The following is a 288358-nucleotide window of genomic DNA, read 5'->3' on the forward strand; positions in this document are numbered from 1 at the left end:
TTCACATACAGTGAGACCAAAGGCACAATACCTATATGCATCTGATCATATAAAATAATTTTTAACAAAATGAACTCCAGAAAATTGAAATAAGGTTCTTTTTTTCTTCGCTGCTGTTTTTGGTTTTCTGTTCTGTCTTGTTTATTCATTTATCTGTCTTTGGGAGGGTCAAGGGGGCACAGAACTAGTGGAACAAAGGGTGAACACATGCAGCAGTGATACTCACTAGACACTATGCTAAAAATGAACTCTATAATTTGTAGGTAGGGATGGGAGGGAGAGACTAGGAGTGAGGGAAGGGATGACATTATCCAAAAAGAAGTGTACTCTTTACCTGACTTATGTAACTATAACTTCTCTGTGCATCACTTTTATAATAACAATAAAAAGGAATGAAAAGGGCTGGGAAAATGGCTCAGTGGTAGAATGCTTGCCTTGCATGAGGCCCTGGGTTCAAGTCCTTAGCACCACATAAACAGAAAAATGTGGAAGTGATGCTGTGGCTCAAGTGGTAGAGTGCTAGCCTTGAGCTGAAGAGCTGAGGGACAGTACCCAGGCCAAGAGTTCAAGCCCCACTACTTACCAAAAAAAAAAAAAGAATAAATAAATAAATAAAAGAAAATACAAAAATAAATCCATTGGATGAAACACGTGTGACTCATGCTTGTAATCCTACAACTATCAGGAGGCTGAGAGTTAAAAGGATCTCAGCTCAAAGCCAACCAAGGTAAGAAAGTCTGAGAAACTCCATCTCTAATTAACCAGCAAAAGGCTGGACTGGAGGCATAGCTCAAGTGGTAAAGCACCAGCCATAAACAAGCAAGCAGAGCAAAAGCACAAGGCTCTGAGTTCAAGCCCTTCACCCCCTAAACAGGTGCATGCACACACACACACACACACACACACACACACACACACACACACATTCATAGAGATATTAACATGTGGGAAAACACATTTTGGGGTCTCTCAACCACTGGAAGAATCAAATGAAACTTTCTTTTTCCCTGAGTTGGGGAGGGACGTAAAGGAGCTAATGGTCTTAAACTATGTTTAAGAAATGTTGGAAATTGTCTTTTGTGGGGCTGGGTTTTTCCCCCTAGTTTTTAAAACAATAGAATTTATTCCCTCCCTCAATGCATCACCAGGACTAGTAGAGAAGTCCTGGAAAGAAAGAGCTAAGATTAGATTCCACTCTCCCACAGAGACCTTGAGTGGCTGTCAGCTCTGCAGGGACCAGCAGCAAACCCTCACGCAAATGGACTATTTAAAAAAAATGCCTTGTCAGAGGTACCTTGACCTGAAGGGCTGCTCTGGTCCTCGGATTCCCAGAGGCCCACTGAGGGTTATGCTCCCCCGCATGATGTATTTCCCCTGCCTTTTTTAGAGCTGCATTATGCTTGCTCCAGGAAACAGCCTCTTCCTCCTCATAAACACAGCCTTGGGTTCCTGACCAAGCATCGTGCCACTCTGTGGCTCCCTATCCATCCATCACATCTTGCTGTCACCCTGCCTGCGATTAGGGACAACTGGTCCAGCTCCAGAGCTGAACTCAGGGTGGAGAGAAGGAAGAGGCAAGCCCCAGGAGCAGTGAAGGGTCACACACACACACACACACACACACACACACACACACACAATTCCAGCCCACTGATGGATGGATGGATGGATGGATGGATGGATGGATGGATGGATGGGTGGATGGATGGATGGACTCCTTGGGAGCTTGGCTGTCCTGTACAGTGAGCAAGTGTTTCCAGCCAGTGTGGTGGAAGCATCTCAATGAAGATCACCACCAGATGAGGGCCTGGCCTTTCCACTCCCCCATGGTGTGTGCAAGATCAGGGAAAGGCTGCGTTCTGAAGGGGCTGTGCACTCCTGCGCACAAGCAGAGCTGGAATGAAAAGTCCTGGCTTCCTGTGAGCCAGATGGATGGCTGGGGGTGGTGCGGGGGTGGGGTGGAACCAAACGACCCAGCCCCAGGATCTGCTCCATTGCTTGTGTGCTTATCTGTCAGACATGACACTCATTCAGTCATCCTATCAAGCAGGTACCTCTGTTCCCCCCATTCTGCTGATGAGGAAATTAAGGTATAGAAATACGATGTAAGTGATGACAAGTAAGTTGTAGAGTCGATATTCAACTGTAGATATTAGCTCAGTGTCCACACTTGTCTGCTTCTCATGAGCAGCTAAAACTCTGAAGTCAGGTCTGCCTGTCAGTGCAGATGTGATCCATCTGTAAAATAATTCTCCCTCCACTGCTCCCAAGGGGGACCTCCTCCTCCTCTTCTTCGTCCTCCTCGTCCTCCTCGTCCTCCTCGTCCTCCTCGTCCTCCTCGTCCTTCTCCTCCTCCTCCTCCTCCTCCTCCTCCTCCTCCTCCTCCTCCTCCTCCTCCTCCTCCTCCTCCTCCTCCTCCTCCTCCTCCTCCTCCTCCTCCTCCTCCTCCTCTTCTTCTTCTTCTTCTTCTTCTTCTTCTTCTTCTTCTTCTTCTTCTTCTTCTTCTTCTTCTTCTTCTTCTTCTTTCTCTTCCTCCCTCTCCTCTTCCTCCTTCTCATTTTCCTCCTCTTCCTCCTTCTCCTTCTCCCTCTCTTCTTCCCTCTCCTTCTCTTCCTTCTCCTTTTCTTTCTCCTTCTGCTCCTCCTCCTTCTCCTTTTCTTCCTTCTTCTCCTCCTCCTTCTCCTACACCTCCTCCTTCTCCTACCCTCCTCCTCCTCTCCTCTTCTTTCTCCCTCCTCCTTTTCTTCTTCCTCCTTCTCCTATTCCTCCACCTCCTCTTTCTTCTTCTCCTCTTCCTCTTCTTCCTCTTCCACCTTCGTGTCCACCATCACCATCATGGTTCTCTGGAGTTCAACCACAATCACAACCAGAGTCATTGGAGGAGTGTTTTGTGCTATTTCATTTTGTTTTGAAACAAGATCTTGCTGTGTTTCCCATTAAACTTCTCAACTCAAGCAACCTCAGCTCAAGCTGCTACAGCCTTCTGAGTAGACAGGACTAAAGGTGTGCACCATTGCATCTGGCTGAGAGAACTTTTATAATGATGGAAAACATATGATTCCTTCTTTTTACTATGATTCTACCTGCTGGAGCTTCTGGGAACAGCTGTACTTTTTGTTGACTTGCTTCATGCCACAGGTTTTAGAATGGAGGTGGAGAGTGGAGTTCTTGTCCTACATTGCATCTTGTAGGGCAACAGGAAGTAAAGCATCTCTTCATCATTCTTCTTTATAATCATTTTTTTGGTGTGTCTCCTTCAGAATCAAGCTTTCCCCAAACATTCAGAGCTTTATCTAAGGGGACAAAACTTCAGGAGGCAAGTTTTACACAGTTTGCTTTAATGAGTCTGTGAGTGCATAATCCTCCAAGCATATAGTCCGTGAAATGTTCCTTTCCCTCCAGATCCAGCCTTCTGGGCTCCCTGGGTTCCCTTGGGATCTGGAGCTGAGCTATGCATGAGGACAGCAAATGCAGGGCTGAGAGAATGCCTTCTGGAGCTGACACTTCTGGGCGAAGAGGTCTTGGTGTCAGGCTTCCAATCCCTTCATTTTGCTGTTCTGGGAATCCTTGATCAATGATTTCAATCTAGTACCCCAGGTAAAGTTAACCAAAGCAGGGACTGGTAGTACCTACCTATAATTTCAGCACTTGTGGAGACTAAGACAAGAGGACCCAAAATCCAGAGTCATCCTTGGTTACATGGGAAATGGAGATTTGATGTCTTTCTGAACTATCGAAATGAGGATCCAGACTGCAACCTCCCTGTCTTGGTTTGATTTTTGTTATTGTTAATTGTTGTTGTTCTCTTACTTTCCAGTTATAAGTGGCAACTAAATAACCCTAAACCCAAGTTAGTAGTGGAAGAAGCTGAGACCAATCCAATTTTTGCCTTGGTATCCTCAAAGTTTTGAAAGAGGCAGCCCCTGGAAGATTCTTCCCTGAGAATGTGACTGGCTCAGGAGGAAATATGTAAAGATTCTTTTTTGGGGGGGGAGGGTCCAGTCATGGGGCCTGAACTCTGGGCCTGGGCGCTGTCCCTTAGCTCTTCAGCTCAAGGCTAGCGCTCTACCACTTGAGCCACAGTGCCACTTCTGGCTTTTTTCTTTTTGCTTATGTGGTGCTGAGGAATCGAACCCAGGGCCTCATGCATGTAAGGCAAGCGCTCTACCACTGAGCCACCCCAGTAAAGATTCTGACATTCAAAACAGTTCGTGTTCAGGGCTGGGAAATTGGCTCAGTGGTGGAGTGCTTGCCTTGTTTGCCTGAAGCCCTGGGTTTGAGTCCTCAGCCCCACATACTCAGAAAAAGCTGAAGTGGTGCTGTGGCTCAAGTGGTAGAGCGCTAGCCTTGAGCTGAAGAGCTGAGGGACAGCACCCAGGCCCAGAGTTCAGGTCCCACAATGGACAAAAAAAAAAAAAAAAAAGTTTGTGTGAGTAAAGAAAAAGAGCAGAAAGGACAAACTCAACAGACCAACAGGTTTTATTTGGTAGGAAAGCCTGGGAAAAGTAACTAAGAGTGGATATGGTACACCCCCACCCCCTCACTCCTTACTACTAGGGTCCTTTGAATTATGAGGCAGAAAAAGTGAAGGCAGGCAAGAAGGTGGGAGCCGGTAAGATGGAGTGGAGTGAGTGAGCAGTGTTACTTTGGCTGAGGAGCGTTCAGGTTTCAACAGCATCTGTGTCTGCCAGGGGTGTCAGCATCAAGCATGGCCTCGGTCTCAGGCTCCCTTCCAAAATGGCTGGGTGCGTTTGTGCAAAGGGGAAGGGAGGTGATCCAGCGATGTCAGCAGCAAGGACAATTCTAAGATATGGCTGCAAGGGGGAAAGGGAAGTCATTTTCCATCACTTCACCCAAATCAAAACCCAGGGAAGGCTGGTTTGAGTGCGCTCCCCACAGATTTCCATGCTAGAGCCTAAGTATTTACTTATAATGATATTGCTGGCCAGCGGTAGCTCAGCCTGTAATCCTAGCTACTCAGGAGGCTGAGATGTGGGGATCAGGGTTCAAAGCCAGCTAGGCAGGAAAGTATGTAAATTTTGTTGTTGTTGTTGTTGTTGTTGTTGTTATTGCTAGTCGTGGGGCCTGAACTCTGGGCCAGGGTACTGTCCTCAGCTCTTCAGCTCAAGGCTAGAGCTCTACCATTTGAGCCATAGCACTACTTCTGTCCTTTTCTGCTTATGTGGTGTTACAGATTCTAACCTAGGGCCTCATGCATGCAAGGCAAGCACTCTACCACTGAGCCACCTTCCCAGCCTCCAAGTATGTGAGATTCTTATCTTCAATTAATTGCAAAAAAAAAAAAAAAAAAAAGCCAGAAGTGGAGCTGTGGCTCAAATGGTAGAGTGCAAAAAAAGCTTAGGTTTCAGGTCCAGAGTTCAAGTCCCAAGATTTCACACACACACACACACACACACAACCTAGATATGGTAATTCACACCTGTAATCCAAACTATTCTAGAGACAGTGAGGCAGGAGGATAGAAAGTTCAAGACTCCCTCAGGCAAAACTAGTGACATCCTACCTTAAAACAAAATACAAAAAAAAAGAGCTGGGAGCCAGCCCTTTTGTAGGCAAATGGTAGAATGCTTGCTTGATACTCTTGGTTGAATCTCCAGTACCAGAAAGAAAAAATAGTTGTATATTTATCATTTTAGAAACTATGTACTATTGGAAATAACCCAGATTGGATGCTTGCACTGGTACAAACTTATGCCTGAAAATGTGTTGTTGTTTTTTTTTTTGGTCGGCTGTGGAGCTTGAACTCTGGGCCTAGGCGCTGTCCCTCAGCTCTTCAGCTCAAGGCAAGCACTCTACCACTTGAGCTACAGTGCCACTTCTGGCTTTCTGGTGGTTTTATTGGAGATAGGAGTCACAGGGTCTCTCCTGCCCAGGCTGGCTTTGAACCTCGATCCTCAGATCTCAACCTCCTAAGTAGCTAGGATTACAGGCGTGAGCCACCAGTGCCCAGCGCCTGAAAATGTTTACAGGGTAACTTAAAATGTCCTCCCAAAGGCCAATCACTCGCCCAAAACCCTCCCTCAAACCAGCTCAAACTCTAACTTTTCCATGAATCTTTCCCAAAGAAATCCTCTTCTCCAATTAGCTAGAGTGCTAGTTATTTATTTGGCCTCTTTTTAGAGCTATTTTTGTTCAGTTCTTTTCTATACTGAAAGTTCTCCAGGACAAAATCTTGTCTATAGAGAGCCTAGAAAATTCCAAGTACTCCATAAGTAATAAGTAAATAAATTTGAGATACTGCCTTTTAAATTCTGAGCTTGTGCCAGGCGCTGGTGGCTCACGCCTGTAATCCTAGCTACTCAGTAGGCTGAGATCTGAGGATCGCAGTTCAAAGCCAGCCTGGGCAGGAAAGACCGTGAGACTCCTATCTCCAATAAACCACCAGAAAACCGGAAGTGGCGCTGTAGCTCAAGTGGTAGAGCTGAAGAGCTGAGGGACAGCACCCAGGCCCAGAGTTCAAGCCCCACGACCAACAAAATAAATAAATAAATAAATAAACAAATAAATAAATTCTGAGCTTCTATATGCTATCTTACAAATAGTTTGTCTGTTTGTAATAGTAATAAAGTGTCTATTTGACAAGTAGTTTGTCTATTTGTCTATTTGTATGGGGCTCTCACCCAAATTGTTACATTCAGAAATTGAGATTCCTGCTATAGGGGGGGACTATTATGTGCCAAACTCCAGCTCAAAAAAGTTTGAATGTATCTGTAATTTAATTCTCATGGTGACACTAGATAAAAGCTATTTGGGGGCCTGGGAAGGTGGCTCAGTGGTAGAGCGCTTGCCTTGCATGCCGGAGGCCCTGGGTTCGATTCCTCAGCACCACATAAGCAAAAAGAAAAAAGCCGGAAGTGGTGCTGTGGCTCAAGTGGTAGAGCGCTAGCCTTGAGCTGAAGAGCTGAGGGACAGCACCCAGGCCCAGAGTTCAGGCCCCACGACCAGACCCAAAAAAAAAAAAAAAAGCTATTTGGTTTTTCCCATTTTCCAACTAAAGAAATAAAGGCACTTACCTAGGATCAATTAGGTTGTATAGAGAGGAATTAGTTTATATTCCTTACTTCTGGGAAGCTGCCTCCTCAGATATAAATATACATAAAACTATTTTTTGAGCTCCTACTCTCAGTTCCATATTGCAATGCTAATTCTCCAGCAGATAACCAGCAGTTGTGAATAGACATTTTATTGATTAAACAACAACAACAATAACAACAATAGACACTACTTAAAAGAGAAACAAGAAATTCACAATGTGATCACCTAAAACACACTGTCATTTTAGAGTATTCCAGTCTTCACCATAGATACCTTTTATTTTTTATTTATTTATTTTTTTGTCATGGGGCCTGAACTCTGGGCCTGGGTGCTGTCCCTCAGCTCTTCAGCTCAAGGCTAGTGCCCTACCACTTGAGCCACAGCACCACTTCCAGCTTTTTTCTTTTTGCTTATGTGGTGCTGAGGAATCAAACCCAGGGCCTCAGGCATGCAAGGCAAGCGCTCTACCACTGAGCCACCTTCCCAGCCCCATAGGTACCTTTAAAAAAAAACAAAACACAGAACTCTATCCATAACCAGTTCTGTGTACACTTTTAAGCACACAGGAGTCTGTTTGGTGGTAAAGACAAAGGTAGCCCTCAAGATAAGCTTCATCTATTCTGCAGCTTTGCCTGGGGCTCATCTTCCAAGAGACAGAAACCTGAAAATGTAACAAAGATTACAGTGCCATTAACAGGGAGCTAATTTCCTCCTGCACAGTGGAAGACAGCTTGTCTGCAGCAGGAGACGGCAGCATGAGAAGACAGGGTAGAAGTTAATGGCACTGGCTTGTGCCTTGAGTGTCATATGTTATGTCTACCGCTGCTGGATGTGTAGCAAAGAGTAAATGCACTTCACTAGAAAAATGTCACCTTTTAGCTCCCTTCTCTGATCTTAACTGTTTGGTTATGGAAAGTCTCTTTTTTTCTGAGGAAGACACCATACAAAGTATTTCTCCCTTCTCTCTCATTTCTCCCTTTCCCTCCTCCTCTTCCTCTTCCCTTGTTTCCTCCTCCTCTTCCTTTTCTTCCTCCTCACTGGCTCATTCTCTCACTTTTCTTACATACGGATTTTGTCCTTACTGAATAGTATATGTGATTATTGTGTACTTAATTTACCAGTTCTTTACGTGCCCTTGAACAATGCTCCAGAGACACTCCAGTAACTATAGCAAGTTCCTTGAGTATTAGACCTCCAGATCTTCAAGTCACGCAGAAGGAAAGAAGGGAAAAAGGAGGGAGGGAGAGAAGGAATGAAGGAAGAAGGGAAATAGGAAAAGAAGGAAGGAAGGAAGGAAGGAAGGAAGGAAGGAAGGAAGGAGGAAGGAAGGAAAAGAAAGAGGAAAAGAGAATGGAGAGGGAGGAAAGAAGGAAGAGAGAGGGAAGGAAGGAAAGAAGGAAGACGGAAGCTCTAGGAGTCATTCCTTGTTCTGGTGACAGAAAATCGTGTCTGCCTTGCTGAATAATGCCTAACTAAACATGCTCAATAGACATCTGTGGGCTGCTTGACAGAGAAATGGTACTTTTGAAACTCCTTTCTTCTTCTAGATCCACGTGCTGGAGTCCTTTGCTGGGTCCCATCATGGCTTTGTTTTCCTTCAAGGGGAGGAATAAGTGTCCAGGAGTACTCTTCTTGGCCAATCAGGATGTTGAGTAAGCATAGCTTACTTACAGACATTTATACAGTGCTTCTTTGATCTTTCACTCAACCAAAATTAAAAGCCTACTTCATCCAACAGTCTGCTATGTTCTGAGGATACAAAAATAAATAGAACACAGTCATTTTGCTCCCAACACTGACAATCTAGGAGCAATCACTGATTGCCTTTCAATGTGGTGAATATTCTCATACATGGCTGTCTCTTCTTAATTTTAGTGATCCAGAGAGATCAGTGTTATTTGTCCCATTTTACAGATGGTGAAACTGAAGCTTGAGATGTTAAGTTAAACAAATGGCAAAGAAATAGTCTCTGAAAGGCTTAGAATGGAGGGATCTCTGGCAGCAAAAGCATATAATAACTACTTACATTGTATAATGACTTACATTTACAAAGCACCTTTATCATGTATTATCTCACTTGATCCAACAAGTGTATGGAATAAGCATTGCTAGACTCACTTTCCCACAGAGAAGACCCAAGAGAGTCATCTGGTTAAGACAATAAAGTTCTTAGGGGGCGGGGCACTGGGAAGGTGGCTCAGTGGTAGAGCGCTTGCCTTGCATGCATAAGGCCCTGGGTTTGATTCCTCAGCACCACATAAGCAAAAAGAAAAAAAAAAAAAAAAACAAAGTTCTTAGGGTTTAGGAGCCAAATCGGAACCAGCTCTTCAGAGCCTATGCTCCATTTCTGTTCTACTCTTCCATGTTGTTTTGGTTGGTTGGTTTGGAGGCTGGAGTTTGAGACTATGTAGCCCAGGTTTATCTCCCTCATAATCCTCATGCCTCAAGTCTCCCAAGTGCAGGAATGATAGTCATGCACTACATGCTCAGCTTTTCTCATATTCTTACTAAACTGTGATGTCTATGAACAGACCCACCTGCTGTGTCTAAGAGTGTGATCTAAGACCCTGTTGAAGACATGTGTGGGAGGATGCAAAGCAAACAGCACTGCTAGAGTTGAAGCTCCTGCCAGGTGAAAATTTATTAGAGCTGTGTTTACTCTGGGCTGTCAATTATAATCTCTTGCTTAATCTAGGACTAGCAATTGCATGTTGGGTATATCTTGCATGTTTCTTAACATTTGGAACAAGCTCCATTTTGGCACTTTAACACTGTAATCATGCTCATCAAAGTTCATGGTCTAACTATTACAATGGGAAAGACAGGTCCTCAATTAATATGCTAAAGCTCTTCCTGGCTTCTAATAACACTTGTTTGCCCACTGGCAATTATACAAACATTAGTTCCAGACTTTGTCAAAATATGTCTGATGGATATCAAGATTACCAAGGAACATACGGAGAGCATGGGAAGAGAGAAAGGGGAGGGGAGGGAAGGTAGAGAGAGAAAGGGTATCTGAAAATTCTAAAGGGTAGTGATATTTTTTTACTCATTTTTTTCTTAGTTGTGGGGTTTGAACTCAGGGCCTTGGCACTGTTCTTGATCTCTCATTGCTCAAAGCTAGAGCTCTACACTTTGAGCCACAGCACCACTTCTGTTTTTTCTGGTGGTTAACTGGAGATAAGAGTCTTATGGACTTTCCTCCCCAAGCCGGCTTTAAATCGTGATCCTCAGATCTCAGCCTCCGGAGTAGATAAGATTACAGGAGTGAGCCACGGGCACCCAGCTTACTCATTTCTTTATTGTCCATTCATATCTATGGCATAATCTCCATGGCAAGCACTCACTTTGTGGATGGATGGATGGATGGATGGATGGATGGATGGATGGATGGATGGATGGATGGATGTTACAAAGTTACCAACTTGGGAAGATCACAGGAAAGCAAAAGACAATACTTAGAGTGGAGGGAGAAGTTAACATAGAAATGTGGCTTGCCATGGGCCATATAGTTCAATTCTGACCTTGATGTCAACAAGGATGAGGAATTAAAATAGCATTTTGGTATAGCAGGCTACTTCTACCACTAACAAAGTCATCTTTGACAAGTTTCCCTTCTGATGTGTAAAAATAGCATCAAGAATAGGATAGGAGCTAGGTGCCAGTGACTCACACATGTAATCCTAGCTACTCAGGAGGCTGAGATCTGAGGCTCATGGTTTGAAGCCTGAATGGGCAAAGATTCTTATCTCTAATTAACCAAGAAGAAGAAGAAGAAGAAGAAAGAAGAAGAAGAAGAAGAAGAAGAAGAAGAAGAAGAAGAAGAAGAAGAAGAAGAAGAAGAAGAAGAAGAAGAAGAAGAGAAAGAGGAGGAGGAGGAGGAGGAGGAGGAGGAGGAGGAGGAGGAGGAGGGGGAGGGAGAAGGGGAGGGGGAGGAGGAGGAGGAGGAGGAAGGAGAAGAAGAAGAAGAAGAAGAAGAAGAAGAAGAAGAAGAAGAAGAAGAAGAAGAAGAAGAAGAAGAAGAAGAAGAAGAGGAAGAAGAAGAGGAGGAGGAGGAGGAGGAGGAGGAGGAGGAGGGCGGGGGGGGGGATAGAACATGGGAGATATCAAGGTGAAAACCTTTGATACAATTAATATGTACTTTTAAAAACAGAATGGGAGTAAAGCAGGCTCTGGTTGGGGGGAAGGTATCTGTGGAGGAGGAGTATGAATGATGGTGAATATGGTGGAAATTGTTTGCATATGTGAAAATAAAACAATGAAACAATTTTTTTAAGAAATGGGAGGCTAAGGGGCTGGGAAGGTGGCTCAGTGGTAGAATGCTTGCCTTGCATGCATGAGGCCCTGGGTTCAATTCCTCAGCACCACATAAGCAAAAAGAAGTGGCGCTGTGGCTCAAGTGGTAGAGCACTAGCCTTGAGCTGAAAAGCTGAGGGACAGTGCTCAGGCCCAGAGTTCAGGTCCCACAACCGGACCCAAAAAAAAGAAAAGAAAAGAAATGGGAGGCTAAGAGAGAGCAATAGGAGGAATGAGGCTGGTGAAGTACATTGTATGCATATAGGAAATATCACAATAACTCTCTCTTGAACACATAATATATACCAATAAAAATATTTTTTTAAAGCTGCCATCCCTTGGCAGCTTCGTTCCCAGGGAGTCTTGCATGTCCTAGCCACTGTGCCCACACCGCTCATATGTACTGTCTCTATGCAGTCTCCAGAAGGAAAAAAGCTTATGCCTTCCCACCCCACCACTTAGCTTGGGGCGAGGGAGGGGGTGCTCCTTCCTTCCTCTCATCATCCAGGCAGCCCCCCAAATAAGCTGAGGCTGTTAACTGATGACATTTAGGTGCGGCAATTCTCAAACTTCATGTGAAAATAATTTTGAATCTATTTGGAATGTGATCAATGAACTCAGGACTATTTGTGAATCAGTAACTTGGTCTCCAGTAGAAATCACTGATACTGTCCTTGCACATTATTGCTGCTACAGATACCTTTAAATTACATTTATACTCATTACTGCTTTAAAATTATGCTTTTGTACCATTAGATTCCGTTATTTAGTTGTTCAGGAAATATTATGTATATATTAAAGATTTTGAAAATGAACATTATTGGCTTCCTTTATAGTCCTATGTATTACAGTTAGAAGAGAAAGGGGGAGAGGGGAGGGAGGGAGGGAGAGAGGAAGAGAGAGGGAGAGAAAGGGGGAGGGAGAGGGAGGGAGAGAGAGAGTTTAAAAGTCCCCTGTTCCAAACAGAGCCAATTATACTAAAGAACCAAAAAATGATTTCTGACACCTTTCTTCTCCCTGTTTTCTCAATCGATCTCTTCTACCTCTCTGTCTTCCCCCTTCCTTCCCAAGAAATGCTGAGATCTGGGGGCTAAAGAAAGCCATCTCCCAGTGTCCTATAAGAAACCTTACCCATGATTAGGAGAGGCTGGCTTTTCCTGTGGCTTCCCTTGGCCTGGAAATCCTAGCTCAAAAATCGACTCTGTGATGTATTCACCGGAGGGGTTATGAAAATCACACTGGTAAAGGAGTAGACACTTCCTGGAATCAGTGGCTCAAGGCTCAACAGAAATAGAAAACAGAGAGGTGAACTAGGAGGCTACCCACTCCCGCCGTGTGCAGGACCGTCCTCCTTGGTTTAAGATTTTTTTTGTTTAAGGCTGGCCCCAGAGTAAACAGGGTGGGCATATCCTTTTGGAAAGAGAAGCAGAAGCAAGGCCATCTAAACTGGCTCAACGCCTGCCCAGGTCACAAGGCGCTTTGGGCAGGGCCCACTGTTCCTCGTTCCTCGTGTTAAGTAAGTAGCTGTTGAAAACTCTTCGCAGCTTACATGTGAGCCTGGAACCAGGGCACCTTGGGCCAGGGCCAGGGGCAGGGGGAGGGGGGGTGGGCAGTTGGGCATCCACGACACCCGCTGCTCCCAGCTAAGAGTTTATCTACGTGTCCACAGCCGGAAAGGAATCAGCATTCCTGGGCTTGTGACTTAGAGAAAATTGATGACTGGGCCAGCCGATCCGGCGGACTCCCCACCCTGGCGATCCGGGATGGAGGGGCAATGCCCCTCCTCTAGCTGCGGCTAAGGCAGGGATTTCTTAGAAGGTTGGGGGGCCAATCAGCGGCTATAAATCTTCGCGAAGCTTCGCCCGGTTTACGAGGGAGTTGGTGGGACTGCTCTTCTCTCCCGCGCGGTCTATTTACAACCCTGAAATCTCGGTGTTAATGGACCTGGGATAATGGTGTTTACTTGACCGATAAAGCGCTCAGCTTCCTGGGGGAGCGGCTGTAAAAATGTTCTGGGGCGAGGAGGTGGAAAGGGGCGCTGGAAGGGCGGGGGGGGGGGGGCACCAGGTTCTCTTCCCAGCCAGCCTCCGCCCTCCCCTTTCCCCCCCCTGCCCCCCAGGGCCAGGCTTGAGCAGCCCAGGCCTTGCCCGCAAGGACGGTTCCCACATAAATCACCAGCGCCAGAGTCTCGGGAAAAGGCGCATTTTTCATTGCTGGCTGCAGGGCAACTCCAGACAGCGAAGGAGAAACAGAAGTTGTCTTTAGATAAACGGTTTGCCGGAGCGTGAGGTTTACAGAGCACAGGGCAACTGGGCCTGGCGCTGTGCCCCCCGACCCCACCCCAGTACTACCTCCCTGCCAGCCCCACCAGCAGAGCAACTCTCCACACCAAGAAACACCCAGATCCTCTGCAGGGCTCCTCCCCAATCCAGCCACGGGAAAGAAGGAGCCAAGAGGGAAGGAAAGGGGATCTGGGAACTCTGGAAAAGTGGTACCCAGGAAGATTCTGGAATCCAGAGCCCTGAACGAATATTCACTTCTACTTTACTAGTTCTGTTATCTCTAGCAAGTGACTTTATCTCCCTGAGCTCCGATCTGTAGGAGCAAAATGGATATATACAACGTACTACCTTCCTAGTCTGTGTTCAGAATTAACAGAGCAAATCCAATACAAATATTTACATAACCTTTAAAGATAAAGTGATGCATGGGAGGACCGTGCAAGCACCCGACGGGTTCCCTGATGCCCCTGGAATTGTTGGCACAGGAATTCAAGTGCCCACTTGTATTCTTTGGCAGGGAGGAGCCCTACATTACTGTCAGAACCCAAAACCAGCACTTTGAACCCAGAAACCTTGAGGCGGGCCTTGCTACCTCTGCAGGCAGAGTTCATGGTTTTAGGGTTCTACTTCCTAACAAGCTGCCTAGGATTTAGGATTATTGGGGCAAATACAATCACGTGGTGTACTGTGCACCTTGGACATAGTAAATGCTGAAGTAAAAGCTATGCAAATGTTCTTAGCACTCTAGGAAATACGCTTGGCTCAAAACCCAAGAATTCCAAGCCAAATCCTTTGCCGACTGAAGGCTACCAACCCTGGCTGAGGGGAGCAATCACCAACCACCCCCCTCCCATTACCCACCAGACAAACTTTCCACTGAGTCTAGTGGATGCACAGATGGCATTTTGCTCCAGGATGGAGCACCGAGTGTGCAAGTGTGTACCCGAGACCCAGGGCTACAGGTAAGGCCTCCCTAGTTTGGGGAGCTAGCTGAGAGCAATCAGGGCAGCGGTTCTTTGAAGGCAGCTTTAACCTTGCAGGCCGCCAGGCGCCTGGGGTTCGGCCATAATCCGGATTTTGAGGCCGAAGCTACTAAGCCAGACCTGCCACTAATCAGAGAGAATCAAAGTGGCCGCCACCGTGGTAGCTCAGGTCTTGTTTACTTGTTGACGTGTGTGCACCAGAGCGGGACAGACTCGAGTTTGGAGATGGAGAGAGCTTAGGGCCTCCCACCCCCAGCAGCCACCTCCAGCCCCCACCGCGTTTCCTATCGCGGCAGACACGTTTCCTTCCCCTCTAGGGTCAGAGGTCGCCCCCCCGGAGGCCTGTGCCCCCCTCCCCTCGGCCACCCCGTTTCCAGCCGAGCCTCCTTCTCTCTCCCCAGCTCGCCATCCATTAGCGTAATCCCCTGTCCAAACACTGCGGCCAGGACGGGCAGACGCTGGTGTAAACAGACCCCGGGGGGACAATTCTAATGATATAAATAAAATAACCATTAATAGCGCAAATTGTTCGATGAGATGGAGGCCGGGTGAAGGGGCTCCAGCCCGGCTCCGCTCTGTGTACACAGCGTGGACCCTGCGCATCCATCAGGTGAACTAGAAATCTAAAGCGACTCAGGTGAGGGTACTACACACACACACACACACACACACACACACACACACACACACACACACGCCCCCACGCGTCACTGGCTGGCGACATGCAGAGGTCACAAGGCATATGCAGCTGGGGACAGACGCACACAACACACTCACGTTAACTAACCATCCGAGCACGCCGCCCAACACAACACAACCCAGACCAAACCCACTCTTTAAAAAAGAAAAGAGATAATTTCCGCCCACGGGCACCACCCGGTCCCATCAGCAGCCTCCGTGGGCAATAGGGGGGTCCCGAACTCACACCCAAAACGGAAAAAGTCAGCCTCCACTTGTCCAGGGTTAATAACAATAAACTAACATTTATTGAGCGTTTATTGTGCCAGGCACTAAGCTAAGTACTTGTCCTTAGGCAACCTAGGAAGTAAGTACTTTTAGTGTTGCTAGTTCTGCAAATCAGAAATGCGGGGGTCAAAGGGGTTAAGGAAATCTCCAAGCGGGCGAGTGGAGACAGGATTTGAACCCATAACTCTGCTCCAGGAAGCGGATGCGGCACACCCAAGGTTCCCCCGCACTAGCGCAGATTCCAACATCCAGGTTCCCTAGGTCTGGAGTCTGACGCCACCCTGCCACCCCGGCAGCCGGGGTGGTTTGGTTTCTACTAGAAAGTTCTCCCGAGGGCATAAACAGAATAGTCTGAGAAATTGAGGCAGAAGCTGGGGGGTGGGGGGAACCTATTCCATGCCTGCAGACAAAACTTCCTAGAGCAAGGTTCCAGTGTCTGCAGGGCGCAGTGACCCTTCACCAACGCAGAGTATGAGCCTGCACAGCCTCTCTCTCCCTCGGCACAGGACGAAAGGCCTTCCAGGGCACAGGGGCGGCTATGGAGTCTTGGTGCCAGGAGTTCCGCTCTCTCCAGCCGACTTCTGGATGGATCCGCTGGAAGTTTTATACCAACCCCTTGCCTTACTCCGTGATCTGGACCAAGCGATTTAATTTCTGCCACCAGAAATTCCAATGGTTCTAAATTGTGGGATCAAAGTACCAGCACATGAAGAAGAAAGAAGGAAGAAGAATCCCAAGCCCAGGTGGTGCAGATAGCTCAAGCCTGTAATCCTAGAGATTCAGGAGGATGAGATCTAAGGATTAAGGTTCAAGCCAGCCCAGGCAGAAAAGTCCATGAGACTCTGATCTTCAACTAACCACCCAAAAACCAGAAGTGGAACTGTGGCTCAAGTGGTGGAGTACTAGCCTAATATAAAAAAAACAAACAAACTCAGGAATGATGCCTAGGTCTTGAGTTCAAGCCCCAGGATCTGCACCAAAACAAAACAAAACAAAAAGGGAGGTAGTGATACTTATGTGGTAGCAATGTAAAAGGCAGAGAAAAGACTGACCATGCTGTAGAACTCTTTGTTCACTAGTGAGTTTATTATTCATTTATCATTACTTATTATTATTATTATCATGGTTCATACTATTCTGACTGTTGGAGACTCAGGGGGCAGAGCCCTCTGGCAGAAGTTTGCCAGCCCCAAGTTGGAGAAAGAAAAGCAGAGGTAAAAAGAAACAGGAAACTGGGGATGGAAGAGTGGGGTTAATGGGGGGGGACCTTAGGAGGCTCGACCCACTGCTGTGGGATTCCCACACACATCCACACACAATCCTGTCACTAGGCATTCTTCAGGCTGGAGGATTTGAGGAAAGGGAATTTGGTCCAGGGGTGAAGCACCCAGCAGGAATTCACAGAAGCAGAGATAATGGTACCTGGACAGCCAGTCCTAGAGAGGGGCACAGTCTGGTCATGTTCCTGGGTACCCAGAGCTGGAAGAGTTGAGCAAAGAGGAAGCTAAGTGTGCACAACAAGGGACTTTGACAACCTTGGGATATTGGCTCCACCCTCAGTTTACTCTTCCATGACCTGGTTATATTTATAAGGCCAAAGAGGAGCTATTGCAAAAAAAGAAAAGAAAGAAAGAAAAAAAGAAGGGAAGGAGGGAAGGAAGGAGGGAGGGAGGGAGGGAGAAAGGAAGGAAGGAAGGAAGGAAGGAAGGAAGGAAGGAAGGAAGGAAGGAAGGAAGGAAGAAGATTTGACAATGGTAGCCACTTTTCAAGAGTTGATAGCAGCCTGGTGCTTTTCCTAAGATCTTCATACTCAGGAGCCATTTAATTCCCTCATGGAGGTGGCTTGCCCAAGAGTTGGTTTATGTGGAGAATGGCAAGGAGACACTCTGAATCACTTAGCATATGGTTGGTGCCTACAGGACAGCCACCAACAGTAGCTAGAGTTATCTATACAATCACTGATAGTGGCATTGATATTTTTTGTTGTTGGCTGTACACTATTTCTACCATTATTGCTCCTTACTACTGATCTTGAGAGATAGAAATCATTAACTCCTTTATGGTGATGGCTCAGAGAAAGTAAGAGACTACTTAAATTCAAACAGCTAGTCTAGGATCTAGTGAGAAATTGAAAATCATGTGATTCCAAGCCCGCATCCAGATGTTCTTGCCAAAGCCGGAGGGGAAAGGAGAAAAGGAGTAGTGTGCCAAGAGGGGGGGAGGGGGAAAGAGGGAGAGAGAGGGTGGGGGGGAGAGAGAGAGAGAGAGAGAGAGAGAGAGAGAGAGAGAGAGAGAGAGAGAGAGAGAGAGAGAGAGAGAGAGAGAGAGAGAGAGAGAAGTCCCTCCAGGGTAGGTCCAGGGCAGCTGATTTATTTGCATTCCGGGGAGAACACTAATTGGCCAGATCTTTATCTAAACATGATAACAATGACTTGAGACACTTTGGGGATTTGTTTACAGATGCTGAAAATGATGCATTTGTGGGAGCAGGAAGCTCCATTCCAGCTTGGGATTTGTTTGTGGGGCTGAGGAGGAGAGATGGGGATGGGGAGTGACAGGGATTGGGGAGACCAAGAGCAGGCTGTTGGTTTGGTATCTCCAACAACAGCAAGTATTTCCTAATAATTAAGAGAAGCACACAACATAATTGATCATTGATGTTTTCCTCCACATGTTAGAAAACAGAAGGCCTGGGGACCCTGCTCTCCGCTCAGCAAAGGAGAGGCTCAGTGCTTCCCTACCTGTGCCCAACAATCATCCCTGACACCCATGCCCAGAAACCACCAGAAAAACTTATCCTAGAGTTTCTCTGTCAAGTTCTGCAAGCTCCATCCTTCCATGATTCTGTTAATCCTTACTATAGTCTTGTAAAGTCCACACTACTATCTTATTTTTATAGGTGAGGAAACTGCAGCTTGGGGAGGTTGAAGAATTGGATCAAGGTCACAAGACAATAAACTTGGCCCGATTCCACTACAAACCTGGAGCTGGTGGGCTCAGCAGCCATGGGATGGCCCAGGATAGAGTCACGAGGTGTGGCATGGCTTAGAAAAAGCTAGATCCTTTCTTTGGGAAACCTCCTTGCAGATGCCAGCCTTTACCCAGGGCTGTGTACATCCATCCACACATGTGTTTATGTGATTACCAGTTGTGAGTAGAGTAAAACATTCTCACACATAAACACACACACACACACATAAAACCATGTATATGTACTTTCAGTAGGAGGGGCTAGACACACACATTCATACATCAGGCCACTCTATACTGTTCATGCTGGGTTGTGGCCTGTGGTATAGAATATTTCAATGTGATTTTATTACTTTCAAGAACACACACAGTCATTACAACTCCGGTAATAAAATCTATCCTTTGTTCTCTGCCTTCTCAGACTACAGCTTAGGTCCTCAGGGACCACTTTGAATAAGACTAATTGTAAGGATCCCATAAATTGTCTTAGAGAGGTAGAGCATCTGATTGTCATGGAAGCTAGTTTCCATCTTGAGTCTTATAAACACTTCTATCCAAATCATATGTCACTACCAGTAATTCACATTATTGGGGGGGGGGGAGAAGGGGGTTTGCAAGGAATGTTGATCCAGCCTTCCTGTATTAGCCTTGCGCTCAAAAAGAGCAAAGCATCAGTGTACAATCTACACTTATGAAGACTCCTTCGTGCCTTTGTCCCCATGCTATACACATGCACACACGCATGTGCGCACGTGAGCACACACACACACACACACACACACACACTGTGTTCACACAGGAAAATACTTTTCTTTGTTTTTATTCAAGGAGAAAGACAAGTACATTGAAACATTGAAAATCTGCATTTCTCAGAGTGCTGTAACTGCTACCAATCTTATGGACTTGACTGCAAATAAAAGGAAAAGGGATGGAGAAGAGGGAGGTTGGTTGTACACCCAACTCACAGGGGAGAAGATCTGAAACCCTGTTTCCTCTCAAAAGGCTGGTGGTCCTCTGGGGTCCATACCAGCAGGATGGCTATGTTTGGACCTGAACTGCTACAGAGTGCTCAGTTCTCTCTCTTCCCTCTTCCATTGAGAAGCTGGGGACCCCACTGTCCTCTGATCCCCACCTTCCAGGCAGTCTTGGAAATACCTTCCAGCTAAGACTATTTCAAAACTAAATGACCCCTATTCTAAAACAGGGCTGTAGAGTATTAGAGGAGGTGAATTGAATGAAGTCCATTAGATGCATGTATGGAACTATAATGATGAAATCCTCTTGAATAATATACACTAATTAAAAAACAAAAACAAAAACAAAAGCCGGGTGCTGGTGGCTCACACCTGTAATCCTAGCTACTCAGGAAGCTGAGATCTGAGCTTCACGGTTCAAAGCCAGTCTAGGCAGGAAAGTCCAAAGCCAGTCAGGGCAGGAAAGACTCTTATCTCCAATAAACCACTAGAAAACTGGAAGTGGCATTGTGGCTCAAGCTGTAGAGCACTTGCCTTGAGCTGAAGAGCTGAGGGATAGCGCCCAAGCTCAGAGTTCAAGCCCCACGACCAACAACAACAACAACCAACAGTAATAATGTAGAGCTGAAGGACAGAAGGGAAGGCGGGACTGCTCTCACCTGTGTGTGGGAGAGGAGGGGGTTCCTGGAGGGGGGGGACAGGGGAGAGGGGAGGGGGGAGGGGGTGGCCACTAACTGCTCTTAAGGGATGCCTGGAGCAAAAGCTTCACGTTCACCCCAGCTCAACCCCTGCTAGCCACAATGGAAGGAAGCAGAGACTCCTCAGGATCTGCCTGGAGGGGATTTCCAAGAGGAGGAAAGCCAAGCCTGCCACCTGGAGCCCTAACACCAGGGGCCCGTGTGGGGCTGCTAGGGGGTGGGGCTAGAATTGGAGGAGTCTGTGGGAGCCATCTCTTTTACTTATGCAGGGATGCTTGGGGCGTATTCCTGAGCAGCCCCTGAACATGGGCGGGATGAGGGGAGAGGGCTCGTGAGTGGGGCTTTGCTCACCTAATCTGATCCGACCCGCCACCCTGCAGATGCAAGTGTGGATTTCCTTTTATCAGACCCAAAGGGACCAACATTTTTTTTTAAAGGGACCAAAATTTAAAAACAAAACAAACAAATAAAAAAAAACACTGGAGAGCATCAAAGTGAAGGAGGGAGAAAGAAAGTCCGGAACCAACAGGTGGAAAGAGTAAAAACCTAAGGAAAAAGAAAACTGGGTAGATGCAGAGAAGGTGATGGAGAAAGGGCGTGGGGGAGGGGAGGGAGGAGAGGAAAGGGGGGGAGTAAGGAAGGGAAGGAGTGGCAGAGTGAGAGATGGGCTCTGTCAAGGAGGAAGGGGCCTCCTGGGGAGAAAAAGACCCGTCTCTGCTTGGAGGAGGAGGGCTGCCAAGAAAAAGGCCGCGGGAGCTCGGGGGTCCTGGACTGGAAGCATTGCGGGATTTCTGAATTCGGCGAGAATCAGGAGAGGTAAGAAGGTCCTTTCCCCAGGTTGACCGGAGTTCAGGGAGGTCCTGGGCAGACAGGGGTGGCCTAGTTCCAGAATCTAGAGGCAGGTTCAAGGACAAAGATTCAGCCTGTGCTGACCAGCCAGGTCCCCTCAGCCAGAGTTCAGACTCAGGGCTGGCAGATGGAGGCCCAAGGGGAGAAAGTCCCGCACTCCAGATGCTAGCAGCTGGGACGAAGTGTGTAAGTAGTACACGATCTAGGAACCAGCAGTCCTCCCAACCTTCTGGTTACCCCTGAATCTCAGCAGGGAAGGATAAGAAATCCTGTGTCGCGCGCGCACGCACTCGCGCACGCAGTTACCCGCCTGGGTTTGGCTGCGGGGGAACAATCACGCCATTCGCTTCGGTTCAACGCGCGCGGGTGATGACAGTCTGTCTCCCTGCTACCCACGGTCGGATCTCTCTAGCGATTCTGAGCAAAGCCGATTGCTCACCAGCTACCCCATCTCCAAATCCGTGCGCGCCCCATCGGCAGAATCAGGGCTAAACCCTGGCCGTGGTAAGCGTTGAATGTCCCCGGACCTTCAGAAGCTACAGGCCAAGGTGGCTAGGCCGGCAGACAGGCCACGGTGGCTAGGCCGGCAGACGCGAGTCCGCCGACGGGTGGGTGGAGGATCCCCTTCTAGTCCTGAGAATCGCACTGCGAACCGAAGTCCCGGATTTCCAGGCTAGACTCCGAGTCAGACAGATAAAGCATTAAACCACAAATTCCAGAAAAACTTCCTTTCCAAAAGTAGTTTGAAAGTGTTCTTCCCAACATGACCCCTGGGAGATCTGCGGAGAGATTTCGACTTCTCAGACTGCCTAGGCTCCCGGGAGCGGATTTTTCAGTTGAGAGCTGGAAAAGGGAACACTAAAAAGGGTCAAGAATCTTTTTCTTTTTCTGCTCCGAACCGCACCGAGCAGGCAAACGTTCTGGTTTAAGTGAATCAATTCTTCCAGAGCAGCAGTATATTTTCAGACGTTAATTTTTTTTTTTTTTTTGCTACAGGAAGTTAAACACACTTTTAAAAAAAGTCACGGAATGCATTCAGAATTCCAAAGTAATCCCCAAGTTAACACTGCTCACTGCACTCCTCAATAGCACACACATCGGTACAAATAAGTGCCCGTGTATAGACATCCTTCATTTTTTTAGGCATTTTTGTTTGAAAAACTATTGATTTTTCATTCAAGGAAGATGCTTCTTCTGGTTTCGTTGTTTTTGTGTGTGTGTGTTGTTTTTTTTAACCAGCATGAAACGGGTTTTGGTGAAATAGTCTTAACTGACATTTTGATTTTGATTTTGATATGAAGGAAGACAGACACACATAGAGAGTTCTGTGGAGTCCTCTTGCTGAGAAATCGAAACTCACTTTCTCAGCAAAAGCCCGTCATTTACAAGAACCACACGATTTGCTGTAGCCCAACTGATTTCTGACCAGGGAAGAGAAATGGTGGGTTATTTAGAAAATACAATTGCAAACAAAATCTAGTGGGGGGGGGGTGAAGGAATTCAAGCATGTATGCAAAAATGAGCTAGAACTTTAAAATCCCTTAAAAATTACATCAACACGGAAATAGATGCGCTCAAGAAAAAAAATTAGATCAGCTTAACGCCTTCAACAACTGACCAGGCCAGTTGGCATTTCTTTAAAAATGGAGCATATACTTGCTCACAAGCAAAATGTTATTGCTTCTGGATTGCTCTGAAATCTCAGATAGCTTTCTAACAACATCTTTTTACACAAAGAACCAAAGCCACCCAACTCACCTCACTACAACCAACAAATTAACAAAACTCCATTTCACACTACCACTAAAGAGGACAGTTTTTTGTTCTTGTTTTCATTCACTCTTTTTTTTTTTTTGGATGAAGTTACTGAGAATAGAATTTATAGGACACCTGTAAATGCAATATCATTTTGGCTTTGTTGAGTTCATTTTAGGATGTTTTATACTTTTAATAGGAAAATTACTCCTCTCTATGGTGCCACATTGAAATCATGCTAACTTCCAGCTTTTCATGGTTTTGGTTACATAATTAAATGGCTTTTTAAGCAACAAGATAATCAGTGGCACACATAACTAAAACTATTGATTATTTGCCTGTATTTAAATGTACATGAATAATACAATGTCTTGTAAAATAACACGGGAACACATTACAGTTTTCAAAATATGATCATATTTTAACTGAGAATATATTTACTGAGATGGTTAACCGGCATCTTTTTTTGATATAATTTTATTTATTCATAGTGCATTTATATAGCACCTCCCCCTCCCTTTTGTGGACTTTGCCATCATTTAACGGTGATCTTTAATCAAATACCCGATGGGAGGGGCTTGTGTAAAGGTACAACATGAACGAAGTGCAGCAAGGCAAATACATTCAATTAAAATAAAATCAAACGTTTCCATGGATGCAACCATTATTTACTTTATCTGACAGTAACTAGCTAAACTGCCTGGAACGGAAAACTTACTAATGGAGCACAGTTTCAAGATTTCAATGATCTTTTCAGACACGAGAATGCAAATGCTCCTTAACCCAGTAGTAACCGAATACATGTAGGAACTAGATTCTACAGTCGGATAAGTGACCTGGGAGAAGGGGCTGCAGTGGTTGAGTTTGGGCTGCGGTGGTTGAGTTTGCCTCCTGGACCACGCATGCACACAGCTAGCCACAGACACAAGCCCCTAGTGACCAGGAATTCAGGCTGCTGGGGGCGGCAGGACTGGATAGGATGGGCTCCACACAGGAAAGACCCACAACTCAAGAGGGGGACCGACTAGATGGAGTCTGAAAGGTCCCATTTGGCAGCTGGAATTGACCCCACACCCTGCTCTGGGCATAAAACAAAGATGATTCCTTCACAGGATGCAATAGTGGTTGTCAGCTTCTCAGGAGCTCGGTCAGCTCTGAGTGGAGCAAGGGATGGGGAGAGAAAAGGGGATGGGCAATGGACGCCACCCAGCTGGGACCCTTTCTTTGCTGGGTCTCCCCAACCCTCCAGCCTGCTACCTGAAGTGCATTGAACTGGGAGGCATCGGGGCGGACAGTGGCGGGACAGTGGCGGGTGGCGGTGTGATTTGTGGGCCCGTGGGTGGTGAGGAGACAGAAAGGACAGACCTGGTAGGCTCTGGTGGCAACCCTGGGTGTGGGGGCATGATGTGAGGTTGGGGCACTGGAGCCACGCAGTGTCCCAGTCTCGGTTCTAAGACGCGGGTTTGTAGAATTCGGTTTAGATAGGGCCTGGGAGACAAAGGCATCGCTGAGAGGCAAGGCAGTAGCCAGGACAGACTCAGACATCTATTGGAAATGGGGAGCGCAAGATCCCTTTGGTAAAAGGGATCTTTTACACATCTTGAGATCACCTGCAGAGTTGCAGAAATGGTTCCCCCAAGATGCTATGCCCTGGGAGTGGGGACACAGCTTCCTTCTGGTAGGATCTCCCACCACCCTGATACACACACCCAAGGCCCCCCACCCTTCAGTGACATGCACTCACCCCCACTTCTTTCTGGATGCTTGAACCTGTGCTGGGATCCCCGCTGCAAAACTGATGCAGTCCTTCCCAGGCCTGGTTAAGAGGGAACTGTCTCTGCTTGGGGCATCTGCAGTGTTCAACTTTAAAGCTGAAAGGACTTGGGCAGCCCCTCTGGCTGACAGATGGAAAGAGCCAGGCCCTGCCCACAGACCATCTTTCCCACCGCCCTGGGGCCCTTGCTCTTGGGTACACGTGGGCCCCGGCATACAGGCATCCCAAGCTGCCCCAGGCTATCTTCCCCACAACATTTCCTCTCTCTCTCTCTCTCTCTCTCTCTCTCTCTCTCTCTCTCTCTCTCTCTCTCTCTCTCTCTCTCTCTCTCTCTCTCTCTCTCTCTCTCTCTCTCTCTCTCTCTCTCTCTCTGGTAGAGCCCCGCCTCTCTCCCGACAGGCTGTTCTTTCTCTGCTGGGCCTTTGCCTAGCTGTCTCGAAGTTGTGGAGTCCTGCATGTAAGTTTTCCATTCAAATTCCACCCCTCCCCACCCCTCCCACATACGCTCATTCAGACTACCCCTCTCCTCTGCACCTTCTAACTTCCCCCTTTTAGCTAATCAGATCTTTCCCAACTCCACCATCCTGACTGCCAAAAAAAATTGAAATTAACACAAAATAAAACAAACCAACCTTGGGGCAGCTTGGTGAAGATGTCAGGGCTGGGTGGGAACTTATTTTTTTCAAGGCCAGTGCTGCCCACACGTCTTTATGTGGGCCTCAGTAGTACTCTTCAACTCACAGGGTGAATGCCAACGGTGAGGGAAGAACATGGTCCCAGAATCTCTGGAGGATCTCATAGATCCCACCAGAAAGCAATCAAGGTCTCATGAGGGCAGCAGGAGTAGAGAACTTGGGTGTGTCTCTGGAGTTGAGGCCTGGACTCAGGCTCCTGATTTCAATTGGCGGAAGAGAGGTAGTCAGAGCTGGGTCACCATCCTTCTGAGAAAAGATCTTGCTCTCCAAACCCTGTGAAGCCTTGCAGGGTATATAGTGGTCTGGCCACATCACCACCAAGCCCACCACCAATACAGTCAACCTCTGAGCAGTAGTTGACATGTACTGAACACTTCACATGCTTAAGACCCGAAGTTCCTGGTTTGTTTGACTTTATTTAACCTAAGTGATAACCCCGAAGAGGGCATTTCTAGCTCCTTTCTACAAGTGAGAAAATTGAGAAATGTCCAAGAATAAACTCTTGTTTAAGCCAGAATTCAAAGTCAAGAGCATAGTAAGAACACCAAAGCAGAGTGAGAACTCTATCATCTTGGGCATTGGTGCAATGGCTCACACCTGTAATTGTATAGTACTCAGAAGGCTGAGATCTGAGGGTCTTGGGTGAGAGCCAGGCAGACAAATTCGAGGGACTCTTATCTCTAATTAACTAGCAAAAAGCTGGAAGCAGAGGTGTGGCAGGATGCCAGCCTTGAATGGGGAAAAGGCTAGATAAGAGCATGAGGCCCTAAATTCAAGCCCCATTTTCAACACAGGAGGTAGGGGGAGAGAGAGACACGTCATCACCTTGTCTTTCACATACCTGCTCTGCGCAGCCGCTTTGAAGGCTACAAGGGCAAATGCAACCTGCCCTCGAGGGGCTCACAACCTAACCAGACTACCCACAGGTACATCAAAGCTATAGAACTAAGAGGCAAAGGAGTTGCCAAGTTCAGAGGCGGGAAAGAAGACTTCCGGCCAGGCGATGGGCTCAGGGAGCGCTTCCTTGAAGAAGGTGGTATTTGTGTAGAGCCTCGGAGAACAGCTTTCCATTCGTGGAAACGGGGCAGGAGAGGCATCCGGGTGGAGAAAACAGCTGGAGCAAAGGCAACGAGACAGAAACTGACTCGTCGTTCACACATGGATAAAAACACTTCTCTCCTTGGGAATCCAGCTATTCGCGTTTATCATCAGCCACGGAGGAGGTTTTCCTGCCCACTCACAGCAGGTGGGGAGAAAAAAATAATACTCTAACACTCTTGTGACATCCATCCCGAGCACTGATTTCATGGACAGTGGAGCCTTCCAGAACTGGGTCAGATCGAGCAAGAAATCCGTAAGTTCGTACACCCGGGGTCGGCGCCAGCCTCTTCCGCAGTGACTTGGACTTCGGGATCCTACCCTCAGTCCTTGTCTATTTCTGGTAGCACCCGCAACATCGTACAGGGTGGACACGTGGGGCGTGGCCCACAGGAGCCAGAACCAATGAGGAGCGAGGCCAGGGTGCCTGCCCCGCCCCCAGACATGACGCAAGGCCCTGGGACAGAGGCTTCGCAGCCCCGGCCCCAGTCCTTGCAGTGGCTGTAACAAAACCCAGACCCCCAGGTCCGGGCCAATGGAGGCGATTTAGACTGGAGCGAGATCGCGTCTGTCAAAAGCCGGACTCTGCAGCACGGCGGCGGCGGAGTCCGGAAGGGAAGCTGGAGCCATCGGCTGCCTCCCCGCCCCCGCCGGGATTTATTAAGTATTTGGACTGGACAATCAAGTGGCCCTGATGATGTTACCAAGCCCGGTCACCTCCACCCCTTTCTCAGTCAAAGACATTTTGAATCTGGAGCAACAGCAGCACTTCCACGGCGCTCATTTGCAGACGGACCTGGAACACCACTTCCACTCGGCGCCTTGTATGTTGGCCGCCGCGGAGGGGACACAGTTTTCCGACGGAGGGGAGGAGGACGAGGAGGAGGAGAGCGAGAAACTGTCTTATTTGAACTCACTAGCCGCAGCCGACGGCCACGGGGATTCGGGTCTCTGTCCCCAGAGCTATGTCCACACGGTCCTGCGAGACACATGCAGCGGGCCTAAGGAACACGAAGAGGAGGTCGTGAGGGACCGGAGCCAAAGTGAGTAGAGGGGGAACGGAAACGCACCCGCACACCTGGAGCAATGGCTCAACGCCCGCAAACACAAACCTTGCCAGAAAGGCTACCCGCCCCTTTAACCTTTGACTAGGGACATGCCTCCGCCCCCAGCCAACGACAGCTCCGACACACAGCTCCCAAGCGCAGGTACCTGCCAGGGAGTTGGGGTGGAGGAAGGCGGACGAGGTGACCCTGACAAGTACTCACCCCCCAAAAAAAGCAGGGAGGATGATACAGGCCCCCCACACACACACTCCGAGGCAGGAGAAAGTGGTTATCACTGCCCTGTAGTGAAGAACCGGATGGAACTCAGCCACAGAACTCAGCCCAACATCTCTCAGTGTTTTGGCTCTACCCCCCTCCAAACAAAGTGCTCCCCTTCCAGAAAAATAGGGAGCAGGAGCCTGGCCAGCTTTCCGATTTCTTTTTTAACATGAGATGAGTTATCTGAAACCAGAACAGACACCTCCTCTTCTCCGAAAAGGCAGTGTGAACAGCTTGTGCTGTCTCTTGCCCTGCGGTGGCTCGGGAACTTCGGTAGAGACCAGCTGAGTGGACCCCTTAGTTCTCTGAGTGGACCCCTTAGTTCTCTGAGTGGGGTTCAGCGATGTCTGCCCCCACCCCACCCTGCAGAGGGAAGAGGATGATCCAAGATCCAAAAGGGCGTGGGAACACCATCGGTTCTTGGTGACCTTAGCTTTCACACTTCTAAGCACTGGCCTGTTTAAAATCATTCCTAGACGTTTTTGCTTTGTGCTTCAGGCTGTAGGCCAAATAGAGAAGGCTCTGAACTTAACACAGATCCCAGCGGACTGGAGGTAAACTCGGTAGGGAGATCAGATAACCGATTAAAGTCCCTGAAGTAGTGTTTCTAAGGGGACCAAATCAAGAAATCACCTTCCCCAAGAGGAGGTTTAACGGGGCCGAGGCCAAGGCCTATCCCCTGGCATGCTCCTCAGGCCTAAAATCCACACGAGGCTGTCTAAAACCAAACTCATTCTCTCTCTCTCATTCTCTCTCTCTCTCTCTCTCTCTCTCTCTCTCTCTCTCTCTCTCTCTCTCTCTCTCTGTCTCTCTCTCTCTCTCTCTCTCTCTCTCTCTCTCTCTCTCTCTCTCTCTCTCTCTCTCTCTCTCTCTCTCTCTGTAACGCAGACATCACACACTTATTTACAAGCAGTCTTTAATAAGCAAAAACCAAAACAGTTGGCAGGCTCGGAACCCGATGCATTCAGACATTTCCCAACAGAAAAATTTCAAGCAACCTATGTATATCACCTTCTCTTCCCCTCTCCCTTCCCTGCCCCATGCCAACACCTTCAGTTATCCGTGTAGAGTGAAAGGCAAACGAGTTGCAAATACTGTAGTTGTTATGGAGTCGCAAGCTTTCATCCTGAAAATAGTCATTAGGCCGTCGAGCCACAGGTTTAATACAGGGTAATCTCTTCTCTCTAAGATGCTCATAGTTTAATAAATGCATACTAACTACTCCCCCCCCCCCAGTGCCTCCGCCCCACTGGGGCCGTTCTTTGAGTATAGGGCTGTCTATGGCAGGATCTTAAGGGACCAGGAATCATGAAGTTTGCAAAAAGTTCAGACATTTCCTACCGCACGAAAATCAAGGGCAGGTGTGTATGTGGGGAGCATGGTAAGGCTGAGAACAGCTAATGACCCCCTGGTTGTTTTGCTTCTCCTGCAGAAAGCTGCCAGCTGAAGAAGAATCTAGAAGCGGCAGGAGACGGGAAGGCGACGACGGAGGAGAGCGAGAGACCCAAGCCGCGCAGCCGCCGGAAGCCGCGGGTCCTCTTCTCGCAAGCTCAGGTCTTCGAGTTGGAACGCAGGTTCAAGCAGCAGCGGTACCTGTCGGCGCCCGAGCGGGAGCACCTCGCCAGCAGCTTGAAGCTCACGTCCACGCAGGTGAAAATCTGGTTCCAGAATCGCAGGTACAAGTGCAAGAGACAACGGCAGGACAAGTCTCTGGAGCTGGGCGCGCACGCCCCGCCGCCGCCGCCGCGCCGCGTGGCCGTCCCGGTGCTGGTGCGGGACGGCAAACCGTGCGTCACGCCCAGCGCGCAGGCCTACGGCGCGCCCTACAGTGTGGGTGCGGGCGCCTATTCGTACAACAGCTTCCCCGCCTACGGCTACGGGAACTCGGCCGCAGCGGCCGCCGCCGCCGCCGCTGCTGCCGCCGCCGCCGCGGCCTATAGCGGCAGTTACGGCTGTGCGTACCCGACCGGCGGCGGCGGCGGTGGTGGCGGCGGCGGCGGTGGCGGCGGGGGAGCCTCCGCCACGCCGGCCACCGCCATGCAACCCGCCTGCAGCGCGACCGGCGGCGGTCCCTTTGTGAACGTGAGCAACCTGGGAGGCTTCGGCGGCGGCGGCGGCGGCGGTGCCCAGCCCCTGCACCAGGCTGCGGCAGCCGGGGCCGCGTGTGCGCAGGGCACCTTGCAGGGCATTCGGGCCTGGTAGAGACTTCGCTGGTTACGCGGCGGGCACCTCCCCCATCGCTGCTTGGCGCCGTGGGGAATGAAGTGTGAAAAAGGCCAGATCCAAGAGCCAGGTCCCCCTCGGTTAAAAGCAACAACAACAAAACGACAAGTAAATAAAATGCGCATGTCTTGCTCTCCAGAGCTCCGTCTGTCCGGATCGCAGCTCATTTGAGGCCTGGGGAAAAAGACTCAGCATTGGGGAGAGGAGGATGCTCGAGTCCGACCGCCAAGACTGTCTGAGACAGAAATCTAGGCTAAATGTCAGGCCGGACGATGCCCTCCCCCCCCCAGCCCCCCGGTGCTGGCCCCTCCGGGGAGTGCGGGAGTCTGGGACTCCTACCGCCGCTGGTTCTCTTAGAGCGGCAAGGGCTTCTCTCTCTCCGCGAAAAGTTGGCGGGGAACTAGGACCAAAAAAGGATAAAAAGAATGAAAAGGAAAAGAAGGAAAGGAAGAAAGAAATTAAAGCAAAAGAATGGGGGACGTGGTTTGAGAATTCCCGGGTTCTCTCGGTCCTGTCCCGCCTTTGCTGGCCCGAAGCGCCATCACACAGTTGATTTTCGTTTTCCCACCGCTCCCCCTGCGCAGCGGAGACGCGGCCCAGATCTCTCTGGATTGTCCGCAACAGACTCAGGACTCTTCCAGGAAAAACAGCCCCGGGAGATCGAAAGTTGAGGGGAAGATTGGGGGGAGGGGGGCTGAGCAAATCCAGGACCTGGTGGACCACCGGAGGTGTTCCCAGGTCGCCTTTCTGTTTCCTATTCTGTATTCAGCACATATTATCTCTCTCTATAACTATATTCACACGCCGTGTACACACCCGCTGCCATACACTACAGGAATCAATAAACAAGGTGCAATATTTCCAAACTGTTGGCAGGCTGCAGACTTTGTTCAGTCTCAGTGAGTGGAGGAGCTCCCTTAAAATTGGATCGGGAAGAGGAGGAAAGAGGAGCCTTAATTTAAAAAAAAAAAAAATCTTCCCTGGAGGGGTGGGCGGCGGAGAATCACAGCCAGGTCCCCTCCTAAGCCAGACCCCAGACTACAGGTCTGATCTCTTCCCAGCTTTGTTCATTAACTTCTCTTTACTGTAGTGGGAAAGACACGCTGGAGATTCAGAAGGTCCCAGACTTTGTAATCCCCTCCCCATCCCGAATTTTACTCGGATTGCTTGGAGTAGCTGTCTGGACCTGTCTAGGTCAAGGGTTAGACTCTGCCCGACCTCCAGGGATGCCAAGGAAGGAGAAAACTTTGCCTTCAACTCAGCCTAGCCGCAGGCTACGCGAAGGCCGCTCCTTCCCCGGCCTCCACCCGGGCTCCCAGCGCGCCCGGGGGGCGCTGCGCTGCGCCCCGTCGCGGTCTAGCTCTCCCCCTCGGCCGCCCTCCCTTCTCCCCCGGCGGCCGCGGCTTAATGCAGCTCCTTGTCACTAGCGGAGAATGCCTGTGCGAGGCCTGGGCTGCCACACGGCCGATTGTGAGCGTGCCAAGGCGGGTGAATGGGGAGGCCTCAGAGCGCTGGGCCATTGTGGGGCCGGGCCTCGCTGAAAGGCGGCTCCGGGCCGGGAAGGTGCGGAAAGAATGGCTTTTTATTGGAGTCCCGAACAAAAGGTGTGGTAGGAAGGCGAGGTCCCCTGCGCGAACAAAAACCCCAGCGCGTCGGATTGACGTCTCTCCCGAGCTCCCCATTGCTTCTCCGAGCGGGGGCTTTGTGCAGTAGCCTGCTCAACAGAGGGACGGAGAAATGCGCGGGGGTTTTGTTCCCCATTTTTTTGTGCGCTGGGGGGAAGGGGCGGCCCGGGGGCCGGGGGCTGGGCGGGCAGCAGGGAGGGGCGCACTGATTAGGCCGGGCTGGCCGGGGCGCACAGGCGTTCGGCGGGAGTCGGAGGCCTGAATGCAGGGTCATTATTGCTACAAGTTTAGCAATTTCGCCCTTGCAAGAGGGGGGTGGGGGCTGGTGGGCTGCCTCGGGGCCGCCCCACTGGGGAGCTGGAGAGACGGGAGGAGTTGGAAGAAAAAGGAGGAGGGAAAGGAGGGAGGGAGAAAAGGAGGGAGGGAGGTTGGGCGGCCCTCGGAAACCCTCTGACCGCCCAGGAAGCGCTTGGCCGTGTCTAAAAGGGCCTAGTGGGGGGCTGGAGAAGGGGTGCTGGGACAGGGAGGTCCCCCCTCCTCTCTTCTCTCTGGCTTTAGAAGCCCCTGGAGCTGGGCCTGAGTTAGGGTATCAGACTGGGGCTTCCTCAACTAACTGATCGGCTTCAATTTTCCCTTCTCTCACACCTCCCACCAACCTATAAGTTCTTTATAGAAGTTGATTAGACTGGTTCTCATACTTACCAGCTGTGGCACTCATTCCTTCATTCACCCACCCATCAACTTATCTTTTGGATGCTGGAAAGTAGTGTGTGTGTGTGTGTGTGTGTGTGTGTGTGTGTGTGTGTGTGTGTGTGTGTGTGTGTGTGTGTGTGTGTGTGTGTGTGTTTGTAAAACCTAAGTATTTTCAGGTGTATGGGGTGTGAGTTTGTGTGACAACAACCAAATAAATGTGGGGGGAAAATAGTAGATGAATTCAAAAGAGGAGATGGAACCCAATGTTGGGAGTTGGGGTACCCTAAGGGGAAAGAGTAGAGGCCACAGCAGTGATGCCTTGGCCTTCTGCCTGTGCTATGGTCTCCTCTGGTCTGGGATGCCCTTCTTCATCTTTCTTTGGAGCTCCTGCGCCTCCTTCAAGGCCAAGTGTCTTTCTGAAACCCCTTAAACGGAGTTAATCACCCCCTTATTTGTGCCACCAGAGTCTTAGGTACTTTCCAATGTCATCACACGGTATGGTGCAAAGATTTATTTGTGTCTCTCCCCTCCACAAAAGGTCTTGGAGAGCCAGTCTGGCATCTTTTGTCTTTGGGAATTAGATCTTCTGGGGTTACCAGCTCTGCAGCGCATGCCTGCCTGCCAGGTTCTTTCACAGCTCCTTCCCTGGAGCTCCCAGCAGATGGCCCTGGTAGTGTCAAGCTGTAGCTTTGAGGGAGATGTAAAAGGGGGATTCTTGGCTCAGCAACCCATCTAACCCCAGAGTCAGGGCCTTAGAGCTCAAAATCTAAGCAAGGAGGCTGAGTGAGAACTTAGTGAAGACTGATACTGAAATACAAAGTTTGGGAATTAGACAGGACTGGGAGATAAGGAAAAAGGGGTCTAGAAGGCATTTCCTCTACATTTGTGAGTGGCTGAGAATGGCAGGTGAGCTTAATTCCAAGGTTGGATTTCTCTGAGAGCAGTCACTCTCTCTCCCCTGAGGGTTTCCTAAATAAGAAGCTACTTCTCCAGTCCAGTCCTGCATCCTGCTGGGCCATGGCCTCTCTGTGCTCCCAGCCCCAGACCCTCACTGTCCCTGCCCAGCTTCCTCCTGGCCCTTCATTCTGCATCCTCTCCAGTTCTGGAATGTAACTCTCATAGAGGAAATACAGCTGGTCCTATGGAAGGGCTTCCTCCTGGTTTGCGTGTCTTAAGACACTTAAAGCTAGGCTGGACCAGCCTCCCTGCTCCTTACCCTACCCTGGGGCCTGCACACTCAAATATAAATAGCCCTCGTCACTTCGTGAGGGATTTCCGTCCTTTCTGGTCATTACTGGGGTTCTGATGCCAGGGACATCAGGTGAAAATGTCTGATCAACCCAGCTCCCCCTTCCCTGAGCTCTCGCTCTCTCTCTCTCTTCCTCCTGGGCTCAAACTGTGGAAAACCACAAGAAGCAATAATAAAATTCAGACAAGTCTAACAGCCTCTGAAACTAATCCAAGGCCAAGTCCAAGTTGTCCCTGGGACTCTGCTTTCTGAGCCTCAAGGCAGAAAGAAGGGTGGCATCTGTGATTTCAGAAATCACCTCTGGCTAGACCCTCCTTGTGTCTCTGAATCTGTAGATAACCATTGTTGCTTTCCAGTGACTGTGTCCCAGGGACCTCAGGAGGCGGGTGGGCACTTCCGGTGGGAGAGGCCCAATTGGGTCCAGCAGATCGCATTGGGGTGCTTCCTCTCTCCCCACAGAGCCTGATCTTGGGAATTAGAAAGATGGTTTTGGATGCATCTAATCACAGTGTCGCTGCCACCAGCAGTATGGACCTTGAGTAAGTAAGGAACGCCCTGAATCCCAGTTTCAGTGTGCTTACAGCGTATTTCTCTTAGCATTTTTTCTGTTGGTGGTGGTTTGAACTCAAGGCCTTGCGCGTGTGAAGCAAGCACTCTACCGCCTCCCCAGCCCTCTCTTAGATTAACAACAACTGAAACAAAGCATACAAACCTTGTATGTAATTCACTTGGCTTTGAAAAACCACATGAGACGTCTATGCACAAGTAGCTTAGCGCAGGTTTGGTACTGGTGGGGCACCCATCAGACCTTGTGCTAGGTAGGGTGAATGCTGAGAATCAGGTCCCGAGAATTCGGAGCCCCCAAACCGCGGGCGCGCATTCCAGGCCCGTTGCTGGTGAGCCCCGGGACGGGACGGAGGCAGCCCAGTTTGCTCCTGAGGAATTCGACCCCAGGTGGAGCCGCTTACGAGTTCCCCTCCAGCCCAAGAGAAAAGGATTGGGAAGGGAAACGGCTTCTGCAGGGCCCGCAGGCCCCGCCGCTGAGTGAACAGGGCCGTTCGCCTCCGCCTGGGTGGAGCAGGGTGGGCGGGCGCTTCCCGGGAGAACGCGCGTGTGGAAGGCGGGGTGGTTCAAGGCCTCCACCTCTACCTCCCCGGGCTCCTTAGCTTCAGCGATCAGGGCCCCTGGGGGACTTCCGGGGGGGGGGCTGCCCTACACCCAACTTCAGGAACTCCAGGAGACGGCCTGGAGACGGACTGGACAGAATTCAGCTTAGTTGAACCGAGGGGGCAGATCCTCGGTGCCACACGGGTGGCGCAGGTGCGGGCGCTGCAGCCTCCCAGGCGGGGCCCTAGTTCAGGCAGACAGAGCTGGAAGAGCAGGGAACCCCTGGGAAAGCCTGGCCAACACAGAACCCCATGAGCACCCCAACTGGAAGAGCCTGCAGCCGTGGTCGTCGCAGCCCCAAGCGCCGAAGCAAGCGAGAACAGCAGCAGCCGGCCGCAGCGCGGAGGTAGGACGTCCGGGGTGCGGTTTGAGGTGTGCTGGAGCCACTCCCGGTGGAGGCGTGTGGGCCACGGAGCACTGATCCCAAACCATACTTGAGATGTTGGAAAGACGCTTCCTCCTCCTCGCTCCCCAATCTAGACTGCGGGGACGAGCTTAATAACTAACCATTCCTGAAGGTGGCATTTCGAAAACTGAAGATCCACACAGAATAAAAAACAAGCTACATCCCGAAAAGTAACCTATACAGAGGAAGAAACAACGTTACCAGTTGCACAAGCTTGCCGCCTGGCTTGTAACCCTGTAGATACTGTATCCATTTGAGAAGTTTTACCAATAGCCATTCTTACGTGCCCCTGGCTTTCGTTCCTGAGTTTTCTCCATTTTACTGCGTAAGTGGCAGACAGTTCCTTTTCTTTCCTTTCATTGTGTGACCACACCACAATTCATTTATCCATTCTGCTGTTGATACTGCTGTTGATAGGCATTTGGATACATTTCGAGGTTGGACTGTTGTGAAGATGGAGGTTAGGAACTTTCTATCATACCCAACAGAACTTTCTAGCATGGTGAAAATGTTCTTAGTGCTGTTCAGGACAGTAACCACACAGGTGTAGCTTTTGAGCACTAGAAATGTGGTGGGTGTAACTGAAGAAGTGAATTACTTTTTGTTTTCTAGAATTTTAATTTGGGGGACTTAAATTTAAAACGGTCATGCTTATATTCCGGTTTCTCTTTCTTGTGCCTTTTAAAACAGCCACACATGGGACTAGAGGTGTGGTTCAAGTGGTAGAGTATCAGCAAGTGCAAGGCCTTCAGATTAAATCTGAAGTAAATAAGTAAAAACAAACAAAAACTACCAATGAATGAAATAGCCACATTAGGTAGGGTTACTGTACTGAATAGCACAATTCTGATCCATCTTTTGGTGGCTGTAACTCATACTTTTATTTGATATATAGCCAGGTGTGCAAATACCTATGTTGTAGTGTGAATCTCAGCCTTAGTAGAGTCTACCAATTTGCTTTCTTCTCTCTCTCTCTCTCTCTCTCTCTCTCTCTCTCTCTCTCTCTCTCTCTCTCTCTCTCTCTCTCTCTCTCTCTGTGTGTGTATGTGTGTGTGTTGGTGTGTTGGTGTGTTGGTCTGGGGCTTGAATGCGGGAACTGGATGCTGTCTGTCCCTGAGCTTCTTTTGTTCAAAGCTAGTACTCTACCACTTGAGTCACAGCTCCACTTCTGGCTTTCAGGTAATTTACTGGAGACAAAAGTCTCACAGACTTTTCTGCCCCAGCTGGCTGTGAACTGTGGTCCTCAGATCTTAGCTTCCTGACTAGGGAGGATTGCGGGTGTGAGCCACCAGCACCCAGCTTCTTTCCTTTTTCTCTTTCTTTTTCTTGTTCCTTCTCCTTCTCCCTCCTTTATTTCTTTTCTTCTCTCTTCTTTTGAGACAGAGTTTCACTTGTAATCCAGGCTGGCCTTGAACTCAAGATCTTTCTGCCTCAACTTCCCAAATGCCAGAATTATAAACATCTGCCACCTTGCCCAGCTACCAAGCAGTTTTCTGGTTGTATCAGTTTATATTCTTACCAGCAGTAACACCCCAGGGCCCCAATACTTAGTATCCTCATATCATTTCTGTTTTATTTGAGTTACTTTGGTGAGCATGGAGTTAAAAGAGGGTTTTTGTTGGCTTTTATGTTAGGTTATAAATTAATCATACTAACAATGTTGTTGTTGTTGATGATGATGATGATGATGATGATAATGTTGATAGCTGGTAGGGGTTCTTGGGAAACTAAGACATTATACTCATCTAAGACACCCTTTGTACCACCCCACCGATGCAGCCAGGCTCACCCTATCAGCAGAGTGGGTCCCTGGCATCATTGGGAGATCAGGGAAGAGGCTAGAACTTGGAGATTATCCATCCTCCACAGTTCTTTTTCACTATGAACCTTCCTAAAGTCAGCACCCCTCTTCCTTTGCCATTTTTGATCAAAATATCTCAGCAGAGGAAATGTAATATTTTCTGGTAAGCCAGAGCAGAGTAGTGGGGTCTTGTCCTGAGTATTCTGATCCACTTTGTGGCTTGGCTCTGCTGTTTATAAACCAGCATTACAATCCTTGGGCATGTTATCTCATTGACATGTTATAGAGTAAAATCAGCCAAACCAGGGAGGGAGTAGAGGGATTTTCTACTATATGTCAGACTCTGTGTTTGTGTGTGTGTGTGTGTGTATGTGTGTGTGTGTGTGTGTGTGTGTGTGATTACTTTGTAGACACTCTCACCTATTCTCAGAATGATCATGCATATTTCTTGTTTACAGATGAAGAAACAGAGTCCCAGACAAGTTAAGTCACTCCCCTCAAGACCCATAGCTAGTAAACAGTAGCAGTAATCTAGTATTGTTTAGCAAGGTCATTGAGAATCATTCTGACATTTTCTCCCTCTGTTCTCTGAGTCAACAGCCCGGATTGGTACAGGTCTTGAAATTTGATACTTGAAAGCATCCCTTGGGATGAATTGAGAATGATCATTGGCCATTTGTGTGTTGGCAAGTCAGCAAAAGAAATGTTGGTTGTATTATAATACTGTGGAATTCACTTGGTAAGATGTACAAATTCTTGGAAAGTTGTGTGCATAGAGCTTTTTGCCTGGGGGGGGGAATAGAGAGGAAAACTTGAGTTTGTTTTAAAGTTCCTCATTGGAGTTTGTTACTTAAAAGTGAATTATTTTGTAAAGTGAAGGATTCCTTTGAAATACGAATAACCCAGCATTTGTTTTGTAAGCTTAGGGTTTCAAGTCATAAATATGAATGATGATCAATTATATTCAAAATGATACTCAAGATGCAATCGTTTTTTGCACACATTTTCTCATACACCGAGAAAATTCTCCCAAGAATGGAAGGATGATGAGGATGAGTTTGGAGAATGAGTTGTTGTTCAGAGAACACACGGATTGGTTCTCCATCCCAATGATAAAATGCAGAGTTCCTGCCCCCCTACCCCTCCATGGCTAGTGTACATTCACACTTAGCTTGGGTGTGTCTCTAGTTTCTGGTCACTTATCTTCTCACTGAGGGGGTTCAAGAGGAAATGTATTCTTAGATTAGATAACCTTCAAAGTATGTAACCTTCGTTCCCTACCTATAGATTCAGCTATCCACAAAAGTCCACCTCTTCTCGGAGGCTTAAATTCCATCTCAATCCTCCAGAACTTCAGAACCTCAGGGCGGTGCCCAGTGGACTCTGGGATAGCTGATGAGGAATCTTGGAAGAAGTGGTTTCCAGAGAACTCCATGCTGTCCTGCATTTCTGATTCCTTTGGCATTGGGGTTCTCTTCCTGACTTCCTTTGGAATGAAAAACTGTCAGAGCAAGGAAGGATCAAACCAACTCCTTATTATTGTTGTTGTTATGGTTGTTGTTGTTGGTGGTGTGTATGTGTGCTGGTCCTGGGGCTTACACTCTGGGCCTAGGCACTGTCCGTGAGCATTTTTGCTCAAGACTAGCACTCTCCCACATGAGCTATAGCTCGTGGTGGTTTAGAGATATGAGTCTCACAGACTTTATTGCCTGGGTTTTGAACCACAGTCCTCAGACCTCAGCCTCCTGAGTAGCTAAGGTTACAGGCATGAGCCACCTAGCTCCAATCCCACCCTTTTTTAATTTGGCTAGTCATGGGACTTGAACTCAGGGCCTGGACACTGTCCCTGAGCTCTTTTGTTCAAGGCAAGCACTCTACCACTTTGAGCCACAGAGCCACTTCCAGTTTCCTGGTAGTTAATTGGAGATAAGTGTTTCATGGACTTTCCTGCCTGGGCTGGCTTTGAACAGCCATCCTCAGATCTCAGCCTCCTGAGTAGTTAGGATTATAGGTGAAAGCTATCATACCCAGCTCCCAATCCCCCTTCTGAAAGAGAATACCTTTCTCCATGTCCCCTGGCCCCTTTGTGGTCCCTTTCTTCTCAATATAGTTTTCCCAACTATATTTCTCTACCCCTCCTCCTTAAAAAAAAAAAATTCTGTCACTCTGTCTATCCCTTGCCCAAATTACTCTCTGGAAAGTTCCCTGTCTCACCTTCCCTTCCTCCCCCAGCTCTGCATGCCCTCAGTTTGTGATTAATGATGTAGATGGTACTGGTGGGAATGTAAGCAGGAGCCCCCCCCCCTGCAGGGGTAGACATGCAACCTTTATAATCTGTGGTGCTCTGGAGGACCACAGATCCCACAAAGAAGTTACCATCCAGAATCTTCTTAGGGGCTTTTTTGTGGGCTCAGACATACTTTCAGGATTTCCCTGGGTCCAGAAACATAACATGATTTTTAAAAATAATAATAATAACAAACCAGTCTCTAAATGCTTGAAATTCTAGGCAATACACCAGATATTCTAGAAGGCCCATAACTCTACAACCCCCAAATCATAGTAGCTTCACTTTACCAAGGTCACACATCTGGAGATTGAGTGGATCTGTTTCTCTCCTCCAGACTACTTTTCCTTGATCACTTCAGCCCCTTTCCTCCACAATAGCTCCTCTTCTAGGCTAAGAATGGCCCCTTCCTTTTAGTGCCTATCTCCCGAGTGCTGGGAAGTGGATACCTGCCTGCGCCTTCTAGTGGTCACAAGAGGATGCACAATTCTTCCTGCACAGGTGTCTGAAGACCCATCAGCACCCTCTGGTGTTGGCCAGGGACCCAAGACCTACACATCCTGGTTTCAGAGGATCATGAGTCTCCAGGGCTCACCTGGACTGCACCATAAGAAGAATCCTAAGTTCTCTGGGTACTCCCTCCTGCCGGTCCTTTGAGGAGGACCCACCCATGCCTTACAGTGATCAAAGAAGAATTTGGCCACACCCCCAAATTCTTTTTTTTCAAGGAGTCAACAAGAACATCTGAACATCTGTCTACATCGCAGACAATTCTTAGTCTCCTGTGTCCTGTTTTCATGGGCGCGCACCAATAGCTGGCATTTTACTAAGTTTTGAAGCTTACTTTTCCATACCTTGATAAAGCCTGGGTCTCTGAGTTCACCGGAAGTCAGAATGGGAATCACTGTTACCTGACTATCAGGTGTGAGAATCAAGCTAGAGAGCAAACATAGAAAGGGTGAGGGTTCACAAGTCCTTGGGCAGTAGAGCCTCGGGTAGATGAGCACTCTTTCAGAGCTGTCTACATCACCAGAATCTTCCTTCCAATAAGGAAGCCAAGCACTATGGTGGCATCTCATACCCCACACAGGACCACTTACACGTTTGGATTAGAAAATGCTATCATTTCCACCAAGTGGATAGAATTTTTGCTAGTCACTGGCTAAATAGATATGGATTTCTTTTGGGCTGGTTATTCTTGTTCAGTGAACCACTCACCCCATCAAACGTGGTAGTTTTGGTGTCACATGCATCTCTTCCTTTCTACTCCCTGAATAACATGGTGCTAAATGGAATTTTTTGGCTACTTTTATAGGATAATAAGCAACCACTGTCTTAGGGGAAAGTCCTTAAGAACAGCTGAGAACAAACAACTCAATGGACAGACTGCACCCTGGGGAGTTCAGGGGTGTGCATTCATTCTCTTGTTCTTCTATCTTCCCCAGGGTTCATCTCCCTACTTCTACTTCTCTCCCTGATCTTCAGCTTTTCCTCTCCCTTTCTCTCTATCTCCCCCTCTCCCTTCCTCTTTCTCCTTTTCTCTTTCTCACTGACATGCTCTCCACGTATCTACATTCCACTTAAAACCTCTTAAAAGACAGAATGAACACTTGTCATTCTGTCTTGCTCTCTCCCTCTCCCCCCTTCTCCCTTTAATCCCTCACTTCTTTTATCCACTGACATATAAGAGATGGAATAGAGTATTCAATAGCTTTATGTACCCCATTTATGGTTTTAAAAACTTGAGCCAGTCATCATTCTCATAAAGTATTTTATGTTATCATCAATCTGACCAAAGATTATTTGATGGTGTATGTTATTTTCCCATTCCCCTTTTTTGTTGTTGTTTTTGTCAGTTGTGGGGCTTGAACTCTGGGCCTGGGCGCTGTGCCTGTGCTCTTCTGCTCAAGGCGAATGCTCTACCACTTGAGCCATGGCCCACTTCCATTTTTCTGGTGGTTAATTGGAGATAAGAGTCTTATAGACTTTCCTGCCTGGGCTGGTTTTGAACCATGATCCTCAGATCTCAGCCTCCTGAGTAGTTAGGATTACAGAGTAGGTAGGATTACAGGCATGAGCCACCAGCACCCAGCATGTTTTCTTTTTATAAAATCTAAATTCCCTATCACTTATTCTGGAGTTTATCTTAGCTCAGGAAAGTTAAAATTATTCAGATCCCTCCTAAGACAAACGTGTTTTAAGATATGGAAGCATGGTCTTTTCAGCAGATGTTATTCCAGTACAGTTAACTCTTCATCTCTGAGCTTTAGATCTGTGAATTCAACTAACTTCAAACAAATACAGCCTTTTCCCATCCTGATCATAAAGGATATGAACCATTTACTTGGCATTTTCATTGTGTTGGGCCCAGTAACTAATTTAGAGATGAAGTACACAGGAGAATGTGAGTGTCTGTGTGTGTTTTACATGCATAGTTTATGTGGTTTTTACAATGCAAAGGAATGAATGAAAGTTGTTAAAGAGGCCATCAACTGAAGTATATGAAGTATACCAAAGGAAAGCCTCACACCAGTGGCCAGGGAAGTTAGGATGGTAGGACATTTGAGGTACAGTCTCCAATCCAGGCCTTTTGGCTTTGTTTCTGGTCTCTCCCTTCACCCCATCCTCTAGACAGAAATGGGGCTCCAGAGAAGCTACCTGATTTCACAGAGATACACACCCAAGAAGGCAAACCACTGAGTGGAACCTAATTGTACAGGGCAACAAATGTGTAACACAGGACAGATCATGCCTTGTAGCCGCTATAAGAACTGGAATAGCTGAGTAAGACCTTGTCACCACTTAAGTGCAATTTATGACCTCCAGAGAGAAGACAGGTCATTTAACCTTCACTCATTTACTAGGTGGACAAAATCAGATTCAACCCCAAAGTCTATAGATTATATGTCAACCCTACTCTTGCACAACATACGTCACTCTAATGGAAGATCGGGTCTGGGGTTTCCACCCAGGAGAGGGTCTGCTAGCCTTTCAGGCTTACAGCAAACAGCTGGCCCTCTACTGCAGCCTTCTGTACCCCTTTTTGCAGCCTGTCCCTCCCCCCCCCCAACACCCTCTTAAGTACCTTCTCCTGCAATAAGCCATGTGATTTCTCTTCCCAGTTGGAGATCTGCCATTAGCAGGCAGCTTTACAGACTGGCTTTGAGTTTATTAAGGCTTGAATTCCCAGAGTACTTTTTTCTTTTCTGATAAATGGTACTTGTCACTTTTTGTTCAGTTGGAAACATGTTGCTGAAGCATTTTCTATGGATAAGCACTATAGCCAAGCTCTATTTAGCTAAATACCTATCCATGTAAAAAAAAAAAAAAAAGAAAAACACATATGCTGGATTGTTCAAGTTAATTCATTGAAGGAGCAATCCAAGTTACCCCAGCTGACATTGAGTAAAAAAGACACTGGACACTGGTATTACCCAATGTCAGGGGGCAGAAGTTTGGGGAATCGTGCTGGACTCTTTGGTCTTTCTCACCCCGTATCTAGTCCACCACCTAGTCCTGTGGAGTATGCCTGAGGTGCTCTCTGGACACTTCTTCCTCCTTCCTTCCCTCCAGCAGCATCAGGACCATGCTGGTCCTCCCATCTGGACACGCCTCTTGTGTGAGTGGCAGCTGTCACCAAGTGTCACAAAATTGGTGATTTAAGCCACAGATGTATAATTTTTCACAAACTGGTCAAGAAGTCTGTGGTCAGGGAGCGACCCCCTGTGGGTCTCCTCAGAGGCCTCTCCCCTTGGCTGGAGATGACGGTCTTCTCCCTGGGTGGGTCCTCATGAAGATCTTCCCGTGTGTTGTCTGTGTCCCAATCTCTTCTTGTGAGGATATCCGTTATGTGGAATTGGCACCACCAGAATGGCCTCCCTGGAATCTCCAAATGCAGCTATGTTTTGAGCTTCTAGACATAGCAGTTCAACATAGGAGTTGGGGATTGGGGATGGAGAACACGATTCAGCACAAAATATGACTTCTCCCATTCTTAGGTTCTTCTAAGCCATTTTTTTTCAGTACTGGAGTTTGACCTTAGGGCTTCACACTTGATAGGCAGGCACTCCACTATTGAGCCATACCTCCAGTCCTCTTTATTTTGGGATAGGTCTAACTTTATGCCTAGGAATGTGCCTGGACTGCAATCCTCCTATTTTATGACTCCCACTATAGCTGGGATGACAGTTACATGCTAGCAACCTGGATTCTTCTATTGACATGGAGTGTCTGGAATTGGTTTGTTTGTTTGTTTGTTTTTGCCAGAAGTGGCCTATAACTGTGATCTTCCTAATCTGAGCCTTCCACAAAGCTGAAGTGACCTGTGTGTGTGCCACCATATACAGTTATTGGTTGAGAAGATGTCTTGTGAACTTCTTAGAGGGCCTAGGCTAGCCTTAAACAGATTTTCCTGGATCTCAGCCTCTTGAGTAGATAGGATTACAGCCATGAGCCACTGTGCCCAGTTTCTGTGAGTCATTCTTAATGAAACCACCAAAGAGCTTTCCTAAAGATGTTAGTCAGGACAAGTCGCCAGGTTAAAAGCCCTTAATAGCTTCCCAGGTATTAAGAATGAAATCCAGACCAGCTGCTGGTGGCTCACACCTATAATCACAGTTACTCAGGAAGCTGAGATCTGAAGATCACATTTCAAAGCCAGTCTAGGCAGGAAAGTCCATGAGACTCTTATCTCCAATAAACTACTTAGAAAAAAAACTAGAAGTGGCACAGAGGCTCAAGTGTCAGAGAACTAGCCTTGAGCAAAAGAAGCTCAGGGACAGTGTCCAGGCCCTGACTTCAAGCCCCATGACCAGCATGCACGTGTGCGCACACACATGTGCACACACATACACAATGCCTTACACTTAGTAGGCTTTCAATAATCTCAGATGGAAATAGTGCATGCAGACCCTTATATCACACGCTCAGTGTCCCTTGCAGAGACTCCCCCCCCAGGGCCCTCCAGCCCTGACCCCCTGGGAATGCTGGCTCTCTGAATTCCCCTGTCATTCATCCTCCAGCCCTGCTCACCCTTTGCTTGATTTCTGCCCTGACAGAAACAAAGCAAGGCCAAGATACATTGGCCAAATGGTAAGTGGTGAGTGATGAGCCTCCTGGCTCTAAAAGGCTAGAAGGAGAAGCCTTTCAGAGCTAAGTGCAGAAACCCTAGCCCTCAGCAAGTGGTAATTCTAGATGGAGGTGGGTTGGATGGTGCAGCATGAACAGCCCAAGAGGTCCTTAGTTGACCACAGGAAGATAGTACATCTCTCTGCAGTTGGTTCGAGGTGTGGATTTAATGCCCACATGGAGCCAAATGAGATGCAGTGGGATGAAGAAAGATATAACAGATTCCAGCTACTACTAGGACAGGCCTGGTGGCTGTACTGGTTTACTTTTCACTCCTTGCAAAAATAAGAGTACATTAAGAGAAAAAAAATCCTTGTTTCTTCTCTCTTTGCTTTACTTTCTACCAAACATCTTTATGGCTCTGTGGCTTTGGGTAAGTAACTTAATCTCTCAAACCTCAGTTTCCTTATGGACCATAAGATGAATCATAGTCCCTAGGTGACCTCAAAGGGCTTTGGGGAGAAGTTGGATTTAAAGGATGACTGGATTATTTAGGAGGCATTCTATGTTAATGGACTTGAAATCTAGATGTTTGGCTCCTACTGAAAACAAGTTCCTTATTGCAGAAGTATCAGGGCTCTGGAAAGACGCAGTCTGCTCTCAGACGTGTGTAATTTATACTGTGATTAATATGTGCTCACTTAAACTGTGCTTCCGGGAGGTTGGTACCTTGATGAAAGATTTTTTTTTTTTTTTTTTTTTTTTTTTTTTTTTGTCGGTCGTGGGCTTGAACTCTGGGCCTGGGCACTGTCCCTCAGCTCAAGGCGAGTGCTCTACCACTTGAGCTACAGCGCCACTTCCGGTTTTCTGGTGGTTTATTGGAGATAGGAGTCTCAGGGTCTCTCCTGCTTGGGCTGGCTTTGAACCACGATCCTCAGATCTTAGCCTCCTGAGTAGCTAGATTACAGGCGTGAGCCACCAGCGCCCGGCTCAGATTTTTTTATATATAGCACAGAGGTGATCAGCTAGCACTTGATCATACATTTGCCTAATGTTATCCCACTGGCATGGACATATTAATGCAGTAGGTAGGTTTTCATTGAGGAAAAGAGATGGCTTGTTAATAAGCCAGATAGAAGTGAGTGTTCTCACATTGCAAGTAAGGAGAGGCAGATTTTTCTTTCCAACGGCCTCACTGTTTCTTTCCCAATATATTTTATATGTTAAGAAGAGCTGTGATTTGAGAACAGGGTCCAGGGCCTTGGAAAAGTTAGTTAATCTCTCTGAGGATGTTCCTTCAACAATAATAAATGACACCTGACTGGTGATAAATAAATGATATGATAAATAAATAAAATGATAAATAAATAAATGATACCTGTGCAGGGGAACGTGGCTACAATATGCAAGCAGTGGCGAAATGCAGCCGCATCCAGGTTAGCACAAGAAATAGCCTGTTGCAAGGAATAGCCACTAGGGGGCAAACTTTCACCACTGGAAAGCTGGGTGGCATTTGTATCATTTCCTGTCATGGCATTTTTCCCATCCAAAGATGGTATGGCAGGAGACAACCTTAAGCTGAGGCAGAGCTTTCAGAAAGAGGAAAGCAAGGTCACAGACTCAGTTTTCCCCTCTTACAGGATCTCCTCTCCCTTGTCTTAACTGGCATTAAGTTTGCTTTCTGTGCCATAGAACCTTGCCACACTTACTCAGCCAAACTTTTCTTTTTCCTTTGTAGACTTCATACCTAAATGTTGCTATTTTCAAAATATTGACCAAGGCTGATATAGGCAACTCTCCTTTGTGCTTTTCCCCCCCTTGCTTAGGTATCAAGAATGGAAAACACATCCTCTGATTCTCTCTCTCATACCCACATTTTAGTGGGTAAGACGACAGAAGTTGGTGGTTTAAGACCATTCCTCAAAAATAAAAACCTTTTCCCCTGAGGGGCTGGAGTATGCATGTGAAACTTTGCCAACTGAGCATTGAGGATGAGGCTTGTAGCATGGTACTTTTCAGATTTTGTGTTTCAGGCTTGGAAAGCTCACCACTCCTCTTCTTCATGTTGCTGACATTTTTAGCTTGTACTGCAAGAATTCTATATAGCCATCCCCTCTCGCTCAAAACAACCTCAGCATTAAAAACACAAACATCCACCCCAAATCGTATCTCTGTGTAATAATAAGGGTGGCAATACTTAATAACTAGCAATTTGCAAGGCACGCTCACATCCATGATCCCATTTAATCCATGGCATGGTTTTATGAAGCAAGTAGTATTTTTATCCACAGTACAGTCAAGGGACTGAAGCATAAGAAAAGCATTCCACTGATGACTTTCTTACTGCATTATCCTTTGAATGTTGTCTCCGCTTTGTCATGGTGTCTCTAGCATTTATTTTAGTCCTAGAATAAGGTATTATGAATAACTATTCATTTGCAGATAGGCATTCTTGCTGAAACTTCCCAAATGTAAAGGATGATTTAGACTCAAAAAAAAAAAAAACTCTCGTGCATTTCTGTTTGAATGAAACTGCTTTTGTTTAGTCTGCTTGGCAGGCAGAAACCACCTGTGATTTGTATTGCAAGTGGTTTTCTCTTAGTCATCTAGCTTGTGAAGAGCTGGTCATAGCTGTGTTGGCTCAGGCAAGGAGGTGTTCCTCTGTGTTTGTCAGTCAACCTGCCTGCCACTAACTGTGTAGCTTTCACTAATTGGGCAAATACTGATGATTTTGCTTGTTTGCACTGCAATTGGATATTTATTTTTTCAACTGATCATTTGTAGCCACAAGAAAATGAAAATACATTTGGATTTCACACAAGCATCTTAGACACCACTTTTAAACCAAGATTCTTTTAGGGCTGGCTAAATAATTTATAGAGCCCAGCTGGGTGCAGGTGGCTCATGCCTATAATCCTAGCTACTCAGGAGGATGGGATCTGAAGATGGCGGTTCAAAGCCAACCTGGGCAGGAAAGTCTGTGAGACTCTTATGTCCAATAAACTATTCAGAAAAAGCCAGAAGTGGTGCTTCGGCTCAAGTGGTAGAGTGCTAGCCTTCAGTACAGAGACGCTCAGGGACAGCATCCAAGTCCTGAGTTCAAGCCCCAGGACTGGCAATAAACAAAAAAATCATTTATGCAATCCAGAGCAAAATGAACACAAAGGGTCCCTATACACAAAGGTATATATATATATATATATATATATATACATATATATATAATCTTTATATTATACACACATATATGACATTATCATTATTCCTTACCAATACAGATAGTGTATACTTGGAAGAATGTTTATGCATGATATATAAAGAATAAAAATTTTTTTGGTCAGTCATGGGACTTGAACTCAGAGCCTGGCACTGTCTCTCAAGGCTAATGCTCTACCACTTTGAGCCACAGCACCACTTCCAGTTTTCTGGTGGTTAATTGGAGATGAGTCTCATGGGCTTTCTTACCCAGGTTGGCTTTGAACTGGGTTCCTCAGATCTCAGCCTCCTAAGTCGCTGGGATTACAGGCATGAGCCACCAGTACCCAGCTTGGGAAAGAATTTTCTTTTCTTTTCTTTTCTTTTTTTTTTTTTTTTTTTTTGGTCCAGTCGTGGGGCCTGAACTCTGGGCCTGGGCGCTGTCCCTCAGCTTTTCAGCTCAAGGCTAGCACTCTACCACTTGAGCCACAGCGCCACTTCCAGCTTTTTTCTTTTTGCTTATGTGGTGCTGAGGAATCGAACCCAGGGCCTCATGCATGCAAGGCAAGCACTCTACCACTGAGCCACCTTCCCAACCCGTGGGAAAGAATTTTCTAAGACTATTTCCACTCTGGCCACTGGTCATAAATATTGTCCAGAGCCATTCAGTTCAACCCCTGCCAGGCTATGTGATTACTTTCACACATACTTAAAGGGAAAACAATCATGATAGTAAAGAACATACATTTTAAAATTGGCAGGCCTGGATTTCAGTCCCAACTCTACACACACTTAGCTGTGTGACCCTGGGTAAGTTACTTGCCTTCCTGACTCTTATCGTCTTTGTTCATAAAACAGAAATAGTGACCTTCTGTCATTCAGTCAACTGGGAATTAAATGATTACAAAGTATTTATAATTGCTTCTGATATATAGCAATTTAATATTGTTGTTTCTATGATTATTATTATCTAATTCACTGTTGTGATGACTCATTCCCTTTTGCCTGGACCTTTCCAAGTTTATCACCAAAAACCTCTCATTCTGGACAGTCTGAGTCTTGTGACAAGCAGGTGATGTGGTTTCATGTTGTCATGTACAGTGACATGAGGTCTCTGGGTTTTTCTTCTATTAGACCTTTCTTATCATTCCCTAAACTGATAAACTCAAGTGTGTGTGTGTGTGTGTGTGTGTGTGTGTGTGTGTGTGTGTGTGTGTGTGTGTGTGTGTGTGTGTGTGTGTACCAGTCCTGGGTCTTGAACTCAGGGCATGGGCACTGTCCCTGAGCTTTTGTGCTCAAGGCTAATGCTCTACCACTTGAGCCACAGCTCCACTTCTGACTTGTTGCTGGTTAATTGGAGATAAGAGTCTCATGGACTTTCTTGCCTGGGCTGGCTTTGAACTGCAATCCTCGGATCTCAGCCTCTGAGTAGTTAGGATCACAGGTGTGAGCCACTGGCACCTGGCAAGAAACTCAACTTTTACAGAAACCCCACAAAATGTATGTTTTTTTTTTTTCATCAGAAAAAATTCCATTCTAGTCCAGCGCCCCTCGTTGGGGCTGGCCGAGATCCTAATCTAGGATTTCCTTGGGTTCTTACCTAAGCCAAGATCAAAGAGCCCCATCCTCACGAGGGGGCTGTGTGTGTGTTGGGGGGAGAAGTACAGGCAGAGGTCATAGAGAGCTCCACAAAACGGGAAGGCAGAGGAATTCCAGGATATTGCAGAGTGGATATACTGGGCTTGTAGCATTCAACAAGACCCCCAGAGCACTGGTCTTCCTCATTCCCGCCCCCTTCCCTAAGCTCTGTGACACACTGACAGAGGATATGTCACCCAGCAGGTAGGGCCTCATGTGACTCTCCGCTCCTACCTCTGCCATGGCTTAGGGGTCAGAACAGCTGGGACTCCACAAGGACCGGCTGCAGGGGTGAGGGGAGAAGGGTCTGTATCAGAGAAATCAAGCCTTGGGCTTAGACTTCAATTTAATCATGCAACTGAAAGAGGCCTGGATTGGATGTCAGAAAGCCAAGTTTTTATCCCATCTCTGCCTCGGGTCAAACCTGTCATCGCAAGCTAGCTGTTTCGCTTGGGCCTTTCTGTACAACTCTGAGGGCAGCGTGTCATGGAGAGACAGGTGAGCATAGCTAGCCGTAAGGATGAATACCTATTTATTTGTTTATTCATGTGTTGCAGTACTGGGGTTTGAACTTGGGATCTTGCGTTTGCTAAGGAGGTGCTCTATCTCTTGAGCCATGTCCTTAGTCCTGTTAGCTTTCGTTATTTTCCAAACAGGGTCTCATGTTTGTGCTCGGGCTATCTGGGACCTCGATCCACCTATGTACGTTTCCTGTGTAACTGGTCCGACAGATGAGAACCATTGCATACTGCTTTTTAGTGGTTAAGATGTGGATCTTGTGAACTTTTTTTTTTTTGGCCTGCAAAGAACTCAAACTGTAGTCCTCCTGGTCTGTGCCCTGGGAGTATCTAAGATTAGGGGGTTGAGTCACTCCTTTGGCTTCAATGAACATTCTTTGTGGTTCCGGTCCTAGTCACTGACCGGCCTTGAGAAAAGCTCATGTAGTAAAAGTTCATTTGGGGAAACATTGGATCCTGTTGCTTGTGCTATCTGGATGCCAGGGGCTTGTTCCCTAGAGGGCAGCAGGTGGTAGGCAGACACCAACACACAGCCAAAGAAAGTAAGAAGATATAAGAAGATAATGTGAGGAGCAGGCCCAGTTTTAGCTTCACTGACAGCCCCCCCCTCCACCCCCTGGCCTTGGAAAGCAAACTGTAGGTTGTATTAAGTCTAGCCAGGCAAGGGGACCCACCCTTTCCTGGCTAATGAATACTTGAGTGACCCAAGTTCTTTCTTTCTGCCCATCATGTGCACTCTCTCATTCAAAGATGAATCTTGAGCTAAGTGATAGGAGATTTGAAAACAGGCCTGGGAGCTGGGAACGTGGCTTAGTGGTAGAGTGCTTGCCTAGCATGCATGAAGCCATAGGTTCAATTCCTCAGTACCATATAAACAGAAAAAGCCAGGAGTGGAGCTATGGCTATAGTGGTAGAGTGCTAACCTTGAGCAAAAGTAGCTCAGGGACAGTGCCCAGGCCCTGAGTTCAAGCCGAGGACTGGGGAAAAAATAATATAGTTTATTCCTTTGATCAACATAGGCATGGTGGTACATGCCTATAATCTCAGTCATCACGAAGTTGAGGCTGATACAAAGTTCCAGGTAAGCCTGGGCTCTGAAACCTGTAAGAAAAATAAATAAATGAATAAATAACCAATAATAGAGCAGATCCATTCCAAAGGATATTCCCTAAAACAAGAATATACACTACAGCCAAAGATCAAATTTGGCTGTTGTTTTTTTTTTATCAACAAAGTCTTATAGGAAAATAGCCATAGTTATCTGTTTATATATTGTTTATTGGTGTGCTTATGCCCAAATGACAAAACTCAGTAGTTATGATAGATACTCACTGCCCAACAAAACCTGAGGTATTTATTCTCTTAGTTTTAAGAGAAAGTTTGCTTGTCTTGGTCCTAAAAGGATTACCCGTTTGTTCCTGCTACTTAGATCCCATTTGGTGGGATGGATCCTGGTCCTTGTTCATTGCAAAGCCAGGTCTCTTGGATTCTGTGAAGTACTCCGTGTTTTTCTAAGACATTGCTCAGTTAGACAGAGAGTTGATTTCTATTGCTCAACCAATGAAGACTAACTTGATAGCATTCAAATGTATTTCTCCATAGAAATTGTTCCTTGCAGCCAGTTGTAAATAGCAGGAGCTACTAGGGAGCCTGAGGCAGAAGAATCTCAAGTTCAAGTCTAGCCTGAATAACCTAGTGAGATGTCCCTGCCTTTCTCACCCATGTCTAGGAAAAAAATGAGAGAGACAGAGAGGAGAGAGAGAGAGAGAGAGAGAGAGAGAGAGAGAGAGAGAGAGAGAGAGAGAGAGAGAGAGAGAGAGAGGGAGAGGGAGAGGGAGAGGGAGAGGGAGAGGGAGAGGGAGAGGGAGAGGGAGAGGGAGGGAGGGAGGGAGGGAGAGGGAGAGAGAGAGAGAGGGAGAGGGAGAGAGAGAGGAAGAGAGAGAGAGAGAGGGAGGGAGGGAGGGAGGGAGATGGAGGGAGGGAGAGGGAGATGGAGAGAGTGAGAAAAGGAAGGGAGGGAGGAAGGGAGGGAATGAAAAATGAAAGAAAGAAACAAGGAAACAAAGACACGAGGCAAGATAGCAAAGAGGAAGGAAGGAAGGAAGGGAAAGAAGGAAGGAAGGAAGGCAGAAGAGAGGGAGGGAGGGAAGGAAGGAAGGAGGTAAGGGAATTTGATTTGTTTATGTCTGCAGGGCAGCACAGGTATAAAAAGAATACATCCTTTGCTGTGCTCCAGCTTTGACCCTATAGAGGATTATTGTTATTATTTGAATTGTTTTGCTAGACATGGTGGTTTACACCTGTAATACCAGCACTTGGGAGGCTGAGTCAGGAGGATCATGAGTTCAAAGGGAGTTTGAGCTACATTGCCAGATCCTCTCCAGTGTCAGTGAAGTAAACTCGAAGTTTCCAATGACATGTGATATGCCCAACCACCCTGGCTTCCCTGAGACTTAGGATCAAAGATTTCCTGGAACTGAGGAGTTTGTGGAAGACAGGATTTTCAATTTTCTTTTTTTTTTTAATTTTTTTTGGGGGGTCCGGTCATGGGGCCTGAACTCTGGGCCTGGACGCTGTCCCTCAGCTCTTCAGCTCAAGGCTAGCGCTCTACCACTTGAGCCACAGCGCCACTTTAGCTTTTTTCTTTTTGCTTATGTGGTGCTGAGGAATCGAACCCAGGGCCTCATGCATGCAAGGCAAGCGCTCTACCACTGAGCCACCTTCCCAGCCCAGGATTTTCAATTTTCAAACTGAGATGGTCCTGGGAAAACTGAGACAACATCATCACCCTAGGGTTTTGTCTGAAAATCAAACAAGGAGTTGGATTTCCATTGATTTGATTTGAACCACAGTGTTTTAAATAATTAATTTATTTAGGTGCTGCGAATTAAACTCAAGCCCTTGGGCATGTATGCATGAGCTCTGTCACTGAGCTGCACTGTAGTCAGTTTTAAATACTACAAGTGTCCAAATTACATGAGAGGAGAACATGGGATTTTCAGGTTTTAGCATATTCTGGGACTCCTGTGTAGAATAGAAAGCATATAACGGTCAAGTCCTGGGATCTCAGGATCAATGTTGGGTTAGGAAGGTAGAGCTGTAAAGTCTGCATCCTGGCACTGGGATGACAATATGTGTAGGACTATGACTTCTGAGAAACAGAAGGTGCCACGGTGCAAATGCAACACACTCCTTATTGTTGGTGGAAGGAAGAGAGAAGGTGATCTCAGATGACTTCTGAAACCTGGCCAAGAGGCAAAGCCTGGTGAGTGCCAGTGATTTCAGAAATGGACCCAGTGCTGATGCTTGTGTGAAGGAAGGAGACTGAGCCTCTGGATTTGCAGAGTCCTGGAAAATACCTTTGGTGATGAAAAACATCTATTTGGATTAGGCAGCCTCTGATCAGTAGCTGGATTACCCAGCTTCCTTGGTGCAGAACTGACTGGACTTGTTAGACTGCTAGCAGGAAGGAGGCAGGTGTGTTAAGTCTTGTGCAAATATGGAACGTGGTACACCAGGGGTGGCAAGTCTGTTCCTTTGTGTGAAGATGCAGAGGAAGAATGACAAGGGAATGGAGGTGGGGGCCAGGCAGGTAAGGATGGAAGAAAGCCCCAAATTAATTCTGGATGATCCCATAATTATGGGAGCTGAGGGAGAGGCTGGTGATGGATAAGAGGAATAGGAAAAAGAGGAGGAGGAGAAGGAGGAGGAGGAGAAGAAGGAGGAGGAGGAGAAGAAGGAAGAGGAGGAGGAGGAGGAGGAGATATAATTTGGAAATAATTCTTTTCATTTACTTTTCCCAAGTTGATTTATCTAGAAGTTATCCACAGCAGGATTTAATTAACCTAGAACTTCCTGACTCTCGTAAAATCCAGCAAGTCTATGTTGGATAGTTAAAAACAAAAAACAAAAAATGACATTGCTAACTTCAGATGTAATATAGTGGGTTTTTCTTTATCAGTTACCAGAAATGCTGAGTACTGCAGTTATGTGAGTGAACCTGAGGCTCATTACTAACAGAAAATCACCAGTGTTTCCAAATCACATCACTTGGTTGTAGATATCATGAAATATTTGTTTGTCACTACTCTGAAATTATGATATAAATTAGACTCACTAATAGACTGTGTTGCTAAGCAAAGAAGTACAGATATTATTGCTATATTATATGCTTTTATTTTGATCATTCTCTTTTTTTATAATTTAATTCTTTTCTGGTTCTACATATTTTACTGTTTATGTATTCTGACAAGGGATTTTGGGGCTTTACCATATTGCTAAGGGGTCGGTCCTGGAGCTGTGTCCTAGAATGGCCCAATGGAATAGCCCAAAACCTTCTCTGCCCCCATGTCTTCCACCCCTTTCTACAGCCATTAACAGAAATCTCTACAAGCGTAGATAAATGTTCTAGATCCAATGTGACAAAGGAGTCTTTTAGCATGACTGCAACTAGGTTAAAAAAATACCTTAGGATAAGTTTTTAGTTTTTGTATGTGGATAAGAACTGGAAAAAAAAATCTGGGTTGTATTTCCAGTGGTTTGGTGCCTGCCTAGCAAGCACAAGGGTCTGAGTTCAAATCTCAGTACTGTATATATGACATAAAATCATTTATATACATGTGACTTGAGAAAAGAACTGGGACATAACAAAAATGAAAAAATTGGATGTACTTTTAACAATGTTATTTCATTAACTTTTTTAATATTCTTCTTATTTTTTAAACACGTGGAGATTGAACCCAGGGTCAATATCAATTTTACAAAATCATTTACAAGCCAAACATGGTTATTAATATGTATATTCCACCACTTTTGGGAGGCTGAAGCAGGAGGATTGAAAGTTCAAGGCCAAACCGGGTGTTGGTGGCTCTTGCCCATAATCCTAGCTACTCAGGAGGCTGAGATCTGAGAACTGTGGTTCAAAGCCAGCCCCAGCAGGAAAGTCTGTGAGACTCTTATCTCCTATTAGCCACCAGAAAACTGAAGTGGCGCTGTGGCTCAAGTGCTCAAGCGCTTGCCTTGAGCAAAAGGGCTCAAGAACAGTTCCCAGGCCCTGAGATCAAGCTCCATAGCCAAAAAATAAAAAATAAAAATAAAATAAAGATCCAAGGCCTGTTTCTGGGATAACTACTAAGTTCCAAGCCATACTGGGCTACATTATGAAACTCAAAATCAAGAACTGGGTTAGTACCTCAAAAGTAGGGCAATTGCATTCACAAGGTCCTGAGCTCAATACCCAGTATCACAATGAAAAAAAATACAATCTTTTTTTTTTGTACTTAGGAAATATTCCTTTAGAGTTTGAAATATTTCAAAATATAGAGGAGTAAAAAGGAAGGGTAGTTAACACTCTTTAACCAACTTAAATAAATCACGCCAAATTCCATGCACTTTTTAAAACTGATGAACAGCTATTTATTCCTATGCTAAGTGAGGAAACAAGAACAGCACATAAAACATGTTTGTTTAAAAAAACAAAACAAAACATATATTGCCAGGTACTAGTAGTTCATGCCTGTAATCCCAGCTACTCAGGAGGCTGAAATCTGAAGATCAAAGTCCAAAGCCAGCTTGGGCAGGGAAGTCCATGACATTTTTATTTCCAATTAACCACCAAAAAACCCCAAAACTAGTCTTGAGCAAATAAGCTTTGGGACAAAGCCCAGGCCTTGAATTCAAGCCCCACGTCTAGCAAGGGAAAAAAAATAAATAAAAGATATGAGCACGCACACATACACACACACACACACACACACACACACGAAAATACCTAGAGGACTATGGATGCAACAGGAGCAGATATTAGTTTGTGTAATATTACCATTAGACAATCCCAAATTTGTTCAAGAAAAGGCAATCCTCCATGGGAAAGTACAGGGCTGCTGTGAGGATCAGCACTTCAGGCATCCACCCTGTGGCAGCCTACAGCGGTGGCTCTAAGTCAGATGGTTGGTGCCTGGTGAGTCTCTAGGACCCGGCTTTGTAGGCCTGGAAATGCTATTTAGTTTCCATACCCAGAAGAGCTTTGTCTCTGGAGGAAATGGTTAAAGCCACAAGGGGAACATGCTTGAAATGTTTTATATTAGGATGATAATGTCTACCTGCCTTGCTGCGTACTTAAAACCCAGATGATAAGCAAGAAATACACATCGTTCAGAAAGGGAAGTAATGGAGTGAGATGTAAGCTAAACCATAGGTAATTTTCTTTTAGTATGAGGCTATTCCAAGTATGATATGAGATATACTTCTGTTTTTAAAAGGTATTTGTGATTTAGCTGATACTTGAAATTTAACTAGACAATCATTTTGTGTTTGTGTATTTGCGCCAGACCTATGGCTTGAACTAGGGCCTGGGTACTGTTTCTGACCTTCTTTTGCTCAAGGTGAGCACTCTACCCCTTGAGCCACAGTTCCACTTCCAGTTTAGGGGAGGTAAGAGGTCATTCCTGCCCAGGCTGGCTTCAAACTACAATCCTTAGATCTCAGCCTTCCAAATAGCTAGGAGTACAGATGTGAGCCCCAGAACTCGGCTGATAATCTGTTTTTTGTTGTTGTTGTTTTGTTTTGTTTTGTCGGTCATGGGGCTTGAACTCTAGGCCTGGATTTGGTACCTCAGCTCTTCAGCACAAGGCTAGCACTCTACCACTTGAGCTATAGCACCACTTCCAGGTTTCGGGTGGTTTATTGGAGATAAGAATCTCACAGACTTTCCTGCCCGGGCTGGCTTTGAACCTCAATCCTCAGACCACAGCCTCTTGAATAGCTAAGATTACAGGTGTGAGCCACTGGTGCCTGGCTAATCTGTATTTTATCGGGACCCTGTCTGACAGAGAACTAAGTTGGGGAGCAGAGCTGGAGGGAACCCATGGAGAGCAGGGTGACTTAGATAGTCAGGCAGTCTAGCCTAGGTGCCACGAGGAGGGTTAGGAGAGATGATGGGGCTCACATCTTGGGCTATACAAACGCAAAAGCCAGGTTAGCCACCAAAGTGTCATCCTGCGTGTTGCTGTTTCTTCCCCTCAGTGAAGTCATTGGCGTCGCCTTCCTGCCACCCTGTGGCTTCTGGGAAGGGCTTCTTGGAAGATGAACAATTGTCTGGGCGGCTTTGCCTGGGTGGTGCCTGGGGAGACCTCGGACCACTGGTTGACCTGCCTGAACATAGCGTGCTGTATATATTGTTTGGTCTGAGCTCTTAAGTGTTCTTTCCCTGTTTGTTTGTTTAATTCCTGCGCTTTTGTATGTGATCCCCCATAAATCTCCCTTTTCTTAAGGACTGTGTTTGACAACTTCATTTCCCCCCCAACTGGAGACATTTCCCCTGCTAAGGGTCAAAGAGACTAATTACCCTACACCAAGTCTTGGAGACACCCTCCGGCTGCCACATAATGGGGAAGCATGTGATCCTCACAGTATTAATAGAATGTGATTGCTTCGGAGCTCAGATGCCCTGATGTCCTAAAGCCCAACTGTATTCCTGTCAGTAAATCAACTCCTGACCCCTTCAATGATGGCCACATGGGAGCTTAAACCCTGAAACATAGTCCCATTGGACACCAATTTACATGTGAGGAAACGGAAGTTCTGGGATGATGATGATGATGATGATGATGATGATGATGATGCTGGGACAGAGCTCTCAACTATCTGTCCAGCATCCCTCCCAACCAGTTTGGGCTTGGTGAGGTGGAGGGCTAAGGATGGAGGGGAGAAGGGGAATAGAACAGCAAGATATCACCTGACTCTGGCAAGGTGCTTTAACCCAAGAGCACTTTCCCTACATTATCTCACTTCAAGTAGGTATAATTTCTCTTTGGCAAGTGGGGGATCTGGAGCTCAGAGAGGTTAAGTGACTTGTCCATGGCCACATTTTTATATAGAGGCAGAGGAGGAACCCAACCCAGATCTTTGAATTCCTTAGTCTATTGCTATTTATACCCTAATATGGACAAGATGGACAAGGAGTACCAGACAGCAATGGCAGGCAGGTGGCTGGGAAGAAGACCAGCCTGGAGCCATGTTGAACACTCCATCATTACGTCCCATCCTCACACCAAGCTCATGAGTGATGTATCAACACCTCCACTTTACAGATGAGTGACTGAGACTCAGCTGGCGAGTAGCAGCATTGGAACTTGAGCCTAGGTCTGACTCACTTGACAACATCACCCCTCAGCTGTAGGACACTGGCTTTTCTTGGATCAATGAAAGCCTAGGATGACACTGGGCATGAGAGGACATCATAGGGTGGGGGAAAAAGCAGGCAGGTTCACGGGTACAAGAGAAGATCCTGGGACAGAGGAGTCCGAGCCTCTCCTTTGCTCTCTGTCTGCTCCTTATGTAAATATGCTATTCCCTCTGAAGCTTTAACCTCTCTGCATGGACTAGCAATTTGTTTGGGTATGAAACACACATTCTCTCTCTCTCTCTCTCTCTCTCTCTCTCTCTCTCTCTCTCTCTCTCTCTCTCTCTCTCTCTCTCTCTCTCTCTCTCTCTCTCTCCCCCTCTCTCTCCCTCTCTCTCCCTCTCTCTCCCTCTCTCTCCCTCTCTCTCCCTCTCTCCCTGGTCAGGTACCACCCTTCGAAATGTATACTTTGGGCCTCGGGTTTCTCTGGCTACCCTTTAGAGCCTCCTTTTTGCCAAGCCCTGCCTTCATCTCATCTGAAGACCACCAGCATTAGGCAGGAAGCAAAGCAGGTTTGCCTTAAATTCATGCGAGAACTTGCACTCTCTTCTGCGTTCCTCCTCCTTCTCTTCCTCTTCCTCTTCCTTCTCCCTCTCCCTCTCCTTCTCCTCCCTTCCTTCCCTCCCTCCCCCCAACTCTCTTTCCTAATTTTTGTTTCCAAAATACTTGTGAGGTATTTTCCCCAACTAAGAGTCCCTGAAGGACTCATCCGTATCTCTTTTTGTCGACCATATTGGTTTTTTTTTTTGATACTAGAAGCAGCCGCTCGGGGAATATTATCATTTGCCATGGTTCTTAATTCAGTGCTTAGTGCATAATAGGGTCAGCACAAGCCTCTCCGCCTTTAATTGACAGTGCAGGGAGGAAGAGGAGGAATTATTCTGAGGAATATTCTGAGGAATTATTGAGACACATTGCTAATGTGTCTTTCCTTTACCCAGCTTTTGTAGCTAATGAATTTCATCAAGCTTGGCTTCTGGGACATTCCTCAGAAGCTTTCCCCTTAAGTGAGTTACTGGAGGATCTCGTGTCCTCTGGGGGAATGCTGGAAGTTGGCCTATCTTCTCAGTGCTCAGGGTTCCCAATGGCAAACAGAGTCTGTCGCCCACCCAGCTGGCCACTGTGGCCCCTTTTATCTCACGTTTGGCAAGAGTCTGTGATTATGGAAATTCAAGTAGAAGAGAATATAAAAGTACAGTTGGGCTGGGTATAGGTGGATTAGCTCAGGAGGCTGAGACCTGAGGATTGTGGTTTGAAGCCAGCCCAGGCAGGAAAGTCTGTGAGACTCTTATCTTCACTGGAACATCACAAAAGCCAGAAGTAGAGTTGTGGCTTGAGTGGTAGAGTCCTAGCCTTGAGCAAAAAGTTCAAGGACAGCGCGTGCGCGCGTGCGCGCACACACACACACACACACACACACACACACACACACACACACACACACACACACACACACACGGGAATGTAACCAATAGTTACTGTTGGTAAAATGATGTAGATGGATATAAGTTATAGACAGATTTAGGCAGAGAGTAAGTTTAAGAAAACATATACTGTGGGCATGGAATTGGGGAGGGTGGCTACTGGAGTTAAAGGGTCTCAGATAAGACAGGTATAGTTTTAACTTTATCTTTCCCCTCAAGGCTGGTACTCTGCCACCTGGGCCACACTCACTTCTGGCTTTTTTGGGGGGTGGTTAATTGGAGATAAGAGTATCATGGTCTTTCCTACCCAGGCTGGTTTTGAACCATGATCTTCAAATCTCAGCCTCCTGTGAAGCTAGGACTACAGACATGAGCCACTAGTGTCCAGCCAGACAGCTCTAGTTTTACACCATTAGTATCCTTAGTGCCTTTGAAGGCCATATTTACCTCAAAGACTACACTGAGGAGTGAGTAGTTCCCAGCAATGGCCAATGTCTGGTACCCCTGCCTCCAAGACTAAGAGCTTGAACCCTTTGCATCCTGCAGTATCTGGAGGAATGAGTAGGGCTGGGTATTACAGAGGGGTGGGGAAGCCAGTGGAAACCACTGGGAAATGCTAGTTCCCAAGAAGTGAGCACTGCTGAGGGGGCAAGGACAGGTCAGTTCTATTTCCCGCTGTTCCATCGATGCCAAGTCAGTCCATGGCTCCCTTCCCCCTCAGCCAGTGAAGATTCGTCAAATGAATGATTGAATGAAGCAACCAATCAAAAAAGACATGGGGTCCCAAGGTTATAAGCCAAGTACTATCCATAAGCACCTTCCTGCCAGCTCTGGTAACTCTGGGGAACAATCTAAGGGTGGTTCCCCCATCCTGATTCATCATATAGACAGCTGAAGATTGAAGTGAGAAACTAGAGCAATATGGGGAGTCTTTGGTGCGAGGATTGTGGCCTCTGATGGACGAGGCTGAGAAGTCATAGCGATGGGTTAAGGAAGAACTTCCTCCTTCCTCCTAACATCTACTGAGCATTAGGAGTGCCAGGCATTCACTATGGGCTGACTAGCATCCTCTCATTTCATCTTCTGATATTCTGTTAGAATTCTCACTTTTCAGATGAGAAAGCAAACTGAAAGAATCTAAATATCCTGTCCAAGCTAGTGAGAAAGTGAGAGGCCAGCCCAGCTCCCTGAACCAAACCTTTCCTTCTGACCACTCCACTCCTGCTTCTCTCCCCCACTCACCTGCTTGAAAAGCAGATTTCTTAAAAAATCTACATAGCATTTTTATCCTTGAGATAGTTTGAACAGAAGTGTTTACAAAAGTAGGAAGACTCTTTCATTCACATTCTACAATAGAAATACAGTCCCCCACCTAGTATTGGGGTTTGAACTCAAGGCCTCAAACTTGCTAGACTGGCATTCTACCACTTAAACCATACCTCCAGGCCTGCCCTTTGCTAATTATTTTAGGGATGGAGTCTCATGGACTGCCTAGTCTCAAGCTAGTTTCAAGCTTCAATCCTCCAGATCTCAGTCTCCTAAAAGCTAGGATTTTACAGCTATGAGCTACTGGCACCTGGCACAGAAATGGATTTTTCCACCCTTGTATTTAAACCATTATTTTTTTGGTCTTAGTTTCTCAAAGTGGAGCTAATCATGACTAATATATTGTAATTCTTATTGTCGTTATTAGCTCAGAATCCTGCTCTTTCACGGATCTCTCTTTAGGCTCAAATGTCATCAGTAGCGCCAAGCCCCTGGCCTGATTTTCATCTCTGTCGTCAATCCATTCACCACTTTCATGGGGGCACTTGTGTCCCCGGTCTCCTGTCCCCAGTGCCATGTATGGCCTCCCTTTTACTCTTCTTCTTTTGTTTGCCCTTTATTTGTGCTCCTAGGTTTCCAGGTCTTCTCATGCTTCCCTGTGCCTAGAATTCTCACACTGACTTGGGTGGGGGTGGGGGCAGCAAGCTAAGCCACCCTGAAAGTGGAGGGCTTGGATTAGGGAGAAAGGAAGGGGCAGCATTCCAGGTGGGTGAACCATAAGCAAAAGAGGAAGCAGATGGAACATAATTTGGGGACTAAGAGGGGAAGTAGGAGAAGGTTCCTGCGGAGGTTAGCAGAAGATCAGCTTGAGAGGGAAGGGGGTGGGGCCTGTAATGGAGGTCTCCCAGGCCTAGGAGGGGAGTTTGGACTTGATCCTGGAGGAAAGAAAACCATTACAAGTATCTGAGCGGGGCAATGACAGGAGGCAAGCCATGTTTCCAAAGGGTTAATCTAGCCCAAATGTGCAAAACAGATCGAAAGCAGGAAAGAGCCTAGAGACAAGGAGACCAATATAAATCTTCCAGCCAGTCATCAAATGGGCAAACACTGTCAACAGACTTTGAGAGAGGCTGTATGAGACAGCAAGATTAAAGTGCAGTGATTTCAGCTAGGAACCCTTCAACAAAATTGCCCCCTCCCTCCTAACCCCAAGAACTTCTCATTCACACAGCAAACTGAAAGCTTCCAAGTAGCAAAAAGTGGGTTGCATGGTTTTAGAAAGGAATTTGGCGCTATGGATCGAGAGCCATAAGAATGGTCACACCCTTTGACCCAGTAATTCCACTTCTGGGAACGCTAGGGAAATAATCCAAGCTAGAGAAGGGGGGAAAATGCAAGCAGATCTTAATCACAACACGCTTTATAGCTGCAGATATTAGAAACAAGTAGCCAGCAAGGAGAGGGATGGTAAAGTCAACTGCAGCTAGCAGTTAACTGTTTCCTGGCCGTTAACTCCAAGTGTTACAAAGATCAGGCAGATGGTGTGGAAAATGTTCATGATAGAATGGGAGGAAAATGGAATTCAACATACATCTGGTAGATGATTGTGCAGCAAACAGCCCAAGTGTAGAAAAGGCAAGTCATAGTCTAAATTACTCTTGTGTCATTTCATTACATTGGAGAAACTAGATTTTATTTCTTTTTTCTTTTCAAAAACTTTTCTCCAATATGCTTTTCCTTTCATTTTTAATTTTTTTAAACATTTACTTTTTAAAAAGTTACTATAGAGGTGATGTACAGAGGGGTTACATTTACATGAGTCAGGTAATAGTACATTTCCATTTGTACAGTGTCATCTGTTCCCTCATTCCAATATGCTTTAATTATCTGCATATCTCCCACCCCCCACCTCCACACAGGGATCAAATCCAGAGCCTCATGCCTGCTAAGCATGCATTCATTCTACCACAGAGCTATCCCCTGGTTGCTGTGTGTTCTCTTGGAATGCCAAAAAGAAATTTTAGTTTTCATTCTGTTCATGATGAAGTTGTTTGGCTTTGTAAAAATGTACTGAGTGTTTGGTTTTGGTTTGGTGCCAGTACTGTGGCTTAAACTCAGGGCCTGGGTGCTATACCTTAGGTTTTTCACTCAAGACTAGCACTCTACCACTTAAGCCACCACTCCACATTTGTTTTTTTGGTGGTTAATTGGAGGTAAGAGTCTCATGGGCTTTCCTGCTTGGGCTGTGTCTTCAAACTTCAGTTCTCAGAACTCAGCCTCCTGAGTAGCAAGGATTACAGGTATGTGCCACTGGTGTTCGGCTATCTATGATGTAGTTTAGAAAATGAAGAAGATAATTTAGAAATGAAAATGAGGCTGGAGATACAGCTCAGTGGTAGAGCACTTTCCTAGCATGTTTGAAGCCCCAGAGTCCATGTAGGAATGGACCAAGAACCTCTCGGCACAAGGTTCCACATTTAGGAGAAACACTGTAAACTGACAGTAAATATATATATAATATATATATATATATATATATATATATATATATATATATATATATATATATATATATGGAATGCTTCACGAAGTTGCGTGTCATCCTTGTACAGGGGCCATGCTAATCTTTTCTGTATCGTTCCAATTTTAGTATATGTGCTGCTGAAGTGAGCACTGATAGTAAGTATCTTGAGCTATCATTTTCTCTGCTCTTTTTCCTGCCTCTTGAAAATAGAAGCTGTGAGTTTACAGGCTGCTTGTCTGAGAAAGCGACAGGAACCCTGCCTGGCAATTCTTCATGCTCAGCCACTTCATGTCTTGAATGCTGTAGCCACCCCCCTTTTCCTAGAGTGAACCTTGTGAAATTTCTGCTTTTTGTATCTGTTTTTGCTATTTTTCCCCTCTGCCCAGGCCATACTTTTGCTATGATGTCCAAATGAACTGATCATAGAAGGGAATGTTTATTTTCAAAATAAGTTTTATTCAAAAGAATCATTTTAATGTGTGAGGCATTTAAGCTAGACTATAAAGTAACCTTAGCTTTTGTGACCTTTCTGTTTGAGGTCTCCTGACCTCAACGAGGGCAAGCTCTTGTTTACAATCCTGCTCACAGCTGCACATAGGCCTGGTGGAAGATGGTGTATGATTTTAAAGAGTCATGGAAATTAAGAAAGGGATTGAGGGAGGGGAAGATTAAAAAAGCTTGTAGACCACCTAGAGCAAAGCCAATTAATGCCAAGAATGATTTTGGGGGCTGCTAAATGGCACCAGCAATTTCTCTAACATCCTACTTAATAAAACTCTCACATTCAGGCAGATTTTCCAAGTTTCTCAAGGACTACTTAAGTGGGAACCCATTGAAAACCTTGTTAAAGTCTAGGGAGATGACATTTATTGGCTCTGCGTGGTCTGCTGAGATGGCTAGGCTGCAATTGAATCCAGTGTTCCCAGCATGCCAGGAGGGAAAGACCTCTTTCCTTCCCCACCCCAGACCAGTTTGCAGATAGAAACACTGTATGTCATACTTGGCCCATGTATCCTGCCCTTTGAAGTCAGATTTAGTATGGTTGCAGCCATACTAAGCCTCATGAGGTGCCATTTTAGATGGAATGACTCACTAGAAGGTGCTGGAGACAAAGGGAATGGGATAGTAGCATGTCAGGAACCAGCAGACTCTCTTGGTAGCCTTTGCCTAGGTGGTCAGAACTTGGTGAACGGATTTGGGAATTGATGCTGTGAAATGTCTTTCTGGCTGAACTTGTATGCAGATAGAATTGAACAATGTCTTTGATCTGTGAGTGCTTTAAATGAACAATACCTGCAATCTATGGGTGCTCTGGATTCACTGTTTCTATGCCCTTCTCTATGATGATCTCATCCAATCTTTAAGCCACACACAATCACTATGAGAAAACGGAGTCCCAGATTCAGGAAAAGCTCAGATCCCCTTTCTCCTGCCAGGCCATGTTGCAATAACTACATATTTCTTCAACTAAGGAGCTGAGGAGTGATTCATGGTAAATTTCTAAAACATCTCATTTATCCAGAGCAATTTAAATGGAGGTCACTACTCTAATAACATTCGTGATTTAAAAAAAATTAGGAGGGGCTGGGAAGGTGGCTCAGTGGTAGAGCGCTTGCCTTGCATGCATGAGGCCCTGGGTTTGATTCCTCAGCACCACATAAGCAAAAAGAAAAAAGCTGGAAGTGGCGCTGTGGCTCAAGTGGTAGAGCGCTAGCCTTGAGATGAAGAGCTGAGGGACAGTGCCCAGGCCCAGACCGCACCCCCCAAAAAAAAAAAAATTAGGAAACGGCCAGATAAGTTGATGTTAGGTAAAATGAGCCCCAAGATAAGTATTCAAATGTTTTTTCTTTCATGTGATTGTTTCTAACATATTTATAAGATGATTTCTTTGTTGCTTTGTATGCCCCTCCCCCACAATATAACCCCTGCTCTCACTATATTTGATGTTGGTATAATTTGTGGAGGGGAAGGAAAAAAACAAATCGTTTAAATAGGGGTACAGGTGGACCCATTGCAACAACGAGATGTACAAGTCGTTATGTTGAAAAACGAACTTTACCACTTTGACGGTGGGGGAGGGAGGGTAGACAAAGTGGGCCGGGGTTGGGGGAAGATGGAAAGGGATAGGAAGGGGAAACAAAGGAGGAGGCAACAATGCTTGATAAGAAATGTACTCATTATCTTGCCCATGTAATTGTAACTCCTCTGTACAGTATTTTCACAATAAAAAAAATTAGGCTTAGCCGGGCGCTGGTGGCTCACGCCTGTAATCCTAGCTACTCAGGAGGCTGAGATCTGAGGATCGCGGTTCAAAGCCAGCCCGGGCAGGAGAGACCGTGAGACTCCTATCTCCAATAAAACCACCAGAAAACCGGAAGTGGCGCTGTAGCTCAAGTGGTAGAGCGCTCGCCTTGAGCTGAAGAGCTGAGGGACAACGCCCAGGCCCAGAGTTCAAGCCCCACGACCGACAAAAAAAAAAAAAAAAAAAAAAAAAAAAAAATTAGGCTTGGGGTGATGCTCACTTGCCAAATATATACAACACTGTGGATTCTGTCCTAGAACCACAGAAATAAAAAAATAAAATAACTTCTCAGAAGCCCTGGATCAATCTGTGTATTCCAGTCTTGTCACCTGTAGGTATGTGTGGATGCAATGTGTATTTACACTTGTACTTCGGATATGAGACAGAAGGGGATTTCCATAATGATAGGAACAGTACAAGTGCAGATTTTCCTTTATGCCTTTCTTATACTGATTATATTTACTCTATGTTCTATGTATCCTAGTTAGGACTTGGTGTTTGCCAAGTAGGCATTCTGTCACTGGAACCAAGGCCTTGGCCCTTAGTGTATCATTTTTTAAATTTAATTAACTAATTAATTAATTTTTATTTTTTTGCCAGTCCTGGAGCTTGAACTCAGGGCCTGGGCACTGTCCCTGAGGTTCTTTTACTCAAGGCTAGCACTCTACCACTTGAGCTACAGCACCACTTCTGGCTTTTTCTGTGTATGTGGTACTGAGGAATCGAACCCAGGGCTTCATGTATGCTAGGCAAGCACTCTACCACTGAGCCATATTCCCAGCCTCATTTTTTTTTAATCAAAAAAGATACACATGTGGCAGCTGTCCATGCTCTTAGTGTTTCTAGTATGCTTTCAACTAGTTGGCATTAGATTTGATTCTCCTATCTCTGCCTCTCAGCTTGGATCAGGCTCGTGGCTTGTTTACAGTTAGCTTCTTTCTGGGTCATGGGCTTCTGTAGGCAGGACTGCTTCTCACATCAAAGGGGTCCTGTGGGCAGGGGTGAGCCATACAGCCTTTGGAATACTGGGTTAGGATCCTGATTCTCTCATGCACTTGCTGAATGAATTCAGGTACATTTTTTTAACCTTTCAAAGTCTTTGTTTCTTCATCTTAAAATGAAATATTTTCAGAACTAACTCCTAGGATTATCATGAAGATGAACAGGACCCAACGCATAGCATGTGCAAAAGTATAGTTTACCTATGGTTGCTACCTATACTCCAGACACTTGGCACATAGTAAGTACCAATACTACATTTGGTGGGATGAAATCTATAAAGTAAGAAAGTGTTCTGTGAAGTATTTCATGCTGAGAACAGCTGCTGAGGCAAGACCAGGATGCAAGTGCATCCGGGAAACTGCCCTCGGGGTAGATGGAGCTGTTTCTCTTGGAATACCTATGAGACAAGCTAAATCCCTAACCTAACTCCTTGCTCACAAGCTGATTTAATGCCTTGTTCTCAGATGGAAGCAGTGTCAAGCCATTAACTTGACATGAACAGATATGGTGCCTGATCTTCCCCTGAAGCTAAGAAGCAGCGTTGGATTTCCACTCTATCTTTGGCTGTCTTCCAGCTCCTGAGCACCGGGCCTCTTCTGCTGTGTGTGGGCCTTGAACTCACCAGCCCCAGCCTTGGCACTTCTTTGTGGAAAGTAGTCCTAATGCAAGGTGAGCTGGGTAGGGGATAAAACAGGGACTAATATAGCCAATGCAAAACACACTGTTCAGATCACTTATTCTGAAGGAGAGACCAGTAAGAACCATCTTTTGGGCCATGTACTTGTGTAGATTATAAAAGTAGAAAGAGGCAACTTGGAGTTCTGATAAAGGGAGGTTTTTAGGAGAAAGGGAAGATAGTTTCAACAGAACTTGGGGCTAGCCTGGCCACATAGGGTCCTGTTGTGGCTGGAGAGGGAGCAGATCCCAAGTGGCTAGCAGGGAATCTATGGGGGCCAAGGATCAGGAAGGCACCTCTCCAGGAGCCTCCTCTGAACTTGCTGGTGACTCTAAGTGACCACCAATAATTGCTTTGCTTTCCCTAGACCTGCCTCCAGCATGTAGCCATCAGGTGACCTTGGAAGCTGGCCCTCACTCTGTTTCTGGCACAACTCAACAACACAACGAGGGACCAATGCCCCTTCTGCTTTCTGGCAATGGAAGCCCTGTTCTGACTTGGCTAGTTGGGGAAAGGAAATGTTTCTATCTTCTGAAAAATGGGATGGGAGTGACTGACAGAGAATCATTCATTCCTCAAGCACTTTTTCCAGACAGACCAGACTAACTAAGCTGAGTGACCCAAAGTTGTGGGGGTTTTTTGGGGGGGAGGGTGCATAAATCACTGATATGAAGCCAGTGTTTAGTTAGAGTGAGCAACTGATCTAGGCCAATAAGGTGTTATACAAAAACCTGGAAGTTTATAACTGTGGTGGTTCAGTTCTGTAATCCGAGCTACTTCAGAAGGAAGTAAGAGGATTGTGGTCTCAAGCAAAAGACCCTATCTGAAAAATAATTGAAACAAACATGGCTGGGGCATGGCTAAAGTAAGCATTTGCCTAACAAATGAAAAGTTCTGAGTTTAACCCCACATACTGTCAAACAAAACCTAGGGATCTAGGGTAGCAGTATACACATGAACTCAGAGTGGAGGTCAGGTGTGGAGACTTTAGTCTAGGATCCAAACCACTGGCTTGCAGCCTGGGCTATTGTGGCTATGGTCAAGTGCCTTATCTCTCTTCATATTTACTTTCTTATCTATAACATGGGGATGACAATTCCTGCTACATCTAACTCACAGAGTCTCACGAGGCTCCCATTTGATTGAGAAAATTTAACAGGAGTGATCTCAAGTGATGGCCCATGGCTTATATCTGCAGTGGCCACACAATTGGTGCTCAAATACAGCAGTCTTAAATATTGCAGTTCTTTGAAAACAATGTGACTTTAAACAGCAAGAGTAACATAAAATACAAATTTGTCCATCTTTTATCTATCTTGACACATGATCCTTGTGCCACCTCATCCAGCCTAGCAAATTTCTTCCATCCAGGGACCTCAGTGGTGCTCTGCCATCTTCCTTGCTTTTGGCAACTCCCAGCTGGACCATGCACACAGTCTCTTCCTCAGACATCTCCCATCACATCATTCTTCCTGAATGCTTCTAATGTGGGTGCAACCCCAGCGTCCGCCCTCTCTGCCCTCAGCTTGAGCCATCTTCTCCAGGTCTCTGTCTATTCCTAGATCCATCACTGCCAGACAGCCATCTTCATCCCTTCTTTCTCTCCTCAGCCCTTCTTCATACAATAAAATAGGAATCTAGCTGAGTGTGGTGGGGCACACCTGTAACCCCAGCATTTGGAGAGTGGGGCAGAGGCAAGAGACTGAGTTTAAGGCCAGCCTGTGCTACACAAGAAGATTCCATCGTTGGCAAAATGAATAAAGTAGGAGGATGTACTCATTTCAATAGGTAAATCATGAAGCAAAGAGATAGCACTTCCTTGTAGTAGAATATTAACTAATAATTATAGGACTGTGGACTATAACACTATCACTGTGCAAAAATTATATTAATAACTAATTTAGAAAAAAATCAACCAGGGGCTGGGAAGGTGGCTCAGTGTAGAGCACTTGCCTTGCAAGCCTGAGGCCCTGGGTTCGATTCCTCAGCACCATATAAGCAAAAAGAAAAAAGCTGGAAGTGGCGCTGTGGCTCAAGTGGTAGAGCGCTAGCCTTGAGCTGAAGAGCTGAAGGACAGCACCAAGGCCCAGAGTTCAGGCCCCACAACCGGACACCCCCCCCCCCCAAAAAAAAAAAAGAAAAGAAAAGAGAAAAAAAAACCAACCAATGGAGCCTAAAGCCAATGAGTGGAAGTTTAATAAAGAACAGGATGTGTACATAGATTCCTGCCAGCATGCTAGCATGCTTATATTTCTAGCTACTCAGGAGGCAGAGATCTGAGGATCAAGATTTGAAGCTAGCTCAGTCAGGAAAGCCCATGAGACTCTTATCTCCAATTAACCACCAAAAAGCTGAAAGTAGAGCAAAAGCTTAAGTGGTGGAACAGCAGCCTACTTGATTTGTAGAGAGAGGGGTGTGTGTGTGTGTGTGTGTGTGTGTGTGTGTGTGTGTGTGTGTGTGTGTGTGTGTGTGTGTGTGTGTGTGTGTGTGTGTGTGTGTGTGTGTGTGTGTGTGTGTGTGTGTGTGTGTGTGTGTGTTCTTTACCATACTCTGTGTGTGTGTGTGTGTGTATCTTTACCATACTGACAAATAATCCTGACCCTCCAACAGGTCTAGCATCTCTCCTAATGGCCCCATCCACTCATGGAGTGCAACAGCTCATCCCTATAGCAGCATCACCTCTTTCCAGACAAGTCTGTATCTGGCTACCACCATTCAGCACATAGCTATAAGTACCAGGCTATATAAAGTGATGCCAAAAAGGGACAATTTGGGGCCTAATCTAAGCAAACAGGCACAAGAAAACCTATGGGGATGGTGAGCACTTGGTCCTCCTCTAGTGCTTTTTTATGCAGTAATGCTTCTCAGGCTCATCTCCATCTAGATGGTAAGAGCTCCTAGGCCCTGTTTTCAGGTTATTCTATGCTACACTCATACATTGTTTCGATCAAGTCCCCTCCCTGCTGGGGAGCCAACCAAAGCTTCCAATGAGCTGTCAAGTAGAAACTCCCCTGCTCTGACCCTCTCTGGGTAACATGACAGTCATCTCAATGGTTTTTGAAGGCCTATCACAGAAGAGAAGGGGATTAGTCTGCTGGGATTACCCCAGCAGGCAGATGAAGGTGCCATTAGAGGCAGAAATTGTAGAGACCGAAGTGCCTTAATTTATGGAGAAATCTTCTCCTGTCTTTTAAGTGTGTGTCATGGTGCCAAGGCTGGGCTTCTGGGGGCTCTGACAAAGCATGGATTTCTATGTACAGGTACCATGGAGCTTGCCCTCCATTCACCCATCTAAGTAGCAGGCAATGACCCAAGACTGAACATCTAATCTAAATGCCCACCGTGTGAAGTTCCTGAGAGTTTAGATGGTGATGCCCCACCGTATTTCCTAAATTAATGAAGGAAGGAGTGGAAGGCACTTTTTGGATTTTAATGCAATAGTGTGTTTGGGTCTAATGCCTCACTCTAAGGTGGCAGGTAGGGTTGGAAAGATAGGCCGGGGCCAAATTATGTAAAATCCTCTTAGCTACAATGAGACATTTGGCCTTTGTTTCAAGGAAGAAAAGCAGCATGGGAGTGCTAGGCGCTGGTGGCTCATGCCAATAATTCTAGCTACTGAGAAGCTGATATCTGAAAATTGCAGTTTGAAGCCAGTCCAGGCAGAAAAGACTGTGAGGCTCTTATCTCCAATTAAGTAACCAAAAAGCAGAAGTGGAGCTGTGGCTCAAGTGGTAGAATGCTAGTCTTAAGCAAAAGTGTTAAGGGATAGCACCTTGGTCCTGAGTTCAAGCCTCAATACCAGGGGCATGCATACAGACACATATACACACACCCTAGGCGTTGGAAAATACTTCTATAGTTATCCATAGGTTATCCTGACTCCAGTAACCACCATTGGATACAACCAACATCTCTCTTCTCCACTGCTAACTTAGAGGGGCTGCATAGCTTCTTAAGTAAGGCAGAGAACAGACACTCCTGCTGTTATTTGACAGTTGTTTTTGAGTGCATTCAGACATAATTCGCCATAGATAGTTGAAGGACTGTCAGGGGGGAGGAGGCTAAGATTTATTCTGTAACCAAATCCTTTTGGCTCCTCCAACTATAACATGGCTACAGTTTCCTTGCTTGTTCTGGTCCAGACCACCATGCAGTTGCCTGGATTACTGCAACAGCCTCCTAACTGGCCTGTCTGGTCTTGCTTCTCTAATCCTTTCTCCAAAGAGCCTAAGTGATCTGTTTAAGTGATAAATCTGATCACACAGCCTAACCGGCTGCTTAAAATCCTGTAATGCTTCTGTGTTGCCTTCAGGACAAACTCTGAAAACTTTAAGCCTCAGCCCCCACTCTGCTGTCCATGGCTCCCCTGGCCCACATGATTTCAGTCCTACCAAACCACTTGTACACCCAAGTGTCTTGGGTGTACAAAGCACTTCTTTTCCTCCTAAGTCTTTGACTAGATAGTCACCCTTCTCCTCTTCTTACAGTTAGCTTATCTTCTAGATATCATTTTTTCCAAAAAGAAAAAAAAAACTGTCTCAATCACCATTAGTCTAGGATGGTATCCTTATAGCCTCAAGATTATTCTAGATTTAATCTATCATCTCTCTTGTCATTTATAATTGCCTCTTTCCACTGTATCTTTCTCTCTAGTCCATAAGCTCCTTTAAGGATAGTTTCTCATTGTATCTCTAGTCCTAGTATCTGATATTTAGTTTCTGAGAGCAGATGACAGATGACACATCAAGGATGATGGATGGGGTTATTTTGGGGGGGGGGGTAGGAGGTAGGTTTTTTTTGTTGTTGGTTGTAGGGTTTGAACTCAGGGCCTAGACACTGTCCCTGAGCTCTTTTGCTCCAGGCTAGTGCTCTGCCACTTTGAGACACAGCCCCACTTCCAGTCTTCTGGTGGTTAATTGGAGGTAAGTCTTGTGGACTTTCCTGCCCAGCTGGCTTTGAAGAGTGATCCTCAGATCTCAGCCTCCTGAGTAACTAGGATTACAGGTGTCAGCCACCAGTGTCTGGCTGGGTGGCAGATGTCTATTCTGTGTACCAGATAAATGGTGATATTCAAAAAAGAAAGACAATGCCTCCTCTTCCCCTAGCACAGTGAAAGCACCATCCCTGAAAGTCTCCAGACACAGCCCCAGGGAGCTTCTTTGGTAACAGCTTATTGGGGAATGTGCCCTCAGCTCACCTCCCATCTGCAGCAAGGCAGTTAGATTTACTTCTGGGGTCAAAGATCTGGGCTTTGCAGTTACTATGAGGCCTCTGCTAAGTCTGGCTTCTCTGAGCTTTCTTGCCTGTGAAGCAGACATGGTACTCATGCTGCTAGTTTCACTGTTTTCTGACAGCCAGATACGATCACATATGCTCAAAACCTTAATCAAGTCAAATGTTACTTATCACACTATCTTCAGGACTTATGGCAAACACGGAGTAATTCTGGAACTATGTTAGAAAACACAGTACCACGTGTAAACTGTCACTTCACAGGCAGAACCGAGAATTAGAGCAGAAACGCCTACTCATCTCTGTTTGCCACTGCTGGAGGAAATGGTACCAGTGGGATCCACTGGCAGAGGTACCACTGGCAAAGGTCCAGTGCGCCAGGTGTCGGGGAGAATCCTTGAAGCCTACTACTGTCATCGGGAACAGAGCCCTAGACTTAAGTCATCATGGAAGGTCAGCAGAAAACCAAACTAGACACACTCAATAAACCTTCCATTTAGTCTTCTGATTTCTGCTTTAAGCTTAGTCACGAACAGCCCAATAATCCATCACTTCCCCAGTGGCAAGACAAGCCCCACAGAGTCATTTAATTTAAAGGCCTTTTATTAGGAACCAGGGAAATGTGCTGCTTATTCCTCTATAACAGTCTAGAGCAGGTCATCAGGCCCAGAATGGAGAGGTTGTCAGAGGTGCCGTGGTGTGCTCTGCTGCCCTTGCTCAGGGCCTGGAAGGAAAGGCGGTGGCAGCAACGGAGGTTGGCAGGAACTCGTGTTAGCCAACATACCAAGAGCCTAGGGAGAGCTCTCTACCTTCCTTCCAATTCCACTCACGGCTGAAGCATGCCAGGAGACAGAGCGTGGCTCGTGGGGGCAGGTCACAGGTGTGCTGTCTGGCCCTGGCTTCATTCAGCACTGGTTCACTTGCCTGCCCTCCACTCTTCTTGCCGTTTAGTGATTACATATTTGAAGAACTCATACACAGACCATGCAATGGCTGTGGAGGGGATCTGGTAAATTACTCTAGCCTGTACCCCTCGGAAGTAGGCAGTCACCCCGCCTACTTGATAGACCGTCCTGAAGGCAGTAGCCATGCCTGTAATATGTCCTGTAATGTTTGAGTTCAAAGCCAGGGATTCCTGGGTGTTGAGCAGTGTTTTGCAAACGTCCAGTGGGGTTGTGGCAGCAGCAGCTACAGCTCCTGCACAGGCTCCGGAGAGAACGTGGGAGCTGGGGTTGTACCGTCTCTGAGGGTTAAAGTGCTCCTGCAGGAATTCATAGGTCATGAAGTGAATGGCTTGGAAGGGAACATTCATGGTTAGCTGCGTCGTGTAGCTGCGGTAAAAGGCCCCGGCCCCTTCATTTTGCCACACTGCCCGTACACAGTCTGTCACTCGGTGGTATGGTGAGTTGTACATCTGCATCCTTTGCTTGATCACTTGGGAGTGTTACCAACATGGAGAGAAATGGTGACGGCAACCAGCCGGTAACCAAGAGTGTCCAGATTCAGGGTCCCAATCAGCAGATCAGCCAATGGAATGGAGAGAGAAGAAAAAGTATGAATGAGCTGCCTATTACTTTGGGAAGGTCATGTTTCCCTTTCTTCAGGGGAATGTGTAGGCAAAAAAGAGTAATAATAATAATAATAATAGCCCCAACTCCCAACAGGATTTCATTAAAATTAGCTAGTGAACACCTATGACTTAGGGGGGAGTACCTATTTTTACTGCCTTACCCTTTCCCAACTCCTAACAACAGATAACTGAGTGGCAGTGAATGTAATAACAAACACAGAGCCCTAACAATCCCAGTCCTCAGGTACAAGGAGGAACATCAACTATGAGGATGGTGATTCTCCCAAAACAAATACAAGATTCTTAATCAAAGGGTTTGGCTTCAGTTTCCAAATGTCTCATACTACTTCAAGTGGAACTTGTGAGTTCTGTGGATCTCCAGCTTTTCTTGGGCTCTTTCTGCCCCACAGAATTGTCCAGACCTAAGGAACGTGACAACTAGGCCAGCCCTTCATTCTCACAGTGGAAATTTCATTTTCAGAGAATTATTTCTTCAACTGGAAAGTCAACACCCAGGCAGCAATGCAAGGATTGAACTCTACAATGTGATCATTTAGTTTTATCTCAATGATCTCCATTCTAGTAAGAGAATACTTTTTTAACAGTCAAAATCCATCTTCTGGGGCTGGGAAGGTGGCTCAGTGGTAGAGGGCTTGCCTTGCATGCATGATGCCCTGGTTTCGATTCCTCAGCACCACATAAGCAGAAAAAAGCCAGAAGTGGTGCTGTGGCTCGAGTGGTAGAGTGCTAGCCTTGAGCTGAAGAGCTGAGGGACAGCACCCAGGCCCAGAGTTCAAGGCCCATGACTGGCCAAAAAAAAAAAAAAAAAAAAAAATCCATCTTCTGCTGGGCAACGGTGGCTCATGCCTGTAATCCTAGCTACTTGGGGGCTGAGATTGGAGGATCATGGTTCAAAGCCTGGGAAAGAAAGTCCTTGAGACTCTTATCTCCAATAAACCACCAGAAAACTGGAAGTGGTACTGTGGCTCAAGTGGCAGATCACTAGCTTTGAGATGAAAGCACCCAGGCCGAGTTCAAGCCCCACGACCAGGAAAAAAAAAAAAAATCCATTTTCTTTGAAGCAAAATGAAATCATCTGACAAACTTTTAGGAGATCAAATCTTCTAGGAAGGCCCAGAAACAGGCCATTAGAACTATCTTTTTTTAGAGAAGAAACTAAGATGAATCATATCCAGTGCTGAAAATAAGAAGGGAGCACCCTCTACTGGTAAAATAAAATAACACAGGAGGATTTCCACTCTGACTGATAAGCTCTGGCTTTTTCTCCCCACCCTGCAAGCCAGAAATTAAATAGCCCAGACATGCAGATGCCACTGCCAAGAAGGTAGGGTAAGGAATCATTACCTTCCGCTGGATTCATGGCTGCATCATGAAGTAATGTGGCCACACACCCAGCTGCACCTGCAAATGAGAAAATAACTGCCACATGTAAGGCCAGGTGGGTGAGCACTTCCTGAAGGTCCTGAGTAAAGGGGAGTGGCTGTGATGCCACAGTAAGCCCCAGTGAGGAAAGGGAAATGTTAAAAGCCAGTCCAAAGGAAGGGAACCCAACTGCTACTAAATTCCTGCTCCAAGAAAGGGAGATACTTGTTCCCACCAATTCAGTAAGGCCTTCACTGTACATGTATTCCGCATCTGATGGGAAGGCCCCAAAGAGGCAGAGAACGGCCCAGATTTTAGTAGCACAGATGGTTCTAACAATGCAGCTTCAGCCCCATAGAAAGTTGGCACACTGCTGACAGAGGATGGCAGCAACGGCCTCCAATTCGGGAGAATCTGGTGGTTCAGATCTTCACCACAGAACCTGCCTTCCCTCCTGCTGCCCCCATTCTGCCAAACCCACTCCAAATCCTAACGCTTGTCCATCCGGTCCTTCCCTCCGCATTACCAGGCATTTGAAGTTGATGCCAGGGAGATGAGAGGAAAAAGTCAAGCTGGAAGGTAAGGGAGGATACTGTGCCCCTTTGTTGAGGTGCCCCAAAAGAGGGGTGGGGTTGAAGCGGCCCGTTGTCTGAGAACATCAGGTTTGGAAGTCCCTCGCCTATAATCTGGCCTACCCCAGCCCAAAGCTGCCGCGCCAAACCATGCTGAGACTGGGAAGCACTGACAGCGGCAAAGCCCAAAGAGTTGGGAAAGTGGGGGAACCAGCACAGGAAGGCTTAATACCATTGGCAATATGGCTATTGCCCCCTGGGTGGATTACATCACTCAATGTCTTTTTTAACTTTTCGTAGCAGGCAAAATAGAGGGCGTGGGCAGGCCCTGCGCCTGTTGCTGTGACATTCAGCCCCCGCATGGGCCTCCATAGGCCCTCGGTTCTTATAATCCTCCAGAGGGCCTCCAACACATTGCGATAGCGGGCAGCGGGGTCAGGCTGTAGACTCTGCATCCGGGTCTGAAATTACAGCAAGGAGAAGTACAAGGTCAGTGCTGACAATTTCTTATCCACCTCAACACTCAAGCTGTGGACACTGGGAAAACATGCAACCACACTCATCTGTGGAAATAACACCTGATATCTAGCTTTCCTTCATCCCAAATCTATGGCCTACCTTTCCAAATCTTGGGGTTTTTTGTTTTTTTGTGCTGGTCCTGGTCCTGGCCACTAACTCTGAGCTTCTTCTGCTTAAGGCCTAGTGCTCTACAACTTGAACCAAAGCTCCACTTCGTGTGTGTGTGTGTGTGTGTGTGTGTGTGTGTGTGTGTGTGTGTGTGTGTGTGTGTTAGACTTTCCTGCTTTGGCTGGCTTTGAACTGCTCTGAGCTTCTTCTGCTTAAGGCCTAGTGCTCTACAACTTGAACCAAAGCTCCACTTCGTGTGTGTGTGTGTGTGTGTGTGTGTGTGTGTGTGTGTGTGTGTGTGTGTGTGTGTGTGTTAGACTTTCCTGCTTTGGCTGGCTTTGAACTGCAATCCACAGATCTTAACCTCCTGAGTAGCTAGGATTACAGATCTGAGCCACCAGTGTCCAGCCATCAATTCTTGGTTCTAATCTTGTACTTTCTTTACTACTCCCTCTGAGAACACTGCCACTTGTGAATATTCTGAAAGTTCAAAATTATCCATTGCCCCAATCAAGTCTGTGATTCACAAGTTGCTTTTCTACTTTAATAAACTCAGACTAACAGCAGTGGTACTCATTGAGACTATGCTGAAAACGAACTATACAACTTGTAGGTGAGGATGGGAGAGAAAAACTGGGAGAGAGCAAGGAAAGGAGTGACATTGTCCAAAAAGAAATGTACACTAGCCTTGAGCAAAAGAGCTCAGGGTCAGCGCCCAAGCCCTGAGTTCAAGCCCCATAACCAGCACGCACGCACGCACACACGCACGCACGCACGCGCGCTCGCGCACACACACACACAAATACTGTTTATCTGACTCATTTAACTGTAACCCCGTTTGCATATCACCTTTATAATAATAAAAAATTAAATTAAAAACTTAGGCTAAGAGTTTTGCAGACAGATTTAAAATGTGAGCATTTACTGCCTACAGTGTCCTTGGTGCTTTATTTCTAAACACTGCTCCTGGCCCTGCTTCCCAACCACACAATACACTGACTAATGAGAAGGTAGCTCATCTTTTGAGCTATCTTTAAACTATTCAGCTTTCTTTCAAACTATTTGGCATTAGCAGTCTGATCTGTAAGTTGGAATCTTGACATAATTAGCACTCAATGCTGATGTAATTTCCTGAGAGGCTTTTCAGAGTTCTTAAATTCACTAGATCTCAACATTGGCATCAGCAAATAAAATCAATCTCTGTGAAAAATAATTTTTGGAATCTCTTGAAGAGTTAAAGATTGGGGAAAAAATAAAGTGCATGGTAGACACTTGTATCATGTTCATGGACAAAGTTTTATTGAGTTTTGGGGGCTTTCACTTCAAACGCTTCCTCAAATCAGAACTTACCTGAGCATGTCTCTTCTATGTCAAAATCAAAAGTAGTTTGGAAACAATTTAAAATCAAAGTCAGGCGCTGGTAGCTCACACCTGTAATACTGGCTACTCAGGAGGCTGAGATCTAAGATCTCAAGCCAGCCATAGCTGGGAAGTCTGTGAGACTCTTATCTCCATTAAACTAAGAAAAAGCCAGAAATGGAGCCACAGCTCAAGTAGTAGAAATTAGACTTGAGCAAAAAGCTCAGGGATATCACCCAGTCCTAAGTTCAAGCAGGACTGGCACCAAAAAAAATCATTATCTAATGCCTGGCACACAGAAGGCATTTAAGGTTTGTTTGCTGAATGAATCTTTTGTCATATAGCCATCTCTGCAGCAGTTCAGGAAAAAAAAAAAAAAAAAAGTGCAGCCACCAGTGAGCCCATTAGGGGGCGACTGATAATCACAGTTTAAACGCCTAATTCATTCTAATCGTTGGATTTAGTTTGGATTTAAAAACTTGAACCCTCTGATTCAAGTTGGCCAAGTAGAATCCAAGAGCAATTTTTTAAGAGCATGAGAAAAAAAAAAGAAATTAACCAGATTAACAAATCCTAGGTTACCCTCAAGCAATCCACATTCTTCTTTAGTTACTTTCTTCTGTCTGCTAGGAATCAAAACTGCATGCTTAGCATATAAATTATTGGACATTGTATCACAAATACATATTACTTAACAATTTGTTTCCAAAAATGTGTTAGAAACTGATCTTGTGCAGGATGGATGTTCAGAAGGCCCCTTGCTCTGCTGGAGTCAAAGGCATGTATTTGGTAATCAGTCCTGAAAGGCCAGTCTCTGCATCCAGGAATGCTACACGTCCGAGAGAAAACTGGACTGTGGGTAAGTCTGGACATTTTGCACACACATCTAAATCTAATTCAGCAATTCCAACCCAATAAAAATGCACCCTTAGAGAGAGGAGCCAGGCATAAGCCGTGCCAAACATAAAAATGAATATAGATGCCCAAATGTGTGGGCCAATAAATATACCTTTTGCCGGAAGATGAAAACTCTAAGAATTTATGAAAGCTTCAGTATGAACAAAACACATTGGCCTTGATGAGAAATCAAACAAATGAGGTCAGTGGTTTGGTAAAAGGCAAGTCACATTTGAGTTAAAATGCCCGAGTTGGAGTACCAGCTTTGCTAGATGTGTTGTTTTGGGTTGTGTCACTTATACCTCTGTTAAGCTTTAAAAATGAAGCTAAGAATGGCTGGTTCATAGTGCTGCTAGGGGACTTTAAACAAATAAGGCATGCAAAAACCATGGATAATTCATAAGTGGGCATTATAGGCAAGGCTTTTTATTATATTAAAATGATTCAAAGATACATTTGTTCATGTCCAAGAATTTACAGATCATGGCAGCATTGTCTCATATCTAAATCAGTTCACAAATAGGCTTATGCAACTAATTGGTCATATTCCAGGAATAAATCAGGTTTAATTCTGCATTGTTTTTCTAAAGTTTCTCTGTAGATCTTAACGACTTATATTACATGTCTAGTTGTTAATCTAAAGGTCATATATCCACCAACAAACTTTATTGTGAAATTCTTGGCCTTGCTTGGCTCTTGAAATCTGCTTTGGGGAGGCTATATGGCTCGTGAGTCGCACAGACTAGATTCAAGTCATGACTCTGCACTTAAAACTCTGATTTCAGACAAGTTACCTAACTCCTCTCCAAGCCTCCTGTCTTCATCTATAAAATGACCACACAGGTGTCTATCTTCTGAAACTGTTTCAGGGATTGAAACTTTTGAAAGAACTTGCACATAAGAACTAGCACCTGAATATTTAACAATCATTATTAGATGCAAGATCAAATAAGCCAAGGCTTCCATTGCCTTTTACTGGTGAATGTGTACAGAGAACCATTTACATGAGGGAGTTTAGAAACTCCTGTTCCTGTTTTTTCCCTCAATACTTGTGCCACCACCACAGAATCACAAACAGCACTTTGTACAGATGGGTACTTAGCCAGCTGACTATGTAAAGGGTTCCGGTTGCTTTGGGTCACAGAGCCTGTCCCTACAGATAAAAGTCTGATGCTTGTTTCTAAGGCCTAGAAAAGGAAACTGAGATTTATCTGGGTTCCCAAACCTCCTATTATGACCATGGAAATAACTGGATAGCCATGGCCTACCGAGGCTGTACTGACGTCCCATGGTCCCTCCCAAGGATATTTTAAGGCAACTTGACCCTGATAAGTGTCTGGGAATACATAGGCCTGCATGCCAAAAGGCAACGTCAGCTTTCTTGTGCAAACACCATGGTTGCCCTTTAGGCTCTAACACGGATACTTGCTTCTAGTCCAGTCTTAGGGTCTAGTTGGGCTGCTTTTCCTCTCTGCCATGCATTTGTATAAAGGAAGAACAGCCACCAGGGGATGAGTGGATGGGGAATCCCTATCTAAAGAAAAGGATTTGAGTTTTACATTCATGCTCGCACAAAAATATTTAAAGCACACTGATACTATCCTCCCTTGTCATTATTTAAATCTCAGCATTAGTAGACAGGAATGATTCTTCTAAGAAACCCTTTGTTATTTTCAAAGACTCCTGCGCATTTTTCCTGCAGGTCAAACAATTACTTCTTTAATATAGGGTTCACAGGCAGGACTGTAATGTATGACTCATTAAAAAAAAAAAAAAAGATGAATAGGAAGGCTAAAAGTGACTTATTCCAGTAATGCCATGGTTATGCAAAAAAACAAAAAAACAAAAACCAAAAGGAGGAATTTCCAGAACTCCTCTTTCACAAGTGTGTCCTAAATGGTCGCACAGGCCTATGGAGTAGTCAGTCTCTAGGCTTTCCAAACAGTTGGGATCCTCAAGCATTGGAATCTCGCATCAGATTTGCCATATTTGAGCCTAAGTGGTCTCCCCTTCTACAAAATAAACCGTTTGACTAATATTTGTCACAGGACAAAGATTTTCTCTAAGGATTTGCTAGAAGGCATTTCTAACAGGAAAATTATAAAGTGCTTACAGCAACTGCCCTGTCATTTTTTTAAATGCAAATAAATGGAGTAAGAGGGCAGCCTCCCATTATGTAACAGTACAACAGTTAAACTGTTAAGTTGTAGTAACATTTCTAAGCCAGTCACTTTACCCTACTGTATTTTCCAAGCTGTTAAGTAATTTTCATTGCTTTCTTGGATCTGTTTTCCATTTGGTCAATCCTTCAGATGCTCTTCCTGAAACATAGCCCCTTAAACCCTAAATTCTACTCACAGTGGAACTAGAGTGAGGTCACTCTGCAGCTAGATCATATGAACTTTTGGATATGCAGCATTATCTCAGTCATTCAACCTAAAATCTATTATGTAAGTGTCAAAATCTTTTTTTATTTACATTCCTTCATTATACATTTAACAGTTCTCTTACATGCATTTCATTGATTATTTCTTTTAAGGGAAATGTTTCAGGGAAGACAGAGCAAGGACTTTCATCAGTTACAAGGACTCTAAGATCCAAATTTTTCTAATGTTCACCTCAATTAAAAGCACTTAATTACATTTTCTGTACATATAGCCCTTGTTAGGAGTTACTTTGTAATGTTATAAAGCTCTCCTCTCAAGTGTCTCATTCACAAAGCTTCCTAAGAACTTTTCCCATTCCCTCATCCACCTTACTAATGAAACTGTGAAACAGTGCTAGAGACAGGGGCAAGCAGAGGGGCTCTACTTTGCAATGCCCAAGTTGATAATCCTTTTCAATATAACATCTTCCTAATTTAAGAACACACACACAAGGAAGAACTACCAGGATCATCATTTGATAATGTGTAATCACCAATCCTTATTATAGTCTTATACCATTTGAGTTTATTTCCCTCTCAATTTATACCTCACCTTTAGAGTGGCTGGTATCTTTACTAATGGAAAGAACTATTTTTTTTTAACCCAACAATTTATTTTCATCTTCACCTAGCTTTCTTCAGAAGGACTTGACTTCTGTATCCATTAGTCATCTTGCTTGGTTGTGGATGTAATTAAGTTTTACTTTCACATGTCATCCTGCTGATTGCGTTCTACTTTCTTCACACATCTACTTTCTGCCACACTTCCCTTCTAGACAAGTTCCTCTAAACCTCTGGAAAAAAAAAAATCTCTCAATTTCATGTGCCCTCAGAAAACATACTGTCAGTTCCATTCCTATTGTGTGCGTGCGCACTAATGTGCTCCAGAACATTTAGTCAATCTCAAGCTCGATTTTCATGTTCAGGAAATAAAGTGGAATATCCAGCTTGTTTCACAAAGAAACTGAAACCTTTTCCTGAACATGACCTTTCCCATATTACTCCCAGTGTGATACTCTGACTTCTGACTGCTCAATGGTTTCCAATCATCTATGGATTAAGATTTAATATGATCTTTATCTAACTGGGAGATCCCAGTTCCTGCCCTGTCATTTTTAAGGGAAGACACAGGAAGTATCTTGCCAAAAGCACCTACCGGGCGAACATCTCAAGCCATAGGCTGCACTTCACAGTCTGATTCAGGACAGATGGCATCGCCAAAATTTAGCACTTAGCCCGTACTTCGTGAATCCCCCATCCTACCCTATTCCTGTGGGTTCCGAGGCTTTCTTGGTAACAGATTTTTGATACTGAGTCCGGATTCAGATCTCAATGACGGTTAGAAATAGGTCCTGATTCCTGACTGGGATCATCTCCCTGCCAGTACCTTGCTTGCACGGAGTTTCGGTTCAAATCGTGTAGGAGCCAGGAAGGAACCCGGCGGCTCCGGCTCTCAGCCGGGATCCTGTCTCTAGACAGGACTCCAGGTCAGGTCAGCCCCAGACAGGGTTCGGAGCCGGGTGCAGGTTCTCACCTTGACGCAGTCGATCGGGTACATCACGCAATGCTCCAGGATCCCGGCCACGGCGCCTGCCACCATGTGCGTGGTGACAGTGGCTCCAGCCGGCAGCGCTTCATAGTCCGGGCCAGAATCCGAATCCTGTCGTACCGGGGGCCTGCAGGCCCCGGCTTCCCCGCCGCCGGCCCCCCGGCCCACGCCCCGCTGCAGCCACCCGTCCAGCAGCGCCGACTCCCCGGGGCTCCGCCCGGGTCCAGCTGCCGGCCCCCCCGCCACGCCGCCTGCACTCCGCCCCTCCAATTCCATCCACCCGGGCCAGCCGCGGCGCCCAACCGCGCCGCCGCCGCCGCCGCCGCCGCCGCCACTACCGCCGCCGCCCCCCAACCCCGTTGCGTCCGCCTCAGGCGCAACCCAGAGAGCCCGGGGCCTCTGGCTCCCGCTTGGCCCCGCGAACACGCCCCCCAAAGCCAGCCATTGGTGCAGACGCCGCCTTAGCCCCACCCCTTTCCTCTGGTAGAGGAAATATGTCCGCGGTATTCGCGAACTCGCCTGTCATTCTTCCGCTCGGAGGCGCTGCTGCCGCCTAGATCCCACCCTTTCCCCTTTGATCTTGGGAGCTTCTTGTTTATTGGCCATCGATTGGCGGACTTGGAAGCTAAACCCGCCTTTGACTTTCCAGGGGCGGGAGAAACTTCAGGCTCAACTTGGATAGGCTGAACCGCTCCGGATACTTTGGCGGTGACCATTGGCCCGTACCACACCGGTCTCTGATTGGCTACGGAAAGAAGCGCCCGGGCACCACGGGGACCGGCTCTTGGGCCCCAGCGTGGTGCCTGTGGGGCTTTGAGTCCTACGGCGTGGGTCGCCTGGGAGGGGGGCGGTGCCGGGCCTCCGAGATCAAACCGCTTCGAGTGCCGTTACAGCTCGTGCTCCAGTGCAAGCCCCCGGTGCCCGGGCGCGCAGCTCCGGGACGCGCGGCCCGGGTCGCGAGCGCGGTGTTCCCGCGGGATCTCGGGGGCGGGGGCGGGGCCGTCCGGGCACAGGACTCCCTGGCACCGCGAGTCTGGGAAGCTGTTGCAACTGGCGGGCGGAGTTCTACCTCCGTGAGGACCGCAGCCTCCGAGTTGAGTGCGGCCGGGTCTGGGGTCCGATAAGCCTCAGGCCCCCGAGCCCGGCAGTGGGCTTCGCTCCTAAAGCTGCCTGATGAGCCCCGCAATGGTTGAATCCATGAATTCTGCTGGGCTCGGCGCCCATCAGGAGTGCAGATGCTGAAATGGGGAAGGGATGATTCAGAGGTGGCGACAGGTGGCGAGGTGGATCCCGACAGCATCGCCATTGCAGCCGAACGTGTGTGGTGACGATGGGGAAGCTCGGAGGTACAGCTTATCCAGAGTGAAAAAACTAGCATCTTGTCCTCGCCTGGGATGATCGCCTTTTGGGACAGGCCCATGTCGTTGCCGGGCTCGGGGGGCGATCAGTAGTGGTGGAACGATACTGGCGGCCTGGCAACGAGGCCACGGAAGCGACTCCTGAAGGACCGACTGCTGAGGACCCCGGGCATCCTTTCCACCCCGCCTGCCCCGCTTCCTCGCCGGAGCTTGTTTCCACAGGCTTGCCCAGTCCAGTTTCCTGTTCTGCTTTTAATAACCGTTTTAATGAGATGATGCAACAGTAAACTTTTCCATCCTGGTATAGCGTCTCCTTAGATGTGGAGATTTAGCCTTTTTCAGGGCTCTCTCCCTTCCCACCTCCTTCCTTCCTCTTCTTCATTCTTCCTCTATCTGTACTCTCTATCAGGTGGTTAAGGACTTTGGATTGTGACCTTTTGGAAAATAATAAAACTGCAGACCACCCCCACTCTCCTTATGCACGCATACACACACAATTTTGCACATAACTTCTGAGTTTCAGAGTTTTTGAAGGTGACTCCCTAGGGGTCCATTAACCTCAGGCTAGGAACTTCTAACAGCGAGTTTTCAAGCGTCTCTCTGCTCTAGCTCTTTTCCCTTGAGAAATAAAGAGAACTCAGAAAAAACAACCCAGTCCTCTTAGCATACTCATTTATTTACTAATCAGTTGTTCCAGGAACGATCTATACCTGCGATTTTTATTTTTTGCTTCTTGAGTTCTACAGTTAACTTGGGGGGGGGGGGGCAGGGGATAATTGGAGATAAGAGTCTCACGAACTTTTCCTGCCCAGGCTGGAATCATGATCCTTAGATCTCAGCCTCTGAGTAGCTAGGATTATGAGACACCCGCACCCGGTCTACACATTTATTTAGTGATACGATCTTTCAGGAACCACAATTTTGTCCTACATTATTTATCTCCCACTTCCCTAGCCGTTAAAGTGAAACATTCCTAAAGATTCAATGCTCTGTGTGTGTGTGTGCCCGGGCTAGGGCCTTTTTGTTGTCTTAGGGACAGTGCTCAGGCCCTGAGTTAAAGATACCAGTACTATCCCCTATCCCCCCCCCCAAAAAAAAAAATCAGGACAAGTAATGCTGGAGGTGTGAAGCTTGAATTCTAGTACTTCCAAGGGGGGGAAATGTTCAATGCTTAATATGTTCTCAGACCTACTCAAAAAACTCAATAAATGTTGATGACTATTATTTTATTATTTATTTTTGGGGGGGAGGGGGTCCGGTCGTGGGGCCTGAACTCTGGGCTTGGGCGCTGTCCATCAGCGCTTCAGCTCAAGGCTAGTACTCTACCACTCGAGCCACAGCGCCCCTTCCGGCTTTTTTTTTTCCTGTTTATGTGGTGCTGAGGAATCGAACCCAGGGCCTCATGCATGCAAGGCAAGCACTCTACCACTGAGCCACCTTCCCAGTCCTGATGACTATTATAATTATTTCATTTGGAAATGTTTGTCTACCATTGCAGAAGTCAGTGGACAGTGCCTCACCCCTAGCATCCCTGATCTAGTCACTGTCCTTTGCTTGTGTATAGGGTGTCATCTTGTTGCTATAGTACCAAATTTGGCACTATCTTAAAATAACTCTCCTTTTTCCTTAACAATATCCATGAACTCCAGGCCCACGTCATATATGACCTTAATCATTGTATGAACTTTTTATCATTAAGATTAGATATACCCTTATGTAAAAAGACTATAATTAAACTGATTTCCTGGAGTGTTATCAAAAATGTAATGGTCTATTGTCCTTGACATACAAAGAATCTATCAGCAAGGAGGAGATTTGTGTTGGTTGTGTTTTTAATGTTTTGTGATACTGCTCCTTCATAAATGTGGACTCACTATCAAAACAACAGGGTTAGGGAGATAGGAAAATTAATAGTAAAACATCATTAACCAAAACCTTATGATGGTAGCATATTTGGCCTCAAACCATAAATCTTGAATCCCCTGTTATCTGTGTGACTTTCCTGGCTGTTCTTCAGGTCCATTTCCTTTGTGTGTGGGGGGGGGGGGAGAAGGGGAGGAATTTGAGGATTGGGGGTGTTATTTTGTTTCTTAGTGCTGAAGAGCAAACCTAGGACATGTATATGTTAGCAAATATTCTACCAAATTCCTGTTCTCCCCAAACTCCTATTCCCATTTTGTTACTGCATTTTTCTTAAAGGCTTATTCCTGAGTCTTTTACCTGGACTTCTGCATTTTCCAGTGCTCACTTCCTCATTGCCTTCTCTTTTATTTTTTTCAATCTTTATTAGTACAATCTTTATTAGTATTATTTATTCAATCTTTATTAGTACAATCTTTATTAGTATTATTTATTTGTACAAAGGGATTTTTTGTGATATTTCCATATATGCATACAGTATATTCCAATCAAACCCATCCCCACTCAGTCTCCCATATCCAGGGAGGAACATTATCCTTTTTTTTTTTTTTTTTTGGGTCCGGTTGTGGGGCCTGAACTCTGGGCCTGGGTGCTGTCCCTCAGCTCTTCAGCTCAAGGCTAGCGCTCTACCACTTGAGCCACAGCTCCACTTCCGGCTTTTTGCTTATGTGGTGCTGAGGAATCGAACCCAGGGCCTCATGCATGCAAGGCAAGCACTCTACCACTGGGCCACCTTCCCAGCCCCCACATTATCCTTTTTGGAACAACTTTTCAACAGGTTTCATTAATATTTTCAAACAAAGTTGGGTGCTGGTGGCTCATGCCTGTAATATTAGCTACTCAGGAGGCTGAGATCTGAGGATTGCTGTTCAAGCCAGCCCTGGTAGGGAAGGCCATGAGATTCTTATCTTCAATTAACACCAGAAAACCAGAAGTGGTGCTGTAGCTTAAAGTGGTTAGAGTGCAAGCCTTGAGCTAAAGAGCTCAGGGACAGTGCCCAGGCTCTGAGTTCAAGCCCTACAACCAACCAACCAAACAACAAAAAACCCACAATAAACCTGGAACTCTACCACTTAGCCACACCTCCATTTAATTTACTTTCCTGGTTAACTGGAGATGAGTCTCTTGGATTTGTTTGCCTGGAGTGGCTTTAAACTGGGACTCTCAGATCTTAGCCTCCTGAGTAGCTAGGATTACAGATGTAAGCCACCAGCATGCTGTGCTCATGTAATTTTCCCCTTTATCTTGTTTATTTACCACATTATGATATTATTATCAACTATTTCATTAGCATGTTAGTGGTACAAGCATTTCACTGTGACATTTCCACACGTGTATACAATGTATCCCAATCAACTTCACTCATCTCTCTCTCTTATCCCACTCCTGCTTAAAACAATTTCAATACATTTCATTTAGCAAATAAACTACTTTAACCATATTCATCCTCATTCTCATTCACCCTCCCTCCTCTTCCTAGTACTGCTCCCCCTCTCCTCCACCCCAGTATTAGGTTTTTGATTTGCATGTATGGAATCACTCTTGTATCCTTAGGATGAAACCAAGTTGATCAAGGTTGGATGATCTTTTTACTGTGTTGTTGAATTTTGTTTGTGAGTATTTTGTTGAGAACGTCTGTCTGTTTTGTTTCTAGGAATTTAAATTTTTTCCTCTCATTTCTTCAATGATTGACTTAAGCATTCAAAAGTGAATTGCTCAGTCCTCATGTATTAGGATATTTTCTGTGGTTTCTCTTGTTATTGATTTCTATTTTCATACCATTACACTCTGGTAAAATATAGGAAGCTCTTTCAGTTTTCTTGTGTTTGTTGAGAGTTGCTTTATATCCTAAAATATGTGTTTGGGAGGGAGCTCTGTGGGCTGATGAGAAAATAATGTATTCTGTGGCTGTTAAGTCCCTTTAAATAATCTTGTGTCAATTCTGATGTATCCTTGTTGATTTCTTTTTGTCTGACCTATCAGTGGGAATGGGATATTAAAGTCACCCACCGCTATTGTTGCTCTGACCACCTGAGCTTTTCTTTTCTTTTCTTTTGGGGGGGTGGTGGTGGTCCGGTCGTAGGGCCTGAACTCTGGGCCTGGGCGCTGTCCCTCAGCTCTTCACCTCAAGGCTAGCACTCTACCACTTCAGCCATAGTGCCACTTCCGGCTTTTTTCTTTTTGCTTATGTGGTACTGAGGAATCGAACCCAGGGTCTCAGGCATGCAAGGCAAGTGCTCTACCACTGAGCCATCTTCCCAGCCCCACCACCTGAGCTTTTCTTTGTTTCTATTGTTATTATAAAGGTGATGTACAGAGGGATTACAATTATGTAAGTCAGGTAGTGAGTACATTTCATTTTGGACAATATCACCCTTGTTCTCCACTTGAGCTTTTATGTTTAATGTTTCCTTTATGAAATTGGGTGTGCCAAAATGCATGGTGTTTATTTGTTGCCTTCTTTTACCAGTCGACTCTTTCCTCCCTCCCCTTAAACTCCCTTAAACTAACTTACCTTTATAATTCTACTTATTGCAAAGTAGTATATGGAAGGCCAGACATTCCATGCACGGAGGCCCGGGTCTATAATCTCAGCACAGGAAAGGCTGAGGCTGAAAATTCATCTTTCAGGCTGGCATGGACTAATAGAGTGATCCTGTCTCAAAAAATATAAAACAAAAGCCTAGAATTTTCATCGACTATACCAAAAGTGCTAAGCAAATATTTGATGAAGAGGGAATTATTCTTTAAGTCACAGTGACAAAATGCTAAAAATTACCTTTGTAGGCAAGGGCATAGCTTGGAGAGCTTACTCATGAAGCTCAAGTCCATGCAGAAATCAATCCCAGCACAGCTTTGCTCTGAGGGGGCTGAGAAGTATAAGGAGAGGCTGCAAGTGCTCGAAAGGAAATAAATGAGTTGCATTTCTCCTTTTTCAGAAACTTGTACTCTCTGGTGAAAAACAGGCATGTGTGTATTGCATAACAATAACTGCTACTATGAAGAGCTTCCTATGTGCCAGCCAAAGTATAGCTTATTTATTTTAAGCCCGTGTGGTAGTATATTAGTTATCTATTGTTTCATGACAAATTACCATGAACCTCAGCAGCTTAAAACAATAAACATTTGTTATTATTTCTGTGGGTGAGGAACCTGTTACAGTTGGCTGGGGCTACAGAATCTGAAATCTTGCTAGGCTGGGACAAATTGTGGCTGGCTATTGGCAGTATCATCTGTTCCTCTTCATGTGGGTCTTTCCAGAGAGCAGCTTAAAGATCCTCATGACATGGTACCACCCTGTTCTTGGCAAATTATTGCATGTTTGTTTAATAGCCATTCTAGTGGATATATAGTATCTCATTGTAGTTTTAATTTGCATTTCCCTAATGACAAATGAGGTTGAAACTGAACATCTGTGCTCATTTGCCATCATCTTTTTTTGATGAAGTACCAATTTTTTGTTCACTTATTCCTTTCCACCCCACCCCGACATACACACACCTTTTTTTTTTTTTTTTTGTCAGTCCTGGGTCTGGAACTCAGGGCCTGGGCGCGGTCCCCAAGCTTCTCTATGCTCAAAGATAGTCTTCTACCACTTGAGCCACAGTGCCATTTCCAGCTTTTTCCAGGGCCTGGGCGCTGTCCCCAAGCTTCTCTATGCTCAAAGATAGTCCTCTACCACTTGAGCCACAGTGCCATTTCCAGCTTTTTCTGAGTAGTTTATTGGAAATATGAGTCTCATGGACTTTTTGGCCTAAGCTGCCTTCAAACCTCGATCCTCAGGTCTCACCTTTCTGAATAGCTGAGATTATAGATGTAAGCCACTGGTGCTCAGCTTCCCCCTTTTGTTTTGGGAATTAATTTTTATATTCAAGTCCCTTATCAGATTGTAGTTTACAAAGTTTTTTTTTTTTTTTTTTTTGTCTATCATGGGCCTTGAACTCTGGGCCTAGGTGCTGTCCCTCAGCTCTTCAGCTCAAGGCTAGTGCTCTACTTGAGCCACAGCGCCACCTCTGGCTTTTTCTGTTTATGTGGTACTGAGGAATCGAACCCAGGACCTCATGCATGTGAGGCAAGCACTCTACCACTCATCTACTTTCCCAGCCCCTTACAAAGATTTTTTTTTTTTTTTTTACCTCTGTGTGGCTTTTCATTTTCCCAGTACTGTATTTTGAAGGGTAGTTCTTCATTTGTTAGAGTTTTCTTTTGTTGATCTTGCTTTTGCTGTAAAATCTAAGAAATCTTTATCAAATCCATATCATACCTTTTCTTACTAACTTCATATTAGTTTTTATGTTTTATTAGGTCTTGGCTATCAGTTTTTAATTTAACTACATACACACACACACACACACACATACACACACACACACACACACACACACACACACACAGTGTAGGCTAGCTTCAAACTTGTAATCAAATCCTTCTGCCTCAATCTCCCAAGTAAAGGGATTACAGGCACCTGCTACCACACCCAGTAAATAATTTAAAAAAATTGTCTTGGGGCTGGGAAGGTGGCTCAGTGGTAGAGGGCTTGCCTTGCATGCATGAGGCCCTGGGTTCTATTCCTCAGCACCACATAACAGAAAAAGCCAGAAGTGGCACTGTGTCTCAAGTGGTAGAATGCTAGCCTTGAGCTGAAGAGCTCAGGGACAGCACCCAGGCCCAGAGTTCAGGCCCCACAACCGACATAAATAAATAAATAAATAAATAAATAAATAAATAAATAAATAAATAAATAAATAAATAAATAAAATAAAAATGTTCTCATACGTATAAATATTACTTTTTCATGCTAGAGCAAATTGTTGCTAAGATGGGTTGTTATTCTAGATGTAGGAAGACAGTAAACCAGTAAGTGGAGCTGAAGTGTTCAGCCATACAGCCTAGACTTTTTAATCCTTAGGGCTGGGTAGGAGCCTAGCACTTTAAAAACATAGCCAGGCATTGGGATGTGGTTACTCAACAAGGCAGAAGAGAGAGTATTAGTTTTGGGACCAGTCAGCAGAATCTACCACACCATGTTTTGGAATTTAGATGATATCCTGTTGGGATAAGGAATCATTGAAGGAATTTAAGTGTAGAAGTACCATGATTAAATCTATAATACTCTCATATTGGAGACTGGGAACTCAGGAGGAGCTGTGTCCAGAGCCACAGCCATTAGCTACAATCCTTGTCAAGCGGCATTAGAAAAGATTTTAGGCATTTGAATTAAGAACACTTAATGAGCCGGGCGCTGGTGGCTCACGCCTGTAATCCTAGCTACTCAGGAGGCTGAGATCTGAGGATCGCGGTTCAAAGCCAGCCCGGGCAGGAGAAACCGTGAGACTCCTATCTCCAATAAACCACCAGAAAACCGGAAGTGGTGCTGTAGCTCAAGTGGTAGAGCGCTCGCCTTGAGCTGAAGAGCTGAGGGACAGCGCCCAGGCCCAGAGTTCAAGCCCCACGACCGACAAAAAAAAAAAAAAAAAGAACACTTAATGACCAGTTGGATGGAAACGGAGAAAACAGAAAGAAGATATTCTAATGACTCACAGGTTCCTGCTTGGGAGAGTCATAGGGAATTTTGTTAAAGATGGGAATATAGATGGAGGAAGTTTGGGTGAAAGAAGGGAGATAAAAGTTTGGTTTTAAACAGTGAGGTGCTATAAGGATACATGATGAACAAACTTGCTAGAGTGAAAGCTACATAAACTCCTGTATAGAGCTGAGAGCATGATCAAGTATGGAGGAAAGAACTGGTAAATGAAACTAAGAAGACTGACACCTAGTGTGGGACAGGTTTGACTGACTTTGCTTATGACTGGGCAGCAATAGCATTTTGACAAAATTACCAGTGTAATTGTAGAAAAGCTTTAAAGAGAAGTTATGCCTGTTTGGAAATATGGATTTCTATAATTTGTTTCAGGTGCTGAATTACAGCAAATAGAAATCATCTCAACCATTTTTTATTTGGTCTGTTTTGTGGAAATCCCAGAACTCAGCCATGTGAGCTTTTAATCATACAATAATAATAATCATAATAAGCATTACAGAGTTTTAGAGAGACTCACACTTAAGAAATGCCTGATGGCATATGGACTCATTACATGATAATCCTATTGTCCAAACTAAACTGTCAATATTTTGCAAAAAGGAAAAGTAATAAAATCTTAGGAGTGGAGCCTGGGCACTGTTCCTGAGCTCTTTAGTTCAAAGCTAGCACTCTATCAATTGAGCCACAGTGCCATATCTGGCCTTTTCTTTTTATGTGGTGCTGAGGAATTGAACCCAGGGCCTCATGCATGCGAGGCAAGCACTCTACCACTTAGCCACCTTCCCAGCCTCTCTTTTCTTTTATGACAGCAGTTATTCACATTATCTTAATTGTGGAGGATGTTTCAGTGTAAGCTAATGTAGTTCTTAAATCCTATGAATTAAATATTGCTTTAAATTAGACAGGTATTATATTTACCTTTAAAGCATCCATTTTGTGGAACACTGGAGTTTGAAAAAATATATATAGGGGCTGGGAAGGTGGCTCAGTGGTAGAGCGCTTGCCTTGCATGCATGAGGCCCTGGGTTCGATTCCTCAGCACCACATAAGAAAAAAGCCGGAAGTGGCGCTGTGGCTCAAGTGGTAGAGCGCTAGCCTTGAGCTGAAGAGCTGAGGGACAGCACCCAGGCGTAGAGTTCAGGCCCCACGACCGGACCCCCCAAAAAAAAAAAAAAGAAAAGAAAAAAAGAAAAAAGAAAAAAATATATATAGAGAGAGATAGATAGACTTAGTAGTCACAAAGGCAATTTCAATAAAATTTTAAAAATCCAAAACATTTTTACTAGTGTGTAGTAATATTATAAAGAGTTTTTATCCTGGTACTTTCATGCATGCATATATTGTATTTTGATCAGTTTAGCTCCTTCAATTGCTATTTCTTTTCCCTAACCACACACACTATTTTAAACACTTTTGTGTTTAATAGGCCATCTTCATAACAGATACAATGTATTTTGATATTATTGGCCTCTCATAATTCTCTTTTCCTTTCCTCTCTTCTGCTCATCCCCACAAAAAAAATCCCACATTCACATTCATTATACACACACACACACACACACACACACACACACACACGCGTGCGCGCGCGCACAGTCTATAGATATGAGAGAAACCAAAACTTTTTTTGAGTTCTTTGTCTATTTTGGTTTAGGTACTGAACTGAGCTCTGATGTTAATACTTGATGTCAATATAATGTTGTGTTTATTATCAACCTTGATGCATCGTCTGTTTTGTTCAGTGTGGCTTCTGGGCTCAGGTGAGGTATGTGTGAGGACTGGAGATAGAGGAGAAATGAGAATTGAAGAAGAAAGGATGGGTTGAGACCACCAGGTTAAGGGAGTGGTAGAAGGAGAAAACAATAGTCATATTGAATATACAAACTAGACAATAGCCAGATTATATGTCAATTAGAAGTCTGACCCACAACTTCTGTGGCAAGCAGTGCAGAATGATCAGGACCCAGTCAGTTATGGTCAATGTGGATATTTTTGCCCCTCTTTCTCCAACTCAGGACCAAGCTGAGATAGAATATGTTCTCTTAAATCTGTCTAATATGTTTTTAGTTAGCCAACCTTTACTTTCCCCAATACACTCAAGTCAGAGTGTACATGAACCCACTCCCCTTTTTACTATTAAGCTTCCTCACTCCACTGACAGTCTTTGAGCTTCTGCCAAACCCAGTGACAGTGACTGATTTCCTGGTTATAGCCAGCTTTTTGTGTGTGGGGGGGTGGGGGGGGAAAGGAAGCCTCTTTGATCTCATTTAGGTGGTCTTTGTTTTTTCACCACACTCATTCATTTATCACATATTAATTGTATTTGATGTCCCTGAGGGTGGGCTCGCTCTGGGAACAGAGATAAGAGGCAGATAGTCTTGCCCTCAAGAATATTCTGGCTACTAGGGCAGACAGACCAATATAATTGCAAACAAAGTGGTAGATGCAACAGACGGCATGTATAAAGGAGGTGGGGGTGAGGTAAGGCTTTTGGAGGAAGATGACCCTTGAGTTAAAAGGGAAGAGGAGTGGGCATCGGTCTAGCAAGTGGAGGGGCAGAACAAGCAATTCACACAAGGGTATCCTGCTGGAGTAAGAGAAGTGAGGAAAGTTACCCTTGAGCCGGTAGATGACAGACGTGACACGTTCGAAAAGTTTTAGGCTTTATGCTGTCCCTTCCTGCAAATGAAAGATGGGGCTGGTGAAAGCAAAGAAGACTAAGAACATCATATGTTAGTTGTGGGTCGGGGGTGCACTTCTGCAACGAATACGCTGCAGTGTAGCGGACTCACCCACTGGAGCGGCTGGGGCCAGGTTCTGGCAGCAGCAGCAGAGACAACCAGAGCCACTGAAAGCAGCTGGTGCCGAGATGTCTGTCCAGCGCAGCTCACCTGTGTGCCCACCACCCGCCCCTCTAGGCGGAGCCTCGGCCGATGCTTTTCCTATTGGACGCGGCGCGAAGTCTCGGGGCGGGCATGAATGGTTTTCCCTTATCGAGGATTGGCTACTCTGGCGAACGGACGTGCTGCCGACGCCGTGGATTCGCCCGTGGCTCTGGTTGCGTGAGGGGCGGGCTTCTCTAGCGGGTCCCCTGGCAGTCATTGGCTCGGTGCGGTTTCCTTGGGGACGTGGCGCCGCCGGCGGCGCGGGCCCTCCTTCCGGCTGGTTTGGAGGCTGCGGTGCTTGAGCCGTGGTGGCAGAGCTGGAACGGTGCAGAGGGACCGGCAGGCCGCTGGATCCCGTGAGTGGGAGCGCGGAGGAGCTTCGGGACAGGGAGGGACAGGGAGAGGAAACGAGGACGCTCCATCCCTGTCATCTGAGGACGGCAGGTTCTTCAGGGCCGGGCTGCTTCCAGGATGCCGGCTGGGGTCCGCGGGGCCTGAGGAACGAGAGCCCGGCCAGGGCGAGGGCGACTTGGAATTCTGGCCGGAGGTACTGTCTCGTGGGCCAGCGAGAAGCCTGACACCCAGCCAACTCTTTCCAGGTTGCAGCCTTGGGAGATGCCTGGGACAAGGAGGCCACCTTCTCAGGGCAGAAGGAAAAGAAGGTGACAGACGTTGAGACCACTGAGGGGAACCCATGGCTAGGTAAGGCTGCACACTTTCTCCCCAGCAGGGGACTCTGGGAAGGATGGTAGCCAGGTTGTCCCATCACCCCCATCTGCAAGCTCTGACTGGTGGGGGCTTGCCCTGGGACTGCACCTGGACTTTGCATCCTAGTCAGGTATATGCAAAGAAGGCCAAAGGCATATTTTATTCATTTTATTTGATGGTAGATGTAATAATTTCCAGTCCATAACCATGAGGTTGTAGAGGAAGTCTGCTGGTTTAGATCTGCAAAGTGATGCCTTGTAAAAATGCTCTTTGAAAGTTCTAATCCTAATGAAGCCAGGTGTCCCCTGATGGATTTTAACAAAGAGCCTCCCACCCCACCTTTTAAAAAAGCAGATAAGCCATGCTCTGGTGGCTTATGCTTGTAATCTTAGCTACTCTGGTGGTTGAGGTCTGAGGATCGCGGTTCAAAGCTAGCGTGGGTAAGAAAGTCCGTGAGTGTCTCATCTCCATTTAACCGTCAGAAAATCACAAGTGGAGCTGTGGCTCAAAGTGATAGAGCTCTAGCGAAACAGCTCACTCAGGAACAGCATTCAGGCCCTGAGTTCAAGCCCTACGACCAACAAATAAACAAATTAAATTAAAATGCAGATAGATTTTGGATGTTTTAGATCACTGGAAAAAGTGAGCTAGCTTCACAAGTGAATACACTTATCCATACATTATAATACTCTGAAGATTTATTTTTGGTTCCTGTCTTGAGACTTTAACTCAGAGCCTAGGTGCTGTCCCTAAACTTTTGTGCTCAAGGCCAGTGCTCTACCACTTTTTGGTGGTTTATTGGAGATAGGAGTCTCACAGTCTTTCAAGCTGGGGCTGGCTTCTGACTGCCATTCTCAGATCTCTTCCTGACTAGCGGGGATTACAGGCATGAGCCATCAGCACCCAGATTCTGAAGTGTTTGTTTTTTTTTAAAGGATTGATGTGGAAACTACATGTCCCAACATGGGACCATTTTAAAATAGAGTGAAGTTTAGGAAAGATGCAGAGCAGTAGTGACCTACTACCTTGGCAAAGCACAGAGGAAATTTACCATATGTATTGTTTTGTAATTATACCTGTGTGTCCATAGAATATCTCTGGAAAAATACATAGAAACTGGTTACCAGTAGCTGACTCTGAGAGATAGAAAGTGTTAGGATAAAAGGTCCACTTTTCACGATCTATCCTTTTAAACTGATTTTAAAGTTATGTGCATACATAACCTATGAGAACACTTAAAAACCAGTGGAATAACTTCTGACTGTCCTGGGTCTTGATAGCATTCCTTGTGAATGTTGTGGTTGATCTGATTCTCCAGTATTGCCAAGTCACTTCAGGACTCTGGTAATCTTTTCATTATTAGGAGATTAATTCTTTGAATTATACTTATAACCCAAAGTTTGGAAAAAGAGAAGATAAGGTTTTTCTGATTTGCATGGACTGTGTAGGTCCTTTTCTAAAATTCAAGACTAAAAGAATGTTTAGACTTAGGTTGGCATAAAGCTTTGACTTTATTAGGGAGTCTGTTATCCACTTTAAGAAATGCTTTTAATGCTAGGAGCTGGTGGCTCATGACTGTAATACTAACTGCTCAGGAGGCCGAGATCTGAGGATCACAGTGTAAAGCCAGCCTCCTCAGGAAAGTCCATGAGATTCTTATTTCCAATTAAACACCAGAAAACTGGAAGTGGAGCTGTGGCTCAATGTGGTAGAGTGCTAGCCCTGAGCAAAAGAACTCAGGGACAGAGCCCAGGCCCTGAGTACAAGCCCTACCACCACCAAAAGAAAAAAATCTAAGCATTGAATTGTTTGTAAGCACTTAACTATTTGTCTCATTTTAGGATCAGTTTTTCCTACCTCTGCCCACCTTCCTGGTACTTCACTGTGCCCACAGTGAGCCCATTTCTCCGTCAGCGGGTGGCATTCCTGGTACTCTTCTTCATATCCTGTCTCCTTTTACTTATGCTGATCATGGACTTACGACATTGGGGAGCCTCATTACCAAGAGATAGACAATATGAAAGGTGAGTCAGCTTTAGATCACTTTGATCAGCAAGGCACTGATGTCATAAACATTTTGATAAGGTTTTGGATGCAGTACAACCTTTGGCCCTTTAGGGAGAAATTATACTCTTATTATCAAAATTCCATGGTACTTATTGCTTAATATCCTAAGCCCCATTTTGACTGTGTTCAATTTTAGTTCAGGAATGTTGATACTGCATTTTAACCATGAAAGGAATCTTTCTATTTTCTTACTTGGTGGGCTGAGACTTATTGGATGCTTAAATGTTTAAAATTGTTGTACTTTTTTTTTTTTTTTCTGTGTGTGTGCTGGTATGGGTGGGAGTTTGAATTCATAGTCTGGAGCTCTTGCTTAGTTTTTTTGCTCAAGGCTGGCACTCAAACAGTTGGGCAAAACCACCTTCACTGTGGCTTTTTTCCTGGTTAATTGCCTGGGCTGGCTTCAAACTCTGATCCTCAGATCTCAGCCTTCTAAAAGCCACTACGACCCAGCTGTTGTACATGCTGATTGATATATTAAAAAATTACTTTGGTTCGTGATGATATACTTTGCTCTGAAATCTAATCTTGTCTTAAAATAGCTACTTCAGCTTTCTTTCTTTCTTTCTTTCTTTCTTTTTTTTGGTCCAGTCATGGGGCCTGAACTCTGGGCCTGGGCGTTGTCCCTCAGCTCTTCAGCTCAAGGCTAGCGCTCTACCACTTGAGCCACAGCGCCACTTCCGGGTTTTTTCTTTTTGCTTATGTGGTGCTGAGGAATCAAACCCAGGGCCTCATGCATGCAAGGCAAGCGCTCTACCACTGAGCCACCTTCCCAGCCCTCGGCTTTCTTTCTTTAAAAGTTTAATTACCTGTTTTTGAGGCAAGATCTCACTTTGTACAGGCTATATAGTAAACGTGATCTTCCTGCCTCCACATCCTGTGTGCTAGGATTACAGGTATGTACCACCATGCTGGGTTACTATGTAAGTTTTCTTTTTGTGCTTGAACTCAGGGCCTGAGTGCTGTCTCTTAGCTTTTTCACTCAAAGCTAGCCCTCTACCACGTGAGCCACAGCTCTATTTTCAGCTTTTTGGAGATAAGAAGAGTCTTGTGGACTTCTCTGTTTTGTTCTTTTTTTCTGTTTTTTCCTTTCTTGTTTCGAGATCTGAAGATCGTGGTTTGAAGCCAGCACAGGCAGAAAGCCCATGAGACTCTTATCTTTAATAAGTGGCGCTGTGGCTCAAGTGGTAGAGAACTAGCCTTGAGCAAAAGAAGCTCAAGGACAGCACTCAGGCCCTTAGTTAAAGCCCCAGGACCAGCAAAAAAAGCAAGAAAACAAAACAAAAAAAAAACCAACTGTCACTCTACCACTTGAGCCATGACTCCACTTTTATATTTAACTTTTGTATGACTGAGAAAGTCCTTATTTTGCTTTCCTTTGAAAGAATTTTTCTTTTTAAAAAAATTTTTTATTGTGAAAATACTGTACAGAGGGGCTACAATTACATGGGCAAGATAATGAGTACATTTCTTATCAAGCATTGTAGCCTCCTCCTTTGTTTCCCCTTCCCATCCCTTCCCAGCCTCCCCCCGCCCCCAGAATTTTTCATTTGATATAAAACTATATGGGTTGATTTCCCCCCATTACTTTAAGATGAAGTTTCAGTGTACATTGGCTTGCATTCTTTCTGAGATGTCTGCTGGTGGTTAATTGGACATAAGAGTCTCATGGAGTTTCCTGCCCTGGCTGGCTTTGAACCGCAATCCTCAGATCTCAGCCTCCTGAGTAGCTAGGATTACAGGTGTGAGCCACCAGCGCCTAGCTTTCCTATTCATTTTTGTCATTAATGAAACAAGAAGTTATTGAGGATCCACAATGTGCAAGTGCTAGTGTATACCAGGACACAGAGACTTTGGTACCTTTTCTCAAGAAACTTGAGTTTCCAACCTTTTCTTTGTTATTAGCTCTGTTCATTTGTGTCTTTGTATCTTCCTTTCCAGAAGAGGAAAGACAGTTTGGGTGACTATAGCAGTCAGACCAAATTCATAAGTTGAGTTTCTTCAGTGCTGTTTGAATTAAAATAAATAAATAAATAAAGATCTGAGCTTTCCAACTAGAAGATGGTAAAATCTGATAAAGGAACTCCATGTAGGTCAATACCGCTAGCATAGGCTATTAGGGAGTGAGTAGTGAGCTATATGGCTTAAGGAGTAGTTCAGGCTGGGCCTGTTAAATCGTTTTATGGGATTTGAATATCACCCTAACTGCAAACAGAAGGCCATGAAAGATTTTAAAGAGTGATATGGTCTAACTCACTTTTTTTTTTTTTTTGGGTCCAGTCGTGGGGCCTGAACTCTGGGCCTGAGCGCTGTCCCTCAGCTCTTCAGCTCAAGGCTAGCACTCTACCACTTGAGCCATAGTGCCACTTTCGGCTTTTTTCTTTTTGCTTATGTGGTGCTGAGGAATCGAACCCAGGGCCTCAGGCGTGCAAGGCAAGAGCTCTACCACTGAGCCAACTTCCCAGCCCCTAACTCACTTTTTAAAAGAAAACTTACTTTTATGGCATTGTGGAGAATGAATTGGAAGAAAATACAGAAAATAAAGCAAGGAGACTAACTGTAATACTTCAGTAGAGATGATAGTGGCCTGAACTTAGCTGGAAGCCAAAGAGACAGAGTAAGATCATTCTTTCACTATGGGGGAGGCAGAACTAGCTGATAGTTCTTATCTGCCACTGTATCCCAGATGACCAGATCCAATAAGTATTTGTTAGTAAATTGAATTGAATCAAGTTAGCCGTAGGGATGAGGAACACCCAGACTGTGCTACTACAATGATATTACCAAAGCCCTAACACCTTTTAAAGCTCTGGCTAAGCAGTCAGACCTTAGGGCTCATTATTATTTCATGAAAGCTTATGTCCATATTGCCACAAATTACCATATGTCATTAACTTCACTCGTGGCAGCTCCCATGAGTCATTTAGGAGGCTAATATCCACTGACAGCTTGCTGTGCACATGACATTGTGTTAGGCCCTGGGGTACAAAGATGAATGAAACGTGGCTCCTGAACTCATAAAGTACATAACCAGAAAGGCAGACTTGGATAATTATTTCCTAGCGAGATAACAGTTTATATACAAGTGTGTAGGCTCAGCAACAAAGAATCAAGAACTGTACTTAGTTAAGAATCAGGAACAAAGAATCAGATATTAATCAGAAAAGACCCATGAGTAACCAAATTTGATACCACTGAGTTCATGCCCTAAAAGTGCATGTACTTTACTGATAAGATGGGTTCTCCTATAAAACTTGTTTTCTATTTTAATTAGCATGGTTCTCTCATTTCACCACATACTAGATAATAAATTAGATGGTTGGTGGTGGGTAGGATGTGTTAATAGATCCAGGAACCCTGATAACAATGATCAATAATATCTGGCAGCTTGACAGTGATGCTAGAGAAAGAACATTTATTAAAAAAGAGAATAATGGGGCTGGGAAAGTGGGTCAGTGGTGGAGTGCTTGCCTTGCATGCATGAGGCCCTGGGTTCGATTCCTTGGCACCACATAAGCAAAAAGAAAAAAAGCCGGAAGTGGTGCTGTGGCTCAATTGGTAGAGCGCTAGCCTTGAGCTGAAGAGCTGAGGGACAGAGCCCAGGCTCAGAGTTCAGGCCTCATGACCGGACCCCCCCAAAAAAAAAAGAAATAAGAGAATAACATTTCTACAGATAATTTCTATAATGGCAGACAGTTCTATGTGTTTGTTAAAATGTTTATTACATGGTCTTTAGTATTTTATGCTAATAATGACCATAAATAATAGATTTTTAGCTTTTTTTTTTAATTTAATTTCATTTTATTTGTGAACATACTGTACAGAGGGGAGATTTTTAGCTTTTGTGTATCAAAGTCATTTGGGAACTGTCAGCAAATGTAAATTATAGTATCTCTTCTGGACAGGATTTTAATATGTAACCTGGGTTGATAATGTTGCTATAAGGCTCAGTTATGTTTTCATGGGGAGATCTGTATGGGAAAGAGGCTTGATTTTAGGGTTAATCAGCTGTAGTCATTTGCCAGCTAGATGATCTTGGACAGGATTCTTAATGTTTGGTAATCTAATTTTCTTTATGTCTAAAGTTTAAAAAGTCTGCCTTTTATTTGTCATTTGAATTAAGAATAAAATATCTAGGATTTCCTGGTACATTGACTGACTAATTAAATGTTATTCATAGTATATCATTTGATTTTTCTAATCATTGGTTCCCATCTCTGTCCTGAAAGTATACACTGAAGATAAGGGACAGCATTGCCTCCATTTATAGTTTTCCTTCCATAATGTGTTACTTTTGTAGCCACAGGTAGTGCTTCAGTGTGGTTGAGCACTAACTGATGCTAGAATTGTAAAACACATAGCTGGAAATTAACAGAATTACTGGTCATCTTAGTTTTAACAGTGCTTATGTTGTAATATATATCATAGTCATATTCCTATGTAAATTGTTCCTGATTCACATGATATCTTTGTTGGTATTTTGTGGTGTTCCTCAGAGTGTGTCATGCTTCTGTCTTCACAGAACAAGTTTGGAAACCTTTGCTCAGGAAAAGGTGTTCATAGGAACATTGCATTCATTCTTCCCTATTCTTCTGTGGTCTCAGTAAACAAGGCACTAAATTTGAAATGAGGATCTCTCTTGCACTTGCTCTTGTGTCTTAATATGTATGAAACTAGTTAATGTTTCATATATATATATATATATATATAAATATAAAATTTAATTTAATTATTTTCTACTGGAAAAAAATTTTGAACCTGAATTTACTTTCAGCTATTGGCGGGCAGAATTTTGTCTATCACTTCTCAGGTGATATGATCTAGGATGTTAGAAGCCCATGTGTGGGTTTTCCCTCTGTAGTTTCAAAACCAGAATGTTCTATTTTTTCCCCTTGTGGAAGGAGAAAGCAACAGTTTTGCACTGGAAGTAAAATTTAGGAAAAGGTAAGCTGCCAATGAGATCTAGAACCTTGTCCAAGAGAAGCAGAGCAGATGGTGGCCAGAGAACAATCTGTGAAGCATGTGAAGTTAAGAACTCGTCTGTAATGGGAAATGAAGGGCACTACTTTGGCTTGATTTACCTTTAAAAAAAATCTGTGGCTTCGGGGCTGGGAAGGTGGCTCAATGGTAAGAATGCTTGCCTTGCATGCATGAGGCCCTGAGTTCAATTCCTCAGCACCACATAAGCACAAAAAGCCGGAAGTGGCGCTGTGGCTCAAGTGGTAGAACGCTAACCTTGAGCTGAAGAGCTCAGGGATGGCGCCCAGACCCAGAATTCAGGCCCCATGACCAAAAAAAAAAAAAAAAAAAAAAAAAAAATGTGGCTTCTAATATGGTATTTGCAAGAGTTCTATAGCTGTTACCTAGACTTCTGTCAGCTTGCTTGTGCTAGAAGTGAGCTGTTATAAATTGACTGGTGGAGTCTGAGCCCAGGTCAGCCCAGTAAATTAATTAGAGTAGGTAGATATGTGGTTAACTAGAAACTTTAGGATTGTAAACTTTCTAGCACATAATAGACTTTTATAATCTTTTTTCCTGGAATTCATTCCTATTTTAGATACTGAAAAAATTTCAACTTGACTCTACCCTGTGCAATAACTTATGATATTACAGTGAAGCACCAAATAATGTTCCCTTTAACAGAATGCATTTCAAATTGTACAGTAGGATACTTAGCTTCTCTTTTTGATTTCTCAGGGCTGAGATTACAGGTATACACCATCACACCTAAGAGAATACATTTTTTAAAATTGATAAACAGAAATTTATTTCTTACAGTTGTAGATGTTAAGAATTTCAAGATGAAGCACCATCAGATCTGATGTTTGTTGGAGGCTTGCTTTGTCTTAAAGATCACATGATCTTTTTAGTTCTTTATTAACAGAGGATAAGGGAGCTCTCTCACTCAGTTGCCAGTCTCATCCATGAGTGCTCCATCCTTGTGGCTTCTTAAAAAAATTGATTTTTATTTTATTTTATTTATTTATTTTTTGGGTCCGGTCATGAGGCCTGAACTCTGGGCCTGGGTGCTGTCCCTCAGCTCTTCAGCTCAAGGCGAGCACTCTACCACTTGAGCCACAGCGCCACTTCTGGCTTTTTTCTTTTTGGGTATGTGGTGCTGAGGAATCGAACCCAGGGCCTCAAGCATGCAAAGCAAGCGCTCTACCACTGAGCCACCTTCCCAGCCCTCCAAAAGTTGATTTTTAACAAATTATCTTGGATAGTTGTACAGAGTAGTTTCAAAATCCACCCTCATGACTTAATCACCTCCTAAAGGCCTCCCTTCTTAATATTCCCACATGGGGGATTAAGTTTTAACCTATGAACTTTGGAGAAGCACACACAGATTGTAATATTAACTATATTGTGCTTTACGTTATCTTATCACATGAATACATTTTTTTTGGGGGGGGTCCGGTCGTGGGGCCTGAACTCTGGGCCTGGGCGCTGTCCCTCAGCTCTTCAGCTCAAGGCTAGCGCTCTACCACTTGAGCCACAGTGCCTCTTCCGGCTTTTTTCTTTTTGCTTATGTGGTGCTGAGGAATCAAGCCCAGGGCCTCATATATGCAAGGCAAGCGCTCTACCACTGAGCCACCTTCCCAGCCCTACATTTTTAAAAATAAATGCAATTCTGGCAGTATAAGTACAAAGCAAAAAACAAAAAGGAAAATGCAGTTAATAAAAAATCACCACTCAGATACCCATGTTAAGTGATCATTGTCCTATGGTATTCTTTATGCTTATATACAAAAAGAATACGTAAGTAGAAAATAAATTTTTTGCAATTATCTAGTGTGGGTAATAAAAATCAATAAAAAATATTGTGGTTTAGCCGGGTGTCGGTGGCTCATGCCTGTAATCCTAGCTATTTAGGAGGCTGAGATCTGAGGATTGCAGTTCAAAGCCAGCCCCTGCAGGAAAGTCTGTGAAACTCTTATCTCCAATAAACCAATAGAAAACCCGAAGTGGCGCTGTGGCTCAAGCAGTAGAGCACTGACCTTGAGCTGAAGAGCTGAGGGACAGCACCCAAGCCCAGAGTTTAAGCCCCACAAACGACCAAAAAACAAAACAAAACAAAAAATTAGTGGCTTATAACAACAAAATCCAGTAATTAATTCAGGCCTATAAGCCCTTTAATGTTAGCCTCGCCAGTTTCAGAACTGCCTCAGATGTGGAGAGTCTTTTAGGTATCTAATTTTAGTGGCTCATAGGTCAGCCAACCAACTGTTGCTTCCTACACTTCAGTACATATGGCCAACACTGTTTCCTTCTTCTGGAGGGACTTGCTGTTCTTTGTCCTTGGCTCATATGGGCATCTAGTGAAGACTCATGAGCAAACCAAGTATGTGCTGATACCCTTCATAGACCTGGCTGATTTCTCTTTGTACCTGGCTTAGGTATTTGGCTCGGGTAGGAGATCTTGAAGCCACTGACACTGAAGACCCAAATCTCAATTATGGACTTGTGGTAGACTGTGGGAGCAGTGGCTCCCGGATTTTTGTATATTTCTGGCCAAAACATAATGGGAACCCTCACGACCTGCTGGACATCAAACAAATGAGAGACCGCAACAGCCAACCTGTGGTTAAAAAAATCAAACCAGGTACTTATCAGAATACTTCTTGTAATTAATCTCTTCTTACCTACTATAGGCAGGAGAGAGACTTTGCAGGATCTGAGTAGTGGGAGCAATATCTCATTCCTTGTCACCCACTCATCTTGAACCAATAAAGAAGCAAACAAATAAATGTATGTTTAGGATTTTAATAAGAACATTATAAGATGTTAGTTTTCTACATCTTATGTAATCTGCTTCTCAAGTGTCGTATTTTACTTAAGGAATCTCTGCAATGGCAGACACCCCAGAACATGCCAGCGATTACCTTCGTCCTCTGCTGAGCTTTGCTGCTGCTCACGTGCCTGTGAAGAAGCACAAGGAGACCCCGCTTTACATCCTCTGCACAGCAGGCATGAGGCTTCTACCTGAGAGGTACGATGTTGGATGTGGATGCCATAGGGTTGAAGGGCCTGTTCTGTGCTTCATCTTTTGTGGCTCCCTTCTCTGGAGGTAGATGTGGTATGCCATGGAGAATTCACAGGGTACCTAAAGGCTTCCTGCTCAGAGATAGTGCACACCCACCTCTATACCCACTTACTGCCTCATCAGTCACTTAATCTTCCTATTACTTGCTGCCTTGGGGGCCAATATCTGTCTGAGTTTGCCGAAGGGTTGAATCACAAAGCATTGACTTTTAGAGAGCATCCAATGAACTGGGTAACTGCTGATGGGTAGCAGGAGAGCTCAGGTAGCAATGCTGCCTTTTACAGTGTCCTCTATGACCCTACCTGATTCCCAGTGATAACTAGTGAGTCCTTCCTCTTATAGCTACACAAATCTGTCTTCATCACCGTCAGCCTCAGTCAATCAAGTCTTTTCCATTTGACCTCAGCAATTCAGTCTAACATCTTGTCTCCTGATCATTCTTCCTGCTTTAGAAGAGCAGAAGAAAGAAGAGAAGGTTATATTTAGGTCAGAATCCTGCTTTGTGATTTGACAGTTCCTTGATCCCATCATACTTGCTATGGACATAGGGTAGGAGTGAACTCTCTGAACTTTGTTTTTTTGTGATTTTACCCGCCCTGGGTCATAGGGCTTGAATTCAGGGCCTGGGCACTGTCCCTGAGTCAGCTCTTTTGCTCAAGGCTAGTGCTCTACTACTTTGAGCCACTGGGACACTTCCTCTTTTCTGGGGGTAATTGGAGATAAAAGTCTCATGGGCTTTCTTGTCTGGGCTAGCTTTGAACCTGAGATCTCAGTCTCCTGAGCAGGATTACAGGCATGAGCCACCAGTGCCCAGCTGATCAAATCTTTAACCTATTTTTAAATAGATTATTATTATTACTACTATTACTACTGCTATAGAGTTGTAAGTTTCTTTTAGGTTTTGAAGATTAACCTCTAATTGGAAATGTGGTTTGTTGTTTTCATTTATTCTTTGACTGGTCTTTTTGCTCTGTTGATCATTTTTTTGTTGTTCAGAAGCTTTGCAGTGTGATATTGTCTCACTTTTTAGTTCAGTGCTGTTTGTTTGTTTTCTTAACTGTGTTTTTTTGTCTTTTCTTTTTTGGTACTTGGGACCAAACCCAGGATGTTGCACCTGCTAGGCAAGTACTTTGCCACTGAGCTACATCCCAGCTCTTGTCTGTGCTTTTGATGTTATATTAATGAAATCATTGACAACATTAATTTTAGAATCCTGCTTCCAAGAACAATCACAGTCTCATAGGCATTGAGTAGTTTTTATTACCTTAAATATTTTCCTTTGGTAAATAATAGTTCCCTTTTCCACAAATTTTCATATCTATATTTGGCCTTTTTAAAAAACAGTAACAAAAACCCCGTTCATATACATAAGACTTCATGTCAGACGAGATACCATTCAACAGTGCTGCTTTCAGTAGACTTCTTTCCTTTCATTTAAACAGTTTTTTTCTTTTTTGTTTTGTGATCTATGACACCCACCAGTCTTTCTTCCTGTTTAAACTCACAGCTAGTATCTTACGGTTGAAAAGCAGATTATTTATGCAGCCACTTGTCACCATGAGGTCCTTGCTTATTTCCTCATACATCTGGGTCCCTTACGAAATCTCAATTTGTTTTTACTTATTTTTAAAACCAAACCTTAAGTAGTATGATTTCAACCTCACTACATCACTTAAGGAAATCTTAAAGGTAAACTAGATCAAATTTTACATTCCTATTCCTCAGTCAAAACTGTTTCATTTTGTTTCACTTTCTTCTCTCTGTATAATCTGTATCTGATCTCCACAAAGTTACCATAATACTGCACATAAAATTTAGAATTTTGTTTCTGACGTAAATAGTATTCACACTGTAAAAAAAAAATTTTTTTTTAGAAAGTCTGGGAAGAGAATAGTTGACACAAGATGGAGATGCCATTTCAAAGTGTCTGAATGGCCCCAAGTCTTCCAAGAGGAGGGCCAGGAAAAAGATGATCCAGAGGCCAGAGAGGCAGAGTCACTGGCAGGGTTATCTAGAGGCATCTGATTAGTGGTTTGGTTACCTTTATGTGTCTGGAGCAAAAGAGACTATTGCCTCATCTGGCATGGCCCAGCATGACCCAGCATTGTTGCTGTCAAAGAAGTTTCCACCAAAACAAAATCCACTGCATAACTCCACTCCATTTGTCTAGGATGTTAGCTGTCAGTGTGGAAGCTCTGAATACTAATTTTTATCTTATTGAGAATTTTTAAAGAAACGTGACATACTTTTTACTTGTCTTCTGATCATCTCCCAATAACGCATACCCCTATTCTGGGTTTTATGAGATTATTGCTGCCTCTTAGGACAAGTTAGTTGTTGATGTAAGTGTGACTATCATTGCAAGAGCCTGTTTTGTATGATTAATGATTTACTACCTTGTTAGCATTTGTGAATAATATTTAATATGTGGTTGAGTCACCCAGATTGTATTTTGAATTTATTAGAACTTAGTCTGTTTTCTCTGCCAACAGCCAAATAGGATTTTCCTACTCTTTAATTTTGTAATAGAAACACCCTTGAAAAATTACAAAGATATTCACAGAATAATATTTCACCCTCCCAATTTTTTATATTAACTTCAGTAGTTACCAATATTTTGTCATGAAAAATTTTAAGAATAAATCCCATTGAATTTTAAAAATTCAATATGAAGTACATGAAGTTTTGTTTTGTTTTTACATGATGTAATCATATTACACATACTATTTTTGTAACCTCGTAAAATTCAACCAAGTATATTGAACATCTTTTTAACTCATATATGTAGCTATAAATTGACCTCATTTCTTTTATATTATTTCTGGTTTTCCAATATTATAATAAATTATTTTATCATATTCCTCTCTTCATTCCTTGGAATAATTTCTGAAAGTGTAATAGCCAGGTCAAAGGTCAATAAGCACATTTAAAATTTTGGAGCAGGGGCTGGGAAGGTGGCTCAGTGGTAAGAATGCTTGCCTTGCATGCATGAGGCCCTGGGTTTGATTCCTCAGCACCACATAAGCAGAAAAAAGCCGGAAGTGGCACTGTGTCTCAAGTGGTAGAGCGCTAACCTTGAGCTGAAGAGCTCAGGGATGGTGCCCAGACCCAGAGTTCAGGCCCCACGACCGACCAAAAACAAAAAAATTTTTTTGGAGCAATCCTGGATTATTGCTCTTTAGAAAAGTGGTATTGGTAATTTACATTGCAAACAGTAATGAAGGTTGGTGACCATTCTTCCCTGTCATCATCAGAATAAACAAGGTCTCCCCTACAGGTAGCTTAGAAGTACACCTTATCAGGAGATAACACACGCTCTTGTTTTCTATGAACTTTTTATAAGACTTTAGTCTGTGTAACAGTGAACTCTTCTAGACACTATACATGACATATTGGGAAATTATTACCTCAAGTATAACTCTCTACTTATATGTGCTAACAATATACTTCACTAAGTCATAGTCACCACTGTCTGAGTCAGTAGCTTATTTTTTTCCCAATACCAAGACTTGAGCCCTCTTGTTCTTGCTCACACATGGCTGGCACTCTACCACTTGAGCCATGCCTTTTTGCTGGTTAGTTGGAGACAGACTTTTGGACTTTCCTGCCTCAAACTATAATCTTCACATCTCAGCCTTCTCAGTAGCTAGGGTTATTAGCATGTGTCACTAGTGACTGGCTTCTATAGAATATTTTTATAATGAATAATTTAAAAAAAACAAGAAAATGGCTGTCTCAGGACCTGAGCACTGTCCCTTAGCTTTTTCACTCAAAACTGGTATTCTACCACTTGAGCCACACTGCCACTTTTGGCTTTTTTTCTGGTTAATTGAAAATAAGAGTTTCAAAGACTTAAATGCCCAGGCTGGCTTCAAATTATGATCCTCAGATCTCAAACTTCTGAGTAGGTAGGATTACAGACATGAGCCACTGGTACCTGGATGGGAGGAAGAAAAGAAGGAAATTTATTTCTTATTTGATTTCTTATTTGACTAGCTAAACTAATTAATGCATTCATTTAGAATCAAGGTCTTATTATGAAGTTAGTTAGACTGGTCTAGATCTCACAATTTTGCCTTAGTCTCCCCAAAGTGCTGGGATTACAATAGGCATGAGCTACCATTACCAGCACATTTTCAACCACCATTTTCCCTAGATTCATACTAATATTTGCAGCTTTGTTTTGGTTTTTCTTTGATAATACTGTTGACATACTTAAGACATTAAGAGAAAAACCACCTCAGATATTACATTTTAGATGTCATCTCTGAATTGGAAATGATGTTATACACTTTGGATTTTGAACCTGATCTGAGGTGGGTTTTTTCATGATAAGATTTTTATTAAGGAAAAAGAAACATCTTGAAATACAGAGATTAAGAAGTTAATTGTTAGCTTATGTAAAGGATTGCATAAAAGCTTATGGAACTAAGAGAACTATGCCTTGTGATGCAAGGCATTGTGGTTTTTTTATGTTTTTCTTTTTCTATTTATTTATTTTATTTTATTTTTTTGTCAGTCGTAGGGCCTGAACACTGTCCCTCAGCTCCTCAGCTCAAGGCTAGTGCTCTACCACTTGAGCCACATTACCACTTCCGGCTTTTTCTGCTTATGTGGTAGAGGAATTGAACCCAGGGCTTCATGCATGCAAGGCAAGCACTCTACCACTGAGCCACTTCCCCATTCCATATAAAGCAATGTTTGTGCACTATGAAAAATCTGAGGGTGTGTTCTTCAGCTTACATCTTTCTTTTGCAGTAATTAGAATTAAGGCAGTTACATGTGTTTTGTAGATTACTAATCTGTGCTGTAATTTCCTATAGTTTATTCATACCCTCTGAGAGGCATGGAACCATCTCAGATTTTAAGTTTGTATAAGGGGAAAGTATACTACTATTACCATATTACTCTTTAAATTGGAGACTATACTTTGAAGGCAGTTTAAACCTTTGAAAGCAGAGGAGATTCACCAAACAGTAGCAGAGCTGGACAAGTAGATGAGATAGATGAACAATGATACAATAAGAATAAGAAGAAAGACGAGTGAGGCAATTTTTTTTATTGTGAAAATACTGTACAGATACAATTACATGGGCAAGATAATGAGTACATTTCTTATCAAGCATTGTAGCCTCCTCCTTTGTTTCCCTTTCCCATCCCTTCCCATCCTCCCTGGCCCCCCAACCCAATCCTCCTTGCCCTCCCCCCCCCCACCAAAGTTGTAAAATTCATTTTTGACATAACGACTTGTACATCTCATTGTTGCAATGGGTCCACCTGTATCCCTATTTAAACGATTTGAAGTGAGGCAATTTTTGAAAAGAGAACTGTTTCTTCACCTTTTACTTTATGAGATGGGGGTCTGTCTCCCTGTGTTACATATGTTTAAACAGACTTATTGCCTCAGCCTCCTGAGTAGCTGGGACTACAGGTTAAATAAATACTTGGTGAGAAAATAATTAATGATTTACTTTTGGATTTTTTTTTTTTTTTCAGGAAGCAGTTGGCTATCTTGGCTGACCTAGTGAAAGATTTACCACTGGAGTTTGACTTCCTCTTTTCACAGTCTCAGGCTGAAGTGATCTCTGGGAAGCAGGAAGGTACTGGGCCTGGAGTGGGAGGTGTGTGTGTGTGTGTGTGTGTGTGTGTGTGTGTGTGTGTGTGTGTGTGTGTGTGTGTGTGTGTGTGTGTGTGTGTGTGTGTGTGTGTGTGTGTGTGTGTGTGTGTGTGTGTGTGTGTGTGTGTGTGTGTGTGTGTGTGTGTGTGTGTGTGTGTGTGTGTGTGTGTGTGTGTGTGTGTGTGTGTGTGTGTGTGTGTGGTTTTTCTCCAGGGACTGGGCCTGGAGTGGGAGCTGTGTGTGTGTGTGTGTGTGTGTGTGTGTGTGTGGTTTTTCTCCAGGGAATTTTCTTGATCCTGCTTTGCAGTTTCTTTGTATATTTTGTATTGGTAACTGTCAAATCAGTCAAAAAGACTGCTGCTTTAGGATTTTTAACTATACTACACACCGTAGTTAGAATATATTAGTATTTAATGACAATTTCAAATAGATTTTTGGTTAGCTAATTGTACTTTTATAAACTTAAAAAGTTCTAGGAACTGGATCAGATTTACCAAATTCAAGTGTGAAGCAAATTATTAAACTAAGGGAAACTAATTTCAGGTAATGATTAGGACTTTGTCATGTCCTGGGCTCTCACTTTATTGTAATTCCTATGAAGCTTTTATGCTTCCCTAAATATTGGCACTGTTGGGTTTATACTTTGGAGTGGAGTTGAATATGTGTTCCCTTGTGGCTCAGCTGTGGCCAGTATGATGAATTTCTCCATTTCTTTAGAAGGGAGAGATAGTATATGTCTTCTACTTGTAGTTCATCAAAAGGAAAAGATTTATCTCTTTAAATTTCAGTCCTAAAATTCTGTATTCCTCTTCCTCCTCCTCCTCTTCTTCTTCTTCTTTTTCTTCTTTTTTTTTTTTTTGTTTTGTTTTGGTGGTATTGAGGGTATTGTGTTTTCTAGTCTGGCACTCCTGAACTATGCTTCTGGCCCTTTTTTGGCTATTTTGGAGATAAAGTCTAGTGAGCTTTTCTGCTGGCCTCAAACTGAGGTCCTCCAGATTTCAGCCTTGTGAGCAGCTAGGATTAAGATATAAGCCACTAGTGGCCAGCTCCGTTTTCTTCTTCAAGTTGTATTTCTTCTCATTCTACCAAGTGCTTCCTGTGGTTGCTTCTGTATCCAGGGCCAAGAGGCAGGATGACAGAAAGAAGAAAGCAGGCAGCATGAGTTGGCTCTCCACACTTGAGTCTATAGCTTCTGTGAGCAGAGGAAAGAATTAGCATCCTTTAGAGTTTTAGGTACCTGACCAGGCTGTACCTCTGGCCTGCCATAGGACTGCCTGAGTAGGAGAGAACACAGTAAAGGGTCAGAGAGGGGTTTTCAATCCTTTCTCTTTGAAGTCTCCTTTTTTAACTCCTTAAGACCAAAAGGAAAGGTCTTAAAAGTTTTCTTAGCCAGGTGCTGGTGGCTTATGTCTGTAATCCTAGCTACTCAGGAGGCTGAGATCTGAGGATCACAGTTCAAAGCCAGCCCTGGCAGGAAAGTCTGTGAGGCTCTTATCTCCAATAAACCACTAGAAAATCAGAAGTGGCGCTGTGGCTCAACTGGTAGAATACTCACCTTGAGCTGAAGAGCACAGGGGCAGCACGCAAGCCCAGCACGCAAGCTCCACGACTGACAAAAAAAAAAAAATAGTTTTCTTTGTCCACACCTAATGCATGTGGGCATGTTTCAAACAGCTTTTGAGTACAGGCCAAGCAAGAGGAAAAATAGGGTTCTCACTTAAAGGCTTGGAGGTATTTGAAATTCTGGTCTCTTTCTAAGTATGCCCACTATCTTTCTTTCATTTCCAGAATTCTCAAAGAGCTGGTCTCTGTATTCCATCTAGAGTTTTCATTGTACCTCTGAGAACGCCGAGATTCACTCTTTTTCTTTTTTTTTTTTTTTTCTTTTGTATTGCCAGTGATTGAACACATGGCCCTGTGCCTGCTAGGCAAGCTTCTGCTATGTTCTACATGCCCAGCCCTGAACACATTTTTTAATATTTATTTTTACAGTTAGTTTCTATTCATTGCAGGAAACTTGGAAAATGGAAATAATTTTTAGAGTGTGAGGATAAAATAAGATTAAAATATTTAAGGGGTTGAGGATACAGCTCAGTGCACCAGGACCTAGTTTATTGCAAAGAAAGAAAGCAAGAAAGAAAGAGAAAGGAAGGAAGAAAGAAAGGAATGAAGGAAAGAAGGAAGGAAGAAGGAAAAAAAGAAAGCAGGAAAGAAAGGAAGGAATGAAAGAAACTTATTCTTTTTTTTTTCTTTGCCAGTCCTGGGGCTTGAACTCAGAGCCTGGGTACTGTCTCTAAGCTTCTTTTGCTCAAGGCTAGTACTCTACCACTTGAGCCACAGTCATGCTAGGCAAACACTGTACCACAAAGCCACATTTTCAGCCCAACACAGTTTAAAATCCAAACCCTGAGAGTATAGAATACTGTAATTTCTTTTTTTTTCCTAGGAGAAAAGAGAAAAAAATTGACCTGGGAGAAAGATGTAAATATGATACAGCAGTCAATAATTAAGAGAGACCTTTTCTTACTCTTTCCTTAGGGGTTTATGCATGGATTGGAATCAACTTTGTTTTGGGAAGATTTGACCATGAAGATGGTGAGTAACACTGTTATAATTCCTTAAAGATTGAGGGTTTAAGTCAGAATCTAGCAGTAGTGTTTAAGTTCTAGTTTGAGGATGCTTTTATTTTTTTCTTTTTTAAAACTTATATTCCTTCATTTCCAGTTCCAATTTGTTATTTCTTTTAGCATTTTGGTTTTTTTTGAATGTTTTTTTAATATGGAAAGTTCCACACATTATAAAAGTAAATAGTAAAATGAACTGTATGGATTCATTACCCAGATTCAACAATTATTAACATTTGTCTTTTTAAAAAAATCTGTACTACACATTTCCCTGCTACCCCCCAATTGTGTTAGTCAGACCTACCTACCTACCTTCCTTCCTTCCTTCCTTCCTTCCTTCTTCCTTCCTTCTATTTTTCTTCTTTCTTCCCTCCCATCTTCTTTCTTTCCTTCCTTTCTTGTTTCACAATGTAGCCCATGTTGGCCTTAGAACTTGAAATTCCCTGCCACAGCCTGGACATTACTGGATTGCCAGCATGCCCAGAATTTCAAAACAAAATTCCACAGTGCTATTTAAAAACATAACAAAATGGCTTATACCTTTATTCCTAGCTACTTAGGCTAAGATCTGAGGATTGAAGTTCAAAGTCAACCTGGGCAGGTAAAAGTCCATGAGATTCTTATCTCTTAACCACCAGAAAGCCAGAAGTAGAGTGTGTCTCAAGTGGTAGGATGCTAGCCTTGGGTTAAAAAAAAAAAAAAGTTCAGGGACAGTGCCCAGGCCCTGAATTCAAGCCCCGGGATTAGCACAAAAAGCTAGACATATTCTTCCCTCCCTCTCTTCCTTCCTTCTTTCCTCCCTTCTGTATTGGAAATTGAACCCTGGGCTTCTCACATGCTAGGCAAACACTCTGCCACTGAGCCATACTCCTAGGTCTCGTTGTCTTTAAGAATACCTCTAAGCCAGGGGCTGGTGACTCACACCCATAATCCTAGCTTCTGAGGAGCACAGTTCAAAGCCAGCCTGAGCAGGAAAGTCTATGGGACTTATCTCCAGTTAACCAGAAAAAAAAAAAAAAGAGCTGTGGCTCAAAGTGGTAGAATGCTAGCTTTGAACAAAAAAGTTCAGGGACAGTGCCCAGGCTCTGAGTTCAAGCCCCATGACAAAAAGAAAAAAAAAAAGAAGAATACCTTCCAGTTTGCTCCTGTACCCTTTAACACAATTATAGTATTCTTGTAGTTCTCCTGCTGGTGACATACCAAGGTGTTCCATCTCATCTCACATACTTTCTACCCTTAGCCTAGCATTGGCCATTTTAAAAAGGAAACCTGTTTTCTTTTCATGGAAAACATCTTGGCTTAGATGCCAGTGGTGTTCTTTGCCTCCTTGTTAGCATTGCTTCTAAGTTTTTCAATGAGCAAAGCTAGGAAATATGTACTTTTTTTTAAGGAAGAGAAAAAAAAAACTATGAGTTTATAGTGATATTTGTGTCTCATTTTTAAGATGATAAAGGTAAGTTTATTTTACATAAAATGTTTGTGTATTTTGTATTCTCTTTTATGCTCAACCTTTGTTCCTAAATGTATTGACATACTACTTTAAATAATTTAAGAATAATACCAATGATATTAACAATATGACTATTAGAATTTAAAGGATTTTTTTTTTTTTTTTGCGGTCATGGGGCTTGAACTCTGGGCTTTGGGCACTGTCCCTCAGCTCTTCAGCTCAAGGTGAGCGCTCTACTGGCTATTAGAATTTAAAGTGTTGGCTATTTTTGTCTTTTGAATATTTCCCACTATCATGTTTAAATCACTTGAAATTTATTGTTGTTGTTGTTTTGGTGGACTAGAGCTTGAATTCAGGGCCTTGACACTGTCTCTGAGCTTTTTTGCTCAAGGCTAGCACTCTACCACTAAGCCACACCTGCCACTGGTACCTAAGTCTCAGACTTTCCTGCCCAGGCTGGCTTTGAGACACATTCCTCAGATCTCAGCCTCTTGAATAGCTAGGATTATAGCTGTGAGCCACTAGCACTCCACTTGTTTTCTGATTTTTAAGGCAATACTGTAGATTTTGGGGTTTTGTTGGAGTTAATTTTGGTTTTTCATTCTTAGAGTCTTCTTGTTCCCTTATCATTTCAGAATCAGATGTTGAGACTTCTCAGGAATCAGCAGCAGGACGAAGAAGGACAGTAGGGATCCTGGATATGGGAGGAGCCTCTCTCCAGATTGCTTATGAAGTTCCCACCTCTGCCTCTCTCCTGCCTCCGAAACAGGTATTTTGCCATTTATGGAAATTCAGTTTGAAATTTGAGGGAACAAATACATTAAAAAATTACATTAGACAAATCTGGCAGCATCCAAATATTTGTTCAGATATTTGCTAGGGTAGATTATCTTGAATATGTTTTCTTTCTGAGCTTCAGTGTTATATAGTGTAAAAAAAGGCATAGTAATAATATTTACCTCGTAACATTTAAGAATGAAATAATACCATGGAGTCTAGCGCACCCACTTACCCACTTGCCAGTTCATACCAAGTATTTGATACATTTTAGCAGTCACAGTCAATACTATGTATCTCCTTGGGGTGCCTAGAGAGTAAATTTAATACTGTAAATCCTGGAGCACACTACTTGATACATACTTACTGTTTAGCAAATGGTATTGCCTTTTCCTGCAGTCTTCCTTCCCTGGGCTTCTAATACTCCTTACCTATTAGAACATGAAAAATGTATTTCAAGAAAGAAGTAAGCCAGGTGCCAGTGGCTCACACCTGTAATCCTAGCTACGCAGGAGGCTGAGATCTGAGGATCATGGTTCAAAGCCAGCCCTGGTAGGAAAGTCTGTGAGACTCTTATCACCAATAAACTACTAGAAAACTGGAAGTGGCGCTGTGGCTCAAGTGGTAAGCACTCGCCTTGAGCTGAAGAGCTGAGGGACAGTGCCCAAGCCCAGAGTTCAAGCCCCATGACTGACACCAACAACAAAAAAGTATCATTGTGGAGAGAAAAGAGGTATTTGAATATCTAGTATTACAAGAAATAAGACCTCTTAGTTTTATTGTCTCTCAAAGCTTGTAATCTGTCAATGGAGATAGCCCATGACCTCAGGCAGTCAGTCCATAATGGAGCTATAATTTGAGCCAAACCAGGACTTTTCAACCTTACCACCATTGGTATTTGAGGCTTGATAATTTTGTTTGTTTGATTACAGATACTCTACCACTTATGCCTCCTTTTACTTCAGCTATTTTTTGGGTAGGGCCTCCTAACTATTTATCCAGTCTGGCTTCTAACCACACAGCCTCCCATATAGTTGGGATTATTGATGTGAACCACCACTCCTGACCTGTGGGTCAAGGTGAGGTCTTGCTAATGTTTTGTCTCTGTTGGCCATCAATTGCCATACTCTTAACCTCTACAATTACCTTGGATTGTAGGCATGGGGTCATCATGCTTGGCCAGGAGCCAAATAATTCTTTATTGTGTGTGGCTGTTTATTTTATTATGCTTATTAGCATTCCTGAGCTTTACCAAATGACCCCACTCCCTCCATTTGCAACATTCAAAAGTCTGTCTAACCAGAACAATTCCTACCCTGCCCACCAAAATGTCTACCTTTTATGCAAGGTGGGGCATTTACTGGGCTTAAGATGATAGAAGGAGCTGGCCACTGGTGACTCATGCCCATAATCCTTGCTAATTACTAGGCAAAAATCTGAGGATTGATGCCGACCTTGACAGACAAATTTATGAAACTGTTATCACCAATTAAGCAGCAAAAAGCAGGAAGTGTAAATATGGCTCAAGTGGAATAGTGCCAGCATAAGCAAAAAAGCAAAAAGCAGAAGGACTAAGTTCAAGTCCAGTACTAACACACACACACACACACACACACACACACACACACACACACACACACACACACACACACACACACACACACGATGCATTTTAATGCTTAGTAAAAGAGGAAAGGAATTCTTGACATTTAAAAAAGTGTTCTAAATTCTGGAATATCTAAGATATTTTTGTGCCATTCACAATTGTATAACCATCACTTCTGAATTCCAGAACATTTTCACCCCTCAACGAAAGTCTGTATTCCTTAGCAGTTATTACCAGCCCCATCCCTGACCATGAGTCTATGTTTTACCTCCATGGATTTGCCTACACTAAGTCTTTCATATCAATGAAATCATACAATGTGGCCATTTATGTCTGCCTCTTATTTAGCAAAATAATTCCAAGATTCATTTATGTTTAGCATATATCAATACTTTATTGCTCTTGATGGCTAAATTGCATTCCATTTTATGACCATGCTATGTTTCTCCTGTACATTCATCAGTTGATAGACAATTAAGCAGCTTCCATTTTTTGGCTCTTATGGATAATACTGAGATGAACAAATTTTTGTATAGATATACACATTTTCAGATCTCTTGGGTAGATGCCTAAGAATAATGGTGCTATGTACAATTACAGTTTTACAAATTAGAAATAAATAGTAGCCAGGTGCTGGTGGCTCACTCCTGTTATCCTAGCTTCTTGAGGGAGGCTAAAATCTGAGGATTGTGGTTAGAAGCCAACCGGGCAGAAAAAAGTCTCTGTGAGACTTATTTCCAATTAACCAATCAAAAACTGGAAGTAGAAATGTCATTCAAAGTGATATAACACTAGTCTTGAGCAAAAGAGCTCAGGGACAGCATCCAGGCCCTGAGTTCAAGCCACACAACCACTACAAAACAAAACAAAACTGAATGAATAGCTAAAAAAAAATAATAATAATAATTTTTCAATAATCTATATAGACCAAAGCTGCACAGTGCACAAATGGGAATGGGTATGAGGATAAACAGGAATAAGCAAGCAAACAAACAAATTAAACTTTCTCACTGCCCAAACCTGTCATAAGGAATATTGGAACCTCTAAAATAGTTTTGGAACTTGAATAGTTTGAGAAAAGACCATAGAATACATCTCATAATAATGCTTCAAATTGCTTTTTTATTAAAGGAATTTTCCCTATAATTATGAAAATAGCACATTCCCATTGTAGAGAACTGGAAAATATAGAGAAGTACATGCCAGAAAATGACATCAACTGTAATAATTCTACCTCCTATAACTATAGATAATGGTTGAGCTCCTAATTTGGTGTTTGGTCTCCAACTTGGCCTCTTATTTGTACTTTCGGTTCAGTCTTATTATATGCCTTGTAAAGTAAAGCTATGAAGATAAAAGGAAACTCCTAAATATTTTAAAGAAGAGTCGGGAAATGAGGGTGTGTTAGAATGCCATAGCTTTGTAGACATAAGTGAAAACTAAAATTTCTTTAATCTTGTAGTTTTTTTTCTTGCCTGTCCTAGAGCTTGAACTTAGGGCCTGGGCATTGTCCCAGGCTAGCACTCTTATCACCAGAGTCACAGCTTCACTTACAGCTTTTTTTTTTTTAATTCCTTTTTTGTCTTGACATTATATGACAGGAAGAAGCTGCCAAGATCTTGCTAGCTGAGTTCAACCTGGGCTGTGATGTGCAGCACACTGAACATGTTTACAGGGTTTATGTCACAACCTTTCTGGGTTTTGGTGGCAACTTTGCCCGTCAGCGCTATGAAGACCTCATGCTGAATGAAACTCTACACAAAAACAGGTATATTTAACATGGGATCTAAGTTTCTAAAATTGAATGCCATCGTACTGCAGGTATGAAGTCAGATAAGTCCTTTCTTTCACTTTTTTTTGGGGGGGTGGGGGTCGGTTGTGAGGCCTGAACTCGGGTCTGGGCGCTGTCCCTCAGCTCTTCAGCTCAAGTCTAGTGCTCTACCACTTGGGCCACAGTGCTACTTCTGGCTTTTTCTGTTTATGTGATGCTGAGGAATTGAACCCAGGGCCTCATGTATATAAGGCAAGCACTCTTTCACTAAGCCACCTTCCCAGCCCTCCTTTCTTTCACTTTGTTTCTGACAACCTTCATGCCAGTGGGCTAGCATCTCCTTCTTAGAGACCTTCTGTCAAGACGTGACTGGGCAGGAGTGTATCCTGCTCTTCAATATTAGGACTTGTAAAACATGTAGCAGCTTATTGTGATCTCTTGTGGATCTTCCACCCAGACGCGGCATAAATCATATCTGATTTAAAATATGCAGTATAATGCCACACCTAGCAGTTCCTTCTTGACAATAGGGCTCAAAACATGTCTGATGATTTGTAGTAGAGTAAGTCATCTTAGACAAGGTTATGTTAAAACAATACAGAGCTGGAGGTATGTTCAATTGTAAAGCACTTATGCAGAAAGCTTGAAACCTTGAGTTCAAAACATAGTACTGCCCCCAGAAATCAAGAGCACTTGCTTAGCATGCAAAGACCTTGGGGTCAGTCTCCAGTTCCCCCCCCCCCCACCTCCAAAAAAGTGGAGAATATCTGTACGTCTGTAATTTACCTTTGATGGGCTAGGCATGGTGATGTGCAATTGTAATCCCAGCTACTCTGGGGTGGAGATCACTGTGATCATAATTTGAGGCCAGCCTGAGCAAAATGATGAAGAGACCCCCATCTCATCTCAACTAACAAGCTGGGTATGGTGGTCACCTAAGATATGCTAGATGCATAGGAGGATCATGGTATAAAGCTAGTCCCAGGTAAAATTGTGAGATTCTATTCAAAAATAAGTGAGTAGAGCACTTGCCTAGCAAGCATGAGGCCCTGAATAGTTCAAAACTGCAGTATTGTTAAAAGAAACTACAAACAACAAAAGCTTTTAAAAGATCTCTCATCAAGTCCAGAATAGCCAGTTTTTCCTCCAGGGTTGTTCAGAGCACAGATTCTTTATTTGAGTACCAGATGAAGCAGTTAGGCCATCATATATAGTTGTGAATGTTTTTGTTTGAGTATTTAAAATTGTTACTTGGGCTGGGAAGGTGTCTCAGTGGTAGAGTGCTTGCCTTGCATGCATGAGGCCCTGGGTTCAATTCCTCAGTACCACATAAGCAGAAAAAGCCGGAAGTGGTGCTTGGCTCAAATGGTAGAGTGCTAGCCTTGAGCTGAAGAGCTGAGGGACAGCACCCAGGCCCAGAATTCAGGTCCCATGACCGACAAAAACAAAAAAACAAAAACCAGAAAACAATAAAATTGTTGCTATGTGTATTGAAGGAAAGCATAGCATCCTGTTCTACCATAATATTATCTATACTCATACATTTAGCTGGTATTTTGGTGAACCCCCTTTGTAATATTTTCTCCTTAATTATCAGTTGTCCTACATTGAAAGCATATTGAAGAAAATACTTCCCCAATTAGTCTCTTTAATTTTTTTAAGTCTCTATCACTAACAGTTCCAGGTGCTTTGGGAAAATCTTGGTGTTTTAGAAGATGGATGATTACATCAAGCAGTGTATTTATGTTCTCAAAGTCCTGCTAAGTCCATACAACTGTGGCTTGAGCTGTGGTGCTCACATTGCTTCTGCCAGACTATGATGGCTGAAGGGCATTTGATATGAGTTTCACAGGCGATTTAGTTTGTTGCTTTCTCTCTAGCCACTGTGCTTCCTTTTCCATTTTCTTCTTTTGTTGTTCTACTGTTCTTTTTCTGCTTGATATTTTGTGTTGCCTCTAGGCTTCATGCCAGCCTGCATCATCTTCTCATGCACTGGTATTTTCTGGCTAAGTGTCTAATTCACCTACTTCAGGAGATTGAGGGGTAAACGGTAAAGCTTGTGTAGCTGCCAATTGACTAGAGAAACCCTTACTTCCAGGCATGGTTCTCTCTTAAAAGGATTTTCTGAATTTTCCTTGTATTTCATGACATGCCGTAAAACATTCAGATTCTAGTTGTCCCAAAGAATTCTGTTAAGTTGCTATCTTATTATTTTCTCTGCTTACAGGTATATCTTCATCCCAGGAAGCCCAGTCTTTCACATCTGTTTCAGAACTTACGAATAATCAACTACTGTTACAGATTTATTTGTTCTCCATTTAATTTCTGTTCTTAACCAGATCTGTGAGACTAGGAGTACTTGACAAGTCTAGACTGAAGAACCAGAACTGTGTGATGGCCATGGAGGGAATCAGATTCTCTCTGTCTCCTGCCCACTCAGAGCCTCCAAGGTCATAATTCCCTAGAGCAGGTGCTCCATGTGTTGTAACAACAGGCACTGTTCATTCAAAGCCTGGCATTGCTGCTATGCTAGATGTGTTGACTATAGGGTTAAGTACAATAGATCATTGACATAGTTCTCTTCTTTTTACTTTAAAAATTTTTATTATTATTAAAAAGGCAAGATATAGAAGGGTTATAGTTACATAAGTCAGGTAAAGAGTACATTTCTTTTTGGACATTCTCTCACTATCTCCCAGTTTTTCCCTGTGCACAAGATATCTGTGCAGAGCATTAGAGTTCCTAGATGAGGTTCCGTTCATTGTCTCATGTTTTGTTTGTTTTGTGACAGATTGCTGGGCCAGAAGACAGGCCTGAGTCCCGACAATCCATTTCTGGATCCCTGTCTGCCCGTGGGACTCACAGATGTGGTAGAGAGGAACAGCCAGGTCCTGCATGTCCGAGGAAAGGGAGACTGGACCACTTGTGGGGCGATGCTGAGCCCCCTGCTGGCTCGCTCCAACACCAGCCAGGCCTCATTGAATGGCATTTACCAGTCACCAATTGACTTTAATAATAGCGAGTTCTATGGCTTCTCTGAGTTCTTTTACTGCACAGAGGATGTGCTGCGCATTGGAGGCCGCTACCACGGGCCAACATTTGCTAAGGCTGCTCAGGTAACTCATTAATATAAAGATGACTCATGCTGGCAGCAGCTACTTCTTAGATGCCTAGCTTTGTGCTAGGCACTGGGCAGAAGGCTTTGAATGCATGATCTCACTCAATTCTTTGCAAGGGCTCTATGAGCCAACATTTTACAGACAAGAAAGCAGATTTAGACAAGTTAAGGAACCTGATTTGCCAGACTGCCTTATAATTAAATTAGACTTCCATGGGTTGTCATATCACCCAGGTGTAAATTAGTGATGGCAAGTGGTTTTGCCTTTGACTTTCTAGTAGTCTTGTTTAATGTTTGTGGCTCAAAAATGTCATCTTGGTTTTTTTTTTTCTTTGCTGGGTGTCTTAGATGTAATGTGTTCTTGGAGATGGCATGTAGGTGGGCAAGTTCATTCTCCTTCTCTTAGTTATTAAGAGGCCAGAATATTAGAAACATGTTATAGAAAACAGTTGTGATAGAAATATTTTTAAAATTAAAAATGGAGAAGTAAAAATTCACTTCATATTGGACTTAACACATAGTTAACATGTTTAGTTACTTCAACAGGTAAAAATTTAGCCACCTTTATCTCCTTGCCTTTAGAGTCTGTTAGTCAACTTTTGTTATAGGCAATAAATACAACACATATGTATACACAATGAGTACAATAACATAAGTGCTCAATGGAAAAATAAAGCAGGAAAAGGCAGTATTTAATATGGGAAGGGTTGTAATTTTGGATAAGGGTATCCATGGTTCAAGCTTGTAATCTTAGCTACTGCGGAGGTTGAGATCTGAAGATCACAGTTCAAAGGTAGCCTGGGAAGGAAAGTTCATGAGAATCTTATCTCCAGTTAACTACTGGAAAGCCAGAAATGGTGCTGTGGCTCAAAGTGATAGAGGGCTAGCATTGAGCACAAAAGCTCAGAGATAGTGCTCAGGTCCTGAGTTCAAGTCCAAGACCAGCATAATAAATAAATAAAAATGAAGAAGCATATGGGACAGTGTTTACTGAATAAATGGGTCATTTCTATTTCCTTGGTCACCTAGTAGCCCACAAGTAGCATGAAATCTATTTTGTGACTGTAGGAAAGTTAGAGTTTTATGTTGCACTGCTCGCTTGTTGTTCCAGGATTACTGTGGCATGGCGTGGTCAGTTCTAACTCAGAGATTCAAAAATGGACTCTTTTCTTCACATGCAGATGAGCATCGACTCAAGTAAGTAATTTCCCTTGCTATCCTACATGACCGTAATATGTGGATAGCAAATTCTACTGGAAAATGTTGGAGAAGTAGTGCAGACTAGATTTTATGTTGAAGGAGAATTTGATTATTCAGATTTTGAGCTTCCAAGGAATCAGGACCAAACAGTGAGCCAATTTTAGTGAAGCCAAGGCAAACCAGTGGTTACTTATGAAAGTTCTTTCCAACTGATTTCATGTTAAAAAAAATGATGTTCTTTTTTACATTTTCAAACATTTATATCAAGCATGCAGAAAAATAGAAGAGTAAAATATACCTATTTCCAAACTTCCACTACTTTCTTTGCCAGTAAGCAATCAATTTTCCTATTTTGAGCATATACAAAAGATAGAATAGTATAATGAACTCTTGTGTACCTATCACCTAGCTTCTTTACTAACAGGTGTTAAATGCTGGGCACGTAATTGCCCACCACACACACAACTGGGTTATGTTGAATTATATCCCAGATATCATGTAGTTACAGTTGTAGATACATACTCTCAGGGTATTCTCTAAAGACAGGTACTATTGGGGAAAAAAAGGGAGGGAGGGAGAGAAGAAGGGAGGGTGGGAGGGAGGGAAGGAAAAAAGGAAGGAACCCCCCCCCCCACCATAGTCATAATATCATTATTGCTAAAAGATAGTCTTCATTTTTGTTAAGAAAAAGTAGGCTCAAATTTGGCTCCATCTAGAGGTGAGGGAGGTGAAGTGGGATGAGACAAGTCTTTTGACATCCAGTGTGAATCTGTGGCTTACTGCAAAGGAATGCACTAGAATTTTTTTTGCTTAGTTTTTTAAAAATGAATTTGTCACAATACAGATATCAGTGTTTCAAGTCAGCTTGGATGTACCAAGTGCTACATGAAGGATTCCACTTTCCCTACGACTACCCAAACCTGCGCACAGCCCAGCTGGTATATGACCGAGAGGTTCAGTGGACACTGGGAGCCATTCTGTATAAAACTCGTTTCTTACCACTCAGGTAAAGTGAGACTAAGCTGGTACCTTGAGCTCAGAGGATGCCCCCAAACATTTTTGAAGTAACCCCTCTACACGCCCCCCCAAAGCAAACAGACTCCCATTATTATTTCCATGTGAAACATTACTTGAATGAGGCATGTTGAACCAGAAGGTTGACAATTATGGTTTGGGGTCTGTTCATCAGCTTTACCATTTCATAAAGTCGGCTTTATTTGTTCGCCTATCACCAGTCAATCTTTAGGATTGGCTCATACTACACACTTCTAAGATGCTGACTGATGAACTAAAATATCCTTCATTTACTCTGGAAAATATATTTGACTAGAGAGGATGGGTATGTAGGCTCTCTGGATAAATTAAGCTTTTCTAATGGGTAGAGTCACTCCAGAAACTGTTATTGATGTGAGATGGTTTTTGGTGGTCCAGAATTAGAACAAAAGACAAAAGAGATATTTTTGGTGTGGAGAGCACTTCCATCATTTTATCATCCGTTATTGTTGCCAGATACCTTGTTTGATGTGCTATAAGATACTTGAGACAATTTTTAGATCTTCATTCCCTAGATTCATACAGATAAATTCAGACAAATTCTTAGTCATTGCTGCCTGTTCCTCTAAACTCATGGCTGTCAGAAGTTTGGCAGGTAAAAGAAGTGAGAAGCAGGCTGTTGTGGGGTTGAGGGGTACCTGAGAGTGAGTGCCAATATAGGGCACAAGTGCTGTCCCAGCATTCCGTAATTCTCATTCGTCCAGAGAAGCCAGAAATGTGTATTTTATATGAAGTGTGGAGATTTGCATATGTGAAAAACACTGCAGCTTAAACAAAATAAAACAAGATAATGGATCTAGTGTCTGGATAACTTATGAGTGACAGGTGTTCTAGCCAGGCCCCTGGATCAGATCCTTATCCCTTTCTAGGTTGTCATACAATTGAGGAAATGCACCAACTTAAAAAAAATATCTGTTCTGATTTCTTGGTTGAATTCAAGGACCATCCTGTTTTTATTAGTACTATATAAACTGCATTTTAAAGTTTATGTGAGGGAATGATTAGTCTTCCTGGGTTTTGTTTTGTTGGCTTTAGTTCCAAAAGCCTTTTGATTTTGTTGCTAGATTCTGGAGTGTCTGAGCATGCAAGGCTCTCTCTGTGGGTCAGGGAGAGAAAGGGAAGAATTGCCCATCATCCTTAGGGATGGAGGCATTCTTCAGTTGCATAGCTGGTGTGTTAGAATGTCTTCATGGAGGAACTAGATGAGCTCCTTCATATCAGAGTAAATGTTTCTTTCTGAAACTCACCATTCTTTCCAAATCCCCTTCTTCCCAGGGATCTTCGGCAGGAAGGTGTCCGACAAGCCCATGGCAGCTGGCTGCGTCTCTCCTTTGTCTACAACCACTATCTCTTCTTTGCCTGTATCTTGGTGGTGCTACTGGCCATCATCCTATACCTTCTGCGAATCCGCCGAATTCACCACCTACAAACTCGTGCCTCAGCTCCATTAGACTTGCTGTGGATTGAAGAGGTGGTGCCAATGATTGGGGTACAGGTGGGGCCATGAGGTTGGACCAGGATTGGAGAAACTCCAGTACTCCAGAGTTGCTGCTTATTTTTGGACTGGCCTCAGATGCTGCTTTGGCTTTGAAATTCCTAGTTTAATTTCCATGGTTAATTCCTTTAAAGCAACAAGGACCTCTTCTCAGAGAGAAGTTGTAATTTAGTCTGTGAGGAACTGAATGGTGAGAGATTGGGGCACCGCAGTCCAGTTGAAGCATGCTTCTTATGCGTATCTCCTCTGGTGTGTTTGTGGGATTCCGCAATTTCCCCCTTGCCGAAGCATGATGTTGGCATTGGGCAAACTGGAAGCTTACCTGAAACCAAACTTGGAGCATCTGATACACAGCCAGAGACATCCTAGCAAGTTCAGCAGCCTCTTCTTTCTCTGTAACAGAGATATCATTTATGTGGAGATCCACAACCTTTAATAGGGATCCAAGATCTTTGCAGTTTGGTGGACCAGATATGAATTTCCACGCAACCAAAACAATATAACTTCCTTGCTTACTTGACAAGCCATTGTGAGTGTAAGCCAAGATCCCTGGCAATGTTGCTGATGTTAGTGTGTGACTTAAAAGATTAGGGACTCTTCTAAATAGATGGTTTATTGGCAATTTGACAATATTTTATCTGATACCTGGTCTAACCAGAGACAGATTTTTCCACGTCTATGTGCCTCACATACTTTGTGGGTATTAATGTTGCTTCATTGAGCCTTAATTGTGCTTGTAGAATGGGAAAACTATGACAGAGATTTGGAATGTGAGCTTGTCTAGATTTCAGGTCACTGACCCCTATGCGTATTTTTAATGTACAGGAAGATTCAAGGAGAGTTCCTTCATTTCACTGCTGAGGTCAGTATGTTGTTTTAGAAAGGATATATTTGGGTTGTTAAGGAAAGAAAGAAATGAGCAAAGGCAAATAAAAAAGCTCCTTATTTATTAATATAATTTTTTTGGAAATAGAAATTTTCTCAAACTTCTGACTTTTGGAATATCAGAAAGAGAGCAAAGTCTAAACATTGGAATAAATAGGGAAATCTGCTAAGAAGTCATTTGATAACTTTCAGAACCACTGTTAAGAAACTGATCTTGATGAATAGCAATTCCATTGACGAGAAGAGAGAAAAAGCCATAATTACACCTTCATCCACTGCCCTTCAGGAGCTTTGCTTCTCTACAGTGAGCCTTTCAATTGTGAGAATTTTACTTTTTCACCAACTTCCCCTTCTCCATGGTGTCTTCTTTTACTGTTTTTCTTCTGTGTGTGAGAAATGCTCAATTCTGTGTGTGCAAACAAAAATGTTCGTAGAATTGAAGTCACTTTCTTTTTGTCAAAAGTATTTTGATTACTAGGATTAGATGAATAGAGAAAAAAAGTCTGTGAAAGGGTAAAAGTAGAACTCTTCAAAAATAAATTCTACACTAGGAACACAATGGAACTGATTGCTGTATCAGAGAAAAATAAACTAAGACCCTCTATGGATAAACTGGAATTAAAATTAAGTATATTGATTCTTTTCTTTTTTCTTTTTTTTCCCAGTTCTGAAGCTTGAACTCAGGGCCCGGGCACTGTCCCTGAGCTTCTTTTGCTCAAGACTCGCATTCAGCCACTTCCAGCGTTTTCTGTTTATGTGGGTACTGAAGAATCAAACCCAGGGCTTTATGCCTAGTAGGCAAGCACTCCACCACTGAGCCACATTCCCAGCCCTGATACTTTTTCTTTAAATATATTGATTCTTTACAAAAGGGTAATAAATCTTGAATTATTCTGCCCACCCATCCCTACTTCTTTCTAATTTTTTGGACAGTTTCTCACTATTGTGGTGCAGGCTGGCCTGGAATCCTTTTGTCTCAGCTTTCTGAGTGCTGGGATTATAGGTGTGCACCATACTGCCTCACTTGGAATTATTTTCAAATTAGGTAGGAATGCAGTTTTTTTTTATTTTTTTATTTTTATTTTTTATTTTTTGGGTCTGGTCGTGGGGCCTGAACTCGGCCTGGGCGCTATCCCTCAGCTCTTCAGCTCAAGGCTAGCGCTCTACCACTTGAGCCACAGTGCCACTTCTGGCTTTTTTCTTTTTGCTTATGTGGTACTGAGAAATCGAACCCAGGGCCTCATGCATGCAAGACAAGTGCTCTACCACTGAGCCACCTTCCCAGCCCTGCAGTTTTGTTTGTTTTTTTTTTTTTTTGAGAGATCTTTTACTATTTCATTAGGGCTATTGTCATAGCAATTTCCTTTAAATTTTAAGATTTCCCAATTGTGTGTGTGTGTGTGTGTGTGTGTGTGTGTGTGTGTGTGTGTGTGTTCACACACGTGTGTGTGCTGGTACCATGGCTTGAACTCAGGGTCTTGTGCTCTCATTTGTCTTGCTTGCTCAGCTTGCTTGCTCATTGATGGTGCTCTACCACTTGAGATACACCTCTAGTCCAGAATTTTGCTAGCTCATTGGAGATGGAGTCAGAGTTTTGTCTGCCCAGACTGGCTTAGAACTACAATCCTCCAGATCTCTGCTTTCTCATTAGCTAGGTTTACAGGTGTGAGCCACGCTCACCTGGTTTGCTTTCACTTTCTTTCCTTATTATTTTTATGTTCTCTAAGTGAGCCCTTGCCTTATGGATGCTGCTTATAAATAATGTCAGAATGTTTTCTTTTCTAGCCATTGCCTACTTAGGTACTTTCTTTTCACTTTACCTTGATTTCCAAATACCATCTTTGGTTCTCTCAAGATATCTAGTCAATGATCTAACAGAGATAGTATTTATATGTTCAAACTGAAATTGAAGCAGGAAGGCAGTGACTAGTCTGTTGGTAAGGCTGTTATTAATAAGGCTAGTCGTCATCCTTGTAGTAATAGCTACCATTTGTGAAGCATTCACTATGACTAGACAGTTAAGAATTTTATGAATATTATTTAAGCATTACACTCTTTCAGATCAATAATACTGTGTTGTTTGATTAGCTCAGAATCTCAGGATGCATACACCTATTATTTTTCAATATAAATTGTATTTCTGAATTTATTTTAATTAGCCTGAGTTTTTGTGTTATATCCTGTTCATTATTTTAATATTTGGAATCTAGGCTTCTTTTTCTTACTGTAAGACTTCCTGAAGTTCCATAGTTTGAAAAGAAAGAAAAATTATTTTAACCTTCAGAAGAACTGAGTATTTGCTCTTTCTTGTGTGTGTGTTGGTTGTGGTACCTGAACTGGGCCTGGGCACTTGTCCCTCAGCTCTTCAGCTCAAGGCTAGCGCCCTACCACTTGAGCCACAGTGCTACTTCTGGCTTTTTCTGTTTATGTGATGCTGAGGAATCAAACCCAGGGCCTCATATATACAAGGTAAGCACTCTATCACTGAGCTACCTTCCAAACCCCAGTATTTGCTTTTGATATAGGTCCCTAGGCTGCTTCTATTGCTTCCAGTGAGTAGATATTAAGTGAGGTCTCATTAGCTAGCGACAGAAGCAATCCATTTACTCTTTATTGAAGGCCAATTACACACATATATGTATGTGGACATATATATGCACACATGCCTGTACATGAATGTCTGCATGCATGTATTATTTCCTCTTGCTTATAGGAGCAGAAATCAATCTTGCCATACCTTTTATCTTCTTTTAGCTTCTAAAGATTTGTTTGTATTCTGCATGCTGTGCTTCCTCTGGAAGATAATTATAGTATCATAAAATTGATATTCCACTGCTTCCTTTCAATCTTACCAACCACTTTGGATAACAGCAACAATGAACCTGCACTCTTTAGTACTTGTTATTACTAAGATGGGTCACAAATGTCAAAAATGGAATCAGTGGTTTATCATAGTGATGCTTTGTCTTGTAATGGTACAAACCATCATTTTCCCCCAGAATTCTTGTCTCTAGAACATAATGAAAATATGTATAATACCCACTTAGATGGTATTACATTCACTTAAGTTGCAGTTAACTGTAATCCAAATTATACCATCTTGCTTTCTGTTCCCTATCTCCTTGAACTGGATTTCCTTGGTCTGAGAAATTTTAATCACTTTCTGCCAATGTTGTATTTATTCAACAATGCAATCTAAAGTATTCTCTTCTCTCCAACCTTCCTTTAACTTCAAGGCCTTGGGTAGTGACTATTGAAGTGCTGTAGACTGGAAGCCTGCCATGCACTCACTAAGCCAGGCTTTTTAGGCATTAACATTTACTGTCACAGCTATATTTACATTTTTGAAATAAAATAACATACTTCTCACTGGTATTATCCAAACAGATGCTTTCCTCCCACGCCCAGTGTCATAGTTTTGTGTTTTGTGTTTTCTTAGGTAAAAGGCAAGTGGGTGGCATGATTTAAGGGAGGGAGCACTGTACTCAGTGGCTAGCCAGCTTCCACTGTAGTCTTGACTTTGTAAGCTTTGCTATCCAGGTGGGTCAGTTGTCTTCTGCACAAGATAAGGGACTGCCAGTAGGAGACAAGGTTAAATTAAAAAAAAAAAAGTTATGTGGATTCAAGAAGAGAATATTAGCCTTTGGTTTCCAAGACCAATGCTACTCTAAAGAGCATCCTATTTTACTCTTAGCCCCTGACCCTAAGTTAGATGGGAATGGAGTTTAAAAGAGCCATCACTATAAATAAACTTGAGAATATGAGAGTATTTTAACTTTAATTTATGAAAGATAGAGATTTAGTTAGTTCAGGGTCTGGAAGCTGGAAAGTTCAAGAGCATATATTAGCATCTGCTTGGCAATTTGTAAATCTTGTAGTATCCTAATATGACAGAGGCATCCATGACAATTCAGGATAAGGCTTTAAAAATTTTTTTAGTCCTGGGGTTTGAACTCAAGGCCTGGGCACTGAGCCTCTTTGTACTCAAGACTAGTGCTCTACTACTTGGGCCACAGAGCCACTTCTGGCTTTTCCTGAGTAGTTTATTGGAGATAGAGTCTCATGGACTTTCCTGCCTGGGCTGGCTTTGAACTGTGATCCTCAGATCTTAGACTCTTGAGTAGCTAGGATTATAGGCATGAGCCACCAGCACCTGGCTGAGACTTTTTTTTAAAGCTAGGATTTTAGAGGTCTTCTGGTCAACTCTCCTTGGTTTTCTAAGTTGAAGTCCAGAGTAGTTGTAATTTGTGCAGATCACAATGAATGGCCTCCTAGACTCTAGGTTTCTCTGTAATGCACATATACTCTCCCAACTGGTTTGACAGCTACAATGGTATGTTCCTTAACACAATCTTTCCACAAGTGTTATTTCTGTAGAATCCGTTCTTTTTAGTACAGCTGACTGCAACCAATTGTGCCCAGTAATTGAAATAGCTTCTGATCCTCATTTGTGGTTGTGTTGTTCACACTTAGAAATACACTGTAACCATTTTAAGTTTTGTATTCCTTCCAATACTTTAAAATTTTGGATGTCTCTAAATTTTGTACAATTTTCTTAATGACAGCCTCCAAGCCATTAATATGGTGAATTACAGTCTAAACAAAGGTTACAGCTGAAATGAAGGTTAAAAAGGACTAACTACCTCATTGAAGAACTTGGTTGTAATTTTTGGGCAGTTTCCAGATTTCTTATAGAAACAGTGCTGGGATTTTTGCTGTCTTTACTTTTTTTAAAAAAATAGTTCAAAACTAGTATCTAATTTCCCTTTTTGCAGTGGTGTGACTTCACTTCCATTGGGATTAACAAATTAAGTTACTAGTAATGGCTATTTCCGATTCTCCCAAACTGGTCTCTTGGATCAGACTAGCCTCAGATCTTGCCATTGGAACAGTACACTTATGTCAAGCTTGTAAGGATTTTGTTGGTGTTCTATTAAAAAAAAATACTGTTAAAAAATAAGGACTGAAAACATCTTAGCTTCTTTGATTGACAATATCAAGCATTTTTACAAACAGTAAATATATCTGAAATCAAATACTGTTGGGTAATGTTCTGTGTTTCCTTTTTTTGGGGGGGTGGTCTGGTCATGGGGCCTGAACTCTGGGCCTGAGCACTGTCCCTCAGCTCTTCAGCTCAGGGCTAGCGCCCTACCTCTTGAGCCACAGCGCCACTTCTGGCTTTTTTCTTTTTGCTTATGTGGTACTGGGGAATTGAACCCAGGGCCTCATGCATGCAAGGCAAGCGCTCTACCACCGAGCCACCTTCCCAGCCCCTGTTCTGTGTTTCTTGTGCTTGTCCCTGGTTTTCTCTGTTCTGACTTGGATCTGATCTACGTTGAACTGTTGTAGCACTGTGTTTGAGTGTGTGGTGATCCTTGTGGTTGTTTTGGCAGGTGGCTTGTTAAAGCTTCATTTGACTTTGCTATGTCTTTCTCTCTTTTTTTGAAGTAACCTAATAGACTATATGTTATTAACATTTTTGTTATGCCCAAGTATTTTATTATTGCCTACTCTGCCAGTTCCATAATTAGAGGGAGAGAGAATGAAAAATACAGCAGTTGACTTTTTGTTTTATTTCTTGAAAATCTGAGCAATAAGGAAGTTTTTTTTTTTTTTTTTTGTCGGTCCTGGGGCTTGAACTCTGGGCCTGGGCGCTGTCCCTCGGCTCTTCAGCTCAAGGCGAGCGCTCTACCACTTGAGCTACAGCGCCACTTCCGGTTTTCTGGTGATTTACTGGAGATAGGAGTCTCACGATCTTTCCTGCCTGGGCTGGCTTTGAACCGCGATCCTCAGATCTCAGCCTCCTGAATAGCTAGGATTACAGGCGTGAGCCACCAGCGCCCGGCTAGGAAGTATTTTTATCTATAAGACTGAGCTATCACTGGTAGTGTAATGGTTTTCATTTTTAATGTAATAAAATTATTTCTTCACCATTTTTACAAAGACCAAAGTTGAAAACTCTTCTGAATCATAGGATGTTTATAGCCATGCATGCATGATGTCAGTCAAGTCTGATGCCAATCTGTTCCTGAGCTACCCGTCAAAAGTAGGGCAGCTGCCCTCCCCACCCCCTTCCCACTTCTCTCCACTTCCATCAGTCAGCTTTCCATCACTCTAAGGACTTGAGACAATTAAGAGCAAAAGTTTAACTCACTTCTGTGGATTCCATGAACGAGTGCCCCCTTTTGCTTTATTGTGGTAGGAATGTGTAATAGATTTAAACTGTTTGCCTCATGACCAAGAAGCTGAATAAGAGAGGGAGTATCTAGAGTCCCACAATTCCCTTTAGGGGCAGACTCCAATGACGTATAGATCTCCTGCAAAAACATACCCTGTAAAAGTCCTAGCACTTCCCAGTAGTGTCATCCTCAGGACCAAGGTTTTAACACTTTGACCTTCTGGGAACATTCTAAATCCAAACTTGCATAATCCAAGTAAGGTAATCATGGTATTTTCCCAAGCAACTGCTCCTGTGGAGCACCTGCCAGAGTTTCATCCCACTGGTGGTGAAGGATATGCCCCTTATTAGCCTCATAAAAATCTTCCTTTGCTACCATAGATCCCAGACAAACCCTCTATTTATTTTGCTGTGCTTGAAATTCTCATTTCACATTTCCCTACTAGCAGAAGCTCCAAGGTATACATCATGTTTCTACCTTGCTCAGAGTACACTGAAAGGCAACTTTTTATTATAACCCACAACAATAGATACTCTATACTTTTTAAAAAGCCAAAGTCTGACTGTTGCATCGCTCTGGGTGGCTGTGAAGACTGTTTTTCAGATGCTTCACATTAAATAAGAACAATTTTGTAGAATACTCAAAATTCTCACTGATAAACACCGAGTCAATATTGAGGAAAACGTGCAAAGTATGTTAGAGAGGTGATGCAGTAGCCCTTATGCAGAGACATGGCCACAGACAATCCACCATTCACTCCAGGACCAGAAAGGAGATCTGCAAGTAACCTGGTTAGCCAAAAATGGTTAGTGTTGGCAACTACTATCACTTCAGGCAGTTTTTAATCTTTATCTCTGACAATGGACAGCGTATGTCAGTGTGGGGTAAAGACAAAAATATCTAGGTGGACTGATATAATTGTGTTTTAACTTCCTTCAAGTTTAAAAACTTCACAGAATTGAGAGAACTTGAAAATTTAAAGGCAATTCAGTTAATCCTTTAGAACTGTGATGACTTTTAAAAGAGGCCTTTGGGACATTATTGAATAATCTTCCATTTTCCATTAGTTCATCCACTCCATTCAGTAGTTAGTATGTGTCTGGTGACACTGAGAAAACACAAATACAAAAATAAGGTGGTTGCTATTCACCAGGGACTCATGGGAAGCATAATGCAGTTATATAGCTAAATATGAGATGTATGATCAAACATTAATCAGCTGTAATAAATAAAAATGAAGTAAAACATCTGAAATGTGAACTAACTCATGAGTTGCTATTTTCTGGGTAAACTGTTTGTGGTTAGCTCATACTGCCCTCTGCTGTCTGTTTGTAGCTAAGGATTGACTACATATGAGAATCTGGAGATGACTGTTGGAACCTGTCAGATGACTGCAGTTCCTTTCCTTTGAAGAATTCTACTAGCTAAAGGAGATAATATCCTGTTGTCATACAAACAAGATCACATAGCATATTAAATGATATAGAGAGGGTGTGAGGAAGTTTGAAAGGAATGAGAATAAGCTTGGCCAGAAATTATATGCCCACTGGAATCATGTGGGGAATGTAAAAACTAGTCAAACTAGCATACCACTGCTCCCAGAGTTTGGGATTTCATTGGTGTGGGGTCTCTAGGTTTTGTTTTCCCCTGTGCTGGTAATGGAACTTTAATGCAGGGCCTTGCAATCTCCCTTGTTTTTTTTTTTCTTTCAAGGCTGGCATTCTACCACTTAAGCCATACCTCCACTTTGAACATTTTGCTGGTTAATTGGAGATTTGTCTGCCAAAGAGGTTTCAGACTGAACTGTGATCCTCAAAGCTCAGTCTCCTAAGTAGCTGGGATTATAGATGTGGCTACTGGTGCTGAACTAGGCAATATGATTTAAAAAAAAAAAAAAAAGATCCTAGTATGAGACAAGTTGGGACCTGCTTCTAGGCCTCAACCTACCTACCAGGGTCTGGAATTTCTGGAAAAATCAAAGAAAAGTGGCTAAGAACATCTGAAAATGGTATAATAGAGGGCACACTATATTGGAGTGGAAAGGGAAATGATACCATCTAGCTTAAAAATGGCAAATGGGAAACCTCAGATCATATATGGCTACTATACATGCTAAGTATGCTGAACATGAAAAAACTGAGTTGCCAACAGTTAGTAAATCTAGATTTTAAAAAATCTAGATCTGAGGATGCTAGAAGTTAGCAAGAGGCCAGCACTCAGTCAGCTTACTGGCTAGTTTGGCTAGTCTGTCATTTTCCACAACTAATCAGTGGACAGTACTTGGGAGCACAAGGACACAGAAGTCATACATATAGCCAAGATCTTACTAATATTAAAAACACCAAAGCACAGCCTATTAAGCGGCAGCAAATACCAAACAGTTCTTTTTACACATGAAACCTGATTGTCAACATAAAAAATAGATAATAGAAAGGAACCTTCAGTGTAACCATACTTAATAACATTCTTGATCCAGTGACCAAAACAGGCAAAGAGTTCTAAATAAGTTGACCAATTTGGAAACCACTTGGCATGCCAAGGTCATTGTAGAAAAGGCCAGTCCTTGAGCTCTCTTAAGTGTCTTGAAGCAGTTTCAGTCTTGGGAGCTGATCTTCTGAGAATTATTTTGGGACTCTTCTGAGTTCGTTCATGAGCCAAAGGGCACCACTAAGCAAAGCCAGGGAGCCTGACTGGTGAGTGGCAGCCAAAGGAGTTGGAACGTACATCAGCAGAGTGCTAATTCCCAAGGCTGCCTGTTACAAAGGAAAGTAAGCAAAAGAAAATGTAGTCATTACAAATTCACACTGAAAATGAGTGCACGTGAATAACCAGATATACCTCCACCAGTGTGCATGCACGCGCACCCCCCCACACACAGCTGTTCAGAATGAATTCTGAAAAGAACATATAAACCTAAAATGTCCCTTATTTATCCCTCACCCCATTCCAGTTTCCCAAATATTGTTATGCACTTTATATTTCTACGCCCTTTATAATTTTGGATGTATTTACAGAGATGCACAAATTTTATTCTATTAAAAATAAATTGTTGCCTGGCGCTGGTGGCTCATGCCTATAATCCTCACCACTCAGGAGGCTGAGATCTGAGGATAGAGATTCAAAAGCAGCCCAGGCAGAAAAGTCTGTGAGACTTTTTGTTGTTGTTGTTGGTCATAGGGCTTGAACTCTGGGCCTGGGTGCTATCCCTGAGCTCTTCAGCTCAAGGCTAGTGCTCTACCACTTGAGCCATAGCACTATTTCCAGTTTTCTGATGGTTAATTGGAAGTAAGAGTCTCATGGATTTTTCTGCCTGGACTGACTCTGAACCACGATTCTCAGATCTCAGCCTCTTGAGTAGCTAGGATTACAGGCATGAGCCACCGGTGCCAAGCTGTGAGCCTCTTATTTTCAATTAAACACCAGAAAACTAGAAGTGGTAGAATGGTAGCCTTGAGTGAAAAACCTCAGAGATAGCATCCAGGCCCTGAGTTCAAGCCCCACAACCAACAACAACAACAAAAAACATTGAAAGCAGAGCTGTTACACAAGTGGTAGAGTGTTAGTCTTGAGCCAAAGAAGCTCAGTCAGGCCTTATGTTCAAACCCAGGGCTGCCAAAAACAACAACAACAACAACAAAAAAAACCCAATAAATAAATAAATATATAGCTGGGTGCCGCTAGCTCATGCCTATAATCCTTGAAAGCTATCCCAGGCAGGAAAGCCCATGAGATTTTTTTGGGGGGGTGGGGTGGGGGGTGAAGGGTTAGGGTTTTAATCATGGAACATGAACCCATGGCAGGGTTCAAGCATTTTGGCTCAAGGCTGGCAACTCTATCACTTTGAGCCACAGCTCCACTTCCAGTTCTGGTGATTAATTGGAGATAAAGAGTCTCACAGTTTCTAACCCAGCTAGCTTCAAACCACAACCCTCAGATCTTAGCCTCCTGAGTAGTTAGGAGGAGTCCATGAGATTCTTATCCCAAAGCTAGAAGTGAAGCCATGGCTAGCTTCAAGTGGTAGAGTACCAGCCTTGAGCAAAAAAACTCAGAGACAGTGCCCAGGCCCTGAGTTCAAGCCCTAGGACACACACACGGACACACACACACACACACACGTGCCCAGGCCCTGAGTTCAAGCCCTAGGACACACACACGGACACACACACGGACACACACACACACACACGGACACACACACACACACACACACGGACACACACACACACACACACACACAACACACACCCCTGTTTCTTGAAATCTTATTTATTTATTTATTGTCAGTCATGGGGCCTGAACTCTGGGCCTGCTGTCCCTCAGCTCTTCACCTCAAGACTAGTGCACTACCACTTGCACTACCACTTGAGCCACAGTGCCACTTCCAGCTTTTTTTCTGCTTATGTGGTACTGAGGAATCAAACCCAGAGCCTCATGCATGCAAGGCAGCAGTCTACCACTGAGCCAACTTCCCAGCCCCCAAACTCTTACTATTTTAAATTGCTGTTTAAAGTGGTGAAGTACTTAGATTGTTTCCAGTTTTTCACCATCACAATTCTATAATGAGTTTTCTTACAAAAACCTTCTTATGTATTAGCATATTTTTAAGGGTCAAAGGATTACCTGCTTATTATTTTGAGTGATATTGCCACATTTTCCTTTGAAAAAAGTGATACAAATTCACACTTTTACCAAGAGCATGAGGTTTAGTATATGAAGGCATCCATTTTCCTGTACCCACCCCAATGCCTGATCATCTTCCATCAATTTTTTCCCTCCTTTCTTTCTTTCAAAATTGACAGGCACAGAATGGTGCCTTTAATTTGCTTCTGAATGATGCTAAAAAGCTATTCCTTTTTACTGGCCATTCATCATTCCTTGTGAGAATATTGTATTAATATTCTCACTATTAATTATTAATCTTTTAATCTTTTATAATACCAACTTTATTTTGCGGTTACCCTCAGGCCAAAGAAAAGGGCTTATACCTGTGTATATGCCAAAGCCAGCAGGGTTATCGCTGCCATCTTGGTCCTTCGAGGAAGGGGGATTCTTCGGGAGAGGAAGTAGAGCACTGTAATGGCAGTGACTGAAGTGATTCCCTGGGGGGGAAGAAAGAGTTATATGTGCTAGGATTCTACTCACCTTATGTCAAGAACCTCGCTCCTGATTCCATCTATCATCTCTCCTCCAGAACCACTGAGCGACTCTAAGTACCAGCCTGCAGTCCCACCCCAGTTCCTTCTCCTCAGTTGAATCCATTGTTCTCTTCTACTTATTAAAATGGTAGAGTTATCCAGGGCTCCACCTAAATTTCTGTGATGTGTGTATTCTCCACATCCACACACACACTGTTGGTAATTTTATGCACCTTCAAATGTGGCTATCCCAAGTATGGTCCTTATTTTTTTGTTGGTCGTGGGGCTTGAACTCTGGGCCTGGGCACTGTCCCTCAGTTCATCAGCTCAAGGCGAGTGCTCTACCACTTGAGGCACAGTGCCACTTCCGGTTTTCTGGTGGTTAATTGGAGATAAGAGTCTCACGGACTTTTCCTGCCCGGGCCAGCTTTGAACTGTAATCCTCAGACACCCTCCCCCACTCCTGAGTAGCTAGGATTACAGGTGTGAGCCAATGGCACCCAGCTGGTCCTTATTTTTTAAATCATTTGCGTCCTCATCACTAATTTTAAAATTACACAAGGTAATGCGTCCCTGCCCCAGAACCCTTTGGACCTCTCTGGATCATCACCTTATCTCAGCATGTTTTGCTCTAATGATATCTACTCTCTAGCTCGAAACTCATGCTAGTTATCTCATTTTTGTTGGGAGTATTTTGAGCAAGACAGGAGAAATGTTAGGCTTTCCTTTGATATTTTTTACCTTTATTCTTAACAGCCACTCTTATTTCTGTTCCTCTGAAACCTCTCAGATTGACTGTCATCTCAAGTCTATCTCCCTACAAGTAGCTTTGCCCTGCCTCACTACGTCAGTACCACTGCTTCTCCAGGCTTCCTTGCTGGTTCATTGTGCCCAGGCTATCCAGCCAATCTTCACATGACCCACAGGCCCTCAATACCTATCAACCTAAACTGAGAAGTACTGATAAAGCCCCTGCTCCTTGGAGCTCTCTGACAAACTTTGTGATGGGCAATCAGGTCTCTGCACTCTCTCTATTCAATCTCTTTTCTGCTCAGAAGACAATCTAGACAGAAGACAATCTAGAAAGAAGTTATTTCTGGCCATATGTGGGGCATATTTAAACTTTCAGAAGCTAGCAATACCTTGAAAGCTAGGGTTTGGCTTGGAGGAGTATGAAGAATAAAGACAAAAACATCATTAGGCCAGAGAACTGGTCCTAGAATTTCTTCCAAAATAGAACAGGAAACACAGCTGCTGCTCTGCTATCTTTCACTGACCCTCCACACAGGAACTATCAGCCCAACTTACCAGAACCCGATGATCAAACTGAACCATGGTGGGATTCTCAAAAACATTCCTCAGGATGGGGGAGAAGGTAAAGAGGTCTTCTGGAACCCAAGATTCTCCCATTTTGGGGAAGGAGTTGTAAACAAGTCCAGCATCCAGCCCTGCCACAAAAGCCCCTGTATATCAAGATAAATGGAACTTACTCAAATGACAGGAAGGGACCAAATATTAGTTTTGAACACAGAACAAGCTATTTTCCCAGAGTTAGGCAAAGGGAGCAGTTAAAGAATAATAATAAGATTTGTAATAGGAGCTTCTCAAATATGGGATATATATCACCATCACCATAAGAACTTCAACATCTCTGAGTCCTGCACCTGCTCCTCCAAAATTTTTGCTTAGAGAAGTAGACTAGAAGCTCTGGAGGGAGAGGCATATTAGTCTGGAAGTGGGGAAAAAACAATGATTATGATGTCTTCTCCATGCTTCACAGAATGTGGCTCATCTCTTTTGGAAATTCTATTTTCCTATGCATCTGCAAGATTTACTCCCTACTTCTTCAGGTCTCTGCTCAAATGTCATTTTACCAAAGACATCTCCCTGGCGATTTTATATAAAATGGCACTTGTAGGTAGGCAAATGGCTCACAATGGTAATCCTAGCTACTCAGGAGATTGAGATCCAGAGGCCCTTGGTTCAAGGTAAGGTGAAGCAGAAACTCCATCTCCAAAACAAACAGCAAAAAGGTGGGCTTAGAGAGGTGGCTTATGTATAGAGCACCAGCTAAATAAGCAAAAAGCAAACAAGTACAAGGCCCCAAGTTCAAATCCCAGTACTAGCCAAAAATAGAAAATAGCATTTGCTTATCCTACCTCCACTAGTCCCTGAGCTTGCTTTAATTTTCTTCACAGCACTAAATATCACCTGACTCATTTGTGTGTGTGTGCACACATGCACACACACGTATTATCTTCCCTAAGTGCTCAATAAATTTGGTTGAATGAGCAAAGAAAATAGTAGAAAAGAAAAACTTAGAAACTAAATTCTGGATAAACATATAGAGAAGGCACGGTCGATTAATGGTTTGGGCACAATTAATGGATGACTGATTGATTATTTATGGTCAAAAAAGACTCAGAGAAATTTGGATCACATTCCTTATTTTTGTGAATGCACCTATAAATGACAAAATTCATGTTCTTTTAGTCAAAAAAAAAAAAAAAAGCCGGGTGACAATGGCTCATGCCTGTAATCCTAGTTAGTAGGCTGAGATCTAAGGATCGTGATTCAAAGTTAGCCTGGGCAGGAAAGTCCATGAGACTCTTATTTCCAATTAACTACCAGAAAACTGGAAGTAGCACTGTGGCTCAAGTGGTAGAGCACTCACCCTGAGCTAAAGAGTGCAGGGACAGTGCCCAGGCCCAGAGTTCAAGCCCCATGACCAACAAAAAAAGGGAAAAGGAAAGGTATCTCACTGGTGTGAATCAATGTTATTTCATTCTTGAAAAGAATTGTCCAAAAGAAGTTTCAATGATAATAGAAGTATTCTATCCAGTATGGGTGCCAGGAATTATGTGCCTGATAAGCCCTCAAAATGTAGTGTGACTTAAGAACAAAATTCCTAGCTGGGCACCAGTGGCTCACCCCTGTAATCCTAGCTACTCAGGAGGCTGATATCTGAGGATCACGGTTCAAAGCCAGCCTGGGCAGGAAAGTCCATTAGATTCTTATCTCCAATTAACCACCAGAAAACCAGAAGTGGTGCTGTGACTCAAAGTGGTAGAGTGCTAGCCTTGAGCCGAAAAGCTGAGGGACAGTGCTCAGGCCCAGAGTTCAAGCCCCACGACTGACAGAAAAAAAAAAAAAAAGAACAAAATTCCAAATTTTCTTTACTATTAATTAAATGAATCTTATGTTTTAATCATATAAGGCAACTGATTTCTCTACTTGGCAATGCACTTGTACAGGTGGAAGTATGGTCTAGACAATGGAGAAACCTGTGCTGGACTCTCTGCTGCAATGAACCCTCTACCTCTGCCCATCTTTGTGAGCAGATCTTTTTTGTACGATGTATCTTGGTGTATTGTCATGATGTTTATAGAATACTAACCACTAGCACTTATGGAGTCTTTGCTAAATGCCAGGTACTGGCCTGAGCATGTCATGCATATTACTCATACTATAGTCATCATCTCATTTTATAGATCAGATAACTTAAGAGCTTCCACAGCTTGGCAACTACAAACTTGCCACAGCTTGCAGCTACCAAGTGGTGAAGCTAGGAGTCAAATCTTAGGACATATATTTTTGTTCCACTGACTGGCTTTTGGAAGAGAGGACAAATGGAAAACAGTGAGTGAAGATGGCAAGGATGAGAAAGGTATAGAAGGGAAATAGGAAGATGAATAAGGAAGGGGCAAAACATGTGACAAGAGGAGAGTGGGCCACTTCTGATAAGAGGAGTCCTACCTGAGAGAGCTGTAAGAAACACCAGACCTGCTGTTCCACCAGCAAAGCGTCTCAACCACATGAGCTGGCGGGTTTCAGGCAACTAAATAAAAAAAAAAAAATCACAAAGGTAAGCTATATTGCTGGAACTATGAGAGGCAGCAAGATCACCAACGCCAAACCCAAGTGATACTTTAACATTAGATCTTTTTGGGCCTCTAGAAACAGAAGACAGACATGTAATATTTCGTTGTAATTTTTTTTCCTATGTGTCTTTCCTGCTAACCTGTGAGTTTCATGAAGGTATAAACTCATTTAGTATGAAGGTACTCAAACATGTATGCATCTGTTACTAAATCATTAGCAACAAGAGTTACTCAGATGTGACCATGTTTCATCCATCTGGCTTTCCTGTGACTGCCAAGTTAACATCTCTAGCCCTTACTAGAAAATTTATACCTGTTATACCAAATACCCATTGAATGATTCCACTTAAGAATCCTATACCAGCTAGGGACCAGTGGCTCATAGCTGTAATCCTAACTACTCTGGAGACTAAGAATGGAAAAATCAAGATTTGAGGCTAGCCCAGGCAGATAAGTTCTTGAGATTCCCTTCTTAATCTACAGCTGGGTCCACTGGCATGTGTTTGTCAATAAGTTACATGGGAGGCAGAGATTGGGAGGATCTTGGTCTAGGCAATGTAGCTTAGGAGGAAGCAAGATTCTATCTCAAAAATAACCAGTAAAAAACAGGCTGGAGGCATGGCTTGGTAGTAGAACACTTAGCTAGTTCTTGCAAGGTTCTAAGTTTAAACCCCAGTAATTAAAAAAAAAAACCTCATCTCCATGATTTAATACCTAATTACCAGTATTTAATTAACTAACTAGGTTTTTCTAGTCCATCACCTTAACCACTTGGCCATGACTACATCTAACTAGGTTTTTTTTGTTGTTGTTTTTTTTTTGGGGGGGGGTCCGGTTGTGGGGCCTGAACTCTGGGCCTGGGCGCTGTCCCTCAGCTCTTCAGCTCAAGGCTAGCACTCTACCACTTGAGCCACAGTGCCACTTCCGGCTTTTTTTCCCCTGCTTATGTGGTGCTGAGGAATCGAACCCAGCGCTTGCAAGACAAGCGCTCTACCACTGAGCCACCTTCCCAGCCCCCTAACTAGGTTTTTGAGACAAAGTCTTTACGCTTATATCTCCATCTCCTCAATGATTGGATTACAAATACGTGACACTATGCCTGGTTTAAATTATGAAGGTTTTCCTTTCTTTGTTTTTGCAGTGCTTAGAATGAAGCCCAGGATCTATACATGCTAGACAAATGCTAGAACACTGAAATATATAGCTAGCTAGCTCACTAGTGATCCATAGTGGTGTGGTATCTTGATACCTCCATTATAAATGAGGGCCTCAGAAAAAAATTGTATCAGAAAAAAATTGTATCTTGCTATTAAATCAAAGCATAAAAGCAAAAGTTTCCTAAAGGAAAATCAGATTTAATATAGTGTTAGACTTGAATGGTAAGTCCCCTCTCAATATACAGCACAGCATGACCTTTATATAACACCATAATTTCACATTTTGCCCTTGTTCTGGTCTTCCTTGCCTCATCTACCTTCTGTGAGTCAGAGTTAAAGTGTTTGGGGTATCTCTTATTGTTGATATTCCTTCTCACTTTTCCCTAAAATTCGTGCTCTCACCTCTCAGTACCAAGCTTGACAAGATGTTCAGCCCCTGAATTCACAAGTGGATTCAGCAATTCCACTTCTGGCTACATAATCAAAAGAGTTCAAATCAGGATCTCAAGGCAGAATTTGCCCACCAGCATTCATAACTAAACTATTCACAATAGTCAAAAAGTGGAAACATGAGGCTGGGAAGGTGGCTCAGTGGTACAGCGCTTGCCTTGCAAGCATGAGGCCCTGGGTTCGATTCCTCAGCACCACATAAACAGAAAAAACAAACAAACTGGAAGTGGCACTCTGGCTCAAGTGGTAGAGCACTAGCCTTGAGCTGAAGAACTGAGGGACAGCGTCTAGGCCCTGAGTTCAAGCCCCATGACTGACAAAAAGTGGAAGCATCTCAAATACCACAGATAGATAAAATATAATTGTATATATAAACACACATGTACACATATGTATATATATATATACACACACACACACACACACACACACATATATATATATATATATATATATATATATATATATATACCCAACCTTAAATAGACTATTACCCAACCTTAAAAAGGAAAGGAATTCTGATACATGCTATAGTATGGATGATAAGGACATGATATGTAAGTCAGTAAAAAGACAAAAAAGTATATTATTCCAAGTGTATAAAGTATCACAATGACATAAAATAGACTGGTGGTGGGCAGAAGTTGTTATTTAATTATGACAAAGTCCTAGATCTGGTTACCTAATCCTGTGAATATATCTAACATCAACAAACTATATTTAATGATAAGATGGGGTTATGGCTGCAGGCACTGGTTTAAGTCCCAGCACTACCACAGAGTAGGATAGCAATTTTTGTTGTTGTTATGTTTATTTCATAGCAATTAAAAAAAAATGAAAGCTGGATGTGGTGCCATGTCTGTAATCCTAGCACTCAGGGATTTCAATTTTGAAGCCAGTCAATTTATAGCCAGTCTAAGCTACATAATGACATCCTATCTCAGGGACAAAAAAGAAAAATCAGCTCCTATGCTAGTTTTCTTTCAAATACCTTCAGCTCAACAGAACTGCACTGCACACTTACAGTCTCAAAGTTCAGCAAAGCCCTAAAGTTCAATGTTTCTCTAAACCATGGCAATATCTAGCTTCTGGTAAGTTGATCGATTGTTTATATATAAGGGAATCCAAATGTTCACTTACAACTTCCAATGAGAACCAGAATTTCCATCCCCTTGACCCTGTCAACATGTGTTAACAATCCAGACTGACTTTTACCTTGTGCTTAGGGAGTAGCAGTGACAGTGAGGTCCACAAGCTAGCACAATAAAGAACCAGGGCTGATCCCAGATGGGCAGCAAGGCGGTACTGACTGACCCGAGGGATGTCATAAGAATCTGGCTTTTCTTCTAATCCACTTTTCACCATGTACCACCCTAACAGACCCTAGAATTCCAAAGAGAAGAGGCACACAAAGTTAAAACTAGTTTATAGAGGAAGTATGTTAGTGATCAGCAGTGGACCCTACCTACCCTTCCACATACCCAGGGTCCCAAAGATCAAGATCTCTGCAGTTCTTCACCAGCACCATTAACATAATACAACGCTTTCACTCAAGCATAGTCCAAATATAGAAAAATACAAAGCAATTTGCCCACATGAAAACCTTACAAATACTTGATATGATTTAGTATTATATAAGCCAGTGAAATAGAATAAAAAGAGTTTTCTTTAAAAACTAGATTTCATGCTTTAGAAAAGCTGAATAGTGACAAATGCTTAAAAACAATTATCGTCATTGAGTGCAGTGGCTCAAGCCTGTAATCCTAGCTATTTGGGAGGTGGAGATGGGAAACTGAAGTTTGAGGCCAGCCTGGATATAAAAAGTTAGAGACAATATCTCAACTAATGGTTGGGTGTGGTGGTGTGTGCAGGTGTGATGTAGTGTGTCTGTCATCCCAAGTTACAGTGGATGCACAATGGCTGAGTACATCTGCATGCCCCTGTCATCCCAGCGAGAAAAAGAGAAGCACAAATAGGAAGATCAAGATCTTAGCCAGTCTGGACATAAAAGGAGGCCCTATCTCAAAAGGTGCTAACAGTGGTTTAATTGGTAGAACCTAGTTAGCATAAGGCTTAGAAGCTCAACTCCAGTACTGACAAAAAGCAAACAAACAAAAATTATTGTTAAGTTAGATGGGACTAGATAATCACAAAGGTTTGGGGGAAGTCACACAAATCTGTAGGATTTTGCATGCAGATTGCTTTGTTTATTTCTAAGTTCTTTGTATATGTCTAAGTTCTTAATCTTCTTTTAAATTCCAAACTTACAAAGTTAAATAAGGCCTTGCCCTTAATTAAAAAAAGAAAAAAGTTGATAATGAAAGTACATGTTTAAGTTTAGAAGTGTACAGCCCTTTTTTTATGATTCTGTTTAAATTGGCTTTTTCAAGTAACCAAACAGTATCAGTCAAATCATATCAGATAAGGTAGAGATATTTTACTTCCACCTTCTGGGAGAACCAAGTCAAAGAGGTAACATTCTCCTACTTCTAAATATATACTTCTCAGAAAATCTATTCGGACATCTCCTCACCATTTCAAGACTACTTTGGCTATTTTAATTACCTTGTTTTCATCTGCATGAGACATCGGAATACAAAAGTGTTGACATAGTGGCCCCTACTTTCTTCCTTATATAATATTATCTGACATCTTAAATTTCCTTAAAACTATCTGGAAATCTATTAGTGTTCATTAATTCTAAAATAATGTCTCCTAGTTAGTACTATGCTTTTTATTAGTGTTTAATGTTTTTCTGTTTCTATTGCCTCTTTAATCCCTTCTAACTGGTTCAACTTACCAGTGCTCAGTTAACTAGCTTCCCCTAGATCAAATTGTGTTGTATTTAGTGCTCTGATACATTCCCCTTAAGATCTTTATTGTCTGACCCACATACTTCCAGGCATAGTCTTTCATAATTCCTTTTCTTGGCTCTTAACTTTACCTCCATTAAAAAAAAAATTCATTGTTATGATATACAGAGTGTTTTACCTCCATTTTTAAGTTGGAGTCTTTCAAAGCTCTTTTTCTTAAAAGTTCAACTTACATGATTTTAAGTCCTATTTATACTATCTGTCAGTTACACTGTATTCCAAGATCTTTTATTTCACAAAATTCTTCTTGTGGAGTTTTCCTATTTGTCTCTGTAGCTTTCTAGTAGCCTCCTATACAGCAGCAAAGTTAGAGAAAAGGAGAACCAGGAAGAGAACTATAAGGGGAAACAAACTCTACTTGTAGCACCTGAGAAAGTATTTATTCAGTGTTTACTCATTCTGGGTACTCAGTGGTTTACATGCATTATTCCACTGAATATCCACATAATCTTAAATGGTAGGGCACTATTATTACCCATATTTAAAAGTAAGCAAAACTATAATATATAGAAACCAGACAACTTGTGGCCCTACCAAGTGACAGAGCTAAGGCTTGAACCAAGCCTGTGACACTAAAAATGCATTCACTTACCCATTCTGTTATAGTGCCTCACAGATTCCTTTCTCAAAAATACTGCCAACTATGTAACTCCTGGAGCACCTGTAGTTTCCTAACTTTGAATAGATCTTACCTGGAAGCAGACTAGGCTACAGAGGGCAAGAACACGTCCTTTCATGCCATGGCTGAGCCAGCCCTTTCTCCAAAAGTAGGCAGCAGGCAGGATGTATGCAAGGCCTACAACTCGACCCCACATCCGGTGTGAGTACTCCATGTACCAGATGAACTTGAATTCTGCCAGGGTCATATCGTGATTCAAGCTGGGGGGGGGAAATGGGAAGTCAAAAGTGAGGAAAGAGAAAACATCCACCAATTATTATTTCCCTATAGAATGCAGAAACATTCTGCATTAGCTGTGAGCTTGGTAGGCCTGCTCTCTATCTGCAGACTCAGGATGCAAATAGACTAGGCAGCTCACTAAATGTAACTGAAGCAAATAAAGGAGTTCAAGTAAGCAAAAGAATAAATAGGGCATGCCAGGTGCCAGTGGCTCTTGTCTGTAATCCTAGCTACTCAGGAGTCTAAGATCTAAAGATCACGGTTCAAAGCCAGCCTGGGTAGGAAAGTCCGTCAGACTCTTACCTCCAATTAACCACCAGAAAACCAGAAGTAGTCCTGTGGCTCAAGTGGTAAAGCGCTAGCCCTGAGCTAAAGAGATCAGGGACAGCACCCAGGCCCTGAGTTCAAGCCCCACAATGTCCCCCCCCCCCAAAAAAAAAGAATGAATGGGGCCAAGGAGATGCTTACCTGATTTCCCCCCTCCAATACTTACATTTTAAATTCTGGAAATTGTTGGTATTTTTGGAATTCTGCTTCCCATTCTTCTTGGCTTGTAGGTGGCTTCATCTCCTTTATTAAATGCCAGTCTACCATTGAGAGGCCAGACTCTGTCAGTCTTAAGGGAAGGAATAGTATGATTCTGAATTTATGAATAGTTTGTAGCAATAAGTAGATATGAATTTTAACCCCATTAAAGACATTGTTTCATTGTTTATTTCTTGACATATTTTTCTCTTAGTGCATGGAATTTTGTAAGAAGTAGCTGCTATCAGGTACAAATTTCTCTTCTTTTCTTTCCTTGTTTTTGCAGTACTGGGGCTTTGTACATGCTAAGTTAATGCTCTAACACTAAGCTACATTCCCAGTTTCTAGCCCTTATTTCTTTATTCTCCTATTCTCTCAATCCTTTCATTTTCTAACTTTCCTCGCTTAATTGTTTACTTATTTATTTTGAGACAGGATCTTGCTATGGAGTCCATGCTTTCCTCAAACTTATACCTCCTGAATGCTAGAATTAGAGGTGTGTGCTATTGCTCCTGGCTTCCACTTGATTTTTTTCATTAGTGTTCACAAGCAAAACCAACCCTTATACCAAGAAATGCATATTAAATGCATAACCAACATTCTTGGTTTTCTGGTGCTGGGGTTTGAACCCATAGAGTCTTTCATACAGTAAGCACACACAAACTACTGAGCTATACTAGCAATAACCAACATTCTTTACATGGAAAAAAGAGATTCACATATAAGTTTAGGTTCTTCTGTGAAATTGAAGACAATATAACTCGAATATGTTTCACTTTCTCATAAAAGTAGTATCTAACACATACAGTAGTCACAGACGATTGGAGGAACATACATTTCATTAAAACTAGAAAATAGGGCTGGGAAGGTGGCTCAGTGGTAGAGCACTTGCCTTGCATGCCTGAGGTCCTGGGTTCGATTCCTCAGCACCACATACGCAAAAAGAAAAAAGCTGGAAGTGGTGCTGTGGCTCAAGTGGTAGAGTGCTAGCCTTGAGCTGAAGAGCTGAGGGACAGTGCCGGGGCCCAGAGTTCAGGCCCCATGACCGGACCCCCCCCCCCAAAAAAAAGTAAAACTAGAAAATACTTTCACCGAAAGGATTCGGAGGGCCAGATGTGACTGTGTACACCTGTAATTGAAGCTACTTAGGAGAAGGATCAGTACTACAAAAATAAAGGAAAAAAGTCAAGATTTCTAAACTAACAGTTAACTTTAAACCTGAGGTAAGAAATGTAAAAGATGAGCCTGGAAAAGAAGTGAAGAATCTCTACGATGAAAACTTTAAAAGTCTGAAAAAGGAAATCAAAGCAGAACTTAGGAAGTGGAAAACCTCCCATGCTCCTGGATTGGAAGGATCAACATTGTGAAAATGGCAATACTTCCAAGGCTATCTACAAATTAAATGCGATACCTATCAATACTCCAACCTCATTCTTCAATGAAATAGAAGAAGCAATCCAAAAATTCATATGGAACAATAAAAGACTCCAAATAGCAAAAACAATCCTTAACAGAAAAAATAGTGCTGGAGGACTATCAATACTAAATTTCAAACGCTACTACAAAGCCATAGTTATTAAAACAGCTTGGTACTGGCACAAGAACAGACCTCAGTACCAATGGAATAGAACTGAAAACCCAGAAATGAACCCACATACCTATAGCCACCTAATCTTCGATAAAGGAGCTAAAAAAAAAAAAATAGAATGGAAGAAAGACAGCCTCTTCAGTAAATGGTGCTGGCAAAATTGGTTAATGACCTGTAGAAAATTAAAGCTAGATCCTTATATATCACCCTGCACCAGAATCAAGTCCAAATGGATTAAAGACCTCTGAATCAAAGCAGACACCCTGAAAACATTACAGGACGGAATAGACCCTAGGTCTCCTTGGCACAGGCCAAAACTTTCTTAATAGAGACCCAGAAACAACAAATAAAAGAAAGGTAGGACAAATGGGATTGCATGAAGCTGCAGAGCTTCTTGCATGGCAAAGAACATAGCTAGCAAGATCAATAGAAAGCCCATAGATTGGAAGATCTTCACTAGCCATACAACAGATAAGGGTTTCATATCTAAAATATACTTGGAACTAAAAAAATTAAATCCTTCAACAAAAAATCCTTAAAGAAACAACTGCTCAATAAATAAGTGGGCTAAAGACTTAAAGAGAAACTTCTCTGAAGAGGACATAAGAATGGCTAACGGACATATGAAGAAATGCTCAACCCCTCGAGCCATAAAAGAAATGCAAATCAAAGCAACATTGAGATTCCACCTCACCCCAGTTAGAATGGCTATAATCAAGAACTCTAATAACAACAGATGCTGGAGGGGATGTGGACAGAAGGGAACCCTACTGCATTGTTGGTGGGAGTGTAAACTTGTTCATCCACTTTGGAAAGCAGTATGGAGATTCCTCAAGACTCCACATAGAGCTCCCCTATGACCCAGTAATCCCACTTTTGGGCATTTACCCAAATGATCACAAACAAGACCATACTAAAGCTACCAGCACAACTATGTTTATTGCAGCATTATTTATCATAGCTAAGATATGGAACCAACCCAGATGCCCCTCAGTAGATGAATGGATCAAGAAAATGTGATACACACACACACACACACACACACACACACACACACACACACACACACACACACACACACACACACACACACACACACACAAATGGAATTCTATGCCTCCATCAGAAAGAATAACACTGTTCCATTTGTTAGGAAATGGAAAGACTTGGAAAAAATTCTATTAAGTGAAGTAAGCCAGGCCCAAATAAACAGAGGTCCCATGGTTTCCCTTATTTGAAATAAGTATGTCTGGGACAAGTAGAAAAGGTCAAAAGCTATGTACATATGACCAGGTAGGATGATGTTAAGTGAAATGAACCCCAAGATGGGGACACAAGTGGGTTTTTTTTCTTTCTTGCTATTGTTTCTAGCATGTTTATAAGGTACCATGTGACTTTTTTTGTTTCTTTGTATGTTCCTCCCCCATGGTATAACCCCTGTTTTCACTGTATTTGATGTCGGTGCCCAGCATCTTGTATATACACTTCTCTAATTTGGGGAGGGGAAGGGGAAAAACTAAATGCTTAAATAGGGATACAGGTTGACTCCTTATAACAATGAGATATACAAGACACTATGTCGAAAAACGAACTTTACAATTTAGGGGGTGGGAGTGGGAGGGGTATTTGTGGAGGGTGGGAGGGAAGGGATGGTAGGGGAAAAACAAAGGAGGAGGCAGCAATGCTTGATAGGAAATGTACTCATTACCTTGCTCATGTAACTGTAACCCCTCTGTACAGTATTTTTACAATAAAAATACGTATTTAAAAAAAAAAAAAGGCCGGGCGCCGGTGGCTCACGCCTGTAATCCTAACTACTCAGGAGGCTGAGATCTGAGGATCAAGGTTCAAAGCCAGCCCAGGCAGGAAAATCCATGAGACTCTTATCTCCAATAAACCACTAGAAAACCGTGGCTCAAGCGGTAGAGCACTTGCCTTGAGCTAAAGAGCATAGGGACAGCACCCAAGCCCAGAGTTCAAGCCCCACGACCAACAAAAAAAAAATGAGCCTGGAACAAAATTATAGTCAGTAATTGAGCTATCAAAGGGCTCTGACAAGACTTGGGAAGCTGTGGCAGGAGAATTCTGAGTTGGTGGCTATCCTGGCTAGCAAGTTCTAAAGTAGCCTGGACATATAGGGAGAACCTATCACAAATAAACAACCCTGTCAAAAAAGTCATTAAAGCCAACTTAAGCAAATCACCATCATCCTCATAATGAACTAAAGCATATCAAAACTGGAAAATAAAGGCAAAGAATCAAGTATTCATCCTGTCTTCTGTATAAAAACAATGGTTGTAGGCCATCAATTTGCTGAGGAAGGAAAGTTTCTCTTTAGTTGAGCTAATAAAACATTATAATTTTGTAACATCAAGCTACTCTCCACTTATAGGACATAGAGGGGGAAAATCGGCAAATATACACAATCAGCAAAAGCTAGACTGCAGTTATCTGTAGGATAATTTTTTTTAAATTTTTACAGTAACAAAACCTGCAAAGGATGAGAGAAGATTCTAAATCTATGAAGTCTGTAGAATTCTTATTTTTGTGCCAGATCTGGGGCTTGAATTCAGGGCCTGAGTACTGTCCCTGAGCTTCTTTTCTCATGGCTAGCTCTCTACCACTTTAAGCTACAATGCCACTTCTGGTTTTCTGGTGATTAATTGGAGATAAGAGTCTCACGGACTTTCCTGATTGGGCTGGCTTCGAACTGAGATCCTTAGATCTTAGCCTCCTGAATAGTTAGGATTACAGGCATGAGCCACCAATGCCAGGCAAATCTATAGATTAAGAGACATAAAATGTATATGGACCAATTGTGATACATGGAATTTATTTGGGTTTAACTCAAACTGAAAAAAGGTTTAAGATAAAACTGAACATTGAATGGAGGGAAAATATACAGAAACAATGCATAACTATTAATTAGGACCTAAAGTAGTCTTTATAATAGGCTCTTACTAATAAAACAGTAATCTGTTCTAAGACAGGGCAAGCCATAAGATATACTCTGTCTTTAAAGGCTCAACTTCTCCATCTGTAAAATGAGAGCTACACTAAATGATCCCTAGCATCCCTATCCCTGCAGTCATCCTGAGATTCTACTGATAACCCAAATATCTAACTTGCTAAGAGCAAATTACTCACCTAGTTATTCCACCAAGAATAACTGCTCCAGCCACTGTTCCACTGCACACCAGGAGCCACCGGCCCACTGCCCGCTCAGCAGTCTTTGAAGGAAGAGGCACTGTACCCTTTCCAGGCTGTAAAGCCACTTCAGTGATGGTGCTATATTGCCCTGGCTTCAGAGAGCGCCTGATGCCACAGCTGCAACCACACTGAGGATGAAGACAGAAAATTACAACAGGAGATCAGAGAAAGGCTGCTACCCACATAATCCCAGTCTGACTGAGGTGAAAGACCCCATAGGGTCGCATCTTCAGAGCTACAGCCCTGTTCAAACATGTGTGTGTGTGTGTGTGTGTGGTGTGTGTGTGTGTGTGTGTGTGTGTGTGTGTGTGTGTGTGTGTGCTGGGACTTCAATTCAGGGCCAGGGTGCTGTCCCTTAGCTCGAGGATGGCAGTCTATGACTTGTGCCACAGCTCTACTTCTCAGCTTTTTGCTGGTTAATTGTAGCTAAGAGTCTCTTGGATTTGCCTGCCAGGATTGGCTTTCAACCACTGTCCTCTGATTGCAGTCTCCTGAGTAGTAAGGATTACAGGCTTGAGCCACCCTGACTGGCTCAGTGTTTCTTAACTGGACCACTGCATTCACTTTGCAACTCCGTTTTCTGTCTAGAGCCTTATATCACCCCAATCCATTCCCACACTACCTAAAGGTCCATCCTCTGCATACTTCCTCCAGACAAAACTGTACTCCTTTATAGGGTTCTACTTGCTCCCCTGGGTCTTTTAAATGGTGATTTTCTCTGGAACACTCCATGGTTGCTAAGTGCAGTCCTAGGTTTATGCACCACTTTTTCAAAGCAATGTCTCCTGCTGCCCTCCTCCTCACAGCTCTGAACACAGACATATATATGCCTTTCGGTTCAAGTTTCTGTTTCTCACGGATCTATGAGCTCTGGCCAGCAGTCTGGTCTCAGCTTGACGAGCCAACAACGCCTTCACTGCAAGATGTTCCCAGCGGGACCCCTCGGTCCTCACCTATAAAACATTTGAACTTTTTAACTAAATCTACCATTTCACTACTTTTAACTACAAACCAGGCCCAGTTTCCTTCACTGTAGAATGGGACTGCACAGTAGTTTCTGTGCAAAAAAAAAAAAAAAAAACAATATACAAGTAAAAGTCTCCGAGCTTTTACTACGTGCTGAAGGTTTGCTGTTCGTTAACTCACTGAATACTCATTACCGCTCGGTGCAGGAGCTCTGGCTATCTCCATTTTGCAGAAAGGATAACTGAGGCACAGAAGGGTTTAAGTAATCTGGCTAATAACCCACAGATAGCAGCAAGCAGTGTGTATGGATCCGAACTCAGGGGTTCTGGATGCGGGGAAATACACGGCGCAATGGACCAGAACAGGGAAGCGGGGCTTTATCGCAGCCCACTTTCCGGGGTCGGAGTCCGCGGCCGTGCGGTACCTGTGCTCTCGGGGCCGCCCTAGGAACCAAGAGCTGGACACACGGACCCCGGACCAAAGTCTTCAAGGACGGAAGGAGAACCCGCTGCATCCTGACCGGAGAGCGCCGCGCGCGCGCACACAGACACACACAGACAGACACACACACACACACACACACAACGCTCGCGGAGGGTCTCCCCTCTCCGCTGCCGAAAAGAGAATCACTTCCGGTCCAGGCGACACTTCCTCCGCGGGAAGCTGGCGACTGCGCAAGCGCCGAGGACTCCCGCTTCGCGAGGGACAGGGGTGGGGTGGGGGGGCAGGGGGGGGAGTGGCTACTGGAAGTCGGGCGTCGAGGACGCGCAGGGGCGCGCGCCGCCGCTGGGAACGCGCTTCTCCGCTCGCGCGCGTAGGAGCCGGGGCTCTGAGTGGAAACCGAAGGCGCAGCGAGAGGCGTGGAGCATGAAAAGGCAAGGGGCCTCCAGCGAGCGGAAACTCACGCGGACGTCCTCCGGGAAGACCGGTGCGGAGAGGAAGAAAGTTGGCGGGGCCGGGGTGGGACCCGGCCTGTCAGGGACTTCTCCCTCGGCGCCTCACGACCCCACCGGCTGCGCGTTTGGGGGCGTGCGGGGCGGAGCGGGGCCGTGAGGCGCCGGTGGGAGTCGGGGGCCCCGCGGCCCCGCGCGCCCGGGGAGAGCGGCTCACCCCCTGGCCGCGATGGGACGTCCTCGCCGGGGGACGCCTGACCTGAGCGGCGCGGGGCCCGGGCCGAGGCCGGGGGGCCAGCGCTCGGCCACCTCCGGCTGCGACGCCGGGGCTGTTCCCGAAGAACCCCGGCGCCGACCAGCCCGGCAGGCCCCAGACCACAGCAGCCGGGGCCCTCCTCTTCCTAGCCTCTCGCGGAAAGCTGCGTTCTTCCAACCACAAGTTCTCGACAAGTTTTCTTGTATTTTCTTGTTTATTTATTTATTTAGGGGGTGTGCGCGCGCGTGTGCCGGACCTAGAGCTCGAACTCGGGGATCTCATGCCCCGGCTTGGGTTTTTCATTCAAGGCTAACTTCACTCTACCACTTGAGCCACCGCTCAGCTCTCGGCTTTTGGGTGGTTCATTGGAGATAAGAGTCTCACGGCCTTTTCCATCCAGGCTGGCTTCAGAGGGCAATGCTGGAGAGCCCAGCCTCATCCTGAAGAGCTAGGATTACAGGCGTGTGCCCTCACCGGTGCCCAGCTTTTATTTTTCATTACGAAAGTCACATTGGGTAGGAGAAACTCAAATTTCACCACGCAGCGGTGATGACCATTACCAGAAACTGATGGGGGAATAGGGAGTCATTGCACATGCAGTATGCAGTTAGGTGGGTTTTGTTTTGTTTTGTTTTACTTTATTTTTTCTTTTCTGGGCGTGGGGCTTGAACCCAAGGCCTGGGCTCTGTCCCTGAGCTTTTCTGCTCCAGGCTAGTACTTAGAGCCAGAGCTTCACTTCCGGTTTTCTGGTGGTTCATTAGAGGAAAGGGTCTCTGGGGACTTTTCTGCACAGGCTGGCTTTGAACCGCCACCTCAGCCTCCTGAGTAGTTACAATTAGAGATTTATTCGCTGCCGCCCGGCTATTCAGTTTTTTCTTGGGGGGGGGGGGGAGAGTCGGTGCTGGGGCTTAAACTCTAGGTCTGGGCACTGTCCCTGAGCTCTTCAGCTCAAGGCTGTGGCTCTACCACTTGAGCCACAATGCCACTTCCGGCCTTTTCTGTGTATGTGGTGCTGAGGAATTGAACCCAGGGCCTCATGCATGCGAGGCAAGCACTCTACCCAAAATAAGTTACAAGCTTTACTTACTGGAAAAACTCAAAAGTGCGTGTATGATCATTTTCTTGGCTGGGAAGATTACCAAGGATTGAATTCAGGGTGTTGAGCTTCCTAGATAAATAAGTACCACTTGAACTACATCCCCATCTCTACATCTTACTCTTTTTTTTTAGGGGGGGGGGTCCGGTTGTGGGGCCTGAACTCTGGGCCTGGGCGCTGTAAGGCTAGAGCTCTACCACTTGAGCCACAGTGCCACTTCCGGCTTTTTTCTTTTTGCTTATGTGGTGCTGAGGAATTGAACCCAGGGCCTCATGCATGCAAGGCAAGCACTCTACCACTGAGCCACCTTCCCAGCCCCTACATCTTACTCTTTAGTGTCAATATATGAATTAGTAATTATTCAGATTTTAGCAAATAAAAATTTGAGTGGCTATTGTGTAACATGATAGACTGCTTATGAATGGTGATAAAAATTTCTCACATCAAGATCTTAGGAACTGAAAAGAAGCAGATGCTAGGTGCTCACACCTATAATCCTCCCTGGTTGGGAGACCTGAGATCTAGAAGATCACAATTTTTAAAAAGTCATAGAAAGGGGGCTGGGAAGGTGGCTCAGTGGTAGAGCGCTTGCCTTGCATGCATGAGGCCCTGGGTTTGATTCCTCAGCACCACATAAGCAGAAAAAAAAACAAGCTGGAAGTGGCGCTGTGGCTCAAGTGGTAGAGCGCTAGCCTTGAGCTGAAGAGCTGAGGGACAGCACCCAGGCCCAGAGTTCAGGCCCCACGACTGGACCAAAAAAAAAAAAAAAGTCATAGAAAGTAATGAGTGTTTTAATGAGAAAGTTTTTTTTTAAGAGGAATATACAACAGTTAAAAGAGTTCCATGAATGCAAAAGAGGGAGATACAGTCTCCTACTTTAAGAGAGAAAAAGGCCTGAAAGTGTGACTTGACAAATTTTTCATATTTAAACATGAAGCTAGAAAGATTTTGTTAGCTGGAAAGAGGTTGTAAGCAACAGAGGGATGGAGATTGAAGAAACGAGGCACATAGAGAAAAAATGTGTAATTTATTAATGATAATAAGTACTTTTTGAATGCCTAGTAGTCATCATAGCTTTAATATGGATTACTCGTATCACCTTCACTACTGTGAGGTAAAAACTAAAAAGTACCCTGCTTTAAGTAAGTTGTCTAGGGTCACAGAACAAATAAGTGATAGGTCCAGGATTTGAAGTTCATACTTAGCTTTTAAACATATATTCCTTAAATGTTTAAACATTTAAACATTCTACAAGCACTGAGAAGCATCCAGTATTTTTAGTTGCGAATATTGAGCTGAACCAAATGTAGGAGGATCTCAAGTCTATAGGAGGTAAATATCAGGTGGTCATGGTTCAAGGGTAGTCTAGACAAAAGGTTAGAAGAATGTCTCAACCCATAGTTGGGCACATTGCCTTGTGTCTGTCATCCTCTGTGAGATAGACACTCCTTTGAAAATAACCAAGACTACCTTTGCAAATAACCAAGACTAGGACGGGGGGACGGGGTGGGGGCAGTGCCAGCAGTTGGCTCAAGTGATAGAGTGCCTGTCCAGCAAGTGTGAGGCCCTGAGTTTAGTCCCCAATATAGCCAAAACGGAGAAAAAATGATTAAGTCTATGTTTTAGAAAGATTAAATTAGCATTCTTTCTACATTTCTCAGTTGGATTTCTTTTTTTGTTGTTGTTTGGGGGTGGGGTGGGCGTCCAGTTGTGGGGCCTGAACTCTGGTCCTGGGCGCTGTCCCTCAGCTCTTCAGCTCAAGGATTAGCACTCTACCTCTTGAGACACAGCACACTTCTGGCTTTTTCTGCTTATGTGGTGCTGAGGAATTGAGCCCAGGGCCTCATGCATGCAAGGCAAGCACTCTACTACTGAGCCACCTTCCTAGCCCTCAGTTGGATTTCTTATGGATATGTCTGTGTCTATTTCACAGTTCAGAGACAGCAATATTATAATATTTAATGGGCCTTAGACTAAATCACTCTTTATGAATATCTTTCATAAGTCTGTTGTTCATGTATTTTAGGAGCAGCAAATGGGTTTCTCATGGAAGTGTGTGTTGATTCAGTTGAATCAGCTGTGAATGCAGAAAGAGGAGGTAAGAGAAATTAAAGAATTTAGTAACTCTTGGGCTGGGAAGGTGGCTCAGTGGTAGAGTGCTTGCCTTGCATGCATGAGGCCCTGGGTTCGATTCCTCAGCACCACATAAGCAGAAAAACAAAAAGCCCGAAGTGGCGCTGTGGCTCAAATGGTAGAGTGCTAGCCTTGAGCTGAAGAGCTGAGGGACAGTGCCCAGGCCCAGAGTTCAGGCCCCACAACTGGCCCCCCCCCCAAAAAAAAAGAATTTAGTAACTCTTTTAACAGTATGAAAATGAACCTAGGAGCTGGGCGCCTGTGCCTCACACCTGTAATCCTAGCTACTCAGGAAGCTGAGATCTGAGGATCACGGTTCAAAGTCAGCCTGGGCAGGAAACGCCATGAGACCCTTATCTCCAATAAACCACTCAGAAAACTGGAAGTGATGCTGTGGTTCAAGTGGTAGAGTTCTTGCCTTGAGCTGAAGAGCTCAGGGACAGCTCCCAGGCCCAGAGTTCAAGCCCCATGACCAACAAAGAAAAAAAAAAAAAAAGAGTTCAAGGCCTTATTACAGTCTCAAGTCAACTGATAGATAATGAATGCTTTTACAGTGCTACCCAAGTTTAGTATAAGGCCCTGATTTCAAACTCCAATACCACCAAATAGAAAAAAACAGTTCAAGGCCAGCCTGGACTACATAGCCAATTTTAGGCAAGCCTAGGGTTCACTAATAAGACCCTATGACAGAGCGGGAAATTGGGACCTAATTTCTCCCTTTCCCAAGCATTTCACATCTTGATACAAGTGCATACAATAGTGCATACTTAATAATTCAATTATTTTATTGAACTTAGCAAAAATTTATGCATTTCAAATGAACAAAGATGGTTTCATGAGGACTGAGTATGAAGCCCACAATTGAGCTCTTGACCCAGGTTATATGAAATTGGGTTCAGTTCCCAACACTGAAAAAAAAAATCACATTTAATTAATTATTTTTCTCTCAGTGTTAGGAATTGAAAGCAGGGCCTTATGTATATGATAGACAAAGCGTTATATTCCAAGTCTATATATTACCTGCTTTTGCCCCAAGGTTTCTTGTTTATAAAACTTATTTTATTTTTGAAAGTTTTAGCAAGGAATTACTTAAAAATAACAAGATTAAAGTAAGGAGAATTTTAGAGAGAAATATTTTCTGCCTCCTTGTAAGAAGTTGGAATTAAAGATTCCTCAACTTGGGCTGGGAAGGTGGCTCAGTGGTAGAGCACTTGCCTTGCATGCATGAGGCCCTGGGTTCAATTCCTCAGCACCACATAAGCAGAAAAAAAAGCCAGAAGTGGCGCTGTGGCTCAAGTGATAAAGCGCTAGCAATGAGCTGAAAAGCTGAGGGACAGCACCCAGGCCCAGAGTTCAGGTCCACGACCAGACCCCAAAAAAAACAAAAAACAAAAAAGATTCCTCAACTTGTTTTAGTAGGAAGCATAGACATTTTTATCATCTCAGGATCAAAAAATTTTTAATTTCTTTCTCTGGAAAAAATTTAAACATACAAAGTTATAAAAATAAAATGAACCCATATGTACCCATCATTCCATTTTTCAAGTATATTAGGGGGTCAGCAAACTTTTTTGGCAAAGAGCCACATAATGCATATTTTTAGCTTTGCTGGACACATTTCTTTGTCACCCTTCATTTTCATAAGACTTTAGAAACTGTAAAATCAGTGGTTATGGGATAATTTCAAGCAACCTAATACACCTGCAGTCTGAAAGACAGATACTGGAACTACAGCTATGTACTACTGGTACATATAACTAGTTAACTATATGTACAAAATTCTAAGAGAACTGGGTTAATTTATCTCAAATTTCACAGTAGCACAATGTGGAATACAGTTGAGATGAAAAGTTTTATCATTTCTCTTAGCCAACTTTTAAGGTTCTTCTACATTTGAAAAAAAAGATAAACCAGTGCTAGTGGCTCACGCCTGTAATCCTAGCTACTCAACTGCAATCTGAGGATTGCAGTTCAAAGCTATCCTGTGTAGGAAAGTCTGTGAGACTCTTACCTCCAGAAAACCAGAAGTGGTGCCGTACTGGCGTTGAGCCAAAGAACCCAGGTACAGTACACATGCCCAGAGTTCAAGCCCCACAACTGACAAAACCCTCAAAAACAAACATCAACAGTTTGCTATTTAAGAAGCACTTTTAAAAAGTTGTGTTGAGCAATGCTTTTTTTTTTTTTATCATAGGTGCTAGTAGGATTGAATTATGTTCTGATTTATTGGAGGGAGGAACCACACCCAGCATGGGTAAGTATTTATTTTTCACACATTTCTCATAGATGTTTTACAATCTGAGGGCACTTGATTATCAGCTTAATTGGGATCTTTTACTACTGTCAATGTTAAGGATATTATACTAATTCGAAATGCCTCCCTCTTCCTGTCTTCCTTCCCTCCTTTCCCTTTCCCTTTCCCTTTCCCTCCCTCCTTCCCTCTCTCCCTCCTTCCCTCCCTTCCTTCCCTCCATCCTTCCTGTGTGTTGTTCCTTGGGCTTGAACTCAGGGCCTGGGCACTGTCACAAAGCTTTTTTGCTCAGGGCCAGGTTCTGCCACTTGCACCACAGCTCCACCACTGGCTTTTTGGTGGTTAATTGGAGATAAGAGTCTAACCAACTTTCCTGTTTGCCTAACTTTGAATGTAGTCCTCAAATCTCAGCCTCCTAAATAGCTAGAATTACAGGCATGAGCCTATAATCCCTGGCCTGGCCCTTTTGGTATTTTTGTTTACAGATAGTATACAGATTCCCACTCAGGATTATCTTCATTTTTTTCTTTTTAGCATATACTAGCTATTCAAGGAGAAATTTTATTGTGACATTTCCACACATACAATGTATTCTAATCAAAACCTCAACACCATCATTCTCTTCCTCTCCTTCTTTCTCCCCCTTCTTTCTCCCACCTCTAGCAAGCCTGATTCTTGAAGTTTTCCTGCTTAATTGGTGAGAACTGGCTTGGGTGCATGACCAGTATATTATTTATTTTCTGGCCTTGTGTAGTTTCTTTGCATGTTCACAACATTCGGTTGAATATTAATGCAGACTAGATCTGCAGAGCTCATGTTCTTCTCATGTTGTTACTCTCTTTTGCAATAATTTGCAAAATTATTACTAGCCACCTTGGACTCATAACTTTCTCTCTTCAAATCAAGGAATTTTTCAGGCTCCACCTAGGTTTCCTATTTTTGTATTGTATCCTGGAAATTATAGAGCACACTTCACTCATTTATTTTTTTTGTCACTCATTTATTTTATAGGTCATTGTCTTTTGTTGTTTGATGACTAGATTCTTACAAACCATCTCTTTATATATTTTGTCCATTTTTAGTTATTGTAGGAAGGAAAAATGAATCTAGTCTTATTACTCTGTCCTCACCAAATGCAGAAGTCCCTATGTGAACTCTTCACTCCTAAAACATGATAATCTGAGATTGATGATAACATTATGTAATATAGAAGATTTGTATGTGGAACCGCGCTTCAGAATCTTCTTATTAAAAGAAAGCAATCCCCAGCTATTCTAAAATTCCTAGACCATATTTGTAAATTTGAGTACAGTCAATTTTTCAGCAAATACCATGATTTATTGCTTGTTAGTGACATATTGCTATCCTGCGCAAAATGGGGGCTATTTTAATGAGGAAAAAAGAAGAAAACTCATTGGATAAGCACCTAATAATGATGCCTGTCATATTTCTTATACTGAACTTCTAAACTAGTGCTTTTCATGTCATATGTAAATACTTTTGTTCATATATATGCATAACATCACAAATAGAGCTTTACTTTTCCCTTCTTTTTCTCTAGTACTGAGGATGAAACCCAGGGCCCATAGGCCTCATGCTTGCTGTACCCTTAGCTCCATGTATCTCTTTCAAAAAGAGGTTTTGCTATATATTTTATCCTTAAAAGGAACATAAACTTCATAAATTCTACATTCAGGAGTCTGGTATAGAATTGAGAGTCAAGGCCTGCCTGATCTGCATAGCAAATTCTAGGACACTCTGGACTGCATCTTTAAGAAAGAAAAAATAGAAAGGGGAAACTGGATCTTGGGGCATATACTGGCAGACATTGAGCCTGGTAGTTAATACACTTTCAAATGTCACATATCCTTAAGAGGGTTCTGAGTCATAGGACTTTTGTTGTCAACAAGTGCTTTTATCAGCCTCCTGAATTACCTTTAATTTTCTAGATTACTCTTTTTTTTTTGTTTCCAGCTTTCAAAGGCAATTTTATTCACTATTTTGGTGACTATAAATAAGTGTTTACACTATGGAAAAGAAAGTTAGCACAGTACATTTTCATGACTGGGGAATGGATTTTCAGAAGTCATCTTCAGTAGGGTAAAAACTTAGAAAAAAACTTGAATGTTGGAATTCAGTTCTTTATATAAAGTCCCTTGTAAAAACAAAACAGAATTTAAAAATGAAACTGAAAAGGAAGGGTAGGGCAAAACATTTTTTTAAAAAAAGAGAAAGAGAAAGAAAAAGAAAAGAAGGAGGGAAGATTAACTCATTGCTTCTCCTCCGATTTCTCTTCCACCTTGTCTCCAGCCTCCTTCACAGAAAGAGCTTCCAGCTTTTCAGCTACTTTTTCGGCATTATCATTTTTGCCTGGTCCTGCTTTCTTATATCTCTCTTCAATCTCTTTCCTGCATTCTTCAAACTTTGTTTTGAATTTTTGTGCATTCTCAGCATTTAGGAAGCGGATGGCGAGCAGCTCTGGCTTTGGGCACTCATCAGCAAAGTCGGCATGGGTGTTCCAGACCCAGGCACGGTCACTACCAGCATTCGGCTTCAGCTCCATCATTGGCGCGATGTAGTGGTTGGCGCATATCTTCAGGGTCTTGTCTTCCTCATGAGGAGGCGAATGGTCCCTTTCTCCTTGTGCTTCAGGAGCTTGACATCACCAGTGCCTCGCTCCTTCCATTCTGGGAGGTCATTCTCTGAAGCAAATCGAAATAGCTTGGCCCGCATTTTAAAGAGTTCCTCTTCATCTTCCTCCAGTGTTTTAATTTCTTGTTCAGGAAGAGAAACTATTGGCTAAAACTGGGGGTCATGGTTGGAGCCGTCTGCATTCTCAGTGGAGGTATCATGATCCTCATGACTGTCCTTGGTAGCCGCCATGGGGGCGCCGCGGCAGCGTCTCTGTGGCCTCTAGGCGACTAGTCGTAGCTCCTTTCCTCCTTGTCTGGTCTAGATTACTCTTTTTAACCGTTCTTTTCTTTTCTTTCCTTTCCTTTTCTTTTCTTTTCTTTTCTTTTTTCTTTTCTTTCCTTTCCTTTCCTTTTCTTTCCTTTTCTTTTCTTTTTTCCCTTTCTGCCAGTCCTGGGGCTTGAACTCAGAGCCTAGGCACTGTCCCTGAGCTTCTTTTGCTCATTCTACCACTTGAGCCACAGCACCACTTCTGGCTTTTTCTGTTTATGTGGCAGCCATGCCACATAAACATACTAGGCAAGCATGCATACTAGGCAAACACTCTACCACTAAGCCACATTTTCAGCCCTTGGTTTTCTTATTACTTGTCTTACATTGTACATAAACTTTTCTTCTCAATCCCCTCCTTTTATGTCATCTTTCTCTGGTTTCCTCCATTAACCCTTCCTTTTTTTGGAAATATTACATGATAATAGCTGGATATGACCCATAATATTGTATTGACTTCCTAGGGCTTTTAGCTCACATTTGAATTTTAGTCTGCTTTCTGTTCTTATAGGTGTCCTTCAAGTAGTGAAACAGTGTGTTCAGATCCCAGTTTTTGTGATGATTCGGCCACGTGGAGGTGACTTTCTATATTCAGATCGTGAAATTGAGGTAATGAAGGCTGACATTCGGCTTGCCAAGCTTTATGGTGCTGATGGTTTGGTGTTTGGGGCATTGACTGAAGATGGACACATTGACAAAGAGCTGTGCATGTCCCTTATGGGTAAGACTTTGTATCTGAGATATAGCATCTAATGATGGTTGTATTTATGTTCTCAATAAGAGAAAAACATAATCATTGAATTGATTTTTCAGTTATATGTTCAGATACTTTACTACCCTATCCATTTTAAACATTTGTTATTTAGGGCTGGGGTGTGACTAGATTATAGAGCACCTGCCTAGCAGTTCAGGGCCCTGAGTTCAAATCCCAGCACTGCAAATAATAAATTAAAAATTGTGAGCCCCCCAAACAGTAGTTTATTTATTTATTTATTTATTTATTTATTTGTCAGTTGTGGGCCTTGAACTCTGGGCCTGGGCACTGTCCCTGAGCCCTTCAGCTCAAAGCGAACACTCTGCCACTTGAGCCACAGCTCCACTTCAACAGTAGTTACTTAGATGTGTGTTGTAGATCAGGTTTTAGTACTGTTCTCCAAGGGCTAAAGGAAAATTTACTTTGGTCCCTTTACCACTGTACCAAACTTCAAAAACTTTTGCAGTTGATGACAGTAAAGCTGGAGAGGAGAGAAACAAGCTACCTATATTACTCTATACTACTAGGCTAAAGTATTTCTCTTTTTTGTTTTGCTTTCTTTTCTTTTCTTTTTTTTTTTGTACCAGTACTGGGGCTTGAACTCAGGGTCTAGGCCCTGTCCCTTCACTCAAGGCTAGCATTCTACCATTTGAGTCACACCTTTACTTCCAGCTTTTTGCTGGTTACTTAGAAATAAGACTCTTAATGGACTTACTATTGGGCCTGGCTTGAAACTATGATCCTTGGGCACTGTCTTTGAGCCTTTCTGTGCTCGAGGCTAGCACTCTACCACTTGAGCCACAGCACCACTTTCAGCTTTTTTTTTTTTTTTTTTTTGTCAATCGTGGGGCTTGAACTCTGGGCCTGGGCGCTGTTCCTCAGCTCTTCAGCTCAAGGCGAGCTCTCTACCACTTGAGCTATAGCACCACTTCCGGTTTTCTGGTGGTTTATTGGAGATAGGAGTCTCAGGGTCTTTCCTGCCCGGGCTGGCTTTGAACCGCGATCCTCAGATCTCAGCCTCCTGAGTAGCTAGGATTGGGCGTGAGCCACCAGCGCCCGGCATCAGCTTTCTCTGTTTATGTGGTACTGAGGAATTGAACCTAGGGCTTCATGTATGCTAGGCAAGCACTCTACTGCCAAGCCACATTCCCAGCCTGAGATTATGTAATTTTTATCTAATACTTTTAAGATGATTAAATTTTATATAAAAATTGAAGTTTAATGGAAAGATAGGATTTTTGAACTTCTTAGAAAAAAATTATTAAAAGTTATAGTAACCAATCGTGACTTTTTCATTCATGTTGTTATGTAACTTTTTATAGCTATTTGTCGTCCTCTGCCAGTCACTTTCCACCGAGGTGAGTCATTTTTATTTTAGAAGTTCTATTGAATGGCTTCAGTTTTCTAATTTCACGAGCTTCCACAACCTTTCTATGGAATACTGTTTAATGCTAGTTAACCACATTAGAAAGTTAACTAGTACTTAGAAAGTTGACAACTTTAGAAAGTTAGCAATGTTAGCACTATTTCTTAGATCTTGGGGTAAAAAATTACTTAGAGAAGTATAAATTTCTAAAAATTTTGAAAGCAAAATTATGAAAAGTTGTTGAAAGTCCATGGTAGTAGAACATAATAGAGTGTCTGTAAGCATTGCTTTAAGGGTATGTATTCATCCTACTAACAGTCTTGAGATACACTTAAATCAGATCATCTTAGGTTAGGTGCAGTCCTAAAAAGAATAAATTACTTGGGCTGGGAAGGTGGCTCAGTGGTAGAGCGCTTGCCTTGCATGCATGAAGCCCTGGGTTCGATTCCTCAGCACCACATAAGCAAAAAGAAAAAAGCCAGAAGTGGCGCTGTGGCTCAAGTGCAGAGCGCTAGCCTTGAGCTGAAGAGCTGAGGGACAGCGCCAAGGCCCAGAGTTCAGGCCCCACGACTGGACCCAAAAAAAAACAAAAACAAAAACAAAAACAACAAAAAAAAAGAATAAATTACTTTGGCTAGTGAAATAGTGCATACTGCCTCATGTGTATCAGACACAGTCGATCCTGGTGCCAGGGGATAAGGTCGTCTTTCTCATGTAGAGGGTTCTTTTGGGAAGAGACAGTAGATATATGAAGAACTGAGCATTTTTAGGAAGGGGAAAAGAACGAAATGTTAAATATTCAGTGAACCAATGACTGACAAGTGCTATTAAATTTCAATATCCTTAACTTTCTAAATTACCATACAGAATTACTTTTCATGATTGGAAGCTTACCCAAATTATATAAGGAAATGTTCCTGTCTATAAATCAGGTGATTATAGTTCCCATACACTTTGGCTCAGCCTTGGCAAAATTGAGGAACAAGTGTCACTTTTGTCTTCAGAGGGTATGTACCTGCCATTGCAAATAAAAACAAGAGTCTTTAACTAAAAAAACTTTTTTAAAAAGTTGATGATAAGCTTCAGAAGTTTAGTGTTTTTCCTCCTTTTAACTAAGTGTTCAAAGATAGGCTAAGAGAAAGTAAGTCCGAGTAGCTGAACTCATGTATAAAAATTAGAGATAAAGTATGGTAGCTATGTTCTTTTGAAATAGACACACACACACTGTTCTTTTGAAATAGATCACACACACACACACACACACACACACACACACACACACACACACACACACACACACACACACACACACACACACACACACACACACACACACACCAAAAAAAAAAAAAAACCTGTTCTCTTTGATTTGATCTTAGCAGTGCTTTCTATATGCTAGCAGTAATGAAAAAATGGTATGTTGCATAAAATTTGGCATCCTAAATCTAGCCACACATCAAAAAAGTTTTTAGTTATAGACTGGTCTTTTCTGTTCTTAAACTAACAAATGCATTCAAATTTTTTTTTTTCATCTACTTAGTCTCAACAAAATATTTTCATGTTTCAAAATTAATACAATTTTACATTGTTCTAGATTCTACTTGTTTTCCACCCATTTATTCAATGAGGTAGCATATGTAGTCACTGGTAAGAAAGTGCTGCCACTGACAAAGGGAAAGCCTCTATGGTAGAATTTTCTGCATGCATACTCTAAAGTGCAACAAAAGAGATCTGTCCCAGAAGACCACTAGCATCTAATCTACCCTGAATTTGAATTTTGTAATATAGCAGTGCTGAGAACAAAAGCAGAAGGCCATTTTTCTCTTTTTTTTTTTTCTTTTGGTGACACTGGGGTATAACTCAGGTCCTCTCACTTGCGTGGCTTCCTTGCTTAGCTAGTACTCTACCACTTACATTCTTTTTTTCTGCCCAGTCTAGCTTTGATTAATGAATCTCTGGATCTCACCCTCCTTAGTCATTAGCATTTTTAAAGTAACTATACCTACTAAAATGTGTGCTAATAAAACGATTATTTATAATGCTAGTAGTATGAAGACTGATGTGCTAGTAAAATGGCTCTTGGGAAAAAGAGTCATAATTTGTATTATAATTTCTGTGGTTTAAAGTCTCTCACTTGGCTAAGTCAGTTTTAAGATGCCAATGGATGAAAAATGATTTGTAAAATTTCTGAATATTTTCCAGTTGGTTCTTGTATGAACTAAATCTAGGAGAAGACGCTCTCTTTCTATCTCTTTCACTCTCTCTCTCTCTTTCTCTCTCTTTCTCTCTCTCTCTCTCTCTCTCTCTCTCTAATAAATTTTAGAAAAAAATGAACTAGAAAATTTTTGTTCAAAAATCAAATCAATCTTATTTCTTTCAGCCTTTGACATGGTTCCTGATCCAGTGGCAGCTCTAGAAACCCTTTTAAACCTGGGATTTGAACGAGTATTGACTAGTGGATGTGATAGTTCAGCACTAGAAGGGCTGCCAGTAATAAAACGACTCATAGACCAGGTACAACCATTTCTTCTTCTTAACTCTGTTGGCTACTCTTTGTGAAACTATTATTTACTTTATGATTACTATAGAAAAAAAGCAAACAGTGATGCATTTATTTCTTTTATGAGTGTTTTTAATAGTCAAAGCTCTTCAGGTCAAATTACACAATGCCTAAGGATTTGATCTAACTTGGATAAAAACAGCAAGCTTTACCTTTTCCATTAGCGTTGCCTCTTTGTAAGCCACATTGTTTCATTATCATACTATATATGATTTAGGGGATGCTGTACAAGATTTATACAATACTTATCATCCACGGGCACATTCCAAAACTAAAATTATATTTGCATTTTTCTCCATATGTCAATATATTTTTTTCTTGTATGAGTTCTGACGAGCTAGTATCATTGGTAGAGCAATCAGGGAAGACTTTATAATTGAAGCAAGTCTGTTTTTTCTGACCAGTTCAGAGGTATTCCTTTTTTTTTTGGGTCCAGTTGTGGGGCCTGAACTCTGGGCCTGGGCGCTGTCCCTCAGCTCTTTAGCTCAAGGCTAGCGCTCTACCACTTGAGCCACAGCACCACTTCCAGCTTTTTTCTTTTTGCTTATGTGGTGCTGAGGAATCGAACCCAGGGCCTCAGGCATGCAAGGCAAGTGCTCTACCACTGAGCCACCTTCCCAGCCCAGTTCAGAGGTATTCTAAGTTAGAGTACCAACACTGAAATACATGAACTCTGTATTTGAGACTCAGGTTTGACATTTATTTACTACATAAAGTTGATTAGTTAGTAATCTTTAAGTCTCTGTTTTTTCCTGTGTGAAATTCAGATGAATTTAATTCTCCCCTCATAAGGTTTTTCTAAGAACTAAAAGAGAACTAGATAAAACCTTAAGCTCAGTGCTTGGCATAGGTATTGATGCATGCTAGTTTCTATGTTATTACTACTTTTATTAGTAATACTACTAAGCATTCTCATATTGGCTTTTGATAGCCATGAAGGTAACTTGTATGTGATCTGCTGTGACTTTGATATTCTGGAACTTGCTGATTTTTAAAATATGTAGTATAGGCCGGGCGCTGGTGGCTCACGCCTGTAATCCTAGCTACTCAGGAGGCTGAGATCTGAGGATCGAGGTTCAAAGCCAGCCCGGGCAGGAGAGACTATGAGACTCCTATCTCCAATAAACCACCAGAAAACTGGAAGTGGCGCTGTAGCTCAAGTGGTAGAGCGCTCGCCTTGAGCTGAAGAGCTGAGGGACAGCACCCAGGCCCAGAGTTCAAGCCCCACAACCGACCAAAAAAAAAAAAAAAAAAAAAAAAAAACCATAAAATATGTAGTATATATTAGGTGCAGAGTATTTATACTATGATGACCAAGGAGTATAAAAGTGCATATGTACATGTATAGTCACTACCATTACAATCTAATTCATAACAGCTATATTTCAATAGAGTACTATAAATTAAGAAGGTACTGTGGGGACATGCTGAAGAGGAATTAACACCAGATTTAGAGAAATGGAAGTTGGAAATAGAGAAACGTTTGCAGAAGAAAAGACATCTAAACAATAATGTTTTACTCACTTGAAGAATTGTTGGAAGTTGCCAAATAAAAGCAGAAGATCAAGAGAATGAGGAAATTGTTCCTGTAGAATAAATATAGAAAAAATAAGTAAAGGTCTAGAATAAAATAAATATTTAATCCTTGGTACACTTGAGAAGCCTAAAATGTTGGTAATCAGGTTTACAGGTTTAAAAGTTTACCACCACCTAAGCAGTAGAGAATAGATGTACTTTCCATAGGTATGTTTTACATTAGGAACTATCTTTGTGTTGTACTTGTCTTTTAGACCTCAGGCCCAAAGTCCAGGAGTCTCAAATTAAGTCTAGCCACTCCCCCTTATGTCAGATAAAGAGATAGTGAAAGGCAGAGAAAAATTTATTACATAGCAGTCATGGGACTGTAGTGCTTCAATACATGTCAGCCTTCTTTACAGGTATAGACATTGGCTTCAAGTTAAAAAAGGGAGAATTGGGGCATAGTTAAAACAGTCCCGACTTGACCATTAGCTCGGTCTCTGGCTCTAGAGGAGTTCTGAAGAAGTTACTACTTTATTACTAGAACAGAATAGGAACAAGGTGATTTCCTGAGTTTTGGGTTACTTGCTTTAACATGATATGACATTGCCTGTTTGAGAGGCAATTTGCCTTTCATACAGATTGCTTTTTTGTGAATGTGGTCTTTCTTAGAGCCCATGGTGATTACAAAGTTGACTGTAGCAGAGAATAATACCTCAGATCAAAGAGCACAGAATCAAAGTTGAGACTTTTAGTCAATTCATAAGATGGAACAAAAGCATCTTATAAGTTGTCCCTAACAGCTTATATGTTAATCATTGGTTGATAGGAAGAGCTGCATTAAATTTTTTCATATAATGACTTTATTTCTTAAAGTCAGTAGTGTTATAATATACTAGTTAAAGCATAGGGTTTGGGATTGGAATTCAGGTTTAAATACCAGTTTGCTAGTAATTTTACTCAACTACAAAATTAAATGACAATAGTACATATATTGCAAGGCATATTATTCCCATTTTCATGATACGTCACAATTTCAAGGGAGGGATTATTTATTTTGGCCCATAGTTTCAGAGGTCTTAGTCCCTAATCTTTAGCTCCATTGCTTATAAATCCGTGGTAATGTAGAATATCCTGTGGCAGAGGTTACTCATCTCATGGTGGAGAGGAAGCATAGAAAAGGGTAACAGGAAGAGACCACAGCAAGAAAGAATCGCCTAGAATATATGCGCAGTCACCTACTGCCTCCAGCCAGGCCCCACCTTCCACAGATCTACTACCTCACAATAATCTATTCATATTTTGAACCTATCAATGGATTAATCCATGCCCCTTATGATTCAATCATGAGGAGCTAAAAACTCATCTGCTGAAAATCAACCCGGTTAATAAAGTAAACTTGTAAGGAACATTTCATACTCAAACCTAACACCTAAGACACTTAGGTGTTTTAAACATACTGTTCAATCACTTTGGTCATTTTAGGTAAACATATAATTCTAAATCTTTTATGAAAAGCAAAAAAAAGTGATACAGTAATAATTGATAGAGCTTATCTTTTCTTTTTTTTTTTTTTTTTTGGTTGGTCGTGGGGCTTGAACTCTGGGCCTGGGCGCTGTCCCTCAGCTCTTCAGCTCAAGGCGAGCGCTCTACCACTTGAGCTACAGCGCCACTTCCAGAGCTTATCTTTTCAAAATACCATTTGTCTACATTTTGGAACACCTTTCTTTGGGAGCAATAAGTAAATGTGACTTTTTCCCTCTTCTAAAATTGTTTCAACTATGTTGATATTAGTTTTTGTTCTACGGATGATTTGCTTTTACACGCTTGAGAATGTGAACCATCTTTGTTCTACTTAACATTTCTAACAAGTATTAAATTCTATGAAATAGCCCCTTCTCTGTTTCACTGTTAGTTGCTTTAGTTTTTTTCGTTGTACTTATTACTATCTGGAATTTTATTAAATATACCTATTATTGTCTGTCTGCCATAATCGTGTGAACTCCATGAGAATAATAATTTCTCGTTCACCATGTCAAAAAAGAAAATAAGATTCTTCTACATTCCTATGGTTTGTTCCTAGAGGCCTGTAAATAAAAATGACAAAAGATGTTCTTGCAGGAGAAAGACACAGACCTTCATTGTATATATAAGTATATACAATCTTATATGCATACACAGAAATTTGACTCAAAAGGATGGTTAGAATTTTGGGCTTATATACTATGTAAGGATGAGGGGGGAAATGCCTTCCTAGAAAGATAAATAGGCCCTTAGGACAACAGTTGGAAGAAAAAATACTTTTATAAGAATTTCAATCTCTATCTTCTAGAATTTCCAGAAATTAAATCAATTTCTATAGCCCCAATTAAAGGCATGGTTTTGTTTAATTGGTATGATAAACTAGGGAATGTAATTGAGAATAAAATATTTGAGTGTATTTCTCTCTTTCTTTGCTGCTAAAATCTTTTTTAAAATTCAGCAATTTATATACCATTGCAAAATAAGAACTCAGACTTGGAAAAGCCAAAAGGAAAAAAAAACATGTTTCCTTCTGGACTTTTACATCTTTAAATACTGTTGATTACAATAATTTAAATTCCAAAGCAAAATGAGAGTCTAAGGACATATATATATATATATATATATCTGGATAAAAAGTTACTATGCTGGACATCTTTCCCAAAACTCTGTCCCCAAATAGAGAGGATCTTTTAAAAATTAGATATAAAAGCTGAGAATGTGGCTTAGTGGTAGAGTACTTGCCTAGCATGCATGAAGCGCCCTGAGTTCAATTCCTCAGTGCCACATAAACAGAAAAGGCCAGTAGTGGCACTGAGCTTCTTTTGTTGACCACTAGCACTCTACCACTTGAGCCACAGTGCCAGAAGGATTGGCAAAAAAAAAAAATCAGTACTTAAAAAAATTTAATACATTTAAAATCATTTCTAACTGCCTTATCCCAGTTATGAGAAAGATAATAAAACTTGCTTTTTCTTTCTTTTTTCAGGCAAAAGGCAGGATTGTGGTAATGCCAGGTATTTATCTCTCCATTTGTTAGCATAATACTGAACAATAGTTAGAAGAAGAGCAAAGGAGGCAGGAAAACATGGGAAAAAGTATTAGGATATAAGAAAAATATATATAGTTTGATTCAGATGTTTAATATTAGGAGATCTGTGCTAGAATTTAAAATTTGATTAGTTCCGAAGAGCTGAGAAGGAAGTAGATTCAGATTGGAATTTCTCCATGTTTATTTTCTCATAGTATAAACAATGAGCTTGACAAAAAGAAAATATGAGCTTGGATGTTCATCTCTACTGAGGCACACCAAGTTTGATGCTTTACTGTGTTAAAGAATATACATGTGGGCTGGGAAGGTGGCTCAGTGGTAGAGTGCTTACCTTGCATGCATGAGGCCCTGGGTTCGATTCCTCAGCACCACATAAGCAAAAAAGAAAAAAACCAGAAGTGGCGCTGTGGTTCAAGAAGTACATAATGACTCATTAGAAATGAACTGAACAGACAGTTTTTAAATTGGATGTGGCAGCCCTGACTCAGTGAGACAAATATAAGGCAGTCTTAATTTTTTCTATTATTTCCTCAAACATAAAAAGTAGCAGGTAAGCGGGGCATGGTGGCTAATGCCTGTACTGCTAGCTACTCAGGAGGCTGAGATCTGAGGATCGCAATTCAAAGCCAGCCTGGGCAGGAAAGGTTGTGAGACTCTTATCTCCAATAAACCACTCAGAAAACCTGAAGTAGCACTGGGGCTCAAGTGGTAGAGCACTAGCCTTGAGCTGAAGAGCTGAGGGACAGCGCCAGGCCCAGAGTTCAAGCCCTATGACCTACAAAAAAGAAGAGAAAAGTAGCAATTATATAATGAGTGGTCATATGCTCATTCCCTCTATTTATCATTTTGCCACATTAGTCTCATATTTTAATCCAAAGATATTTTAAATTTTGTCTTTCTGCATCTCTAAAAATAATCACTATATCATTTTCATGTTTATCAAAATACTAATTCCTTTAATAATAATTTAATACCCAGTTCACACTTCTCCAGTTGTTCCCAAAAGATTTTTCATAGTTAAATATGTGCAACTAAGAAGCAAGCATTTTGCCAGGCACTTGTGGCTCATGCCCATAATCCGAGCTATTCAAAATACTGAGACCTGAGGATCTTGGCTCAAAACCAGTCCAGGCAGGAAAGTCCATGAGACTTTAGATATCAGTTAAGCAATTAAGCACCAAAAAAGCCAGAATCAGAACTGTGGCTCAAGTAGTAGAGCAAGTGGTGAGCAAAAAAGCTCAGGGATAGGACCCAGACCCTGAGTTCAAGTCCCAGGACTGGTACATGCACGCACACACACACACAAACACACACACACACACACACACACACACACCATTTTATATGGTTATTTTTCTTAATGTTTTTTTTTGCCAATCATGGGGCCTGAACTCTGGGCTTGGGTGCTGTTCCTCAGCTCAAAGCTAGAGTTCTACCACTTGAGCCACACTGGTACGTGTACGCACACACACACACACACACACATACACACACACACACACACACACACACACACACACACACACACTTTATATGGTTATTTCTCTGGGCTTGGGCACTGTCCCTCAGCTCTTCTGCACAAAGCTAGAGCTCTACCACTTGAGCCACAGTGCCAGTTCTGGCTTTTTCTACTTATGTGGTGTTGAGGAATTGAACCCAGGGCTTCATGCATGCAAGTTAAGCACTCTACCACTGAACCACCTTCCCAGCCCCTTAGTGTCTTTTAATGTAGAAGTTTTACCTTTTCTGTTTCTTGCTTTGAAGAATGACATTTAAGAAGTTTGGATTACTTACACTAGAGAATGACATACTTTCTGGATTTATTAGATTTTATTTTGTTCAGCTTGTTCCTCTGACCTCTTTCCTTTAAACGGTAGTTAGATCATATGGTTTGATTAAATTCTACTTAATGTGCAGGTAAGGATAATGGGTGATTCTCTGGACTTCAGATTATATCAAAAGCAGTTTTTAGTTTACCTCACTATCAAAGATGCCAACACTGACCACGGTTCAAAGTGATGATAGCCAGACAGAGGCCAGCTTTTTAAGAGAGGCCAGGTACAGGGTAACTGTCTTTGAAGTACAAGTAAATATTATTTATTAAATTGAAGCTCTTTATAGAGTAATCAAGGAAGATAGAGATCTTGATGCTTTTGAGACTAAATAGTACTCAGAAGTAAACAATTATTCACTTTTTTTCTTTCTTCTTTTGAACTGGTTCTGTGACTTAACTCAGGGCCTAACTGGATACTGCCCCTGAGCTGCACTACCCTCTTGAGCCACAGCTCCAATTCCCAGCTTTTTTGGTGGTTAGTTGAAGATAATAGTCTCACAAACTTTTCTACCCAGGCTAGCTTTGAACTGTGGTCCTCACAGCCTCCTGAATAGCTAGGATTACAGATGTGAGCCATCAGTGCCTGGCTCACAGTTGTTCCCTTTTGTGTGTTGTGTGTGTGTGTGAGAGAGAGAGTGTGCGCGCTCATGTGCCATTGTGCCAGGCCTGGGGCTTGAACTCAAGGCCTGGGTGCTGTGCTGTCCATGAGCTTTGGTGCTCAGGGGTTAATGCCCTTCCACTTGAGCCACAGCTCTACTTCTAGCTTTTTGGTGGTTAATTGTAGGCAAGAATCTCATGTACTTTCCTGCAAGGGCTGGCTTCAAACCACTTTCCTTGTAGCTCAGCCTTTTGAGTAATTAGAATTACAGGCACCATCTGTGACAAGGTCAGTTGTTCCTTTTTTTTTTGTTTCCTTTTGGTGGGTCTTGGGGGCTTGAGCTTAGGGCCTGGGCACTGTCTCTGAGCTTTTTTACTTAAGGCTAGTGCTCTACCACTTTGAGCCACAGTACCACTTCCAGTTTTCTAGTAGTTAATTGGAGATAAGAGTCTCACAGACTTTCCTGCCTTGGCTGGCTCCTAACCTCAGTCCTCAGATTTCAGCCTCTTGAATAGCTAGGATTACTGGCATGAGCCACCAGCACCTGGCCAATTGTTCGCTTTTATTTTTTCTTTTGTCAGTCATGGGGCTTGAACTCTGGGCCTTGGTGCTGTCCCTCAGTTCTTCAGCTCAAGGCTAGTGTCTTTATCACTTGAGCCACAGGGCCACTTCTGGTTTTCTGGTATATTGGAGATAAGAGTCTCATGGAAGTTCCTGCTCAGGCTGGCTTTGAACAGCAATCCTCAGATCTCAGCCTCCTGAGTAGCTAGGTGGCATGAGCCACCAGCGTCTGGCTCAGTTGTTCACTTTTAAGAGTACCTTTACTTAATAACAACTTACCTACTATGTACAAGGCATTATTTGGAATTCAGATTTACAGAAAAAACTATTTCTCAAGAATTGACATACTTAATGATCAGGCTTGGCACAAATAGGCAAAAACACATGCCAAGCAAGTGTTAATTGCATGTCAATTATATGTATATATATGTATATGTATATATGCATATAAAATATGGTAGATGTGAAAATAATCCTGCTTGAAGAGCTCCCAGACTAGATTTCTATTTAAATTATTGCAATTTCATGTAAGTAAGTACCAACAAGAAAAAAACCTATCTCAGTCTATCTAAATGAACATTTAGCATTGATAAAGATAAATATAGTAATTGCCTTCTAGGAGCCTTTTATAATAAAGCATAAATACAGCATATATAAGCTCTGGTTTCTGTAAAGAGAGAAATACTGAGAGCTGGGCAAGGTGACACTTGCCAGTAATCCCACTTACTTGGGAGACTCAGGTAGGAAGATCATGAATTCAGGGGCCAGCCTTGACAACAAAGCAAGACCATGTCTCAAAAAAATAAAACAGATCTGGGCACTGATAGCTCATGCCTATAATTATAGTCATTCAGGAGGCTAAGATCTGGAGAACTGATGTTCTATACCAGCCCAGGTAAAGTTTGTTAGACTCCATCTCTAAAATAGCCAGCAAAAAGCCCTACTGGAGTATAGCTTACTTGAATTGTAGTACATCAGCCTAGCAAGTCTGAGGCCTTAAGTTCAAATCCCAGTACCAGAGATAGAGAGAAGAGAGAGAGAGAGAGAAAGAGAGATCTGATTGACACATATGTACATGGGCAGATGATTGATACATACATAGACACAGACAGACAGACAGATAGATAGAGAAATAGAATAGAGGAATATTGCATACATTGGTTTTTGAGGTCCTTTTTAACTGTCAAGCTATATTAATTTGTGTATGGAAAATAATGTGTTACCTGTGTATCAAAGAAGATAACTAAAAACTAGTTATGTCAGTAACTTTCTGAATAGTTTAAGGTACAAAATACATGACTAGTACCATTTACAAATATGTGTTCAATAAATCTCCTATATTAGGAGGTAAGGATATAAAGATGAATAAACCAACTTTATATTTATAATAACGGATAGAATTCAGAATGATTATCATAAAACATATTAAAAATTTTGTATACAACAAATGTCAACATAAATGAATTACGTGGTTGTGTGAATTTTGGGGTTTTTGGTGGCATGGAGTTTGAACTCAAGGCCTCATGGTTGGTAGGCAAATTATTTACCACTTGAATACTTTTTGCTTTATTTATTTGTTTGTTTGTAGTAGGATCTTAGGCTCTTCACCCAATCTGGCTTCAAGTCAGATCCCACTGCCTGTGCCTCCGACATAACTGGGATTGTGTCAGGCACGTTATCAACATGCCTTGGTTGGTTTGTTCAGATGGAGTCTAGCTAATTATTTACCTATGCTTGCCTTGATCCTTCCAGTTTCCATTTCAGGTTACAGTGTGTATGGCCATACCAGTCATTGTGTAGTTTTAAAATCAGATTCTTCTATGAAAGAAAAACAAAGTTGATGTTGTTGTGAATGAACTGTAATCACTACTTATCCTCATTCTAGCAAGTCAGCATTCTTTTCAAACCAAGGTTGGAAAGAACCTTTCAGATTCTCTTTCAGATAGGTCTCTGAGGTGCTTTTGCAGGCTTTTCTTCAAACTTGCCCTTGACTTTCATTTTAGTTGGATTTTGCCTAAATTGAAAGGAGAGCAGGGATGAAACATTGAATAATTTGTTTGTTTTTTATAATTTAAAGTCAGTAACATGGAGCCTTTTTATGGTATTTAGAATTTAAACTTTGGGACTTGCACTTGCAAGGCAGAGTACTTTTGCTACTGAGCCGTACCTCATCCTTATTTTCTGCTGGTTATTTTTGACATAGAGTCTTACTTCCTGCCCAGTTGCATGCCTGGGCAAGACCTTTCTGTGATAGGCTTCCCATTTTAGCTAGGTAACAGGTTCTAGCCACTGCATCTAGCTCTCTGTTAAGGAATCTTGGGAAACGTTTCTGCCCAGGCTGGCCTCAAACTTCAGTTCTCCCAAATCAGCCTCTCCAGTAGCTAGAGTTATAGGCAAGAGTCACCAGTGCCCAGCTAATAATGTGTAGCATTGTTAATCAAATGCATGTAAGAGATTCTGTCATATAGGTACTATGTCCTTAACAATCTGTAGTATATAGAGTGTGTAGTATAGACTTTTAAATTATTTCCTGATCCCATTCTAAGGGAGAGAGTAATTCAATAAAAAAAAATTCAGAATGGAGATTTCAAGTAGAATGAGCAGTTAATCTTACTTAAATTTTATGTGAGCTTTTTCTTTCTCTTCATGTATTACTTGTTTTTTTCAATAGGAGGTGGCATAACAGACAGAAATCTGCAAAGGATCCTTGAGGGTTCAGGTGCTACAGAATTCCACTGTTCTGCTCGGTCTTCCAGAGACTCTGGAATGAAGTTTCGGTAAACATGTATTCTTTGACTCATACAAGAAGGGATAAGCTAATCTTTACTTCATTCTTTTAATTTTTTAATTGTTATCATAAAGGTGATGTACAGAGAATCATCTTTAAGAAAACTTAGTTACAGTTAATGCAGTGAGTAGAGTGTTGTGATTAGTATCTAGGTACTGTAGTCATTTTTTTCCGTTGAAAATGGTTTTTATTCTGTCTTAAATAAGCAGGATCTTCTGAATGTAGGCAAATGTTTAATTATTCTTGGTTTAATCTTGTCAGCCATTACCACCACCAATGCTATTATGGTTAGTGATGCTTCCACAGACTTTGTTCATTCAGTAGAGCTGATTGCTTAATTTAAGCATTATTAAACTTAGGGTAGTTAATAATAAACTAGTAGATAAATATATTATTTTAAACTTCAAACTAGTTATAATAACAATTTCCTTTTCCCCTAGGCTTTTTTTTTTTTTTTTTTTTGGGTCCAGTTGTGGGGCCTGAACTATGGGCCTGGGCAATGTCCCTCAGCTCTTCAGCTCAAGTCTAGCGCTCTTCCACTTGAGCTACAGCACCACTTCTGGCTTTTTTTTTTTTTTTTGCTTATGTGGTGCTGGGGAATCAACCCAGGGCCTCATGCATGCAAAGCAAGCGCTCTACCACTGAGCCACCTTCCCAGCACCCCGTAGGCTTTCTTTACCAAAGCTAATAACATATAAAGATGGAAGAGTTCTAGCCATTTTTATTGCTCTGCCATTAATATTTAGTCAGTATTCCCTCACTTTTGCCCTTTACTTATAGTTAGTTTGAAATTACATAACAATTATGGAATTGAAGTTTTCTTTTAAAACTTGAGAGAATTCCTATAATTTAATAGTTGAATCTTTCTACTTATAAGTTGGGGAAAATATTATGTAAAAAAGAAAGAGCCTTAAAACTTACATTTCCAGATATAAAATCAACTGTACTGCCTGGTAGATTCAGCTACTAGATATTTCAACTAATTAGTTAATAAAATTATGAGATACAGCAGTCCTGAGTCTTCAACCTTTCCCTACTATAGAACAGTCTATAGAGTAAAGTACCATGGGAGGGCTCATTTAACAGCTTATGTAATTATCTGTTCATTTATTTTTTTTTCTGTATTGCAGAAATTCCTCTGTTGTCATGGGAGCCTCACTTACTAATTCAGAATATTCTCTGAAGGTAACAGATGTAACCAAAGTAAGGACGTTGAATGCTATTGCAAAGAATATCCTGGTTTAGTGAGACCTCTCCAAGAGACATGGATATTGTACAATGAAGGCAGAAGTATAATCAGCTGTACTCTGTGACATAGCTTTAATCTTCTCTTACTAAGACAGTCTTTAAGTTTCACTTGTTCACGGAGAATGATTCTAAGAAGAAAAATTGAAACAGATATGGTCACTGCGTTTGCTTAGTCTTGTCAGCCACTATTGTCATCATCATGGTTAAATGTAGTCTGTGCTTCTGCCACAGAGAGAGGCTTCCTTTTCAAAGGATTGGTTAATGAATGGAGAAAATTGAACTGCAAGGTCTAAATTCAGAGTGTGGTTTCAGTGTCAACTCAATAGTAGGATTTTGTCTTTTCATTTGTAAAATAAAAAATTTCATTCTGTTGTTATATGTCTCTTTTATACTAGTTATAGTCTGTAGCTAAGTATGAAAGGAAGATTGTATTTCATTTTGCTTTTATCTGTAGTATCTCTTTTTTATGTGCTCCTTGGGTTGCATTGCTTTGGAAAAGGTGTGAAAATCACAGAGTGAACTGGTACAGTATAAAATTCCTACACTTGGGCACTTCTTAGGATTTTATGTTATCAGAAGCTATGATCAACTATGCTGACAACACAGGAGCCAAAAATCTAAGTATGAGGTGATTTACTTCAAACCAACAAATGTTTTTATCCAAGCCACTTTGATTTGGGCATAGTCTTTATTGAAGGTCTACTACAATCGGAAAATGACTCATTTCTAATCTAGGAGTTGCTGTCAAGGTTTCTTAGCAACCTTCTTCATAAGCGTTATTACTTCCAAAGCTGTACATATATCAGTCAGTTGGAAAAGATATCCTGTCTTTGGGGGAAAAAAAATACCTCACTAGTAAGTCTCTTGGCTTTGACTGAGTTAAAAAACTTCTAAATCTCATATATTGCTTAAATCACTTAGAGTCCAGCTAGATTCTTAGAGAATGTACTTTATACTGTGAAATTGCTCAAGTCGATTACTGCTTTTGTGAAGATAGGGTACCTATAAATGAGTCATCTGTTTGGTTGTCTTTCAACTTATTCACAAAGGTCCCTTTATAAGCTAAAAAAAAGAATCTCTCAGGCTGGGAAGGTGGCTCAGTGGTAGAGCGCTTGCCTTGCATGCCTGAGGCCCTGGGTTCGATTTCTCAGCACCACATAAGCAAAAAGAAAAAAGCCAGAAGTGGCATTGTAGCTCAAGTGGTAGAGTGCTAGCCTTGAGCTGAAGAGCTGAGGGACAGTGCCCAGGCCCAGAGTTCAGGCCCCACGACCGGACCCTCCCCCCCAATAAAAAAAAAAAAGAATCTGGGTGCCAGTGGTTCATGTCTGTAATCCTAGCTACTAAGGTGGCTGAGATCTGAAGATCAGGGTTCAAAGCCAGCCCTGGCAGGAAAGTCCATTAGACTCTTATCTCCAATAAACTGCTAGAAAACCAGAAGTGGCGCTGTGGCTCAGGTGGTAGAGCACTCGCCTTGAGCTGAAGAGCGCCCCAAGCCCAGAGTTCAAGCCCCACGACCGACAAAAACAACAACAACAGTCTCTTCTTACGTTAACAACGCAGTTGTCACTCATGTCAAAAATAATGATTACGAGAATGGCATATTTTATTTAAGCCCAAATGTATATACCTAGCATTGTACTTGCTGTTGGATGACTATACTCTTCATAATATAATTAAGATTAATAATTATAGATTGATACCCTTAAGTAAAATAAGGGCTTTTAGAATATCAAACTGCTTTTGTAAATTACCACTCAAATGTGTCCCCAAACAACAAGTTTTTGTTTTTATTTTTGTTTTTTTTTGGGTCCAGTCGTGGGCCTGAACTCTGGGCCTGGGCGCTGTCCCTCAGCTCTTCAGCTCAAGGCTAGCACTCTACCACTTGAGCAACAGCGCCACTTCAGGCTTTTTTCTTTTTGCTTATGTGGTGCTGAGGAATCGAACCCAGGGCCTCATGCATGCAAGGCAAGCGCTCTACCACTGAGCCACCTTCCCAGCCCCCCAAACAACAAGTAAGAGCTATTAAGGACTAAGAGTTAATAAAAGCACTACCCAAAATACTACATACATGTGTGAACTTATGTAAACATACAGACAAATACAGATACTACAGTAGTCTTGATAGAAGAAGGCTTAAAGATACATGTTCGGCAAATTTTCTAATTTATTTTTAATGTTTTTTGTAGTTTATTTTTTAATATTTATTTTTTAATATTTATTTTTATTGTGGAGTTGATATACAGAGGGGTTATAGTTACATGAATCAGGTAATGCATAATGAGTATAATTCTTTTTGAACCATGTCTCTCCCCTTCCGTTTTTCTCTCCCAGTCTTTCCCTCCCATCCCCACCCATAAGATATCCAATCATTTTCCACATAGTGTCTAGTGAGTATCATTATTGTATTTGTTCATCCTTGTTCCACATTTTATGTGCCCTCCTTTGCACTCCCAAATACAAACAAACAAGACTGACCTAATTTAGTCATTTCCATGTTCTCAATTTACATTACTGTCTTTTTTTTTTTTTCCGGTCAGTCATGGGGCTTGAACTCTGGGTGATGTCCCTGAGCATTTCAGTTCAAGGCAAGTACTGTACCACTTGAGCCACAGTGCCACTTCCTACATTACTGTCTATAATAATAGTCCAACCGTAAATTATAATAATGCATTTGCTAGTAGATATGAAACTTAATTTGTAGTACAAAAATCAACATATGTTAAAATAGTGCTTTTCCTTACCCCATTAAACAATAACAACAAGTCAGCTTTGTCCAGGCATTAAGGTGTGTACCATTTAGAAGTATCAAATACCAGAGACCCTGTCTCAACAAACAAAATCCAGCTTCATCTTAGCAATGAATTGTTTTTCTGGTGATACTTTTGGGGAGCTCATGTTCTAGGCTATTGGCATCTTTTTTGTAAGCTTATTTTCTTCATTTCTGAAAGTAACCACTATTAACAATTTTTTTAACCAGGTATAGTGACATACTTCTACAGTCCAGATTGGGAGGCAGACACAGGAGGGTCCTTTGAGCCCAGGAATTTGAAATCAGCCTGCACGGCAGAGCATAGCAACATCTTTTTGTAGAAATTTTCCTCCCTTCCTTTCATCTATAGAGATTGACTAACCAAAGTATGTAATTTTTATCATAAGCATTGAGCTTCTGTAGATTTTTAGTTTTTAATAAGTAACTTAATAACCTATTTAAATCAATTACTTATTAATCAAAATATGCTTGCAATGGTAGCAGTGGTATTTTTTCCTCCTGAGTCATTCTGAATAACCATTTCCATTTGCTGAATCACTCATTATAATCAAGTAAGTTGTACATCTCAACAACAGGATGAGAGGTGAGTCACAGCATGTACCTACACAAATTAATACAGCTATGCCATTAGGCAATAGAATCTTAAGGGGCCAGCATTGTCATATATACCATTATTAACTTTTCCAGTTTCCTCCAGGACTCATTTTTCTTCATCTTTGATTTGTTGTAATTGAAATACTATAATGCATAGTTGTAGTTTGGGGAAGTTTTGTTCTGTGTGCATGTATCATGCTTGGTGTCCTCTGAAGTTTCATGGATCTGTGGTTTGTGACCAAAAGTGGTATGAGGAATTCTCAGTCATTACTGTTTCAAATATTTCTCCTGCTCCTTCTATTGTTCTGTTTCTGGTATTCCTATTATGTGTGCTTATACTTTTGCTTATTATCCTACATCTTGGATATTCCATTATATTGTTTCTTACATTTTATTTAGGGTTGCTTTTCAATTGGGGCAGTTTCTATCAAGATATGTTTCAGTTCAGAGACTCTTCAGCAGTGCCTTTTTGATAGTCTTAATATGTAGCCCAGATTGACCTCAGTTCTCCATGTAACACAGACTGATCTTCAACCCTATGTAGCATAGACTGGCTTTACACTGGCAGTCCTTTGCCTCAATCATCTGAGTGCTGGGATCACTGGCATGTGCCACCACTCCAGCCCAATGGCATTTTTTATTTTATTTTATTGCCAGTCCTGGAGCTTGAACTTAGGGCCTGAGCACTGTCCCTGAACTTTTGCTCAAGGCTAATGCTCTACCACTTGAGCCACAGTACCACTTCTACCTTTGAGTGGTTTATTGGAGATCAGACCTTCATGGACTTTAATGCCCAGGCTGACTTTGTACCATGATCCTCAGATCTCCGACTCCTGAGTAGCTAGGACTATAGCTATGAGCCACTGGCTTAATTATCTTTATTTTTTAAATCAAGTAGTTTTCACAGGAGTTACCATTTAACAAAACAGTTTATAAAGACAAAACATCTTAATATCATCCCTTTCGATATTCTCACTCATCCCTCATATCTCATCCCTTCCCTCACTTTTCTTAATTTTGTAGGATATATATTGAATCCTTGACTGCATTCTACTTCCTTTCTCCTCTTCATTCATATATCCTCCTCTTGTTCCCATCCCACGCCTTTCAAGTACCTGTTTTCTGGTGTTTATTTTGACTTTGCCCTACTAAGGAATTAGACTATTTGAGTTCTCTCTTGAATCTACTATATTTCAGTTAATACATTTGCATACACTCACATATTACCCAGCATATTTATTTGTATGTTTATTAGCTAATTCTAGCTTCTACATATGAGGGAAAACATGCAACCTTTGTCTCTCTGGGCCTGACAACGTAATTTTTTTTCCCAGATCTTTACATTCTTTATAAATGACACAATATCACTGTGCATATATCAGATTTTCTTGATCCACTTGCCCATTGAGGGGCATCTATGCTGATTCTATACCTCAGATAAGCTGAATAGTCTCTAATGAGCATAGTTGTGCTGGTGGCTTTACTATATCCTGTTTTGTATAACCTTTCAGATAATTTCCCAGCAATGGAATTTCTGGGGTTTTTTTATGTACTTCCATTCTGCTTTCCAGAATAGTTGAACACATTATTTTTGCTACAAAGATTTCTTTAAGGTTTGTTTTTGGTTCTTAGAATTTTCATCTCTGTTTCACTATCCATCTGCTCTTGCATGTTATTGGCTTTGTCCATTAGAATCCTTTGCACATTCATCATAGTTATTCTAAACTCATCATCTGGTGATTTCAGCATCCTTACCATGTATAAGTCTAGCCTGATGTTTGCTCTATATCAAAGTAGGCTTTTTTGTTTGTTTGCCTTTTATTATGCCTTGTGATTTTTTTCTTGGTAGATAGATATGATAAACTAGGTGAGTTTTATATCTTCAAGTCAAAAGTTGGAGTTTAAATAAGTCAAGCTCAATTGTACTTTCCTACTGTTGATGCTGTACTAAATGTCTGCGTATTCCAGTGGGATTTTATTGATACTTTGTCACTACATTCAGTCTTTTCCTGAGAAAGATTTCTATCTAGGTAATATTAAGGAACATCTGTGGTCTTGTGCTTTAGGGTTCTGGGTCCCCAAACTGGAGGACTACCTTAAATTGTCTCTGTATCTTACAAAATTTGTCCTCTATTTGACTGAGCTGATTCTTCCTTCCTAGTATAATCTAAGTTCCTCTAGGCCTACAAGTACATAGAGATCTCCAATAACAATAATTATCTAATTTCCACTGGCTCTTGCTTTCATCAGCTCATGTAGGCATCCAACCCAGCATAAGAGGAACCTTCTTACTCTTTTCTATTTTTTTTAATTTAATTTAATTTTATTTGTGAATATACTGTACAGAGGAGTTACAATTACATGGGCAGGATAATGCATACATTTCTTACCAAGCATTGCAGCCTCCTCCTTTGTTTACCCTTCACATCCCTTCCCAGCCTCCCCCCTCCCCCCCAATCCCAATCCTTCTCCTTCTCCTTCCCCCCCCCCCCCCCGCACCAACGTTGTAAAGCTCGTTTTGGACATGACAACTTGTACTTATTGTTGCAACAGGTCCACCTGTATCCTTAAACAACTGGTTTTTCCCCATCTCCACAAGTTATACTGACATCAAATATAGTGAAAGCAGGGGTTATACTGTGGGGGAGGGACATACAAAGCAACAAAGAGACTTACTCTTTTCTAGTTGTCTATTACTGCATTCAAAAAGCAGCTTATGAGCTGGGATGTAGCTCAGTGGCAAGGCACTTGGTTAGCAAGTGTAACGTCCTGGGTTCAATCCCCAGTACCAAAAAAAGAAAAAGAAAAGACAAAAAGCAGCGTATCCAGGCACTGGTGGCTCATACCTATATTCCTAGCTACTCAAGAAGCTGAGGTCTGAGGATCACAGTTTGAAACCAGCCTGGATAGGAAAGTCCATGGGACTCTTACTTTCAATTAACCATCAAAAAATGTGGAAGTGGAGCTATGGCTCAGATAGTAGACTACTACCCTTGAACATAACTCAAAGACAGCCCTGAGTTTAAGCTTCAAGACACACACACACACACACACACACACACACACACACACACACACACACACACACACACACACACACACACACACACACACACACACACACACACACACACACACACACACACACACACACACACACACACACACAGAGCAGCTTAACATTTAGTGAGAGCAATTTACCATTTCTCATAGTTCTGTCTGTTGGTTCTGCTCTTGCTGGACTTCCTCATGTGTCTCTAGTCAGGTGAGTTAACTGAGGAGTAGATGGTCTTGCGTGGCCTCACTCATATTCTGGGACCACAGCTGTAGTAGCTGAAGTGACTTACCCAATCTCTCTCCATGTGATCTTCTTGTCCACATGATGTCTGGTCATCTGACAATTAGTCTTTATCATGATGGAAGCATCCCACAAGATTAAAGAGAAAACTGCAAAAACTTGAGTTAAAGTTCCTTATTTGTCTAGCATTACTTCTGCTACAATCTTATCCAAGTCAATAGTAAGTCCAGATTCAAAAGGTAAGGAAATAGACTGGTTTTCTTGCTAGGAAAAAGTGCAAAAATGTCATGGCCATAATTTATCACAAATGTCTTAGGTCCTCACCATCTTTAATCAAATAAATGCCACCCCTTCTAGTAGACATTGGTACTTTAAGATATAGCCAGGGCTGAGAATATGGCCCAGTTGTAGAGTGCTTGCCTAGCATGCTTGAAGCTCTGGGTTCAATTCCTCAGCACCACATAAATAGAAAAAGCTGGAGGGCTGGGAAGGTGGCTCAGTGGTAGAGCGCTTGCCTTGCATGCCTGAGGCCCTGGGTTCGATTCCTCAGCACCACATAAGCAAAAAGAAAAAAGCTGGAAGTGGCGCTGCAGCTCAAGCGGTAGAGCGCTAGCCTTGGGCTGAAGAGCTGAGGGACAGTGCCCAGGCCCAGAGTTCAGGCCCCACGACCAGAACCAAAAAAAACAAATAAAAAAAAAAAAAAAAAAAAAAAAAAGAAAAAGCTGGAAGTGGTACTATGGCTCAAGTGGTGGAGTGCTAGTCTTGAGCCCAGAAAAATTTCAGGAACAAAGCCCAAGGCCTGAGTTCAAGTTCCAGGACAGGCAAACAAACAAAAAAGCGGTATAAAGATATAGCCATTGTTCTGTGCTCGGTGGAACTACTATATATACACCCATTTGATTCATGTCTTATACAGTATTACAATGTCTACTACTTAGCTGCCTTTGTTCTGACTAGGGACTATGACCAATGTGGCAGAGCCCTTCATTTTAAAAAAATTTGTTATTATGCTTCCAGACCAACATTTTGCTGGTTAATTGGAGATGGACTTTTCTGACCAGGCTGGATTTGAACTGTGATCCTCCAAATCTCAGCCTCTTGAGTAGCTAGGATTATAGGTGTAAGGTGCCAACGCTCTGTTCTTATCTATTTATTCATACTCATTGTTTTCCTTTAATTTTTGTTAAGAAATGGAGTTATCTGTACCATTAAATCTTCCACATTCTAAATTTTGTTGATTATATTTCCTTAGTGTCATTTATTATAGCCTATTTTTCTTAGAAGACTAGTAGTTAGATTTAGAGTTTTGACCAAATTTAGTTTCTATTTTTTAGCTAGGATACTAACTTGGTGGTGATGTATGCTCTCTTTTCCATCACATCACAGGTAAATAATGTCTAGTTCTTACAGCAGTATAAGTGGCAGTACAAAAATTGGGCCAGTGAGTTTCTAGTGACTGATGCCACTACTCTATACTCAGAGTCACCCCTCTCCTTTGTCTCTGATATTACCATGTCATATTTACAATACCTGGCAATTGCTTTTCTCCAGCTTAGCATTATACTAATATTATGACTGGATCTGACCCTGGATCTGATCTTATCTCAAGGCCTAAATCATTTTAACACTCACTATTCTTTTTTTGGGGGGGTGGGGGTCTGGTCGTGAGGCCTGAACTCTGGGCTTGGGTACTATCCCTCAGCTCTTCAGCTCAAAGCTAGTACTCTACCATTTGAGCCACAGCACCACTTCCAGCTTTTTTCTTTTTGCTTATGTGTTGCTGAGGAATTGAACCCAGGGCCTCATGCATGCAATGCAAGCACTCTACCACTCAAGAAAGTAATCTTAAAACAGATCTCCACACTTTCCTGTGTGTCAAGAGTAGTGAGTGTTGGGCTGGGAAGGTGGCTCAGTGGTAGAGTGCTTGCCTTGCAAGCATGAGGCCCTGGGTTCAATTCCTCAGTGCCACATAAGCAGCAAAAGCTGGAAGGGGCTCTGTGGCTTAAGTGGTACAGTGCTAGCCTTGAGCTGAAGAGTTTAGGAACAGCGCCCAGGCCCAGAGTTAAGGCCCCACTACCAACCAAAAAAAAAAAAGATTACTTTCTCATAAAAATAATTATATATTATTTTAAGATAATGTATGCTTATTAGGTATTTTTAAATGAAAATTATTAGATATTTCATAAGGTATCTCATAAGAGATCTCTAATGGAAAAATTATGAAAAGAATAGTATTTCAGCAAATTTTAGTAATCAACATATGCATTGGTACCAGTGGAAACTTTTATCATTTATGAAATAAGGTAACACAAAGAAGTACTAGTTGGCCTTAGATTGGACATTAAAGCATGCATTAAAATAATTATGTATGTATTAAAGTATACATCATTCCCTTGTTAATTAATCTGTGTTAATGTGAGATGAATTAACAAACATGTTCACCCACCAGAAACACAAAATTGTGTTTCCTATGTTAAGTTTAGTATTCTCATTTCAATATGAGATAAAACATATAATTCCTATTCTACTCTTAAAAAATATGGTTCTAGACATGATTATAACACATTAGGGTAATCTTCCTAACTACAATTTGTTGGGGTTGACCAAATGAAGTTATTCCTCTATTTCCTGCCATTTTCCAAAAATCATTCCAGCTCATTTTTCTAAATCACTCTTCATATTTAATTATACTTTGTCTATTCAGACTATAGTGTTTTCTGCACAGATACTATTGTATTTACTCTTACTAGGAGAGCCATAAAAATACTGTGCTTAGGAAGTATAGTTGTGTCTCAAATGGTAGAACAAAAAAGTTCAAGGATAGCACCCATCCTGAGTTCAAGCCCCAAGACTGGTACCCACACATACACAGAACATACTGTACTTAAGTTAAAACTAATTTGTCCTGTATTCTCTGATGACTTGAGTTCCTTACAGGGTAGTATGTGTGTGAACAATGATAATCTCAATGGTACTATTAGAAAAGTTCTTGCATTATTGATTATTTAAGTAAGTTATTATAACTGAGTTCTGCTATATAATTTCAGAAGTATAGTTGCATTTGTATTGAACTCTGGGCTTGGGCACTGTCCCTTAGCTCTTCAGCTCAAGGCTAGCACTCTACCACTTGAGCCACAGCGCCACTTCCGGCTTTTTTCTTATATGGTGCTGAGGAATCGAACCCAGGGCCTCAGGCATGCAAGGCAAGCGCTCTACCACTGAGCCAACTTCCCAGCCCCGATGTTTACACTTTAATATGTTGGGAAGAATGTCTTATTGTTCATTTGAGATGCCCTGTATTAAAATTATATGTGATTTGCTAGAAAGAGGACGAAGTGGGAAGTTGTTTGTGAGGTGAAAAATTCTCCAGAATTCACTAAAACTGCTGAATTGTATACTTAGAAATGGTTAAGATGTGGCCTGGTGCTGGTGGCTCACACCTATAATCCTAGTTACTCAAGAAACTGAGACCTGACATCTCTTCATGGTTCCTTTGATATATGGTGATACTGTGGAGGTTTGAAGCTTGAGGTTTAGGAGCTTGAAAGTTTTATCTGTCCCTGGAAATCCCAGGTCACATGTCTATGCACTGGGATGTGGTAGGCATGCATCCAGGCAAGGTTAACTATTAAGTTGTTGGGATGAAAGGTCAGGAGACCTACCTTTAATAGGCGCATCAAAATGGGAAGAACACATTGGTAGTTACAGTCCACCTTCTTAAAGGAAAAGAAGAAAGAAGAAAGAACACAGCCATAGAAGTCTTCCTTCAAGAAGTTATCCAAGAATCATTATGGAGAACTTCTGCAACTCTACTTTTTGGGTGAGATATTACATTTATTCTCATTGTTTTTTCAACTCAAGAGTAGAGGTATATTTTACTAGAGTAGGCAGCAACAAGAAAAGTTAGCAGTGAAACTGGATTATAGCTCAGGCTTTTGAATAAAAAGACAATTCACACTGCCTCCAGAGGAAAAGATAATAGAATTTATTCTTTAACATGTATTTTGTGTATCTCAGACTGTTTTCTTGGACTAGCTACTTACAATATTGCCTTCTCCACAAAGAAATGAGGGGGGAAAACTTTCCGATTTCTTTGGTGTTAGTAATGATAATTTTTATACACTTTGGGGGCTAAAAAGAGAAGCTCTATGACTGAGTATTGAGATATGTGGATAATAATATGGTAATAATATGTTCTAGAGGAACTGGTAACAGAGTATAGACCAGAAGATGAGGATGGGTGCAAGTTTAGGCTTCTGAGATAATTTTTGAACAATTAGAATTGGCAATACTGTGTTTTGAGAAGGTAAAGAAGAAGCACCACTGAAGGAGTGGTCAGGTATTTGGGAGCATAAAGAATAGTATAACATCTAGAAGCCTCAGCAGAGAGTTTCAAGATAGAAGGCAGCCACCATTATCAAGTAGCTTAGTGGAATAGAGAATTAAGCTGGGTGCCCCTGTGCCATACTTATTTTTAACTATTCGGGAGGCAGATAATTGGAAGATCATGTTCAACCCAACCTGAGCAGAAAAGTCAGAAAGACTCCATCTCCAATTAATCAGTCAAATGCTGGAGCTGGAGTTGTGGCAGAAAACTCAGTTGAGCCTCTGAGTTTAAGCCCCCCATTAACATGAGAGAGAGAAAGAGAGTGAGAGACAGAGATTATTTCTAGCACTGTCAGATCAGACCAGGACATGAATACCACAGGAAGGTGGGGTTTTTTTTTTTCTTTTTTCTTTGTCAGTCCTGGGACTGTCCCTGAGCTCTATGGCTCATGGCTAGTGCTCTACCACTTTGAGTCACAGTGCCATTTCCGGTGTTCTGGTGGTAAATTGGAGATAAATGTCTCATGGATTTTCCTGCCCAGGCTGGCTTTAAACCATGATTCTCAGATCTTACCTCATGAGTAGCTAGGATTAGAGGTGTGAGCCACCAGTGCCCACCATCACTTCTTGAGAAGTCCTGAGATTACCTGACAAATCAGGCACTTCAACTTTTTTTTTATAGAGTCTGTACCAATACTCATATGAAACAATTTTAAACTAAAGGAAAAATTTTTAAATCTGCATTCACACAACTCAGTGGTCTCCCAACCACAAGACACTTCTATTTATTGTGTTGTATGGTGAGAAAACAGAGAAGCCACATTTTGAAAGATCGAATTGAGAGTCTTTATTAAAGGGCAAGCGACTACATGGTGTACTCCCGTTTCAAAGACCAGCAGCCCCACACAAAGCTGGCACCAAGCTTTTTAAGACAACAACAACATGCTTGGGGTAGAGACCAAGCCTCAGCAAAAGCAGACCTTATATGGACATGCTCAGGTACAAGCACAGGTACCAGCAGAACTTTTCTATCTAGGGAAGTTACACCTCAACTTTCTATATAGGGGGAAGTCTTAGAGGCTACTCGGAGGTGTGTGATCCAAGCCATTTAGGGAGGTAATAATCAAGGCAGAGTCTGAACATTCTCTATGCAAAGCTTTTCTAAAGCTATGACAATCTGCATTTTTCTAAAGCAGAGCCCTCCTAGTTCACCTTAAGCTAGGCATCTGCATTTACTGAATGGCTTCTCTCACCCTAGGCTTTTCAGTGCTGGGTGGAAAATTCCCTCAACTCAGCAAGAGGCACCAAGGTAGCTGTAAGAAGTTACTTGGACTCAGACTCTTTACTTCAATTTTACAGTGTACAAAGACTGGTGCAGACCTTGCTGGGAGCTCTCTGTTGATCTTGTGCTTAAATTGACCAAACTGTCTTGATTTTTTTTTTTTTAAATATGCCCTTTAGACCATATAGGTCCATATGTCATATGATGAATGGGTGTTCTGTTGACTAGTGCCTACATGTTTGACCATTTGACAGTGAGCTCATCTAGTGCTAGAAAATAAATAATAATACAATTTTATATCCAGGTAGATATTCTCCCCATTGCATTGAGAAATAGTCCCTTTTCTTAAAATTTGGCAAATATTTTGAGTTTCACTCAGAAGAGCTGATGCAAAAATTTGCATTATCTAGCATAGCTGGTGTAGAAATAACAGAAAAATAGGTGCTTAGAGATTGAGATGGCTAGAAAAGTCACTAAACATCATGAAGTAGAGCATTTATGTCAATGAGGATGAACAAGAAAATATAAAGAATTCCAGTTTTAGTATTTGGGCTGCCCAAGGAAGCACATATTTAAAGGGTAAGGCTGGATATAGATGTGGAGTTGAATTTGAAAATTACTTGGGAGCTTGTAGGGTGTGTTGGGGATGGGCTTGTTTAAAAGAATGCATGTATCCAGAAATACTTTCTACCTTCTCAGAATTCCTCATACCTGAATACCCCGGAGGCAGACCTGCCACTTTGTTTTGAACAGACTGTTCTGGTATGGATTCCCCTGGGTTTTCTTTGGCTCCTGGCACCTTGGCAACTTTTCCATGTATATAGATCCAGAACCAAGACATCTTCTATAACTAAATTCTACCTCGCTAAACAGGTACAGTAACCCTCTCTATTTTTACTCTACTTCCTTGTGGCACAGCTTCTCTTTTTTCTTTTCTTTCTTTCTTTCTTTTTTTTTTTTTTTTTTTTTGGTCAGTCATGAGTCTTGAACTCTGGGCCTGGGCATTCTCCCTGTGCTCTTCACCTCAAGGTGAACACTCTACCATTTGAGTCACAGCATCACTTCCAGTTTTCTGAGTGGTTTATTGGAGATAAGAGTCTCACATACTTTCCTGCCCAGGCTGGCTTTGAACTGTGATCCTCAGATCTCAGTCTCCTGAGTAGCTAGGATTACAGGCGTGAGCCACCGCCGCCCAGCTTCTTATTCTTTTTAATTCTTTTAACATTTTTATGGTGTCTTAGTCTCTCTCTCTCTCTCTCTCTCTCTCTCTCTCTCTCTCTCTCTATCTGTCTCTCTGTCTCTCTGTCTCTCTGTCTCTCTGTCTCTCTGTCTCTCTGTCTCTCTGTCTCTCTGTCTCTCTCTCTCTCTCTCTCTCTCTCTCTCTCTCTCTCTCTCTCTCTCTCTCTCTCTCTCTCTCTCTCTCTCTCTCTCTCTTATGGTATCTTCTTAGTTTTACCAGGTACTGCTTTGCCAGGCAAAACAATGCTTTGGGTCTTCCCTGTGCCTCACTGGCCTCCTTCTTGCCTTATTTCTTCATCAAAATGGCTATGATTTTACATAAGAATAGTGACTTTTAATTCCTATGGATTTAGAGAGCAGAGACACAAACAAAAGTAATGGTTCAAATTGTTAATATTTTTCCTATATCTGGGAAGCAAACACTGACTGGATCACAGGTCTTTAAGCTGCCCTAATAAATCAGCAGTGTAGCTGGCACTTACCAAAAAGTGAAAATTGAATTATATAATGCATCTTCTGCAACATAGAGGCAATGCAATCATCACTCATCTACCAAACTTGGATGACAACTAGGTTTCCATTTTTCCCAAAATAGAATTCCCAGAATTCTATGAGCCCTAGAGTTTTCCTCTCACATTGGAGGGAAGAAGAGTTGTTTATAAATGACCTCAGGTAAGCCTGAATAGGGAAATCATAGAAGGGGTATGGGCTATGACAGAGAAACCTGGAAGAACAAAGTGAGGAACTCACAGTCAGAGTTACTAACTTAGGAAGGGGTCTTGTAGGACCCAAAATCTTCCATGAAAGTTGTGAAGTTACATCATAAAATCTACCATCTGCTTTATTCACTAGGGGTTTTTCTTTTTTAAAATTTTCTGTCCTCATTTTAAAACCAGTTTTTAGAAAGGCACAATATATTTCTTTCCTCTGTGCTCACATGTATCTGTGATCTACTAACCTGGAATTTGAGACAGGAAAAAGCTTGGCCACAGAAAGTGGGATTTACATAAACACTTTAGGATGGGGGCTAAGAATGGGTTTGTTAGACTGGAAAGGAAAAGAACAGTCTCTGAGAGTTGGAGCAGATTTACTTTCTCCCTTGTTGGCCTAAATAACTATCATAGGACTTGGCATGTATTAAATGCTGAGGTTGAATTCAACATTTGTTGAAATGTTTATGTTAAATTCACCCTAGCAAGCAGGGCACTTGGTGGCTCATGTCTTCAATCTTAGCTACTCTGAAGGCTGAGATGTGAGGATAGTGGTTTGGCCACAGGGCCAACAAGTACATGAGACTCAACTCCAATAAACTTCTCACAAAAATCCAAAATGGACACTGTGGTTCAACTGGTAGAGCACTAACCTTGCACAAAAGAAGCTCAGGGACAGCTCTCAGGCCCTGAGTTCAAGCCCCAGGACCTGGGGGAAAAAATTTACCCTAGGACTAGGGATTAAGTCCACAGTTTATTAGACTCTAAACATTCTGACCAGTCCAGTTATTTATTTATTTTTTTCTTTTTGATCTTCCAACAAGAGGTTGGGTAATGAGCAAACTATTATTTTTCCTAATAAAATCTAATTTTAGCCAAGTAGCAATGATTCATTTTGTAATCCTAGCTACTTGCAAAGCTGAAATCTAAAGACCATGGTTCAAAGCCAACCCAGGGCAGGAAAGTCTGTGAGGCTATTATCTCCAACTAACCAGCAAAAAGTCAGAAGAGGAGGTATGGGTCAAGTGATAGAGTGCTAACCTTGAGCAAAAACAGCTGAGACTGCACCAGGTCCTGAGATCAAACTCCAGTCCTGGCACCAATAATAATAATAATAATAATAATAATAATAATAATAATAATAATAATAATAATAATTTACATTCCACATAATCCTCACATTTCAATATAATTCAGTGTTTTTAGTACATTTAAAGATAGGAACAACCATCACCAGAGTCAAGTTTAGAACATTTTCAAAGTCCATTGAAAAATTCTTTAACTTCTGTGTTTCCCTTTTCTTTATACTTAAGCAACCACTAATCGACTTGCTGCCTGTAGAGGTTTCCTGTTCTACACATTTCATATGAGTGGAATCATGCAATATATAGACTTTTATGGTTGACTTCTTTAACTTAGTACAATGTTTCCAAAGTAGTATTGTTACTTCATTCCTTTTTGTGGAGGAATGCTATTCTTTTGTGTGAATACACCACATTCTGTTTTAACTCGAAAGCACAAGCCTCTATAGAGAAAAAGAAAAAGAATGTATTAACTCTTCCCCCTCCCCCAGTAGTTAATAATCTGTTCATTCTAACATTATCTCTGGATATTAATTTATAATTTGAATTTGAATTTTTTGTTCTTTACTCCAAGTGCTTCTTAAAATGTTCAAAATAATTCATTGTTTTCTCAACATAATCATAAATATAATTGTAACAACATTCCAATTCTTCTGTTACAACCCTGATCTTGTTTCAATCCTGAACTTTATTTATTTTGCAGCTTCTTTTTCTATCTACCTTTGGACTTTGTCCTCTCTGCCTCATCTGTTGCCTTTATTTGGTTATTAGTGTAGTGTTTATCTTGTCTGGACTTAGTTAGCCTACTTGATTAACCTGTGAGTTACTCCCTAGGTCAGTTTGTTTAAAGATATGTGCTTAGTAAATCATCTAGAATATGTCACTGAGTGAATTGATGTTGAATTCTCTGAATGGATTCTCCTTAATCTGTGTCTTCTTCTCTCCCTTTTTAGAATCGTTTTTTCCTTTTTTCTCCCTACATTCTAGATTTCCCCAATGTTTTCTTCCAGTTTTTCAGAAGCAATCTATAATGATTCTTCTTAATTTCAGAATATACCTTTTCATTTAACAAAGCCACTATTTTTGGATGCAATATCTCCCCAAATCTTACATTAATTTTTAAATAATTTAAAATTCTGTTCGGTTCACTTAATAATTTCTATTTGTTTAATACCAGAACCAACTATTGTATTAATTACATTGACTGTCTTCGTTGCTAGTATTGAGGTTTGTTTTTTTTTTCAACTAACCATTTCTAATTCTATTTGCATTTCTAAGTTAAAGCCCAAGAGAATTAATATATAGAGAAGATATAATTAACCTATTGCTAAAGAAGATCTCCCTGCTAATACTTAAGTTGGCTTTCCCATCTGGCCTCTCCCCAGTAGAGGCCCGATGGTGAGCTCTGTGTCCTGGACAAATATCTCTGCAGACTTGCCAGGTTCCTGCAAATGAAGACACATTCCATCACATTCCCTCTGGAGCACCAATACCCACACTACATGCACAGCCCTCCTCTGTAGGAGAGTATTTATTTTGCTTTAGTCTGACCTGTGGAGTTGATTGATATAGTTGTTGTCAGTGTGTTTACAGTAATGGAGTGGAATAGGTGAGAGAAGAAAATGACTAGCATAATTATACCAGATCTGAACACACAACTTCAGTTAAACCTCTGATTTCTGTTGTTTCCCATCCTTACTCTCTGCTGTGGGGAGGATCTTAAATGTCCCCCAAAGGATTATATGTTAAAGTCTTAATCACTAATCTGTACCATACCAGAAACTGGTAAAACTTTTAGAAGATGGGGCCTAGGATAAGGAAGTTAGGTCACTAGGAGTGTGCCATTGAAGAGAAACTGAAAAGAAAAATAATCAAAATATTCCCTTTTTTGAAAAAAAGATTAATTGGGACTCTTTCCTCTTTTGTCTCTGCTTCCTAAATAGGCCTCCCTAGGCTCCTGCCATGTTGTACTTCCATAAGCCCCAAAGACCATGAATTGAAAGATCTAAAATTATAAGCCATAATAAACCTTTCATTCTTTTTGTTTGTTTTATTTTATTTTTATTTATTTATTTGTTGGTCATGGGGCCTGAATTCTGGGCCTGGGCGCTGTCCCTCAGCAATTCAGCTCAAGGCTAGTGTTCTACCATTTGAGCTACAGTGCCACTTCCAGCTTTTTCTACTTAGATGGTGCTGAGGAATTGAGCCCAGGCATCATGCATGCGAGGCTAGCACTCTACCACTGAGCCACCTTCCCAGCCTTTATTTTATTTTTGCCAGTCCTGAGGCTTAAAGCCAGTCTGGTCTCCTGGTTAGTAGTCACTCTATCTAGCCATTCTCAAGGATGAGTGCTGAACTCTATTTTTACCTCCTATTTCCTAAGGGCAACATAACTTCATCTCTAAATTATTGTTTCTCCCCTGACCTGAAACCTTAATGTTTATCAGGAAGCAAGTACAATATAGTGTATGATGTACTTGAGGAAATTAATTCCTGATATTAACATGTCCCACTGGCTTCCTTGGTTAAATATTGCACTGATCCTATTAAGGTACAGTAATCTCCTTGGCTGCTTTTCTTTACAAAGGACTTTGTCAGAGCCATTCTAGATGAGTGAGATTTATAATAATGCATGGAGGTGGAAAGGGAGATAGTAGTAAAGGTCTTCATTTAGGGGCTGTTTCTCTCCTCAGCAGCGATCTTCCTGATGGCTGGGGAATGAGTCTTTAACATGATACAATAAGGATTAAGTCTTGAGCTCTTAGGCCCTTTTGTGTGTGTGTGGGGGGGGGTGTGTGTGTGGGTGTGTGTGGGTGTGTGTGGGTGTGGGTGAGAGAGAGAGAGAGAGAGAGAGAGAGAGAGAGAGAGAGAGAGAGAGAGAGAGAGAGGAGAGAGAGAGAAGGAGGGGGGAGAGGGAAAGGGAGAGGGAGAGAGAGTCGTAGGCTTTGAACTCAGTGCCTGGGCACTGTGAGATTTTTTTCACTCACTCAAGGCTAATGCTCTACCACTTTGTGTCACAGTACTACTTTTGGTTTTCTGGTGGTTAATGGAGATAAAGAGTCTCATGGACTTTCCTGCCTGCACTGGCTTTGAACCATAATCCTCAGATCTCAGCCTCCTGAGTAGCTAGGATTACAGGTATGAGCCACTAGCAACCTGGATTCATAGGACAGTTTCTTTTGGCTTCCTAGGGTTAAATAGTCACAATTGTTTGTGATAGTACTTCAAAAGTTAATATTGAAAAAAATGAAAGGTTATCATCCCAGTTAGGCTAAGGGGATTCTGCTTTCCGTTAACTTTCTGTAACTGTGCAATAAGTCCCCCATCTTAAAGAATATTTTTTATTTGGGAGCTACTTACCTAGGTTCTGTTTCAGGGTTTCTTATAAGGTTCTGGCCTAAACACTTGGCTTGTTGGCTAAACCCATGTGTCTATTGGCAAGAGATCTTGCTTCCTACTCAAGAGAACCTCTCCCTAGAGCAATTTGAATGCCTTCATGGCAGGTGCTTGAAGATTTCCCCAGAGTGAGTGATATGACAGAGAAAACAAAAAGAAAGAAACTACATTGCTTTTTATGACCTAATCTTGAAAATCAACACTATCATTTGCACCATTTTCTGTCCTTAGAATGGAGTCACCACGTCCAGCCCTCACACTTAGCATTTCTTAAAAATATTCATCAAGATGTATTTTGAACTAAATTCTTACTTGAACTCTATGTCTGTTCACTTCAAAATATTCATTGTGTGGTTTGAATCTCTATATACTATTTTCCCCATCCATTTCTGGAAAGCAGAGCCTTATAAAGAATGACATGAGCTTAACAACCATCTTTTTTCCTTGTCAGGTACTCGTCGGGTCTCTGATTATACTAGCAGCTATAGAGCTGGCCTTTGTACTCACAGAAGACTCTGGACAAGCCACTATCCCTCCTGTTAAATATACAAATCCAATCCTCTACCTGTGCACATGGGTAAGGCCTATCACCACTTTCACCATGTTTATCTTCTGTCTACTTACAGACGTCTAGCTGAAGTGTATGCTTATGTGGTAAAATTACATCCAATTCTATCTATATTTCTCTTTTTTTTTGGTGATACCATTTTTATTGATCATTAAGAAAGTTATCCAGATAAACAAAAAACACAGTAAATTGTTTAAAAAATTAAAGAACATTTTCTATCTATATTTCTCAAGGATTTAGAGGGAAGCAAAGTTTGATTGTAATGTTGTAATGGGATGAAACCTTAGATTTCATCTAATTTTTAAAGCCTTCTCTGCTTTTAGGATCATAGATGAGATATAAGGGTGATGATATAAAAGGAGTGGAGGGAGGATAGGTGTAATCATTCTTTCTTATAATCTCAGCTATTCAGGAGGCAGAGAGATGAAGATCAGGGTTTGTGGTCAACCCATGTAAAAAGTTAGTGAGACCCTGTCTCAAAAACAAGCTGGGGCCAGGTGCTGGTGGCTCACGCCTGTAATCCTAGCTACTCAGGAGGCTGAGATCTGAGGATCGTGGTTCAAAGCCAGCCCAGGCAGGAGAGACTGTGAGACTCCTATCTCCAATAAACCATCAGAAAACCGGAAGTGGTACTGTGGCTCAAGTGGTAGAGCACTCGCCTTAAGCTGAAGAGCTGAGGGACAGCGCCCAGGCCCAGAGTTCAAGCCCCACGACTGACCAAAAAAAAAAAAAAAACAAGCTGGGGCCAGGTGCTGGTGGCTCATGCCTATAATCCTACCTATTCAGGAGGCTGAGATCTGAGGATCATGGTTCAAAGTCAGCCCAGGCAGGAAAGTCTGTGAGATTCTTATCTCCAATTAACCACTAGAAAACCACAAGTGGCACTGTGGCTCAAGTGGTAGACTGCTCATCTTGAGCTGAAGAGCTCAGGTACAGCACCCAGCCCAGAGTTCAAGCCCTACAACCAACCAACCAAACCAAACCAAACCAAACCAAACCAAACCAAAACAAAACAAACAATAAAAAACCCCAAGCTGGGCATAATGAGTCATCCATGTAATTTCAGCTACATGGGAGGTAGATAGGATGATCATGGTCTGAGGCTGGCTGTAGCAAAAGCAAGAGACCCTATATAAAAATAAACTAAAACAAAAAGCGTTGGAGGTATGGCTCAAGTGTAAAACACTTGCCTAATAAGTGTAAGACCCTGATTTTAAATCCCAGTAATGTCAACATTTTTAATGTTGTAACTATTATTTTAAATTGATTGGTGACTAACCAAACATCACTGAATTATTTGTATAGCTTAATAGCAAAGATTTCAAGCATATTTTTGGAGGTCCTGTATAGTGTTTAAAAACAATTCAATTAGGCTGGGAAGGTGGCTCAGTGGTAGAGCACTTGCTTTGCATGCCTGAGGCCCTGGGTTCGATTCCTCACCACCACATAAGCAAAAAGAAAAAGCCGGAAGTGGTGCTGTGGCTCAAGTGGTAGAGCTCTAGCCTTGAGCTGAAGAGCTGAGGGACAGCGCCCAGGCCCAGAGTTCAGGCCCCACAACCGGACCCCCCTCCCCCAAAAAAACCAATTCAATTAGTTGCTATCATTTTAAAAGATTACCCCAAACTTACTTAGATTAACAAAATTTCTTGAAAAAAAATCAGAGAACATCTTGCAGCTATAGACCTACACTCACAGAGCAATAGTCTGCTGAAACTGAGTAGAAGTTGGTCCATTACAGTATATGGCAATAAGGCTTTTGCTCTCCTGGACCTGCCTTCACTTCATATCATAACCTGCCAAGTCTACGCTGGGAATTTCTGTTTGCTATTACTATTATAGAATAAACACAGAAGGATGTAGACAGTGGTGTACTGGACCTGGTTCATATACAGATCTTTATTTAGTGACAGGTTGGAATTAAAAATCTACCATAGCAAGAAATGTTTATACCAGGAAAATTGCAAGCCACAGTTTTATTCCCCCCAATACTGGTTTACTAGCATAGCACCTGATCTAGGAAACCAACATAGCACGTAAGTGAGATGATAAAAGGCAAAGTTTGGTGTTGTCAGAATTAATTTATTAGCCCAATATTACAAAATCAAGACATGGAAAACTGGTAAATATTTATCAGAATCTGCCTTTTCATTGAGTCTTGAAAAGTTTTCATAACTCCCAAAGTAACTTTTTTTTTTTTTTTGGTCGGTCGTGGGGCTTGAACTCTGGGCTTGGGCACTGTCTCTGCACTCTTCAGCTCAAGGCGAGTGCTTTACCACTTGAGCCACAGCCCTACTTCTGGTCTTCTAGTGGTTTATTGGAGATAAGATTCTCCCGGACTGGCTTTCTTGCCCTGACTGGATTTGAACCGTGATCCTAAGATCTCAGCCTCCTGAGTAGCTAGGATTACAGGCGTGAGCCACTGGTGCCCGGCTCCAAAGTAAGTCTTCTAAAATGCACATTGAGGGCTGGGAAGGTGGCTCAGTGGTAGAGCGCTTGCCTTGCATGCATGAGGCCCTGGGTTCGATTCCCCAGCACCACATACGCAAAAAGAAAAAAGCCGGAAGTGGTGCTGTGGCTCAAGTGGTAGAGTGCTAGCCTTGAGCTGAAGAGCTGAGGGACAGCGCCCAGGCCCAGAGTTCAGGCCCCATGACCGGACCCCCCCAAAAAAAATGCACATTGACCCTTTTGTTTCTTGGCTAACTTCCTACCAAAGGTGGTGAATAGAGATGAAGCACTGGAAGAAGTGAGTTAGATAGCATCAGTGAGGAAATGTACAATTTGACATTCATGTATATCAACAATCTCCTTCAGAGCTCCTCTCTTCTCACTTCATCAGACACCTTCCTCCCCTCCTTTACTTGGTTAGTAGTGACACTGTGCTTCAGAATTTCATGTCGATTTCTTTCTAGATCCTGGTTTTGCTGGTCCAACACAGTAGGCTGTGGTGTATACAGAAGAATTCTTGGTACCTGTCCCTTTTCTGGATTCTCTCAATACTTTGTGGTACTTTCCAATTTCAGACAATGCTCCGGGCACTCATACAGGTAAGCAGGAAAGAGAAGGTGACTTGAGGAGGTACTTCTGGGCAACTTCTAAGTCAAAGCAAAGGGCATCAAGTAATTTGAGTTCCAGGATAGAATTGTATCATAGGAGAGGGGGTTGATAACAGTCTCTAATCACAAGCACTGATACATTTGGACTGTTTAGACTTGGATAAAAGACTCATTTTTTTCCAACCTCCTCCCCCTGTAGGACAGCAAGTCTAATATGGTCTATTCCTGCCTATACTTCGTCTCCTATGGATTCCAGATCCTGATCCTGATCCTTTCGGCCCGTTCAGAACCAAGTGATTCATCACATGTGAGACTAAATATGCCCATTTCATATACTACTTCATCCTTAACAAATGTAACTTTGAGATATCTAAGTGTTATGGAAGTCCTCTGTTCCCCAAATAATATACATACAGCTTGAGCATTCCTTATCTGAAAGTCTGAAATCCAAAATTCTTCAAATCTGAAACTTTCAAAAAGTCTGTGCATATTGCAAAAAAAAAAACTTTCAAAGTCTGAAATTCCTGATATACTAAGCATTTCAGATAAGGGATATTCAACTTGTATTGCCGAATATTTTATATACAAAGAAATAATGACAAGCATATTATACTGAACATGAATTTACCCTTAAATCTTCAGCACAGGTGGCTAATGTGTACATCCAATCTAGAAAGTATGAGTATTATTCTATTCGATTATGGTCTTCAGATAAGCTTATATTGATCAACTGACTCTAGCATCATATCAAATTTTCAACACCGCATAGTTATCTAGAAAAATCAGTTTCAAGTTTTAGAGTCCCATAGAGGTCCTGTTTCCAACTGATTTACTTTTTAATGTTTTGTATCTTTCAGAATCCTTCATCCACGGCTTCATTTCTGAGTAGCATTACCTTTAGTTGGTATGACAGGTAGGAAACTCCTGGAGTATGGGTTTTTTTCCATATTTCTACTTCCTCACTAGTCTGAAAGTGAAGGAAAAGTTAATTTTAAAATACAATTCTGTAAATCAGTTTAATTTAGCTCCTTTATTGGCCAGATTAGGATCATAATGGATGGAAGATAATTGCTCTTGGGAGCCTGGGAACTCCACAGGAGAAAAGGAAAGAGGCAGTAGGAGAAGAGGGGAAATGTAGAGGTAGTCAGTATGGTACATACTTGGTAGAAAAGGGATGAAGCAGCTGGTCTGGGTCTACAATATGTATTCTTGGCCTTTGTACCTATGGACCCCTTTGGCAAGCTAGTGAAACCATGAGCTCCTTCTCAGATGATGTTTTAAATATGAAAGAGATATGTACAAGTCGTTATGTCGAAAAATGAACTTTACAACTTTGGTGGGGGTGGAGGATCGGGTGGGGGGAGGTGGGGAGAGTATGGGAAGGGAAGGGGAAACAAAGAGGAGGCAACAATGCTTGATAAGAAATGTACTTGTTATCTTGCCCATGAAATTGTAACTCCTCTGTATGGTATTCTCACAATAAAAAAAAGAGAAAAAGAAAAAAAGATATGAAGACTATCAGGGAAATAAGATACATTGAAATATAGTTACCAAAATATTTTAAAATGAATTTGTGATATAATAATACATGTACTCTTAAATTAATGTAGTAAGTAGCAAGGTAAGTAAGTGATAGGTTGAATAAGGACCATAATTTTTTTGTCAGTCATGGGGCTTGAACTCAGGGCCTGGACACTGTCCCTAAGCTTTTTCACTTGAAACTAGTGCTCTGCCACTTTGAGTCACAGTGCTACTTCCTGGAAGGACCAAAATTTTAAAGTAGTGATGAGCATAAGTTTGCTGTGAAAACATCTATGACTTCTCCTGGTGACAAAGATATCATACCGAGCTCTTATTAGAAGGAAATGATAGAGTTCAGTTAGAAGCTACATAAATAAAAATGTAATTTATTTTCTATCCATGTTCTCAAACTCCAAATTGGAGAGCTGGAAACAGCTATCGGGCCTAATCCATTTTCTAAAGACATCATGGAGACTCTGGGAGAGGCAAGAGTATAGACAGGCTGCAGGTATTATTCCACAGGGATAGCCCTCCTTCCCTTTTCTTATTGTCTTCTAACACATTTTATTATCCCCATGTACTTCCCATCCCTCTGTCAAGTTCAAAGGTCCAGAAGAGGCCCTTCTATCCCAGATCTGGAAGGCAGGTTTTGATAGAGGCAGCAAAGAGAAAGCCTTTGATGCAGAGCAGTGTCTTACTACGTGGGTCATTCTTATTCCAGCATGGTTCTAAAAGGTTACAAGCAACCTTTGACACTTGAAGATATTTGGGATGTTGATGAAGATATTAAAACCAAGTCAGTAGTGAGCAAATTTGAAGTATTCATGACAAGAGACCTACAGAAGGCCAAGCGAGCCCTCCAAAGACGGCAGCAGAATTCCCGGCGGAAATCTGGAGCCACACTACCTGGCTTAGACAAAAACCAGAGTCAAAGTCAAGATGTCCTTGTCCTGGTAACTTTTCCACAAATGTTTATATGAGTGTGCTCTATGTCTCAGGAAAGAAACAATGTCATAGTGATTCTGATCTTACATTTTTACAGTACTTTATACTGTTCAATGCATTTTATAGTATTAGTTATATTTGTGATACTAGTAATACCTTAGTGTTGGATACATGAGTGTACAATATACTCTTTTTGAGTATATTTTAAATTTCCCATTATAAAATAATTTTAGTAATAAGCCAGGTTCTAGCAGCTCACACCTATAATCCTAACTACTCAGGAGGCTGAAATCTGAGGATCACAATTCAAAGCCAGCCTAGGCAGGAAAAGTCCGTGAAACTCCTTATGTCCAATAAAATACTTAGAAAACCTGGAAGTGGCACTTTGGCTCAAGCAGGTGAACACTAGCCTTGAGAAAAAGCTCAGGGATAGTGCCCAGGACCATAGTTCAAGCCCCAGGATTGGCAAAATAATAACAACAATAATTATTTTAGTAATACCTCAGGATTACTAGAGTTTGTATCTTGATGCAAGTTAGCATTAGCAAAATATTTATTGACTATAGCTGTGTGTCTGAAACTGTTTTGGGAAGTAGATATAAGGAAGAATCCTGGTCAAGTAAGTGCCCATCTATAGACAGCTAGAAAATAAACTAATCTAATACATATGTTGAGAGTAATAAATGCTTTGTTAAAGAAATTAAACAAGAAAGGCACTGCTGTACACTTCTGTTGTACCATTTACTCAGGAGGCTGAGGTAGGAGGGTTGCTTAGGCTCAAGAGAAAAAAGAAGAAAGAGATTTTATTGACTTTAAAGTGAAATGTTGCAGGCTGGGAATGTGGCTTAGTGGTAGGGTGCTTGCCTAGCATGCATGAAACCCTGGATTCGATTTCTCAGTACCACATTAACAGGAAAAGCCAGAAGTGGCACTGTGGCTCAAGTGATAGAGCTTTAGCTTTGAGCACATAGAAACTTAGGGACAGACCCCAGGCCCTGAGTTCAAGCCCCAGGACTGGCAAAAAAATAAAAAGAATAATGTGCTGCTTAAGGCAGAGTAACTGGTAAGGATTCATTTGTTAAAAAATAGTGGTATGGCTAGTACCGGTGGCTCACATGTGTAATCCTCGCTACTCAGGAGGCTGAGATTCAAGGAGAGTCTTATCTCCAATTAACCACCAGAAAACTGAAAGCAGAGCAGTGGCTTAAAGTGGTAGAACACTAGCCTTGAGTGTAAAAACTCAGGGACAATGCCCAGGCCCTGAGTTCAAGTCCCAATACCAACCAAAAAAAAAATGGTGGTAGAATGAGACCCAAATCATAAGAACAATCCATTCACGAACAATCAGAGGGAGATCTGTTCCAATCAGAGAGAGCAGGAATATGAGGCTGAAAGAGGGTATGTAGGGCATGTCCAGACGACTGGAAGGAGCTCTCTGGAGCATGGGGAGAGAGGTTGAGTGTGGGATGAGATGAGCTCAGAGAGTTGGACAATGACTACGCTATGTGAATCCTTGGAGGCCATAATAAGGTGACTGGATTTTATTTGAAGTCTAGTGAAATGTCAGGCTTCAAGAAGAATGGTTGTGTGAATTGATTTATATTTTTGAGAGATGACTTGAGTTGCATCTAGAGAGTGGATTGTTGGCAAGAGGGACAGTTGTGGGAAGGCTAGCAGTTGTCTAGGCAAGAAAGACTGATCACTGAGAAAAGTTACAAGAGGATGTCAGTAGTAGAAAAACTTGAAAGCTGAGGATTAAAAGCTGAATTTGGGGGCATGAGGATGCCAGAATATAGGAAAAAGAAGCTGGCAGATGAATTTTTGTGGTTCATGTATTAGTGGCCTAGGACACATGGCCACCTTCTCCCCATTTTTTTCTCTTCTATGAGAACACTGGTTATTTGGAGTACAGACTACCCTAAAGACCTTGACTTATTTTCCCTAGGGCACATTCCAAGATACTAAAGGTTAAAACTTCAACTTTTTTGTGGTTGGTGGTAGTGGTAAAGGGCTTGAGCTGAGAAGCAGAGTGCTGTCCCTGAGCTCTTTAGCTCAAGGCTAGCACTCTACCACTTTAAACCACAGCTCCACTTCCAGTTTTCTGGTGGTTAACTGGAGATGAGAGCCACATGGACTTTCCTGCCTGTGCTGGCTCTGAACCATTATCCACAGATCTCAGCCACCTGAGTAGCTAGGGTTATAAACATGAGTCACTAGCACCCAACTCAACTTATGTTTTAGTGGGGACACAATTCAACTTATAACTCCTCCAATGACTATGAAAATGGAAAAAACAAAAAAGCTTTGGGCATTTAAAATGTACTTTTTCCATTTACATCTTTTACTCTCAGCTTTTCCCTCAGAGACTGTTCTCTGTTTTGATGTCATATACTTTGTGTGTGTGTGTGTGTGTGTGTGTGTGTGTGTGTGTGTGTGTGTGTGTGCATGAATATCATATACTTTGTGTGTGTGCATGCATATCATATACTTTGTGTGTGTGCATGCATATCATATACTTTGTGTGTGTGTGAGTGTGAGAGAGATACCAGGCATCCAACTCAGAGCTTTGCTTGTATTAGGCAAGTGTTCTACCACTGAAAAATATCCCTAACCTTAGTTTATTTGATGTAATCTTACCAAGGCAGTTCATGAACTTGCCATATAAAACAGGCTGATCTCAAACTTACAGTCCTTCTGCCTAAGCCTTCCACGTGCTGAGTATCACAAGTGTGTACCACCATGCCTGGGTTTATGTGATATTCTTACCAGCATAGTTGACTATTTTCTGATACAAAACAGATTATGGCAGCAATTACAATGGAGAGAGACAGCAACAAGGAGGTATAGAGAAAATGAAAATCTATACAAGAAGGCAACAGGCCTCCAGGCCCTTCTGGAACTCTAGAGCTGTTCAGGGTATGAACAAATTTTATTCTGCACAACTCTGTGAACACTGTTGTTTTTTTTTCTGTACCCAGGAAGAATCTAAAAAGAAAAAAAAGAAGTCTGAAGCCACAAAAGACTTTCCCAAGTCCTGGCTTATAAAGGCCATCTTCAAAACTTTCTACATTGTGATCCTGAAATCATTCATAGCAAAACTAGTGCATGACATCCTCTTGTTTCTGAATCCTCAGCTGCTAAAGTGAGTTCCCAGTCATGGTTGTCCCTGAGTGCCTCCTCTACCACCCTCCTTTTTGCCCCTTGTGGAGACAAGCAAGAGTTTTCATAAATTCCCACTTTTGAAAAATGCTTATAATTTTCTTCTACCTTACGGTATTGTCTTCATGAGGAGTATGAGACAGTGTTTGAGATCTGAGATGATACATACTTTAACCTCTTTCTTTTCTGTGTCCCTCCTCTAATAGAAGCCAGATGCTCATTAAACCTCTTTCTGGTTAAACAGAACTTCTATGATAAGAGCCTCTCTCTATACCCAAAAGCCCTCCTCAGAGGTTTAGGTTCATCATGACAAGACTTTGCAACCTTCCTCTATCTGGAAGGAAGTACCACCATGCAAGCCTCTTGAATTTATGATTCTTAGATACATGTCCTAATTGGCTAGAAATAAATCAACTTGTGTCACACAGCTGCTTCTATTAAGGGATGGACAAGACAAGGCCAAAGCATTACAATGGTAGCTACATAGAACATTTCTTTCATTATTCATTCTTTTGTTTGCATTTTGAGATAGAATCTCATTTCATAACCCAGGTTAGCCTCAAATTCTTCATCTTCCTGCCTCAGCCTTCTTTTTTATTATTAATAAGTTTTTTTATTGTGAAAATACTGTACAGAGAGGTTATAACTACATGAGCAAGATAATGAGTACATTTCTTTTTTTTGGGGGGGGGGTCTGGTCGTGGGGCCTGAACTCTGGGCCTGGGCACTGTCCCTCAGCTCTTCAGCATAAGGCTAGCGCTCTACCACTTGAGCCACAGCACCACTTCTGGCTTTTTTTCTTTTTGTTTATGTGGTGCTGAGGAATCGAACCGAGGGCCTCAGGCATGCAAGGCATGCGCTCTACCACTGAGCCACCTTCCCAGCCCATGAGTACATTTCTTATGAAGCATTGTTTCCTCCTCCTTTGTTTTTCCCTTACCATCCCTGCCCTCCCATCTCCACAACTACACTTGCAAACCCCCTCCCCCCCCCCCCGCCCTGCTTCAGCCTTCTGAGCTATGGGATTTCTAGGCCTGTCGCTCAGTAATGTAATCTCTTGCTGCCCCAAGTGAAAGAAAGAATCCTGCCAAGAACCCTAACAAGACCAGAGCACAAGTCTCCCAAAGACATTGGGAAGTTCCGTACTATTTGTTATCAGTAAAAGTAGGGTAGTCAGCTATATGAGAAAATTAAAATCTTGGAGGCCTGTTGAGCATCACTTACTTGGTTTTGCTTTGACAGATTTCTCATCACCTTTGTAAGTGACAAAGACACATATCCATGGGTTGGATACCTTTGTGCAATCCTCTTGTTTGCTGTGACTCTCATTCAAACTTTCTGCCTTCAGTATTATTTTCAATTGTGTTTCATTCTGGGAATGAATGTACGGACAACCATCATGGCTTCTGTATATAAGAAGGTAAGCAGAATGTGTCAAGTATCACCAAGAAAATCCCCCTAGCATGAGCATTGCCAGATGTAGTGATACAGAGACAGAAGGAGGTAATAAGTTGGACAAATGTAACCCTGGTCCTCACCAAGTATAAATCTAGTAGAAAATAGAAAAATAAATTATTGCTCATTGTGATTAAGGGGTAAGCATAAAATATTATAAATGTACACAGGATGAATTATTTATTTCAAAATTGGAAGTGAGAGTAGTTTTCTCAGAAGTTACATCTAAGAACTAAAAGATAAATGAGAGTTGCAGGGGGAGGAATATGTGGATGGGTATAAATAGGCCGAAAGAGTTGTTGATGATGAGAAAACACTGTGTGTAATGTTTGGAAGCAAGAAGTCACAGGGTTTTTTGTTTTGTTTTGTTTTTGTTTTTGTTTTTTGGAAAACTTATGTCCAAATGAAGCTTATCCTTCCATTGTATTCTCACTTCCAGAGTTCCTCCATCTATCCTCAGTATCCTTGGCCTTACCAATGGGTCCAAATCTCTCTTTTATCTTTAGGCACTGACCCTATCCAACTTGGCTAGGAAACAGTACACCATCGGAGAAACAGTGAATCTGATGTCTGTAGACGCCCAAAAGCTCATGGATGTGACCAATTACATGCACTTGGTGTGGTCAAGTGCTTTGCAGATTTGCTTGGCTATCTTCTTTCTGTGGAGAGAGTTGGGACCTTCTGTCTTCGCAGGTGTTGGAGTGATGATTCTCCTAGTCCCAGTTAATGGAATACTGGCTACCACGAACAGAAATATTCAGGTAAAGAAACATCCTGGAAATCTATGCTTTTGTAAGCATCTAAAATGCTTGCTCTACTAATTCTTAGGAAGTTTGGCAAGGAAAACTGATAGAAGGCTTTCGGTCATCCCAAAGATACCTGGCTTTCTCCATTTCCCTTTTTCAGCTTTTGACCACTCTTAGGACTCACATGCTCTTATCTTCATTCATGTTAAAGGGAAGAGCCTAGTTGAAGAGGAAAGGGCTGCTCTAGAAACCTGGTACATATTCTTCCACTGGCTGTGATGAGATGCCCTCAAAATAGTTATTTATTTGATTTTGACTCTCCATCATAGTGCTACTAACCAGCCTCACAGAGCTGGTGAGTGATCCAAATCTCTGACTCAGTCCTAGCAATCACTCTGCTACTGCCAGTGATAGGACTCCATACAGACAGCCCTTGGCACAGCCAGGATTCATAGTTTGGGTGCGCTTAACAGTATATATGATATCTAGACTTGCTTTGCACTTATTTATTTACAAATAATTGTTTTTAAAATATTTATTGCACATCTTACTTTTTCTGAGAACACAACAACAAATTAGACAAAGCTCCTGTATTCATGGGTCTTATGTTCTTAGGGGTGGAGAAGCAGGCAATAAGCAAAGAAGAAAAATACCATACCATGAGAAATACTATAGATGGACCTCAGTATAAAATGCGAATGAGTAGACGGTTGTGTTTTATTGGCAGTCTTCCTCTGTGAAGAGAGCATTTAAATTAAGCTCTGAATGACACATTATGACTGTGAAGGTGTTAGTCTTGGGAACTGCAAGGAAAAAAAACCTAAGAAGAGAGTATAGTTAGCGAAAGACTGAAGAGCAGAAACAAGCTTGACATCTCCAGGGATAAGAAGAAGATGAGATTGGTTTAAGCAGAGTAGACAAAGGGAGGAGTTGGTGAGAAACAAATGCCATCACAGGACACCTCAAGTTCTGACTGAGAGCCACAGGTACCCACCAAGGCTTAGCATCTGCAAAAAACTTGAACCCTTTCCCATGGAAGTATGTTTTGTTTTTGTTTTGCTTTTTCCTGACAGGTCAAAAATATGAAAAATAAAGACCAACGTTTAAAACTCATGAATGAGATGCTCAGTGGAATCAAGGTAAGAAGCCAAGTGGAAACACTCCTGTGTGTGCACTGTCAGAAGCAGTGGATGTCTTGGCCTTAACAAACCCTAGTAGAGGTTGCTTCGTGGCCTTCTAAGTGTAATATGACTCCTGATCTAGCTACCCAAGAGCTCTCTGTTTCTCTTCTATCCTTCTCAACCTTCTATCGAGCCTTAATTTCTATTTATTTATCCTAAATAGCTTGATTCTTTTCGTTTTTAACTTTTAATGTAGAAAAATTTTAGGCATACACAGAAGTAAGGACAGTCCTATAATGAATGTATTACCCTGTCCCAGATATTATTAGCCTAACTAGTTTCATCTATATGCTCACTTCACAGCTACAGACTGTTTTAAAGCAAATCTCAGATATCTTACCATTTCATTCATATTTGTATGTGTATCTAAAAGAAAGACTTCCTTTCTAACATAAGTACAATACCACTTTCACACCTAAAATATTAACAACCAATCTATGATCTCACCAATTTTTTCTTTTAAAACGGTTAATTTTTAAAATGATGTAAAAAATTTCCACACATAGCATTTAGTGGATATTGTTTTTAATCTACAACCCCTATCATATTGAAAGATAAATTATTTGTCTTGTTTCCTGTACATCCTGTAAAATGGTGGTTAGATCTGGAGGCTTCATTAGAGTCAGACTTTTTTTATTTTGGGGAGGAGGTTACTTTAAAGAAGGGCCTAGTGTTTTCAAACAACAATAATGACTTTCAGTGAGTCTAAGTATTGTCAGCCTGGACTAGTCGTACAGCTAGAACAGTGCTTTATGACTCTACCAACACATGGCAGTCACTCTGACATTTGTAAAACTATGGGATTGAGGCTGTACTCTGAGTGGCTCTAAGGGGAAAGCTGAGAGTAAAAGATGTAAACATGGAAAAAATACATTTTGAATGACCTTCTGAGTGTAGGGTCTAGGTATCCTTTTTTTTAAGTTTCTATATAATTCTAACACGCAGTCAAGGTCAAAAACCAGAGTTGTTAGCCGGGCACTGGTGGCTCACGCCTGTAATCCTAGCTACTCAGGAGGCTGAGATCTGAGGATGGCGGTTCAAAGCCAGCCCGGGCAGGAGAGACCGTGAGACTCCTATCTCCAATAAACCACCAGAAAACCGGAAGTGGCGCTGTAGCTCAAGTGGTAGAGTGCTCGCCTTGAGCTGAAGAGCTGAGGGACAGCGCTCAGGCCCAGAGTTCAAGCCCCATGACCGACCAAAAACAAAACAAAACAAAACAAAACAAAAAACAAAACAAAAAAAACAACCAGAGTTGTATGAATTTTATGATCACTGCCTAGATATATTTTTTCATTAGGTGTTCCAAAAGGCTGGAATTTTTAATATTTCAATGCAGTTACTCCTCTGTATTGATTATATAGATTAGATTTTTTTAAATGAAATCATATTGATTAACTATTAGTTTACAAAAGTGAAGTTTGTAGAGGAAAGGCAAAATATGTTCCTCTTTATCCTGCATGCCTTCTTCTAGGCAAGCCTCTTTCCTGCTACTTCCCAGTTTTTATTTTTTGTTTGTTTGTTTTTGTCGGTTTTGGGCTTGAACTCTGGGCCTGGGCACTGTCCCTCAGCTCTTCAGCTCAAGGCTAGCGCTCTACCAGTTGAGCCACAGCGCCACTTCCGGCTTTTTCTGCTTATGTGATACTGAGGAATGGAACCCAGGGCCTCATGAATGCAAGGCAAGCACTCTACCACTGAGCCACCTTCCAAGCCCCTTCCCAGATTTTAAAATAAAACATCCTTGAATTTCAAGCTAGGAATGTGGCTCAAATCATAGAGTGCTTGCCTAACAAGTGTGAGGCCTTGTATTCAAACTCCAGTACTGCCAAAAAAAAAAAAAAAAAAAAAAAAAAAAAAGAGAAGCCCTGCGTTTAAAGTCCAATACTGCCAAAAAAAACAAAAACAAAAAAACAAAAAACAAAAAACTTCAAATAATGATGATGATGATACTTTAAAAGATGACCAAACTGGGCAGTGATGGCTCATGACTATAATCCTAGCTACTCAGGAGGCTGATCTGAAAATTGTGGTTCTAAGCCAGACCAAGCAGAAAAGTCTGTGAGATTCTTATCTCCAATTAACCATTAAAAAAAAGAAAAAGCTAGAAATAAAGCTGTGGCTCAAGTAGTGGAGTGCTACTCTTGAGCAAAAAAAGCTCAGGGATAGTGCCCAGGCCCTGCATTCAAGCCCCAGGAGTAGGACTTAGAAAAAAAATGACCACTAAGTTCTTTACTTTAAAATTAATGAGTGGATTTTTAATATTTCAGTAAGTTTCTTGAAAGTAAAACAGAGATCCTTTTTACCTTCCTGACATTTCTCAACTCACACCTCTGGATACTCATTTTCTTTCTTTTGGTCAGTTGTGGGACTTGAACTTAAGGCCTGGGAGCTGTCCCTGAGACTTTTGCTCAAGAGTAACACTCTACCACTTTGAATCTCAGCACCACTTCTGGTTTTCTGGTGGTTAATTGGAGTTAAGAGTCTCAGGCTTTCCTACCCCAGCTGGCTTCAACCTGTGATTCTCAGATCTCAGCCTCCTGAGTACCTACGATTACAGTGTGAGCCACCAGCACCCAACTATCTCTGTTTCTTAATGTGGAAAAATTAAAGGAAAGCTCTGGTTTTGAATTTCAGCCACTTGCTAGTCTGGTGAGTTGGAGGAAGTTACTTAGCTTCTCTCAACATATTTCTTCATTTTTTAAAATAGAGACAATAACTTTATGCAAGTAGAGAGACTCATATTGGTTTGCCCAGAACTTTCCAGATTTTAATACATACAGCCCAGTATCCTGGTAATGCCTTTTGGCTAGTCAAACAGGACAATTTACTATAAATATTAAGACAATGTATGTAGAATGTTTTATATATAGCAGGTTGTAAACAGATACAAGGTACCAGTCACCATTCCTGATAGCCTGGGTATCTACTACCATCCCCCCACATTCTGGAAAACATATCCTTAAAACATGGGTGGAATGGGTGTGCCTGAGATGCTCTCTGAGCAACAATATGAGATGTGCTCTTTTCTAATCTTTTAGATCCTGAAATACTTTGCTTGGGAACCTTCATTTAAAGACCAGGTTTCCAACATTCGGAAGAAAGAGCTCAAAAATCTGCTGACCTTTGGTCAGCTACAGAGTATAATGATATTCCTCTTACAATTAGCTCCAGTCCTGGTGAGTAGCAGAGCAGTCAATGCACTGTGTTGTTTTTGAATGTTGGCCAGCTTCCATATTTACTGTATTTATTTAAGGTATTTATGTAGGCCTGATCTGAATATCCAGGTAACTTATCCCCACTCTTCAGACTCGTATGTCATTACCCCAAGTTTGTGATCCCAACTCGAGTTCTACCCTCATATACAGCTTAGTGGTGCAGTAGCCAAGAACAAGCTTTCAGGATGTTCAGAATGAATATGGTCTCCGAGAATGTAGTATCTGCCATTTGCATGGTAGAACTTCTTTGGTTGATCTGTAGTAGAAGGAGCCAGAAGACATGAACTCCGGTTCTAGCAATCCATTAATTGACTTTGTCATCTTGAGCATCAGCCACATGAGGAGGTTGGAAAATTTCTATTGTTCCTCCAAACTCTGGTACATAATGTTCCTAAAACTTAGCAGAAGGCTATGTGTATACTTTTGGTAATAAATTGCTCATGACCTTGCTCTTTGCAGGTGTGTGTGATCACATTCTCTGTTTACGTACTGGTGGATAGCAACAATATTTTGGATGCAGAAAAGGCCTTCACCTCCATCACCCTTTTTAATATCCTGCGCTTTCCCCTGACTATGCTTCCCATGTTGATCTCGTCCATGCTCCAGGTACATGGGAACTCCATTGCCTACTTCTTAGCTCTGGCTAAAAGCCTCAGTCCAGAATGACTGCCTTATTATATACCGTGTCTCACTTTTGCTAGTGAACTTTTGATGAGAGAGTTCTGTTGGGTCTCTGGAGACCAATGGTTTGATCTTAGTAACACCACAAGCTCTTTGAGCCCAGTTTATCTGACTATAAACTGAAAATATTCTTGCAAACTTCATCTACCTCACAGGGGTCCAATTTTGTAAAAGCATTTAATGAGATGGTTAGAATTAGTTCTTGTGTTGAGAACATTTCTAAGCCCTTTCCTGAGCTCAGTTTCTCCCACAGTTTTTTAAGACTCTCAAAGTGTTGATTATAATACTAGGCAAATATTAAACAAAGGGAAGAAAAGAACACTCTTTTTGCATAAACCCATGTGGCAGTAAACTTGGGAACCTTAAGCTGTCAGAAAGTGAGCTCAGAAAGCCTTGGATGGACCAGAGGAAATGTCTGGGTTCTGCAAACTGAGCATAGTCACTGAGACAAACCATAGAGCAGACCTCAGGAGAAGTTCACAAAACAGGACAGACTGGTGAAAGGCCAGAATGATGTAGTGGAGCGTCGCAGAGAGGGGAAGGGTAACCTGCATTTATTCTAGAGATGGCTAGATTGAGACAGCTCTAGCCATAGGAAGGTTCACTCCTTTGGTCAATAAAGAAACCATATATTGCCAGGCACCAGTGGCTCACACCAAAAATCGTAGCTAATCAGGAGGCTGAGAGTGAGGATCATGGTTCGAAGCCAAAAAAGGCAAAAAAGCAAAAAAGGCCTCAAGAAACTTTTATCTCCAATTAACTAAATACCAGAAGTGGAGCTGTGGCTCAAAGCAGTAGAGTGCTAGCCTTGAGCAAAAAAGAGCTCAGGGAGGGCTAGGAATATGGCTTAGTGGTAGAGTGCTTGAGTTGCATGGATAAAGCCGTGGGTTTGATTCCTCAGTACCATATAAACAGAAAAAGCCAAAAGTGGTGCTGTGACTCAAGTGGTAGAGTGATATCCTTGAGCAAAAGAAACTCAGGGACAGCTACCAGGCCCTTAGTTCAAGCCCCACAACTGACAAGCAAGCAAGAAAGAAAGAGAAAGAGAGAATAAAGAAAAAGAGGAAGGAAGGTAGGAAGGCAGGAAGGCAGGCAGGCAGGCAGGCAGGCAGGCAGGCAGGAAGGAAGGAAGGAAGGAAGGAAGGAAGGAAGAAAGGAAGGAAGGAAGGAAGGAAGGAAGGAAGGAAGGAAGGAAGGAAGGAAGGAAGGAAGGAAGGAAGGAAGGAAGATGTTGTTGGGAGCCAGTGGCTCATGCCTGTATTCCTAGCTACTTAGGAGGCTGAGGTCTGAGGATCATGGTTCAAAGCCAGCCAGGCAGACAAACCCAGGAGGGTCTTACCTCCAATTAATTATGAAAAAGACTAAAATGGTACTGTGGCTCAAATTGGTAGCACATTTGCCTTGAGCACAAAAGCTCAGCGACAGTGCCCAGGCTGTGAGTTGAAGCCCAGGACCAGCAGAAGGAAAGAAAGAAAAAGAAAGAAAGAAAGAAAGAAAGAAAGAAAGAAAGAGAGAGAGAGAGAGAGAGAGAGAGAGAGAGAGAGAGAGAGAGAGAGAGAGAGAGAGAGAGAGAAAGAAAGAAAGAAAGAAAGAAAGAAAGAAAGAAAGAAAGAAAGAAAGAAAGAAAGAAGAAAGGAAGGAAGGAAGGAAGGAAAGAGAAAGAAAAGAAAAGAAAAAGAAAGCAGGCAAGAAAAGGAGGGAGGGAGGGAAGAAAAAACAATATGCTCTTTTTAAATAATTTGTTACATAGATAGTAAAAGCAAGGTCAGAAAAGGTGACAGTGCCCTACATTCTTGAACCAAAAGGAGTAAGGTGATGGAACAGCCCAGGTATCAGAGTACTCTGTTTCTGAGGAACTGATCCATGGCACAGCTAATAGTTTTACAGTCTAGGGAAGGGACAGGTGGAAAGCCCTAATACATCATCAGAGACTGGTTGGCTACAAGAAACCATCTGAAGACAGCTTCCCTGGGAGATGGGAAAGCCAGTGAAAACCATCCTTTAGAAGCTCCTTAGAAATCTCTTAGGTTCTCATGTTCTAGGGGCAGAGGGTGTTCTGGCAACACTTATGTAAACTGTAGCTTAAGCGTTGGCCAATTCCTGTAGTATCCCAGTTAGAACACTGGATATGTCTTCAAGGCATGGAGTCCATCTAATAAGAATACAAAAGAGCTCAGTTACTAGAAGTGGGTAAAAATTGAGAGTTTGTCTTATAAAAAGTCATGGCGTGGCTTGTGGTAATAGAGCCCAAAACTAAAGAGAAATATCAGTAGAGTTGAACTTGTTGAGTTTTGTGAAGGCCTGAAATGGTGTCTATGCCGGCTGGGTTGGCTTCAGGGCTGTGTGTTTGAGTCTGGTAGGGGTCTGGAGTTTCAATTGTGGCAATGGCAAACCATGGATGATGACAGAGACAAAAATCCTTCCCCCATTTGTGTTTGTTTCTGGATTTTTCTTTTGTTCTTGAGATACTTTGTTTTCTTCTCCAGGCCAGTGTTTCTATAGATCGGCTAGAGAAGTACTTTGGGGGAGATGACTTGGACACATCTGCCATTCGACGTGTCTCCAATTTTGGTAAACAAATTTGGAAGTTGCTTCCCAAAAAGATTTATAGTGATGGCATCAGGATTTTGATATATTAGCCAGGTGCCAGTGGTTCATGCCTGTAATCCCAGCTACTCAGGAGCCTGAGATCTGAGGATTGAAGTTGTAAGCCAACCCAGGCAGAACAGTCCCTGTGAGACTCTTATCTCCAATAAACTACTCAGAAAAAGCCAGAAGTGGCACTGTGGCTCAAGTGGTAGAGAGCTAGCCTTGAGCACAAAGAGGCTCAGGGACAGTACCCAGGCTCTGAGTTCAGGCCCCAGGACTGGCAAAAAAAAAAAAGAGGGGTGAGGAGCTAGGGGATTAGTCTTGCATCTATGCTTATATAATAAGTTTAGCTTAAGTTGTGTGTTCACCTAGAACAAATTACTTATCAAGCTTGCTAAGCAAAGCTGTGTCAGCTTTTCTGAGTATTAGAGGAATACGACAAAGGTTCTAAAAAGCAGAAATGATGAATCCAGGAGGGAGGATTCATACAGATTAGATAACAGAGGGATGTACTTCAGACACCTGTAAGCAGAAATCCTGACTACTAGTTTAGGAGTTCTGGATTAAAAATGACTTTATATGCAGGCTAGTTCTAGTCTCAGACCTTTCATTTGTCCTCTGTTAGTGTAGGAGCAGCACGTAGCAGATGTGATCTTAGGGGGGAACAAAGGAAGTCAAGACATATGCAGGTTGAAGAAGAGCTGACATGTAGGAATCTACATGTGACTAAAAGAGGGGATTTTTTTTTTCAACAGACAAAGCAGTACAGTTTTCAGAGGCCACCTTTACCTGGGACCGAAACTTGGAAGCTTCAGTCCGAGAGTGAGTTGCCTTCATAACATCCTGCTTTTGGATTCTGTCTTTAGGATTCTGGTTGCCTGTACTGTTCTGAGAGAATTCCTTGTAAAAGAACACCTGGGAAAACAAACTCTGTGTGTGTGTGTGTGTGTGTGTGTGTGTGTGTGTGTGTGTGTGTGTGTGTGTGTGTGTGTGTATGCACACACGTAGGCTAGATCCAGAAGGATGAGCTGAGAGCAAAAATTCTATGCCTCTGTCCCCAGTGGTTATATTTGTCACTCTTCTTTCTTCCTTTCAAGTCATAGAATCAGCCTACAACTTTTCATTCACTAAGCAATCCATTCACTAAATTTATTCATTCATAGTATTAAGAACTTTGAGATCTGGCTTTTCTCCCAAGATTGAACAATGGGAGCTGCCTCTCTAAAATGCAGTTTCAGATTTGGAGTTTCACATCAAAATAACCCATCTGTAAGCCCCATCACATAGGCCCCTCTTCCATTTGACAGGTGTGTTGATCTAAGCCAGGCCTCTCTTGCCACGCTGCTGCACACAGGATGCCTCTTGAACACTGTGTGTAATGGGACACCTACATATCCCCTGGGCACATCACAGAGCATACTCAGAGCCTGAGCAGGCTATGTCTTCCTTTCTCCACACCTAGTACACCCTATTGTCTTAGAAAATCAGAGAAATAACTTGAGCTACTCTTGAAAACCCCATCTTCATTTCCTTCACAAACATGTCTGTCTTTCAGTGTGAACCTGGACATTATGCCAGGCCAGTTGGTGGCTGTGGTGGGCACCGTTGGCTCTGGGAAATCCTCCTTGATGTCAGCCATGCTGGGAGAAATGGAACATATCCATGGTCATATCACTATCAAGGTAAAAGGGAAAACCAATAAGACTTCTGACGTTCAAGTATGGACCACTTAGTGCCATTTCCTAATTTGGGATAAGATGTTAGTAGACAAACCCTTGAAGATACCTGGTGGCATTGTGACCTATAGCTTCTCTGCCCCATCCTATATAATCAAGCTTAAATAGTCAGATTTCATGGGTAGGAACTAAAAATCTGTATTTTATTGAGCTCGTCAGATGATTTTTACATACTATTCTTATATACTAAAATGTAAGAAGTATTAACTACAGATGCTATTTTCAAAGTATAGGCTTTGCTGCTAAGTCTATTTATGTGTTTCTGGAAACTTTGCACTCTGCAATAACAAGATTACAACAACTGAAAGTAAAAACTTAACTTTAGCTAGGCATCAGGGCTCACCCCTGTAATCCTAGCTACTCAGGAGACTGAGATCTGGGCAGGAAAGTTCATGAGACTCATTTCTGATTAACCACCAAAAATTGGAAGTGGAACTGTGACTCAAGAGCAAAAAAGCTCATGGATAGTGCCTAAGCCCTGAGTTCAAGCTCCAGATCTGGCACAAAAACAAATAAACAAACAAAAAAAACCTTATAATGAGAGTACCAACGAAAATAGTACCAACCATGACCATAGTTATAACAATACCAACAGTGGTGTTATAAATTGAATAGTGGTATTTGCAACTAGGCCTGGGTTTCTTACTTCCTCCTTTAAGGGTTAGACTTCTAATACAAAGGCCTGATGTAAGATGTTGACTTCTTTATGAATCACTTGTTATTTGTTTTTTAACACAAGAGAAAAACATTTTCATGGCATCTTCATCCCTCTGATCTCCAGAGAGATAAATTTAGAGGAAAATATAGGTTCTTTTGAGTTGTTAATTCAGCTACAACTACTTGCACCAAAAGAGGCTAGTCTATAGATTTTCAGCTTTTTTTTTTTTTTTTGCCATTGCTGGGGCTTGAACTCAGGTCCTGGGCACTGTCTCTGAACTTCTTTTACTCAAGGCTAGCACTCTACCTTTTGAGTCACAGTGATGCTTCCAGCTTTTTCTGTTTATGTGGTACTGAGGAATCAAACCCAGGGCTTCATGCATGTGAGGCAAGCACTCTACCTTTAAGTCACATTCCCCGCTTTAAAAAAAAGATATTTATAAATTGCTAAGACTTTCTTTCTTTCTTGGCAGTACTGGGTTTGAACTTGTTTAACAGATACTCTACCACTTCAGTTATCTTTTTTTTTTTTTGTTAGTTGTGGTGCCTGAACTCTGGGTCTGGGCGCTGTCCCTGAGCTCTTCAGCTCAAAGCTAGTGCTCTACCACTTAAGCCACAGTGCTACTTCCACCTTTTTCTGCTTATGTGGTGCTGAGGAATTGAACTCAGGGCCTCATGCATGCAAGGCAAGCACTCTATCACTGAGCCACCTTCCCAGCCCTCAGCTATCTTTATAAAGAAAAGGGTTGCCTTATATTACTTTATGTTGATTTGTTCAGCAAAATCTTAAGAAACATCTCTTCCACATTGTAATTATCTTCTTCACTATTTGCTAATCTCTAAGGAGCTAATTTGCACTTTAAAAACACATAAGAAAAGACAGCAGATTTAACTTTGTATAACTCTTGGAAAGCTTTCTGACGCCAACTCATAACTGAGTTTTTTCTTTCTCTTTTCTTTTTCTTTTTTGTCAGTCATGGGCTTAAACTTATGGTCTGGACTCTATCTCTAAGCTCCTTTGCTCCAGGATAGCACTCTACCACTTTGGGTCATAGCAGCTCCACTTCTGGCTTTCCAATGGTTAATTGGAGATAAGAGTCTCACAAACTTTTCTATCTGGGCTTGAAAACACCATCCTCACATCTCAGTAGCTACTATCCTGAGTAGCTTGGATTACAGGCATGAGCCAAAAGCACGTGGCTTTGAGTTCTTTCTTAAATACATGTATATGACAGTCTCTCTCTCTCTCGTTGAATTTGCTTTGTGTAGCTCTTGGTGTCCTGATTCCAACCTCCTAGAATTTGCTGCCTAATGATTTATAACATGTTGTGAAAGTGTTAACACTGTTGAAGTCACAGTAAACTCATTGGGTTTGATGAAAAACATCATCTAGTAGCACATTCTCCTTCTGGTTTTCAGGATAATGGCAAGAAAATGATATAAAGTGAGGATGGGGGTACTAATGGTGAATAGGGGATTGATTCTTCCTGGTTAGTTAATAAGCACATTAAGAAATATCAGATGCTTAAGCAACCTGACACATAGCTTTTCAAACCTAAGATCTATTTGTCCCTCCCTTTTTCTGCCATCTCATCTGTCACTCTTCATTTCTGGAGGTCCCATTGTTGTGTGGTATGATTCTTTTCTACCTAGGGCACTACAGCCTATGTCCCTCAGCAGTCCTGGATTCAGAATGGCACCATAAAGGACAACATCCTTTTTGGATCTGAGTTCAATGAAGTAAGATACAATCAAGTTCTGAAGGCCTGTGCTCTCCTCCCAGACTTGGAAATATTGCCTGGAGGAGACATGGCTGAAATTGGAGAGAAGGTACTTGGGACACAAAGAGGCACTGAAGGGTGAAGACATGAGAAAGTACTCAGGGGAACATAGTTAGCCAACTCTGGTACTCAGGTTTAGAACAAACATCAAAAAAGTGTTTGTACTGGTTATGATATTTTGTGTAAATGACTCAGAACTTTGCAACTTAGTACCTGAAGACAAATACAGGAACTGTGTAACCTGAATCAGAAGTAACAGCAAAGAGCCTGAGAGGCTGTCACTGGCCCACGGTTGACTTGTGTTTTTAAATATCTTTTAAAAATAGATTAATAACTACGTTGCATCATTATATAAATATAGCACAGTTTACTTAGAAACTGCTGATTACTATATGTATTTAGAAAAACTTCATCCTTCTTCCGTATTAAAAATGAATGTAGCAACCTTTAGGAGACAAGGATCTTGAGATGCTGGAAGACAAATGAAGACACAATTCTAGAGTGATTTTGTTCACTAATTCAGCCTACATTATTGAACAAGTACTGTGTGACAGACACCAGTTTAACTGCAAAGTAGAGAAAACCTTGGCATAGCCCTACACCATCATGGAGAGGGAAGCAGCAAAAATATTAGCTATGTAAAGGATAGGATAGTAAATGGTTAAATTGGGCATACCTTATATTATTAGGCTTTGAATCAAACTTATTTTTGATATAAAGAAATTTATGAGATTTTTTAAAATTCTCTGATATTTTATCAAGGCAAATTTACCCTTGTTACACTTCCATATTAAACTCTAGAGGTGGAAGGGTTGGGAAGGTGGCTCAGTGGTAGAGCGCTTGCCTTGCATGCATGAGGCCCTGGGTTCGATTCCTCAGCACCACGTAAGCAAACAGAAAAAAGCCAGAAGTGGCACTGTGGCTCAAGTGGTAGAGCGCTAGCCTTGAGCTGAAGAGCTGAGGGACAGCGCCCAGGCCCAGAGTTCAGGCCCCACGACTGCCCCCCCCCCCCAAAAAAAACTCTAGAGGTGGGATTAAGGAATATTTTAATAGAAATTGTTTTCTTCTTCAGGGTATAAATCTCAGTGGTGGTCAGAAGCAACGGATCAGCCTGGCCAGAGCTGTCTATCAAAATTCAGACATCTATATTCTTGACGATCCTCTGTCAGCTGTGGATGCTCATGTAGGAAAACATATTTTCGATAAGGTCTTGGGTCCCAATGGCCTTTTGCATGGCAAGGTAAGAAATCATTTAGTGATGAAGCTGTCTTCATCACAGTCCCTCCAATGAGTGTAAGGAGGTAGGACTCACACCCATCTCCCTGAGCAGTTATTGAGCACTTGTCATCCTGACGCAGATTTTCTTATTTTTCTCTTTCCCCTGGCTCCTGAGGAGATACAATGTCAGGCTGTTTCCCTTGGAGACTATCCCATGAAGGCTCCCATCTTGAGGTCATGGCTTAGGCTGTAATTGGCTAATTTGTGGCTCTGACATTGAGCTTCTTATGATGATTGATTATGAATAAAAAAGTACCTTTGAGCAGGTGCTGGCAGTGTTGCCTTTATGTTTTCTTTTCCTTTTTTCTTCCTTCCTTCCTTCCTTCCTTCCTTCCTTCCTTCCTTCCTTCCTTCCTTCCTTCCTTCCTTCCTTTCTTCCTTCCTTCCTTTCTTCCTTTCTTCCTTTCTTTCTTTCTTCCTTTCTTTCTTTCTTCCTTTCTTTCTTTCTTTCTTTCTTTCTTTCTTTCTTTCTTTCTTTCTTTCTTTCTTTCTTTCTCTTTCTCTCTCTTCTTCTTTTTTTTTTTGTCAGTCATGAAGCTTGAACTCTGGGCCAGGGTGCTGTTCCTGAGCTCTTCAGCTCATGGTGAGCACTCTACCATTTGAGCCACAGCACCACTTCTGGTTTTCTGGTGGTTAATTGGAGATAAAAGTCTCACATACTTTCCTGCTTCGGCTGGCTTTGAACCTTCTGGGCTGCCCAGTTGGTCAGCTGGTAAGTGAAAAGCTAGCAGTGGAAAGGGGCAATTAGCCAGTTAGTTAGCTTTTTATAATGATTAGCATTAATCTCCAGAGACTTTCCTTAGCTCAACCTTTTTCTAAAAAAGGGACATGAAGAATAATGTGGGTAGGGTAAAACCTCATTGTCCTTGTTGGAAAATAACTAAATAAATCCATGGATAATGTTTTAAGATGAGGTCCTGAAGGTGGGCACTGGTGGCTTACACCTGTAATTTTAGCTACCCAGGAGGCTGAGATCTGAGGGTCACAGTTCGAAGCCAGCCCAGGCAGGAAAGTCAGTGAGACTCTTACCTCAGAAAAGGCCAGAAGTGGTGCTGAGGCTCAAGTGGTAGAGTGCTAGTCTTGAGCCAAAAAAGTTCAGGGACAGCACCCAGGCCCCTGAGTTCAAGCCCCAGGACTGGCACAAAAAAAAATTAATAAATGAAGTGCTGGGAAGGAAAGAAGAAGTATAATAAATAAAGAAATCTGAGCCATATTTTGAAGGAAACCCCAGCATAAATTGACATATCTGCTTTAAGCCTTTTTAGAAGTATCTGGGGAAAATGGTGGATGCAGGATAATCAGAACAACTTAATGTTATTTTTACAGACTCGACTTCTGGTTACACATAGCATTCACTTTCTTCCCCAAGTGGATGAGATTGTGGTTCTAGAAAATGGTACCATCTTGGAAAAAGGATCTTATAACACTCTGATAGCCAATAAAGGAGTGTTTGCTAAGAACCAGAAGCTTTTCATGAAACGTTTGAATCCTGAAGAAGAGGCCACAGGTATATATAAGAGGATCTGGAACAGGCTAGCATTTGGGGCATTGCAGAAAAGTGTTGTCTACCTCTGAACTGTTTGTTTCTAATGAGCTAGATTTAGAAGTGAATTTAGTTCTGTTTTGCTGTAAACAATCAGAAATTGAAAATCTGTTTCCAGAATTAATTCTCTTAAGTCTGTTTTTTGTCATGTGTGGCCACTGAAGTGATGTGGTGATGTGGTGGTCAGCTAATGATTAGACAGAGATTTCCTAAAAATACCTGGCACTAGGAAATCTCTCAGCCTTGTTCAGGAGCACTGTATGTTCAACAGCCTTCAACAGCCTGCTGCACAGTGCCAGAGTGTTGGCCAGAGGTGTGATGGGGGCCTTTTACACTCCTCCTTGGGCATGTGCACAGCCCCACACACCTGTGTGGTGACCTCTATCAAAAGTAATTTACAACCTAATGAGAAAGCAAAACAATGGTATTATAATGCAATTGTTTTCATGGTAATCTACACAAACTGCAGTGGAAACATTGGAAGACTACTTAGTTTCTTCAATTAATATACTCCTGGAAGCCAGGAAAATATCAGGCTAACAGAGCCCTCTATAGGCATCTCATTCCCTAGGGGGTTTGTTTGTTTGTTTTTGTTTTTGTTTTTGCCAGTCCTGGGGCTTGAACTCAGTGTCTGGGCACTGTCCCTGAGCTTTTGCTCAAGGCTAGCACTCTACCACTTGAGGCTCAGCACTTGAGTGACAGCATCACTTCTGGCTTTTTCTGTGTATGTGGTACTGAGGAATCAAACCCATGGTTTCATGCATACTAGGCATCACTCTATCACTAAACCACATCGCAGCCCGATGTTTTTGGTGGTTTTTTTGTTTGTTTGTTTTGGTCATGGGGCTTGAATTCGGGGCCTGGGTGCTGTCCCTGAGCTCTTTTGTTCAAGGCTAGTGCTCACCACTTTGAGCCACAGTGGTGGCTTATTGGTGGTTAACTGGAGATAAGAGTCTCATGGACTTTCCTGCCTAGGCTGGATTTGAACCTCAGATCTCAGCCTCCTAAGTAGTTAGGAGGCACCAGTGCCCAGCTCCCAGTTTTTTTTTTTCCAGTTTGTTTTTTTGTCATCTTATTTGCTACAATTATGGTCACCTCAGGCAGTTAATAGATGCTGACTGAGCTATCCTCTGACTACGTGAGGTAGAGGCATGCCTTGTTAATGGAGATTTTCAGGGAATAGGTAACATAATGGTACTTATCCTGGGATTGGGCTTTTGGGGAGTTCTGAAACTATACTGTCCCATGAGAGGGCTGTCAGGCTGATAGTTTTCATGGCCAACCATGATTTTATGGCTGTTGTTTTTCTAGGCTACAGCAGCTGAAGAGAGGGGATGGAAAGGAGGCAGAGGAGAAGGAAATAGGGTAATTTAAACTAATGTGAGGCATATTGTTCTTACCAAGATTCAGTTATGAAAAAGATCCTTCAGTTAAGGCAAACTTTTGGTTCATTAGATAATTTCATTTTTGTCAGTATTCATATCATCTTTTTGGAGATCCTTATTCTACCCTGTCCACTGATGCACCTGCTGAGTTTACATGTTATTTTGTTTTATTGTGTTTTTGGTATAAAGCTTTTAAGTGGTTTTAACTGATAAAAGTTTGTTAAGTCATTTAAACATCAAGATTAGCATTTTTTATTTACAGTAATCCCTAGTTAATTCTGAGAGAGATGACTTCTGTTTGTCTCCAATAGTCCCAAAAGTTTCATTTTTTGTTGTTGTTATTGTTGGTCATGGGGCTTGAACTCTGGGCCTGGGTGCTGTCCCTGAGCTCTTCAGCTCAAGGTGAGTGCTCTAGCACTTGAGTTACAGTACCACTTCCGATTTTCTGGTGGTTTATTGGAGATAGGAGTCTCACTGACTTTCCTGCCCGGGCTGGCTTTGAACCACGATCCTCAGATATCTTAGCCTCCTGAGTAGCTAAGATTACAGGCATGAGCCACTGGCGCCTGGCTCCTAAAGGTTCTTCTTCTTCTTCTTCTTTTTTTTTTTTTTTTTTTTTTTGGTCATGGGACTTGAACTCTGGGCCTGGGTGCTGTCCCTCAGCTCTTCAGCTCAAGGCGAGCACTCCACCACTTGAGCCACAGCGCCACTTCCATCCTAACGGTTCTTTACTGCTGTAAAGACTTATAAATATCCAGGAGTTTTCCTCTTCTTTGAATCATTTTCTCTTCAAGGGGAATATGCAACTATCTCTCCTTTGTCCTACAATTTCTTAGAAAGAATTTATACTAATAACTGGTGTTTGTGGGATAAAATATTCTAGTCTATGTGTTTACTTGCTGAGCTCTCATAGGGCTGAGAGCACTTTGTGTTACTTCTCTGACCTCTAACCTGTCTCCTTAGTCAATGATGACAGTGAGGAAGAAGACAATGATGGTGAACTAATACCCAGTATGGAGGAGCTCCCTGAGGAATCCGCCTCCTTGACCATAAAAAGAGAAAAGAGTCTCCATCGAACCATGAGCCGCAGGTAGCCTATTTTTCCAGTGACAGCCCACATAGCTGCCGTACTTCCACCTCTATGGACTCTCCAAGAGGGAAAAGACCCCCATGGATTCTTCTAGCTCTTCCTCTATATCCATTTAGGAGTGGGGGAAGGGTTAGGTTTGTGTCATCTTCCTATGGCCAAACGCTCTGTAATACACTTTGATGCCCACAGGGTGACTGTAACATCTACTTGCAAGAAGCGACTTGGGAAATATCTGTGCTCAGAGAGCTTTCCTCTGTCTGCCTTTCAGCATTAGGTCCAGTAGCAAGCACCGGAAGTCCCTAAAAGACTCCTTGAAAACACGGAAGGCGAATGGCCTGAAGGAGAGGGAAGAACTAGTGAAAGGACAGAAACTAATTCAAAAAGAGTTCATGGAAACTGGAAAGGTGAGCACCACACATGTGTGTGCAGGCATTTGCACACACACACACACACACACACACACACACACACACACACACACACACTATCTGGGGTAATATGAAACTTGAAATCTGAAATTTTAAATTTTAGTTGAAATTGCAATATAGCTCTATAGGAGTGATATGTTGCAAAGATCTTTACAAATCTTCAAAATCATTACTAAAACTACAACGGAGTCTGAAGCTTTCTCTGCAGTCTATCTTTCTGTGAAGAATAACCTGCTTCCTGTCAGGACCCTCACACTACCTGTCAGGAGTGCTTGACTCTATTCTGACATATAGACAACAAAACTGCTTTGAGGTGCAGTTCTAGGAGATAGGAAACACTAATATGTCACACCTCGGGCACACAGTATAAATCAATGAAATTTAATGCCATATATTCCAAGGGCTTCCGAAAAACCTTATCTTTCTCCTAGTCCTTCTATCTTTTCTTCTCAAGTAGCTCTAAATACTTATTAATAACCAGATGGCTATTTGTTCTGCACTGTAATCACTATTGTCTATTACCCTAGCTCAAGGCAAAAGTAATGACCACAGACTACCAAATTTTGTTAACTTCCTATCTCTACTCCTGGTGATTGATTTTCTAGGTAATTTCTCATTAAAAGCCATTAGGGTGTTCTACTCACACTGATGGGGGTTTTGCAGGTGAAGTTCTCCATCTATGTGAAATATCTGCAAGCAATAGGGTTGTGTTCCATAGTCTTCATCATCCTTATCTACACAATGAATTCTGTGGCTTTTATTGGCTCCAACCTGTGGCTCAGTGCATGGACCAGTGACTCTCAAACCTTCAATAGCACCACCTATCCAGCCTCTCAGAGGGACCTGAGAATTGGCATCTATGCTGCTCTGGGATTAGCACAAGGTATGCCTGATGCTACAACAACCATCTCTTCTGGAATCTCCTCTGGTACCTTGTCCTGTTATACTCAGGAAAGCATTTGCCACTATGCCCTGCAGGCAACTCTTCAGGGATCTCTGTGAATGGAACTGACAACACCCCTATTTCTAGGTTTCTGTGTGCTTGGCGCAAGTATCCTGACTGTGTACCGTTGCACCCATGCATCAAAAACTTTGCATAAACATCTGTTAAACAATATCCTCCGAGCACCCATGAGTTTTTTTGACACAACACCCACAGGCCGGATTATGAACAGGTTTGCTGGTGTAAGTATCTCAGGGATTACATAGTAACCTGTTTGTGTGCTGAGGATCTTTTTTATTTCTAATGGGAAGGAATTTTCATGTCTCTTAGGAAACTCTATATGACTTAAATCCTTTTTTCTACTCAAGTACATCCTATAGGTTCCAAAGAGCTTGGGGATACATGGGTGAACAGCTCTGGCTTTTCAATAGCCAAAGAAATGAAGGAAGAAAGAAAGAAAGAAAGAAGGAAAGAAAGAAAGAAAGAAAGAAAGAAAGAAAGAAAGAAAGAAAGAAAGAAAGAATTGAAGGAGTAGATAGATTATGCTAAGTAAGCCCAGTAGCAGTAGGTACTCTGGGAATGCAAAGAAATGACAGAGAAAGAAGTGCCAGCTCTACTTGAATGAGGATGGGAAAAGTCAGGAAAGGTGAGAGGTAGAAGTAAGTCCAGGGATGTGTCAAGAGGTATTGGGAGCAGGAGGTAGGCAAGAAAGGTTTTGTTTCAATCTCCATCACAATAGCTGAGTGCTTAAGAGGAGAAACAATGGAGGAGAGAAAGGTAGAAGATTTGTGATATGTAGGGAGCAAGAGTAATCTGCATAGAACTGATAATCAGCGAGGATTTTTTTGTGCCAGCCTTGGACATAGTTACCTGTTTGTGCTCTGATATGACTTGAGGGAAATGTTGATTAGACTCAGAAGCCATTTCTGATTCAGAACTCTGACCCAAGTTTGGAAACCCTCAAAGAAAATTTGCAGTCACCTTCATACTCACATATATTAAGTTATTATTATATAATCCCCTGAGAAAGCCAGGCAAGCACAATCCAAAAGATAAGGCTTCCTGAGTATATTCCAAATGATCTAGCCATCCAGTTCCTTTTCTTATTTGTTCATGTATTCCATGAGACGTGAAGGCAATACGGCAGTAAGGCCCGTCTCTCCATTTCCTTTCCCCTTGAAGCTCAATGCTTGGCAACAGTAAGAAAGTGTTCTTCAATCAGGAGTGAGTGACAAGGCTTGTTGACTGGAGCTTCCAAACAAGTGGTGTAGTATTTTGTTTTTAATGTGTCAGGCTTTGTCTAGATATTTAATTAGGACTTGTATTAACTGCATTGGTTTGGTTAGGAGAGAAGGCTTTAACCTGTAAGTCCCTTAGTAGTTTGCAATAATTATAATGGTGTAAACAAGTTGATGAATGAGAAGAGTGACAGCCTTTACCAAATATACTGGGAAAAGGTTGAAAGGATGACTACTACCATGTCTTTTTGGAGGGATTGTGGACCATGAGGAAAAGACAGAAATGAGATTAATTATTGAGGGAGAACAGTATAGTCTATTGTAGATAACTATTTGAAAAGACACAATGCAAACACAAAGAATTGAGAGAATGTCTAGTTAGAATTAGAAAGATCTAGCCGGGTGCCAGTGGCTCATGCCTGTGACTCATGCCTGTAATCATAGCTACTCAAGTGGCTGAGATATGAGGATCACAGTTCAAAGCCAGCCCAGGTAGGAAAGTCCATGAGACTCTTCTCTCCAATAAACTACCAGAAAAGCAGAAGTGGTGTTATGACTCAAATGGTAGAACACAAGCCTTGAGCTGAAGAGCTCAGGAACAGCACCTAGGCCCAGAGTTCAAGCCCCATGACTGATCAAAAAAAAAAAAAAAAAAGAATTAGAAAGATCTAAAATGTCTTGGGAGCTCATTATTTTCCTTGTTTTTTAGGATATTTCCACTATGGATGATATGCTCCCTCAGACGATGCGCAGCTGGATTTTATGCTTCTTGGGGATAATCAGCACCCTTGTCATGATTTGCATGGCCACCCCTGTCTTCGCCATCATCATCATTCCTCTTGGCATTATTTATGTGTCTGTTCAAGTAGGTTTGGGAATGGCCTTATCTTCCTCTATCTCTGCCTATAAAAGCTCAGGATCTTTCCAGAGAATTCTTCTCTTTTATTTGATAGTCTCTCCTTTCAGCATCTTTGCCATTTAGTTATATGTTGATCTATCCATAAGCCAACAGGCTATCATCTGAAGCTAAACAGACAACATCTGTTTGTATATGGTTGACAGCACATCTCATCTTAACTACCTGTATACCAGAAGCTTGGGTGGTTCAGATTAATGTTTGGATTCAAGAATACTTTGAGGACTGAGGATATAGCTCAGGGGATATAGGGTACTTGCCTGGCATGGGCAATAACCTTGTTTTACTTATTTATTTTTCCCCTAGTCCTGGGGCTTCAACTCAGGGCCTAGGTATTCAAGCCTCTTTGGGTTCAAAGCTAGCACTCCATCATTTGAGCCACAGTGTCACTTCCAGCTTTTTCTGAGTAGTGTATTGGAGATCAGAGTCTCGTGGACTTTCCTGCCTACTCTAGCTTGGAACTGCAATCCTCAGATCTCAGCCTCCTGAGTAGCTAGGATTATAGGCTTGAGCCACCGGCACCCGGCTCTGGCTTTGATTTTTTTTTTTTTTTGGTGGGTCGTGGGGCTTGAACTCTGGGCCTGAGCGCTGTCCCTCAGCTCTTCAGCTCAAGGCGAGCACTCTACCACTTGAGCTACAATGCCACTTCTGGTTTTCTAGTGGTTAATTGGAGATAAGAGTTTCAGGACTTTCCTGCCCGGGCTGGCTTTGGACCACGATACTCAGATCTCAGCCTCCTGAGTAGCTAGGATTATAAGCTTGAGCCACCAGCGCCCGGCTCTGGCTTTGATTATTTTAAAACCTACTTTGAGATTGGCTCTGGACAAATCTTCAGGCTCTCTAATGATCCCCACAACAATTAGAACATTTCTAGAAATGTACCAGCTTGCTTACTCTTTTGGTTTCAAATAGACATACCCAATTGCAGTAGGAGCCTTTGGAACAACTCTAATTTCACTGGGATATCTGTGAATGACTTAGGTTTGAGTTCAACATATACTTTGAGGAAACACCATGAGAGCCAAGCTTTATAGAAAAACTGAAAAAAATGGAGGCACCACCATGACCATAATAAAAATTGGTGAGAAGCTGGGCACCAGTAGCTCATGCCTGTAATCCTAGCTACTCAGGAACCTGAGATCTGAGGATTGCGGTTCAAAGCCAGTCCAGGCAGGAAAGTCTGGAAACTCTTATAGCCAGTAAACCACCAGAAAACTGGAAGTGATGCTGTGGCTCAAGTGGTAGAGCACTCACCTTAAGCTGAAAAGCACAAGGTCAGTGCCCAGGCCCAGAGTTCAAGCCCCACGACTGACCAAAAAAAAATTTTTTTGTAAGAAAGAGGAAGCTGAGGAATGAACTTCTGTCCTACCAATTGCCTTAGTGATAAACTGTTTGTCTAGGGAAAATAGCTCTGAAGCTCCTAAAGTGTGGCATTGTAATTCTATGTCAGATGGTTCCTTTTGTGCCTACTTTGTAGAGTTCTCTATACACACACTCAGATCTCTAACAGCCTTTTGACTATTTGTGACAAACCAACAAACGACACAGGATTATTTGAGAAAACTTTCAGATATAACACTTTGCATTCTAACTCTCAAATGCCCAGATCCTCAACAATCCCTCACAAAATGTAGTAGTATCGTTAATCCATTCCATCATACTTTGCCTCCAAAGATTCTACCTGCATTCTATTATCTTTTTTTAAATAAGTTTTTTTTGTTTTGTTTTGTTGGTTGCGGGGCTTGAACTCTGAGCCTGGGTGTTGTCCCTGAGCTCTTCAGCTTAAGGCTAGCACCTTACCACTTGAGCCACAGTGCCACTTCCTTTTAATAAGTTTTTTATTATGAAAATACTGTGCAGAGGGGTTACAGTTACATGAGCAAGGTAATGAGTACATTTGTTATCAAGATTTGTTACCTCCTCCTTTGTTTTTCCCCTACCATCCCTTCCCTCCCACCTCCACAACTACACTCCCTCCCCCTCCCTCCCCCCTCCCCCCCCACCTAAATTGTAGAGTTTGTTTTTCAACATAGTGTCTTGTACATCTCATTGTTACAATGGGTCAACATGTATCCCTATTTAAACATTTTGTTTTTTCCCCTCCCCTCCCCAAATTATACTGACATCAAATACAGTGAAAACAGGGGTTATACCGTGGGGAGAAACATACAAAGCAACAAAAAAAAGATCACATGTTACCTTAGAAATATGTTAGAAACAATAACAAGAAAGAAAAACCACTTGTGTCCCTATCTTGGGGTTCATTTGCTTAACTTCATCTTACCTGGTCGTATGTACATAGCTTTTGACCTTTTCTACTTGTCCCAGACATATACTAGTTATTGCAAATAAGGGAAACCTTATGTTTCTTCAGGCCTGGCTTACTTCACTTACTATAATTTTTTCCAAGTCTTTCCATTTCCTAACAAATGGGGCAATGTCATTCTTTCTGATGGAAACATAGAATTCCATTGTATATATATACCACAAGAAGTGGGCTAAAGACTTAAAGAGAAACTTCTCTGAAAAGGAAATAAGAATGGCCAATAGACACATGAAGAAATGCTCAACCTCTCTAGCCATAAAAGAAATACAAATCAAAACAACATTGAGATTCCACCTCACCCCAGTTAGAATGGCTATAATCAAGAACTCTAATAACAACAGATACTGGAGGGGATGTGGACAGAAGGGAACCTTACTGCATTGTTGGTGGGAGTGTAAACTTGTTCAACCACTTTGGAAAGCAGTATAGAAGTTCCTGAAAAGATTCCACATAGAGTTCCCCTATGACCCAGCAATCCCACTTTTGGGCATTTACCCAAATGATCACAAACAAGACTATACTAAAGCTACCAGCACAACTATGTTTATTGCAGCATTATTTACCATAGCTAAGATATGGAACCACCCCAGATGCCCCTCATTAGATGAATGGATCATTCTATTTTCTTACACACATTCTCCACAGCTCTAAGACTATCTTTACTTTCATAGCCCATCTAAGCAGAGCTTTGATCACTGTGTTCTTCCATTTCTTGTTTTTAATTTTTATTGTAAAGGTACTGTACAGAGAGGTTACAGTTACGTGAGTAAAGTAATGAGTACATTTCCTATTGAGCATTGTTACCCCCTCCTTTGTGTTTCCCCTACAATCCCTTTCCTCCCCACCTCCCCAACTCCTCCTTCACCCCACCAAGTTGTAAAGTGCATTTTCAACATAGTGTCTTATACATCTCATTGTTACGATAGGTTAAACTGTATCCTTGTTTCAGCATTTTGTTATTTCCCTTCCCCTTCCTGAATTAGGAAAATCTATATACAAGATGCAGGACATCGGAATCAAATACAGTGACAACAGGGCTTATACCATGTTCTTCCATTTCTTAATCAAACCTCAGTATTCCTTTCTTTGATTACTTCTGGTCATTTCTGCTCATCCTCACTTAACACACATCTCAAATCCCAACATCTTTTATAAAATCCCTTTGAAGACCACTTTTCTAACTAATATAGAAACTATCATTTGAACATCAGTTATGAATTTGGGAGAAGAATATGGACTTTGTTGGCAAAACTTTCCTATGTTTGGGAAACTGAATTCTCCAAATCCCTTCTCTTTCATCTTCCTCTGTTTCCTACTAACCACAATCTTGCCAGCATTGCCTTCTTTGGGCCTCTCATCTTTCTTCCTGCCAGGGGTCACACTGCAGGCTTTCATCTGGTTCAAATGTGGGCTTAAGGCCATCAAGTGAAAGATGTTGGATCATGAGCAGAAAGAAAAAGTACAGCATATCCAACATGATAATGTGTGACTGACTGATGTTTGCTTTGTGTGATCAGGTGTTTTACGTGTCTACTTCCCGCCAGTTGAGACGTTTGGACTCTGTCACCAGGTCCCCGATCTACTCTCACTTCAGTGAGACAGTATCGGGTTTGCCTGTTATCCGTGCTTTTGAGCACCAGCCACGATTTCTAGCACGCAGTGAGATGGGGATTGACACCAACCAGAAATGTGTCTTTTCTTGGATCACCTCCAACAGGTAAGGCTCAGGCTGAGTGTTTACTCAAATACAAGCTTTGGGGTTCTGCATGCTTGACACCAGCCACGGGAGGTCAGGTATGTAAAACTAATTTGGCCCACAGACATTTGTCATGCTATGTAAGTAGAGAGAAGAAAGCTTGAGCCTTGAAATAAGAGACTAGCTCTCAGCCAGTTCTGCCTTGACTTTCATAAGAAAAAAACTCAGTTTCTTTGTCTAAAAACAAAGGTAAGCCAGAAGTACCAGTGGCTCACATCTATAATCCTACTCAGGAGGCTGAGATCTGAGGATAGTGTTTGAAAATCACCCTGGGCAAACAAATCTGAGAGACTCTAATCTCTAACCAGCAAAAAAAAAAAAAAAAAAAAAAAAAATCCAAAACACTGGAAATGGGTAAAAACCACTGAAAACCAAAATAGAAAGCTCACATTCTGTGAGCTGAGTCTCTGAGTAGGGTGAGCACCATTAGACCCTGGCAAGCAGTGATACGTCCTTGAAGGAGAAAGGTCATTTTAGGAAGGGAAAATTGTTGAGTAGCTTCCAGAATGTCTTAAGGTATTATGGGCAGATTAATGATTATCAGTATTATTTGGAACCTTGAGAGGCTATAGATTTGATTACAAAGATATATGATGTTTTATAAGAAGGAAAAGGGATTTTTTTACATTAATTTGTAACATGCTTTTGCCCTCGATGATTCTTTTAGTTTGACAACTTTGGTAAATAATAAATGGTATCATTCCCTAAGATTAGACTATATGCCTTCAAAATGTAATATATTTTCTTTAAAAAAAAAAAAAGAATTTAAGCTGGGTACTGGTGGCACAAGACTATAATTCTAGCTAGTCAGGAGACTGAAATCTGAGGATCACAGTTTAAAGACAGCCCAGGAAGGAAAGTCTGTAAGACTGTTATCTCCAGTTAACCACCAGAAAACCAGAAGTGGAGCTGTGACTCTAAATGATAGAGCTTTAGCTTTGAGTAAAAAAAAAAAGCTCAGGGACAATGCCTGGGCCCTAAGTTCAAGCCCCACAAATGACAATAATAATAATAATAATAATAATAATAATAATAATAATAATAATAATAATAATTTAATAAACCTTTAGGAACATACTTTCATGTTCCTAAATAAAATTGAGGCATACCCTAGGAGTACAACCACTCCAACTCCAACTCCTGTAAACCGTTATGAACTCCAAGATTCTTGGTTACAGTGAAGAGGTAAAGATCAGTGCTGCTTCTTTCTCTGGTCCTCTCACCCTACAGGTGGCTTGCAGTTCGCCTAGAGTTTGTTGGGAACATGATCGTCTTCTGTTCAGGCTTGCTGCTGGTTATTTATAAAAGTACCCTAAGTGGAGACACTGTGGGGTTTGTTCTGTCCAATGCCCTCAATGTAAGTCTGAGTTTGGGAGTTCAGCTAGATGAATATCCTTATTCTTAATCTGGGGGTAGAATGTACTATAAGACCATGCTTTTGATTCCTTTCTAGATCCAGAGGGAGGTTCAAACCCCAATTCCATCTTTCACCTACGGACACTGCCCATAGCCTGTTTAAGTAGGCAACAGTGTAATCTGGAGAAAAAAGATTTAAATATGTTTCCTTTAGGCCTGAAGAACGTAATTTCATGTTTCTTCTTGATTTCTTGTGTGTGTCTGTGTCTCTATGTGTCTGTGTGTCTGTGTGTGCGTGTGTGCCTGAGTGCTGGCTCAGCTTTTCTATCAAGGCTGATGCTTTACCTCTTGAGCCACACCTCTATTTCTGGCTTTTTGGTAGTTAATTGGAGTCTCTTGGCTTCCAATCATGATCCTCTTTGCCTTTCTGCATGAGATCACAGATCATTTTGAAAGGTTCTTTTCTGTTCTATGTCTTCTCATTCTCTTTCTTGTTTGTAGGATGTCATTCTTAACTCCCTCCACAAAAACACACTGGGCTTAGAGACAGATATTCCTATCGCATTCCACCTAAATCCAGCCTTTCCAAGCCTAAACTATTTAACCTTCACATTGACCTTCATGTGACCACCAGACAGTTGAGCATTTCATTGTTCTCCAGCCATTCAATGCACTGCTCTTATTTTCCCTACTCCAAGGAAATAAAGATTATCTTTCTTATACTTTTCCTTTCTCTCTTGTGGAACCCCCAGTGCTGAATATAAAAGTACTGTGACCTGGTGGTGGGACTAATCAACTTGGTTTCTGAATCAGAGATGACTTTTAATTTTGTGGTGTTTCTGTAGATCACACAAACCCTCAACTGGCTCGTGAGGATGACATCTGAAATAGAGACCAACATCGTGTCTGTTGAACGAATAACTGAGTACATTAATGTGGAAAATGAGGTAAGGAGGAAATGCAGGAACAAGGACCTCATTTGAGAGGGCATCTTCATCATTTCTACATAACTCATGTGGGTCATAATGTTCTTTTTTTTGCCATCCTGGAGCTTGAACTCAGGGCCTGGGCACTGTTCCTGAGCTCTTTTTGCTCAAGGCTAATGCTCTACCACTTGAACCACAGCTCTATTTCTGGCATTTAGGTAGTTTTTAGTGGAGATAGAATCTTATGGACAGTCCTGTCCTGTTTGGTTTTGAATTTCAATCCTCAGATCTCAGCCTTCTGAGTAGCTAGGATTATAGGTGTCCAGCTTCCTAGTGTTCTTTTTAAAGTTTCCTTTGCTCTAATTTAAAGGACCTAATTTCTTCAACTCAGAATAAGAAAGGTTTGGGGCAAGTCAGTCCTGGCATTTAAGAAGTTAAATATTTATTTAAATAAATTATTCAGGACTGGGAAGGTGGCTCAGTGGTAGAGCACTTGCTTTGCATGCATGAGGCCCTGGGTTCAATTCCTCAGCAGCACATAAGCAAAAAAGAAAAAACCGGAAGTGGCGCTGTGGCTCAAGTGGTAGAGTGCTAGCCTTGAGCTGAAGAGCTGAGGGACAGCGCCCAGGCCCAGAGTTCAGGCCCCACGACTGGACCAAAAAAAAAAAAAAAAAAAAACCAAATAAATAAATTATTCATAGTTTCCTTCTGGAGATCCACAGAGCAACCTGATAAGATAGGATTTCTTGAATAAGGTAGTTCAAGTAGCTGTGATGCTGCTAACTGTCTCCTGTTTTGTGGCATGGGTCCCTTGATGGCTGTTCGGCTCAGTTGCTATTATGTAAAGCACTTTTCACCCTGTCCCCTTGCCAGGCACCCTGGGTGACTGATAGGAGGCCTCCACCAGACTGGCCCAGCAAAGGTGAAATCCAGTTTAATAACTACCAAGTTCGGTACCGGCCTGAGCTGGATCTGGTACTGAAAGGGATCACTTGTGCCATCAAGAGCACAGAGAAGGTAGGTGGGGTGAAAATTGGTGATCTGTTAGGGCTTGTGATCAGAGGACAACTGGAGACAGAATGAATAGCTGGACTCTAGGCTTTCATCATTCGGGTGGAGGGAGAAAGAGACTAATCACTTTCTTGGCTCTGGAGAAATGTAAGGATACAGCACCACCAGACATCCTGTCCCCTCCCAGCCTGTCCACCAGGGCTCCATTTCCTGTGAGGGCACAGCAGCATGTATAGGACCTAGGGAAAGAACTGCTATGGACAGTGACGTGGAGGGTTGTCTTTAAGAAAAGAATAACCTAAGCCTGGCGCCAGTGGTTCACACCTGTAATCCTAGCTACTCAGGAGGCTGAGATCTGAGGATCGCGGTTCAAACCCAGCCTGGGCAGGAAAGTCCATGAAACTCTTATCTCCAATAAACCACCAGAAAACCAGAAGTGGCTCTGTAGCTCAAGTGGTAGAGCACTAGCCTTGAGCTGAAGAGCTGAGGGACAGCACTCAGGCCCAGAGTTCAAGGCCCATGACCGACAAAAAACAAAAAAGAAAAACCTATTTTTCCTCCTGCTCTTTTCAAGTGGACTCCCTCTTAGGGTGCTCTTGTTCTCTAAGCATTTAGAATCTAATGTTGGGGGAAAAAATCTGGGAGACAATGCTGAAGTCCAAATCAATGTCTGATTCTCAGCTGATAGCAAACCTATCCTCCTCTTCTTCTCACTTTTTTTCTTAAGAGCTTATAATTTTCAATTATAGATATACATCAGTAGTTACTGGGAGCATGTCTCTGTTTCTAACAGTCACTGCCTTAGTTGTTAGCAAGTAGCGATATAGGAGATTGGCATGGGAGTCATTTTCTTCTGACATCTGGACCTTTTTCTCCCACCAAAACCAAAAGTCATTTAATGGCTTAGAGAGGTAGTAACCAGTTGCTGCCTTCTACCATTTGTGATTGTGAATGTCCAGACTAAACATCCCTCCCTCTCCCCACCCCCTACCCCAGGAAATACATGTTGAACTAACAAGCAAAGGCACTCTCTTCACAGATTGGAGTGGTGGGCAGGACTGGAGCTGGGAAGTCATCTCTTACAAACTGCCTCTTCAGAATCTTAGAGCCTGCAGGGGGCCAGATCACCATTGATGGCATCGATATTGCTTCCATCGGGCTCCATGACCTTCGAGGGAAGCTGACCATCATCCCCCAGGTAAACTCTGGAACTTACTTGGACACACAGTGGAGCAGATTGTTCTGCATGAAACACATTGATATGATTCACTTAGGACTATAGTGTCTGCAATCTAGGATACTAAGACCACCCACCCTGTTTTGCCTTGTAACATACATTTGTGACTACTAGTATCTGACCAGTAGGTGGCAGCAACACAACAGAAGTCAAACAGCAGATGATTAGCCCACCGTAGTTTACAAGACCTTGGCCATCAGCATTAGCAGTTTTGCTGCTGAAGCTTGAAGCTATTAAGCTTTATACTCCCCATTTGATATGATTAAAAGATAGAGCAGGGAATTTGCTGCAGGGTTTTGCCAGCAAGCGATACACTTAGTGTATCAGCAAGAATGACTTCCTTGTGGACTCTTTCTCCAGTACCAAATAAGGTTTGCTCAGTAGGCCTCTCCATCCTGTCAGTGTGTGGCTCTTCATTAGAACCATCACTGTAGTTAAGTTTCTCTCGGGGTAATTTTGGTTTGTCTAGTGTTTGCTTAGTTTGATACACTCTTTTCAATGGCCGAAGCATAATCAATTTTTCTCAGGTGACTGCATTATGCCTTCTTCTTCTACCCTCCTCTGATCCTTCCATCTCATTTGGAGGAAGGGATCTTCTAACTGAGAGCCACTCCAGGCCTTCAGGGGGCTTGCATAAGCTCACCTGGGACCAGCATCCTGCCCAGAAAGTCTGTCTCAGGCCAGACCTACCCAATTTCTCCTGGCTACAAAGAGCCCCTGGGTCCCCTGCTGCCATCAACTGAGATCCCTTATCCCTCGACTTGTAGGACCCCATCCTTTTCTCTGGAAGTCTGAGGATGAATCTAGACCCTTTCAACACCTATTCAGATGAAGAGATTTGGAAGGCCCTGGAGTTGGCTCATCTCAAATCCTTTGTAGCTGGACTGACTCTTGGGTTGTCCCATGAAGTGGCAGAGGCAGGTGACAACCTGAGGTAGGTAATATCTTACAGCCAGCTTCTCCCACAGACAAGGAGAGGATATAAGGCACATCCTTCTGCTCCTGTGTGAGGTGATACCTGGCACTATGGAATTTTCACTCTGCATATCTAATTCCTAATGTGTAAGATGAACCATTGTAAAGATCATATGATGAAATAGCTATGAAAGTACATAGGAGGAGCTCTTGAAAACCTTTGTAATTAGATGTGACATTGTATCACGTGGCATGACGCAATGTGAGCTTGCAAATACCAATATTCTAGAGAATCGTAGAAAGCTGAGATTCTCAACTTGGCTGTGCACAGCTAAAGTCCTGATACCTTGTCTAGGTCTAAGGCACAGACTGGGCATGCGGATCCTCATGGGCTGCAAAGGGAACTCCAGTTTGGGAACGACTGATCTACAGGGCATGCAGATGATAGAGATGTAGTGTCTGCAAAGTCCATAGATACTGGTGAAACATTTTAAATTAATACAAAGACTCAGATTTCACAAATCTTGCCCTTTCAACGTATTTTCATGTATGTTGACATTCCACTTCTGGTCTTCACCATACATTCACTTGCCCATTCTGATGTGTGCCTGATATTTTCTCTATAATATTTTTTCCCTTCTCATAATGAAGCTGAGCCCTTAGACAAAGCCTGCTGCTAATCAGCAGATTTTAATTTGTTTTGTTTTGGTGGTACTGACTTGGTTTGGGAGATTAAAACTTAAATATGTCAGAAAAGAAAACATAACTAAACAAAACTTGAATATCTCTGATCAATGATGGACAGAGTGCTTGAAAGCCAAAGTGGCTTCACAGCCTGTTACTGTGAAGTCTAAAAAAAAAAAAAAAGAAAGAAAGAAACAGGCAGGAGTTTGGTAGAAGCTAAGCAAATCGTTCTGTAGTTTCTATGTTCTTACATTACACAAATTCTGGAAGTTCATCTTGGGTGACTTCTCATCTCCTGCAGAAATTTTCTTACAGAAAATTACAGAACTTTAGTTTAGCCACCCTCTGTTTAATATGATCCCTAATGGCCACAGCAGGAAAGAACAATTAGCAAATTCCCGAATATTTCCTTCACATCATTTCCCAAAGCTTCTTTATGTAAGTAAGAGGTCCGGCCTTCATTACAGGCTTTTAGCAAATTAAGCTATTTGCATTTTACAAGCATATTCGAATTCCACATACATTGCATCTCACACCAAGACATCATGCTCATTAGATAGCTTTGTCTCTAATCGAGGCAGAAGGCCTTGAACAAATAATTAGCCTTGAGACTAGAATTGCACATTAAAATAATGAATGTATTTACTTAGACCACAAAGAAATGCCACTGGGGCATTCCAGTGTGATGCCACCCTGTATTAATGGTGTCAGGTCAGATACTACCGCAGTAACTTTGGGTAGCATTTGTGTTGTTTTGAAATTCTTACCCTCATTGTCACCAAGTGAAAGCACTGTTCCTGGACCAATTTTTTCCAAACTTGTTTAAAGATGAAAATTGCTGATGTGCTCATTAAAAAGTACACGTTCCCAGACAGCTTCCCCATACTAACAGTACAGTGAAGCCCCAAACCAGGGCTATTTTTTATTAAGCATTTGTACTTTGCTGGGCTCTGGTGGCTCATGCCTGTAATACTAGCTACTCAGGAGGCTGAGATCTGAGGACTGAGATTCAAAGCCAGCCTGGGCAAGAAAGTTCGTGAGAATCTTATCTCCAACTAACTACCATAAAAGCCAGATGTACCGCTGAGGCTCAGATGGCAATGCTCAGTACACACACACACACACACACACACACACACACACACACACACACACACACACACACACACACACACACACACACACACACACACACACACACACACACACAGTAGGAAGTGAAGTGGGACATTTTGGAAGGAGAATTCCCAAGTCTGATCTGGCACATGCAACTGTCCCGTGTGCCAGGCTTTTTCCTTGATCCTGGGAAGTTAATCCATGGCGTCCTCTGTTGGCTACAGTATAGGACAGAGGCAGCTCCTGTGCCTGGGCAGGGCTCTGCTTCGGAAATCCAAGATTTTGGTCCTGGATGAGGCCACCGCCGCAGTGGACCTGGAGACAGATCACCTCATCCAGACAACCATCCGAAACGAGTTCTCCCACTGCACCGTTATCACCATCGCACACAGGCTCCACACCATCATGGACTGCGACAAGTAAGTGAGCTGCGCCTCCTGCAGCAGACCTGCCTGCGAAATGCTTCACCACTCGTGCCGCCATTTTACTGATTGAACTGACATGTAGCAACGTCTAGAAATTTAGCTGAAATTATATATCCCAACTAATGAAACCTAATACATCAAGGGAGCCATCTTGAGTGTACCAGAAGAAATTATAATGACTGAGTCTGAGGAGATGGAGATCTAGTCTACAGTTGTCAGATGTGGACCTTATTTTTTATTTTGGCGGTTGTGGGGCTTGAACTCTGGGCCTGGGCGCTTGTCCCTCAGCTCTTCAGCTCAAGGCGAGCGCTCTACCACTTGAGCTACAGCGCCACTTCCGGTTTTCTGGTGGTTTATTGGAGATAGGAGTCTCATGGTCTCTCCTGCCCGGGCTGGCTTTGAACCGCGATCCTCAGATCTCAGCCTCCTGAGTAGCTAGGATTACAGGCGTGAGCCACCGACGCCCAGCAGCTAATCACTCTTAAACAATGAGCTTTGGGAGAAAACTTATATTAGGGGGTACATACTATGTGTTCCTGTGGCTTGCCTTATATGCTCAGTATGATATGTGGAGTCTGTCTGTGCTGCTGTATGGAGTTCATTCTTTTTCTCCACTTACTGTAGCCTTGTACCACAGCTTAGTCCTGGCTATCCTGATAAATGGCAATAGTTGAGATGTAATTTTCTAAGACTTTTATTTCTTTGTTTCAGGATAATGGTCCTAGACAATGGGAAGATTGTACAATATGGCAGCCCTGAAGAGCTATTAGAAAACCCTGGTCCCTTTTATTTTATGGCCAAAGAAGCTGGCATTGAAAACATTACCAACACAGCACTCTAGCAGCAAGTCCTATGGGATTTGAGACCGACTATAAGGACCATTCCTTGTTTGTGTGTGTGTGTGTGTGTGTGTGTGTGTGTGTGTGTGTGTGTGTGTGTGTGTGTGAAAATATTATAGAGACAAAATTGTATAAAATATACTGTTTTTGAAATGGGTCTCATTGTATTATATAGGCTGGTCTAACCTTAAACTCTGGCACTCAAATCATCTCCCTGCCTCCGCCTTCCAAGTGAAAATGTACATTTTCAATAAAGCACTGCCCATGTGCTCACTCCCAGATAAAGTCCACAGGGATCTTAGCTACCTCTCAATTGCCTCACCTAGATTGTAACTCCTAAACTCTGTGAGAATTATGCCTGCTGTCCTTTTAGCTTTGCCACTGTTGTATAGACCTTTAAGCCACATGCACCCCTTTATCTCAGGTAGATGGGCTCATACTGCACATGTTCTTCTAGGAGTTTTTTTTTCCTTGTTTTTGCCAGTCCTGAATCTTGAACTCAGGACTGGGTGATGTCCCTGAGCTATTTTGCTGAAGACTAGCACTTTACCACTTGAGCCACAGCTCCACTCCTGTTTTTCTGGTGGTTAATTGGAAGTAAGAGTTTCATGGCCTTTCCTGCCCTGGCTGGCTGTAAACCATGATCCTCAGATCTCAGCCTCCTGAGAAACTAGGGTTACAGGTGTGAGCCATCAGCACTAACCTTTTCCAACTCAGTTCCACCAAGAGTTGAATTCATGCCATTAATTTAACATCAAACCAAAATTCTGCACACAATCTGGCTTGTGGTGTGTGACTCTCAGGGGAGTTCTTTGCTCAGCACAGTGACAGTCTGGCGATAACACATCCTTTTTTAAATTTTTGAATCTTGTACTTTTCACAGTGCGATTTCTCAATTACCTGATCATGGAAGGAATAGTCTTTGCAAGATTCAATACAAACAGAAGGGACCCTGTTTGGATCTCTTTCTTGGATTTATTTCTGTATTATCAACAAAATGAGAGTTCAAGATCTCTAAGGTTGAGCCAGGCATCAGTGGCTCATGCCTGTAATCCTAGCTAGTCAGGAGGCTGAGATCTGAGGATCATGGTGTACAGCCAGCCGGGGCAGGAAAGGCTATGAAACTCTTTACCTCCAATTAACCACCAGAAAAACAGGAGTGGAGCTGTGGCTCAAAATGGCAGAGTACTAGTCTTGAGCAAAAAGCTCAGGACAGAGCCTTGGCCCAGATACCCGTCTTCCCCCCACCCCCCACCCCCCCAAAAAAAAGATCTCTATGTTTGGAAAGGCAACTGAAGTTTATCTCTGAGGGTTTTTTGGTTATACTATATTGTTTTATGATATACTTTACTTCTGTTTCTCTAGCATCTTTGTTCAGTGCATTGATCTCAAGGAAGCATAGGTAGCTAGAGTAAGCATGCTGGCCCTGCTTTTCCCTGAAAGCTTCCGGTTATATCCATTGTCCTAGCATAATAGCTGCTCTCCCTTTTCTCTACAAGGCATCCAGTTGGAGTAATAAAATGTATGGTCCTCCTATGTGTAGCCTGGGAATTAAAGTTCTGAGTCAGCATGGCTGTTGATCCAAAAGTTGTACAAATATTGAATTGTTGACTAAGGAGGTCGTTTAAGGAGAATTATCTCCCTGATTCTGCTAAGTAGATTTATCATGTTGGAAACACTCTACAGTTATTGGCTTTTTTCCAGACTAGTTTTTGAAAGGTATACCTGTTTACCTACATGAAATGTAGCTCCTATAAAGAACAGATTTAAGTATATTAGTCTAAGATCTCCTGAGAAACATCTGTTGCTTTATGTATCACCAAGAAAGAACACAGTTGAGGGCCTTTTGAGCTTTTTGAGGGAAAAGAATGACATTTTCATATTAATACAATACAGATGTACCTCAAAAGCTCTGTTGAAACTAAGTTGGGTATCTGGTCCTGGCTCCTTTGTGGGTTTTCTTTTTACTTTTTCTTTGCAATCTTATTCTTTTAATTTAATATTATCACTGTCACCATCCTTTTTCTTCTGTTTCTCAGCCCAATTTCTTTCTTTCTTTCTTTTTGGTCCGTCGTGGGGGTTAGAACTCTGGACCCGGGCGCTGTCCCTCAGCTCTTCAGCTCAAGGCTAGCACTCTGCCACTCGAACCACAGCACTACTTCCTGTTTTCTGGTGGTTTATTGGAGATAAACTTTCCTGCCCGGGCTGGCTTTGAACCACCATCCTCAGATCTCAGCCTCCTGAGTAGTTAGGATTACAGGTGTGAGCCACCAGCACCCAGCTTCAGTCCAATTTCTTTCTTTCTTTTGAATTATTTATTTATTTTTGTTGGTCGGGGGCCAGAACTCTGGCCTGGGTGCTGTCCCTTAGCTCTTCAGCTCAAGGCTAGCACTCTACCACTTGAGCCACAGCACCACTTTCAGCTTTTCTTCTGCTTATTTGATGCTGAGGAATCAAACCCAGGGCCTCATGCATGCAAGGCAAGCACTCTACCACTGAGCCACCTTCCCAGCCCCCCAATGTCTTTTTCAAAAGCTAGGTAACTATTCTTGTTTTCACTATCCATTCTTCATGACCACTGGAATCCCAAACAGTGCTTCTTTTTTCTTCTATTTCCCTCAGTGTTTTCTTTTTAAGCACATTCTATACACATAAACTTCCCAATTTACTTTTTAGAACGAACTTCTAGCCATATAGCGTTTGGAGAAGCCAGCGTGCCTTTGGAAGACAGAGGACAGCTTTCACTGCGGAGAGCTCCCTGAACACACAGAGGTGCACAGTGGAGGTGGAAGTGGGGCCCTGCGACCTCCTCAGTTCATGTCCCAAACACCATGGTCCAGGCTGCTCTCTGTATCTGAATCCATCACCACAGAACCTTCAAGATTACCAACTGTCACTATTTATGCAACCTTGACTATTTGTTTGGTACTATCCAAAAAATCTCTAAGTAACAATATAAATAAAATATAAGCCAGGCACCAGTGGCTCATGCCTGTAATCTAGCTACTCCAGGAGGCTGAGATCTAAGGATCTCAGTTTTTTTTAATACATTTTTTATGGTAAAAATAGTGTACAAAAGGGTTACAGTTACATGAGTAGGGAAATGAGTACATTTCTTATTGAGCATTGTTACCTCCTCCTTTGCTTTTCCCCTACCATCCCTACCCTCCCCACCTTCCCAAATCCTCCCTCCCTCCCCACCCCCACCAAGTTGTAAAGTTCGTTTTCAACATAGTGTCTTGTACATCTCATTATTACAATGGGTCAACCTGTATTTAAGCATTTTGCTTTTTCCCTTCCCCTCCCCAAATTAGAAAAGTGTATATACAAGATGCAGGGCACCAACATCAAATACAGTGAAAACAGGGGTTATACCATGGGGGAGGAAAATACCAAAGAAACAAACAAACAAAAAATCACATATGAGGATCTCAATTTGAAGCCAGCCTGGGCAGGAAAGTCTGTGAGACTTCCAAGAACTACTCAGAAAAAGTCAGAAATGGTGCTATGGCTCAAGTGGTTGAGCTCTAGCCTTGAGCAAAAGAAGCTCAGGGACAGTGCCCACCAAGAGTTCAAGCTGCAAATTGTGTGTGTGTGTGTGTGTGTGTGTGTGTGTGTGTGTGTGTGTGTGTGTGTGTGTGTGTGTGTGTGTGTGTGTGTGTGTGTGTGTGTGTGTGTGTGTGTGTGTGACTTCCTTATCTTAGGGAGCTGAGGCAAGCAGCAAACTACAATCTGCATAAGCCTGTATCTAACTCCAAGGTCCAAGGAAGTTTGGGTTTTGATTGACCCACATTTAGGGTAGAATTTTGGGTCTCTGTAACGCTAGGAGCATTGATCTTTCTCCGGCCACTCCCAGCTTTTTGAGTCAGAGAATGGCATTCCAATTCTCTTTATCAGACTCATAGCTCAGCATACCCTGATTCCCACAGCCCTCAGAGACTCACTGCAGCTGAGCAGCTCCATTTTCAGAGTCAAAGAAAACAAAACAATTCAAAATTAATTTTTATTTAATTAAAATAAAATACTCCAGCAATAACAGACAAGAAGAATATACATACCATTCCCTTTTTTTTTTTTTTTTTGTCAGTCATGGGTTTTGAACTCTGGGCCTGGGCTCTGTCTCTGAGCTCTTCAGCTAAAGGCAAGCGCTCTGCCACTTGAGTTACAGCGCCACTTCTGGTTTTCAGGTGGTTTATTGGAGATAAGAGTCTCATGAAGGCTGGGAAGGTGGCTCAGTGGTAGAGTGCTTGCCTTGCATGCTCGAGGCCCTGGGTTCAATTCCTCAGCACCACATAAGCAAAAAGAAAAAAGCCGGAAGTGGTGCTGTGGCTCAAGTGGTAGAGCGCTAGCCTTGAGCTGAAGAGCTGAGGGACAGCGCCCAGGCCCAGAGTTCAGGTCCCACGACCGGACCCAAAAAAAAAAAAAAAAAAAAAGAGTCTCATGAACTTTTCTGCCTGGGCTGGCTTTGAACTATGATCCTCAGATCTCAGCCTCCTGAGTAGCTAGATTACAGGCATAAGCCACCAGCGCCTGATCCAATCTAATTTTTTTGAAGGCTGGTTTTGTTTTAGTGCTGCTTGAAACATCACTTGAAATTGATTCCATTCAGAAAATAGGAGGATATACTTAAATTACAAATGCATACGGGTTGGGAATTATTTGAAAATTAGTAAATGATACTATTTGTACCTATAAACTCTACAACTTAGAATTAGTTACTGACGACTATATTCTAAGTGCGAGCTTATTCTGCCTTGTAGACTAAAACACAATTTCGACAGATTGTATGCTGTTTGAAAATGTCATAGGGAGAGAAGGGAAAAGGTTGGACAAGTTAGATGTTTGTCAATTTTGTTTATCTTTTCAAAGAACAGACTCATTAATTTTTTGGTTGATTTTTTTTTTTTTTTTGTTGGTCATGGGGCTTGAACTCTGGGCCCGGGCGCTGTCCCTGAGCTCTTCAGCTCAAGGCTAGCACTCTACCACTTGAGCCACAGAGCCACCTATGGCTTTTTCTGTGTATGTGATGCTGAGGAATCGAACCCAGGGCCTCATGCATGAGGAGGCAAGCCCTCTACCACTGAGCCACCTCCCCAGCCTTCGGTTGAATTTTTAAAGTTTCTATTTCACTTATTTCTGCTCTGTCTCTCTGTCTCTCTGTCTCTCTCTCTCTCTGTCTCTCTCTCTGTCTCTCTGTTTCTCTCCCTCTCTCTGTTTGATTTTTTTTTTTGAATTTTGGTTTTTGAGACCGAGTCCTGCTATGAAATCCAGGCTGTTCTTAAACTCTCAACCCTCCTGCCAAAGCCTCCTAAGTGTTGGAATTGCATATACTACCATGCCCAGCCTCTGCTTTGTTTGTCACTTCTTTTTGCCTACTTAACTTCAGATTTGTTTTTTCTCTAAGATTCATTTGAGGCCAGGTGCTGATGACTCACATCTGTAATCCTAGCTACTCTGGTGGCTGAGATCTGAGGAACATGCTTTAATCCCAGCCAGAGCTGGAAAGCCTGTGAGACTCTTATCTTCAATTAATTACCAAAAAGCAAAAAAAATGGAGCTGTGCTCAAAAGGTAGAATAAGGCTGGGAATTGGCTTAGTGGTAGAGTGCTTGCCTAGCATGCAGGAAGCCCTGGGTTCAAGTCCCTCAGTACCACATAAACCGAAAGGGCCAGAAGTGAGGCTGTAGCTCAAGTGGTAGCCTTGAGCACAGACAGGCTCAGGGACAGTGTCCAGGCCCTGAGTTCAAGCCCCAGGACTGGTGCAAAGAACAAATAAAGCTGAGGGACAGTGCTGTGGGCATGAGTCCTTGGGTATAGGAGGGAGGGACTGGGTAAGAATGAAGGAACAGAAGACACTGTATGAACTCATTACCTGACTTACGCAATTGTAATCCTTCTATACATCACCTTGACGATAACACTAATTAAAAAAATAATGGATGTCCAGTGTCTAAATTGAATGGACAAAAACGATCCTCAAAAAGTCCAGTTCAGCCAGGTGCTGGCCTCTCCCTCCTGTAATCCTAGCTACGGAGGAGGCTGAGATCTGAGGATCACGGTTTAATGCTATCCTGAGTGGAAACTCGGTAACTCTTATCGCCAATGAACCACCAGAAAACTGGAAGTAGCACTGTGGCTCAAAGTGGTAGACCATTAGCCTTGAACACAAAAGCTCAGGGACAGTGCCTAGGCCCTGAGTTCAAGCCCCACAACCAACAAAAAACAAAACATCAGTTCCCAAAAATTAATACATTTGATAATGTCTAAATAAAAAATTACATAAGTAAACAAATGAACAGAAACAAACAAGGGGGAAAAAAACCGTTTTCAGAGCCTGGCGCCAGTGGTTCACACCTGTAATCTGAAACTATTCATGAGGCTGGTATCTGAGGATCACACTTTGAAGCTAGTCCAGGCAGGGAAACTCATGAGACTCTTATTCCAGTTAATAATAATAAAAAAAAAAAGGCCAGAAGTGGAGCTGTGCCTGTAGTGTAGAGTTGCTGCTAGCCTTGAGCAACAAAGAGACAGCACCCAGCCCTTGAGTTCTAAGTCTCAGGACTGGTAAAATAGAACAGCTGTTAATATTATTGTATAATTCTTTCCAGCAGGTGGCAGCATAATTACAGGTTCCATTCACTGTAATGGAAATTAAACCTTTGGCTGGTATCCCAGTGGAGGTGAAGAGACCTAGAGAGACTTAAGAGACCTAGCCTTCAATGAAGGCTTCTGAACTCCTGAATCTTAACCCTCAGCCTAAGTTTCCAGTTCTCACAGTCTGTGGTGCTCAGCCTTTCCTTTCCTGGATTTGCTGGTTTTCTCTCTGCCAGCTGGTTAGGTCCAGCTAGTTAGCTGTAGGATTGGTATCTAAACAAACTATGTCTGTCTTTTGTCTTGCAGGGCTTGCTTCTGTGTGGCCATCGGTGTATAGATTCCAGGGTCTGTAGACTCTCTGCTGGAGTCTTTCTGTAGCACTTTCAAAATGGTTCATGGGATGGTGCCAGGCCTGCGGCAGTGTGGCATTGTAGCTCTGTGTTCGCCCACATGTCCTGGCTAGCTGGTGATATTGAGACTCGAGGCCACTGGGACACCTATTCTCTCTTTCCTTCTGCAGTTCTCTGAAGCAGTTTACTGCTTTTTTCATTCACTGGACTCTGAGAGGCTGGACAGGGCCGCCTACTTTTATTTTGTTGTTGTTGGTTGTGGGGCTTGAACTCAGGGCCTGGGTGCTGTCTCTGAGCCTTTGTGCTAGCTCTCTACCACTCGAGCCACAGTGCCACTTCCAGGTTTTTTTTGTTTTCTTTTTTGGGTCCAGTTATGGGGCCTAAACTCTGGGCCTGGGCGCTGTCCCTCAGCTCTTCAGCTCAAGGCTAGCACTCTACCACTTGAGCCACAGCGCCACTTCCGGCTTTTTCTTTTTGCTTATGTGGTGCTGAGGAATCAAACCCAGGGCCTTAGGCATGCAAGGCAAGCACTCTGCCACTGAGCCACCTTTCCAGCCCCGGCTAGTTTGGAACTGCGATCCTCAGATCTCAGCCTCCTGAGTAGCTAGGATTACAGGCGTGAGCCACCAGCTAGGCCGCCTACTTCTAATCCGCCATCTTGGCTTTGTCAGTGGTTACTTTTCAAAGCTTCTCTGCTGAATTTTTCAATCAAATACTGCATTGTCTTTATGATTTTATTTAATTGTGCTTTTGTTTTTTTGTAAAATTCTTTAAAATTCCTAGACATTTAATCCATTTTTATTTCTTTGGACTATGTTGTTAGAAAGTTATTCTTTTGGAAGCCGGGCGCTGGTGGCTCACACCTGTAATCCTAGCTACTCAGGAGGCTGAGATCTGAGGATCGCGGTTCAAAGCCAACCCGGGCAGGAGAGACCGTGAGACTCCTATCTCAAATAAACCACCAGAAAACCGGAAGTGGCGCTGTAGCTCAAGTGGTAGAGCGCTCGCCTTGAGCTGAAGAGCTGAAGGACAGCGCCCAGGCCCAGAGTTCAAGCCCCACGACCGACAAAAAAAAAAAAAAAAAAAAAAGAAAGAAAGTTATTCTTTTGGAGCTGTTACATTCCCTTGCTTTTTCCACATTTTTTTGTGCTCCTAAATTGACATGTATCTGGTAGATCAGATAATCAGTATTTATTTATTGCACTACTGAGTTTGAACTCAGGTGTCAACATACCAGTCAGCCAGAAAATGGAGAGAAATTACATGTGCAAAAGGCTTAGACAGCCTCGTGTGTATGACATGTTAAGCATGGATGGAATTGTTTTATGCTTCTACTATGCACTACCTTATATTTTAGCTAGGAGAGAAACCCAGAAATATTGTGTCACTGAATGGCCATCCAGGAACCGTTTAAAATTTGCTGTGAGAAGCCTGGTTAGATGACTTGGGCAAGTTAGATGCCCTGACTCCATTCCACTGGTGTCTATGTGACCTTTCCATGTCAGCATCAGTTGGCTGACTGACTCGCTGTTCCCCTCTAGCACCAGTCCTGCCATGCTTCTGTGCCCCATCCTTCCTGGAACTGCTGCCACATGCCTTGCTGGCTCCTCTCTAGGGGAGCGGTTTCCACACCTGAAATATGGGCGAGATTCTCTCCTTAGGATTTCAGCTTTCCCATTTGCTAGAAATTGGTAGATAGGACACTTCCCATAAAGAGGCAATCACCTGCAGCCCAGACACACATCTGGTCTATGCAGAAAAGGCTGGACGTTGGCAGGACGAATTCCTTCAGTGAAGCATCCTCCCAGAATGCTGGCATCACTGAATTGTCAAGGCATCACATTCCACATGGAGGGAGTCAAGAAAACACATTCGTGGCCATTACTGCTTTTATTTAGAAAATTACTGTTCAAATATAAACATCTCTAAATAGAAACACTTCACAGGAGACCGTCGCTGCCTCTGACCAGCGGCAGAGACGCTGTGGATGAAGACAAGTCCACAGGGGCCTCCGAATTTGCCAGGATTTTTAAGGCTGAAGGAGTGCTCGGAAGAGCAGGGGCTTTAAGGCTATTCTCAATTCCCTTTGTTGAAAGCCATCATTTCCCATTGCAGGGTAGGCTTCCTATCCAGGGAAGTGTGCTGAACCAAGTTTTTGGGGCAGATTGCTGGTGTACGGGTTAGCAAGTATCTTCCGCAGCTGGCGGAGGTCTTACCAGGCACTTTAGAACCTGGCTTTGAATACTGTCTCTGAAGCATGGAGGTTTGTGATGAAACAGAAAAATCTTTCCAAGACTAGGATAAGCTTTTCTGGGAGCACCTATCTTCATTCAAATAAGTCACATGGGTTGCGTTACCTGCAACTGTGCACACACCCAGGTGGCAGGATTGGGCCCAGATGAAGGTGAAAGGCTTCCAGTCTCCCACCAGAGCTGGCTGGTTTGAGACTAGTGCACAGCCAATACTTTTAATGGCTAGCTGGAGCTCCATTGCTGCTACCTGCTAGTCTAGGAAAATCTGTTGTTATTGAGCGCAGGGAGAGAAAGTCATGAGCACCCAGATTGTCAGGAAGTGGCATAGCGCTGTGTGGAACAGGGAAGGGGAACTGTCAGTAACAGCTGTAGGAAAATGAAGGCCCTAAGTATTTCTCAACAAGGGAGAGCTGTTCAATTTTGTATAACCAATCTCAGAATGTGATGAAATAGCTAAGATTTTATTTTAGGGACTTTAGAACTGAGAGAGAAAAAGAGAGAGAGAGAGAGAGAGAAGATAGAGGGGGAGAGGAAGGGAGAAAAGAGAAAAGGAGGGGGGAGAGGGGAGAGGAGGGGAAGGGAAGGAAGGAAAGGAGAGAGGAGAGGAATGCTGGACTCTGGAAGTATCTTGTTTCTGAAGCTCTAAGTTTGGTGCAATTCTGGTGCAATTCTGGCCACTTACAGAAGCATGGTCCAAGGGTGCTGAGAGCCCTACTTCCCCCCATTCAAACAGGTCAATTGATCACGGGCCACCCCAGACTCAATACGCTACAACCAACGCTGGCATCCTCTAACGTGAGCATACATACAATACCAGTCTTCTGATTGCAAACCTGTCATTTCCAAAGGCTGACCCTGGCACCTGTCTCTTCTTATGGTCACTGAATCATGTGCAAGGCTTGGGGTCCACTTCAAATTCTAGAAATCCTAGTTAGCATCTGGGCTTACAAGCAATGGAGAACAGTGCTTGCCTCGTGCTCTGCCGCTGTGGATGGAAGCGCAGTGCGGGGCCTGTGTCTTCAGGGCAGGTGCCTGGTGGCCCAGCGGAGCCTTCAGCAGGCTGAAAGTGAAGGCAGCAAGGTTGAGTGAGTGGGAGGCAGCCTGGGCTCAGGTGTACTCGGTTTTGCGGATATAATTGGATGGGACGTAACCCTTCTTTCCGTTAACTTCAGCCAACCACCACTCTGTGTTGCCTGTAACGTCTTTAAATTCGAGGATCCTTAGTCTCTGATTGGCTGGCACACTCAGTTCATTTGGGTTCCGAGCGGTGAAGGTGTAGACAGCGAAATAGACCTGTAGAGGAGAGGGAGAGTCAGGAACCCGGAGCAGTGCTGTGCCACAAACCTTTCTGCTGTGAAAGGGATGTTCTCTATCCCGGTGGCTTCGGAGCACATGAAATGACGACTTGTGAAGCTGAGAACTGCATTTTACATCAATTAACTGAGGTTTAAATATCTGGAGGGGGCTGGAGGTTCCTGCAATGAACAGAATAGATCCAAAGAAATCCAAAATGCACACCAATTAATTCTTAAGAATTCAGAAAGTTTAGTCAATACTGAAGATGGATGAGCTACAGGGGTCCCTTCTGTACCACAATTCTGTATCTCATCCAGAAATTCTTAGTTAGGGCTGGGAGTGTAGCTGAACGATAGATCACTTGCTAACGCCCTTGGGTTCAATCTCCAGCACGGCCATACCCTTCAAACAATATTGATACAGCTGGGCACAAGGGTTCACACCTGTAATCCTAGCCTGTAACCAAAGGACACTCACTGCTATAAGAGGGAGCCACAGCAACAGAGGTGTGGGGCACAGACTCCTTAGCTGAGAAGCCTTAAGAAAGGTGGGTCTAGACGGGCTCACGCCTGTAATCCTAGCTACTCAGGAGGCTGAGATCTGAAGATTGTGGCTCAAAGCCAGCCCAGGCTGGAAACTCCCTGAGACTCTTATCTCCAATTAACCACCAGAAAACCAGGAGTGGTGCTGAGGCTCAAGTGGTAGAGCAGTTGCCTTGAGCTAAAGAGCTGAGGGACAGCACCCAGGCCCAGAGTTCAAGCCCCACGACCGTCAAAAAAAAGAAAAAAAGAAAGGTGGGTCTAAAACATGCGTGATGTAAAGGCGGCACTCACACTCACAAGATAGGAGCAGACCATTTCAAAAAAAGAATAGGAAAACTGAAATAGTGCCAGAATTTAATTTCAAAACGCTAGAACTAAAAATAGTCATGTATTGCCTGGCGCCTGTATTCCTAGCTATTGAGGAGACATAAGATCTGAGGGTTGTGTGCTAGCCCCAGCAGGAAAGTCTGTGAAACTCTTATCTCCATTAAAAAAGATAGAAATGGAGCTGTAGCTCAAGTGTTAGAGCACTAGCCTTGTATAAAAGAAGCTAAGGGATAGTGCCCATGCCTCAAGACTGGCACACACACACACACACACACACACACACACACACACACACACACTTATACAAATAAGAAACTAAATTGGTAGGTAAAAACAGCAGACTTCATATGATGGAAAGATTAGTGAACTTGAAGAGTAGAAAAGGTCCCATAGGGCTGGGAAGGTGGCTCAGTGGTAGAGTGCTTGCCTTGCAAGTATGAGGCTCTGGGTTCGATTCCTCAGCACCACATAAGCAGAAAAAAGCTGGAAGTGGCGCTGTGGCTCAAGTGGTAGCCTTGAGCTGAAGAGCTGAGGGACAACACCCAGGCCCAGAATTCAGGCCCCATCACCAACAATAACAACAACAAATTAAAAAAAAAAAATGAAAGAAAAAAGGAAAAGGTCTCACGTCCCGTTTTAACTACCCAGTGGAAGAACAGAAGTGATCTAGGAATGGTGTGAGCCAGATCAGGGAAGGCAGAGCGGGAGTGCTGGGCAGGCTCCGTCCAGGACCCAGGGATGACTTAGGTCCCAGGCAGGCAGACCTTCTGACCCCAAGGTACCAGGAGAGCGCTTACCTGGTTTCCTTCCACCTCACTGCTTTGCAGCTCTTTGTTTTTCTCTTCCAGAGCCTGGCTGGCTCTTGCATTTCCTTTCACAGGGTCATTACCTTGCCCATTTCGCCCTGGCACAGCGTAACCAGATGCCTCGGGATGCTTGTAGCCTTGGTAGCAGCCTTTCAGGGTGGCAGAGGGCTGGCTCGTATCTCTGGCCACATCCGCTGAGTGCCCGGGCCTGGGCTGGCAGGGGGGCTCTGGCTCAGCAAGGCACATGGCAGGACCGCTTCCCGAGCTCCCCGGACTCCCCGGGGTCAAGGGTGTACTCAGAGTGCCTTGGTCACATTCCTTCAGTGAACATGCATCTTGAGACTGCGGGGAGCAAGATCCTGGGGTGAAGGACACAGCCATGCTGCCCGGGTTGAAGGTCAAGGTGCTGTTACTATTCTGCCGCGGGAACCTGGGGGAGCAGCTACCCAGCTCAGACTCAGTGGATGAGTGGCTGCCAACCGAGGCGTCTGACTGGCTGCGCCGGGGGTTGTATGGCTTCAGGAAGGAGCTGTACACGAAGCCTTTGGTGACTGTGGAGAGAAGGGGCAACATTAAGAGCTTGCTGCAGAAGGGGAAAAGCAGGGAACTGACAGAAAGACTGCGGTTTAATAGCTGAGACAATGATGAGAGACAAAATATGATGCCTAATAGCAAAATACTGAACTCCAATCCCAGGGTGTACCATGCACGGCTGGAGACAAAGCCATGGCCAGCAGCCGGTTCATTCCTGCACTACTTTTTTTTTGAAGGTTCTTTCCTTTTTTATTTTTTTTTAATTTTTTTATTGTAAAGATACTATACAGAGGGTTACAGTTACATGAGTAAGGTAATGAGTACACTTCTTATTGAGCATTGTTATCCCCTCCATTGTTTTCCCCCTACCATCCCTTCCCACCCTACCTTCCCTGAGGTTCTTTTTTTTTTTAATTGTGATTAAGTGATTACATAATTTCCTGAATTTCACAGTATTGTGGAATAATGATGCTCATTTAAAGTCACAAGTTCATTCTAGCTTTCCTGGAGCAAATTGTCTATCACAGTCTATAACATATAATGGTGTACACATATACACCATACATGTGATCAGCAGCATGGGGATATTTAGTAGTGGTTCGACCAGATGAGTGAGAGTTCTTTGTTTCTTAAGTCCTGTTAGTTTTGTCGTATCACCTAACATTTTGGATTTAGCATCCACTTATCAGGGAGACCATGTACCGTTTGTCTCTTTGCTCTTGGCTTACCTCGCTCAACATGATTCCTTCTAGCTCCATCCATTTCCCTGCAAATGCCATTATTTTGTCATTTCTAATGGCTGCATAATTGTGTATAGATACCACAATTTTTGGATCCATTCATCTGCGGTGGGGCATCTGGGTTGTTTCCATATCCTAGCTATTGTGAACAGTCCTGCACTACTTCTTAACAGTGAAGTGATAGGGACCCTGCCTCCAACCAAGAGGGCAGTAGTTAACATCACCACATACTTGGGAATTTAAAGGGATATCTAGATCATGGCTCAGAACACCCAGTGCAAGCAAGTACATACGTGGCTGAGAGGGACTGCAGGGCCATCATGGTAGGAACTCCTCCCTCAGGATCAGAATCTTCTGTTTAGGGACTGCTGTGGAATGCTGGAAGCATTCTAAAGTGGGAAGCCATCAGCTAGGCTTTTCAAACTAAAGATTGGGATTAAGATGGTATCCACACGAAATTTCTTTTGTGAAGGTGCCAGTATGAGAGCTTGAACTCAGTGCCTGGGTACTGTCCCTTAGCTTTTTCACTCAAGGCTGATGCTTTACCACTTGAGCCACAGCTCCATTTCTACTTTTTGGTGGTTAGCTGGAGTTAAGAATCTCATGGACTTTCCTACCAGGGCTGGCTTTGAGCCAGGATCTTCAAATCACAGCCCCCTGAGCAGCTAGGATTGCATGACAAAGCAAGACAATTTTTATAAATGTATAAAGTTCAGACCCTGAGTATATAACCTTCATGAGAACAAGGACCAACTGTCTTTGAGATCTTTCTCAGGGACAGGGCCCAGGCCCTGAGTTCAAGCCTCGGGACGGGTGTACATGTGCACAGTGCAAGTGCGCACGTGCGCGTGCACACACACACACACACACACACACACACACACATACAGAGGCCTAGTTGGTGTGCATAGAGATATTTAGTGCACAAGCTCCAAAACCTTACCTATAAAATGTTTATAGCAGGTATCTTGAAATTTGAATTTTTTTTTGACTCAGGAGAGATCAAGTACACACATGTTGCACAAGCCCCCCCCAGCTGGTGAGTCCACCATTATTAACCCCCTACAGCAAAACACATGACTACCCATGTTAAGATTTTTGCAACAGGTTTCTAAAAATACAAAACAAAAAAAATCCCTTTGTTTTTCTGTGCTTTTTGGATTTTGGAATAATAGACGAAAAGATTGTAGATTAATATTATTCTTTGTACTGTATGTATGTATGTATGTATGTATGTATGTATGTATGTATGTATGTATGTATGTATGTATGCATGTATTTTTTATGTGCCGGGCCTGGGCTTGAATTCAGGGCCTGAGCGCCATCTCTAAGCTTTTTTTGCTCAAGGCTAGTGCTCTACTATTTGAGTCACAGCTCCAATTCTAGCTTTTTGGGTGATTAATTAGGGATGAGAATCTCACATAGTTTCTTGCTTGGGCTGGCTTTGAAACAGTATCCTCAGATCTCAGTTATCTGAGTAGCTAGGATTACAGGTGGGTGAGAGCTTCTTCGTACTTTCAAATTTTATAAATTCCCACAACCCTCAAGCTGTGAGGTGTTTAAAGTCACTCCCCAAATAATCATGAGGTAAAATCTATTACAAGGGAGGAAAAAAAAGCGAACAAAAACTACACATGTTTTGTTCTTGTTTTTTTCTTTTTCTTTGTTAGTCATCGGGCTTGAAATCAGGGCCTGGGCACTGTCCCTGAGCTTTATGGAGCCACAGCTCCACTTCCAGTTTTCTGGTGGCTAGATGGAGTTACCCAGACTTTCCTGCCCAAGCTGGCTTTGAGCCACGATCTCAGATCTCAGCCTCCTGAGTAGCTATGATTACAGACATAAGCCACTAGTGCCTGCCTGACACTTACAGGTTTTTAAGTCATTCAAGAAGTTTAGAGAAACTGGGAGAGGGCAGCTTACTGTGTGACTCAAAGGAGATGAAGAGGAAACAGGATTCCGCTGGGCAGTCTGACTGCCAGGACAAGCTAGAAACATGGACAGATCTCACAAGACACATAAGGAAACCACCGCTGGAATTGATCAAAACAAAAACACAACCCAAAGCAGGGTATATGTCATTAATAACCTGAGTGTTGTTTCCTAGAAATGGAAATTACTTTGACAGCTATTTCCTCCTGTAATCAAAAGCTCTCCTGTGTTTTTCTGACTTGAAAAAGTAATTTTCCTCACTTAAGAGTCACGTGTGTCCAGTGCGTAAAATACTTACCTCCATTGTCGATCAGCCAGCGGTTCTGACTGCCCATAGGGTCTTTCTTTTTAATCACACCCACTAGGTCACCTTCCAGAAGTGAGACGTCCAAGTCCTGAGTGGCATTGAAGTTACGCTCTGCCTGGAAGAGTTGCTCTGGGGGGTACCTGGCCAGCAGGGAGGCGCGGAGCTCTTCAGACTGGAACATGTACCTGGGCTGAAAGGCGTAAGAGAGAGCATCAACAAGAGCGCCTGCCTGGCCGCCATCCTAGCAGCCTTATTTAATCTCAACATACCCTCCACCCTCAGCAGTGAGGCACAACAGCCAGCCACCCTCCCTCCCCACGGGATGCTTCTGTAACTGGGTGTTAGGATAAAACCATGGCCTCTTAGACATGTTGGTGCCTTTATAGCTATGAAGCAAGCCTAATAGACATTTCTGTCACAAAATTTGGATTAAAACACTACCTAAAGAACCCAAAGATTGGGGCTGGGAGTACAGCATGGTGATGGACTTTGTACTTAGCTTACGTGAGGCCATGGGTTTAATCTTCAGCACAAAAATAAAAATATATATATAACTGGAAAAAAGAAAAAGAAAGCACTATTCTCAAGTTTCTGATACGGTGCAACATAGCCTTAAACCATTGAGATTTCCCTACTTCAACTTCCTCAACTGTAAAACAAAGGTCATAAAAATAAGAAAGACAAAGGGAGTAATAAGTTCAATTCTCCCTTTTAGGGTACTATCTGTGAGATTACTCAGATCATAAATATAATGAAGGCAAAGTAGCAGTCCTTTAGCTTAGGAGCCTATACAATCTGGAGTGTCTTATTCTAACTTCTTACATTTTTTATTATTATTGTAAGGTGGGCTACAAAGGGGTTACAGTTACAGTCTGGTAATGAGTACATTTCTTTTGCACAATGTCATCCCTTCCCTCATTCTCTTTCTTACTCTAGTTTAAAAAATATTGAAAGTACTGAATTGGAAAGGAAAAACTTCCAGGTTAAAAAAAAAAGCCAGTTATGAATCACTTGACTATGTTAACTTTTATAATACATGATCAAAAATACACAGAACTGACAAAATAAATAAGTCATCTATTAGGTCCCTTCATGAACTCATCTCTATAGTAATACTTTACTCACATAGGGAACGATCCAGAGGCTGGCAGGTGTGTGAACAGTGAGCATGCATACCAGCCACTGGCAGTGGCCACTGGTGGCCCACGAGCGATGCTCGGGAATGCTCCCCAGCGATGCTCGGGAATGGCCACCAGCGATGCTCGGGAATGCTCCCCAGCGATGCTCGGGAATGCTCCCCAGTGATGCTCGGGAATGGCCACCAGCGATGCTCGGGAATGCTGAGGGAATACACAGCCAGGAGGGAGGAGACCCCGTAACCTTCATTTTTTTTTTTTTTTTTTTAGGATACTGGAGTTTGAACTCAGGGCCTTGTGCTCACCACCCCATAGTCTCTTTGCTTTAGTTATTTTTCAGTCTCTTGCTTTTTGTTGTGATCCTCATGTATACAGCATACACTTACAGCTTGTTTGTTGAGATGGGGTCTTGCTAACTTTTGCCCAGGCTGCTCTCAAATTGTGATCCTCCCTACCTCTGCCTCACAGTAGGTAGCTAGGACTGCAGGTGTGAGCCACCATGCACAGCCTTTATTTTCTATTTCCTAGGAATGGGGTAAACTGTCATCTGCAGAGGCAGCACTGGGCCCACGGACATGGATGACGGTGACAACGCTTCCTGTGCCTTGGGGAGAAGGAATGCAGTGCCAGGAGTGGAAGAGGCACTTGGGACACAGTGCACAAGCTTCTGTCCTGGGGTCCACAGCCAGGGGGTGTGAGCCCCGAGTTCATCCTCACCCCCAAGTCCCACAGCCTTCCTCCGTCCCCACTCACCAGGCCCAAGAGGGACTTCCGAGAAGACTGGCGCTCTGTGGTCTTCCTCTCAAATGGCCTCTTGCTGGCCGGAAGTGCCTCTGGGAAGAAGGTGAAGAGCTGGAGCTGCTGCAGGACCCTGCTGTGCTCCTCGTGGAAGATGGCGATCAGGTTGCCCTCTCTCCCGGTCACTTTGAGTAACTGAAGTCCATGGGCAGAATTATGATGGAGGAAAGAGAACAGAAATGAAGGATCTTTGAGAGTCACAGGATCTCTATAGAAAGCTAAAGGTCAGCTGCTGGTCACTGTGTGTGATGCTCAGCCAACAAGGGAGAGACCCGTGGTGCTACCTGAGGGCCAGGTTCGCAACTCTTCTGGAAATTGCTCTTGTTGGAAAGAGACATTTAAGAAGCCCCAGGTTTCATGGCATTATGAAGGGACCAAGACTTCCTGAGGGAAAAGATCTGATGACCCCACGGTACATTCCCAGCAAAATACCTAGCAACCTCCTGAGATGACTCCCCCAGAGGAGTGAGGGACTCACGGAAAGCAGCGGCTGCAATTGCTCTAGCGCCTGCTGCACAAAGTCGCAGTGGGCTTCGGCATAGCCGTGGATGCAGTTGGCGAAGAGCCCCTGTGCATACTGCTGGAACTTGGGCAGCTCATCCAACAGCTGTGCATTCAGGGCCTCATAATTGTTCCGGGCAGACTGCAGCTCCTCCAGGGTCTTCTTGTCCTTGAGCTTCTCTGCCCGTTCGGTGCAGTTGTAGAAATCCAGGAGCTTGTCAAAGCGCTTCTGCACCAGCTTGTGGGGCCCAGTGAACATGCTCAGTAACTGGTTTAAGGGAGAGATGACAAGCCGCTCCGTCCTCTCCTTCTGCAGGGACGAGAAGGCACCTGGCTCAGTACGGCACCCGGGGGTCTCAAACCCTCTCTACACGGGGCTTCTCCAAGTGCACAGGCTGCCCTGTGCACACCACAGGCACATCCACTGGCCACGCGGCACCCGCCTCATCCAACACTTCCACACCAAGCCCTTTGCCAAGGCGCCTGTCACCTCATCGCCCTCGGTGGCGGGGCGGGGCTGCATGGTGCTAGGCAGTTCACATGGGAAGTCAAATGGGCTCGTCTACTTACACGCCCCCTTTCTGGGCGTGTCTATAGCGTCTGATTCCAACTTCAGACTTCCTTCTTATATAAATCTGGGTTAGTAATTTCCACACTCCTATAATTCTGTTTCTAGGTAAGCATTCTGCCACTTGATGGCTATCCCAGGTACAGTACTGTTGCTAATCATAACTACAGGCAATATCTGTTTTTATTTTTCAGATGATTTATTTATTCAATTTAGAAAATCAGATATTGAGGATAAGGGTATTGAACACATTAAAAAAAAATAGGTACTGAGTAGCATCCTACTAAAACTAATTTGTTACCAGGTATCAGTGGCTCATGCCTGTAACCCTAGCTACTTAGGAGGGGGAGATCTGAGGATCGTGGTTCAAAGTCAGCTTGGGCAGAAAAGTCCATGAGACTCTTATCTCCAATTTGGCAAAAGGCAGAAGCTGAAGCTCAAATGGCAGAGTGGCATCTTTGAGTAAAAAAGCCAAGTACGAGTGTGAGGCCCTGAAGAGATTAAGCCCCCATATTGCTGCACACATGCGCACACACGTCCATTTACTGTCAGAACACTTTCACCTCCTGAAGCTTGCATGCCTGCCTTAGCCGTGCAGAGAACAAATTGTCAAACAACACACAATTCTATTTATCATCAAGCTATCCCATACACATCTATGTAGAATCTCCACGAATTGGGCCTCTAGTACTTCATTTATAAAGTAGGTGGTATGTTATAAAAATCTATTTGGTTAACAGTTCAACTAGAAACACAGTTTTATTATTTATTTTTGTGTAGCCTCCTAAGTAGCTAAGATTACAGGCTTGAGCTATCGGCACCCAGCTTGGACTAACTTTTTAATCAGTTTTCTTCCCCTCTTGTGTTCTCTGAATCTAAGTGGATCACAAGCTATAAAGAAAACCCACTAACTACCTAACAGATCCTTTCTGTTCCTCTCCTGAACCAAACACAAACAAGCAAAGCAACCCTGACATGAAGACTACGGGCACCATGTGCTTCTGGTCTCTGTGAATATGTGTTGCGCTGAGGCTGAGACAGGCCCAAGCTACAAAAAGTAGGCTGAACAGAGAGCCACTCACAAAGCTGGCGAAAAGCTGGTCGCTGATGTAGCGATGCACCTTCTCAAACTGCTCCAGGTCACGGTGTCCCCTCTCCACGCACAGGTCCCACATGCTTGCTGCAGCCACCACTTTCACACAGGCTGACTCCTGGAGCCCGTGAGCCAGAGACACAGTAAGAACACTCACAAGTTCCTAACCTTCCTCACTCGCCCCACCCCCTCCCTCCAGAGCACCTGGGCCTGCTCTGCAGGGCAGAGCAGACAGATGGGGCTGCTCATCCAGGCCCAGGAGACAGTTACTTTTCACTCAGTTTGGGGCCTTTAAATTTTATACCATCTTCTGTAGTTTGTTTTTTTGTTGTTTTTGTTTTTAAAGAAGACAAGAAAAAAAGCAAAGAAAGCTATGTTTTATAAGAGCAGGGGTTCATGTGCGAGGGGCAGGGTCTACACACATAACATCAATAGCTTATAGGTAAGATGCAGGACTCTCGTTCTGCTTCTCTCTGCCAGACAGAACAAGGGAAGATCCAGGCCCACTTAGTCCCCTTCTTATTTTTTTGATCCAAGACTAAAACTCAGTATCTGACACTTTTGCTCATTGGCTAGTGCACTACCAACTGAGCCACGTTTCCAACCCCCCACCCCCACACCTCAGCTTCCGCAGTTCCCCAAGGCTACTGAGGGAACTAATAACTTTACAGGCTGGACATACAGCAGTTTTCTAAATTGCTCAAATGCTCAGGACACCTCCATACAAACTGTCCTTATCTTTCTGTCCTTGTTCTTTCTCTCATCTGTCTTCCTGATTTCCAGCTTCACAATCTTGGTATCAAATATTTGATCTTCAAAAATGATATTAATAAGATGAACTATGAAAGGTGCTTTGTTTTTGGTCGTGGAGCCTGAATTCTGGGCCTGGACACTGTTCCTCAGCTCTTCAGCTCAAGGCTAGCGCTCTACCACTTGAGCCACAGCTCTACTTCCGGCTTTTTCTACTTATGTGGCACTGAGGAATAGAACCCAGGGCCTCATGAATGCAAGGCAAGCACTCTACCACTGAGCCACCTTCCCAGCTCTGAAAGGTGCTTCTTATACAACTAGATCTAAAAGACAGAAAAAAAAAAAAAAAAAAGATGTATGAATGAGGGGAAAAGTGAAGACTGAAAGAGGGAGGTCACTATAAAATTAACACCTAAATACTGGTGGCTTAGGCCTGTAATCCCAGCTTCTCAGGAGGTTGAGATCTGAGGATCATGGTTCAAAGCCAGCCCAGGCAAAAAAGTCTGAGACTCATCGCCAATTAAACACCAAAAAGCCAGAAGTAGAGCTGTGGCTCAAGCGGTACAGCACTAATGTTGAGCACAAAAGCTCAAGGACAGGGCCCAGGCTCTGAGTTCAAGCCCCAGGACTGATACCGAAAGTATAAATAAGTAACAATCAATAATTAAAAAAAATAATAAGCAAAGGGATAGCACCCAGTTAAGGCAACAGTACTCATTTTCTAAAATAGCCTATAGGTATCCTAGTACCTAGTACCCATCCTGGGGCAGGATGATCATGAGTTTGAGGTCAGTCTGAGGTGTATAATTAGACTTTGTTTCAACAAACAACCCATATAAAACTCCACTAAATGGCCAGCATGGAAAATGACCCTTTGAGTTCAAATTATTTAAGTTTCATCTTAGCGTACTTGCTAGGTGTCAGGGAAGTAAACAACACAATGTCAACACACTCACTCGGATATGCTGGAGGTAGAGGGACAGGTCTCGGATAAATGATTTAATTAATCTCTCTTGCATTCGGAAGTTCTTTTCTGTTTCCTCAAATACTTCATCCTTTATCTGTTCAAAATAAACAAGTGCTGTTAGCACATTTGTATGTTTCCCCAATAGATATTATTGACAAAACCATGTTTTTTAGAATCACTGCATTAAAATTTAAACCTGTAATCTAACTACTCATGAGGCTGAGATCTGAGGATCATGGTTCAAAGCCAGCCCGGGCAGGAAAGTCTGTGAGACTTTTATCACCAATTAACCACCAGAACGCTGGTAGTGGCACTGTGACTCAAGTGGTAGAGTGTTCACCTTGAGCTAAAGAGCTCAGGGATAGCGCCAAGGCCAGAGTTCAAGCCCATGATGGGGGGGGGGGGGGGGGCGGGAATTAAACTTCTGATATTTTTCTGAATCGTAGTGTTAATTAATTTGGACACTCTATAGCTCTGAAAGGTCTCTGCAACATGTAGTCCTCCCTGTCTCCAAACCACCCTCCCCTGGGCTCCCCTGTCCTCTGCCTCCATCAGGCTACCGGCACTGCCACATTTGCCCACACAGGGCTGTTTCCCTGGGCTCCCTGCCTAGTGGGCCTCCCACTCTCCATCCACCAAACCTGGGGCTCTCTGAAGGCTCAGCCGAACTCCCAGGACAACAGAAGCACACACTCTCATCAAAGGCCCATTTTTTTTTTCTATGTACTGCAGCACTCAGGGAACAAAGGACAAAACTTGGCAACTGAATATCCTCTGCCTTGAATTTTCCACTTGCTGTCAGATGAAGCCTGGAGACTTCCTGTCTGCTCTCCACATCACTCACTCTTTGGTGCATGCTTCCTTATTTATAACGTAAAGTATCCAAGTAGGCGAGCTTCTGAATGTGTTTTCTAGCTTAACTGTCTACAATTTTAGATCTGTCTCCCCACATAGATGATCAGCTCCTTAGAGACATGGAAAAACCATAGTAATTATTAATGTGGCCTCCTAAGTTGCCTTTGTATTTAGTGTATGCAACTCACTGGGATACAAATGGAGGGCTGGATGGGTGGATCCACAGAATCAGTAGCTGCAGGCTCTGTTTCCACCAGACAGCAAAACCAAGCAGGCACCAAGAAGGGAACCAGGCCAATTGGCACCAGCAGCCACCCCACAGAGCCCTGAAAGCATCTTCACACGCAGAGCCCTCACCTGGGGAGCGAATCCAGTGAGGTGCTTCAGGTGACTGCTGACGCGGTTGGACTTCTTGATGATGGAGTGGATATTCAGTTTGGAAATCTTCTCCATAAGGCTGTCTTCATCGCCCTTTCGGTACTTGAGCACTAGGGGAGGTGAGTTAAAGGGTTGTCAAAAGAACAAATAGGGGCTGGGAATGTGGCTTAGTGGTAAAGTGCTTGCCTAGCATACATGAAGCCTTGGGTTCCATTCCTCAGTACCACATAAACAGAAAAAGCTGGAAGTGCACTGTGGCTCAAGTGGTAGAGTGCTAGTCTTGAGCAAAAGAAGCTCAGGGACAGTGTCTGGGCCCTGAGTTCAAGCCCCAGGACTGCCCCCCCCCCCAAAAAAAAAGTCATTAAAAAAAATCAACAAATATTTTTGCGAAATAGACACGAAATTAACAACCCAAACTGGAATTGTACTTGTCTTCATGAACTTATAATTCAATAGAGAAAATAATAATGCAAAGGATCACTCAGGATTAGACACGATAGCTAAAGAACAGCAGAGACTCAGGAGCTGGAGAAGGCTGAGATGAGGGGAAAGAACAGGGAAATCTGTGTCCAGTGCCTGGGCCTGTCAATCAAGGTTATTTCTCTGAGCCTCATTTTCCACTTGGATTAAATAGGGAAAGTAATACTTTTGGCATCTCAAAGATTGTATATGATGATCTAGTACAAAAACGAGGCTTTTAGGTATAATAATCTCACACAGTAAGATGCTATTTGACTAACCACTGCGTCACATATCTGGGAAGGCAGAATGGCAGCAAAAAGGACACTTTCCTGTAGAAGATGAAGACACTGCACCAGAAGATGTTCCAAAAGGAAGAAGGGACTCAATGGCAGAGAGCACAAAAGCCACAGGAGCTGTTACATACAAATATGGGCGAGGTGACTAAAATAGAGGACAGCTTTAGGAAAAGTGTGGAACAGTGGAGGGACAGGTGGAAGGCACCACCCAGTGTTAAAGAGACTCTCTTGATTTAGCAGTTACTGTGCTGCACAGAGCATGCAGACTTGGGTCTCGGGAAGAGATTGATGCTCATTCTGTCATCTAGAAAGAGTGGGGTGCTGTTCAACTATTTGAAGCTGGGAAGGGGGGGGAGGGGCTTATACTAGAGGGCAGGTCACAGAGATCCTAGGAAGGTGAGCAGATATAGGTGAAAGAAGATAGAGTCCTAACTTTAGAGAAGACAACTAGCAGTATAGAGAAAACAAATCTAAAGCATAGATTGAAAAAGACTACCTTAAAGGAGCAGAGAGAGAATGACCTGAGCATGGAGATCTCCGACTGTCCTCCCTCCAGACTGCCTCTTCTGTCCTGGAAGATTCACTCACTTACCACCCACTGCTTTACCACCAATGCCTTTATCCACCACAGCCACCACTATGGAGGTGCTGTTGTCATTATTATGCCTTTCTTCTTCACATCACATTTCCCAAATTCTACTCCATTTCTTTATCAACGCCTATTCCACTTACAATCTTCCTTGTCAACTCTATTAAATAACCTTTGGAGGAGAGCCTCCTCTTCAGCTACTATGCCTTTCTTACCCAGATCTTTTCGACGTTTATATTCATTGATGTTCACGTTGATTTCCTTCACGGCAAGGACGGCGCTGGTTAAAGGTACTTTGTCTGGGTGGGAGTCTGGGGTAGAATTCAGCAGCTCCATTAGCAGCAATGGGTAGCGCATGACTCGCTGTACTGGCTTGATGAGGAAGGAGCCCAGATTAATATAATTGGTACACCCCCTGTAAAAGTAGGCAAAAAAAAAAAGGTTCCAGTCCACAGTAATAAGGTGTTTCTGGACACTATGTGCTATTCATAAATACAGCTCTGTTCTCCTCCCTGCTTTGTTTCATTTAACAAATACGCTCATGTATTGCAGCAAGTTCTGTAGCATGCCACTGGCTGATTTTCCTGTGCCAATATCAGAATGCACGACATTGATTTATATAGCCATATTTGGCCTACCAGTCACTAAGACCCACAAAATCATTGATATGTGACAAGACAGACATGCATCTCCTTTGTAGGCTGCCTGCAGTCTTGTCCACCCATACTGACAATATTGCATGGTCCATGATGTTATAAGTATCAAACTGGCCCCTAGCAGAAAGAAAAGTTCCCTAGTCCTCCACTGTTGACCCGATACTGATTATGCAGTGCATGCACATGTATTTACCAAATAAATAATAGGTACTGTACTAGTTGCTGGGGATTTAACAGTGACCCCAAAAGTCCTTGCCTTGGTGGGAAAAGACAAGCAACAAACAAACAAGTGTGTGTGTGTGTGTGTGTGTGTGTGTGTGTGTGTGTGTGTGTGCGCGCGCGCCTTGGTGGGAAAAGACAAGCAACAAACAAACAAGTGTGTGTGTGTGTGTGTGTGTGTGTCAGTCATTTGGCCATAGCAGTATAAAAATACTTGCCAAAGTAAGTCTGCTCATAGATTGTCTGTAGGAAAATCAAGTAAGACTATTAAGGGTAGGGAGAAATTTGCTGAATAAATGAGCTCATACATCAAGCAGACAGGGGACTTACCATTCATTGTACAGGCTCCTACAGGGCAGGGAGCAGGAGAGAAAAAAGAGACAACTTATTAGAGACATGATGTTGATTTTCTCATTCTTCTCGACAAAAAAAAAAAAAAAAAATACATGGTAGTGAAAATTGTGGTTGCTTATGGTGGCATATCTAGTCTACTAGAAGTCAGCAAACCCAAACTTCATTCTGATCAACATATTCACAAGCTGTATCTTTGTAACTTGTCTCCCTAAGACAGAAGATTCTCACTGACAGGAATAATTACACTTGTTCTCCTGTATGCTCTTGTGTATTTGGACCAAAATATTATCCTGGCTACCTCTTAAAATGCTAACTTAATACCCTGTATATATACAAGTGATTTTAGCAGAAAATAACACAAATAGAAGCTGTAGAGAACTTCGATGATATATAATGGGAATAGGGCAAGCTACATGTAAGACACACAATAATACATCACTCCTGTTTAAAATAAGATCAACAGGTAGAAGTCATGAGAAGCCCAGATATAAGCACAGGATAGCTTCTTAACAGCAGGACTAAAGAGGGATGATGGAAATGACTAGAACTTACTTAAGCTCTGCCAAGGAGTCCTGAAGATGCTTCTGGATCCTCTCGTCCTTCTCATAGATTTCTAGCAGTGAAATGGCCTCATCGTGATTCTGACAATAAACCCTGTATGCTCCTTCAAGTTCATCTCGGTGATCAAGAAACACAGGTCCTTTGAGTAAACACAAACATACCGCGCTATCAGCAACATTCTCACTGTTCAGTACAGGGTCTCACAATGAAGCCCACCTTGGCCTAGAACTCATGATCCTTTTTCCTCAGCTTTCCAGCGGCTAAGATTACATAAGCACACACCACTGGCTGTAATCTTTGGATTCTTAATTCCTATTTTAGTTTATAGACTCCATGAAATCCATATACAGACCCCGATCATTAGTCCCTCAGCAAACCATTACTAAACAATCCCTTCAAACCAAGCTCCCCATGAAAGAATGCTTAAACCCCCTTTACAAAACCAGCACCTGCTCACTGGCATCAGAAAGGAGGACTACTCCCCACCCCCCTACACACACACAGCACCATGGTGTTTGGACTGAGGCCCTCTGGGCCAGGAAGTCATCTGGCCCCCGACTGTGTGTGGCACATGCCACCACAAGCTCCTTCTCTCCAGAAGAAACTGCTTGAGCATCAGCTGGCATCTGAGTCACATCTTTGATGTGAATGCTACTTGAAGAAGCAAGTGGCCCTGGGGAGGCGGATAGCTAGGACCACCCAAGACCCCTGAACATAGCAACAGGCAATAGGACAAACTGGAGGAAAAATGAGTAATTGCCCGATTAGTAATCCCTTTTAGACTTCAACTAAATTGCTCTTGGTTTCTTTTATAGTTCAAATGACTTGCAGGTACTTATTTTAAATATGGTATAAAGGTTCATCCATTTGACTTTAAGCTTATCATTATATTAAGGCTAGGTCATCATGACTCAACTCACTGACTCCAGTCTACTGAGACTGACAACAAGGTTCCCAGGCTGCCATTTCTCTTACTATTTCAGACAGAGTTTACTTTTCAGGTAGGGCTATGCCCAGGGCATAGCCTTGGACTGTGATCCTCCTACCTCTGTCTCCCACATATCTGGGATTAGAGACATGAACCTTCACAGCCCTTTTTTTTTTTTTTTGGTCAGTCTTAGGGCTTGAACTCTGGACCTGGGCATTGTTCCTCAGCTCTTCAGGTCAAGGTGAACGCTCTACCACTTGAGCCACTTCTGGTTTTCTGGTGGTTAATTGGAGATAAGAATCTCATGGACGGAAGTGGTACTGTGGCTCAAGTGGTAGTCAGCGCTCAGGCCCAGAGTTCAAGCCCCACCGACCAAAAAAAAAAAAAAAAGAGAGACTCATGGACTTTCCTGCCTGGGCTGGCTTTGAACCATGATCCTCAGATCTTGGCCTCAGATCTTGGTGACTAGCTAGTAGTCACCAGCGCCCAGCTCCTATTCGTTCTTTGAGACAGAGGTTAGATAACCTTTTTTTTTTTTTTGGGGGGGGGGGGGGTCCCTGGGCTGGCCATGACTTTCAATTTTCCTGTATCTGCCTCTAAAGTAGCTAGGATTATTCTTTCAACATCTTTGACAATAACCCATATAAATAGGATTTAACTCATGACCTACATATATAGAATGGAAATAATAATTAACTGATCCCATGATCCACTACTGAGCTGAGAAACATCATACTCTATGATACCTAAACAGTCTTTTTATTGCTAGCACATTTCATTACCTCAAAACAGACTCAGATGAAGGGGGTGGGGCAGTCCACACAACCAGTGAAATTAGCCAATGAGCAGGTGGAACAGGACCTACCCTCCAACCCCTATCACTGAAATAATGACAGAAGTTCAGGAGCTCATACCTACGGCATCGCTGATTTCTAGGGCCTCCAATAACTGCTTAGAGACCTTAATTACCATCTGCATATTTCCAAAAAGCCCCTCAAAGTCAATGTTTGGTATCTGTGAAAGGGAGACAAAACAAAGACATATAGAGATGAGATGAATGGCCTATTTCTCCTATTAGGAATATCTCGCCAAGGGCTGTGCAGAAACTGCCCTGGGTCTTTCTTTCACTTACATGCACATTTCCAGAACACAGTCATCCAACATTATCTTCAGCATCACCCTTTGTCCTTGACCCAACCAGGTTTGGGACTAGGGTGTTCCCCAAGGGGCATGTGTTAAAGGCTTGGTTGTAGCCTGTGGCATGGTTAGGAGTAGGGTATACTTAGCAGAAGCAGGTCACTGGGGAAGTCCCCTCAAAGGGGCCATTGGGACCCTAGCCCCTCCTTTCACCCTCTTTGCTTCCTGTCTGCTATGAGCTGAGCAGCTTTGTTCCCCCACCTTCTCCCCACCATGATGCACTGCTTCACCATAGAGCCAAAAGGAGTCAACCACCTCAAAAAATCTCCTAGTCCTCCATACATCTCTGCCATGCAAGTGCTCATATCCTAGCCCTGCAGGCTTTGAGGGCCACAGTAAGGTGGGGCTGTGTCTTGTGCCTCCCACCTGTGCCTGCTGCAGGGGCACCATGATCCGCTCAACGCACATCTCCAGATCCCGAATGTAGTCTCGTTCTGTCTGAAGAAGCTCTTCTACCACCTTGGCCCTCTTCTCCAGCATCCTCTGCTCTGGGGTTTCAGTGGACACAGAGCCAGAAGGGGCAACCAGGGATGAAGAATCAGATGAGAGGAGTGTCATTTCTAGAAGGAAAAAGGAGAAGAGTCAGCAGTTGTAGGTGTGAACACAGGATTCCTGTGTTGGGGCTGACCGGAAGCACTCCTGGAGGACTGAATTTCTCCAGTGATTGACTGTAGTGCCACTGAGGGATAGGGATGCCAATCAGGACATGTGAATGACACATTTGTATACCTGTGCTGGTACTAGGGCTTGAACTCAGGACCTCGTGCTCTCACTTAGCTTTTTTCACTCAAGGCTGACTTTCTACCACTTGAGCCATACCTCTCCACTTCTGTCTTTTTGCTTGTTACATGGAGCTAGGAATCTTTCAGATTGATTTGTCTGCTCAGGCTGGCTTTAAACTGTGATCCTCATAGCTCAGCCCCTTGAGTAGCTAGGATTATAGGCATGAGCCTAGTGCTTGGACTCATGAATTTTGTATTAATTCCAAAAATGAAAAAAAAAGTGACAATATAGTGGAGGAATGGATAATACCATGATGCAGTAATCACATTAAAATTACTAATTAGGGGAATACATGTGTCCAAATGTTGTGTCTAGAAACAATGTGTATCTCTTCAGTAACCCAGCCATGATATGTAATTTGAAAGTATAATTTGAAATGAATCTTGAAGAAACACCAAATCAAACTGAGGATTTGTATTCTTCAAAATGTTAATGTTGAAAGACAAAACAATGTAAAGCCCTTCAAGAAGAGTTCTCAGGTATAAATAAAGCAATGACAAATATATTGGAGAAAATTATATATATTGGAGAAAATACTGCTATAAAAGATACTACTGGGCCGGGAAGTTGGCTCAGTGGTAGAGCACTTGCCTTGCATGCCTGAGGCCCTGAGTTCGATTCCTCAGCACCACATAAGCAAAAAGAAAAATGCCGGAAGTGGTGTGCTGTGGCTCAAGTGGTAGAGCGCTAGCCTTGAGCTGAAGAGCTGAGGGACAGCGCCCAGGCCCAGAGTTTAGGCCTACTAAGACAAGTGATGAATCTAGAATGTACACTGTAGTTTGGGTAAATGACTAAATCAGCTAAGTGTTCTGAACTGGCAAATCTGTTGTGGATGTGTGAAACAATATCCAGACTCACACATAGGGCACACAGAGTGGCTAGCAAAGCGCTTGCCTGGCATGTATGCACAAGGCCCTGGGTTTGATCCCCAGCATCAACATGTTCATGCTGAAGCTTCCCAAGGACACGCCCTCTCAGATAACTGAGTACACTAGGGAGAAAAAGACTGAAGAGAGACAGAAAAGAAAGGAAACAGCGAAATGTTAAATACTGGTAAACCAAAATAAAAGGCATACAGGAGGTTCTCTGTACTATTGCAATTTCCTCTAAGTTTGTGATTATTCCAAACAAAATTTAAATAGACATTCCGGAGCTGGGCACTGGTGGCTCACACCTATACTTTTAGCTACTCAGGAGGCTGAGGTGTGGGGATTAGGGTTCAAAGCCAACCAGGGCAGGAAAGTCTGTGAAACTCTAATCTCCAAAAAAGCCAGAATAGAGCTGTGGCTCAAAGTGCCATAGCACTAGCCTTGAGCACAAAAGCTCAGGTAATGTACTCAGACCCTGAGTTCAAGCCCTAGGACAGGCAAAAACAAACAAACAAGATATATTGAAACATATCTTCCTTGATCTTTCCTTTTTGGTAGAATGAATGACAAAACTTCAAGCATTAATCTCAGCTCACCACAGAACTAAATTATGAGTTTAAATTAATTGTTATTGATAATACAAGGGAAGGAACCCATGGCGCGGCACATGCAAAGCATCTGCTTTACCTCTATACTTCTGGCCCTACAAAATTTATTTTTAATGGACCTGTTTCAAATTTTCTTGTAGTTTCCTAGCAGTAAGCTCTCAGTCCCAAATACATTATCATTAGTGGCAACTTGAAAAAGAAGACTAGAAATACAAGACTAGAAAGCTCTTAAAAAGTACACTGAGTTGTTAACACATGCAACAGAATTTACAAACTATATTCATGAACTCGTTTAATACTCTGAAATTTTAAAATATGTCACTTTTGTTTAACAGATTTAAAAACCTAGCCTTTGAGAGGTTGCCTACTCTATAACCTCACAAGTTGGCCAAACGGCAACAAAGTACAACAAATACATTTAAACTATCTATACACTAAAATTGCTTACCATTTTTGCATTCCTTGTCTTAAGTCTCAACTGGAAAAAGTCAGGCACATTTGCTTCAAGTCTAAAAATTCCAGAGAAAATATTCTCTCCCAGAAATTAGTTTACTAATTACAGAAGTCAAAAGCACAAAGTACCAGCAAGCACTTCCTCATCAATCAGAAGCCAGCAGCCTATACAGAGACTCTGACTTCATTTATATTCGAAACAAAGGGGGAGAGAAAAATTGGGGGAGAGCAAGGGAAAGGAGGATACTGTCCAAAAAGAAATGTACTCTTTACCTGACTTATGACCCCTCTGTACCTCATCTTTATAACAATTTTTAAAACGTTTTCTAAAAAAGCAAAAGTGCTGGGGACATGGCCCAAGTGGTAAAGCACCTGCCTGCCTAGCAAGTACAGGGCCTTTTATACAAAACCCCAGTACCAAGAAAAGAAAAAAAACCCAGAAGAACAAATGCTAACATTTTTTTTTCAAACTACCAAAGCCATTCATGAGATTTTAGACTCCAGAGCAGCTTTTACAAGACAAACTCCAAACACTTTAGTGTGATTTAACAATCCCTCCCACCCCCTTTTCCAGGAATGCTTTTGCTAAACTGCCAGAGAATCCTAATCTGGGTGAGTCCTGAAACCTGCAATTTTAACAAAACCCCAGGTGTTCTGAGAGGTGTAACTTTCAAGCCTGTTAACACACTCAAAAGAGTTTTCCAACGCCAGGCCATAAAAAAAAAACCTGGCTTAAAAGGACTCAAATGCAAGACTGTTTTCCCTTTATTCCCTAAGTACAGCGAGGGCAAATGCTTTAAAGCATGCCACACGATTTTAGCCAGCTGGGGATGCCGCCCGGTGGTAGAGCGCTGCGTGACGAGCCTGTGAGGCTCCCGGTTCGATCCCGGGCTGGCTCGGCAGGGCCGGGAACCGGCTCTGCGCGGCCCCCGTCCACCCGGCTAGCAGGGAGCGCGGCAAGTTCACCGTGGGCCTCGGATGCCTCGTCAGCAAAGTGAGAATGGACCTGTTTTGTGGGGTCGATGAAGGAACTAAACAAGGTCATGGCTCAACTAAAGGTCGTCCTGTTCCCACGGACGGGCGTCGGGCGACCCCGGGCCCCGGTTCTGAAGTCCGACTTCCCGGCAAGAACAATGAAGGCTGGCGAGGGGCAAAGCACGTGCGGGGAGCCGCGCCCAGAACCCAGCCCCGGCCCCTTTCTCCCCGGGGTGGCCGCGCCTCAGTTTCCCGCTGAAAGGATTCTCTGTAGGGGAGCGGGGCCGGCTGCTCCCGGGCCCCGCGCCTTCCCGGCGGTCACCTCCCTCTTTCCAAGAAACGCGGTGGCGGCAACACGTCCTGTCCTGCAACTTCCCGCACGTTCCGGGGGCGGCCCGGGGCGGCGAAGGTCTGTACTCCCAGCCAGGTCCCCTCCCTGCCCGCGTGCGGGGTCCCCGCGGCTCCCCGCACCCCGCCGGTACCTGCAGTGCCGCCACAGCGCGCCCCGCGCAGCCCGGTGCGCGCGGCGGGATCTTCCCAGGGCTCAGGAATGCCTGCGGCCCCCAAGGTCTCAGAATGGGGGTGGGGGATGCCCCGCTCCCCTTCCCACATTTCCATATGAATTGTCCCCCGCACCCAGCCCGGCTCGGAGGGGCCGGGAGTAAAGGCCGGAGCTGGACTCACCCCCGCGGCGCGGAGCGGTCCCCTCGGGGATGACGGCTCTTCACTTGCACAGCCTCGGCGGGGCTTTGTGTTGGAGGAGCGGGAGGAGGGGGCTACACTTCCCAGGAAAAACTGCCCAGGCCACTCCACGCTCCGGGAGAAGCGGGGCGGGGAGCAGTGCCTTACTTTGCCGGAGGCTCCGCCTAGGAAACCCACCCCCTCCAGGCCAGGGCCTCAACCCCAAACCCGCAGACCGACGGGCGGTCTCAATGGGAAGGTCCAGGCTATTCAGAACCTAAGACCCAACAGTGATTGGCACCACCTGGAGCCCCTCACCGCTCACAAACTTAACATTTTAAGGAATTAGGGGAGGAGAAGGTTACACAAAATACCTTTGTTGTTGTTGTTGTTGTTTTGTAAGGAAAAAGAGAAAGGAAAAGGGAAAGCGAATATGAAAGAAAAGCCCCCGTGAGATGCACACACACTTCCCTACATTCACACCTACAATATGGGAGAGTACAGAGGAAGGTGTACAGAAAAGAAAGCACACTGCTTTAACCAGAGCGGGCCTCAGAAAAACCCTGGGATCTGGGGTAGAAGTTGAGATCCAAGGTGCCAACATACTAGGCAAGTCCTTCACCCTGAGCTACCCCTGTCATGCTAAGACAGCTCTCGATTGGTGACATTTTAAGTGATGTAAGAGTTTTCGCATGTGAATAAAAAGTCTTCCCCACTGCTTCTAAACTTGCTGTTACAGTGTGAGGGTTGATGGACAGCCAGCTTGTTTCCCTCATCCAAGGTTCTTTCAGAGGCTAGGTGACAGGAAATGGCTAAGGGCCAGGAACACCTTGTCTGGAACTGCTCTTCTCTCTTAACACATCTTTTACATGGGTAGCAAACCAGTTATTTATTTCTTAGTTTATTTTGTGCTGGCCCCAGGGTCTGGACTCTGTCCCTGAGCTTCTTTTGCTCAAGGCTAGCACTCTACCACTTGGGCCACAGCTCCACTTCTGGCTTTTTTGGTAGTTAACTGGAAATAAGAGTCTCACTTTCTTGCCAGGGCTGGCTTTGAACCAGGATTCTCAGATCTTAGCCTCCTGAGTGGCTAGGATTACAAGTGTAAGCCACTAGGGTCTGGCTAAAAAGCCCTTTATGGCACGCACTCCCCTAAGGTGCACCCTGAGACAGTAGGGTTCCTCTGATCCACAAAAGAAAAAGAAGAGAGAGAGAGAGATCCTTTTAAATTCAAATGGAAAATAGATCTTAACATCTGTTTACATGAAGGTCTTTTAAATGATTACATGAAGCATGTAGCACTAAGTATGTAGTATGAATTGTTGCCAGCTTCCTTGTATATTTGTATTTAGGTTACCATTATGTCAGGAAGCCTTCTAGGAAACATAAATACATACAAGGAAGACCCTACACCAAGCAGGTGCCCTCTGACGATACCAGCCCATGACAGGCTCATGCATTCATAAGTGTAACAGGAAAGGCTTAGTGGTTCTCACAATGCTGTCGATCTTGATTAGTACACTAAAATGCTGTATGCAATGGAATTAACTAGATTGTTTGATCAATTGCTGTTTGAGAATTTTTACGTGGCCACTCTAAGTCTTGTCATTTTAGTTCAGATCCTCTGGAGCATTTGCAGTCAGGTTCACAGAGGATGGTTCTTACAAGTACTTGTCAACGTGATCTTTTCAAACTGGATTTTCAGTAGGCCCTGCTTAGAAACTACTTCTATTGATATTTTTGCTTAAATTTGGCAAAAAAAAAAAAAAAAAAAGGTTGCTTTCACCAACCTCCCCTCTAACATGGGATCAGAACCACTAGAGTATCTCATCCTGGAGTCAAGGGGAGACCTACTAGGGCAAAGCTTATCCTGGCAATGAGGGACCCTAACCTCAGACCAGAAGGGATGTTTGATTCCAAATGGAGTCACCTGTGTTTGTCCCCCAAGAGGTTAGGGAAAAATAGTTCCTAAGCCTGCCTGATATTCAACTGGACAGGTATTTAGATCTGTTTTAACAGGTCCAGGACAAAGCTGGGTGTCCCAAGTGGATTAAAAAAAATTTTTTTTTGCCAGTCCTGGGGCTTGAACTCAGGGCCTCGGCACTGTCCCTGTCTTTTTTTGCTCAAGGCTAGCACTCAACCACTTGAGCCACAGCACCACTTCCGGCTTTTTCTGTTTGTACTGAGGAATCGAGCCCAGGGTTTCATGCATGCTAGGTTAAGTACTCTACCACTAAGCCACATTCCTAGCCCAAGTCATGCTTCTTATACATACTCTCTCTCCTGCTGTAACATACAAATGATTAAAATGACATCACAGTCACTAACCTACTAGCACAGACAGGCTCTAAGTAGTTGGAAACAACCCATTTTGTCCTCTCTAAGTTCCAGTGTGCAGTCCTGGATCCTTCCATTCTAAGCTCTTCTTTGCTCTATTACTCATGCATGGCCCTTGTCTGTTTAATCTTGTGAAATTTATTTCCTTTTGTCTAGAGTACATCAGACTTGAAATGGTCATGCACACGGAAGCTCAGGTGGAAATTCCCATGGGGAAGACAGGTAGCTTCGACAGGTCTCTAGAATGCCTGACTGCCATTCCCCTACCAATGCTGCTTTTCAGCTTGAAGCAGAGTGGTCATTGTCCCTTCCCTTGGGTTTATTTCTTAGATGGGGTGGATATGACAGAGTTGGGACACAGGCCCTCCAGGGACAGCATCTTGGTTTAGCAGGCAGAAACTGTGCGAAAGAGACACAGTTTTGGAAAATATTGCCTCTTCCCTTTCCTTCTCTTTCCCTCCCAGTTTCAATAACCTTCTGACCCTATGGAAAGGCCTTGACCAAGGGAAATGATTAAGTATTAACAATCAATCAGAATGTTCTGGGACCTTCCAAAATACTTAATTATAATAGGGACAACCAATCAGCATCCAGCCCAGGGTATAAGAACCTCCAGTCTCAGAGATAGGTAGACACAGACTCACAGACAGACAGACACACACACATACACACACACACACACACACACACACACACACACAGGAGTGACAGTGACGCAGTCAAGACAGTATAAAGAAGAGAGGATAGATGACTAGAGGAGTAGCCTTGGAGCTAGATATTTCTCTTCCAAATAAAGTTCTTCATACTCATCCACCATTGTCCTAGGCTTCATTGTAGACTTCTGAGACTTGAACTGGAGGAGGCCACAGCAGCAGCATTAGAAGTGGAGCTGAACACTGGTAGGGGTTGTCTGCCTTGAGCTACAACACACAAGCTTAAGCAGGCATGCTGCTATAGGTTTGCAACCCTGCTGGTCTCTGCCTGCTGCTGAAGCAGGGCTGCCCGCCGAGGGCAACAACAGAAAGTTCTGTATCATCATGGAGCTGTTTTTAGTTTTTAACTTTATTTACAGAAAGTTCTGTATCATCATGGGGCTGTTTTTAGTTTTTAACTTTATTTGAACAAATATTTATATATCACTTTCTATATGTGGCATGCATGGTGGCAGATACTTTAAAATATTAGTTTGGTGTTGTGTTGGTCCTGAGCTTGAACTCACAGCCTGGGCACTATGCGAGTTTGTTGTTGTTGTTTTTCTGAAGGCTAGCATTCTAGCACAGCTCCACTTCCGGCTTTTTGGTGGTTACAGACTTTCCTGCCCCAGCTGGCTTCACACAGCAAGCCTAACATCTCAGCCTCTTAAATAGCTAGAATTACAGAGACAAAGAGTGCCCAGCAAGCACTCTATGCTAATATTACTCTTTTTCTAGTTATGTCCCTGATGAACATGTAATACTGATATGAGAAACTGGAGGGGAGGGAAGTTATCTGTTATTAAATGAGAATATTCTTGTACTAGTAGCTCTCAATTACCCGAGTCGCAGAGACTAGCACCTCAAAGTCTTTCTTCACTTTTTAATAAGCAGCGATTTTTTTCTTAACCGAAATCCTTTAAACTGATTAAGAAAACAGGCAAAAAAAAAAAAAAAACAAAAAGAACACTGTTGAAATGTCAACTTGCATATAAGAAAATAAAGTCTCAAATCTTATCTAGAAGCAAAAACTTTGTACCAAATCCTGCGAGGAAGTAGTTTATACACGGGCTCACTCTCTTCCTGCAGAGCCCACGCAAGGAGGAATCATAAATCCTGGTTTTCCATATTCCTGGTCACTGGGGCAGCTTACCCAGTTCCCACTCTTTCCCTGTCCTGCTCTTTCTTTGTAAACCTTTCAGCGCTGTGATCACTGTCCTCTGCAGGGTCCAAGGCAGAGTTCTTAGATCACCAACCTCAGTGTTGAATCCATCATACTGCGATCCTAAAGCTCAACCACAACTGAACAAAGTTTCCTGGTGGAACTTGCTCAGAAACTTGGCCGAGTAGCCAAGAGCAAAATCCCTGCTGGGAGGGATTGTACCTCCTTCCTAGACCTAGATCAAAGCTCCTCCCCATCTATTCCAGGACCCGCATCCAGAGGGCATGAGAGCCAGCCAGAATCCGGTGACTCAGCAATGAGAATGCGGCGTCTGACCCTGCCAGGAGAGGGAGTTTAATACTAGGACCAATGGGACATCACTTTTGAATAAATCCTCATACAGTATGCTGTTGCTAGGCTGACTGTGAGATTGTTATTTTTAAATCTCTAGGCAGAAGTAAAAGACATAACAAGGCAAAGATGGGTTTTGCAAGATAATTTTTTTTTTGTCAGTTGTGGAGCTTCAACCCTGGGCCTGGGCTCAGTCCCTGAGCTCTCTTCAGCTCAAGTCAAGGACTTTACCACTTGAGCCACAGTGCCACTTCCGGGTTTCTGGTGGTTAATTGGAGATTAAAGAGTCTCATGGACTTTCCTTGCCCAAGCTGGCTTTGAGCCACGATCCTCAGATCTCAGCCTCCTGAGTAGCTAGGATTACAGGCATGAGCCACCAGCGCCCCGCTTGCGGAAATAATTAAATAGTAATAAATCATTTCCCAGCTCCAGTGGCTCATACCTGTAATCCTGGCTACTCAGAAGGCTGAGATCTGAGGGTCAAGACTCTTAAGTCAGACTTCGAGGAAAGGGGTTTCTAGATTCCATGGAACCGATCTGTCTATGGAACCAGGCATGTAAGCCTGTGTCTTGCCACCAGAATCACACTGGCACACTCAAAAGGCTCAACAGCCTGATGCAAATGCATGGCTGTGCTCATTGGGCTAACAACAGCCATGGGCACTTACTGTTTTCTCAAGAAAACTCTGGTGCTAGGATAGGGGGCTGAGTGTGTCAGAGCTTCTGGATTCCTACCAGGACTTGTCATGAGGTTGTGATATTTCAAGTTCACTGCCTTTCAAGTTCTCCTCCCACTGAGGGTGATCAGGTCTGGCCACCACCATCGTGGCCACAGGGTGGATGGTAGGGTCTGGCATCTTGTCTTCATAGTGGGGGAAGGTGAAGCTCCAACCTCCCAGGTGAGCATACCTGAATCCTTGGAGACAGGAGTGGAGACTTGGATGATAGGTTATTAATCTGGGAGTTTCCTGTGATCCTGCCTCCTGACCTAGCCCTGTTTAGGCCCAGACCAGCTCTGGTGCCATTACGCCATGCCACATGTGTCCATGTTCATGTCCTGTCTCTTGTCTCCTGGCTCTTCTCCAGTTACCATGGCATCCAAATTCAGCTCTCCATTGGAGCTGAATTGATTTCTTGGTATTGTTTTTCTTCTTTCTTTCCTCTCTGGCCTTCCTGGCTCAGTTTCCTAACAGTGTTAAGTGTATTTGCTGACTGGTAGTCTTTGAGACAGGAGTCCATCATACAGTCACTGGCCTTTTTAATAAAGACTCCAAGATTCAACCTCTCAAAATGTGGCTTGTTTTCTCATCATACACCATCACACCTTTTAATGTTCTTAGCTCATGGAGGACACATTCTGAAGAGGCCTCCTTCTGATCCCACCCAATTTCTCACATCCCTATTGTATTTGTTTTTGAGAAAATGTTTGTCATAACCTACTAAATAACTTTCAAGACCCAATAATGGTTACCCAGTTTATAAAACCATGAGACTTGTCACTCTAATAATATTCAATTGTGTAGCCTTCCAACACTGAAAGACCTCAAATTCTAGTTTTATATAGTCTGTGGGTTTTTTTGTTTTTTGTTTTTGTTTTGGGTCTGGTCGTGGGGCCCGAACTCTGGGCCTGGGTGCTTTCCCTCAGCTCTTCAGCTCAAGGCTAGCACCCTACCACTTGAGCCACAGTGCCACTTCCAGCTTTTTTCTTTTTTGCTTATGTGGTGCTGAGGAATCGAACCCAGGGCCTCAGGCATGCAAGGCAAGCGCTCTACCACTGAGCCACCTTCCCAGCCCCTAGTCTCTGTTTTTCATATGGATATTCTATTACCATTTAAGTTCAACACAGGTAACATAAAATTTGAAACTCCTTTCCATCATAACGATTTATGGTAGTAGCCAAGCAAAACCTTCAAAACAACACTGTACTAAGTTCCTACTGACAACCAGTGAACAACTCTGGATAAGCTACAAAAACAATAATTAGAGATAGGCATTAGAAAGCAATCAAGAAGTAGGCAGAAACTGAAGCTCACATGACAAGAAAACCAAACTATGTAAGCTCCACATTCTCCCGTGGGCCCCAGGGCAATCCCTAGTCTCCTGGAAAGCAGGGGAATGAAGCCACATAAGAAAGCCTTCCTGGACTGAGGGACCAGCGCTTGAAGGCTGGAGCTAGATATGAAGAAAGAAATCCTGGAAAAGCAGAAGCCATAGAGAACTCTAATATCTGTGGAGAAATACCTTAAATTCTTAAGTTATGTGTGCCAGCAAGGAGACTCCAGTGAACCTAACAGAAATGACTTGAGCTAGGTCCTGGAGATACTCAGCAACTGAGGTATGCTGGGAATCCAGATGTGAAATCTGAGCTGCTCCAAGTTAGAGCTTCACTCAACATTCGGAAACCTTAGGGGAGTCAGGTTCTCTCAGGACTAGGGGCCACACCCTAAGGCCAAGGGCAAAACTGAAACAGACCTACCCTAACATACCCAAGTTGAAGGGTCCATAGGAGAATAAACTGACAGAGCAGATGAAGAAAAGAAAGCCAGAGGAAAAAACTGGGTTCTGACTGGGTTCTGGCTGGGGAGCAACCATCAACAAGATTGTTTTTCCTATGACTTTGGGACAGGGTAGCTACGGGACAGGAGGAAGGAAGAGATGGTATTCCACCATTAAAGATGAGGTGTTTTACAAGTCCTGGGCAAATGCCCAGTGGAGACTACCAATTTGGATCTCAGGGGACAAGACACTCTGGTAGGGGGTGGGAGGTAAGTTGATAAAACATAAAGAGAGTAGTTGATAAGCATGTGTTTCTGAGCTGTGAGTCAGTGTTTTATTGATTCTCTCTCACCATGAGACAGGTATTTTTATCCAAAGTTTAGAAACCCCAAGGTATTAGAACCCAAAGTTTAGAAACCCCAAAGAGCTGAGATTTGAACTCAAGGCACGTGCAGTCTACTACTTGTTTTTCCTTCTGTAACCACCGGTTATGATGTCACAGTAGGTGGTCATGGCTTTTTCTTTTTCTTTTTTTTTTTTTTGTCGGTCGTGGGGCTTGAACTCTGGGCCTGGGCGCTGTCCCTCAGCTCTTCAGCTCAAGGCGAATGCTTACCACTTGAGCTACAGCGCCACTTCCGGTTTTCTGGTGGTTTATTGGAGATAGGAGTCTCACGGTCTCTCCTGCCCGGGCTGGCTTTGAACCGCGATCCTCAGATCTCAGCCTCCTGAGTAGCTAGGATTACAGGCGTGAGCCACCAGCGCCCGGCTTTTTTTCTTTAGAACAGTTAAGAGAACATTAGAAAGCACAAAGATTACTAAGATGAGATTTTTATCTCTGGGAAAGGGGAATATCAGGGCCATGAAAAGGGGCACCAACTGAGCTATCTATTCATTATACTTCTCAAAGTTAAGTTCTCAAATACAAAGAAAGAGCTGTAAAAATGGAAATGATAAGTTGGAACTGAGCTGGTTTCTGGGAGATCCCAAGGCACATTACAACACCCCAGAGAGGAGGGTTGGACTCCAGCCACACCAAACACAATCAACACCCTGGATGACAGTTAGGAGACTCAGTAAAACAAGGAACTGTAGACAGGAAGCAAAGTTCACGTAAGGAACAAATGTGGGGGCAGGGAATAGCAGCAGCAATACAGAAACCAACCCACGGAATCACAGAATCAGACTTGTTTGTTTAAAGCTGGGAAGAATTTAGATATCACCCAACTTCTATCACTTCAGAGAGAAAATGTACCCCCCCCCCACACACACACAAAAAGACTAAGCCAAGTACTGGTGGCTCACACCTATAAATCCTAGCTACTTAGGAGGCTGAGATCTGAGGATTATGGTTTGAAACCACTGGAGGAACCAGGATCTCATCAAGCTGTTCATCTTTTTGGTCTTCAATGGCCCTGTACAAACCCAACCAGCCAGCCTATTCTGAAGGAGACCAAGGATGGTGTAAGAAAACCTATCCGATCACTTGCCTTCTCTGGCTCTACTCTATTCTCTGTCAATTATCCAGACTCTCCTAAACTGGCCAGAACTGAAAAGAACACACAATTAAAAAAAAAAAAAAAAAAAGCTCAACAAGGAGTCCGATAGTTATAAAAACCACACAGCAAAAATTCTATGAAGTTCACTTCACAGAGTTGAAAACACTGGCAAAAAACAAAGCATCCCTAATATGCCAATATTTCCATCTTATAGATAATTTAGTCAAGGAGCATTAAGAAGAAGTTATCTGACTACCTAAGAACACCATGATAAATACAAACAGTCTGTATTTTACAAGAGTTTCAATGTTCATAATTCACTTAAGACTCTTCAATGTCAAGAAATGAACAGTCTATATAAAACAAGTCCAATCTTCCTTTCGATTATATCTAAAAGAGTTGTAGGGACTGAGAGAAACATTCCTGGAAAATCAATTCTAGTCTGGAACCCCAATAACGAACTTGCTATTTCCCGTAAGAAGAACAAACCGTGCTGGGAATGTGGCTTAGTGGTAGAGTGCTTGTCTAGCCTGCAGGAAGCCCTGAGACCCATTCTCAGAAAAAGCCGGAAGTGGTGCAGGGGCTCAAATGATAGAGTGCTAGCCTTGAGCAAAACAAGTTCAGGGACAATGTCCTGAGTTCAAACTCCAGAAATGGTGGGACAAAAAGGAGAAGAAGGAGGAACAGAAGAAGAAACATTACCCTAAGAATGGAAAAGTATTTGTGACAAGAGGCATCTGACAGAACCAAGAAGAGTGAAGGCAAATTTCCATGAGATGGTTGTCTAGTCTGGGAAGCCCTGTTGCATTTTGTTGGAATTTCCAGGACTCTCACTTTACAAAATGCCTCCTAACAGGAATCTGTTAAAGGTTGTTCTTACACAAGATATACTTGGTAAGAAATGAAGTATACCATTGCTACGGACGGTCCCTGCTTTAGCCACCCATTTCACCTATTCTCATACTTCATCCTATCGAAGGGCTGGCTGAGTTCCTACCTTGGGATTTCTTCCTGTTCTGCACAAACTCTGAGCGTCTCAGGGTGCTGGGTGCAGTGCGGCGGAAGCAGCTATTCCTTTTCCAAGCCTCTGGGACAGTTAGTGCTCTGTCTGCTCCTAACTGCCAGGTGCTCTTCTCCAGTTCAGGACTCTGAGCAATCATAAATTGATGCTCTCCTTGCTCCCCCCTGGGATGTTGACTCTGCAGACCAGCAGTGATGACCCTTCTGCTCTGAGGAGCCATCATTCCTGTTTTGTCAAAGCCATGATAGTCCCAATTCTCCACTTGATGGAGAGAATCTGCTCCTCTGTTATAATCAAATTTATACTCATGGTTTACAAAGAAAGAATCATGCCCTTTATTTTCTGTATGAAAACTATTCTGACTCATAATATGAGTCTTTGCTTTAGGATAGGTTTTATTATTTTGATAAGTATTTCTGTCCTCCTCATAGTATTTAGCAAATTCTTTACCTTCACTGACACCATTCAAATGTGAGTAGTTCATAGACTGACCATTAGTATACTTCCCAGGAACTTGATATAAATGGTTGAGATCTCTATTATAGAAGTTAATTTCTTCACAGTCTTCAAGACTATCATTAAAATTCCTGAGGTCCATATACCATTCGTGAGCCTCGTATAAAATCCCCAAAGAATCATCCAAACACTTGTGGCCAGTCCACTGTTCTTTTTTTTTCAAGTCCTTGAGATTATAAATCACATCCTTACAATCTACATAACCATTCATCTTCCTATATCTCCCAGCATTCCGAATAAGCTCTGGGCTTTGCATAAGCAAATTACGCTTTGTCCCAGGCCTGAGATCCCCATCATTGGCATCTTCTACATCCCTATCAACATCACAGCCACCTTGAAATATACTTTCATTTACTTTCCCATAGTTCATGTAGCTTGATTCACTCTGCTCAAAATCCCAGTATCCACAGTCCCTTTTCCTGTAGGGCCGATTCCGCTCCTTTGCCCGGTGTGTAGAATCCAGGTCATTCTCTGTATAAAGTTTATTCTGGACTGTGGGGTTCCTTTTCCGGAGACGCCTGCGGTCTTCATACTTACAGCTGGAGCTCCAGGGACCTTTCTCCTCCACTTCTCTTTCTCTTCTAATCTCATGAGTTTCACTCATATTCAATACGGACACGAGTTTTAGTTCTCTTTTCCATGGACATGGGCTGGGCTGAAATGCAGACAGGTGCCTAAGGCTGGACTTGCTTAAAATGTCTTCCAAGCACTCAGTACACTCTTCCTGTTGGCTCTGGTTGAAGTGTAGAGCAATGTGGAGTCATTTCACCTTCAGGATCCAATCAGTGAGCTACTATTTCTTTCCCCTTGGAGGCCAAGGATAATTAGTAACTAGAGTTCTTGTGATTGGTGTTGGCAGCCTTGTTGGTGTTTCCCTCAAGCTGGTCAGACTGGCTTGGCTGCTTTATGGACTCTAGGCAGAAACATTCTGCTGCTCTGAAGGTTTTGCAGAAAAAGCTATGTGGAAGAGAAAGCAATCCCTTCAAAAGCTCCAGGTAGGGTCAGATGTCAGTCTGTCTGCCTCTTTGATCCTTTAGAAGCCACCAGCAGTGTAAACAAATACTTGTAAGAGCAGCTCAAACTAAGCCCTTATTCCTTGCCCTCAAGTCCAGCTTTTAACCCCTAGATCTCTGAAACTGTTCAGAACAGCCTTTCCTTTATGGACAGCAAAACCCTTCCTCCTTAAAATGCTTTACTTCTGTGGGATTCAAGGGATCAGGCAGTGCATACTGGAATCCCTATTAGCTGGGCCACTGAGGGGGGAAAAGGGCAATTCCATGGTGGTAAAACTCATCCAGGGGAAAAGCCAGGTATGCTTTCACATTTTCCTAGAATGTCACGTCCCACAATCATCAAAACCATTTATTTCCTAAAACTTGTTTTTATTACATTCACATAACATATTTAGGAACTGGAGAATGAGGTTAAAGAGAATGAGGTTAGAAAGGATGGCTTAAAAAGGTCTACTTGAATTTAGTAAATGTTAGCTGTGTGTGCGCACGGTGGAGAGAAGGGGGATGAAGCAGAAGTCTCTGCGGGGGGAGGGGGGGGGAGCCAAGCCACAGTCTGGAAAGTCAAGCAAACCCTCAGGGGCAGGGGACTTCAGAGACATGCCTTCAGGGATAAGCAGGATTCCCAACCACATTCCACACTGGAAAAACTAAGGAAATAAAGGGTGTGAAAGCCAGAATATGTAAGGAGAGATTAGGCTGGAAGGCCAGCTCCAGATGGAGGAATGCCAGAATGCCAGGGTTTATACAAAGGATAAGGAGGGGGTTGAAGGTCCACACACTAAGAACCAGCCCTTAAATCAGGTCAGTAACTATCTGATGATTGATTGGCTGTCCAGAAATGACTCCTGGAAGTTGTATTGAAGCCATGTCTGTGAATCAGTGGAAAGAAGTGGAGGAGAGCAGGGCAGTATGCTGTATATATACTATGTGGGGTAAACCATGCATCTCTCTAGGGTTCAATGGGCCTCCGTGACTTCTCTGTCTTTCAAGCTTTAGTCATCTCTGGTCCTGCTTTCCCTTACAACTTCTTTTTCCTCTCCACAACTACCTGATGTGCCTTTTTGTACCATCTAGACTCTCAGCATGACTAAAGGAGTCTCTAGACTGCCTAGTGTTTGATGACTTTGTGTGAGTATTGTCCATGTGTTCTGTCCCTTGTATCTTCTAGAGAGCAGTTTCCTGGCCCAGAAACTCCCATGGTTTCAGCAAGTGCTGCATGCTATGGTTGGCACTGGGAAATGAATACCAACTCCCTTTTTCATCTTCTCTATCCTGCAAGGAGGGTATGTAATTATTCTTATTTTACCACAGATAAAGAAATAATCTAGGAGCTGGAATAACTTGCCCAACATCACATAAGCTATGGCCAGGATTTGAACCCAGATCTGTCTGATATCAGGTTACAAGACTGAGAGGACTATCTTAAAACATAGTAACCCCTTAACTTCTCTCAAGTTGTAAGCAAGCACGTGAACTCTCCCAGGATCTCTGATTCAGAGTGGACCTCTTCAGAGTTAGAGATTAACTCCATCCCGCACATCCTACCATTCACTCCAGGCCCACCTGCCCTCCCTCCTAACACATGCACAGGAACATGCACAGTGAGACTAGCTGACTTTGTAATCTACAACTTACCAAATTTACCATAGGATGACTGATTGCATGATTCACAGAGCCGGTATTAGGGAGGCCAACTTTTACTATGAACGAATTCATAATGTTACAGGGCAATGGCATAATCTACAGAGAACCCCTGAGACACGGCTAGGAGCTATCAGCTTCTAGAAGCTCAATTTCTGTTAATAATCTGTTCTAGGGGCTGGGAAGGTAGCTTAGGGTAGAATGTTTGTCTAGCATGCATGAAGCCCTGAGTTCGATTCCTCAGTACCACATAAAGAGAAAAGGCTGAAAGTGAGGCTGTGGCTCAAGTGGTAGAGGGCTAGCCTTAAGCAAAAGAAGCTCAGGGACAGTGCCCAGGCCCTGAGTTCAAGCCCCAGGACTGGCAAAAAAAAAAAAAAATCAATTCTAGCTATGGTTAACCCCTGTGACTATTATTTTCTTTTTGATGGTACTGAGGTTTGA

General features: G+C 43.0%; 7 protein-coding genes, 1 non-coding gene and 1 pseudogene across 13 annotated transcripts; 4 read left to right on the plus strand and 5 right to left on the minus strand.

Moving 5' to 3' along the window:
- The first annotated feature begins 26908 nt into the window (after positions 1–26908).
- Positions 26909–30802, plus strand: LOC138826206 (homeobox protein Nkx-2.3-like). Its single transcript, XM_070021380.1, has 2 exons — positions 26909–27439; positions 29154–30802. The coding sequence occupies exons 1-2, from the start codon at positions 27091–27093 to the stop codon at positions 29921–29923; spliced, it is 1119 nt and encodes a 372-aa protein (XP_069877481.1). The 5' UTR covers positions 26909–27090; the 3' UTR covers positions 29924–30802.
- A 32227-nt stretch (positions 30803–63029) lies between these two features.
- LOC138826216 (U6 spliceosomal RNA) lies at positions 63030–63136 on the minus strand. Its single transcript, XR_011371578.1, has one exon. It is a non-coding gene; the product is annotated as a U6 spliceosomal RNA (small nuclear RNA).
- Positions 63137–72783: 9647 nt separating this feature from the next.
- On the minus strand, positions 72784–82983 carry LOC138826207 (mitoferrin-2). Of its 3 annotated transcripts, none has more exons than XM_070021381.1 (4): positions 82566–82983; positions 75956–76184; positions 75134–75190; positions 72784–73632 (listed from the first exon to the last, which is right to left on the minus strand). In XM_070021381.1, the coding sequence occupies exons 1-4, from the start codon at positions 82854–82856 to the stop codon at positions 73115–73117; spliced, it is 1095 nt and encodes a 364-aa protein (XP_069877482.1). In that variant the 5' UTR covers positions 82857–82983; the 3' UTR covers positions 72784–73114. The 3 variants fall into 3 exon arrangements, with proteins under 3 accessions (XP_069877482.1, XP_069877483.1, XP_069877484.1); XM_070021382.1 differs by lacking the exon at positions 82566–82983 and adding an exon at positions 81660–82046; XM_070021383.1 differs by lacking the exons at positions 75956–76184; positions 82566–82983 and adding an exon at positions 75678–75941.
- Positions 82984–94572: 11589 nt separating this feature from the next.
- Positions 94573–134136, plus strand: LOC138826208 (ectonucleoside triphosphate diphosphohydrolase 7-like). The gene is made up of 13 exons (XM_070021385.1): positions 94573–94641; positions 94885–94987; positions 96835–97017; positions 104455–104660; positions 104897–105047; positions 110598–110701; positions 113257–113313; positions 115428–115561; positions 118777–118943; positions 121738–122062; positions 123176–123261; positions 124109–124270; positions 125593–134136. Exons 2-13 carry the CDS (start codon positions 94980–94982, stop codon positions 125822–125824), a joined length of 1815 nt encoding a protein of 604 aa, XP_069877486.1. The 5' UTR covers positions 94573–94641; positions 94885–94979; the 3' UTR covers positions 125825–134136.
- Positions 133365–154188, minus strand: LOC138826209 (heme A synthase COX15). The gene is made up of 9 exons (XM_070021386.1): positions 153984–154188; positions 152531–152721; positions 147764–147886; positions 147065–147251; positions 144715–144882; positions 141768–141849; positions 139320–139474; positions 137862–137975; positions 133365–135629 (listed from the first exon to the last, which is right to left on the minus strand). Exons 1-9 carry the CDS (start codon positions 154071–154073, stop codon positions 135498–135500), a joined length of 1242 nt encoding a protein of 413 aa, XP_069877487.1. The 5' UTR covers positions 154074–154188; the 3' UTR covers positions 133365–135497.
- A 130-nt stretch (positions 154189–154318) lies between these two features.
- On the plus strand, positions 154319–179823 carry LOC138826210 (copper homeostasis protein cutC homolog). Of its 4 annotated transcripts, none has more exons than XM_070021387.1 (9): positions 154319–154487; positions 157831–157902; positions 160132–160191; positions 163661–163870; positions 165226–165261; positions 167650–167783; positions 172358–172385; positions 178085–178190; positions 179332–179823. In XM_070021387.1, the coding sequence occupies exons 1-9, from the start codon at positions 154427–154429 to the stop codon at positions 179444–179446; spliced, it is 822 nt and encodes a 273-aa protein (XP_069877488.1). In that variant the 5' UTR covers positions 154319–154426; the 3' UTR covers positions 179447–179823. The 4 variants fall into 4 exon arrangements, with proteins under 4 accessions (XP_069877488.1, XP_069877490.1, XP_069877491.1 ...); XM_070021389.1 differs by having other exon boundaries at positions 154319–154434; XM_070021390.1 differs by lacking the exon at positions 154319–154487 and adding an exon at positions 154746–154910.
- On the minus strand, positions 162408–163071 carry LOC138825811 (ran-specific GTPase-activating protein pseudogene; annotated as a pseudogene).
- A 9983-nt stretch (positions 179824–189806) lies between the features above and the next one.
- LOC138826212 (ATP-binding cassette sub-family C member 2-like) lies at positions 189807–242995 on the plus strand. Its single transcript, XM_070021391.1, has 32 exons — positions 189807–189931; positions 192419–192592; positions 198598–198723; positions 201624–201758; positions 201967–202074; positions 202625–202680; positions 204010–204241; positions 207212–207375; positions 208635–208812; positions 209354–209608; positions 210667–210732; positions 213810–213947; positions 214446–214592; positions 217154–217238; positions 218012–218078; positions 218812–218938; positions 221303–221479; positions 222503–222670; positions 224035–224215; positions 226600–226726; positions 226995–227130; positions 227818–228037; positions 228185–228339; positions 230045–230200; positions 234095–234294; positions 235564–235690; positions 236535–236636; positions 237489–237632; positions 238666–238824; positions 239631–239797; positions 241803–241997; positions 242715–242995. Exons 1-32 carry the CDS (start codon positions 189902–189904, stop codon positions 242842–242844), a joined length of 4632 nt encoding a protein of 1543 aa, XP_069877492.1. The 5' UTR covers positions 189807–189901; the 3' UTR covers positions 242845–242995.
- Positions 242996–251650: 8655 nt separating this feature from the next.
- On the minus strand, positions 251651–286045 carry LOC138826213 (dynamin-binding protein-like). Its single transcript, XM_070021392.1, has 14 exons — positions 284724–286045; positions 271193–271386; positions 270544–270643; positions 268693–268840; positions 268117–268134; positions 267127–267326; positions 265544–265674; positions 264321–264425; positions 262604–262732; positions 260931–261263; positions 260408–260587; positions 258510–258708; positions 255000–255559; positions 251651–253330 (listed from the first exon to the last, which is right to left on the minus strand). The coding sequence occupies exons 1-14, from the start codon at positions 285865–285867 to the stop codon at positions 253145–253147; spliced, it is 3627 nt and encodes a 1208-aa protein (XP_069877493.1). The 5' UTR covers positions 285868–286045; the 3' UTR covers positions 251651–253144.
- Positions 286046–288358: the final 2313 nt, after the last annotated feature.

Source organism: Dipodomys merriami, unplaced genomic scaffold (genome assembly GCF_024711535.1).
Source record: "Dipodomys merriami isolate MVZ:Mamm:240054 unplaced genomic scaffold, mDipMer1.0.p SCAF_14, whole genome shotgun sequence".
Taxonomy (NCBI): domain Eukaryota; kingdom Metazoa; phylum Chordata; class Mammalia; order Rodentia; family Heteromyidae; genus Dipodomys; species Dipodomys merriami.

Coding starts and splice junctions, on each gene's coding strand:
- LOC138826206 (XM_070021380.1), top strand. CDS start 27,091: ATGATGTTACCAAGCCCGGTCACCTCCACCCCTTTCTCAGTCAAAGAC. Junction 27,440..29,153: donor CGTGAGGGACCGGAGCCAAA/GTGAGTAGAGGG, acceptor CTTCTCCTGCAG/AAAGCTGCCAGCTGAAGAAG.
- LOC138826207 (XM_070021381.1), bottom strand. CDS start 82,856: ATGGAATTGGAGGGGCGGAGTGCAGGCGGCGTGGCGGGGGGGCCGGCA. Junction 76,185..82,565: donor ACCCGATCGACTGCGTCAAG/GTGAGAACCTGC, acceptor CTGTAATTTCAG/ACCCGGATGCAGAGTCTACA. Junction 75,191..75,955: donor CAATAGCCATATTGCCAATG/GTATTAAGCCTT, acceptor TCTCATTTGCAG/GTGCAGCTGGGTGTGTGGCC.
- LOC138826208 (XM_070021385.1), top strand. Junction 97,018..104,454: donor AGAGATAGACAATATGAAAG/GTGAGTCAGCTT, acceptor TACCTGGCTTAG/GTATTTGGCTCGGGTAGGAG. Junction 123,262..124,108: donor GCAGATGAGCATCGACTCAA/GTAAGTAATTTC, acceptor GTCACAATACAG/ATATCAGTGTTTCAAGTCAG.
- LOC138826209 (XM_070021386.1), bottom strand. CDS start 154,073: ATGCAGCGGGTTCTCCTTCCGTCCTTGAAGACTTTGGTCCGGGGTCCG. Junction 147,252..147,763: donor CAATTTCCAGAATTTAAAAT/GTAAGTATTGGA, acceptor TCCCCCCCCCAG/CTTGAATCACGATATGACCC. Junction 137,976..139,319: donor AGTTTGATCATCGGGTTCTG/GTAAGTTGGGCT, acceptor CTTCCCCCCCAG/GGAATCACTTCAGTCACTGC.
- LOC138826210 (XM_070021387.1), top strand. CDS start 154,427: ATGAAAAGGCAAGGGGCCTCCAGCGAGCGGAAACTCACGCGGACGTCC. Junction 167,784..172,357: donor TAAAACGACTCATAGACCAG/GTACAACCATTT, acceptor TTCTTTTTTCAG/GCAAAAGGCAGGATTGTGGT. Junction 178,191..179,331: donor GACTCTGGAATGAAGTTTCG/GTAAACATGTAT, acceptor TCTGTATTGCAG/AAATTCCTCTGTTGTCATGG.
- LOC138826212 (XM_070021391.1), top strand. CDS start 189,902: ATGGAGAACTTCTGCAACTCTACTTTTTGG. Junction 207,376..208,634: donor CTGAATCCTCAGCTGCTAAA/GTGAGTTCCCAG, acceptor TTGCTTTGACAG/ATTTCTCATCACCTTTGTAA. Junction 208,813..209,353: donor TGGCTTCTGTATATAAGAAG/GTAAGCAGAATG, acceptor TTTTATCTTTAG/GCACTGACCCTATCCAACTT.
- LOC138826213 (XM_070021392.1), bottom strand. CDS start 285,867: ATGAGTGAAACTCATGAGATTAGAAGAGAAAGAGAAGTGGAGGAGAAA. Junction 262,733..264,320: donor TCTACCTCCAGCATATCCGA/GTGAGTGTGTTG, acceptor CACGGGCTCCAG/GAGTCAGCCTGTGTGAAAGT. Junction 258,709..260,407: donor GGAAGTCCCTCTTGGGCCTG/GTGAGTGGGGAC, acceptor TACGCCTTTCAG/CCCAGGTACATGTTCCAGTC.